We start from the raw sequence: 278,603 nt of genomic DNA on the forward strand, positions 1-278,603 counted from the left end.
AGGGGCCATGAAGCAGCTGCTTCAGTCCCTCAGAGCAGGGTGTAAGTCACTGGTCAGCACGAGGAGGGGGCAGATGCCACTTGGGGGTCCCTCTCCCCTCCCTGGAAGGGTCAGGCTTGGTGAAACACAACTGCTGATCTCCCAGGTCAGCTACCATGAGGTAACCAGTGTCCACAGGGTCACCTGGAGCTCTGGACACACAGACCAAGGGCCTGGAGGGGCCATTCCCCTGTCCCCAGGGCACCCTCTTTGCTGTCTGAGGGCACAGAGCTGGGCACTCCCTCCAGGAGGCTGAGCCCACCAGGCCAGGGGCTGCTTGGTGCTCCAAGCCCCCCTCTCCCTCTCCCCAGGGATCACCATCCTGCTGGGCCAGCCTGTGGCTGCAGGGACAGCTCCATGGCAGAACCCTGAGCCCAGTGGGGTTTGATCAGCCCTTCATGACAGGGGCTGCAGCAGGTAAAGAACTGGAGTTTGGCTGTTGCACTGGAGAAGGATTCAGCTCAGAAGGAACCTCTGAAGCCCCATGTGCCCCAAGTCCCTGCTCCCACTACATGATCCCACTTCAAGCCTTCCCTTTGAGCCTGGAGTGAAGGAGGGAGTGTTGTCCTTCACTCAAGGACTGAACATCCCCAAGGACAGACAGACCCCACTCCTCTGGGTGCCTGGCCCAGGGCTGTCCCACCCTCCTGGGCCCTGAGCCTTTCCTTTTCCCAGCACACACCTGGAAGCAGCTTGACACCACAGAAGGGCTGGCTCCATTCTGCTTGGAACTGCCCTTCAAGAAGGCACAGGCTGCTTTAAACACTCCAGAACATCCTCCAGCCCATCCCTGACCTCCAGCCCTCAGCTCCATGCCCAGGAGAGGTGAACAGGCTCCTACCAGCTGCTCTCCAGGTTCTCCACACCCCTCCTTGCTGGGCCATCAGCCCTGCACGGGGTACAACAGCACAGATGGGGTGATGTTCTGGGGCTGGACAAACTGCTGTGCCCCCTTCAGCATGGTGCCCATTGCCCACAAAGCTCCTCCACCCAACCCTTACTGCTCTGCTCCTGCCTCCAGCTACATTCCCACAGTAAGGCAGAGCAGAATCTCATCCCTCCATTTTATTTCAAAGTTCAAAAGTTTGTAAAAAAAATCCCAAACAAGTTAAAACCACCTGAAAATAGGCAAAACCAACCCCCAGACCACAACAAGAGCACAAATCTCATGCCCATGACCCTCCTCTCAGTCTTTGCAGCTCTGGGAACCATGTGAGAGGAGGAACAGCTCTCCCTCTGGAAGGGTAAGGAGCACACAGCTGTTGGGTGGAGACTTCCAGAGGCACCACTGTGTCAGTGATGAGTCTTGTAAGGAATCAGAGGAATCTGCTGGCCCTAAACGTGGCCAGCAGAGAGGAGGGAAGATCACAGCCAAGGACAGGGAAGCCTCTGCATCCCCATCAATTCCCACCAGGAGAGCTGCCCAGGCTGCCAGTGCTGTCCTCACTCTTGGATGTCCCTCCTGGTCCTGACACGGAGGGTGCCTTGGTGAATCCCATCCCAGCTCCCACTGAGGCTCCAGAGAGCAGCCTGGAGGTGGTTTTAGCTGCCAAACAACGTTCCAAGTATGGGGAAAGAGGCTCCTCGGGTCTCCGTGCAGCAGTTGCTGCAGCTCTTGTCCAGCTCCGCCTCCCTGAGCACGGAGCAGAGCTGAGACTCGTACCCGCTGTCCCTCACCCTGCCCCGGGGCTGCTGCTGCAAGTCCCTGTCCCCAGCTGGAATCCTGCAGCCCTGGACACCCGGGAGGCTGGGGAGCAGCTGCACATCCCAGTCTGACTGCAGGGAGCTCCTGCTGAAGCCGGGAGCAGCCTCGGGGCTCTGGGGAGCAGGCAGGAGGAGGCCGGGAGCTCCAGGGGCTGCTGCCTCTGCTGCCCTGACACAGCAGCAACATCTGGCTGCAGCCACAGGCAGCGTGGGAGAGGGCAGGCAGCCAGCAGGGCAGCTGGTCCTGCTCGTTGTGCCCTCCAGAGCAGGCCTGTTCCCATCCCTGGGTGTGCTGTCACTGTCCCCTCCGTGCTGCTTCCCCTGGGATCTGTCCCTGCTCCGGCCACGCTCGCTGGCAGTGCTGGCTCCAGCTGCCTCCCCAGCATCCCAACCTGCAGCCACTGCTCCTGGGGATCCTGTCTGGGATACAGGGTCCCCAGGGCTCTCACGCAGGCACAGATCCAAAGCAAAGGAGCTGTGAGGTCTGCTGGAGAGCTCTGTGCCCAGGGGCAGGCTGCCAGTGCCCCCCTCAGCGGGCAGGGCTGGCTCAGACACCTGCCCTGCACCCTGTGCCCCCATCCCACCACCCACCAGCTCCATCTGCTCACCCAGGGGGGACAGGCCAGAACCCAGCTCCAGCCTGGGCCTCTTTCCCAGCTGGGAGCTGTGTGTGGAGCACAGCTGGCGCTTCCTGGAGGCAGGCTGGGCTTGGGGAGGGTGGCTGACAGGTTCACATGAAGAAGCCACTGCCTCTCTGACAGGAGTAGGTGCTGCACGAGGCCCCCAGCCCAGCTCAGGAGCCAAAGCTAAACCTGAAGCCCCCAGCCCAGCCTCCCCCATGGTACCATGGGCAGCACAGACCCCTCTGCTGAGCCCTGCTCCCCTTGGCAGCTGCAGGGAGCTGTGCTTTGACAAGTCCCCTCCTCCTCTGGGATCTGTGACCCTGTCCCTGAGCAGGCAGGGGTAATGTCCCTGGGTCTTCAGGCCATGATCCAGCTCTGTGTCTGTTATCAGTTCCACAGCATCCTGCTCAGGCTGCTCCCCTTCCTTTCCCAGCTCTGCTGGCAGCAGCTTCATTCCTCCAGTGCTGTGTGCTTGAGGCACTACACGTTCATGTGCCAGGCAGGACCTGGGAGGAACCATCAGTTAATGCTCACCCAGCCCCAGCAACACTCCCCCCAGGGAGACAAGGCCTCTCCCCTGCAGTGCAGGGTGTTTGCAGCCCTTGCTCAGGAGCAGGGAAGCAGCTTTAGCCTGGTGAGGCTCAGAATGACTCTGCTGCTGGCAGAGATGGGCAGCACAAGGGATCTCAGCCCAGTGCTCAGGCACAGGGGGGGCTACAGAGCAGCAGGGACAGAAGAGGCAGGCTCAGCTGCCCTTTCTAGTGTAGGAGGCACCAGGAGCCCATGGGGAGCTCCCTGAAGGAGAAACCCCATGGAAATGCAGGAAAATCTGCCATGGTTTGTTTAAGCTTTGCCAAGCAGGTGCTTCAGCCTCTGATCCCCAGGCACAGGGACCCCATTCCATGGATGTGCCATGTGCACCCTGCTGCCTTTGGGCTCCAGGAGTTCCCAGATCTCCAGACTTACTTGGCTGAGGCCTCCACGAAGCTGTTGGTGAGCTGGGAGATGACTCGATCCACAGGGATGTACTGGGAGCTGTCCTGGGCAAACCTCTGGTGCTGGGGGCTCTGGAGATGCTGGAAGGTGGCAGAGGCCCTTTAACAACACTCAAAGCTTTGCCAGGAGGGGAATTTGCAGTAACAGGCACTGCCCACAGCCTAACAGACCAGAGGGCAAAGGGACAGAGCCAGTGTCTGCCAGGTTTGGGAACACACAGTGTCCTGTTCCCTGCTCCTGCTGATGAGGAGGCTGTGTCTGGATCCAAGAGCAGCCCACAGCCTCCCCAGCAGCAGGAAATAGACTCCACCACCATTGTCTGGCAGTAACAGCTGGGCTCTGAAAGCCCCCTTGCTTGGCACCTTCCAGGAGATAAAAAACCTCCTCCCACCTTTTCAATCTGCCTGTGCCCCATGGCTGCCATGGAACAGCCTCTTCACCTTATGGATGATGTAATAGGATGGTCCTAAAAGCTCTTGCACCCCAAGAGAGGAGCATGTTGTGCTCCAGCCTTCCAACCCCCCGTGCTCTGACCTGCTGCTCTGGGCACACCACGTTCCCACCTCAGAGGCAGATCCTGCTGGATGCAGCAATTCCTCCTGAAGGAGCTCACAGTGCTAACGAGCATGACACAATTAATAAAGCCTCTGAGTGCTCCCCACAACTCTTACAAGGAGCCAGCTCCCAGGGGAACCTTTACCTTCTGCAGCTCTTCAAAGGGCTCTTGGCAGCACTCACAAAACCCCCTCCTTTTCCTGGGCACGGTGACGTGTGTGGAGCAGGGGCTCTTCCCCCCAGCGCTGTGCAGGGCACAGCCCTCAGCACCCCTGCAAGGGACAGCACAGGGTCACCCTGTGCCCACACTCAAAGCCTGGTGGCTCCCAGAGCCCAGGAACCAGCAGTGAGCAGGAGCAGGGTTAAACACTTGCACAGAAGGAGCTGCAGCCTACCTGGCTTGGCAGGAATTGGAGAGGCTTTTCGGAGGCTCAAATGGGCTGGAGCTTTTGGGTGCCAGGAAGTTGAGGGTAGGAAAGCTTTGGAATTGGTGGTGGAAGGGCCTGAATTGCCTGGAAGCAGCAGATCAGGACATCAGACTCATGGCAGTGCTGGCAAGGCTTCAGAGCTGTCCCTCCTGTAGCCTGGAGGGGCCCAAGGTGCCACCTCATTCATGGTGAGATGCTGCCCAGTGCTCTTCTGTGGCTGTGCCAGAGCTCCCATTTCTGACTTCACATGAGAATGAAACTCTCATTTCATTTAACACATTTAAAGTGTTAAAACCAGTTCCCAGTAACAGCCCCAATGGGGCATGTGTTGGACAGAAAGCAAATTTGCCTGCTCAGCCCAAATTCCATTTTTTGCCCCAGCTCAGAGCAGTGCAAAATTTCCAGCTACCCCACTGCACAGGAGGGTTTTGATTCCCACATCTCTCCCCTCACACTTCATTGCATGCAGCATGTAAACCCCAATAGCTGACTCTTAATTGAGATGCCTTAAATGTTGCCTTTGGAATAATTAATTGGCCCCATGGATGCTGGTAGAGTTACAGACTCCACAGAAACACCCCAGGGATCAGGTCCCCTGTGCCCAAGGCTGTCCTCAAGTTACAGGCCCTGACCTCCTGTGCTTCAATCTCACTCCTCTCTGCTGAGGGCTTGGGTGGATTAAGTGACCTGCTGAGGATCACACGGGGATTCTGAGCAAGGAAGGAAACTGCTGTCAAGTCTCGTTTAACACCTTTTCTCTCCCTGACACACAAGACACCTGGATTGTTCCTCTAAACTCCATCTGCCTCCCTCTAGGAGAGAATCAACTTCCCAGTGTGGAACAGGGTCTGCACAGAAGCCAGGGCAGCCTCATGGGCAGGAATGAAACCACGGAAGGAGAGACCCCGAGGTTTTAGGGCAGGATATTTAGAAAGGTCTCATTTACCTGCTCTGGTCTTCAACTTTCAGAAAAGGGGGCTTCAATTTTCCTGCCAGAGAGAAACCTGGTTAGTTTTTCTGGTCAAATTCTCTACTTAGTCACTCATTCCCCAACAGAACTGGGCTCCAGAGCTGAGTGCATCAGAACTTCTGGCACTGGTGAATGCCAAGTGGTGGCCAAGCACAGACAAAACAGCTCTAGGTGACCCCTAGCAGCCCTGGCCCAAGTGTGCAGTGGGGTGACCAAACCCCAGGCAGCCCAACCATGGGACATTTCCACCTTTGGAAGAGTATTCAGCCATCCCCTCACATCTTTAATGCCTCCTCAGTCCTACAGCCACTGGCCTAACCCTGAGCCTTCTGACTCCAACCCCAAGAATTGTCACACAAACCCCCCCACAATGTGCCACTGAGTATGAGGAGGGAACTCAGCAACTGCCGCAGCTGCTGCACTGGCTCAGAGCTCTGCAACAACTCCCAGCACCTTTTCCTCCATTCACCCTGCCTCAAGTGCAGAGCCTGGCTCAGGCCAGGATGGGGATGTCAAAGCAGCAAGAGATGCTGGAGACAAACCAAGGTGCTGCCAGCCAAGCCTGGCACCAGGACACTACTGGAGAGCAGGATCTGGCCTCTGCTCAGTTCCCAAGGAGGGCAAACAGCAGCTTTGCTTCCTTTGGAGAGCAAGAACAGAGCAAAAGAACCTCAGCAGTGCATTGAGGGAAAATGTTTTCAGAGCCAAGCTGGGAGGGGAGGTTCCAAGGTCCCTCCTGTCCTGCAGGTACGTTCCACTCACATTACGCTCACCTTGGAAACCTGAGTCCTGATCTGGCTAAGAAACAAAAAACACCAAGGTGTTCCCACAAGGCATCTGCCTGACCCTGAAACCAAGCCTCTCCTGCCTCCCTCATGGCCTCTGAAGGGCGAGGAGTTTTGTTTTCTTGCGATCCTGGCACTCAGTGCTATTTTTTCCAAAGATATTTCACCCTCCTTCCCCAGAAAGGCTGAGCCCACCTGTCCTCACCAGCCTCACCCTCTGCTTGCCTCAAATGTGCTGCTACGTCACTGGAGCTGCTATTTCAGTACAGGATCAAGTTTTTTCCATGCAAACACTGCCAAATGCTCAGCACTTCTGAGAGAGAGGCCACGTGCAGGCCCCAGATCCAGCTCAGATGGGTGAGTGATCCCAGCAGTGAAAATGGCTCCAATGCCACTGCGAGACCTCAGAGCGTGCCCAGCACAGGTCTCAGAGCTTTCAGGCACAATCTGCCACATCCAACAGCTTCTTGAGCCTTTCTTCAGCACCTTCCCCTCACCCCAAACTGGGAAACAACTCCCAAGTGTGTCTCACACACCACCCAGGCTGGAGTCTGCTCCAAACTGACACAAGTCGCAGACCAGCTGACGTCAGCAGTGCCAATTTCAGCCCCATAATTGGCTCTTGTCTAATTGCAGATGAGATGAAAACCTGGCTGTTCCCCCTCCCTCCTCCCTGCCAGAGCCATCCCCAGCTCAGTGTCTCAGCAGCACATCTCAGCCCAACAGAAGTGAGTGGGCTGGGAGGAACACGCTCTCCTCTGCAGGATGCATTATTCCTCAAAACCTCCCTGGAGCTGCTGGATTCAATGAGCAGCAGCACTGTTCTCAGGTGCCTTGGGATTCTGGGAGCTGGCAGCAAAGGGTTTTTAGGATTTTTAAACATACTGTGACATCAAAGGTCCTCAGCTGTCCTGGGAGGCTGCAGCCAGACTCCAACAAGGAGTGACAGAGCCCAATCAAGGGAACTGCCTAAAGAGATGGCATATTTTGGGATTGCCAAAGGTTTTGATGTATTTCAAATTCTAAATGAGGCTTCTCCAAGCAGCTCCACATCTGAGCATAAACAGCAGCACAACATCCAGGCCTACCTTTGTGAATTTTGGATCTGGAGGCAGGGCATTTCACCTAGAGAAAAAAGGGACACATTCAGCATGGGAGCAGCACGGGCAGAGCTGCAGTTACAGATCCCAGAGCAGCAGCAGCCTCACCCCACTTCAGAGCTCCTGTACCACCTAGAGCACCTCCCCTCATTCTGCCTCCCAAGTTACCCAGGGTTAGTTGAAATACAACACAAAGGCTGCCATGCCCTGTCCTTACATCCCACCTTCCCTCTGACCTCCCCAATGCATTAACCAATCCTTTGGTGAGCCAGTGTACCAGCCACATCATCCACATCATCATCATCTTTGATTTGCTTGTGTGTGTGGTTTTTGCTTTCCCAACTAAATCACCTTTATCTCAATCCATGAGCTTTCTCAGTTTTTCTCTCCCAGTCCTCTCCCCATCCCAGGGGGATCCCAGAGGGTGGCTGTGTAGGGTTTAACCCATCTAAGGTTAAACCATCACCCTTAGGGTCAAAGTCAGCATCAGCTGTGCTATGAATGCTGATACTTAGCAACAGCTGCCTCATTCTCAGCTGGATTTACCCCCAACTTTACAAAACTAAAAATTCTTTGATTCTTTTCATCTTCACCACTAACACAAGCACCAGATTGGATCCAGCACCTCCCTGACTGGTCCACTGGCACTGAAGCTGCTACAAGGACTGTTCAAACCCTGAACTGCTGAAATTGGCTGCAGGTAAGATGTTACCTCTGTCTTCTGGCACTGCTTCCTTGCTCCTGAGATGGCTCGCAGCAGCTGCTGGGCATAGGACAACATTTCTGTGCAGGTGGGATGTCAAAGAGCCAAAGCTGAGCCAGGGAAGGGAGCTGTTCCCCTCAGAGTGCAGCCCACCCCCCATGGCACTGGGAAAAGCCGGAGCCTGCAGCCCCTGGCAGAGCAGGAATGGTCCAAGATGAAGCCAAGAGAACATTTTGAGGGACAGCCCCTCTGTTTGCTCTCTAGCAGAGCTGGAGGCTGCTGGGGCTCTGCAGGAAGGAGACAGTGGCAGGAGCTGTGCAGCACACAGAGCAGAGCCCAGGGACATGAACCAGACAGGCTCAGCCACAGCTGTATGTCACTGTCAGCAGACACTCAGGAACCTTTTACTCCACACCTATTTTTAGTATCAGAGTTCCACCATCTGCCTTTCCCATCACCCCCTCCCCATCCATCATGGGGACAGGAGGTGCCTTCCAGAACAGGTCCTCAAACACCAGCACTTCCTAATTAAACCCAACCAAATCCTGCCCTTCTCATGATTGTACTTCCAGGTTAATTAGTAAAAACAGTCTTTTTGGAACAAATTGAGGTACTGACCAAGATATTGACATTTCCTAATGTTCCACCTTCAGTAGATGACAATGTACCCCGTGTTTGCTGTTGCAAATGTGACAGTGGCACATTCTGTACACACAAATCTGGTGTTTGAGGGCAGGATGGCATCACTCAGCCAGGCCAGGATGGCATCACTCCAGGAGATTTGCTTGCAATTTCTTCCTTCTGTTCTACTTTTCTTACATCCCTTCTGCTCCACCTGTCTCCAAAATCCCTCACTCCCAGCAGCCTCTTGCACCCCACAGTGAAGGATACCATCCACATGCAGGATCTGGACTCCCCACAGGCGAGCGTTGGCGAGGATGCTGCTGCCACTGCAGGTGTCCTGCACAGAGAGGTTTGGCAAAGCCCAGCTCAAAGCACAGCTCAAAACTGAGCTCAGAGCCCTTCCTGCTGCCCAACTGACAGAGTGTGGCTGGTACTGAAATCAGGGCACAGCAGTAAAGGATGGAGCTCAATGCTTTATCCATCCCAAATTAACAGCAGCATCTTGGGCAGATGTTTAATCCCTGCTACAGCATGAGCCTCTAAGTAGGCACTGAGATTTATCTGGGGAAAGGACTGCAGGGGAGCCTTTGCCCCAGCTACATTGCTTTAGTTCTTTTTAGGCTAAAAATTCATCTAATAACAGGCCTTGTGTTAATAATTCTCCTGTGTTGAGCACCCAGATGGCTGGGACAGGCCTCAGAGGTACAACACTGGATGACATGGCTCCAGAAATAGCAGTGACCAGGAGCACTACACAACTTTCTGCAGGCCACAAGCAACTGCTTTGTGCCTTTCCCAGCCCCAGGATCTGCTCTGTCAGCAGGGCAGGGGCTCTGCAGGAAGGCTGGCACTGGTTCTGCTCTGCTCAGCAGAGCTCTGAGCACACCCAGCCCCAGCAGAGCCCATCCAAGGCTGCTCACCTGGTTCTTCATGGCCTTGTTCAGCAGCTCCTTCCCCCTGCTCAGCAGTGCCTGTGGAGAGAGGAGACATGAACAGGTCATGCAAAGAGCTGGAGAGCAACAATCCCTGGGGATGCCCAAAGAGCTGGAGAGCAACAATCCCCAAAGAGTTGGAGAGCAACAATCCCTGGGGATGCCCAAAGAGCTGGAGAGCAACAATCCCCAAAGAGTTGGAGAGCAACAACCCCTGGGGATGCCCAAAGAGCTGGAGAGTAACAACCCCTGGGGATGCCCACACTCTGCTGGGCTCATTCTCTGCCAGGGCAGAGAGCCTTTCAGAGAATGCAAACTGCAGAGAGAACCACTCAACTGCACCAGCAGCAGCAGCCAAGGCTTGGAATTATTGACCAGCAGGGAAATGAAAGCTCCAGAGTGAGCCAGGAGGGAGCAGCAATTTAGCTTGGAAAGTGCCTGCTGCATCATGGAATTGTTCAGGCTGGAAAAGCCCTGTAAGGTCATCAAGTCCAACTCCTCTCCAGCAGAGCCAAGGTCACCACTGACCCATGTCCCCAGGTGCCACATCCACAGAGTTTTTAAATCCCTGCAGGGATGGGGACTCCACCACTGCCCTGGGCAGCTGTGCCATGAAGCACAACCCCTTCCATGAAGGAGTTTTCCCTAAAATGCAATCTAAACCTGCCCAGCACAGCTTGAGGCCGTTTCCTCTTGTCCTGTCACTTGTTACCCAGGAGAAGTGACCAAGCCCCACCTGGCTACAACCTCCTGTCAGGGAGTTGTAGACAGATCAGGTCCCCCTGAGCCCCCTGTTCTGCAGGCATCTGAACATGCTGGCCAGGGTTAGGAACATCCTGGGAACTGAGCCAACAGTCTCAGCAGATTGGTTCAGCTCTGTAAGACAAGGGACAGTGCTGGGAGCCAGGACAGGGGACAAATCTGGGAGAAACCTCTGCAGCTCAGCTTTCCCACTGCAGGTGGTTCAGCTCCAGCTGGCAGAGATTCCCCAGGCCTGGACTGGGGCAGCTGCCTTTCCCCAGTCACAGCTTCCAGCAGACACCACATTCCAGGTGGGATGTTGGAACTTGGCCACAAGCATTTGTGAGCAGAAAGCCCAGCTCCAAAAGCAAATGGGACCAGGAGAAAAATGGGACCAGGAGAAGCCCCTTCATGCAGGAGGCCCTCATGGATCTCCTCCCAGGGTACAGGGGCCTTGCCCTGTGACTGTGAGTACCCAGAGTCTGCAATGTTTTTCCCTGTCTATATTTCTCTGGTTTTTCTCACCACACCTCTGTCTGTCCCCTCAGGAAGCCAGCCAAGGCCTCCACATCCCCTGCCATTCCAGATTTCCTTCATTACAGCCCAAAGCTGTGACATGCACAATGATGGCAGACACAAAGAACCAGAGTATGAATAAGGACAGCCAGGGAAACAGGAACAGAGCAGGGAAAAAACCACACAGAATATTTGCAGAAACAACTCCACCTTCCAAAACTGGCCCCAGATTCTGCCCTCCAGCCCCCTTGGACAAAACCTTTGTAGCTCTTACAGTGTATGGTGGCTTTGGACAAAACCTTTGTAGCTCTTACAGTGTATGGTGGCTTCTGTTGAGCTCTGGTTTGGGTTCCTTTGGGGACAGCAGGCACTGAGCTCGTGGATTTTGTGCTTTCTGCAGTTGGGCTGTTCTGCTTCTCGTCCTGAGCCCTGGGCTGGCCCCTCTTGGCCTCTCTGTTGCTGGACACCACACAGGTGACTTCTTTGCTGAGGAAGCTTTCTGTGACCTGCAGAGAGACAGAACAGAGCAGCTCTGCAAGGGCCTGACCCTGAGCTGACACAGCCCTGCTGAACAAAGCTGGGCTCATCTCCCACACAGCAGGGGCTGCCTGCAGCAATCACATTCCTTCTTTCATTCCACACCGACCAGGAGATCCTGTGATGCCCTAGAGATTCACTGCAAATAAACCCCAGAAATTCAGATCCAGATTTCCAGGACTCTGTCACCACCATCTACTCCTCACACAGTGCTTTCAAAAAAAAAAAAAAAAACCAAAAAAACCACCAATATCTGAGGAAAAGAGCCTGGACATCATGGATCAGCCTGGAGGAGCTCTGTCCTCAGGAGAGCATAACCAGTTTTAGAAAAATAAAGGAGAAAGGGAACAACTGGGCAAACAGCTCCACAGACAACAGGGCAGGAGGGAAGCAGAGAGATGAAACACATACACACAGCAGCACAGCAGTCTTTCCAGCACTGGTTGGATCTGGAACACCTGGAATGTTAGGAGGAAAAGGCCAGAAGACCTGGAACATTGGGAGGGAAGGAGGCTCTGGCCCCAGGAGAAAATAACCAGTTTTAGAAAAATAAAGGAGAAAGGGAACAACAGGGCAAGCAGCTCCAGAGAGGAAGGAGGGAAGCAGAGATGAAACACATACACACACACACACACACCAGTCCTTCCAGCACTGGTTGGACCTGGAACACCTGGAATGTTAGGAGGAAAAGGCCAGAACAGCTGAAATGTTGGGAGGAAAGGGCCAGAACGCCTAGAACATTGGGAGGGAAAGGCCAGAAGACCTGGAACACTGGGAGGGAAAGAGGCTCTGTCCCCAGGAGAAAATAACCAGTTGTAGAAAAATAAAAGAGGAAGGGAACAACAGGGCAAGCAGCTCCACAGACAACAGGGCAGGAGGGAAGCAGAAACACATACACACAGCAGTCCTTCCAGCACTGGTTGGACCTGGAACAGCCGGAATGTTGGGAGGGAAAGGGCCAGAACAGCCGGAATGTTTGGAGGGAAAGGGCCAGAACAGCCGGAATGCTGGGAGGGAAAGGGCCAGAACAGCCGGAATGCTGGGAGGGAAAGGGCCAGAACAGCCGGAATGTTGGGAGGGAAAGGGCCAGAACAGCCGGAATGTTGGGAGGGAAAGGCCGATCCCGAGCCCAGGGACCCCTCGAGGGCCGGAGCGCGGGGACAGGGGCGACCTCCACCAGCCCCGCTGCGGGGGGAGCCGGGAAGGGAACCGGCCCACCAGAAAAACAAAAAAATCAGGAAACATTAAAAAAATGAGCAGAGTCAGAAAAGGGGCGAGGCCACCCCAAGACACCCCCCTAGAGCCCCCCGCCGTCCCGGGTCACCCCCAGCCCCTCACAGCCCCGGCCCACGCTCACCCCACCGAGCCGCCCGATGGCCTCTGCCAGGTCCCGGGCGCTGCGGCCGCTGGGCAGGTCCAGGTAGAAGGACTGTCCGCGGAGGGGCCGAGGGGAGGCCGTGCTGGCCATGGCCCTGCCCGGCTCGGAGCCCGCCGCTTGTCCGTGTTTAAATTCCGCCGCCCGCCCCGCCCCGCACGGCGGCCGCGCAGGGACGCGCCGCTCCCCGCGAAGCCGCTCTGCAGGGACGAGCCGCTCTGCGACGCTCCCCGCGAAGCCGTGCCAGGGGTGCAGGTGGCGCGGGGCGCACACGGGGCACACCGAGCACACCGGGCCGCCCGCCCAGCCCCGCCGCTCCGGTCCAGGCACGGCCGCAGTGACCCCGACCGCGCTCCCTCCGCTCCCGCCGGCACCACAACTTTGTCCCTCCGCGGCCGCCGTCCCCTCCCCTCTGCAGGCCCAAGATGGCGGCGCCCGGCGGGGCAGGCGCGGCGCCGATGGCGATGGCGATGCCGATCCCGGCCCCCATCCTGCTCCCGGAGCCGCCGCCCTTCCCGGCGTGGCTCGCAGCGCGGCTGGACGCGCTGGGGCTGGACCGCGCCGTCTACGGCGCCTACATCGAAGGGCTGCTGCGGGAGGAGGAGAGCGATGAAGAGCGGCTGGAGGCGCTGCGGGCCGTGCTGGCCGCCTGCCTGGTAAGGGCGGGGGTCCCTCCGCCGCCCCGGGCCAGCGGGGTCTCGTCGTCCGTCCTGTGCTGATGAACGCGCCGTGCTCCTGCCGGGGCTCCCCTGCAGCCCACAGAGGGGCTGCGGCCTCCACAGGGCGGAGGACGGGCGGGGCAGCTCCCCACAGCCCTGGATCATCACCCCCTTCCCGGAGCGGGTCACCCCCTTAGGGGGAGGACACCCACATCAGGGGCTTTTTAACCCCCACCCGAGAGCCTTGCGGGGTTTGCGGTGCTTGTTTGGGGGTTTGTGCCAGGCTCGGGCTGGTGGGAGCTCTGTGGAAGGGGCTGTTCGTGGGGATCCCCCTGGTTTGGGGGCAGCGCTCAGCGTTCACCGCGGGCTGGGCGGTCTGGGCGGTCTGGCAGTGCCAGGTGGGCATCGAGAGGTGAATTTAATGGTAAATCCTCTGGAGAAGGGTGTGGGGTGGTGCTGTGGTGCCTCACACCCGCCTTGTCTGTCAGGAATCGGATCCCGCTGGGGCTGGACGGACAGGAACAGCCGTGGGTGAGCAGCGCTTGCCTCTGCTCCTGCCGGATTCCCGGGACCCTTCCCGGAGCCGGTCACCCCCTTACTGGGAGGGCACCCACATCAGGGGCTTTTTAACCCCCACCCGAGAGCCTCGTGGGGTTTTCGGTGCTTGTTTGGGGGTTTGTGCCAGGCTCGGGCTGGTGGGAGCTCTGTTCGTGGGGATCCCCCTGGTTTGGGTGCAGCGCTCAGCGTTCACCGCGGGCTGGGCGGTCTGGCAGTGCCAGGTGGGCATCGAGAGGTGAATTTAATGGTAAATCCTCTGGAGAAGGGTGTGGGGCGGTGTTGTGGTGCCTCACACCCGCCTTGTCTGTCAGGAACGGGATCCCTCTGGGGCTGGGACAGGCAGGAACAGCCCTGGGTGGGCAGGGATTGCCTCTGCTCCTGCCGGATTTCTGGAGCCAGGAGGGTGCAGGGAGGGATTTCTCTTCCATAATTCTCCATGTATGATTTTACAGTGTCTGTGTCTCGGGGTTTTTCATAAATAGATGTTTCATAGTTGTGAAAAATTCATGTATTTTATGATTGGCTTTTTGCAAATATTAAAAGGAATATTATATGTGTTGTGTTAGAAAGTGATGCTGTATTAATTCTCTTAAGTACTGTGTTAAATCTAATTTTAGATTATAAAAAAATTGTTAAAATAGAAACTATGCTACGTAGGATACTTTTTTTAAAGAAAGGACTTGCAGTGAGATAACAGCCACAGGACACTTAAATCCTTCAGCGAAAAAGAATTTATTGTCCTCTTATTAGAAGAAACGAACTTCTTCCTGCCTCGAAGGCACTGTCAGGATTCGGAGGAGGAAGCTGAGGATGACCAGACAGAACCCTGTGTTTGAATGGAATTTATGCATCGTGTATGAATATGCAACAGGCTGTTGCTTTTAAGGGTTAATCTTTTGTTAACGGGGGTCCTTTTTCCCTTTTTCGGGCTCGTGCTGCCCAGAAAAAGGTACCCAGACTTTGTCTCTATTGTCTCACATTGTCCTAATTCAATTTGTCCAAATTATTATTACTCTAATTGTATTATTATTTTTTATTACCATTTTATTACTATTAAACTTTTAAAATTTTAAAAACAAGTGAATGGCATTTTTCACAATAGTGTAAAACGTTAAATCATGAGTGGTGCTGGTGCTGGGAACTGTCTGCTCAGTTTTCCTCCCAAACATCAGTGTGGGAGCACAGAACCCACAGGGACTGTGTGGTGGTGTTCACAGGGGTCCCAGGACGAGGGAAGAGATGAGAATCTTGACTCCATGTTTCAGAAGGCTGATTTATTATTTTATTATCTATATATTATATTAAAATGATATAGTAAAACTATACTAAAAGAATAGAAGAAAGGATTTCATCAGAAAGCTTGAAAGGAAAGGAAGGAATGGAATGATAATAAAATCTTGTGGCTGACCAGAGAGTCTGAGCCAGCTGACTGTGATTGGCCATTAATTAGAAACAACCACATGAGCCCAATCCCAGATGCACCTGTTGCATTCCACAGCAGCAGATAACCATTGGTTACATTTTGTTCCTGAGGCCTCTCAGCTTCTCAGGAGAAAAATCCTTGCAAAGGGATTTTTCAGAAAATACCATGGCTACAGGGCTGGGAGGGTGCAATCAGCTGTTTGTTATCACAGGTGTGACACCCTTCCTTCTGTACCCTGACTGTGCCATCTCACTTTTAGGCTTTCCTAAAAGCCAGAGCCCCCTCCCCTGCTGTCCCTGTCCCCTCCCCACCCTGGGGCACAGCAGGGAGGGGGCTTTGGCTTCTTTCCTTCAGCTGTGGCAGCACAGCTTGGAGCCTGAAAGAGCCTGAGAAGCAAACGGTGCACGCTGAGGGATGCAGCCAGACGTCTTTGCAAAGTGCTGCTCTGCAGTAGTGGTGGTTAATTAACCTCCCTGTAATTACCAGACTTCATTCCATCCCTGTTGCTGTGCCTGGCTCTCTGCAGGCCTGGGAAGTGTGTCCTGGCTGAGCAGTGCTGGCTGGAATATTCCTCTTTCCTGATATTTCAGTTTTCTGCTCTTTCCCTTTTCTGCTCAGTGCTCAGTTCCCTTCTGTGCTGCCGCTGCCAGGACTGAGCAGCTGTGGGGTTCCCATGTCCCTCCCGTCCAGAGCCTCATTTGCACTTTCTGGCTCACTTTGAGTCTTCTGCCATTCCTGTAAAACATTTTTGCCTCTTGAACCCTCAGACTTTGTAATTATTCTTTGTAGTCTGTTCTTTTTTAATGTCTTTTTTGTTTATTTTTAGACTATGTGCTTATTTCTGTGCTGACTGTTCAAACAGTATTTTATTTGGTGAATTTGGGGGTTTTCTTGCCAACTCTCTTCTCCTAGTTCCACACACAAATTACAGGGGATTTTTTTTTGTTCACTTGTTTGTATTTCACAAACACTGTTAAAATAAGGTGACATCTCAAGTGATGTCACAGACATATTTTATGAGAAATCCTTTCCTTAGGATCTTTTGTCCTGAGAAGCTGAGAGGCCTCAGAAACAAAATGTAACCAATGGTTATCTGCTGCTGTGGGATGCAACAGGTGCATCTGGGATTGGTCTCATGTGGTTGTTTCTAATTAATGGCCAATCACAAGATTTTATTATCATTCCATTCTTTTCTATTCCTTGCAAGCCTTCTGATGAAATCCTTTCTTCTATTCTTTTAGTATAGTTTTACTATATAATTTTCTTTTAACATATATAATAAAATAATAAAACAAATAATATAATAAAATAATATTATAAATAATATAATAAAATAATAACATAATAAATGGAGTCAAGATTCTCATCTCTTCCCTCGTCCTGGGACCCCTGTGACACCAGCACAAAGTGACATCTGCTCTCATGCCCATGGTTCCTCAGCCCTGCTCATGTCTTGCACCAGGGATTTTCTACCATTCCTAATCAAGAAACTTAAAATCAAGTTCTATTTCTGTCCAGTTTTTGTCTTTAAACCAGACAGAATCCACCTCACCTGTATTTTCCATGGTTGATTTTTTTTCTGTATTTACTGAATGCCAAAGCAAATAATTTCTTGTTTGTTTGGAAATATTTGGTGTGGTCCCTGAGCTTTGTGACCCCTGTCAGTGGTGTTTGCCTCTCCTGTGTTCCATGGAGAAAATGCCAATGGGCTCCAAGACATTCAGCACCTTTAGGGAACAAATTTAAGCAGGGGAAAAAGAGAAATTCTGAGGAGGAGCACAGCTGGAGAGAGGAGTGAGAAACTGTGAGAGCTCTGCAGGGTCAGGAGCTGCTCCAGGCACCACAGCTGGGATTCCCCATAGCTTCTGTGGTGGGACCATGGTGAGGCAGCAGTGCAGCCCCTGGAGATCCACCTGGGAGCAGAGATTCTCCTGTAGATCCATATTGGAGCAGAGATTCCCCTGCAGCCCCTGGAGATCCACCTGGGAGCAGAGATTCTCCTGCAGATCCATATTGGAGCAGAGATTCTCCTGCAGATCCATGTTGGAGCAGAGATTCTCCTGCAGCCCTGTAGATCCATGTTGGAGCAGAGATTCCCCTGCAGCCCTGGAGATCCATGTTGGAGCAGAGATTCTCCTGTAGATCCATATTGGAGCAGAGATTCTCCTGCAGCTCCTGGAGATCACCTGGGAGCAGAGATTCTCCTGTAGATCCACACTGGAGCAGAGATTCTCCTGCAGCCCTGGAGTTCCATGTTGGAGCAGAGATTCTCCTGTAGATCCATGTTGGAGCAGAGATTCTCCTGGAGCCCCTGGAGATCACCTGGGAGCAGAGATTCTCCTGTAGATCCATGTTGGAGCAGAGATTCTCCTGTAGCTCCTGCAGATCCATGTTGGAGCAGAGATTCTCCTGTAGATCCATGTTGGAGCAGAGATTCCCCTGCAGCCCTGGAGATCCATGTTGGAGCAGAGATTCTCCTGCAGATCCATATTGGAGCAGAGATTCTCCTGCAGCCCTGCAGATCCATGTTGGAGCAGAGATTCTCCTGCAGCCCCTGTAGATCCACACTGGAGCAGAGATTCTCCTGGAGATCCATGTTGGAGCAGAGATTCTCCTGTAGATCCATGTTGGAGCAGAGATTCTCCTGCAGCCCTGCAGATCCACCTGAGAGCAGAGATTCTCCTGCACTGTGTGTCAGTGTCCATGTGCACAGTGACCAGACACCCCAGGCATTCCAGAGTCCTGTGTGTGTTTAACATGCAGATTTAGGGTGAAAAGCTGTTCCTGAGCTGACTGTGAGCCTGCAGATCCTTTGTAGCTGCTGCTTTTCTTGTCTGACTGGTGCTGTTTGAAGCAGCCAACTCTGTTCCAAGTCTGAGGAGTCTCTTTTCCCTTTCTAGGAAGAAGATCTCTTGAATGATGTGTGCAGGGAGGTTGTGGAGAGGTGGTCTGACTCCCAGGTCGTTGATTCCAAAGAAGAGAAAGAAGGTAGGGTGCTGTGCCTTGGGGTGCTGTGCCTTGGGGTGCTGTGCCCTGCTCCTCAGAGTGGGGTCACCTCAAAGGGAATTTTGTGTTTGTCCTGGTAGGAGTTAAACCAATGCCTCTCACTCCATTGCTGCTCAGTTACTCTTTCACCTGGCATGGGGATGAGCAGCTTCACTTTGGGCTGCCCCAGCATTTGCTGCTCTTTGGGTTCATCATCCTGCAGGGGAAAAGTGTTTTTTGTTGTTTTTTTTGGTTTGGTTTGGTTTGGTTTGGTTTTTTTGTTGTTGTTGGTTTTTTGTTTTGTTGGGGTTTCTTGTTTGTTTGTTTGTGGTGGTTGTTTGGTTATTTTTTGATTGTTTTGTTTTGGGGTTTTTTTGTAGGTTTTTGTTTTCTTTGGGGTGTTTTTGTGTGTGTGGTTTTGGTGGTTTTTTTTGTTGGGTTTTTTTTTTTGTGTGGTTTTTTTCCCTACAGGATTTTTTTCCTGATGAGATGGTCATTAAGGTCCAGCCTGAACCATTCTGTGGTTTTTTCAGAAACCTTTCCCAGCACGTCCAGAGCTGTCTCTGCTCAGTGCTGGCACTGCAGCTATTATGGAATAGAAACCTGTGCTGCTTCTGTTGCTGGCACTCTGGAAAGCAGCTGCTTTGTCCAACTGCAGTGCCCCTGTGACAGCTGGGCTGTCCCTGCTGCTGCTCACCCCACTCCCATGTCTGTATTTCCTCTGCCAACGTTTTCCCTTACAACTCTCCTATTTTTGCCATAAATGCTTGTTGGAGGAAGCTCTGTGAGGCTGCTGATAACTGTCACTGCTCCTTCCTGTGCCTGTGTCCATCTCCTGTCCTCAGCTGGGAGCCAAGGCTGGCCCTGTCCTGTGTGGGGAGGTTTGTCCTGGTCCCTGTGCAGTGGGAGATTTGTGGTCCAAGCACGGATCAGAGACATTGCAGTGGCACAGATCTGACAGGAGATCGTGACAATGGAATGGCCCTTTGGTCTAAACTCTGCTTTTTGTTGGTTTTGCACTTTCTTGTTGCCTCTGGTTGCTCATTGTCAGTCCCTGGTCACTGTATCAGCCCCAGCATCCCCCTCTGCTCCACCAGCTCAGTGCCTTTCCCCAGAAATCCTGGAATTCTGCTCTTGGCCTCACCTTGCCTTTGGCTGGGGACAGGGAGAAGTTAATGCTGTTCTATGCACTAAATAAAATAAATTCTTCTTGAGGACAAGTGTCTGGGATTGCTGGAGCTGCTGCTGGGCTCCTCCTGCTCCTGACAGTGCTCACCCACAGGGATTTTTCTTGTTATAAAAAGGCAGCACAGTGTGTCTGGATTCATGGAATTCCAGGGTGAAATTATATCACTGGGGTTCCATAAAGGGATAAATCCCCACTGAAGTGTGTATCCACTCAGAATAACAGAGTCCTGAGGATAAATGATTAACAGGCTAAAAAAAAAAAAATTGGTGTCAAAACCCAGATGCCATTTTAGGAAATGGGCAGTGGAATTTCAGTGTTAAAAGGTAAATCAGCTGTTGGTCTCTCTTGGTTGGAAAGAAAGGGAGAGCATGGAGCTGATCCCTCACTTCAGGTTTTCAGAATTTCTCTTTGATGGTGGTTAAGGACATATTAAATAAACTTATTAAGCTGCTTTGAAGCAGAAGAGAATGTGATTTGGAGTCAAATGGATTTTCATTAGCCAGAGACTGACTGATTCCATTTCACTGTGAAACTTCCCTTACTCCAGCAATAAATAACAGTGCCTGCACCAGGAATAACAGTGTCTGGTGGTGGCTGGGTGCAGCCCAGGGAATCCCCCTCAAAGGGAGAGGCACAGAGTGCCATCACCTGTCACCTCAGGGTGTCAGCCCCACGCTGGCCCTACCCAGCCCCGTGGTGGCTCCTCAGCAGCTCCATCTCTCCCAGATCCCAGCTGGAATTGCCCAAAGCAGCACCACTGATGCCCTTGGGAAAAGCTCAGGGGTGTTTTTGGGTGAGACATCTCCCTCTGGGTGGGTGCATTTCCCCTGCAGGACATGGGCTGGCTGGAGCTGCAGAGGGAGCAGGCAGTGAGTGACACCAGGGGCTTGTCTGTGGCCTGGGCTGACACTGTCACTCTTCTGCTGCCAGATGAGGTGCAGGCCATCACCAGCATGATGGAGAAGCAGGCCAGGATAGTGGTGAAGCCCAAGGAGGTGTCCCAGGAGGAGAAGCAGAGGAAGGCCGCGCTCCTGGCCCAGTATGCCAACGTGACTGACGAGGAGGAATATCCTTTTCCTGCACTGCTGGGGGCTCTGAGGGACATCAGCTGCTCTAAACCCCCTCAAACAACGCTCTCCCAGCTCTGCAGGGTCTGCTGGGGAAGCTTTGCAGACTTTCTTCATGGTAATTGCCATGGACAAGGCATGGGAGCTCCTGTTTGTGGAGTGCTGGGAGCTCCTGGGAGGGTTTGTCCCCAGCACGTGGCTGTAACACTGCCCAGCCCAGGTGGGGCAGGAGAGCAGTGACTGCCCCCAGTCCTCAGCAGCTGGTGCTGATCTCTCTTGCTTTCCCAGAAATCTGCTGAAATAATCCTTTACAGAGAGAGTGTGTGGAGTGGGAGGGTTAGAAGTTAACTCTTTGTGGTGCTGAAGAATGAGCTCTTCCCTGCCCAGCAGAGTGAATTGTAGGCAACTGCATCTGGCCCTGGAGCAGCCAGAGCTGAGGGTGGGAGCTGTGCACACCTGGTCTGTGAGAGTCCAGCTGTTTTTTCCTGGCTTTATAAGGCTGTTATTTGAGTCAAGTGTGGCTGTAGGGAGGCACAAGATCATTACTGATGTCTGTGTTTCCTTAATTCTCTCACTGGTGGGGATGAACAGGATGGAATGACAACAGCTGTAAATATTGGGTCAGAAAAATGTATCCTTTGAATTCCTGGTGACTCAGGCTGCTTGTCAGGCAGGCAGCCTCCATGGTGAGTTTCCCTTTCTGGTCTCCCTGTTTCTGTAGGGCCACCTTTTAAGCTTGAGGATTGGTTTTTCTGTGTCCCCTGACCTTGCTCACAGTGACAGTGACAGTGACAGTCTGTGTGCTCAGTGTGCAGTGCTCACACCAACCCTGCCATTCATTTCCTTCTCCTCCCCTCTTCCACCTTTTTGCAGCATAGAACATGCTAATTGATGAGGACAATGCTCCCAGAACATCAGGTTAATGTTGACTGGTGTCCAGAGAGGGAAATTGTGTCAGGAATGAAGCTTGGCAGCAGCTGAACACCCAGGGTGGGCAGGACCAAGGGCCCCATGTCTGTCTCAGAATTGGGACCATCCTTGAGCTCCCAGCTGGCACATTTAAGATGGAAGGAGGTTTTATGACATAATTAAATATGAAACCTAAATTATTCTTGTCCCTACATGGGGGACATGTATGTACCTGTCTGTCTGCACATACACACATGTATGTACACATATGTGTGTGTTCAGACGTGTCACACACAGCTGAACCCACTCGAGGCTGTGCCCTGGGTGTTTGCTTCCTTTCAGGTTTGTAGAGGTTTGACATGTATTTTTACACATAAATCTTAAGAACCAGTAGGCAACCTCATTTTTCTAGGAAAAGAACCAGAATCACTAAGGTTGGAAAAGCCCTCTGGGATTGAGTCCAACCATTCCCCCATCACTGCCAAGGCCACCACTAACCCCTGTCCCCAAGTGCCAGTGCCTGAGCACCCTTTCCATGAAGTAGTTTTTCCAATATCCAACCTAAACCTCTCCTGGCATAACTTGAGGCTGTTTCCTCTTGCCCTGTCCCTATTCCCTGGGAGCAGAGCCTGACCCCCACCTGGCTGTCCCCTCCTCTCAGGAGTTGTGGAGAGTGACAAGGTCCTCCCTGAGCCTCCTTTTCTCCAGGCTGTGCCCCTTTCCAGCTCCCTCTGCCACTCCTCATCCAACTTGTGCTCCAGAACATTCCTTCTCTAGGAGTGGGTGTTCTTTCTGGTTGGAAAAGCAACCAGAGATTCCTTTTCCTTTGTGCTTTCCTCATTCCCCAGTTCCATAGCTGCCTGGTGAGGAAGCAGGGAGTCAGAAGGTGAGGGGGGAGATAGAACAAAGCTCCCATGTGCCCAGGCAGTGTCTCAGGTGCCCTCAGGCAGAGCATTGTCAGCCCTTAGCCCTCCCCAGCGCTGTTCAGAAACACCAACGTGGAGGATGTGCTGAATGCCAGGAAGCTGGAGCGGGAGCTGCTGCGGGATGAGTTCCAGAAGAAGAAAGAGCAGGATAAACTGCAGAGGGAGAAGGACAAGCTGGCCAAGCAGGAGAGGAAGGAGAAGGAGAAGAAACGAACACAGAAAGGCGAGCGGAAGCGGTAGCTGGCGCTTTCCAGTTGGACTCTCAAAGGATAAAATTAATTCTGAATACGGTGTGTGTTTAAAAAGCAGCAAGAATTCCAGGCACGTGGAGCAGTTCTTGGAAAGTGGTGCCTTTTTTTTTTCCCTTTTTTTTTTGTTTTGTTTTGTTACATAGCAGAACAGAATCTCTGAGCAGCTCCTGGACTCAGTGTGCCCTGTGCTTGTGGTATCAGTGTCCCAGTAAGTGCTCGTGGCCAGTGTCTGTACCAAAGAAGGGTGAAGTGATTATGTCTGTGTTGTTAAATTGATCCATTTTTACTTCTGACCACCTGGGAGCAGAGCATGGTGTAGGAGCAGCCTCTGCATTGGATGTGGTTTGTGGTGAGCAGGACATGCTGCCCCAGGGCACACATGAATTCATTGACACAAGCCTTGAAAAATGTCTTTGCAAATCCCTGTTTGCACTGCTGAGGCCAACACTGCAGCCCTGCTCAGGCTGGGCTGGGGGAGCAGGACTGGAGCAGAGATGTGTGAAACAGAGCTGAGCTGCAGTGATGTGCCTGCATCACCTGTGGCCTGTGAGTGAGGGAAACACCACCCAAGCAGGAGCATTGGCCTCAGCAGCAGCAAACCCCACTCCTAATGCAGTTTTAGGACTCCAGAGTGCAAAATGTTGTTCCCTGATGTTCTGTGGGATGAACATGGACTGTTACTTCCCCAGCTGTTGCCAGGGTGAAGCTCTGAAGCCGGTTTGGCACAAGCAGGGTGAGCCAGGGATGCCCTGTTGGGCACAGCTGCCATCAGGAACTGCACTGCTCCTCCTGAATGCTCCTCCTCCCCCCAAGGGCTCATCCCTGCTGCTCCAGCCTTTTTGTGACGGTGTTGGCTGCTGCAGAAGGAGAACACTAATCCTGGGAACTGAGGGGAAGGAGGGGCTGTGGAGGAGTGGGTGGGTGTGCCTGGGCTCTGTGCTGCAGCAGGCTCCAGGTGTTTGCTGTGAGGTGAGACCTGTGCTGAGCTCCTGACTCCAGGGCCAGGCCTGGCCCTCCAGCTGCTGTGTGTGTGTGTGTGTGTGAGTCTCCAGCTGCTTTATCTTTGGACTTGAATAATAAAGCTTGATTGGCAAAGCAGTGGGGTCCTCTGAGTGATGTTGCCATTCGTGTGTCCTGTGTCCTTGCTGGCCCCTTGCCCAGCAGCAGCTTTTCTCCAGGCTTGCCTTGGTGCAGATGCAGCTTCATTCATGCCTTGTTTCTCAGGGCTGTGCTGCCCTCCTTCCTGGGAGCTGCCCCAGCTGTGCTGCTCCCCAGCCTGGCCTGGTGCACTGTGCTGGTTCCTGGCTGGTATCTCAGGGTGTGGAACAGGGCAGGGGGCAGCTCTTGAGGGAGGGGGTGTCACTCAGCCCCAGCTCCACGGGCCAGCTCTGGCATCCTGGTGCCCTGGAGCCCCCTGCACCACCCTGGGCTGAGGCTGGGCGAGGCACTGGCTCTGCCTGAGGCAGCCCTGGCCACCTGCAGGGGGATCTCACCTCCTGCTGGCACCCCACTTGCTCTGCTCATCCTTGTCAGCCAAAGTGGCTTTTCCCAGAGCTCTGTGACCTGGCACTGAAGTGCCCAGCCCTTGGCTTCCAAGGAAAATGCAAGCTGAGGGCTGGAGCTGCCTACCCACATAGGCATGGCCCACCTGAGGCTGTCATGGCCTCCTGAGCCCTTTGGTTGTGAGGGCTGAGGGAAGGGCAGTGTTCACCTCGTCAGGGGAGGAGGCCCTGAGCCTGTTCTGCCACTGCTGTGCTCCAGAGCCTGTCCAGGAACAAGAGGCTACATCCACCACTGTGCGTGTGCACATCCATGGGAGGCTGCAGGGATGCAGGAAGGGCCCAGTCACACACACAGAGGGTGGAACTGGCTCCCACAGCCCTGCAGATCCCTCTGCAGGCACCACTGGCCCCTGCACCCCAGCCAGACTAAACCAAGGCCCTGTCAGGGTCGGGGATCAGGAGCAAGGGCAAGTCCAGCCCTTTGCTTTCCAGCAGCTGCCCTGGGGCAGAGTGGAACCGTGGCCAGGAGCAGCACCAGTGGTGTTAGAAACCCTCAGTGGTGTTGGAAACCCAAAGTGAGCTGATGCTTCCCAGCCCATGAGGCTGCAGGGCTGCCCCCTCTGCCCACCCCATGGACTGTGGGCCCACCCCTTCCCATGCCAGCAGTTTGTGCCATGGATCAGTGCCCAGCAGGCAGCAACAGCTTCTGGAGCTCCAGCCACTGCTGCTCCATTCAGGACAGTCAGCAGTGCACAGCTGGCACTGACAGCACAGAGTTATTTATAGAGCAGGAATACTCTGGACTCACCCCTAAGATTCCCAGTGCAGATGACAGAATTGCTGCATCAGCCTTCCCTGGCAGTGCAGAGCTTGGAGCTGAGACTTTTGCAGGGGAGAAACACTCCCTGCTCTGGCTCCCTTGGCATGTCTGATGTTATGGTCAGAGCTGTCCCCTCTGCTTTTTCCTGAACTCAGTTCCATAACAGACTGAATGCTTCCCCCTGGTACTGGTTCAGGCTCAAGGAGCCTGGCCTGGAAACACACTTGCAGAACAGAAGCTCTTCAACAAAAATGAATTTATTTCTTATAGACAACTCCAGTCAGCACAGTCAGTTTTGCTTTAACATCAACACAGCCTGGGTCCAACTGAACAAGCCCCAGTGCAGTGGCTGTTAGGGAGCTGTGCCTGTTCTGCCCCTCTCCCCGGCAGCACTCCTGGCGTTGCCGTGATCACACCCCACCTTTTGCTGAGCCTTTCTCAGTCGTTTTGCACATCATCTAATGCCAATTTATCTAATGCCATCACCCCTTCTGCACATCAGCATTCCCAGCAGCAGGAAGGACAGAGCCATGTGGGTACCAGGGTGTGCAGGCATGGTCAGCTCAGTAACTTTAACCCACTGTTAAAGTGAGTTTTTCCCAGGGCCGCTCTGTCCCGAGCACCAGCATTGGGTGCTGGTGAATCCATCACTCCTGCTCCTAAAGACTCAGAGCTGCAAGCAAACACCAGTGCTGGGAGCTGCCCAAATGCAGAAGGGAACTAAGAAGTCTAGAAGTTGACAATCAAATTTCAAACCAAACTAGTAACTTTAAGAAAATTCAAATTTCAGAACTTGGCACGACCTTTTCTGAAGTTAAATTAAAAACAACGCTCATTATTGAAGCTCCTTCACAGCTCTGCAGGACAATCCTGTCTGCCTGTCGTAGTTTGATTATGCTTAAATACTTTACAACAGTAGTTCATTTGTTCCCAAGAGCATTCCAAATACCTGAACACATTCACTAAATTCATGGTTTCACACAGCAATTATGCTCTACTGGTAATTTAGTGGCACCTGGTGCATATTGCCTTTCCCAACATAGACTTTAAAATCTCAAATTCATAAATATTTGTATTTTAAATATCTAGTTTTACATGAATATTGGGTATTTCTAGCGTTTTTTCTTTCTGTTTCCAGGTTTTAGTTCAATGAGGAAACCATTTTACATCACAATCTGATCTGACACCAACCTCACACCCCGTCACACCACAGTCTTTAAGAATCATTATTTAAAAACCTATTTCCTAAACAAAACTAAAAGGAGTTATGGGGACAGTTGGACACCAGGCTTCACCCATAGGAGTTAAATAATATCTTGGCTGTTAATGAATTAGTCTGATTATTTTTTTAAGTTAACATTCACCAGTTTGGCTTTACAACATTCTGACCCTGCCCATCACGTTAACAGCTTAACCTGAGAGCCCTTAAGGCAAATCTCACTTCTCATCAAGATATAGCTTTAAATATGAACTTTAGCAGTTGAAACTTTGAAGTAACTAAAAAAGAACCAAAAATTATGAGGAATTCACATCTCCGCTCTCATACACACTGTGGAGCAGGTCCGTGCACGGCCCCGGGGCTGCCTCTGATCCCCCTTCCCTGGGCCCTCGCGGGGCCGGGGCCGCGGCCGCAGCCGGGGGGGTCTCGGCTCGTTTCTCTTCGGGCGCCGCCCCCTCCTGAGGAAGCCTCTCCCGAGCCCGTTTGCCAGCGGAGAGTTTGGGCAGGGTCATCTGGAAGGCGCACCAGAGCACGGTGCGGACCTTGCGCGTGGCCAGGCCCAGGGCTCGGAGCGCCGCGGCCAGAGCCAGCACCACTGCAGGGGGAGGAAAAGAGCGCTGCCTTTAGTCCCGAGCACTGCTGGGGCTGCCCTCACCCCACACTCCCCTGCCCCTTTACACGTTTATCAAAGCTGGGTCTCAATTTCTCTGCCCTCACACAGCGAGGCAGTGTGTGGTTTGTAGGTTCTGAGTTTGTTACAGAACCTTCCTGCTGCAGCTGCACCCCTGTACACACACACACCCTAATGGCACCTGGGCCCTTTAGTCCCGAGCACTGCTGGGGCTGCCCTCACCCCACACTCCCCTGCCCCTTTACAGGTTTATCAAAGCTGGGTCTGAATTTCTCTGCCCTCACACAGTGAGGCAGTATGTGGTCTTTAGGTTGTGCAGCTGGGGTGCTCCATGTACACAAACACACACCCTAATGGCCCCTGGGCCCTTTAGTCCTGAGCAGTGCTGGGGCTGCCCTCACCCCACACTCCTCTGCCCCTTTACAGGTTTATAAAAGCTGGATCTGAATTAGGTTCTGAGTTTGTTTGAAGGTTCTGAACCTTCCTGCTGCAGCTGCACCCCGGGGTTGGGGTGCTCCATGTACACAGACACACCCTCCAATGGCACCTGGGCCCTTTAGTCCTGAGCAGTGCTGGGGCTGCCCTCACCCCACACTCCTCTGCCCCTTTACAGGTTTATAAACAAGCTGGATCTGAATTTCTCTGCCCTCACACAGCAAGGCAATGTGTGGATTTTAGGTTCTGAGTTTGTTACAGAACCTTCCTGCTGCAGCCTCACCCCGGGGTTGGGGTGCTCCACGTACACACACACCATAATGGCACCTGAGCACTGCTAGGGCTGCCCTCGCCCCACACCTCATCTGTCCCTTTACAGGTTTATAAAAGCTGCATCTGAATTAGGTTCTGAGTTTGTTTGAAGGTTCTGAACCTTCCTGCTGCAGCCTCACCCCGGGGTTGGGGTGCTCCATGTACACACACACACCCTAATGGCACCTGGGTCCTCCCTTCTGGTCACAGCAGGGTCCTTCACCTGTCCTGCCAAGAAATGCTGACCATGGGTGAAGCATGGACTGAAGCACCCAGCTCATGTTCTGTGAATGGGTGTTGAACCATGGAGCCCTAAAGGGTCACCTGGGCTGTGGTCCAGGCTGCCCAGAGCAGCTGGGGATGCCCACCCCTGGAAGTGTCCAAGGTTGGACAGGGCTTGGAGCACCCTGGGATAGTGGAAGGTGTCCCTGCCCATGGCAGAGGTGGAGCTGGATGAGCTTTAGGGACCCTTCCCACCCAAGCCATCCTGTGATTCTGTAATAAATGCTCAATATTGGATCAGATGGAATAGAAAGATGCTGTGGAAACAGGGCTGGGCAAGACCTGCTCCCAAACAAACCAGAACAGCTTCAGGCCTTTCCCTCAAGAGCAAATACAGTTACTGCATGCAATAATTTACTGTTCAAAACAATCCTCCCCAGCTGCTGCTCCAGGTTCAACACCCAGGACAGCCATGGGAGGCAGAGGAGCAAGCACCACCCCTCAGGTCAGTAATCACATCCCACTGTGCAGAGCCTCCTCTCCTCTCCCAGCAGCTGCACAAGAACCTGCATCTCCAGAGCTGACAACTCCTTCCCAAACTACTCTGTTCCAAAGACAATTATTTTCATGGGCTTCAACACCCAAAAAAAATCCCCTTCATCTTAACAAGTCCCATAATCTTCAGTCAAGGTAAAGAGAAACAAGAATGATGGGGAACAGGTGAAAAGAAAGAATGCTGCAGTGTATCTTCTGGGGGAAACTTGAGAATTATAGAACTGCATGGGGGACACCCCAAAGAAGTAAAATGATCCCTGTAATTCAGATGGAGGAAGAACAGCAGAAAGGATCAGAAGATTCAGAAACAGCTTCTGACACAAGGTAGGAGGTCAGAGTGTTGCAGGGAGCAGGAATTTATCCATCCATCTCAGAGTCAAGGGAACCTGCAACTCTGCCTGTGCCCTGGTGAAAGATTAAACTGAGTGTTTGCCTTATTTGGGACACCATTAAGAATGAAAACATTTAGCCCATTGTATTTTTATGCATCCATCCAAAATATGATTTGTAATAATGCCAGTCTAAGACAGAAGATGCTTGAAGAGGAAATCCACTTGTAACCTAAGGCCATCTTGGTCACTTTGGGCAGATTCAGCATGGAGATACCAAGGAAGTTCTAGACAAAGAGCTGGAGGGTTCATAGGAAGAGGAATATGAGGGACAGGGAGAAGCTGTCACAGACACATTTTATGAAAAATCCCTTCCTTAGGATTTTTCCTCCTGAGAAATGTAACCAATGGTTATCTGCTGCTGTGGAATGCACCAGGTGGAGCTGGGATTGGCTCATGTGGTTGTTTCTAATTAATGGCCAATCACAGTCAGCTGGCTCAGACTCTCTCTGAGACACAAGCTTTTGTTATCATTCCCTCCTTTTCTATTCTTAGCCAGTCTTCTGATGAAATCCTTTCTTCTATTCTTTTAGTGTAATTTCAATGTAATATATATCATAAAATAATAAATCAGCCTTCTGAAACATGGAGTCAGATCCTCATCTCTTCCCTCATCCTCAGACCCCTGTGAACACGGTCACAAGAAGCAAGAGGCAGTAGCTTAGTAACACCTCCAGTCCCTGAATGTGTTATCAAAATAACCCACTAATTTTTATTCCTTGCTAGTTTATTAATTACCACCTCCAAATTGATTTAACCTATTTATCTCTAAAACCCAGTTTTAGTGTCTCCTCAAACCTTCACCACCAAACCCCACCCAGCCTGCCTTTGACAAAGCTCTAACACTGAAAAGTAAGTTAAAATTGGAATTACAACCCCTCGTAAGTTAAAATTGGAATTACAACCCCTCGTAAGTTAAAATTGGAATTACAACCCCTCGTAAGTTAAAATTGGAATTACAACCCCTCTCACTTATTTTTGCAAGACGTTCAACACCCCAGCTATGTCATAGGGTACACAAGCCCCCTGTACCTCTCTCATCCTGGCACCTGGGAGGGCCCTGCCGCTGCCGGCTGGAGGCGCTGACGAGCTCATCCTTCCTGCGAGCCTGCACCACCTGGATGGACTCCAGGTGCTTGTCCAGAGCAGTGGAGATGTTGGCTTGGAGCGGGGAACTGCGCAGGCGCTCCATCTTCCCCAGCAGAGTCACGACCTGGAGAGCAAGGCACATCGTACAGGGAATCAGGGAGAACACATTCATTGGCATTGTCACCTTCTTCTGGGAGCAGCTCATGAAGTTACAGGTGAAGCAGGTTTAAGTTCTTACCCAGGATCTGTTATCTCCAAACCCAAAGCTGTGGTACAGTTGGGTGTGCAAAGGACAACAGCAAAGCTACAACACCCCAGTGAGGACCCCCAGGTTACTGGTTAATACCTGATCTGTACAGCTTTGAGACATCCCTGAACAACCAGTAACCCCAGGTTACTGGTTAATACCTGATCTGTACAGCTTTGAGACATCCTTGAACAACCAGGAACTCCAGATTACTGGTTAATTCCTGATCTGTACAGCTTTGAGACATCCCTGAACAACCAGGAACCCCAGATTACTGGTTAATACCTGATCTGTACAGCTTTGAGACATCCCTGAACAACCAGGAACTCCAGGTTACTGGTTAATTCCACACCTGTACAGCTTTTACACATCCCTGAACAAACCAGTAACTCCAGGTTACTGGTTAATACCTGATCTGTACAGCTTTGAGACATCCCTGAACAAAAGGTGTTTTCAGAACAATTTTTTTGTTCTGATTTTTTTTTTTTTGCATTTTCCTGAATTCAGAGCACTGGGGTCCTCCCTTCTCACAGCACTGCTGCAATTTCTGGGTGAAAACCCAGATGGGGACCTTGGCAGCTTGGGCCAGCAGCAGTCACAGCTGCACTGGGAAAGGGAAAGCTGCTGTGGAACCATGGCTGACTTTGGGATGAACACTCAACACTAAGGGAGCTGAAAAGAAACATTCAGAAATAATTCAGGTTTGTTTAGTCCACTGAAAATGTGCATCTTTGGTGTCTTATCTTACACCAGTCACATCACTTGTGGGCTTCCCAGTGCTGAGTGACTCCTCAGCCATGGTCACATAATGCTGAGAACCTGGTTACTGGTCTGCAGAAAAAGAGAAACTAAAAATCCCCACATTGGGATGTTCCTCAGACCATGGCTACACTTACTGTCTTAAGGAATGCATGTGACTGTCAAGAAGATTTAATTGGATGCTCCAGCTATGAGGAGTTAATCCCAGATTCAACCAACTCAGCTTCCAGTCAAACCTTTGGGTTCCTCTCTGGCCATCACCAAGGTTTCTGATGTTAGAATCCAGGTTTAACAGCCCCACTCTGCTGTTGAGCATCCTTAAAAATACCTAACAAGGGTTTGAGGTGCTGTACCCTGAAGTTTGGTTCCTCAAATGGCTGGAGAGGTTTAAGCAGTGCTTTGGAGGCAGTTTTGAATTACCAGGACAAGGGCAGGCAAGCCTTCTAAACATGGAAACTAATGCTGTTCTTTTGGGATTCACAGAGCAGGAGTTTTAGTACCCTAAACCCATCCATGTCTTGCAGTCCATCCCTCAGTGGATGGGCAGCACCAGGCAGGTCCTGCAGGAGGGAGCAGACACAGCTCCAGGGATTCTTTGTGCTGTGTGTATGAGGCAGGCAGGACAGGCTGCTGCTCCCCCCTGCTGCCCAGGGGCTGGCCCAGCACTGCTGCAGCTTCAAACCCTGAACTTCCCTGAACTCTTCCCCCCACAGCCCCTGGCAGGGGCACAGGTTGGGTTTCTCTTCTCCTTGCCTGCAGCACCAGCACCATGGCTCTGGTCTCTGGGCCTCAGGAGGGCCACAGCAGCCCCTGACCATTCTGATGGCAGAGTTTGTGCTGCCTCCTGCCCCAGCTGTCCCCTCCCCAAGGACCCTGGGGCTGTTTGCCCACAGAGCTCAGCAGATGCCAGGCTCCCTTGCCCTCCTGGGTTAAAGAGCAAACTGGTAACAGAAACTCAGGCTGAAGGTGCATCAAATAATCATTCTGCATTAAAATATACCAGACTCTCAAGCAAATATAGATATGTCAATATCTTCCAAACATTAACTAAACCTGGTTTTTCCCACAAAGCCCTCCTCCATCACAGTTTGCAAATCCACAGTGAACATTTCCTGCCAAGCTGCTCTGAATGCAGCACCCCTGAGAGCTCCAGGACTGGATGCTGCACACTCCTGCACCAGGAACAACATCCTCCAGACACATGGGGATGTAACTGTGAGCCTCAGCCCCTCTGTGGTTCCCTGGAAACAGCACCCTGGAGCTGCAGAAGCTCTAACAGGGACTGCTGAAATGCCATTCCCTGCACAGCAATGAAGAACAAAGCTATTTTGGGAAAAGCTGCTCTGATCATCTTACCTATCTCACACTGTACTCTAAGTTCTGGGGGATAAGTTCAATAGATTTTTTTTTTTAGTCCTACAACTCACTCTGGCTTGTTCCCGTAGCTGATCCACAATTAAGCGATCAACCCTTGATGGATTTGATGTCAGCCTTGGAATTGGAATGTTGTTAGTACTGGAAACCTTCTTCCCTTGGAAACTCTTAGCAAGAGCTGATTCAGTCTGCAGGAAAACAAAAGAACAACTCCCTCAGAATGTACATGCAGAGTGTGCTTCATTACAGAAACAAGAAAAAATATCAGGTTCAATTTCTTCCCATCAGGGTTTTGGAGATTTTTAAAGGAGACAATGAGGATTCAGGCATTTGGGATTTAACCCTCTGGTGAGACAATCACCTGCTTTAAGTGAACAACTGCTTTACTCAAAGCAGTTCAACTAAAGCAATCGTGCCAACACACCGTGTTCCAGCAGTGCTATGTCTGCTCACTCTGACTACAGCCTGTACTGGTTTTGCCTGGAAATAAAATGGAGGCAAGTCAGAATTACAGGGAAAAAAAATGACCAAACAGATGTGGATCTCACACATAAAATTAAAATAAAACTGTTTCAGTCAGCAATTAACCTAATTTTTGTACAGATTAAACTACAGATTAAATTTTTGCACAGAAAGATTTTTTCCTAAGCACCCTGGTCCAGTGGAAGGTGTTCCTGCCTCTGGCAGGTGGGTGGAGCTGGATGGTCTTTAGGGTCCCCTCCAAACCAAACCATACCAGGATTCTATATTGTATTTAGCTATCAGAAAACTATTTTGAAAACTGCTTGCAATATTCCAAGTTTCCATCTCTGTCATCCCCTTGTTATGTCACTCTAAAACAGCCATCATGACATAGAATTAGCTAAAACTGATTTAAAACTGCAATTCTTGGATGGTTTCATAAGTGGTCCACTATCAACAAGAACATGGAGTGCCAAGACAAGGGGGAATGGCTTCACACAGAGAGAGCAGCTTTAGACTAGATATTAGAAATAAATTGTTCCCTGTGAGGGTGGAGAGGCCCTGGCACAGGTTTTCCAGAGCAGCTGTGGCTGCCCCACCCCTGAAGTGTCCAAGGCCAGGCTGGATGGAGTTTGGAGCAGCCTGGGACAGTGGAAGGGGTCCCTGCCCATGGGGTGGGACTGAGGGAGCTTTAAGGGTCCTCCCAACCCAAACCATTCTGGGATTCTGTGCTAAAGCTGAATTTCTCCCACCATGGCTCCTGGCCATGCACATGTCAGCATTTTCTCTCTTGCACTTTCCAGACACCATCTCCTCAGCCCCTCTATACACAGCAACTCCTGGCTTTTGTCAGGAAGCACCACCAAAAAAATCCCCACGTTAAATCTTCTTGGAATCGGTTTCTTTGCAGGGGCTGGCACAGGAGAACTCCCCAAGGCCCCACTATTGCCAGGTGACATTAGCCCAGCTTCCCCCACAGACAACCACAGGTATTGAAATTCAAACCCCACCTCAGCTGGTGAAATGAAGACAGGTTTTCCTACAGACCAAAAAAGGCAACTGCTTTTAGCAGGGCTCCACACAGCACTACCTGAGCCTTTTACTGCAAGGGTTTTAATTAAATGACCTTTCCCTCAGCCTCTGTTTCTGGGGAAAAAACAAAGAACCCCTTCAAATACACCTTAGGTTTAAACCTTCAGGGAAACAGGAAGTAGGAATTCATTATAGCTTCTAAAAAATGGAATTGAAAGAATTAAAGTTTAGTTTCAATTCAAAACATATTTATGGGATTTTCTATCAAAGTTCCAGAGGCACTGTATTTATTGTATTAATAAAAAGGGTATAGCACATCTTTGTTCCTCATGAACACACCTTGCCCAGCCCTGGGACTGGAAAAGCCCCTGAATTCTTACTTTTAGTGCAACATTCCATAAAACATTAGCTATGCTTCCAGCCAGGCTACAAATCTCCACACCTTTCACTTTCTGTCCCAAACCAAACGTGTAACTTTGAAGTCCCATCAAGCATTTCAACTTCTCCCAGCAGAACTACCCATAATCTGTGACTGCACTGAGCAGGATGAGATCTACATTAAATCTGTGGTGTTTTTCTAGCTTGGTTTTCTTACCTTCTTCCTTTCTTTCTCCAAAGCTCTCCACTGCTCATAACACTCTTCCAGTCTCACATGCAGCTCACTGGCAGGCCCACTGCGACTTTTAACTTGCTTTTGAAATCCAAATGCTGACACAAAACCAGAAAGGGCATTGTCACCATACATCTTCTCTGGGAAGCAGGGGTAGAGGCGTTTGAGATCATCCTGGGAGAACAAGGAGTGAGGCTCCACCAGAGGCACCACGGAGCGGCCCAGGAGGTGAGCGGATCTCACGGGGAAGGTGCTGGGGCCCAGCTGCCGGTTCCTCCTGAAGTCGCCCACCACGCAGTTGGGAATGCCTGGAGCCTGCAGGCAGCTCCCAGCACCGATGGCACTGGTGTCCCCATTCCCTGCCCCGAGATGCAGCTGTCCCTGAGACTCCAGTAACTCCTGGTACATGTCCTGGAACACCCCATCCACCTGGTTCTGCCCTTCCAGATCGCAGTGCTCGCTCTGCGGCTTCAGCTGGAAACGCTGTTTGTTCAGATTGTCAATGATCCCCAGCTGCTGAGCCAAGTAACTGTCACAGAATCCATTGGGCTGCTTCAGCTTCTTCTCACTGAGGTACTCGAGGAGGTTCTCTTCCCCACCCCTAACCAGGGCTTCCATGCACGCAGCTGCCCGAGCTCGCTCTGCAGTGCTGTAGCCGAAGTCAAGGCTGGAGAGGAATGGGTTGTCTTGACAGTACTTGTGAAGTAAATTACTATTTAAAGGCAAATTTGAAGATGGCAACTGAAAAACATCATTAGAATGACGAGAGCTTTTTGGAAATGCAGGTGACTGATTATTCAGTTTCAACAAAGGACTTGGATTCTGGAAAGGGCCAGAGGTTGTGGGTTTGGTTTGGATGTTCATCCACCCTGGCCTGGCACTAGAGCCTGCTGAGGGGACTGCTGCACTGGGCAACAGTGGGAGTGATTTATAGAATTCCGGATTCTGAAGATCGGCCTTGGAAAACTGCTGCTTTTCCACACCATTATTCCCTGGACAAGCTGCAAAAGATTTTAGTCCATATTCAAATTTTTGCCCAAAATCAGTGCTGAAGGAGGATTCACTTGCAAATTGTTTTTCTGATACAAGTCCTACAGACTTGGGAAATGTAAAGTCGTGCTGATCTGAAATTGTATCTTCAAATTTTTTCTGAGTTCCTGATTTAACTTGAAATAATTTAGCGTAGGGCTCTGCATCCAGAGATGGTGCCTCAGGGGTTCCATTTGCCAGCTTTCTATTTTCTTGGAGGCTACAACTGGTGCCCTTGTTGGGCTTTGCTTTACCAGCATGAGAATATTCAGTGTATCTGGTAAAATCTGTGTTTCGTTGTATCTGTGACACTGTGGAAGGAATGTTTCTGCCCGCTTTGGGTGCACCTGTGCCTCTGCTCCTTTGGGACACACCTTCTCCCTTCCATAAGAATAAGCATCAGCTCCCAAGTCTTTGATTGCTTCTGAGTACCCAGCCTGGGCTGCAAAGGTGTTTTTCAGGTAGGGGTAGTTCTGATAGACAGGTGTTGTCTTCACACTCTCATTAGCCTGCAAGTTGCAGCCGTTGGCACGATCACTCCTGGCAGAGTACAAGCTCTGCTCTTCCAGGTCCACGCTGGCAAAGCCGCGGTAACAATCATCTGCTTTCTGCTGTGCCACCAGGGTGGGGCTCTGCAGGAACTGCTTGTCAGCACCAGGGAGGGACTCACTGCCATAGAAACCTTGCTGGGACACTGCTCCAACAACCGCCCTCCTGCCTTCTGGAAACAGCTCGTGGTGCTCCATCCTGCTCGTGTTCACTGGCCACACCGACTTCAGGGTGGGAGGGCAACTCCTTGAAAAACAAGAAACACCTGTTAGACACTGAGCTGTGCTGCTGCTCTTCGTTCCACACACAAAACAAGGTTTAAGAAACAAATTGTTCCCAAATTTCTCTCAAATGATTCCAAGATGTCTGACTTCAACTTCTACCCAGTCCTGTCATCCTCAGTTTCCCATATCTAGCTGAGAAAACAGATTCTGCCTTGTCTGAACACACCACCACACCTCAGGAGCTATGGACAGGCCTTCAAGCTGTACACATCAAACCCTGGTTTGTCAGTCCTGACCATCATCACCAAAATACTCCTGGTTCAGCACCAACTTCAGGCACCCAGACTGCCCTCAGTGTTCCAAAGCCATGTCCCAGCACTCCAGAGAAAATGCTCCTCCCTCACCTCACTTGTGCACTGCTTCCTGCAGGTAAAGCCAGAGGCAGCATCCCAGCACTCATTTCTTTCCACTAACCAGCATGAATGAACACAGGGCCATCAATCCCTGAGTGCCAAGGAGAGCTGTAAAAGGACTAAGTAAAGGGGAAATATTCCTGGAAGCCATTGCAGGCCAGATCTGGGAGTACTGAACCAGCCCTGCCTGTCCATAGCAAAGGAATTCATGAGGTTTTTTGTGATATCAAGATTGACTCTGAAGTTTTCCCTGATTTCAGCCACGTAACTCAGCACACACAGAGAAATCACTGGAATTGTTTGGGATAGAAAGGAAAAGCAGTGTCTGGCTTGGGAACCTGAGAACTGGGCTCCCTGTCTTGTCTCTTAGACCTGGAAAAGACAGAGAGCTCTGCAAGTATCATGGGGATGCTGGACCTGCCCCCTTCAGGTCATGTTGTTATAACTATGGAATTGTCTCTTCCTGTGCAGGAATAGAGGCAAAATAAACCTGACATTTAGAAACACAAATATTGCTTAGGTAGCACTAACAGCAAGAAATATTAATTTTGCATGGAATTTTCTCCTGTCAGTTCAGACTAATGTGAAGGAGTCTGTGCTTTGTGTATTTTTTCTGTGAATTGACATTAATTAAGAAAGAAACCTAAAGTCTGAATTCAGTCTTGATTAAAATAAAAAAAAAAAACAGACCAAGACATACATCCAGGGGATTCATCTGAATACAGCATGTCCACAACACTTGCTAAGATCTTATTAAAAAAAATGCCAATTAACAAGTTCTGTAAATATCAGAGAGCCAGAAGCTGCCATGCAATCTAAGTGCCTTGGGAAAAGCTTCCAAGTATCCCAAGAAAAATGCTGGAAGATGAGGGGAAGGGAGAGAAGGGAAGGGGGAGCAGGGGGCCTGAGCAGCAGCAGATGGAGCTGATTCAGGAGCACAGGGAGATCAGAGAGGGGAGTTTCTGTCACCTGCACCTCACTCACCCCTCAGCAAAGCACGGCTGTGGTTTGTCTTGTTCCTCCAGGATGTTTGACACGAGTCCATACAGATCAGTTTCACTGCCATAATCGTTCCTTTCGGGCTGAATCCTGAAAACCAACTGCGTATTAATAAAAAGAATTCCTTCATTCCAAGTACTTCCTATGTTAAATTAAACAGAAAAATACAATCCATCTACTCCAACACACCCACACTCACTCCCTGTCAAGGAGGACTACCTGGACTTCAGGTTAATCTGAGGAGCAGCAGGCTGCTTGCTGTCATCTGTACACGTAGACCAAGGGGGGTACAACAGGGAAGGGTCCATGGGTGCAGAGTACTCTGATGTTGAAAGGGAAGAACTGTAGGCCGGAGGTAACTCCACATTTTCTTCATTCTGCATTTAATGTATAATAAAAGCATTTATTTAACATGAAACACATCAAACTGTCCTTTTGTCATTGTACATGGCTGTAACTGAGTTCACTCTGGGAGGAACCAGCATATGAGAAGTAAGCAAGCCACACACTTGGAATACAACTTATTTCAGGCCATGTTCATGTCTTTAAGCAGAATTCTCAGGATTCTTAAGCAGAACTCTCTGCCTCTTCCCTTGCCCTCTGCTGCAGATGGAAGCTGATGGTATCATTGTCACCTTTCACCCCTCTTTTGAGCACAAACAGATGCTCTCAGGTGTGCTAACAAACTAGTGTCTCTTAAGGCTTATGGAAACTTTCATATTTTACATTCTGCCTGGCAATTGTTTAAGAAGAAGGTGCTGGAGCTGCACATCACAACTTCTGTGTTCTGCATGTCCTGAGCTGAGCTTTGCTGGAAACTGAGTAGGGGACACCTCCCCAGCCACCCAGAGACCCCCTCAAAAAGGCCCAGGCAGGCACAGTGACAAGTATTGGTACTGCATTTGTAAGATGCTTTCTTCTATCCCACCAGACACCAAAGTCAGGAGCTGTTTGCATTTGAATGGGAGAATGCACAAATGGGGCCAAAGACTCAGTTATGCTGGATGCACAGGGATTTAAGCACAGCCCAAGGTTTTTGGAAAACAATCTCAAAACAATGTCCAGTACCCTTGGGACTGGAATGGGAGGCATCACAAAAAGCACAGTGAAGAAATGTGAACCTCAGTGTGCATCCACAGATCCAGCATCAGCCTCCCCCAGGACAAGCCAAAAAGGAACACTCCAGGAAATTACTGACTTCTCTCACTGCCATGGCAGAATGGGTGTCAGTATTTATTGGTAATAGTTGATACATTTCCCGGGGGCCTGAAGCCTTTCCCTGCCAAACCAACCAGGCTGAGGAGTTAGGGGAGGTGCTACTGAAAGAGATCATTCCTAGGCACACAATACCTACAGGTGTGTCAGCAAACTGTCCTGCTTCTGGCCAGGACAGGGTTAATTTTTGCAGTAGCTGGGAAGGGGACCCAGAAGTTATTCTGTACCACCCAACCTCACTGCCTGGGGTGGGGGAAAGGGCTCTTTCCCAGGGAGAAGGGGATCCTTCCAGTTGAGAAAACCTGCTGGGAGGAGCCATCCAGAATAACTGGAAACTTTTCCATGTGACTCCTTCCCTGTCCCCTCTCCATGAGTGCTGCTGCTGTTACCTTTTCCTTTACCCTTTTCCTCTCTCAGCACTGCTCCCAGTAAATTGTTCTTAGCTTAGCCTGTGATCTTTGCCTTTTGTGCCTCCAATTCTCCTCTCCACGTGCCACAGCAGGGAGGGGAAGGGGAGAGCTCTGTGTGCTTTGGAGAGTCTCAGTGGGAGAGCCCAGCTGGGAGGGGCCATTCCCAAACCAGGCACCCAACAAACCTGACCCACAAAGGGTTGGGTTAACAACGAATCTGCCAGAGCAGGCTGGAAACAAATCTGATCCAAGCATTTGTGGTAGTGGGTATGGAGCAGCAGGCTCTGGGGAAGTTGAACAGTACAGTGGAGTGTTAAAAACCACACTGGAAACAGTGGGGGTGGGACCTTCAAACACTGGGATCTACATTTAGTGAAGGCCACCTGGTCAGTGAACACATGAGGCTACACCAATCCAGCTGGGCCTGCCACCAAAACCTCCCTGTATCACAGAAAGAATAAAGGACAAAACAAAGAGGCCTGAGATGCTGCCAGCAGCACTACTGAGGCTCAGATAACACCTCAGTCCAGAGATAAACTCAGGCCTTTTGAAATCTGTACAGGAGACCTTACCAGGCAGTCTCCTCCAAACCACATCCTGTGAATATCTGGGTCAAGAACACTTGTGTAATTATGATCTCTCCCCAAGCAGAGTTTTGTCCTCTATCAACAAGTACTTTAAGTACTTTCACTGCAGAATTGTAATTGGTCTGGACCTTCCTGTTCAAGACATCCAGGTGGGAGACTGGGTCTAAGACCATGGAACAATGAAGCACCAGAGGAACACGGGAAAGGAGCACACCAGGCTCATTTCACAACACACACAGCTGGGAAATTCCAAGGACTGGAGCTGCGGTAGCACCGTTCAGGACCGAACTACAGGACCAGGTAAGTGAGAAATCACCTCCTCTGGACCTTTGGGACTAAGAAAGTTAAAAAGTAACTTCATGAGCTGTGCCTGGGAAGAAGACCTGTCTTACACAGAACTTGAATGCCCTCAAGGGGTAGCAGCAATTCCAACTGCAGTAATTATTTTAGACAAACACAATTGCACAGACCAGGACTGCAAAGCCAGTGCCAGATGCCAAACTTGCTATAATGTTGGTATAATTTTACACTGGTTAGGATTCTTTCTGTGACATGTTTCCCTGAATTGTGTTAACCTTTTTGAATATTAAACTTACATATGAATCCTTTTGTTTTCTCTTGTCCAGTCAAAGGCAGTAACAGGAAACCAATTGTACAATTGTTTAAGGAGAATGGAAGAGAATTTAAATTATTAATTAATGATACAACTAGATGGGAATCTGACAATACACACTCTCTAAAATCCTTTGATGCATGAGGAGGATGAAGGTAAATACCATTGCTGAGGTACAGGAGATAAAGTACCAGCAGAAGGCCACAGGATACAAGTAAAGGTAAAAGGAAACCCCTGACCATTTACACCTCCCAAAGCACCTCAAATCTGGGAAATCAGCCTGCATGTAATTAAGGAAGCAGGGAAACAACATTGACTATTTAACATTGACTGTACTTAAAACTATAGCATATAATATTCATGCCATTATTGCTCTAGACCTGATCAATAATGGAACCACAAAGCATCCACCAAGTCACAGAGCATGGACCCATTAAGAAAGAAACCACAGGTGTCAGCACCTGTGCAGCACATGGACAACAGCTGAAGGAAATACAACTGAAATTCAAGATTTCTGCCTAGATATGGAACAGAACATCTGTAATTTTGAAATTCCACCAGTGATTAATCTTAAAATGATTCTCAGATACATGAGTAAGAGGTGGGTATGTTTTAGTAGTTGTTGTGAAGATATGGAAATAGATAATGAATTAACTCACACTCTAATTTTTGTGTTTGTAAATTTACCCAGCTCAGACATTCTAATTATTCAACCCCCAAGAGCTTCCTTTAAACTACTAAGAAAACCCCTACATCTTAATTTCAACTGTACAACCCAGCCCTATGGGCATGAGCCTTATGCTAGTATAGAAATTGCTACAATGTAAAAATTTACAAAGGCACTTAAAAGCCCCTAAAAACAATAGCAGAAACGCTTTCTTACTATCCATCATGGCACTAAAGAACTCCAGCAGGTCATGGAATGAGCAAAAAAGATGGAGATCACCACAGGTGGGATGTTTGATTTAAGGCTGCACAAGCTCAGTGGCTGCATCAGGCAGGAAGTGTGGATTGGACAGGCAGGTTTATGTAACTTTAGGGTCTAAATTCTCTCACTTTTCACTCTTTGGTGTGCTTGGTTTGTGGGAAACTTCCCTGGGCACCATGCACAGAATGAACAACGTCTCCTTTCTCAACCTGACCCTTCCTCTACACTTAGAGAGTTCTTAAAACCAGCAACAATGTTAGCCTAAAGCATCTGCTCCAGTTTCTGCTGGTTGGCCCCTGGCAGGAGTTAGGAGCTAGACCCCCTTTCCCCCCATCATTACTGAGAAGAGCTTACAGCCAATGGATTTCTTGAGGAAAGGCATTACATCCTGAGTAAGTGAAAAGGAACATCTTTACCTTAGCTGGTTGGTTTAGACACTCAGTAAGTGAAACAATAAATGGTGTTTTTGCAGGGTTACATGTTAAAGAATCACAATACACTCCTTTGTGGAGCAGAGTAGTCTGACAAAATAACAAGTCCTGGATGGAAGAAGCAACAAGCCTGGTCTTGAAGGTACTGGGAATGAATTTTCATTTGAGTCTTTTACCTCAGTGAAAGTTTATGGCTATGAAAGGCAAAAATTCCAAGAGAAAGCTGACATATTTAACTGTCCTGGCACTTTCTGCTGATCAGACTAAGAACTGGTTCATACAAACTCTTGGACAACAGGAATATCTGAGGCAACAGCCAAGGTTCTCCTTCTTACCCACTTTCCAGTTTTCCTAACAGAGTTGTTTGCTCCTCACTCTGCCTACAGAAGAACAATTACAATGAACATTTCACCAGAGCAATGGTGAAATACCATTTTAACAAATATCCCCTCAGCTTCATCAGTGACTGCATTAGAAAAGCCATTGTCCCCCCTGATGGAAGTTACAACAATGATGATTTACTCCAGTTACATCAAACACTGTGATTTATGTGCAACCACTTTAGAAACATTTCCTGACCATTTTGTTGACCCAAACTCTTACAGAGCTATAAAAATAATCAATAAGCAAGCAAACCTGTGATTTGTAGCAGCCATAGAGCGAGGCAGAGCCCGGCAGGGCGGTGCCGAACACGTCCGTGGGCCTCCCGCCCCCTTCCGCACTGCCCCAGCAGCGGCCGCCGCCTCGGAACGCCACGTTGGGCTGTGGGGACAGGGACATCAGAACACACGGAATGGCACATGGGGGACAGGGACATCAGAACACACGGAATGGCACATGGGGCTGTGGGGACAGGGACATCAGAACACAAGGAATGGCACATGGGGGGACAGGGACATCAGAACACACGGAATGGCACATGGGGCTGTGGGGACAGGGACATCAGAACACAAGGAATGGCACATGGGGGGACAGGGACATCAGAACACACGGAATGGCACATGGGGGGACAGGGACATCAGAACACACGGAATGGCACATGGGGCTGTGGGGACAGGGACATCAGAACACATGGAATGGCACGAGGGGGGACAGGGACATCAGAACACACGGAATGGCACATGGGGCTGTGGGGACAGGGACATCAGAACACACGGAATGGCACATGGGGCTACGGGGACATCAGAACACATGGAATGGCACATGGGGGACAGGGACATCAGAACACACGGAATGGCACATGGGGGGACAGGGACATCAGAACACACGGAATGGCAGGAGGGGGGACAGGGACATCAGAACACACGGAATGGCAGGAGGGGGGACAGGGACATCAGAACACAAGGAATGGCACATGGGGGGACAGGGACATCAGAACACATGGAATGGCACATGGGGCTGTGGGGACAGGGACATCAGAACACACGGAATGGCACATGGGGGGACAGGGACATCAGAACACATGGAATGCAATGAGGGGCTGTGGGGACAGGGAGAGGGACATCAGAACACACAGAATGGCATGAGGGACTGCAGGGACAGAAGGACAGGGACATCAGTACATGGAGAACAGCACGAGGGGCTGCAGGGACAGGGAAAGGACAGGGACATCAGAACACACAGAATGGCACATGGGACTGTGGGGACAGGAGAAGGACAGGGACATCAGAACACACAGAATGGCACATGGGACTGTGGGGACAGAAGGACAGAGACATGAGTACATACAGAATGGCACGAGGGGCTGTGGGGACAAGAACAAGACAGGGACATTAGAACACACAGAATGGCATGAGGGGGGACAGGGACATCAGTACACACAGTCCTAATTACACACAGACACACAATTATAAACACGGCTGACAGTTATGGATTTTATACTAATGTTAAGTTCTTTAACGCTTCTAATTTACTGCTGGATTCTGTTCCATCTGAGTTTTCAAGGATGTGGAACACTTTGCTATTAACTCTAAAGGAAAAACTGCACCTGCCAAAGCCAAGAAACTCCAAAGGTGTTCAGAGACAGAGGAGGTGCAGACCAAGAGGAAATCTGCACTCTCACTGTTTGCACCAGCTGAGCTTCCCAACATCAGAGCCACCACAGGGGAACATCAAACACAGAAGAATGCTCACAGAATCATGGCATGGTTTGGAAGAGACCTTAAAGCTCATCCAGTTCCAGCCATCGGCAGGGAACCCTTCCTCCCACAGCAGCAGAGGAGTTATCCAGCCTTCAGACATTCCTGGACACCTCTGGCCCTTCCACCACTGCTCCCAAACACCTTTTAAGTTACATGATGGCATGGATGTACATCTCCAGTTGTCAGGAGCTGGAAATTTCCTACAATAGACGCTCTGAGAGCTGTGGTAGGAATCTGCTCCACCCTGTAACTATGGGAGAAACGACTCCAACCAGAGGGACACCCCTCCAAGTGCCAGAAACCACAGGATAGCAGGAACAAGGAATGAGAACAAACAACAGCTGTGTACTCTTCTCCTCTTCTCCCAAGGGTGAGGCACACGAGGAAAAGCTAAACTGGCTAGCTAAAACCCCCTTTTAGCCAACAAATAAAAGAGTGAAGTTATTGGCATTTTACCATAGCAGCTCATTTGGGATGATGAATAAATTCAGAAGAGTCAAAGTTTCGCAGGATCAGGGTTCAGAATAAGCTCTGCTCTCTAGAAACCCATCATTCTGCAGCTCCCAAGTGATCTTCATTGGAGCTCACACAATTTTTATATCCTGGTATTATTCGGTGGTTTTCTGGCACATTTTCCAAATAAGTGAACACACTGAGTTATTGTAGAGCTCGGTTCTATGTCCTGAGCTTACTGTGCCATGTTTTCTCCTCAGAGATTGCCATTCACAGGGACACCTGACACTGTGACCCCACAGAACAAGGGCAAACTTGCAGTGCCAGAAACAACCCAAAGACACCCCCATACCCACACCTCTGCCTTTTTCCACAAACAGGTGTTTTTCAGGATGCTGAGGGGTATTTTCCCCACAGGCCTGAGCTCCGTGTCTCACACCTACTCCCACACGGGAGGGCGCCGCATCCCGGAGGGGGCAGCGGGGCTCGGACACCCACCGGGGTCGGGCCTCGGTCCCTCCTCAGCGCCCAATGGGTCAAGCCCAAAACAGACACAGCGGCCCGCCGGGTGTGTGACGGGTGAAGGCGCACAGCGAACCCCGGTGCCCGTGTCGGTCCCTGTCCCGCTCCCGTCCCTCACCTCCATGGCTCCGGGCCGGTCTCGGCGCGGGCCCGCGCGGGGCGGCCTGAGGCGAGTTCCGGCCGTTGTCCTCGCGCCAGCCCAACGGCCGCCGCACCCCGCGCGCCCCCGCCCATTGGCCAGCGCCCGAGGCGCTCGGCCAATCAGCGGCCGCGCGGCCGCCTCGCACCTCCCCGCGCAACGTGAGCGGCTCTGTTGGCCATGCGGTGACAGCCGCCCGGCGGGCACGGCGCTGCGCCGCGATTGGCCCCGCCCGCCGGCGCGCAGCCAATGGGAAAACAGATCGCTCGTGCCTCCCGCCAATGAGCGGCCGCGGAGGCGCCGCTCGCCCGGAGACAGCGCCCCGAGCGCCCCCTCGGACCCTGTCACATCCCCGGGCCCTGTCACCGTCCCGACCCTGTCACCGAACCCTGTCACCTCCCCGACCCTGTCAGCCCCGAGCTCTGTCACCTCTGGACCCTGCCACCCACCTGACCCTGTGACCCCTGGACGCTGTTACCTCCCCAACCCTGTCACCCTCGGACCCTGTAGCCCCCCCTGGGCCCTGTCACGGTCCCGACCCCGACCCTGTCACCCCCGAGCCCTACCCCCCCCCCCCCCCCCCCCCCAACCCTGTCACTCCTGGGCCCTGTCACCCCTCTGCACTTTGTCACCCCCTCAGACCCCATCACTGCTCCGGGCTCAGTCACCCCTCCAGACCCTGTCACCCCCCTGACCGTGTCACCCCTGGGCCCTGTCACCCCCCAACCCTGTCCCTCAGCCACCCTCAGCTGCTGGGCCTGGGGACCTGTGGCCCGTCCAGGGGACGGCCCCCCAGGACACAGCAGGAGCTGGTGACCCCAGACTCTGCACACACCTGTAAAGGTACACAAGCCAAGGAGTTCCTCAGGTTGAGCTGTTATTTTGCCATTTAATTATTGCACCAAGATTAGATAACTTGGATTGAGATGGCTTAGACTCTGCTGTGAGGGCTGTATCTGCAAAGGGGCTTTGGTGCCAGCTCAGGAGGTGACAATGACTCCCAGAGTGGCTCCTGGATGGTTGGGCAGCCCTTACAGGGTTTCTTCTCCTCTGTCCTGCTCATCTCTCACAGCAGCAAGAGGACCCCTCTGTCACTCCTGGGTGACACTGCTGTCCCCAAGTGAGGTGTCCCAGAGCCCCAGGGCAGCTTGGCTGGAAGAGAAGCCACAGGGGAGCTGGGACAAGCAGGGGGTCACAGCCTGTGTTTGTTTATACTTTTCATTGTTGCTGCTGGTTTAGATACTCTGCCAGTGCACGACTGTCACTGTTCTCAAAGAAAATTACTAAGAAAAGCTCTGAAGCCACACCCAGCTTGTTTACACTTCTAAAGATACTTTGTTTTGCTCTCCTCCAGCTGTTCTAAAGGAACCGGGAGACAGCATTTTGTGACGGTGTTCACAGGGGTTTTCGGATTGGGGAAGAGACGAGGATCTGACTCCATGTTTCAGAAGGCTTGATTTATTATTTTATTATATATATTACATTAAAATTACACTAAAAGAATAGAAGGAAAGGTTTCATCAGAAGGCTGGCTAAGAATAGAAGAACAAAGAATGATAACAAAGTCTTGTGGCTCAGGCTCTGTGTCCAAGCCAGCTGACTGTGATTGGCCATTAATTAGAAACAACCACATGAGCCCAATCCCAGATGCACCTGGTGCATTCCACAGCAGCAGATAACCATTGGTTACATTTTGTTCCTGAGGCCTCTCAGCTTCTCAGGAGGAAAAATCCTAAGGAAAGGATTTTTCATAAAATGTGTCTGCGACAGCATTTTTACTGCCACCCCTCTCTGGGCCACTCAGGGCAGTAAGTGCCCGCTGAGGCAAATGTTATTTTGTGAATCTTGGTTTTTTTTTGTGCTGCCTTACATCTCCCACTTCCTCAGTGTGTGCTGCTAGCCTGCAGGATCATGGGGAGGGCAGCCAGCTCTGCCCAGCCCTTCCTAAATCCACCCAGGGACTGCAGACACAGATGTTGTGTCTGCTGGAAACCAGAGGATTCACTCCAGGAGATGAAGGGGTCATCAATGAAGGTCTTGGTTCCAGGGTGTGACAAATGCATATTTTATGATTGGCTTTTGGCAAATATTAAAATGAATATTGTATGTGTCATGTTGGAAAGTGATGCTGTATTAATTTTCTTAAGTACTGTGTTAAATACAGATTTAGGTTATAAAAAATGTTAAAATGGAAACTATGCTGTGTAAGATACATTTTTTCTTAAAGAAAGGACTCACAATGAGATGGCAGCCACAGGACACCTGAATCTTTCAGAGAAAGAGAATTTATTGCTCCCATACCAGAAGAAATGAACTTCTTCCTGCCTTTCAGCCCTGAAGACACCTTAGGATTCAGAGGAAGAAGCTGACACTGCCCAGATAGAATCCTGTGTTTGAATGGAAGTTATGCATCGTGTATGAGGTGTATGAATATGCAACAGGCTATTGCTTTTAAGGGTTAATCCTCTGTTAATGTGGGTCCTTTTTTGGGTTTATTTTGCCCAGAAAAGGTACCCAGACTGTCAGTAACTCTTTGTTTTTATTGTCTCATATTGTCCTAATCCAAATTATCCAAATTATTATGACTCTAATTATATTACTCTTTTTATAACCATTTTATTACCATTAAACATTTAAAATTTTAAAATCAAGTGATTCACAGGGTTTTTCACACAGTGTATGTCCCAAACTCATAGAGCTGTGGGGCAGGGATTTGGGGCTGGCTCAGGTGTGGGCTGTGGTGCCCCTAAGTCCCAGATCTGCAGAGGAGTCAGTGTAATCTTTGTGTTTGGTTTGAGGGAGCTTTGCTTTGTTTTTCTCCCTCTTTTGAGATGGTGAGAAGCGGGGAAGCACGGCCACAGCTATTCCCTACAAATTAATATATTGCATTTCCTGCATTTCTTGCTGCAAGGGACTCCCTTAAGGCCACAGAGCAGAGATCTGGGAAGCTGAGAGCAGTGAGAATTCCCCAAAACTCATCCTTGAGCCAGAGCCACTGCTGGGCTGAGCCTCTCAGGCTGTGCAGGACAAAGGTGCCAGCATTGTCACCTGCTGGGGTCTGGCCACCGCCATCCTGAAGCTTGTGTGCAATATTTAACAACCACTTTCTGTGCTTTCTGTGGAGGGACAGTGCAAGTGCTCAGCTGCAGGCAGGGGCAGCAGGGTCTCAGTGCAGGAAAATGAATCCTTGCACTGCTGGCATCAGCCCACAGCAGATTTAGGCACTGACCCCATTTCTTCTTCCCCTCACTGACCACTTTGGCCACTGTGGTGAATTCTCCTTGGTGCCAGTTTTCCATGGTCCTGGCAATCCCTCTGGGTCCCAGCTGACTCAAATTATACAGTTATTTTTATTACCATTGTATTACTATTAAACATTTAAAATTTTAAAACCCACCCTGGTACCTGTTGAAGGCAGTAAGCAGCAGTTACAATCAGTATGAATATTTTATGATGCTGTCAAAGCCCACCCAGGAAGCTGCTGGGACAGGCTGCTAATGTGTTAAAGCTCCCAGGATGTTTGGGTTGGCTTTGCAGACACCGCTGAGCTTTGGGGTCAGTGTTTGCCATCACCTCCCTGAGAACACCAACCTCAGAGCACAGCTGGGATTTCATGATTTCATCTCTCTGAACATCACCCAGGGGTTTGAGCTCTGTGAAGAAACCATTGTCACCTCTCAGCACCTCTCCTGCAGTGTGATCTGCTTCTCCAGAGCAAAGCACAATTTCCAGGGAATCCCATGGGGATCCCCATCCCAAAGCCTGGCTGCAAACTCCTGGTGCTCAGACAGGACCAGAGGAGCAGAGCTGCAGTGCTGAGCAATGGGCTGGGAATGATTGAATTTGCAGAGGGGGAGAGAGAAATGATGCATCTGACTCCATGGATATCAGCGGCTAATTAATTACTTTATTATCCTATATTATTCTATACTATATTACATTACATCTAAACTGAATCTGCCAAGCACTCACTCTGCACACACTGCACAGAATCTCGTGGCTGCCAGTGACAGTCCTGACACACACACACACACCTGGCCCTGACAGGACAAGGAAACAAACCCCCATGACTGTGGGTAAACAATCTCCACACTGGGTTCTGTCACAGACATATTTTTCGAAAAATACTTTTGCTGAGATTTTTCTCTTGAGAAGCTGAGAGGCCTCAGGAACAAAATGTAACCAATGGTTATCTGCTGCTGTGGAATGTAACAGGTGCATCTGGGATTGGTCTCATGTGGTTGTTTCTAATTAATGGCCAATCACAGTCCAGCTGTCTCAGCTCTCTGGTCAGTCACAAGATTTTATTATCATTCCTTTCCTTTGCAAGCCTTCTGATGAAATCCTTTCTTCTCTTCTTTTAGTAGAGTTTTAGTATATAATTTTTAAAAATAAAATATATATCATAAAATAATAAATCAACCTTCTGAAACATAGAATCAAGATTCTCATCTCTTCCCTCGTCCTGGGACCCCTGTAACACCACCACACATTCTACTTTGGCACAAACACAGGCACAGCAAATGAGATAAGAATATTCTTGGGAAGAATTGTGCCTTGCTTTTCTTTGTGAAGAGAAATGTGGGGGTACAGGGGATGGGGTGGAGGAGCCCTGAGCCCCGTGGGGATGAGCCAGGGCCGGCTGTGACACCTGCCAGGGGTTGGGTGACACCTCTGAGCTCCCATTGCTGCCTCTCAGGCTCACCCACCTGGCATTGTTAGCAAATATAAACAACCATCAGTGTCAGCCAGGTGCTGCTGAATGGGAAGTCCCGTCAGGGAAAGTGAAACCATGTCATTGAAGGAGACCAGGATGCCTGGTTTACAACAGCTGCTCTGCAGCCTCTTTGGAGCAGGAACAGAAACAAAGCCAGATGAAAAATGAAATGAAAGAAATAAAAAAATGAAACAGAATAAAAATTGTAAAAGTTATGTAAAAATAAAAAAAATTAAATCAGTATAATGTTTTATTGTATATATAAATATAGCATCCTATATTGTGTTCTAACATACAATTATATGTTAATAATATACTAATAATATAATGTAATATATTGTAATGTAATATAATATAAAATTGTATGTTATAACACATATTATATTATATTATATTATATTATACATAATAATATATAATATACATATTATATACAATATACATATATGATATATATTATATATTACATTGTAATGTAATGTAATATAATGTAATATAATATAGTACATTCTAACATGTATAATATATGTGTTATAACATACAATATGGTATACAATATATAATGTAAATAATATCAATAATACATCAATAATACCACAAAATTATGAATAATTATTATAAACAATATTAATTAATCAAAACCACATTAAAATAGAATGAAATAATTTAAATCATTAAAGCAGGGGTTGCTTGGCACTCGGCCTATCCCTCTTCATCCCGGGACCGGGACAGGCCGGAACCCTTAGCCCCGCCCATCCCGCTGCACCGACCAATCGCCGCAGCTCTTACGATGACTGACAGCAGAACGTCCTGCCCCTCACCGCCGGGCCGGTGGGCGGGGCGTTGCGTGATGCACCCGTCATTGCCTTGAGCGGCGGACAGAGAGACCAATGAGAAGGCGGAATCGCGCAGGGGGCGTGGCCTCCCCGCCCTCTCGGCCCCGCCCCGGCGCGCGGCGGCGCCTGCGCTGCGCCGCCCCCTGGCGGCCGCGGGCAGGGCCTGTCGGTCAGCGCTGCGGCAACATGGCGGGGCGGGTAAGTGGGGGGGACACGGACCGGCCGCTATCGCCCACCCCCTGCCCCCTCCTCCGCTCCTGCTCCTCCCTGCGCCACCGCGGCTTTGCGAGCTTCCCGCAGCCCCGCTGCCAGGAGGGCGTTCGGCCCTTGGGGGGTCTCCCGGCAGCGCTGTGAGGCTGTGGGGACCCCCTCGCCCCCAGCGGTGTGAGGGGTCCTGACGGTGCTGTGAGGGTGTGGAGAGCCCGGTGGTTTGGGGGGCTGGGGGGGGTCACCCCTCTCCCGGTGTTCCCCGGGGCTCTCGGGAGGCTGAGGTGGCCTCTTGGTGATGTGGCATGTGGGACAGGGCTGGGGTTCCTTTGGAGCCGGGGCAAGGGTGACCTGTTCCCTGTGGGGCAGGATTTTAGGGTCCCCCAGGTTCCGGGTGGCCCCTTGGCAGTGTGGGGTGTGGGGCAGGGCTGGGGGTTCCCTCAGGAGCAGGGTGACCCCTCTCCATGTGGCTGTGAGGCAGCATTTAGGGTTCCCTGCGGCTGCCTGAGGTTGCAGTGGCCTTGTGGGATGCAGAGCTGGATTTTGGGGTTTTCTGGGGTGCTCTGAGGCTGTGATGACCCCCTGGTGCTGTGGGATGAGTGTGTAGGGCTCCCTCGGGAGTTGGGGTGCAGGATTGTGGGGTCCCCTGAGTGTGCAGTGAAGCTCAAGGGTGTCTCAGTGCTGCTGTCAGGATTTAGGGTCCCCTAAATGCACTGTGAAGCTCTGGTGACCCTTTTTCCTGTGAGCAAGGACCTTTAGGGATGCTGTGACAGGGGCTGTGAGGACATGGTGCTCTGGGATGTGGGGCAGGATTTTAGGATCCCCCAGGGGTGCTGTGTGGGACCCAGGGGGTCCCTTGGCAATGTGGGGTGTGGGGCAGGACTGGGGGTTCCCTCAGGAGCAGGGTGACCGCTCTCCTTGTGGCTGTGAGGCAGCATTTAGGGTTCCCTGAGGGTGTTGTGAGGCTGCAGTGGCCTTGTGGAGTGCAGAGCTGGATTTTGGGGTTTCCTGGGGTGCTCTGAGGCTGTGATGACCCCCTGGTGCTGTGGGATGAGCCTAGGGCTCCCTCAGGAGTTGGGGTGCAGTGAAGTCCAGGGGTGTCTCGGTGCTGCTGTCAGGATTTAGGGTCCCCTAAATGTGCTGTGAGGCTCTGGTGACCCCTCTCCCTGTGAGCAAGGACCTTTAGGGATGCTGTGACAGGGGGTGTGAGGACATGGTGCTCTGGGATGTGGGGCAGAATTTTGGGATTACCTGAGGAGCCTCTGGGGTGCCCCTGTCTCCCTGGGGTGTGCAGCAAGGTTTTAGGGTCCCCTAAATGTGCTGTGAGGCTCTGGTGACCCCTTGGTGCTGTGGGATCTGGGGAGATCTCACATTATAAAACACCAGGTGCTGTTTTATAACGTGGGTCCTCCTTTTGTTGTGTGGAAACACCTTAAGGGTTGTGCAGTGGTTTTATTCTGTATTCATTTAAAAAATAAAATAATCCCTTTTTAGTGATAGATCACATCAGCAAGTGGCCAGAAAGGCTTTAAAATGTGAAGGAACAGCTTTGACTGTGAAATCCCTTCTTGTGGTGCCTGCGCATCCCCTTTTTTCAGGTGTCCAGGTGCTGCAGGATGTGTTTGGATTGCTCTGCTCTTTGCCAGGAGCTCAGTCATGCTTTGCTGGGTGTCAGCCTGGGAAAGTCACATTTTTCATTCTTGGCCAAGTCATTCAGGGGTTGAAATGCTGGGGAATTGGTTTTCCAAGTGCTTTTTGCACTGTGCTGGGCTGGTGGATGGAGGGCAGCTGGTGCAGTGCTGTGGTGCAGAGCAGGGTGAGGAATCTGCTGTGCAGCACAGGTGCTCCACTGCCACCCCTGAAATGTGCTGAGTAATTGAGAAAAACCCCACATTTTGTGGTCTGCCTCTCATTAACAGCTTTTCCTCTGCTCCACATTCCTGGTCTCACCTTCCTCCTTGCACCTTCTTTTCTCATCTCACCCTTTGCACTTACCCAGGGAAACCTGGGAGCCTTGCCTGGTGTTTTTTCAGCATTCTGTTGTCCAGAACAGGAGCTCAGTGCTCTGGTCAGTGCTGAGATCATTTTACCCACACTGGATGTGGTTCTGAGACTCCCTGGGCCCTCCCAGCTGTGTCCTCAGGGAACACCCTGGTGCATGCTTAGTGCTGGAATTGGGACTGAGGATGTGGGGAGGAAGGAGAAAAATCAACCTCAACTTTATTCTTCTGCTTGGAGCTTTTCTGCTACTAAGAAATGGGAGAAAAATTTGACCAGCTTGGGAGCCTGGTGAAGGAAAGGGGGATTGATGTGAATTTAAAGGAAAGATTGATGTTTAGCTGCCTCCTAATCTGGCACTTGGATGAGTGATGCTCTCCTTGGGTTATCAGGGAGCTCCTCAGTATTCAGTGTTTTCATGATTTGCCTACAGATGCAGTTCTTGCAGAATCACCAGGTTGGTTAATGCTGCAGAGAGAATCCTTAAGCTGAGTGTTCCATCTCACTCTCCAAGCTGGGTCTGATCCTTCAAATGCTTTCCCAGGGAGCTGCAGTGCTGGGGAGGCTGGGAGCAGGGGGAGCAGGCAGCAGCACCCTGGGCTGTGACCCAGAGCTGTGGCTGGGTAAACACAGAACACTTGGTGGGAGGATGGGGGTGTGTGAGAGCTCCAGGCACAGCAGGTGAGCTGATGCTGGAACACGGGTGCTGTTCTGTTGCCAGCGTTTTTAACAGGTGCTTCAACCTGCAAGGTGGGAAGAGGAGCTTCAGTGACTCCTCCTGCCCTGCAAATCTGTTCTGCAATGCCACTTAGAGCTGAATCTCTTGTGCTGGACTGGTGTGATTTGATTTGTGCAGTATATTCTCACAGGGAGAAGTGAATGGCTGTCCTGATGTACCAGAGAGACAAAATATTGAAACATTTTGAATAATTCAGGTGAATGATAAGCCAAATCTGATTAATTGTGTGCTGCTGTTTCAGGTGTGCTCCCCTAATTGCACTGGGGCTCTCCATGGCAAGGAAGAGATGGTGATTAGAGTGATTGAAGTTTACAGGAAAAACAGTTTATGGTGATTAGAAATAATGGCTGTTTCTGTAATAATTTATTCTGTATCTCTGCATGGGGATCATTAGGCACACAGAGAGAGCACTGAGGCTTCTGCAGGAGAGGGAATGGTGGGATCTGCTCTCTGTAGCTGGTTATGGACTCCTGGACCAAGTAAACCCCTGGAAGTTCTCTGGGGCTGTCTGTACCTAATTGATTTGAACTAGGTCAGGGATTAGTTCCCAAAGGGATCTGGAAAGGCCAGGTGGTTTCTGTGCCTTGTCCCAGTGAGTGGATCCAGCACAGGCTGCATTTCTGCCCTGTCTGCACAGCCTGGAGAGCTCCATGGGCCTGGGGTGGGGCAGTGCTGCTCCTCACACCCCCTGGGTGTGCAGGGTGCTCTTGTGCATCCCTCAGCAGACACTGGTGTGCTTTCCCTAAGGAATCTGAGATCTGGAATAGCTGCACTTGTGTAACAGTTCATGGTTAGAAACAATGGTGTTTTAGGGGGTGTCCCTGGTGTAAAACTCCCATTTTTGTTCCTCTGATGTTTGGGGCTGCTTTCCCACCCAGTGCCACTCCTGCCATGGCAGGGACACCTTCCACTGTGCCAGGCTGGGCCAACCTGGCCTTGGACACTGCCAGGGGTCCAGAGGCAGCCACAGCTGCTCTGGGCACCCTGCCCACCCTCACAGGGAACAACAATTCCTAACATTTAATGTATTTTATATATATATCTACACTATACTTATATAATATATTTATTACAATGTATAATAATCTACCATATTTATATAATTTATATAATTTAATTATATCAATTATTTATATATTTTAATTATTATATAATTTATATAATTAATGCAATTAATTATATAATAATTTATGATATGATTATAATATTATATATTCATAAATAAATATTTATTTATACTTAGATAATATATCTAAACTATATATTATGTATTATATATAAAATATATATATTATGTATATAATATATATTATGTATATAATATATATTATGTATATAATATATATTATATAGCATGTTTAATATATAATGTATAATATATAATATATAATATTATATTAATATATTATAATATATATAATATATTATATTATATTAATATATTATATTATATATAATATATGTTATATTATATTAATATATTATAATATGATATATATTATAATAGATAATATATAATAGGTAATATATTATATATATATAATATATAATGCTGAAACAGACTAGACAATTAATAACATTTGGCTTATTATTTGCTTGTATTGTTTAAAAATACTTAAAATGCAGACAGTGTGGTTTTAGGTGGGCTGGTTTGGGGTAGGGACTTTGGAATAATGGGGGCTGGGCTTTGTGTTGATGGGTTCAAGCTGGAAGGTGATTTCTGATAACATATGGAAGCAGCCTTCAGAGATGCAGGGGTTGTCAGGCAACTAAAGGAAGGTTTATGAATCAACTTAGCTCCTTCTTGCAGCCTGCTTCTGTTCCTGCTATCGTCACTTGGTTTTTTTTTAGTCTTTCCTAGCATGTAATATGAAGAAATGGGTTTTTAGCAATGTTTCAGGGAAATGGGAGAAAACTCTATGTGAATCTTTGTTTCTGTAATCACTTCTGCATCCTCGTAAGTGTCTTGTGAAATCACCACAAATCAGCTTGTGGCCTGCTTTCAGGACTTCTGCCTTGCTGAATTGTTTAAAATAAAACCACATAATTTGTTAAAAACTCTAAAATGATTTAGAATACAATTCTGAAGACCATGTGAATGTTTGTGGGCATATCTGGCCCTGTCATCTTTGATTCATTTGTTGTTGGCTCAGGGTTGCAGAAGCAGTGTGTCCTAAGCTTGTGCTTAAAAAGTCACTGCCAGAGGGAGATGGCAGTGCTGCCTCTCCATCTCCAGTTTTTGGGGTGCTGCTGTGTCCCACCTATTATGTGGACCTGCCAGAATAATTAAACTTAGCTAATAATTTTTGTAGTAGGAAAAAGTCTTTTTAAAAAAGTCAGAGAAGCTTTTTGAGGATCATTTCAAGTGTGGACTTTGTAAGTATTGCTTTTAATTTTATTTTCTGCCAGAGCACAGCAAGGTCTTCTGTTTTCCTCTCCTGTTCTGGGTCCTGTGCCTCAGACCACAGAGGTCATTCAGGCTCAGGATAAATCCTGACTGAATTTGGAAGAAATTCTGCCATCAAAGCAGATCTGCTTGAGTCCACAGAAAAGCACTTGCTAGATAGTAGTGGCACTGAATTACCCACCAGGCAGGACAAAGTTTCAGTACAATGAAATTACCATTTATTCATTTTTTTAACAACTAAAATGTTGGTCCTTGTGTCATGGAGTGATCTTTTTTTCTTTACATGAAAACAACTGAAATGTTGGTCCCCATGTCATGGAGTGATCTTTTTCTTTACATGAAAACAACTGAAATGTCAGTCCCCATGTCATGGAGTGATCTTTCTTTTTTTGATCCAGGTTGGTGGAAGTGTTCAGGTGCTCTCACAAGTGCAGGAGGGGCTGAGGGCTGGTGCAGTGACAGCCCTGGGCAGTGGGACAGGGATCCTGGGAGCTGCAGTGCAGGGCTGAGGTTCAGCCTGGGGGCTCTGCACGATGTGTTCAGGATGCTGTCTCACATCAGGGAGGTTTTCTCTGGCAGAGACCAGAGTTTTGTGATGAAACTCCCGTGTTGACCATCTCCAGGAGGTTTTCAGACCCCCAGGAATTGGAGAGCTGTGTTGGAGAAGGTTCTGTGAACAGAAAAAACCAAACAAGAAGCCCAGTTGCTAAAATTGATGGAAGAGCTTCTGTTGCAGTGCCCTGGAGCTGTGTCTGAGCCAGCTGATTGTGCTGCTCTGCTCAGAAACCAAGGCTGGGTGTGCAGCTCCTCAGGCCCTGCTGCTCTGCTCCTCCTTGTGCAGGCACATCCTGCCCTCAGGGAGGCCAAAGGCTTGAAGGATGAAAAGACAGAACACCTTTCTCTGCTCTCCTGGGCTGCAAGAAAGCAATGACCTTCTGTCAGAAAATCTGGAGTAATTGGTGCCCTGGAGTTGTGTCATGTGCTTTTTTCTGGAAAAAATAGAGCAAGACTTGCAAGCTGCTGCATCTGAAGCTGCTGATGGCTGGGTGGTGTTTGGGACCTCAGTCCTGGGGAGTTCAGTGCCAGGGACAGCAGCATCCTGGGCTTCACAGGGCAAATTTCAAGGCGGATATTTTTAATATTAACAGATTCTCACATTTTCACTGTTGTCATTGGGTAACTGTGACCGTGTTCACAGGGGTCTGAGGATGAGGGAAGAGATGAGGATCTGACTCCATGTTTCAGAAGGCTGATTTATTATTTTATGATATAGATTACATTAAAACTATACTAAAAGAATAGAAGAAAGGATTTCATCAGAAGGCTGGCTAAGAATAGAATAGCAAAGAATGATAACAAAGGTTTGTGGCTCGGGCTCTGTGTCCAAGCCAGCTGGGCTGTGATTGGCCATTAATTACAAACATTCAACATGGGTTAATCAAAGATCTACTTGTTACATTCCACAGCAGCAGATAATCAATGTTTGCATTTTGTTCCTGAGGCCTCTCAGCTTCTCAGGAGGAAAAATCCTAAAGAAAGGATTTTCCATAAAAGTTGTCTGTGACAGGTAACTTGTCTAAATATAAATGGGATGAAATTTGCACCCATGAGGTGTCCTCACTGCTCATGTGGCAAAACCCTGTGACCTGCATCCCAGCACCTCAGCTTACTCTGGTGGGGTGCAGGTTCATTCCCTTGGCATTTTTTAAAGATGTTTAGATGCAACACAACAAGCAACAATTCCCTGTAATTAAATTGTTGATCGTCCTGGCTTGAGGAAGGAATGTGAAGCAACAACCACTCAAAAAATGGATGTGTTAATTAAAATGCACATATCCTGGGTCACTATTGCTTAATAGGAAGGTGGAGCTGCTGTTCCTGCTGAGCTGGCAGAGAGCAGCTCCCTGTGCTGTGGCACAGCAGCTGAGGTGCAGGTGCATTTCCTAAAATCACTGATCATACTGTGGAAAATGATCTGGAGAAGGGCATCTCTGGGCAGAGCAACCTGTGTAATTCTGTAGATGATCTGCTTGGAGAAGCTCTCCTGTAGCACTCTTATTTCTTCTGCTCTTTTGGATCAGGCAAGCTCTTGGAACTCTGTTCTTGGGACTGTAAATTGTCTTTCTTGTGATGTTGGCAAATACTGGCAACAGCAGAGCTGGGTTCTCAAAGCTGTGAGCACCTGGTAACTGCAGGTAAACAACACTGGAGTGACAGAGCTGCCCTGCAGACCTGAGTTCATTTCAACTCTGCAAACAAAGGGAAGCAGCAGTAAAATCCAGGATCCTTTAATTGTGGGAGAGGCCCTTCTGCCCTGATCAAGTGGCTCTGGAGTGCCAGGACAGGCAGGAATTTCCCCATTGAGACCCAGAGAGTGCAGGGCTGCTCGCAGAGACAGGAACTGGGCAATGTGCTGAGTGTGTGACAGAGTGTGTGACAGAGTGTGTGACAGAGTGTGTGACAGAGTGTGTGACAGAGTGTGTGACAGAGAGGGCCCAGGGCGCAGGGTCTGGCTGTGCCTTGAGAGGTCCCTGCAGCAGAGGCCGGGCTGTGTTCAAGGAATGAAGTAGGGTTTATTAGAAGTAGGGATTATTATATCAAAGGATACCTTGGGCAGTGCAAGAGCCACCCCAGATGGACTCAGAGTTAGGAGTTTTCATACTTTTATAAGTTTTGGTCCATTTCCATATTGGGGTTAATTGTCCAGTTACAGCTTCAGGTTATTCAGACCCATTCTCCCAGTTTGCTCTCCTCAATTCGCTGTTGTTTGGACTTTTTGGGCCTTCTTGGGCTAGAAAAAGATTGTTTTGTCCAAGTGAACTGTGAACTTGCTAACACTTTATATGAAGTTCAGAGTTATATACTAATGCAGAATTTGGAAAATATGAAAGCTGAAACTTTCCTGTGTCTTCTGCTGTCTGTGCTGGGGGAGAGCTCTGAGCAGGCAGGGATGTTCCCACTGCCAGGGGCAGGCAATGCAGGGGGAACATCCCTGGGGATCCCTTTTCTGAGACCCCTGAGGAAGGGAGGAATGAATGATGAGTCTGACTCCATGTTCTCAGAAGGCTCATTTATTATTTTATGTTACTATATTATATTAAAGAATGCTATACTAAAACTATACTGAAGAACAGAGAAAGGATACAGACAGAAGGCTAAAAGATAATAATGAAAAACTCGTGATTCTCTCCTAGAGTCTGACTCAGCTTGGCCCCTGATTGGCCAATGAGTAAAAACAATTCACATGAAACCAATGAAACAATCACCTGTTGGATAAACAATCTCCAAAGCAGCAAAACCCAGGAGAAAAAATGAGATAATATTGTTTTCCTTTTCTCTGAGGCTTCTCAGCTCCCTAGCAGAGAAATCCTGGGCAAGGGGATTTTTCAGAAGATGTGACAGTGACCCCCTGTTTCATTTCCAGCCCTGGCTGATGCAGGAGGTGCTGAGGGGAGCTCTTCCCTCTCTCCTCCTCGGGGCTGTTTGGGTTTCTGTGCTGCAGCACGATCACAGGCGGTGATTCACAGCGTGGGAGTGGCTCCGGGGGTGTGGGAAGGAGGGATCCACCTCACCCAGGCTTCTCTGGATGCTGGGCTGAGGCTGCCTTGGTGGCAGCTCGCTCAGTGTTCCCTGCCTTTGTCAAAAATGGGAATATTACTTCTGAGATTTGAGCTTCCCAATGCAGTCCTCTTTATTAGGAGAAGAAAATTGGTATTTCTGAGTTTGTTGTTGAGAGAGAATGCAGCTCCTTCCTGAGGAGAATAAAAGCTTCCAGCAAACAAATAGAGGTCATGGGGAGCAGGTGGAATGGCCAGGCCTGAGCAGGGCTGTGTGTTCCAGGGACAGCAGCTTATCCTGGCACAGCCAGGACGTCTGGAAGGGCCTGTCTGGCCAGGCCTGCTGCTCCAGAAGGTTCCTTGTAGGTTGATTTCCTCTTGTGGCTGCAGAAAAATGGAAGCTTTGTTCAGTGGTTTTTTGACATGTCCAGAAAAACTCTCTTCAAGCCACTAAACTTCCTTAGTTAATTTTTAAAATGATTTAGAACCACAGTGTGATGGTGATTGCAGGGGTCTGAGGATGAGGGAAGAGATGAGGATCTGACTCCATGGTTCAGAAGGCTGATTTATTATTTTATGATATAGATTACATTAAAACTATACTAAAAGAATAGAAGAAAGGATTTCATCAGAAGGCTGGCTAAGAATAGAAAAAGAAGGAATGATAACAAAAGCTTGTGTCTTGGACAGAGAGTCCGAGCCAGCTGGGCTGTGATTGGCCATTAATTAGAAACAACCACATGAGCCCAATCCCAGCTGCACCTGGTGCATTCCACAGCAGCAGATAACCATTGGGTACATTTTGTTCCTGAGGCCTCTCAGCTTCTCAGGAGGAAAACTCCTAAGGAAGGGATTTTTGATAAAATGTGTGTGTGACACCACAGCGTTTAGGACAGCTTGTGTCCCAGATGGTGACAGCACATTGTCATTCCTGTTATGAATATTACAGAATTGTTCTTTAGAGGAGTCTGGGTTTTTTCCTCAGTTTCTCCCTGTCACAGAGCTTCCCCTGCAGGTCAGGCCCCCACTCTTACCTGGCAGCTCAGAGCTCTGCTGCTGTTGCTGCTGCTGTTTTATGGCCATTTCGTGTGTCCTGCAGTGCTGAGCTGTTGCTCAGCTCTGTGCTGTGTTGTGTCCTTGGGTTCCCTGTGCTGAGCCAGCTCTGCAGCTCCTCCTCCTCCTGCTGGACCTGCTGCTGTCCCCTGTGTCCCCAGGGGTAATGTCCACCTCTGGTGTCTGGAGATGCAGGCAGAGCTTTGTGTTTCCTGTCAGGAGCATACTCCTGGAGAATGTGGAGGAGCTGTGATTCATCTTGTCAGTTCCCTGTTTGTCTTCAGAGCTCCTTTGACATCCTAATTCTTCCTGTCAGCATTCAAACTTCATTCTATTGGCAGACCCGTGGTGCTGAGTTTGGTTTGGAGTCAGCCGTGGTTCCACCCACAGGAACCTCTGCTGGGGCTCTGGGGAGTGTGGCCTGCATTGCCCACCAGGAATTGCACCTCTGCAGGTGCATTGCACCTCTCTGCCCTCTTTGGGTGATGAGGCTCTGGCCTCAGAGAGATTTTGGTGCCCAACAGCTGTTACAGGAAAGCTTGGGTGCTTTTTGGAGTAGGGATCCCCATCTCAATGCAGCTCTGCTGGGGAACTGGAAATGTCTGGTACCCAGAGTTGTCACGTTTCCTAACACTGCTCTGCCAGCACCTGAGTGCCAGAAATTCAGGAATTCCATCTCTGTGCACCTGCATGTACATGGGATGTGTATCTGTGTCTGTTTTACACAAAGATTTTTGAACACACAGTTCTTGAACAATATTTGTCTTGTACAAACCATGTGAGAACAGGGCACAGAACCAAACCTGCCTCAGCTTTAGAGGCTGTTTCATAATCTCTTGCTCAGCATTAGGAAATGAAATGAGTTCAGTTGTCTTGGATGAGGAGCATCTTTGCCTTAGCACTTAATGTTTCACTCTTCTCAGTACCAGATGTCAGCAGTGCTCTTCAGTCATTGCCACCACTTTATCTCTGTGGGGAGAAACAAGTTTTTCCTTGGCTTCCTCTGCCATCAGCCTCCATGATTCACAAGAGGTGAATTGACAGAACATGAGAGATGTGGTTTATGTATATGTGAAAATATCCCAATAGCAGCACCACTTTCTGGGCTTTAGCAGGGGTTTGGACTGGATGATCCCCAGAGGGCCCTTCCAACCCCAACTGTTCTGTGATTTTGTGAACATGTGAGTTTTGTATTTTCTGTGGAGGAAAATGAGTCCTTGCAGCTTTGGAAAAAAAAAATCTCTGAAAGATCAGATGTTGTGGTGATTGTTTCTATTATGTAGCTGTTTGTTCTTCAGGGCAATTTTTCTTTGTAAAAATAAAATATGCCAGTGTCATTAAGCCTCCTGGGTTTTGAGGCAACATTCCTGCTTTCTCACAAACCCAGAGGTGAGGTTCTGCATGTTTGTCTCTCAGAGTGAGATTTATCAGTGCATCATGTGGTCTTGTTTTCCTCCTGGCAATCAGAAGGGATGCTGGAACAGGCCTGGGTCTAATAGCAGGTGCTGCTGGATGCTGGGAATGCTTTGGCAGGTGCAGTCACCTCCTCAGGACTGTGCTGTCCTTGGGTCCCCTCTTGGCATAAACCAGAACAATACCTGGAGAAGAGGAGGCTCAGGGGTGCCCTCATTGCTCTCCACACCTTCCTGAAGGGAACCTGCAGCCAGCTGGGGTTGGTCTCTGACAGAACCAGAGCACACAGCCTCCAGCTGCAGCAGGGAAGGTACAGGTTGGATATTAGGAAGAAATTTTTCACTGAAAGAATAATAAAGTACTGGAATGCTCTTCCTAGGGAGGTGATAGAATCAGCATCTCTGGATGTGTTTAAAAAAAGGCTGGACATGGCACTGGGTGCTAAAGTCTGGGTGAGGTGTGAGGGCATGGGTTGGACTTGATGATCTTAGAGGTCTCTTCCAACCTCATTATTCTGTTATTCTGTGTTTCTGTGGTTCTGGGATTCTGGCATTCTGTGATTTTGGGATTCTGTGGTTCTGGGATTCTGTGATTCAGTGGTTCTGGGATTCTGTGATTCAGTGGTTCTGGGATTCTGTGATTCAGTGGTTCTGGGATTCTGTGATTCAGTGGTTCTGGGATTCTGTAATTTTGTGATTCTGGGATTCTGTGTTTCTGTGATTCAGTGGTTCTGGGATTCTGGGATTCTGTAATTTTGTGATTCTGTGATTCAGTGATTCTGTGATTCAGTGGTTCTGGGATTCTGGGATTCTGTAGTTCTGTGATTCTGTGATTCTGTAATTCTGGGATTCTGTGATTCAATGGTTCTGGGATTCTGTGTTTCTGTGACTCTGTGATTCAGTGGTTCTGGGATTCTGTGATTCTGTAATTCTGTGATTTTGTGTTTCTGTGACTCCATGATTCTGTAATTCTGTGACTCTGTGACTCTGGGATTCTGGGATTCTGTAATTCTGTAATTCTGTGATTCTGTGTTTCTGTGACTCTGTAATTCTGTGATTCTGGGATTCTGTAATTCTGTGATTCTGTGTTTCTGTAGTTCTGTGATTCTGGGATTCTGTAATTCTGTGATTCTGTGTTTCTGTAACTCTGTGATTCTGTGATTCTGGGATTCTGTTCCCAGTGCAGACAGGAGCAGCAGCTTGGCTGGGTGCAGTTTGTCACTGAGGATTAAAAATGCACTCGAGGACTCGTGCTGTAAAAAGATTTAATCCAGGAGCTCCGTGTCCACTTTTCTCCAGAAATATCCCCTGTAATGCCTTTTATCAGGGCATGTCCTTCACAAAACTGTGCCCTGCAGATGGGAGCAGAAGTGATAAAATGGTGAATGTTGGCTGTGAAGAGCCCCAAGCCAAGAGGCCTCAGCACACAGGCTGTGTATCTCATAAATCCACTGATGTCATATATTTTATTACAAGAACATTTGAGTCTTTTATTACACTCAGCATTCAGATAGATAAATCTACTTCAGGCCTGAAAATGGAATCTTTTCTGGCTGTCACATATGTCAAAGGCAATTGAGCATTATTTAGTAAAAGTAATGAGTTGGTCCTTTTCTAAATAGCAAGTACTTGAGACAAATCACATTGTGGGATGAGAGTTGATCTGAACTTTAGAGCAGGCTGGGGGGAATTTCTCTGATTCTTGTCCCAGGGGAGCTGGGGGAGGAAGGCAGAGCAGGGCAGTAACTCCTGGAAATGATTTAGATGTGTGTGTTGGGATCAGTGCATTTCCTGTGCTGGCTGCTGGGATTTAAGGGAGGTTTAAGAGAAAATCCCCTGAATTATTTTAGCAATAGGTTGAGGCTGTCAGATGGTTTCTGTTGCACTGCCTGCAAATTTGTATCTGCCAGAGGTACAAAGGACACCTTGGGGAGCAAGTTCAGCTTTTCCCCAAATGAAATGTCTTCAGTCCATAGCTAATGACAGAAACACCCTGCCTTTTCCATCCTGTTCTCCCCTTCTGGAGGCGTTTTGATCACCATTTTCACCGTTCAGCCCTTGTTTTGTGATACAATTCTGCAGGAGCAGGGAGGGTGAGGGTGTAGGATGGGCTGAGGTCCCTCTGTGTGCCCCCCCCCATGTTCCATCCTGCCCCGTGATGGGGATGGGCAGCTTGGGCAGGCAAAATTAAAATTGGCAAATTAAAAACTTATTTCAGTTTTTAATTGCTGATAGCTGATTAACAGTGGAAAGGACAAAAATGAGCAGATACTCCTGAAAAAGGATTGGTCCTCTGACATTAGAGAATAAAAAGAAGGGGAGGACTCCCCCACAAAATTTGTTGCAGTAATTTATTCCTAGTGATAGGCTGGATTTAACTATTTTACCTAATTTTCTCCAATGTGTTACAGATCTGGGATGTTTCCTGTAGAGTGGAAAATATTCACATGTGATATTTCTTTTGAGAAGTGATGCACAAGGATTGTGGGGTTGGATAGCAGCTGGCTGAGGTCAAACCTTCCTGTGGACTCTCACTGCACAGGGTGAAGGGGTTTATGCAGAATGAACATGCTGAAATTCCAGTTTTCTGAGTTATGCTCAGGGAAGAGGGAAGGTCCCATCTTTATCCCTCCCTTCCTCCCCACATGGGCTCTGTGACCCAGCCCAGCCCTGAGGCACAGGGTTGTAGGGAGCTGCTCTGACTCCAGGCTGCTTTTCCTTAGCAGCTTCCAGAAAATCCCAGTGCCCTGTGCAAGAAACACCTTGCAGGGAATGCTGATTTCTCCTGCCTTGTGCCAGCACTGCAGTGCAGGGTTCACCTGCAAGTTAACAGGGTTTGCCTTGCAGGCTTTCTCCCAGCTAATTTGAAAGTATTTGTGTAGCTAGGGTTTAAAATACCAAGTACATAATAGTCCAAAATGCAGAGCTTTGGGATACAAAAACTGAAATTCCAGTTTTCTGAGTAAGGCTCAGGGAAGAGGAAAAGTCCCATCTTTATCCCTCCCTTCCTCCCCACATGGGCTCTGTGATCCAGCCCAGCCCTGAGGCACAGGGTTGTAGGGAGCTGCTCTGGCTCCAGGCTGCTTTTCCTTAGCAGCTTCCAGAGAACCCCTGTGCAAGAAACACCTTGCAGGGAATGCTGATTTCTCCTGCCTTGTGCCAGCACTGGGGAAGCTTCAGTGGCAGGGTTCACCTGCAAGTTAACAGGGTTTGCCTTGCAGGCTTTCTCCCAGCTAATTTGAAAGTATTTGTGTAGCTAGGGTAGAAAATACCAAGTACATAATAGTCCAAAATGCAGAGCTTTGGGATACAAAAACTGAAATTCCAGTTTTCTGAGTTATGCTCAGGAAGAGGAAAAGTCCCATCTTTATCCCTCCCTTCCTCCCCACATGGGCTCTGTGACCCAGCCCAGCCCTGAGGCACAGGGTTGTAGGGAGCTGCTCTGGCTCCAGGCTGCTTTTCCTTAGCAGCTTCCAGAAAATCCCAGTGCCCTGTGCAAGAAACACCTTCCAGGGAATGCTGATTTCTCCTGCCTTGTCCCAGCACTGCAGTGCAGGGTTCACCTGCAAGTTAACAGGGTTTGCCTTGCAGGCTTTCTCCCAGCTAATTTGAAAGTATTTGTGTAGCTAGGGTTTAAAATACCAAGTACATAATAGTCCCAAATGCAGAACTTTGGGATACAAAAACTGAAATTCCAGTTTTCTGAGTTATGCTCAGGGAAGAGGGAAGGTCCCATCTTTATCCCTCCCTTCCTCCCCACATGGGCTCTGTGGCCCAGCCCTGAGGCACAGGGTTGTAGGGAGCTGCTCTGGCTCCAGGCTGCTTTTCCTTAGCAGCTTCCAGAGAACCCCTGTGCAAGAAACACCTTGCAGGGAATGCTGATTTCTCCTGCCTTGTCCCAGCACTGCAGTGCCAGGGTTCACCTGCAAGTTAACAGTGCTTGCCTTGCAGGCTTTCTCCCAGGTAATTTTAAAGTATTTGTGTAGCTAGGGTTTAAAATACCAAGTACATAATAGTCCCAAAATGCAGAGCTTTGGGATACAAAAACTGAAATTCCAGTTTTCTGAGTTATGCTCAGGAAGAGGAAAAGTCCCATCTTTATCCCTCCCTTCCTCCCCACATGGGCTCTGTGACCCAGCCCAGCCCTGAGGCACAGGGTTGTAGGGAGCTGCTCTGGCTCCAGGCTGCTTTTCCTTAGCAGCTTCCAGAAAATCCCAGTGCCCTGTGCAAGAAACACCTTGCAGGGAATGCTGATTTCTCCTGCCTTGTCCCAGACCTGCAGTGCAGGGTTCACCTGCAAGTTAACAGGGTTTGCCTTGCAGGCTTTCTCCCAGCTAATTTGAAAGTATTTGTGTAGCTAGGGTAGAAAATACCAAGTACATAATAGTCCCAAATGCAGAGCTTTGGGATACAAACACCTGTGACATGTGGAAATGTTTGGAGCAACCTGGGAGAGGAGCTTGTTGATACCAGTGGGCTCTGAGAGTGTGCCAGGACTCAGGAGATCTGTTTTGTGTTTTTGCAGAAGTCTTGAGGCTTGGTAAAGGAAAAATAGAATTTGATTTGCTATTTTCTCCCATTTTCTCCAGTCGATTTTATTGATATTTACTCCTCTCTTGCAGCCTATGCAAGCAGCGAGATGTCCCACTGATGAGCTGTCCTTAACCAACTGTGCTGTGGTGAATGAGAAGGACTTCCAGTCTGGGCAGTAAGTGTGCACTGCTGCTCTTTCAGCTTTTAACCAAAAAGGAATTGTTTTCACAATTTGTGTGGAGGGGGAATGACATTTCAGGTTTGGAAAGGTGAACACAGCAGTTTGATGAACAAAACTTGAGTGTCTTTAGAGACCAGAACTTTCAGTGTGGCTCTTTCTGGAAATGGCAGATACTGGAAAAGGGTGACTGTTTCTCTAAAGTATTTCCTTCTTGGGAACTGCATCTGCTTAACTAATAGAATAATTATTTTAATGAAGTACTTCTTGTGATAATTTTTGCTTGTTTTCATTTTGCTGTTGTTCCTGTTACATAGTGAGAATATTTGAGCTATTTCAAATATGTTTTTATCATTTTATTGTGTTACTTGGGGCATCCTCTTACTTTCACATCATATGGGAGTGCTGAGCAGAGCCAGGAGGGCTCTTGTTCTTGAGGTTTTCATGCACAAGAACAAAAAGGAGAAGCAGCCAGAGTGTGGGCACCACAAGCTGGATTCTTTAATTGCAGTTTTGGGGTGGCTGATGGAGCCAAACTCTGGGGTTTATTCTGGTAGGTGGAAAACACCTGCATTGTTCAGCTCTGCCCACACAGAAGGGTTTTGGATTCCAAGAAGCCAATTCACATACTCAGAGCTCTGACAGATTTTAGTAGGCAGGTTGTAGACAGCAGCCATTCATTTCAGCTAAAAGGGAATATCACGTGCAGCACAAGGGCTTGGGTTTGAAAAATGGGAAAAATGTTCAAGGAGATACTGAATGATATGATAAAGGAGATACTGAATGACATGATAAAGGAGATATTGAATGATATGATAAAGGAGATACTGAATGATATGATAAAGGAGATATTGAATGATATGATAAAGGAGATACTGAATGATATGATAAAGGAGATATTGAATGATACGATAAAGGAGATACTGGATGATATGATAAAGGAGATACTGAATGATATGATAAAGGAGATATTGAATGGTATGATAAAGGAGATACTGAATGATTTGTCCACCTTTATATAAAATACCTGCTAAGGGTGGAGAACTCAGCAGTGCTGAGCTGCAGGGCAGGGCTGTGTTCAGGACCTGCCTGTCTGTGCTGTCAGCCAGCTCTGCTGCCCTGGCACCTCTCATGGCTCTGGAGGGATGAACTGAGCTGTGATTTCATGAGCCCAGCTGCAGGACAAAATGCCAAAAACCAAACAAAAGCACCCCCTAAACCAGCAGAACTTTTTGAGTCAGAAGCAGGCAAAAGTGTCTGCTTGGGCAGAAAAGTCTCCTGGTCTTTTCAAAGTATGGTTTCCCCCAGGTTGATCTTTTTTTCAACTTAATTGAATTACAAAAATACCTGAACTGAGCATTGTACCTCATGCATTATAAAAACTTTAATTTCCTCCAGAATGGCTGTCCTGCAGGGCCCCAGCTGCCAGCCCTGCAGCCGGCTGTGCTCCTTTTGCTTCCAGAACCTTCTCTGCTGGCATTTGTGGCAGCATGCAGGGAGCAGTGCCCTGGGCTGTGCTGCCTCAGCAGGCTGGATGTGATTCAGGCTGTTCCTGTGCCCCTGGGAGCTGTTTATTTCCTGCAGTGGTGCTCACACACCAGCAGTGGGTTTGGTCAGGAGCAGGTGCTGCAGATGGCTGTGCAGTGTCAGAGGGAGCATGGGCAGCTCCTGGTGCTGGCACTGCTGGAGCTGGTGCTGCATTGCAGCTCCTGTGGCCATCCCTGGCTGCAGATCCTTGGCTGCAGATCCCTGGAGCCATACATGCTGCAGCTTCCTGAGGCCAGCCCTGCTGCAGATCCCTGGGTCCATCCCTGCTGCAGATCCCTGGATCCAGCCCTGCTGCAGCTCCCTGGGGCCATCCCTGGCTGTAGATCCCTGCTGCAGATCCCTGGAGCCATCCATGCTGCAGATCCCCTGGAACCAGCTCTGCTGCAGATCCCTGGCTGCAGATCCCTGGGTCCAGCCCTGCTGCAGATCCCTGGGTCCAGCCCTGCTGCAGATCCCTGGGGCAGCCCTGCTGCAGATCCCTGGGTCCAGCCCTGCTGCAGATCCCTGGCTGCAGATCCCTGGGTCCATCCCTGGCTGCAGATCTCCTGGAGCCATCCCTGCTGCAGATCCCTGGATCCAGCCCTGCTGCAGATGCCTGGGTCCATCCCTGCTGCCGATCCCTGGAGCCATCCATGCTGCAGATCCCTGGCTGCAGATCCCTGGATCCAGCCCTGCTGCAGATCCCTGGATCCAGCCCTGCTGCAGATCCCTGGGTCCAGCCCTGCTGCAGATCCCTGGATCCATCCCTGCTGCAGATCCCTGGAGCCATCCCTGGCTGCAGATCCCTGTATCCATCCCTGCTGCAGATCCCTGGGTCCAGCCCTGCTGCAGATCCCTGGCTGCAGATCTCCTGGAGCCAGCCCTGCTCTGCTGGCAGTGCCCCTGGCTCAGGTCCCTCACCATGTTGCCTTCCCAGGAGGGGTTTTGGTGGTACCTCCACAAGGGTTCTGCTCTGTTTGCAGCTGGGGGTGCAGAGCTGGAGTTTGCCCTTGGATCAAGGAGATGCTTTAACCCCAGGCTGCTGCTGATCATCTTCTCATGCTTCAGTTCCTGCACCCCTGAGCTGGGCTGGGATGAGTCAGGGATGAGTTCACACCAGGCCATGCACACACAGTGTGTGCTGTGTAATGGCTGGGGAGAGGCAGCATCTTCACCTCTGTGTCCTGCTTCTGCCTTGAGAGCAGTTTGGAGAGAAAAACAGTTCTTGGTGCAGTTTGGAGAGAGAAACCAGTTCTGAGCACAGCCAGGCTGAGGGGACAGCAATCAGGGCAGGGTTTTGTCCCTGTTAAGAACTTTTTGTTCCCTTTCACATGGGAAGCCCATCCTGAGGAGCCCTTGCTGAATGTTTGCTGTGGGTTTCCAAACATGCCCTGCATGGGATGAGATCCCTGCTGGCACCTCCTCATGGATACCTGAGACATCCCCTCCCTCACAGGAGCCCTGCTCGTGCTTTACACCAGAAAATCTGATGCACTCACAGGTTAATTCATGTCTGCTGCACTTTCTCTTGGTTTGCTCAGCCTGGCCAGCAAACTTCCCAGCAGTTTCCTGGGCCCAGTTTCCTGGAGCTCTTCCTAAGAGCTGGCAGCACATGGCTTGGATCTGACAGGATTTACACACAGAACAGAGCAGCAGTTCCTCCTGGGAGAGCTCTGGGAGCTGCCTGGCCCTGGTGATTTGTTGTTCCTTTTGTTTGTGTGTAACCAGAAGCTCTTAATGAGTTTGAGATTTCCCCTCTGTGTCTCCATGAGCTCTCTGAGCTCCTTCCTGCTGAACACCACTGGAGGAAAATGCATTTAGTTTTCCTGCTGTTGCCTTATTTTGAGCATTTGTGGTACTTAGGTTGCTTACAGCTTGTTGGAAGCTCCCAGTTTGTGCTGCCATGGCTCCCAGTTTGTGCTTCCATAGCTCCCAGTTTGTGCTGCCATAGCTCCCAGTTTGTGCTGCCATAGCTCCCAGTTTGTGCTGCCATAGCTCCCAGTTTGTGCTGCCATAGCTCCCAGTTTGTGCTGCCATGGCTCCCAGTTTGTGCTGCCATGGCTCCCAGTTTGTGCCGCCATGGCTCCCAGTTTAAACTGCCATAGCTCCCAGTTTGTGCTGCCATAGCTCCCAGTTTGTGCTGCCATGGCTCCCAGTTTGTGCTTCCATAGCTCCCAGTTTAAACTGCCATAGCTCCCAGTTTGTGCTGCCATAGCTCCCAGTTTGGGCTGCCATGGCTCCCAGTTTGTGCTGCCATAGCTCCCAGTTTGTGCTGCCATGGCTCCCAGTTTGTGCTGCCATAGCTCCCAGTTTGTGCTTCCATAGCTCCCAGTTTGTGCTGCCATGGCTCCCAGTTTGTGCTGCCATAGCTCCCAGTTTGTGCTGCCATGGCTCCCAGTTTAAACTGCCATAGCTCCCAGTTTGTGCTGCCATGGCTCCCGGTTTGGGCTGCCATAGCTCCCAGTTTGGGCTGCCATAGCTCCCAGTTTGGGCTGCCATAGCTCCCAGTTTGGGCTGCCATAGCTCCCAGTTTGTGCTGCCATAGCTCCCAGTTTGTGCTGCCATGGCTCCCAGTTTGAGTTAGATTTCCTCTTGTCTCCAAGGGCCATATGCTCCTTCCTGTGGTGTGGCTGGAGCTGTTGTGCACACAGGATGGAGGCAGTGCAGATCCTCACTTGGCTGGCGCTGGATTGGCTGGGCATGTGCAAATGCAAGCACAGGGAGCACATGTGCATGGAAACCAGGGGCTGCAGGGAGGGAGGAGGCCAGGAGTGAGCACCTTGGCTGCCAGCTCAGCTCATCCTGCCCTTCCTCCCATGAAACCCCATGGAGATGGTGCCTTGTGTAGCCCAAGGGTGCTCACAGTGCCAGCAGCTCTGGGAGGAAGATGAGGTGAGCCCTGATTCCAGCATCTCCCTGCTGCCAGAACACACCAATCCCAGCCTCCTTTGGTGTTGCTTCCCCATGCCAGCCAGCTGTCTGCCTATCACATGATAAGAGCTAGCAGGCATAGTCTGAGGAAGCTCTAAGCAGCTTTTGAGTATCTTTGTTGCTGACAGCTTCAATTCTGAGTGTGACAGACAGACACATGCCATGGCTGCTGCTGTGTCTGCTCCTGACTGCTCTGCTTCTATAACTGTTCTGTGATGGAATCACAGAATCATTGAGGAAAAGATCACTGAGTCCCACCTTGTCCTCAGCCCAGGGCACTGAGTGTTCCTTGGACACCTGCAAACCTCCCTGAGCAGTCCCTGCCATGATGTTCTTCCTGATGTTCAATCCAAGCCTCCCTTGGCACATCTTGAGGCCATTTCCTCTCATCCTGTCCCTGTTCCCTGGGAGCAGAGGCCAATCCCCCTCCCATCCTGGCTGTCCCCTCCTGTCAGGGAGTTGTGGACAGTGAGAAGGTCCAGGCTGAGCCCCCCCAGCTCCCTCAGCCACTGCTGGTGCTCCAGACCCTTCCCCATCTCCATTCCTTGGACCCTCAAGGGTGAGGAGCCAGAACTGAGTCCTCGAGGTGTGGCCTCACCAGTGTTGCAGTAAGGTAAAAAAATTACAAAAAAAGGCCTCATAAAATCCAGCCAGCTCTCCTAAAATCAGTGGTTGGCCCTGTCAAGGTAGCACTTTGCAAATTCCCATGTGAAAGGAGTGCTGGTGTGAGCAGTTCATTAGCATAACAATCTGTTCCTGGGTGAGAAACAGCTAGCACCTGTACAAACTGTTTATATGCTGTTAGATAGAAAAATTCAAACTATCTCTTATTAAACAACTTTTCCTGCACGTACACCCCAGGGATTTGAGTGACCAATCCATACAGAATGACAGCTTGTTACTAACCAAGAAAGTTATTAGCCAGGGAGCTCCTGACCAACTGGAGTCACCTATGAGGTGTGTCAAACTGGATAAAATCCAATTATGTGAGTATTTAAAAAAGAGGGAGCTTTTCCCCCATGAGGAAAATGGAGTCTGATTTATTCTGACACTCCAGTGCCTGGCACAGGGGACAGACCTGGCCACTCTGTTTCTGCTACAGCCCAGGTGCCCTTGGCCTTTTTGCCCACCTGGGCACACATCACTGTTCACCTGCTGTCCATCAGCACCCACAGGGCACCTTTCCAGCACTGCTGCTGTTTTTCCAGGCACACAGATGAGTTCAAGATCAGCTGGTCACTTGTGCCAGCAGGAACAGCCCCAGGGCCTGTGTGATTTTACTTTTTGTACAGAAATTCCTCCCATTTTTTTCTACTATCAAATTTTTAAACAACACACTCAGATCCCTGTATGGGCTTTGCATCTGCTTCTTGTTGGCATCACTGCTGGGGATGGTGCTTGTAGGGGGGTAAAATATTGGTGCTCTGGTGTTAATGCTTGAGATGTGAAACCTGTGATGATTTTAACCTGTGGTGGTTGTGGTTTGGTTCTCTCTCATTTGTGCAGTGCAGTCCTGAAGTAAAGGGCTACTGGGGGGATGTGGTGGTGTTTGTGAGGTCCCCAGGACGAGGTGAGAGATGAGGATTTGACTCCATGTTCTCAGGAGGCTATATTATATTATATTATATTATATTATATTATATTATATTATATTATATTATATTATATTATATTATATTATATTATATTATATTATATTATATTATATTATATTATATTATATTATATTAATTATTTTATATTACATCTGATAGTATATATTATTTTATATATTATATATTCTATTCTATTCTATTCTATTCTATTCTATTCTATTCTATTCTATTCTATTCTATTCTATTCTATTCTATTCTAACTACACTAAAGAAAGAGAAGGATACAGCCAGAAGGCTTAACAAGAATGAATAATAAAAACCCGTGACTGACTCCTCAGAGTCTGACACAGCTGCTGGTGATTGGTCATTGAGTCTAAACAATTCACATGAAACCAATCAAAGATGCACCTGTTGGTAAACAATGTCCAGACCACATTCCAAAGCAGCCAAACACAGGAGAAGTGAATCAGATAATTAATATTTACATTTTTCTCTGAGGATTCTCAGCTTCCCAAGAGAAGATCCTGGGCAAGGGGGTTTTTCCAGAAAACGTCACAGTGTCAGGATGTAAATATTGATTTTTGGTGCCAAGTCTTGCAGCTGGGCTTTGAGATCCCAGTGTACCAGTGAGGGTGGTGGGCTCTGTCACCCTGCTGTGTGTCTGAGTCAGGCTGTGCCTCCAATGCTTTTGGTTTTTGTGTGTAGCCCCAGAGATAAGCTGGGTGTTCCTTTTGAGCTCCCACAGCCCTGTGAGCAATGCAGAACCCTTGTGGCACACATCAAAATAAAATCCTGATCTCTTTTCCAGGCATGTTGTGGTGAAGACCTCTCCCAACCACAAGTACATCTTCACTCTGAGAACCCACCCCTCTGTTGTCCCTGGCAGCATTGCCTTCAGCTTGCCCCAGGTATGGCATGATTGGACTTTCTGCTCTGCTGCACAATAAGCAAAATCTCTTTTTTGGGATCAGGATTGATGATAAGTTCTCTAATTGGAATAAATGTGTGTTGCAAATTTGATTTCTGCCAGCAAAAGTTCAAGGATACTCATACTGCAAGTGAAGTGACTGTGCTTATATTGCTTTGAAATATTTTTAGTGCATGGTGGGATAAAGATACTGGAAAATGTGTAATTTAACCTTTTAAAAATCCACCAGAAAGAAAGTATTTGAAAAAGAAAAGCCTAAGCAATATCTTCCCTTCCTTGTGAATCTTTATTGTTCCCCATTTTCCCTTGACTTTAAAGGGTTTCTTTGCTGTGTTTTTCATTTTTAAGACCTGCTGGAAGTTTTATTGACCACATTCAGTCATTGTTAGTATTTTTAGATGAAAACTGCCATGAAATGCATAAAAAAACCCCAAACCCCTTTGTCTCCTCTTTCTTAATTAAGTCATCATCAGATGTTAAAATGATGGTTAGAATAAATAATGCATATAATTAACTTCTAAATTGAAAGATGAAGCCACTCAGCTCACACTGAGTGTCATCCCATGAACCTGCAGCAGTTGTGGTCTCTGAGTCAGTATTTTCATCACTCTCTGCTCTGTGCTGCAAACACAGCAGATTTTTTTCCTCAGCACACCTTGGCACAAGCCCCCAGGTGACATTTTGCCTTTGGACGTGCTCCTAGAAGTGGGTCTGTCCCAGTGAGCGGGTGGGGGGTTTTCTGTTCACCAGTGTCTGGCTGTGGTGTGTGATGCCCCCAGTGCCCAGCAGGAGATGTTGGTGCTGGGCAGCTCAGTGCTCTCAGGGCTGGGGTTGGTTTTTCAATGTTGTGGTGGTTGTGGAGCCAAGGGGTGAGGCCTGGTGCTCCCCTTGGAGAAGGGGCTGTGCAGGGGCTGCTGCAGCCTCTGGGAGGTGAATGCTTGGTGTTTGGGGCTATAGAGCTCTTGGGGCTGGAAGGGGCCCTTAAAGGTTGTCTGAACAGGGACATTTCCCACCAGGCCCCTTTGTCTGCAGCCCTTGTCCAATATCACCTTGAATGCTCCCTGGAGCCTCTCTGGGCAAGGTTGTACCATTTTCACCCTGTCTCAATTCACCCTCTTTTAGTTTAAAGCCACTTCCCCTTTTTCTTTTGCTACAGTCCCTACTAAAAATTCTGTTCCCTTAAAAAGATTCAAGCCCACTTTAAGTATTGAAAGGCCACAATGAGATCCCCCAGAGCCTCCTCCAGGCTGAACAACCCCCATTCCCTCAGCCTGATTCCACAGCAGAGCTGTTTCAGCCCTCTGAGCCCTGGGGCATTCCTGATACTGGGTTTGAATTTTAAAATTCCCAGTATTTCCCAGAGCCCTGGCTAGTTGCAGTCAGTCTGACACCCTCTGTGTGTTTACTGCTCCTCCAGAACATCTTTGGTGTACGCTCACTGTTCACATGGAGTTCTTGACCACCTTTATTCTGTGATAATCTTGATTTTTGACTCCTAACACTGAAAACTGTGACAAATTTTGTATCCTGAGAGCCTAAAACATGAATTGTTGCACAGTGATGACAAACCTTTAGCAGAAACCAGCCGGGTGAGCATGGTGGGGGTTGAAGAAGAACAAAATCCACAGAGAAGATCCTGACAAATCTTTGCCCAGAGGGTGCTGGCACTGCCCAGGCTCCCCAGGGAATGGTCCCAGAGCTGCAGGAGGGTTTGGACAGAGCTGCCAGGGATGCCCAGGGTGGGATTGTTGGGGTGTCTGGGCAGGGCAGGAGCTGCACTGGATGATCCTTGGGGGTCCCTTCCCACTCAGGAGATTCTGTGGATATTGGAGAGGGTGTAAAAGGGCAAATGTTCACTTTGTAAGCCAAGTTATTGTGTTCCTTCTCCCAGACAAAAAGGCAAATACAAATGACCATAAACTGCAGCTTTTCAAATGTGATCTCCCCAGAGCTGTTTGTAATGACACCTACATGTGCCTGGTGCCTGTGTTTGGTACCTGAGGGGTTGTGAACATGGCACAGCCCTGCTGAGGGCTGGGGACACACTGCAGCCAGTCTGTAACACAGCAGCAGCCCCTGGGAAAACCACAACTTTGCAGGCATCAAGCCAGAACTGCTGGAATTGGAAAGGTTCTAGATTTTTTTGTGTCACATAATTCATGAACCATTTCCCACTTCTGCAGTTCCATGCAGCACAAGGCTCTCTAAAGGAATTTCCAAGGGACCTAAAGATTTGAGCAGTTTCATTTTTATTGGTTCAGGTAACATTGTACCTTGGAGCACATTAGAACAAGCTTTTCAAATGCTCATGGGGTGTGTAACAGCCATTCTGGTACCTGTGGATGCTCAGGACTTGGGCTTTGGTAGGAAATGAGCAGGACAAAAAGCCCCATCCAGCACCACAACTTCTGCCTCCAGGATGGTGGGGAGACCAGCAACCTGAAAGGGGGTTGGACAGAACAACCTTCTGAGGTCACAGGAATTATTTGGAGAGATTATTGAATGTTTTTGACTTCTTTCCTGGTAATTTGGGGGTCTTTGGGATATTCCATTCTGCTCCTTTTTTCTGCTGCTGAAGGTTCTCTGGGGGGATCCTGCTCCTCTGGGTGAGGAGGCTGCCTTTGAGAGGGCAGGTGTTTGTTCTGAGGGCCAGGTGTCCTGCAGGACAGGTGTTTGTTTGTTCTGAGGGCCAGGTGTCCTGCAGGACAGGAGAGTTTGTTTGTCCTGCAGGACAGGAGTTTGTTTGTTCTGCAGGACAGGAGTTTGTTTGTTCTGCAGGACAGGTGTTTGTTTGCTCTGCAGGACAGGTGTTTGTTTGTCCTGCAGGACAGGAGTTTGTTTGTCCTGCAGGCCAGGTGTTTGTTTGTTCTGCAGGACAGGTGTTTGTTCTGCAGGACAGATGTTCTGACCTTTTTCTCTTGTTTTTCAGAGAAAATGGGCCGGCCTTTCCATCGGGCAGGAGATTGATGGTGAGTCAGTCACAGTGACTGGGATGTGTTCATAAAGCTGAATTCTTGTTTCCATCCTGAACTGGGAACTCACAGAGCTCCAGTCCTTCTCCAGGTGATGTGAGGACCTCCTTAGTGAAGGAGCTGCTCCTCCTCTCTGCAGCTTTTCTGCTTTTAATGTTCTCCAGACCTGGGCAGGCTGTTTTGGCAGTTTCTCCAGATACCTGCTGCTATCTCTTGCTGGCTCTGTGTGGAATGTCAGTGTCCACATGCAGATGTGAACATTGAACATGTCCTGGATAGCCTGTTCTGGTCTCTGGAGAACACTCCCACTAACAGGGGACAGCTCTTGTCCTTGGGGAATTTCTTGGCACCAGCACTGGAATGGATGGGGATATTTTAGTTCCAGGAGCAGCAGTGTGCCCTGCAGTGCTGAGCTTTGGGAGCAGCACTGGTGTTTGCACCAGTAACTGACCAGAATATTCTGCAGCGAGGTGAGGGCTCAGGTGAATCTCTATTCCTATTTCAAGTCTTCATTGAGCCTTGCAAGCCTTGGTGAATGTTTGGAGGAGATTCCCTCTGCTTGGATCACTGTCAGCTGCAGGTGCAGCTGTTGACCCTGTCTGTAGCTGCTGGAATGCTGAGCAGACTCCTGGCAGAGTTGTTACAGGAGGATCTCTGTGTTCTTTGGTCCACATTTGTTCTTTGGACCATCAGGGGTCACCTCTGTGCTTGTGGAGAGGGCAGCTCCTCCTGTGCCTTGCTGGGATCCTGCTCTCTGCACGCTGTCCAAGGGGCTTTGCCTCTGGAGTAGCTACAGGGGGTCAGGGAATTCCCTCCTTTGGGACTGTGGGCAGAGCTGGTGGCTGCATCTTCTGTGAGGATGAGGAGGGCTGGGCCTGAGGAGTGCTGTGGCTGTGTGGCTTGGTTTGGAAAGCCAGGTGTGTGCTGAGGAAGGCAGGAGCCTCCCTTGAAATGGAAAATGCAAACCCCTCTCTCTGAATTATTATAAATTTGAAATTAAGGGGCTCTCAGGAAAAGATATGGGAATAGGAATAACAGTTCTTTACTAGGAAAATTAAAAATACAAATACAAACCAAACCAGTGCCAGAGTGAGAGCAGTCCCTGTCCCCTGTGTGTCAGGGTGGGGGCACAGCCCCATCCCATGGGGGCTCAGCCCTCCTGCAGTGCCAGCTGTGGCTCTGCTGGAGCAGGGATCCTGCACAAGGGGGGAGTTTTCCTCTGCAGCTCCAGGGCTGCTGCAGATGGGCCTGGGCTCCCTTTGGCAATGCAGGGCAGCAGAAGCTGCTCCTCTGGCAATGCCCTGGGCAAAGGCTGCTGTGCTGTGCCAGGCTCACATTGGATCCAGGTAGGAATGTTCCAAACCTCAGATTGTATCCAGGTAGGAATGTTCCAAACCTCAGATTGTATCCAGGTAGGAATGCTTGAAATCTCAGATTGTATCCAGGTAGGGATGTTCCAAACCTCAGATTGTATCCAGGTAGGAATGCTTGAAATCTCAGATTGTATCCAGGTAGGAATGTTCCAAACCTCAGATTGTATCCAGGTAGGAATGCTTGAAATCTCAGATTGGATCCAGGTAGGAATGTTCCAAACCTCAGATTGGATCCAGGTAGGAATGCTTGAAATCTCAGATTGTATCCAGGTAGGAATGCTTGGCTCCTCCCCTGGGCACAGCATCTCCCCATGGGATGATGGAATTGGATCAGCCCTGCAGGGACACTCAGTGGCCATGGACAGAAGATAATTAATAATTAATGGCCCATGAACAAAGAGATCTCCTGGAGGGAGGATTGGCTGTGGAAGAGACAAAGAAAACTGCCCAATGAGCAGCAGATACCTGCCCCAGCTGTGACAGATGGTGATAGAATTCACATCCTCATTTCAGCCTCAGACACTGTGGGTGTGAGGTGCCCCTGGGGCAGCTCCCTCCTGGCTGTTTGTTTTCCCAGCTCCTGTGGTCTCAGCAGCTCCATGAGCATGGATCAATGCTCAGATGTGAAGTCTGATGTGTTTGTAGGGACAGCTGGAGGGTGCCTCTGCCTCTCTGGATGTCCCACAGAGCAGGATTTGGACCTGGGGGAGGCCTTCCTGCTCCATACAGTGACCTGCAAGGAGTTTGGTCTCTTCTCCCAGGAGAAAAGGGACAGGATGGAAGGAAACAGTGTCAGGTTGTGCCAGAGGAGGTGTAGGTTGGATATTAGGGAGGATTTCTTAGGGAGAATGGGTTTCTTAGGGAGAATGGTGGGGTCACCATCCCTGGGAATGTTTGGAGAACTGGTGGATGTGGCACTTGAGGACATTACTTAAGGGTGACCATGGTGCTGCTGCTGGGTTGATAGTTGATCCTGGAGGCCTTTTCCAACCTTGATGATTCTGTTAATCTGTGATTTTTTTTTTTTTGCCTTCTGCTCTTGTTTTAACTGAAGAAGAACCTATAACAGGGGAAAATTAATTCATAAATGAATTTGTCATAAATTCATTTGTTTCTCACCCTTATTTGGCTGATGATGTGCCAACTCACTTACAATGCTTTTCAGTCCTCAGGTCTTTTGGGGAAAGAAGCACTGATACTCTGTGTGATCAGCTCTCAGAGCAGTTTGTGGCTGTCCTTGTCCTGGGCTTTGCTGTAAACCTCCCAGCTACGTGGGAGCCTGTGTTAACAAAAATAATGCAGTGATTCTGTGCACAGTGACTAAATGTCATCTGACTCCGTGCTGGGTGGAAGGGATTTGTAAAAACATTTTGCAGGTAGGGAGAATGTTCACAAAGCCAGTGATTTCCCAGGGCTCCTGCTTTGTCCTGCTCCCCTGATAATGTGGAAGCTGTGCTTTAAATGTCAGTGTAAATGCAGCCCACAGCTCTGTGGAGCAGTGATGAGTCCTGCTGAGCCCCTGATGATGCAGTCAGGGTTTTCCAGGTGAGTGATTTTCCAGGTGGGAAGGCACAGTGCCCTGATGGATGTGTCTGTCCTGCCTTCTGTGCGCTCCAGCTGCACCAGCTCCTGTGTTTGCAGCAGAGATGCTCAGCTGGAGCCAGGGCAGGCTGTGCCTTCCCACCTCAGGGAGGTTCCTGCTGCCTTCCCAGAGCCAGGAGGTTCCTGCTGCATTCTCTGCTGCCTTCCCAGCCTCTCTCTGGGACATTCCAGGCTCTTGGAGCTGGTGCTGTGCTCTGCTGGGTTTGCTGCATCCCCTCAGCACTCAGTCCTGGCTGTAAGGGCTGCTGACACCTCAAGCCTGTGATGTGACCAAATCCAGGGACTGATATTCCAGAAACTTTTATTTGACAAAGCCAGGAGGTTCAGCAAGGAAAAGGAAAGTGCTCAGAGGTGATCTGTAAGGTGAGAGGTGCTCCTGGTGTTTGCTTGCAGGACCGAAGGGATCACCCTGCTGCTTTTGGAAGAACTCAGTGCAGTAGATCAGCTGTAGTGTTTCTGTCTTTATCCCTGTTTGCTGAAGGTCTGTCTGTGGCAGCTCCTTCCAGGGAGGATGTTTGGGGTGTGTGCTGTGTGTTCTGGTCACACCTTCAGCAGAGTCAGGCTCTCCTTGTTCCCTTTATGTGAACAATCCTGGGGCGTGTGTTGCCATCAGCCTCAGCATCTGCAGGTTTGTTCTGGAGCCATTCTGCTGCCAGGGGCTGGACAGGAAATCCCAGATGGAGAAAAAGCCTTTCCCACATTCCCCTCCTCCTACTTCATCCTTGCTGCTCTTTGCTCTCCAGATTCAAAGCAAACCTTTAATGTTCCTCACTCTTCTGGAGAATCTTTCTGCATTGCTGGGCCTGCCTGTCTGTTTGTCCTGCCCTTGAGGCACCATGCTGGGCAGTCCCTGGAGCTGTGGGTTGTGCTGCTCTTTCCTTTCCATCCTCTTCATCCTCTTCTTCCTCTTTCCACCCTGAGAGGTCTCTTGTTTCCCACGTTCTGTGCCTGTGGGATCAGGGTGGCAGTGGCATTGCAGTGCCTTCCCTGCCCCTTGCCTTTCTGTTCAGGGCATTCTGCATCACTGAAAGGAGCCTGGAAATGCCAGCATGGGCCCAAGGGCACCTCTGGGGTAGGGGCTGTTTCCTCAGTGTCAGGTGTGGGCTTTGTGTTGGGCTGATTGCATTGCTGCATTTAAATGTGCAGTAATTCACTTTCTGCTGCCTCATCTGGAGAACAGCTCAGCAATCTTGTCACAGAAACCCAGTGATGGCCTCTTGTCACTGCTTTTGGGCAAGGCAACCCTTAGGGCTGCTTTTGGGCTTCCTGGAGATGTGTCCAAACCCTTGGGTGGAGATGCAGCCATGTGGAACCATAGCACATCTGGATTTGCTTTCATTGTCCTCATCCCCCAAGGTCCATGTGGTGTTTGAGCTGTTTTAAAAGTTTATTAAGAGTTTTTAGAGCAATGCAGGGGTTTTCAGTGAAAAATGGGGCTGTTCAGTGAAAATTTTACTGTATTTTTGACCTTTTAGTTCAACATGGGTTCAGAGAAATAAGGATCTTTAGCAGAAATAATATATTTAGTTTTAAAAAGTGAAATTCTCAAGGGAAGGGTGTGTATTGCCAAACTTAAGGTTATTGCCAAACTTATTGCCATATTTAAGGTCCCCCCAGTTTAATACACTGGGGGGACCTTACATATGCTGTTTCTTGGGTTTTTTCAGTTTCCTTATACACTTTTGACAAGACCAAGCAGTGCATTGGCACCATGACCATCGAGATTGATTTCCTGCAGAAGAAGAACATTGACTCCAACCCCTATGACACAGACAAGATGGCTGCAGAGTTCATCCAGCAGTTCAACAGCCAGGCCTTCTCTGTGGGCCAGCAGGTGAGCTGTGCTCTGGGGCTTTGAGGGACCAGCTGAGGGTGCCAAGAGCTCTGCAAAGGCTGGGTGAGGGGCAGGATTTGTTTTTTGTGTGAAGTGATGCCTCAGGTTTTAATTTTTTGTATTTTTCAGGTTCTGTGCTGCTTTAGTGGGTGGGTTTGGGCTTCACATCAGGGCATGGTGAGCTCTGTGCACAGAGCAGGGAGACAAAACAATTCCTGCTCCAGCTGGGACCAAGGACAAATGATCCAAATCTCAGCCCAAGAGCACAAACAACGTGGGCTGGAGAGAGAAAAACAAGCAGGATGGGACTTGATGATTTAAATCTGTCTGGACAATTAACTGCAGTATGAAAATGGACCAAAACTTATAAAAGTGAGAGACCCCATGGCCAGTGGGGCATTTTGTGACCATTTTTGGTTTTGGGGTGCAGCCCTGGCTGGGCCCTTGTGCTGCCCAAGGTGGATCCATTGAGGCCTCCTAATAAATCCCTGCTTTATTCTTCAGCTCTGTCCAGTCTCTGGTTTAGTTCAGCCTTCCCAAGGCAGCCAAAGGATGTCTTTATGAACAGTAAAACCATTGTGGCTTTCACTGAGAGCAGGGGCAGAGGGGTTTAGAATCTGCCCTATCCTAAATCTGTGAGGAAAATCCCAGGGCTTGGGAGAGTTTGGGTCTCTCTGTTTTGTGGCCTGGTTGGATGTGAGCATGGCAACTCCTGGAATATTTTGGGAAGTCACTTTTGCCTCCTTCTGTATAAGATCAAGACAAACACTAGGTTTAATTCATTCTCAGGGGCACCTCCCAAGTGCAGTGTATTTTATTGTTCTGGCAGTGTCCCAGGCCAGGCTGGACAGGGCTTGGAGCAGCCTGGTGTGGTGGAAGGGGTCCCTGCCATGGCAGGGGTGGCACTGGATGAGCTTTAGGATCCTTTCCAGCCTGAACTATTTTGGGATTCCATGATTTATTGCTGCTCTAGGGGCTTCAGCAGCAAAACAGAGATGAAATATTTTCCTTGGGGAGCTTGGGAAGCTGATGTCCCTGTAACTGAGCCTGCAGGGGTCTGCAGCAGATGAACTTCAGCCCTGTGTGACTGCCTCTGCTTTGCCTTGCTCTCAAAACAGGTCAGGGTTGGTCTCTCACAGCATTTACACCTTGCAGGCTCTGAATCTTAAGGCAGTTGGAAATACAAACTCAAGGAAAGGGAGGCAAGGCTGCAGACCCAGCCTGGTTTTCTGTAGGATGGACCCTACTTCTCATCACATTCATTCTGTCTCTCATTAGCACTGTTCCTGGAGTGTCCTTGTCAAGCTGAAATGCCAAAGATCTGAAAGTTTTGAGCTAAATTGTTCTCCATGACTAGCACCAATTATTGAAGTGAGGGGGAAATGTCATCAGATGATCCAGAACACTGAGCTGGGGAAGAGGGGAGGAGGGAATAGATGATTTTCTTGGAAGGAGGATTTTTCTTTGAGTTTCTCTAGCTGACTTTGTGTTCTGCAACTTTAGTTCTGTTACTCTGATATTGGGGCAGGGAAAGCACATGGTCAGCACTCCAGACTGAGAGTTTTACAGGGATTCCTTCCAGGGGAGCTGCTGGGTGCTTAACTCAGTCTTCAGGCCTCTCTCCCTTCAAATCTTACTAGGCTTGTCAAAATCCTTTTGAACTTTTTTTTTTTTTTAATGAGATCTGTTTTTCCTTTCCACAGCTGGTGTTCAGCTTTAATGACAAGCTGTTTGGGCTCTTGGTGAAGGACATGGAAGCCATGGACCCCAGCATTCTCAAAGGGGAGTCTGGAACAAGCAAAAAGCAGAAGGTGGGCACCCAGGAACTCCTGTGCATTCCTTGGGGACTGCAGAACTGCAAGTCCTACCAGATAATGCCACCAAGGGCAGTTTGGGTGACCTGCCTTTGGAGAAGTCACAAATCTGCCCCATCTGTGTGTCAGGGGACAAAGAGCCTTGTTTGCAGTTCAGTGCAGTATTAAATATTAGACCCCGAATGTTTCGGGTGTGTCCTGCCTGGCTCCGTCTGGCCTCACTGCTGGACCAGAGGCTGCAGCTGTGGTGTTTTCACCCCAGAGATGCCTTTGGCTGGCTGGGTGCTGCAGCTGGGTGCTCAGAACAGGTCCAGGCAAAATAGGAACTCAGTTTACCTTTGGTGGAAAAGGTTCAGACAGCAGTGAAGAGAAAAGGAGCGGGTTCTGCCGTGGAGCTTAGATCCAGAGTTTATTGTAGCATGGTAGACCTCTGAATGTGGTAACAGCTCTGGACAGACAGACAGACAGAACCATGGTCTCGTGTCCTTTTAAGCCCCGGGGACAGGTGGAGGGGAGGGACAGGTGAGGCACCAACCAGGTGTGAGCAGGGGAAGGCTCAGGGGATGTGGAGCCAGGACAAAGCAATGAGCCCAGGCCTGGGGGCATCTGCCAACCACACCACGCCTTGCTGGAAGGTGAAGAATAATGCACAGCTGCCAGGCAGGAGGGCAAAGGGGAGGGGGAAAGGTTGGCACACCTGAGGGGGATGGGATAGGTGAGACAGGAAATGGTGACACACTGCAACAATGCAGCCTCCACTAAACTGCAGAGCTGGGGAGGATACAGGAATTTTGGTCTTTAAGTACTAATTCATGGAAACTCTCTTGAGTTTTTTTGTCTTCCAGATATGTCCAGTTTTGATTTTTCCTTCTCTAGAAAGGACAGGATTTTATTTTCTCCTTTCCTTGCTGAAATAAAATAGTTGGGTTTGAACTAAACCAGGACTTTGAAAAGCCAGGTTGTTGTACCTGGTGAGCTTCCCCATTCAGTGGTGTTTGTTTTAGAGGTGGAGTTGGTATTTTTCATTCTTCCCAGCCAGTGGAGCTTTTGCTGCTTTTTCCTGCCTTCTGAGATGTTCTTGGAGATACCTGGAGCATTCTGAAGCTGAGTTCAATGGTAATTAATATAATTACTTCTTTCCCTTCCTTTTGCAGATTGAGGTTGGTTTGGTTCTTGGAAACAGCCAAGTTGCCTTTGAGAAAGCTGAGAACTCCTCTCTCAATCTGATTGGTGAGTTCCTGCACCCACAGAGAAATAATGCTTGAGATCTGCTGCTGTTCAGGCCCAGGAGACTTCATTGCCTCCAGGCTGTTGTTTGTCTTCACTCCTAGGCTGAGATTAGCAAGGCCAAATGGACTAGTAGATCCAGAGACAGCAGCTGTTTGAAATATTTTATTTTATTTTAATATTTTAATTAAGATTTTAATATTTATTTCATCAGAGAATGATGTTTTCAGTGACAGTAACAAGCCAACAGCTCTCCCATTAAATTTAATTAAAGGAGAAGGGATTGGGAAATAAAGAGCTTTTAAAATGTGTGGTCAAAATTTGACAGTCCTGCTCTTTGGAAGGAGCTGCAGGACAGCACTGGGGGTTGTGTGGAACTGCTTCCAGGAGTTTATTTAAATCAGTTCCCAGGTGTGTGAGCAGTTTCTAAACCTCAACCAAACAAATCCCTGTGTACAGTATCACACTTGGCCATCAGAGAAATTGGGGAATAATTGCTGTGTCCTCCACACATTCCTTTGGAAAGAAACTGCTGCAGGGGTTGGGCTGCTGCTCTTCCTTGGGCTCTCCCAGTGGTAGGAGATGGGTGACTCTTTCCAGGCTTCAGCTGCAGATCCCTCCCTGCCTGTGATTCAAGGCCAAACACACACTTCTATTCTTATTCTAGTTTAATTTTTTCTTGTTTTTCTTCCCTGTTTTGTTCCTTCCTCCCAGAATCCACGAGCTAGGGCCACTCCTCCTTTTGCTGCTGCTGTTGCACAGATCAGGAGTGGCGGGTGCAGGCAGCTGGGAGGGGGCTCAGGGAGCCATGAGTTTTATTTTTGCTGCAGAGCACAGCTCTGCTTGGCTGGGAGTACAGGAATAAACCCTCTGAGGGGAGCAGCCACTGAGGAGAGGAGAATTCAGCTCATCCAGCACTGCAGGAGCTTGTGGCAGGTTTGATGCTGCCCCAAAGGGCCACATTTGGGGCCAGGACTTTGTGTCCTGCAGCTGCTTTCTGTGCCACAGTCGGTGCAGGCAGTGGAGGGTGTGAGGCTGTTGTGTAACCACACCTTGCACCTCAGCAGAGTTTGGTCTGAGCACTCAGCCTGTGCTGAAACCCTAAATTTTTGTATTTGTGGGACCCTCATGGCAGGAAGGGATGATGAATGTGACTCCATGTTCTCAGAAGGCTCATTTATTATTTTGTGATACTATATTATATTAAAGGATACTAAACTAAACTATACTATACTTAAGAATACAGAAAGGATACAGACAGAAGGCTAAAAAGATAATAATGAAAATTTGTGACTCTTTCCAGAGTCCTGACACAACTTGGCCCCGATTGGCCAATGAGTCAAAACAATTCACACCAGAATCCAATTTAAAAATCACCTGTGGGTAAACAATCTCCAAACACATTCCAAAGGAGCACAACACAGGAGAAGCAAATGAGATAATTATTGTTTTCATTTTTCTCTGAGGCTTCTCAGCTTCCCAGGAGAAACTTCCTGGGCAAAGAGGATTTTCCAGAAGATGTGAATGTGACACTAACACAGCTCTGTAGGCTGATGGCTGTAATTAAGCATCCTAAGGAGGGTACAGCTGTTAGGAGCACCAAATGGAACTTGCAGGGGCAGGGCAGTGAGTTCCCACCTGTGACTGTGGGATCCCAGCCATTCAGGTTTCACCCTGTTCACTGAGGGTTATTTCAGCAGGGGATTGTACCTGGTTAATATTCAGAGCCATAAAATACCCTGGCATCTCCCCCTTGGCACGTGTGGGAGAGCTGCTGCATTGGGAATAGGGGCCCTTCCCCAGGATTCTGTTTCATTGTCTTCAGACAAGACAAAAGAGCTTCTTGTGCCTCAATTTACTTCTGTCAAATTGGTACTTCATTTAATCTCCTCATTGATCTGAGGCAGAGCTGCTTAATGTGCTCTGTTGGTCTCTGGGGAATTGTAAAGTTCTGAATAATTAAATTGTGAGAGAGGAGATGAAAGTGAAGTGAGTGTCACTGAGCTCTGTAAAGGGCCTGCACTATTTCAATAGAGAAGAATTGTAGTAATTTTTTAAAAAGGCAATTCTGTTTGTTCTGTTTAGCATAAAATCGTGTTATGAAACCACTGGAAGAGCTTTCAATCCAATCTGCAAGAATTTTACTGTGCTGAGGTGCAGCCAGAAGGGGGGAGTGTAGGCCAAGCTCTGTGGGAGCAGGAACAGCCCTGGCTGAGGGCTCTGACCTAAAAGCTGGAGTGCAGCACTGGGATAATAAACACAGGGGAATTGTGGCTCTCCCTGCAGGGCTGTAGGTGCTCTGTGTCCCAAGTGCTGTCCCTGGCATCTGACCCACAGGCACGTTCCTGGTTTGTTTTGCTGCCCTTGGAATTGAAATATTGATTCCAGATGTGTTGAGACCAGGATTAAAGAGTCTGGGTTGAGCTCACACAGAGCTGCTGTTTGCTGTGCTTCCTGGACTCTTGCTGCTCATTCATTATCTGGCTGAACTTGAAATAGCTCTTAGAAGAGCTTGTGGAACAGAGCAGCAAAATGCACACTGGTTGTTTGCTAGGATTGGATATGGGGAATTAGGAATTGTCCCCTGGGAGGGCGGGCAGGCCCTGGCACAGAGCAGCTGTGGGTGTCCCTGCATCCCTGGCAGTGCCCAAAGCCAGGCTGGATGGGGCTTGGAGCCACCTGGGACAGTGGAAAATGTCCCTGCCTGTGGCAGGGGGTGGCACTGGATGGGTTTAAAGTCCCTTCCAACCCAAAGCCACCTGTGGCTCTGTGATCTCTGTGATTCTGTGATGTTCTAGAGTGGGAATGGCCCCCATTGGGAAAACCATTAAGAGCCAACCCTTAAACCCTATGCAAGTCTGAGGAAACATCCCTTAATTTCTGCAGTAATTAAGGATAATTGGCAGTTCTTTGCTTTTTCTCTGGGTTGTCAGATCTCTGTGTTTCCCTGGTAGCTGAGGGTGCTGAAAGCCATGTGCAAGGTTGATCTGACTGATAAAAATGTCAGTGCTTGTTTATAGGCTTGATTAAACCTAAGGTGGGACTACATGGGTGTGCCAGCATCCTTCCAGGAGCATCTGGGCCTGTTTTCTGCTCCCTGAACACTCTGGGTACTGCCCAGCTCCTGTGCAGAGGGGTGGGGAGCTCTGTGCTGCCAGTGGCTGAGCAGCAGCAGGGAAAGGAGGTGGTTAAAGGGCTGCAGGCAGACTCAGGGTCTGCAGTGCCTCTGGAAGAGGTTGTGGAGCAGACAATGAGCTGGGAGGGTCTGCCAGGACTGGCCTTGGTTCTTCTGAGGTGTAAGGGAATTGTTCTGTGTGACTCTGCTGGAAATTGTTCCAGGGTCTGGGGACTGAGTGGTGAGTGTGCTGTTCCTTCCCAAGGGATTCTGGAGAAGGTTTGGAGAGGTGCAGATCTTAGAACCTGAGATCTGTACAGAAAAAAATCAACAGAAACTGTAATACAGCAGTAAATGAGAGGAAAAGGGTGATACACTGGGAAGGGCCAGCCTGTCTGCTCTAAGGGCAGTCCTGCCTCATGATCCTACAGCAGTCAGAGAGCTCTGGCAGCAGGGCTGACATGGGCTGGTTGTCAAAGCTCCTCCAGCAAAGTTCTTTGTCAAAGTTCCTTAAGAAAGAATCAAAACAGAGATCTGTGAGAGAGAAGGTCCTTGCATGAGTCAGTGAGGGATGAAAGGGAAGGAGGAAATAGCTGATGTCAGTGGAGTTCAGTGGGAATCTCTTTGCTGCTCATTGTAATTATTGAATAAGCTGGAAAAGGCTGGAGCAGTGAGGTGCCCAGGCTGGCTCTGAGCTCAGGGACTGAGGCAGGAAATGGCAGGGGAGATTGAGTACAGAGAACTGTAAATGATGTGTGGGAGGAGGAGCTCTCCTGACCTGGGTAAAACTGGTGGCTGTAGAGGGCCCAGATCCCAGGCAGGATTATTGTAATTGCAGGGAGGAATGATGAATGTGACTCCATGTTCTCAGATGGCTCATTTATCACTTTATGATACTATATTACATCAAAGAATGCTATACTAAACTATACTAAAGAATAGAGAAAGGATACTTACAGAATGCTGAAAAGATAATAATGAAAACTTGTGACTCTCTCCAGTGTCCCAACACAGCTTGGCCCTGATTGGCCATTGAATCAAAACAATGATTCAATCATTAACAATGAAACAGTCATTACTTTATGATACTATATTATATCAAAGAATCCTAAACTATACTACACTAAAGAATACAGAAAGGATACAGACAGAATGCTAAATAAATAATAATGAAAACTTGTGACTCTTTCCAGTGTCCTGACACAGCTTGGCCCCAATTGGCCAAAGAGTCAAAACAATTCACACCAGAAACCAATGGAACAATCACCTGTGGGTAGAAAATCTCCAAACACATTCCACATGTGAGCACAACACCGGAGAAGCAAATGAGATAAGAATTGTTTTCATTTTTAAACACATTCCACATGAGCAAAACACAGGAGAAGCAAATGAGATAAGAATTGTTTTCCTTTTTCTCTGAGGCTTCTCAGCTTCCCAGGAGAAAAATCCTGGGTGAAAGGATTTTTCCATAGAATGTCAATGTGACAGCAGGATCAAGGGAATGAATGCTGCACCCATCTTGCAGTGTGTTCCTGTTATTAGGAGCTGTTAAATGTGGCTGCTAACAATGATCACATATTGTTCTGGAGGGATAGGAACAAAGCAGAGCATCCATCATTCTGTCCCTGTACTGAAGGTACAACCAAACTGCAGCACCTGCAGGTCCATTTGCCTGTCAGAGGCTGTGGGAGGATGAGAGGAACAAGGGTTCCAGTGTGGAGCTGCTGCTGCACAGGGAAGAACAGCTGGGACTGGGAAAGGCAGGACTGAGGAGGATGCAGGACAAACCTGCACCATCCCAGGTGGCCTGGAACAGGGTGGACACTGGTTCTGGCAGCAGCCACATGGGCTGGGTGCTGAGGTTATGTGGGTCCAGGGTGAATGTGTGGCAGAGAAATCTCCTTTGGATTCTTCAATACATAGGAACAACACCTGGCTGGAGAAACCCCTGATCTGAGCAGTGGGAAGGCTGGGGATCATTTACCAAGCTGGTCTCTGGTGTCCTGTCCTTGTGTCCTTGTCACAGTGTGTCCTCCTGGCCAGTGTTTGGAACTGAGCAGAGTTTGTGGGATGGGGTCTGACCTGCAGAGCTGTTCTGCTGTCTGCTCCTGTGTGTGCTGGGCTGTGTGTTTGAAACCATTTCTTGGCTTTTGCAGGTAAATCAAAGACCAAGGAGAACAGGCAGTCAATCATCAACCCTGACTGGAATTTTGAGAAAATGGGCATTGGAGGCCTGGATAAAGAATTCTCAGATATTTTCCGAAGAGCTTTTGCTTCTCGAGTTTTCCCACCTGAAATTGTGGAGCAAATGGGTGAGTACAACCTGGAAAAGGGTTTATTGAGGATAACCTGGAAAGGGGTTTATTGAGGATAACCTGGTAAAGGTTATATTGAGGATAACCTGGAAAAGGTTACATTGAGGATAACCTGGTAAAGGTTATATTGAGGATAACCTGGAAAAGGGTTTATTGAGGATAACCTGGAAAAGGTTACATTGAGGATAATCTGGTAAAGGTTATATTGAGGATAACCTGGAAAAGATTACACTGAGGATAACCTGGAAAAGTGTGGCTGGGGCATAGGCTGCAGGCCTGTCCCTGATGTGTGAGGGCTGGACACAGCTGACACCCTTGTGCTGCTGTAGCACAGCAGTTTCTGAGGGATCCAGCAGAGCCTCTTCTTCCCCTGCTGCTCCCATATTTTGGACTCTTGTTGCTTGGCTGGGGAAGGGAGACAAACCCACCACCAACACTCAGCCCTGCACACGGAATGTCTGAAGGAATGAGACACATGGTTTACTGGATTCTGATCTGGTGGAACTGAAACTGGGGCTCTGAGCAGCCTGGTCTGGTGGAAGGTGTCCCTGCCCATGGCAGGGGGTTGGAATGAGATGGATTTTTAGGTCTCTTCCAACCCCAACCATCCCATGGTTCTGTGAAACCCTCCCTCTTTGGATGCTTCATTCATTTATCCATAGCAGTGACACTGCTCCTGTTCCTGACTGCCTGACCATGATCTGTCCATGCAGCTCAGAGGAAATTTGGTTTTAATGCTCCTGCCATAATCTCTTTCACCTCCCAGTTCCCCTGGCAGCTGCACCATGAGCCCAGTAATCCCAGCATGGGCTGTGAGCTCTGCTGGTCTGGTTTGAAGTGCTGACAGGCCATGGCACCTCCTGGAGTCTGTGAAATAAAAGCACAGATTCTAAATATAACTTCTCTTTTTGGGTCAAGGGAAGGAAAGGCAAACATCTTGGTAAACATCTGCTGGCAGGCAGATAAATGGTGCAGGGTTTAATTTTTAGTAAGCAGTGTGCAGCTGCAGGTGTCTGGTTCTGTCCCAGAACGTGGCTGGGGATGTTCTGGCTGCTCCTTGTTCTGGGAATATAATCTGTGTGGGCTCCTATTTGAACTTGGAATCCATAGCTGTATCATTGCTGTGTATGTTTATGTTTCTGATCCACCTTCCCTCTCCCCACAAATGAAGCAATCACGATTTTGATTACAAACCAGATTTCCATCAGGAGCTACATCCTGTTTGTGTGGGGGTGTGTGGAGCTTCCAGTGCCTGTGGAACTGATGCAAAATAAACTTCCCTGGGATGTGCCTTCAGTCTTGTCTTGGGGGTTTGGGCACATATGGAGGAGCTGTGGAGAAACCCCAGGGCTGATTCTCTCTCTCTCTTGCCTTTTAATTCCTGTTGATGGGAGAGCTGAGGCCTTTGGGGGATGCTCTTGGGTCTCCTGGGTTTTGTGGCTGTGGGCAAGATAAAACTTTCTCTGCTTCTGCTTGAGAACATAAAATGCTTAGATTTGTTAAATATTTAACTGCTCTGCAGAGAGAAGAGAGAAGAGAAATGGTGCTGGCTGTGGAAAGAGCAGCTTTTACCCAGAGGCACTGGTGGCCAGCTCAGCCTCCTGTACTTGAAATATTTTTACCTTTTGAAGCAGCTGTTGTGTGTATTCATAAAGTCTTTCCATGGAGCCAGGCTGGGAGAGCTGGGGCTGTTCAGCCTGGAGAAGAGAAGACTCCAGGAATATCTTAGAGCCTCTTCCAGTGCCTAAAGGGGGTTTATAAAACAGAGGAGAGTGATTTTTGACATGGACAAGAATGGGAGTGGTTTTAAACTAACAGAGGGGAGATTTGGGTTAGATATTGGGGTGGAATTGTTCCCTGGCAGGGTGGGCAGGCCTGGCACAGGTGCCCAGAGCAGCTGGGGCTGCCCCTGGATCCCTGGCAGTGCCCAAGGCCAGGCTGGACAGGGCTTGGAGCAGCCTGGGACAGGGGAAGGTGTCCCTGCCATGGCAGGGGTGGCACTGGGTGACATTTAAGGTCCCTTCCAGCCCAAACCATTCTGGAATTCTCTGATTCTGTGGCTGCAGTACAGAGCCCTTGGCTGGGACCACATGTGAAGGTAAAAGGTAAAAGATAATTGGTCTTGTTTAATAAAGGAAGACAAATATTCTGTGGAGGACCACTGGTATTTGGATTACCCTGGGCAATGAATTAAAGGTGTGCCCCATTAAATTACATTTAGTACAAATACTCTTGCTGTGTATGTTTACACCCAGGCTGCACAAAGAGACTTTTTTCAGGGAAGAAGTTGGAGTGGGAGCAGAGCTCCTGAGCTCTGATTAACCCCAGGGCTAAAGAGCTTATCTGAAATTTGAAAAAAAAACCAAAAACTTTCTGACATTCATTTTCTTTGCCTTAGTTATAACTTGCTCTTAACTATATTTCAGATGTGAAATGTCAGTGTGACAGCTGTTCACCTTTGTGAATAATTTATTGGGAAAGGAAAAGATGGAATTTGCTTGCTTGCCTGGTGCTGCAGTGCTCACCCAGTTGTGTTCTTTGCCCAGTGCTCCCAGACTGCAGCTTCCATGCCAAATGCAATAAATATTTCTGTCCAGAACTACACAGAGGCTCCATAGACCCTTCCAGCATTACTTGCAATTTGTGTGTGGTTTATCTAACTTCCATGGAATGTTCTGGGTTGGGAGCACATAAATCAATGTTAGTTAACCATATCATCAAGGGGGGAATCACTGCTCTGCTGGCACAAGCCTTGGTTTATCCAAGAGCAGGAATGTTAGATCAGCCCCAGCTGGGCACTGACCCTGGCCTGGAAGGGGCAGTTTCCTTTTGCCATCTCTGGATGTCCCAGGCCTGCTCTGGTGGCTTTGGGCTTGCATGGTTCTGTAGGGAGCTAACACAGCTGGCAGCAAAAATTACTATTGATAAAGACAGATGATAGAGTCAGTGTTCAGCTAGATCAGCTCCCTGGCTGTGTGATGTGACAGAATCCCACAATGGTTTGGGTGGAAAGGGACCTTAAACCCATCCAGTGCCACCCCTGCCATGGCAGGGACACCTCCCACTGTCCCAGGCTGCTCCAAGCCCTGTCCAGCCTGGCCTTGGGCACTGCCAGGGATGCAGGGGCAGCCCCAGCTGCTCTGGGCACCTGTGCCAGGGCCTGCCCACCCTGCCAGGGAAGATTGACTGGTGCTTGACTCCTGATAATGCTGTGCCTGCCAAATGGAATTCAATCCTTACCTGGATGAGGTTTGAGGAAGATATCTGGAAACATTTTGGTTCCTCCTTTGTAGGAATGACACTTCTGAGGAAGGAACTTCACGCCTTGGGGCACTGGTGGAGGCAGATACCAGGCAGCTCTCCCTGAGGGACAGCCCTTCCCAGCCCTGTTGCCAGGGAATCCTCCTCTTTTCCAGGCCCTTCCAGGATTCTGTGCCAGCTCAGGGTGAGGCTGTGTCACTCTGTGCTGAGGGGAATCTGCCTTGGGCTGCTCTCTGCTGCATCCTCTTGCTGCAGCTGAAGCTCCTCTGTTTATTTGACAAATGTGGGTTTTTTCCCATCCATGGTAGGTGCTGGTTTTCTGCTGAGGCTTTAAACCCAGCTCATTCCACTGTTCTCTCTTCTTGTTGTTTTTCCTTTCCCCCTGACTCCCACAGATATTTATTCACTTGGAACAACATTTTTGATATTTGCTGCCTGGAGCTGTAACTTGGAACAAACCTCTAAAGTCCCTTCTCAGCATTGAAACCAAAACACTTGTGCTGACCCTTTTTTCCTTATTTAAGAACACTCTGGTGTCCCCAGGCTTTGAAACAGAGTCTTGACTTGCAGCAGGGAAGGGATTTCTCTGACTCCTGTGGCACTTTAATTGTTGTAGAGGCCTCAAAGAGCAAATTCTGCATGGACATGTTGTTTAATAACAGGTAGAGAAATGTTTGCTGTTACATGTTCCTTCTAAGAGACTGAAATAGAGCCCAAATTCCCCATCCTCTCCTGCTATCATAAATAAAAGAAATCAGATTTTTTGAAGGTGGTTTCTGTTTCCTGGGAACCATCTTAACCTGTGCTCTTGACCTGCCCTCTTGGGATCAGAGCTCTGTAATTTTGAAGTCCAGCTCATGATGGAGAAGTGAGGGATCAAGAACACAAGGGGAACATTGAAATGAGCAGACTCTCAGATTATTTTCTTCCTCAGATTCTGTCTGAAGTGGAGGCCTGTCTGTTAAGCTGCCTTAAAAATTAATGCAATAATGTTCTCAAAGTACTCAGATACTGTAAGAGAAGAAGAATGATGGAAAGGTTCTCACCCAGCTATTCTGAAAATAGGGTAATTTTAATGAAAAATCAGTGTCAGGCATGTTTAACCTCAACTGGGGTGCTGGGAATGCCAGGCCCTGCTGCTCTCAGCCTTTGCATCCAGCCTGGTTCTGTCTCCAGCATTCTGCACGGCAGCTCTGGGATTCTGAGCCATTTCTATAACCTTTACATCAACCATCATTATTTCTGCTCCCTTCCCTGCTCAGGACTGTGGTGCCCAACCCAAACCATGGATCCATTCTGGATCAGCAGGTTCTGGCTGTGCTTTGCTGTCTGAGCCTGGGCAAAACCTTCCCTGGGATGATTTTTTGTGTTTTGCATCCTGTAATTCATTATTCCTCCCCAATTAGACACTCATGCATCAGGTTACATGGATTTCAGATGAGTTTAATCCTGCCTGTCTGTGTGTTTGTAGCTCTTGGCTTTGCAGCCTGCAGATTTAATTGGAGCATTCTGTTCTGTTCCATCTCCCAGGCACCACATGCCACTAAATTCAGGAGGGATCATTTCTCACTGTGCTTTCAAGTTTGTGGGGTTTAATCTACTTTTCATCCACCTCCAACTTCATTCAGCCTGTGCTTTCCCTGCATGTCTAGGAGGGTGTCTATTTATTTATAGTATTTATATCTTATTTATCTTATTTATAGGGAAGTCTAAATGTCCCTCTCTTTGTTTCTTTGTTTCCTCAAACCCCCTGTGTGAGGAGCCCCATGTTTTCCTGGAGGGCAGTTGTCTCAGACTGGCCTAATAAAGTTGTTCTGGCTTGTTCTTGTAGTCTTCTTCTCTTCTACCCACTTAAAAAGATATTATCTCAGAATTTTCCAGCCACCAGGTTAGTGCTAGGTCTGTACAACACAGTCAGAAAACAGCTGAGGTTCAAAGGGACCTCTCAATGTAGTCCAACCCCAGAGTTCTCTCCCTTTTCCCTTTACAACACCAGGGATGACATTCACCATCTCCCCCCTGCTTTCTCACCCACCCTGTTCAGGTTCTCACTGACTTTGAGATGATTTCACCCACTCTGAGTGTCCTTGGGTGAAGTTCATGTCCAAGTGATCTGCCCATATCCAACACTTGTGGGCTCTTGTGTCCCTTGTTCTTTTTCTGCTTCTGTTGCCTGTTCCTACCCATTTGTCACTTTTATTAATATCAGCTGTCACAGAAAATGTCAACTCTTCACTGCTGTAAATGAGTATTTAACAGCTTGAACTCAGCATTTGCTGTTGTTAACTCTTCCTCCTCGCTGAGGATGGCCCCAGTGCTTTCCTGCTCTTCTCCTCCTAAAGGGGTTTCACCTGGAGTGCTCTGCTCACCCTGAGGCACCTGGATCCAGGGCACTGAATTCCTTTAGGGAGAGCAGTGAGGAAGTCCCTGACCTCTGTCACTTGCCTCTGCTTCTAAAAAGCAGAGATTGACTTTGGTGTCCCCCAGGGGTGGGGAGGAAAGTGAAGGAGCTGAATTAATCAGAATTTCTGATGGAATTTGTTTGTGTGCTGGGTTGCTGGATGCAATACAACTGGAAAACGTTGGAGAATGGACCAGTGCATTCCTGTCCTTCTCCTCCTAATGGGATTTAACCTGAAGTTCTCCTCAGGATTTAACCTGAAGTTCTCCTGAGGCACCTGGATCCAGGGATTGACTTTGGTATCCCCCAGGGATGGGGAAGAAAGTGAAGGAGCTGAATTAATCAGAATTACTGATGGAATTTGTTCATGTGGATGAGTACAACTGGAAAACTTTGGAGGAGGGAACAGGGTAGGTGGCAGGGAAGCTTCTGGACACAGAGTGAGCTGACTTGAAGGTCTTCAATCCTGGCAGGGGTATGAGAGATGGGGCTTCCAAATTCTGCACAGTCCCCAAAGGAAATGATTCCCTTCTAACACAGGAATGTGGAAATGGGGCTGTGGCAGGGGCTTTCCACCAAACCTGCAGCAGGGAATTTCTGTATGAGCCATCAGTGGGTTCTGGGAGGGCTTTGCTCCTGCTCCAGGTGGCTGCAGGGGCGTTGGTTGGTGGCATCACCATGGTCTGGCAGCCCCAGTTTGTCCCCAGCTGGGTGTCCCCGTGCCCTGGGCTGTCTGAGTGTGTTCACAAGGCAAGAACTGTTCAGCAGCATTCCCAACCTCCAGTGTTGCTGTCTGAGCAGGTGGGAATGACCCAGCTCTCCCTGGAATCAGGGAATGCTGGTGGGATCTGTGCTGCTGTCATCCAGGTGGGATGGAGCTCTGAACATCCTGGCTCTGCTCAGCTTCCCACTGAACCTGCCTCTGGGATTTGGGATCTTTCTGCAGCTCTCTTTAGAGACATTTACTCTTTGCTACTGTGCTGATTTCCCTTAGTGCTTGGCTTTTCTTGTTTATACTCTTACCAAAATCCCTTTTCCTCAGTGTCCTGATGCTGGTTTTGTAGCCAGAGGCATTCTGTTGGAAGTGGCTCTCTGAGATGCTGATTTATTTTCATTTCTAGCACATCCTCTCTGAAATGGATAAATGCTCTTGTCATAAATCTCATTATTGCCTCCTGATAGATGTGTGCACTGAGCTCCTCAGAGCCACTGGGATGTGCTGAGGAATCCCTTTCCAAAGCTCCATGGAGAGCTTCACTTTGTCTTCTTTTTCCAGTGGCAAAGGATTTGATAAATCAAAACTCTGACCACTGAGAAGATAAAATTTCTGGTTCAGGTGTGGCCTTTTCCTGCCCCAGCTATCAGACACTCTGGGCTTACAGCATGAGAGGGAAATTCCACCCAGCTCTACCTGTAGGGATATTTTGCCTGTGTGGCAGGTGAAGGCACTGGGATGTGGTGAGGAATCCCTTTCCAGAGATCCATGGGAGCTTCACTTTGTCTTCTCTTCCCAGTGGCCAAGGATTTGATAAATCAAAACTCTGACCATTGAGAAAATAAAATTTCTGGTTCAGGTGTGGCCTTTTCCCTGCCCTGCTTTGAATTTAAAGCAGACACTCTGAGCTTACAGCATGAGAGGGAAATTCCACCCAGCTCTACCTGTAGGGATATTTTGCCTGTGTGGCAGGTGAAGGCACTGGGATGTGGTGGGGAATCCCTTTCCAGAGATCTATGGGAGCTTCACTTTGTCTTCTCTTCCCAGTGGCCAAGGATTTGATAAATCAAAACTCTGACCATTGAGAAAATAAAAATTCTGGTTCAGCTGTGGCCCTTTCCCTGCCCCAGCTATCAGACACTCTGGGCTTACAGCATGAGAGGAGAGGGAAATTCCACCCAGCTCTGCTTGTAGGGAAGTTTTGCCTGTGTGGCAGGTGAAGCCTGGGAACCCTGAACTTCCTGTAACCTGCCCCAAGATGAATGTGCAGAGATAAAAATCTCCCTGCTGTGCTGGGGCCTTGCCATCCATGCAGGTTCCTGGTGGTGCATCTGAGTGATCCAATCCCACCAGAATGCTTTGATTTTAATTAAAAGGGGAATTACACTCCCAAGTAGAAAATCCCTCTTATACGAAATCAGTTCTTCTGATCTCTCCAATAAATTGAAGAGGGAGAATTGAACAAATAAACTTTATCTTGTCTTTGGGCAGGTGATGTTCTGGGTCAAAACAGAGTTTGACTTCCATTGGTAGCACCAGTAACTCTCCCATTCCTAGCAGTTTTTATGAATTTTCCCTCATATTTTGTTTCCCATATTTGAGTTCCTGTTAATGTCCCTATTCAGCCTCTAACTGTCATTGAATGGCAGAATTTAAGGCTCAGGTTACAGCAATGACCTTTTTTTGGAGCTCATCAAATGATGAACTGGTTGGAGATGTCTGCACAGCTGTAATTTGTGTTTAGAAAGATTCTCATAATAGTATTGACATTTGGGCCACGTTGGTGAAATCAGCAGAGGGGGAGATAAACTTAATCAAAATTCCTGTGTGGTGCAGAGGATCCCACTGTGATTTGAGAGGTAACATTTGTGATTTGTCATCACCTGTCTATTTTAATAAAGTCCTGCTTGTCCTTAAAACTTTGATTTTAGCCAGGTGAACGTGGCTGTAAAGGGAAATGTCTGCTGGAGCTGCTTGTGGCAGTTTTATTTGCAGAGGAACTAATTGCTTTGGGCTCTGGAATGTTCTGTCACCTGACTTCAATTTTATTGAATTAAAAATTCAATAAAGTTGAATTTTTAACCATTTCCACCCTCATTTGGGTTTTTCCAGAGGAAATTGGGGATATTTGGGATGATTTTGCTGTGGAGTCATGGATTTTTTACCTTTAGGAGAGGAAAACCCAAAGCTCAACCCACAGGGGGAGGGTGATGATCTGGATTTTATGTTCCTTTTATTGAATTAATCTTGACTTGCTGGGCACTGCCCAGGCTCCCCAGGGAATGGTCCCAGCCCCGAGGCTGCCAGAGCTCCAGGAGCCTTTGGACACCACTCCAGGGGTGCACAGGCTGGGATTTTGGGGTATCTGGGCAGGGCTGGGACTGGATGATCCTTGGGGGTGCCTTCCCACTCAGAGAACTCCAGGATTCCTTTCCTTTTCCCTTGAGCAGGCAGAAGGTGAACATTCAGAGCATTCTGGGAGGTTTCTAAGCAGATTAGTCCAAGCTAGTTTGTGTTTTGTGTTCAGGCTCCCCGTGGGAGATGAGATTTTGGGTGTGGGGTGTTCACCTGAGCCCTGTGCTGAGGCCAAGGCAGCTCATGCACAGAGGGAAATGTTTGTACTTTTCAGGAAATTCACATTTTTTGGGCTGTGGCACAGAAGTGTTGCAGTGTGTCGCCATTTCCTGTCTCACCTATCCCAACCCCTCAGGTGTGCCAACCTTTCCCCCTCCCCTGTGCCCTCCTGCCTGGCAGCTGTGCATTATTCTTCACCTTCCAGCAAGGCGTGGTGTGGTTGGCAGATGCCCCCCAGGCCTGGGCTCATTGCTTTGTCCTGGCTCCACATCCCCTGAGCCTTCCCCTGCTCACACCTGGTTGGTGCCTCACCTGTCCCTCCCCTCCTCCTGTCCCCGGGGCTTAAAAGGACACGAGACCATGGTTCTGTCTGTCTGTCTGTCTGTCCGGAGCTGTTACCACATTCAGAGGTCTACCATGCTACAATAAATTCTGGATCTAAGCTCCACGGCAGAACCCGCTCCTTTTCTCTTCACTGCTGTCTGAACCTTTTCCACCAAAGGTAAACTGAGTTCCTGTTTTGCCTGGACCTGTTCTGAGCACCCAGCTGCAGCACCCAGCCGGCCAAAGGCATCTCTGGGGTGAAGAACCCCACAGCTGCAGCCTCTGGTCCAGCAGCGAGGCCAGACGGAGCCAGGCAGGACACACCCGAAACATTCGGGGTCTAATATTTAATACAGAAGCTCTGGGGGATAACTCAGTTGTATTTCTTCTAAGAGAGAGATTGGGAGCTGCAGGAATCCCAGAATCATTCAAATTGGAAAAGCTTCCAAGACCATGGAGTGGTGTTGGAAGATTCTGTGCCTGATCCCTTCTTGTCACCAACCCAGAGCACAGAGTGCCACATTCCTTGGACAAGGGATTCCTGGGACACCTCTAGGGATGGGCACTCCAACCCTCCCTGGGCAGCCCCTTCCAAGGCCTGAGCCCCCTTTCCATGGAGAAATTCCTCTTGATGTCCCAGCTGAGCCTGCCCTGCTACAGCTTCAGGCCATTCCTCCTTGTTGTGTCCCTGTTCCTGGGAGAGGGGCCTGACCCCCCTGGCTGTGCCCTCCTGGCAGGAGCTGTGCAGAGCCACAAGGGCCCCCTGAGCCTCCTTTGCCCCAGGCTGAGCCCCCCCAGCTGCCTCAGACACTTCTCACAGGACTTAGAAGAAAACCAGAAGAACCAAGCAGGCCCAGGCTGTTGGTGTTGGTGTTGTGGGCACCCTGGCACTCGCTGCAGTGCCATGGACCTGCCTGGCTGGGCTGGGAGCAGAGCCCTGACCTGCCACAGCCCTTTGGTGGCCTCTGGAACCCTTTGGTGGCCTCTGTAGCCCTTTGGTGGCCTCTGTAGCTCTTTGGTGGCCTCTGGAACCCTTTGGTGGCCTCTGTAGCCATTTGGTGGCCTCTGGAACCCTTTGGTGGCCTCTGTAGCTCTTTAGTGACCTCTGTAACCCTTTGGTGGCCTCTGGAACCCTTCAGTGGCCTCTGTAACCCTTTGGTGGCCTCTGTAACCCTTTGGTGGCCTCTGTAACCCTTTGGTGGCTTCTGTAACCCTTTGATGGCCTCTGTAGCCCTTTGGTGGCCTCTGTAGCTCTTTGGTGGCCTCTGTAGCCCTTTGGTGGCCTCTGTAGCCCTTTGATGGCCTCTGTAACCCTTCAGTTGCCTCTGTAGCCCTTTGGTGGCCTCTGTAACCCTTTGGTGGCCTCTGTAGCCCTTTGGTGGCCCCTGTAACCCTTTGCTGGCCTCTGTAACCCTTTGGTGGCCTCTGTAGCCCTTTGGTGGCCTCTGTAACCCTTTGGTGGCCTCTGTAGCCCTTTGGTGGCCTCTGTAGCTCTTTGGTGGCCTCTGTAGCCCTTTGATGGCCTCTGGAACCCTTTGGTGGCCTCTGTAGCCCTTTGGTGGCCTCTGGAACCCTTTGGTAGCCTCTGTAACCCTTCGGTGGCCTCTGTAGCTCTTTGGTGGCCTCTGTAGCCCTTTGATGGCCTCTCTAGCTCTTTGATGGCCTCTGTAACCCTTTGGTGGCCTCTGTTAACCCTTTGATGGCCTCTGGAACCCTTTGGTGGCCTCTGGAACCCTTTGGTGGCCTCTGTAGCCCTTTGGTGGCCTCTGGAACCCTTTGATGGCCTCTGTAACCCTTTGGTGGCCTCTGTAGCCCTTTGGTGGCCTCTGTAGCCCTTTGATGGCCTCTGTAACCCTTTGGTGGCCTCTGGAACCCTTTGGTGGCCTCTGGAACCCTTTGGTGGCCTCGTGCTGGATCCCAGGAGCTGCTGGAGCATTGCTGTGCTGGGGTTTCCCTGCAGAGATCACTTTGTCAGCACCAGCCTGGCTGGTGCAGTTTGGTTACAGAGGAGATCCTGTTCCCCCATGGTAACAATGCCCTCATGACAGGGATTTGACAGGAAGAGCTTTTAATTTATCTGTGCCTCACTCCCTGCCCTGTGAGATTTGTCTTCACTCCAGTTGATGTTGTTTATGCTTTTGACTCACAGATGTCTCAGTGCTGACTCATCAGTTCTTAAGCACAGCTCTGGATTTCTGTAGTAAATTTTTTATCTGCAGAGAAGCCCAGCAGGATTTATTTTCCCTCTCAGCTTTATTGCTGAGCTTAGCCAGTGCAGCACTGCTGCTCTCTGGGGTTTGGGAGGATCAGCTGCTCCTCATGGCAGTGTCCTGGAGCTTCACTGCAGTGAATGAACCAGAGAGAGAGGGAAGAGAGCCTGTGGGCTCACAGGAATTAAATAATATTGAGCACTTGTTCAGACTGAAATCAATTCTTTATTGCCATAACCTTCAGGAGCAAGTGAAACCACAGCAGTGTTGAGAAGGTGATAAGGGGTGGAATTTGCAGACAACCCCAACATGGGAAGAGATGAGAATCTGGACTCCACGTTTCAGAGGGCTGATTTATTATTTTATGATAGATATTATATTAAAAGAAAATGATACATTAAAACTATACTAAAGAACAGAAGGGAGGATTTCATCAGAAGGCTTGAAAGGAAAGGAATGATAATAAAATCTTGTGACTGCTCACAGCCTCGACACAAGTGGCTGTCATTGCCCATCAAGTAAAAACAATTCACATGCTGGGTAAACAATTCTCCAAATCATATTCCAAAGCAGCAAAACATGGAGAAGCTGAAGCTTCTCAGCTTCTCAGGAAAAAAGATCCTGACAAAAGGATTTTTCATAAAATATGTCCATGACAATAAGGGGTAAGTGTTTGTCCTTTACAGGCAGAATTGCCCTGAGGTGTGAGCAGCCCTGAGGGCTCTGTGGGATGGGGTGGAGCTGAGACAAGCCAGACACCAGGAGGGAAATCATCCTATGGGGTGCAGACAGCTCCATGTGCTCAGGCTCCTTCAGCCTGGCAGGAACTGAGCTCAGGTCCCCTCAGTCTGAGCTTGGGGCCATCAGTTTGCTGCCTTTTGTTGATTTTGATTTTAATGTGCATCCTGAGCACTGCAGGGCTCTTGTTGTGGGAGTCACATTCTTAAAGAAGTCAATCCACAAAAATGGAGTAAAATCAGATTTTCATGTAGTCATTAAAAAATGGAAAAAACCCTTTGAGCTCCACCATTGCCCAAGCACTCCTGAGGCCTCCAGGTGGCTCTTCAAAATGCAGTTTATTGTATCCAAAATGCAGTTTATTGTATCCAAAATGCAGTTTATTCCATCCAAGATGTTCCAGCAGTCCAGGGTCGTGGGTGACAGAGCTGTGCCCACAGCTGTCAGCTCCAGCTGCAGGCAGGCCTGGAGACCCTTTGGCTTTGGTCACACTGCATTCTATACTTTCCTTTTGGTCACAATGCATTCTGTACTTTCCTTTTGGTCACACTGCATTCTATACTTTTCTTTTGGTTACAATGCATTCTATACTTTTCTTTTGTCACAATGCATTCTATACTTTCCTTTTGGTCACAATGCATTCTATACTTTTCTTTTGGTTACAATGCATTCTATTCTTTTGGTCACAATGCATTCTATACTTTTCTTTTGGTTACACTGCATTCTATGCTTTTCTTTTGGTCACAATGCATTATTTACTTTTCTTTGCTGGGCATCTTCATACAGTAGAACCAATCTATACCTTAACTATTATCCATAGCCTATCATAACTACTGTAATTACCATATTCCTGTTACTGTTCTCCAATCACTCAAAGTCAGTACATCACAGTTTTAAGCCAGAAGTTGTTTTTCAGTTTTCTTGCAGTGGAAAATTCTGAGACCTTTTTTCTACTTGCACCATGGGCAGGCTTGTTTGCCTGTGCTGTCTTTGTGCTTGGTAAAAACATCTTCTTGTTTGGGGTGGGTTTATCCTTTGCTTTAAGCCATAAAACCCCTTCTAACTAACTCTTAGCTGGTTATCCAGTAAAACTGGCTCAGCAATTCTTTTCTTCTATATCAAAACTTGCTTCCATCTCTATTCCTTCTTCATATTCTACATTCAACAATCTTTCTGCCAAGCAGACCTATGAGACTTTCTTGTTAAACTTTCCTCCTTCCCACCACCCTACTTTATTCTTTAGCTCCCCTAGTCTCTGTTCTAGCTCAGCCTTCTCCATCATCCCTTCCCTGTCCCTGCAGGCTGCAAGCACGTGAAGGGGATCCTGCTCTACGGCCCCCCGGGCTGCGGGAAGACACTGATGGCGCGGCAGATCGGGAAGATGCTCAATGCCAGGGAGCCCAAGGTGGTCAACGGGCCCGAGATCCTCAACAAATACGTGGGGGAGTCCGAGGCCAACATCAGGAAGCTGTTTGCTGATGCAGAGGAGGAGCAGAGGAGGGTAAGGACACACAGCCATGGGGGTGCTGGGAATGAGACCAGCGTGGTCTTTGTGAGGGTCCCCAGGAGGAGGGAAGAGATGAATCTGACCCCATATTCTCAGAAGGCTGATTTATTATGATATGATATGTGATATGTGATATATGATATGCGATATATGATATGTGATATACGATATGTGATATGTGATATGATACTATACTATATCATATTATACTATATCATACTATATCATATATTATATTACATAATATCATATCATTCTATATCATATCATATCATATATTATACCATATTATATTATGATACTATATCATACTATACTATATCATACTATACTATATCATACTATATATTATATTACATAATATAATATAATATAATATAATATAATATTACATAACATAATATAATACTAGATTATTCATATTTATGATATTCATATTCATATGATATTCATTATTATATCATACTATATCATATTATATAATATCATATTATATATTATACCATTCATATTATGATACTATATTATACTATACTGTATTATATTACATATTATATTACATATTATGTTACATATTATATTATATTATATTATATTTTTATTACTTTTTAGAAGTCATTAGCAAATGATCCCTTAATTTTATTCAGCTCACAAGACTCAGACTTTGGTGGTGACTTGAAATAATTCATTTCTTCAGCAAAAGGTTTATTAGTCAGTCAATCAGCTCTGTGTGGTAACACAGACCCACGTGAGCAATCTCCTGGTGGCTGCAGCATCTCTGGGAGCTGCTTTCCCTTGGCAATAACACACCTGTTAAAATCCACTCAATATTGGCTGCAGGGGCTGGGCCTGACGACAGCTGGGAGATTAAAAAGGTCTCCAAAAGGTTGGCATTGTGCTGCCTGTGTCTGGGGCAGATTGCCAGGGCCAGCACATACACCCAGTGATAACATGGTCTGCCCTGGCCACAAAAGATGTTTTAGAGGTGGAATTTGGAGGGAAAAGGCTTCATAATGCAGTCACAAAAAGTATCCTGTTCTCTTAGCAGCTGCAACTGCCTCACCCCTGAGTGAACCTGGAAATGGCAGTGCTGGGGCTGACTGGGTTCCTTAAAAACATAATCAACAAAGCTGCTCTGGCAAGCTGGCTATTTACCAAGTTCAGTCCAGCCTGGGGTGTTCCCCCTGGTGCATCCCTCCCTCCACAGACAGGCCTTGTTCCCTGGCCCTGGTACCTGTCCCTTTCCCAGGAGCTGAGTGCTGGGGCCCTTTGAGCTTTGGCCTTTGCTTGGCTTGCTCAGGCTTGTGCTCTTCCTTAACACCTGTGCAGCTGCAAGGTCCTGAGTTTGGGCAGAGCCCCCTGAGTTCCCTGATTTGAGATGGGCAGGATGTTCCCCTGGAGAGGGGTGAGATACACACACACAGGTGAGATACTGAGCACACAGGGACTCTCAGTGTCACATTCACATTTTCTGGAAAATCCCTTTGCCCTGGATGTTTCTCCTGGGAAGCTGAGAAGCCTCAGAGAAAAATGAAAACAATAATTATCTCATTTGCTCCTCCTGTGCTGTGCTCATGTGGAATGTGTTTGGAGATTGTTTACCCACAGGTGATTGTTCCATTGCATTCTGCCGTGAGTTGTTTTCACTCTTTGCCCAATCAGTGCCAAGCTGTGTTGGGACTCTGGAAAGAGTCACAAGTTTTCATTATTATCTTTTTAGCCTTCTGTAAGTATCCTTTCTGTATTCTTTAGTATAATATAGCATTCTTTAATATAATATAGTGTCATAAAATAATAAATTAGCTTGCTGAGAACATGGAGTCACATTCATCATTCCTCCCTGCCATGAGGGTCCCACAAACACAACACAGTGTCTGTATGGCTGAGCTTGGTGTTGATTTTGGAATCTGGTGACACTCCTGTCTTCTCTCCCACAGCTTGGAGCCAACAGTGGGGTGCACATCATCATTTTTGATGAGATTGATGCCATCTGCAAGCAGAGGGGCAGCATGGCTGGCAGCACCGGTGTGCACGACACCGTGGTGAACCAGCTGCTCTCCAAAATCGATGGTGTGGAGCAGCTCAACAACATCCTGGTCATTGGTAGGTGGGGCTGCTTTGCTCTGTCCTGGGGGCTGGGGTTTTGGCCAGCTCAGGTGCCATGGCTGCTGTTGGAGCAGGTTTAAAGGGAGGTGCTGCTGTGGTTGGCAGATATTGCTGCTATCAGCAATTTCCTTCTTTGGTTTTTGATAAGGAGGGTTTCATAGTTTGGGGAACCTGCAAGGGCTGATAGAATGGATGTATCAGCCTGTGGGGGAGTGGGGCTGCTCCTGCTGTGCTTGTCCTGCTGCAGGAGCCCAAGGACACGCAGATGGAGCCACAGGAACAGGTTTGGTCCCTGTTGCCCTGACTCTCCCTGAGCATTTCCCAGCATTTCAGAAGATGAATGCCTGCTGTTTGTTTTCTTGGGACTCTTTGAGTGTCTCCCTAGCTCTATGGGCTGTACCAGGGCCTGCAAACCCACTCAGGCAGCTCAGATAACAGTGTTTTGTTTTAACTTTAACTCCAGGGATGACCAACAGACCTGACCTGATTGATGAGGCCCTGCTGAGGCCGGGGAGGCTGGAGGTGAAGATGGAGATTGGTAAGCACACTGCAGAGCCCAGTTCCTCAGCTCCATGGACCTACAGCAGCAAAGCAAATACAGATCCTAATGTGAGCAATCCCCAGCCTGGCTCAGGTGCTGGAATTCCTGCAGCTCCCTCCAGAACATCAATTAAATCAGACCAATAAGCACCACTTTGGACTTCCTTACTGATAAACCTGATCTGAGTGTCTGCCCAGCAGAGTGGGCAGGCAGGACCCTGAATATTTGTGTGGAGGAAAGGAGGTAAACAATGGTACAGATCATTCCTGGGTGGAAATTGCAGGAAGGACAGGCAAGAGCACTGGGTGAGCTAAAAGTGGGCCAAGAGCTTGGTTTGCCATTTCATCTGGCAACTGGAAAAGCAGCTGTCAGTAACTAGAAAGGGACCTTTGTAACTGTGCACACCTAGTGCAGGGTAAATTAGGGAATATCTGATCATGGAGGCTTTATTAAAATAATAAGCCCAGATCATCTTAGATTCATGAGAACAAATCACTGACTTTGCATTTGAGATCAGAATTTGGTCAGTGAAGGTTGTGAGTGAAGCTGCTCCTGGTGAGAAAGGGCCTTGGAGGGAGGGGACACTGTGTGGGACTTTCAGGGTCCCCAGATGAGGGAAGGAAATGATGAATCTGACTCCATGTTCTTAGAAGGCTAATTTATTATTTTATGACATTATATTATATTAAAGAATACTATACTAAACTATACTAAAGAATAGAGAGAGGATACTTAGAGAAGGCTTAACAAGATAATAATGAAAAACTCATGACTCTCTCCAGAGCTTTGACACAGCTGGCTGTGATTGGTCATTAAATTAAAACAATTCACATGCAACCACAATTGTTTTCAGATGAAACAATTCACATGCAACCAACTGTGCACTGGGTGTACACAGTTAAAAGGTCCCTTTCTAGTTACTGACAGACAGCTGCTTTTCCAGTTGCCAGAGGAAATGGCAAACCAAGCTCTTGGCCCACTTTTAGTATCATTCAATGAAACAATGATCAGTTGCTAAACAATGTCCAAACCACATTCCAAACAGCAAAACACAGGAGAAGCAAATCAGATAATGATTGTTTTCATTTTTCTCTGAGGCTTCTCAGCTTCCCAGGAGAAGAAATCCTGGCAAAGAGATTTTTCAGAAAATGTGACAGTGACAGCACTGAGGGGAGGGCCAGGGGTTTGCAGTGCTGTGCTCAGGGGTTGGGTGTGTTTTCTGCCCCATCCCAGGCCTGCCAGATGAGAAGGGCCGATTCCAGATCCTGCACATCCACACAGTGAGGATGAGGGAGCACCAGCTGCTGGCTGAGGATGTGGACATTGCAGAGCTGGCAGTGGAGACCAAAAACTTCAGTGGTGCTGAGCTGGAAGGTTTGGTTCGAGCTGCTCAGTCCACTGCCATGAACAGACACATTAAGGTCAGTCTTCTACTGGGGCAAAAAAAGGGAAAATAATTCTGTTTGAAGTATTGAATATTTAATGGAAAGGTGCCTATCAGTGTGCTTTAGGGAATGAAATTCACCTTTTCTCTGTGCTTTTCTTTCATTCTGAATTCCCTCTTCTCTCTCCTGCCCTCCAGTTGCCTCTTGCACAGCTTGCTGGGGTGGAAGGGATGGGTTTTGAGGATGTTTTGCCAAAAACTGAAAGTCTTGGGTACAGTTTGTGCATTGGGCCCAGGAGATGAGGTGGGAATTAGAGCAGCCTAGGGAGGCTGTGCTGGAGCCTGAGCAGCTCAATGTGATGATAAATGTTCTGTAAGGAAGGGGAGGTTACAACCTCAGAGCTGGTTTGGGGGCTTAAAGACAAAGGTGGAGGTGTGCAGGGGGCATTTGGGAGGATGTCAGTGAATTTTGGGTGTCCTCTGGGAGAGAGAATTCAGACAGGTGAAGGGATGGGGACTGACCTCACCATCAGCTGGGGTCAAGTTCTTGGAGCTGGAATGGTCTGGAAATCCCAGCTCAGTCCTTGTCAGTGAAAATAGCAAAATAGCAAGGTTAGAATTTACCAGGAGAGGTAAAGAGCAAAAGTGGGGCTGTGATTTCATCATGGATCCAATCCCTGGTGTACTTGGATTGTGCTGGAACCAGGGTGTGGAATGGCAGCAGGGGGTCAGAGGTGCAGGAGGGTTTTCTTTGGAAAAATGGTTAAACTGGGATTCCTGAGCCTGAAAAAGCATGGGAGGGGTCATGGAGAGTGTGCTGGGATCAGGGAATGGGGATGGCTCCTCACTGTTTCCTCATGCAAGAACCAGAAGCGCAGAGGAGAAGTGCTTTGTGTGAAGTGTTGCAGCCATGGAAGGAGCCCTCTGCTCCAAAGCCACATTCAGAGGGCTTTGTCCAAAGCCTTCCCCTGCAGATCAGTGCTGGGCTGGTGATCACCCCACATCCTCTGGTTCATGCAGCCTTCCCAAGTCCCTCAGTTCTCAGGGAACACCTCCCTGCCCTCCCAGTCCCTCTGGCTGCAGGAGGGAACTCAGAATGAGCTTCAGCCCGTGAAATGTCAGGGCTGGGAAGGCAGATGCAAAGCTCAGTACTCAGTGGTGTTGAAATATGAGATGATGAGGTGGTGAGGAAGGAGCCTGAGGCACAGCCCCTGCTCCCCTGGCAGGACTGGGGACAGCTCCTGCAGGGAGAAGCCCTGGACATCAATCCCACAGGACAGGGACTGTAAAAATCTGCTCAGCCTCAAATGTGAGGAGAGCAAATCACACTTTCATTTAAGTGAGAAATCATTTGCTGCTTAGACATTTGTGTCTCCTGGGAGTGCTCTATCTAAAGGAAAAATTACTGTTCCTGCTAATAAGTCTTGTATAACCATAATACTTGACAAGTTACTGTTTCATATAGCAGAAAACCACAAACATCATCACTTTCTCATTTTCTTGTGCTCTGTCTCAAAAAAAACCCCAAAACCAACAAACCAGCACTTCTGGATTCTTCCCTTTGCAGGCAAAACATTTTCCTTAAATAATTACTTTTGCTTATAGTTGATGTTTTCTCAGTGCTGGAGTTTTGGGTGAGTTTGGGGAGTGTCGGTGTTTTGATCTATTCCCTGTTGTGCCCAGAAATCATGTGGGAAAAGGGGAGATGGCAATGTGCAAATGTGAAAGAGCAGTCCCCTCCTCTGGGGTGCTTTGTGATCCACATCTCAGTAATGTATGCAAGTGGCCACGTGTTGTTTTGCTTTTCAGACACTTTGACATAGTAATTTTGGGTAATGTTCTTTATTCTGAAATTGCTTTTGGCTAAATGAAGCAGTTAAGTACTTTATTCTTTCCTGCAAGTACTGAAAACTTAAAATATACATCACAGGCCTGACCTAGTTTTCAGAAGCACCTGTGAGAAGCAAGAGCACAAATGAAGGAAAATGAAGGGGCATTGTCTTCTGAATCATTTCAGCTCTTGTGATTCTCTCTCAAAGTGTGTGTGTGAAAAATTAAAACAGGAGCTCATTAAAGGCTGGGGAGGTAAGAGCCCCCCTGGTTCTAAGAGCACACACAACTTCAGGAGTTTATTGAGTGTTTCAGGTCCCTTCATCTCCCTCTGCAAAGTAGAAAAGTGATCACCTGTACTAAAGATCCCCTCAGCTGTTTATTTGGCATGTGTGTTTGTGCTTGGTGGGTGTTTTTGGGAGGAGGGACTGTGATTTCAGCCATGCTCTGGCTGCAGGTGTGTCTGGCACAGCAGGATTGCCCAGGCTGGGCTCCTGTGCTTGCTGTTTAGGGGCTGCATTTGCTGCTCCTCTAGACAAGCCCCATGTCAGTATTTTTATTGTTATTTTTCCTTCCCATGCTCTGGTGCACTCTGTTCTTACAGGTCCCTGCTGGATGGGAATGTCTGAGACACATCTCTGAGGATTAAATATAATTTATTTATTTAGTTCCCAGCTCCAAAGGGTACCTGTGTAATCCCAGTAAGTTCTAGAAGTTTGAACAGCCTCACTGGCTCCTGCTCTGCAGCACAGCAAGAGTGGGCCAGAGCTCCAGCCCTGTTTGAGCTGGGGTGGCTTCTCTGAAATGGGGGTCACAGAGCTCCTCTGCACTTCAGCATCACCCAGTGGTGTTTGTGAGGGTCCCCAGGATGAGAGCAGAGATGAGAATTGACTCCCAAGTTCTCAGAAGGCTGATTTATTATCATATCATATTATATATGAAATTATACGAAATTATATTATATGAAATTATATTATATGATATGAAAATGATAGACTAAAACTATACTAAAGAAAGAGAAAGGAGACATCAGAAGGCTAGACAAGAATGAATAATAAAATCTTGTGACTGACCAGAGTCTGACACAGCTGGACTGGGATTGGCCATTAATTAAAAACAATTCACATCAGACCAATCAAAAGGCACCTGTTGGGAAGCAACCTCCAAACCACATTCCAAGCAGTCAGATAATTATTATTTGCATTTCTTTTCTGAGGCTTCTCATCATCTTAGGAGAAAAATCCAGGCGCAGGGATTTTTCAGAAAATACCATGGTGCCCCAGTGGGGTGGGACAGCTGCCCTGAGGGGCTGGGATATGGCTCCAGGGCTACCCAGCAAATACCCCCACAGAAGGATTTTTATTATTGACCCCACAGTGCTGGGGCTGTGGGGGGAGGCTGAGGGGAGCTGGGTGGTGCTGCTGGACCTCAGTGTGGCCTTTATTGCCCCTCTAGGCCAGCAACAAAGTGGAGGTGGACATGGAGAAGGCAGAGAGCCTGCGAGTGACCAGAGGAGACTTCTTTGCATCCTTGGAGAACGACATCAAACCAGTAAGTGGGGACTGTGGGGCTGCAGGAACAGCCACCAGAGCAGTCAGATGGGGGGGACACTTCCTTTGGGGTCACCCATGGGCTGGCATGTCCTGTGTTGTGGAGGTGAGGAGCTCTGAGCTCTCTGTTGCTGCCCAGAGAGTCTTAAAGAGAACCAGAACAGATAAAGAACAGCTGGGCTTTCTTCTCCTTGTCACAGCTTTCCCTTTTAGGCCACTTCAGTTCCTGGGGGCATAAAGACAAAGGTCACCAGTGGCGATCTGCAGGGGGCATTTGGAAGGATGTCAGTGCACAGGATGCCAGGGAATTTTGGGTGTCTTCTGGGAGAGAGAATTCACACAGGTGAAGGCAGGGATGGGGACTGACCTGACCATCACCTGGGGTGAAGTTCTTGGAGCTGGAATGACAGCTTTACCCTGGGCTGTAGGAGGAGGTTTAAGCCTCACTTCTGAGAATTGTCTCCACACAGTGTGGAGTGAGATCCCACTGGCAACTTGCACTGACTAGAACTGCTTGTGAGGGCTTATGAAAAGATGATTCTGAACATGCCTGGTCTCCACCTGTGTTCAGCCCTCTGAGCTGGAATGCTGTGAGTCACCAGGGGCTGTGACTGTCTCACTTCAGCATCTCCCAGAGCCTTGCTCCTGGGCATTTTTGTTTAATTATTTCATGCTTTCTCTGATGGGATGAAAAATTCTTTGGTAAAAGAAGTGTTCCCTCTCTTCTACAGGCATTTGGAACCAACCAGGAGGACTATGCCAGCTACATCATGAATGGCATCATCAAGTGGGGGGACCCAGTGACCAGGGTGTTGGATGATGGGGAGCTGCTGGTGCAGCAGACCAAGAACAGCGACCGCACTCCCCTGGTCAGCGTGCTGCTGGAAGGTACAGCTGGGGCAGGAACACCTGGCCCTGCCTCTGGAGACTGCTCCTGCTCACCTCTGACATCCTGCACCTGCAGGAAACACCTTGGGGGAGAAATGCAACTGGGCTCTTTGAGTTTGAGTTTGGGTGAAATTGGGTGTTAGAACTGCTCAGCCAAAGGGAGCCTGTGCTTGGAACAAGGGAGAAGGGAATGTACCCAGTGAATAACCCAAATGTGCCCAGTGAATAACCCAAATGTACTCAGGGAAGAACCAAAATGTACCCAGTGAATAACCCAAATGTACTCAGGGAAGAACCAAAATGTACCCAGTGAATAACCCAAATGTACTCAGGGAATAACCCAAATGTGCCCAGTGAATAACCAAAATGTACCCAGTGAATAACCCAAATGTGCCCAGTGAATAACCCAAATGTACCCACTAAATAACCCAAATGTGCCCAGGGAATAACCCAAATGTGCCCAGGGAATAACCCAAATGTGCCCAGTGAATAACCCAAATGTAACCACTAAATAACCCAAATGTGCCCAGGGAATAACCCAAATGTGCCCAGTGAATAACCCAAATGTACCCACTAAATAACCCAAATGTGCCGAGTGAATAACCCAAATGTACCCAGGGAAGAACCAAAATGTACCCAGTGAATAACCCAAATGTACCCAGTGAGTAACCTGGATTTGGCTGTTTTACAGTGGAGATGTCTCTAGCTGAGTCAGTTGTCTAAATTCTCTTTGGAGTCACTGGAGAGCTCATCAGTGCAATTAGCTGAGTTCAAAGAGCCCCATTTGGGTGTTTCTGTCAGTTAAAGGTGGATTCCCTCTATCCAGACTGTGTATCCACTATCCAGTTACTGCCTAAGGAGAGTATTCAGGTATTGGAAACTGGTTCTAGTATCTGTGTTACAGGTTTTGGAGGAGAATTTGTTATATTGGAGTAGAATTTGTAATTTATCTCTTCCCTTTTTCTTTTCCTAAAGTCCAAAAAGATGCATTACTTCTGTAGCTTTGGAGTTAACCCTGATTAATTCCTTGTGTTAGTGCCCAGCAATTTCTTCTGTCCCTCCCAACTGATTCATGTTGGCTGCATGGATTCAGGTGTGTCTTTGGTCTCTGAATTATCCTGGTGTGAATTCAGGCAAATAACAAATTGTCTTAGCCAGTGTTTCCCTGGTGTGCCTGCTGCTGGCTTGTTTGCCAGAGTGCCAGCAGAGATCATACTGAGGGCATAAGCTCACGAAATTTATCCTAAACACATTTTGGTGCCATGGCTGCTCCTACAGAAAGTGTAATGCCCTATTTTGTGTCATGGTAAATCATTCTGCATAAGCTCAAGTAGTTCCATTAATTGCCTTCATGTGGAGGATTGGGTTGCAGCAGGAGTTAATGTGTTCCTTCTGCAAGCAGGAAAAACATTCATTTCACACTGCAGATGCCTCTGGATGGAATCCTAAACATACCCTTGGTATCATTCACACTGAGCATTGTCAGAGCCGTTTTCTCCCTTGTTTATTCCTTGTTTGTCCTTTGCTTCAGGCCCTCCCCACAGTGGGAAGACTGCTTTAGCAGCAAAAATAGCAGAGGAATCCAACTTCCCCTTTATCAAGATCTGTTCTCCTGATAAGATGATTGGGTTTTCTGAAACAGCCAAGTGCCAGGCCATGAAGAAGGTATGTGTGTGTCACCCCCTGTGCCTGAGCTGGGTGACAGCCCAGTTCTGGGTTCTCTCCTGCAGTGAAAGGTGAATTACCTTTGGCATGGTGTTTTCTGCTCTCTCTAGGTCTGGAAATCCTGCATATATTTATTTATAAAATTGAATGTATCACAGAATTGTAGAATGGATTGGGTTGGGTGGGACCTTAAAGCCCATCCAGTGCCACCCCTGCCATGGCAGGGACACCTCCCACTGTCCCAGGGTGTCCCAATGTCCAACCTGGCCTTGGGCACTGCCAGGGATCCAGGGGCAGCCCCAGCTGCTCTGGGCACCTGTGCCAGGGCCTGCCCACCCTGCCAGGGAAGGATTCCATCCCAGTATCCCACCTAACCCTGCCCTCTGGCAGTTTGAAGCCATTCCCTCCTGTCCTGTCACACCAGACTCCTGTCACAATGTTTTTGTGGCACTGAGTGTCTCAGGGAAGGTTTCAGTTCTCAGTTCTGGTGTGAGATCCTGGCAAACTGCAGCAGAACAGATCTGGGGTGAGCAGGGCTGGAGCTCTGCCTCTGCAGGGGGAGCCAGGAAGGGCTTAGGGCTGCACCTGGGGAGGGCAGATCCTGCCTGAGTGGGACTGGGACCTGTTCTGATGTGGGATTTTTATTTAAACATGAGGTTTAACAACCTGGGCACCCAGGGAATGTGAATGACTTGAACATTTTCATGCCCTGGAAATGGTACTGAATGTGAACTGAACTCTGATCACATTGGTGCAGGCTTGTAGAGGTTGTAAGGGAAGGAAAGTTCTTAGGAGAAGCAGTGAAGATCCAGTTTGGGACTTGGATTCCAAAAGGAGCCTTTGGGTTCACTGGAATCAGGGTTTGCTGGAGGCAGGGCTGCAGCACCACTGCTGCCCTCAGTGCTGCCTCCTGCTCCCACCCAGAGCTGTGCAGGGCACTGTGCTGCTCCAGCAAGGGTGAGTGGGGTGAGATCCAGCCCTGAGTCAGTCCCTGCTCCCTGCAGGGCTGTTCTGACAGTGCCCAATGGCCTGAGGAGAAAAGCTTCACAGCTGTGCTACAGCTGGGCAGGTTCTCTGTGGGTGTGTGTGTGTGACATTATCAGTGTTGCCCCAGCTCCTAAAACACTGGAATGGTGCTGGTTTCTCCCTGGCTTCTAGTGAGCCTCAGGGCAGCTGCTTGTTGCCAAGAGTGGGGAGTAAATGAATAAATAAACCAGATTTGTGGAGATGGCAGTGTTTTATTGCCTGCAGGGAGCCTGATCTCTCATTACCCACCTGTTTCATTCTCAGATTATTCCTCTCAGTGCTGCTGTGTTCAGCTGAACCCACATCAGCAGGCCCAGCTGTGGCTGTCCCAGTCCTGTGGCTGAGGTTTAGCCCTGAGATATTTCACTGTTTTTCAGATCTTTGATGATGCCTACAAGTCCCAGCTCAGCTGTGTTGTTGTGGATGACATTGAGCGACTTTTAGGTGAGTCAGGGGGAGGGAGAGCTGTGCTGGCTGCTGCAGAAATATTGGTGCATCTGCAATATTGAAACATTGCAAACTGGAAATTATCTGGAACCATTTACTTCAGGGGCATTGGACTGGTTTTGTTACAGTGAAGTGGATTAAGTGTGCACCTGCTCCATGGATATTAAAATGAGTTTTTCCTTTCAGATTATGTCCCAATTGGACCTCGATTTTCCAACCTGGTTTTGCAAGCCCTTCTGGTGCTGCTGAAGAAAGCCCCTCCTCAGGTAAGGCAGGGATGGGCAGTGGGAGCTGTCCCTGTCCCTGTTCCTGCAGGGATGGGCAGTGGGAGCTGTCCCTGTCCCTGTCCCTGCAGGAATGGGCAGTGGGAGCTGTCCCTGTCCCTGTTCCTGCAGGAATGGGCAGTGGGAGCTGTCCCTGTTCCTGCAGGGATGGACACTGGGAGCTGTCCCTGTCCCTGTCCCTGTTCCTGCAGGGATGGGCAGTGGGAGCTGTCCCTGTTCCTGTTCCTGCAGGGATGAGCAGTGGGAGCTGTCCCTGTCCCTGTTCCTGTTCCTGCAGGAATGGGCAGTGGGAGCTGTCCCTGTCCCTGTTCCTGCAGGGATGGGCAGTGGGAGCTGTCCCTGTTCCTGTCCCTGTCCCTGCAGGGATGGACACTGGGAGCTGTCCCTGTCCCTGTCCGTGTTCCTGCAGGGATGGGCAGTGGGAGCTGTCCCTGTTCCTGCAGGGATGGACACTGGGAGCTGTCCCTGTCCCTGTCCCTGTTCCTGCAGGGATGGACACTGGGAGCTGTCCCTGTCCCTGTTCCTGCAGGAATGGACACTGGGAGCTGTCCCTGTTCCTGTAGGGATGGACACTGGGAGCTGTCCCTGTCCCTGTCCCTGCAGGAATGGGCAGTGGGAGCTGTCCCTGTTCCTGTCCCTGTCCCTGCAGGAATGGGCAGTGGGAGCTGTCCCTGTCCCTGTCCCTGTCCCTGCAGGGATGGACACTGGGAGCTGTCCCTGTCCCTGTTCCTGCAGGAATGGGCAGTGGGAGCTGTCCCTGTCCCTGTTCCTGCAGGAATGGACATTGGGAGCTGTCCCTGTCCCTGTCCCTGCAGGAATGGGCAGTGGGAGCTTTCCCTGTCCCTGTTTCTGTTCCTGCAGGAATGGGCAGTGGGAGCTGTCCCTGTCCCTGTCCCTGTCCCTGTCCCTGCAGGAATGGGCAGTGGGAGCTGTCCCTGTTCCTGCAGGGATGGACACTGGGAGCTGTCCCTATCCTTGTCCCCGTCCCTGTCCCTGCAGGAATGGGCAGTGGGAGCTTTCCCTGTCCCTGTCCCTGTCCCTGCAGGAATGGGCAGTGGGAGCTGTCCCTGTCCCTGTCCCTGTTCCTGCAGGAATGGACATTGGGAGCTGTCCCTGTCCCTGTTCCTGCAGGGATGGACACTGGGAGCTGTCCCTATTCCTGTCCCTGTTCCTGCAGGGATGGACATTGGGTGCTGTCCCTGTTCCTGTCCCTGCAGGAATGGGCAGTGGGAGCTCTGTGGCTGCCTCTAACAAAGCTGTTAATGCTTTGTCTGAGTCAGCCACCTTCATCCCAGCCTGCTGCTCCTCATTCACTTGGACATTTCTAGGATAACCACAAGGGATTCGGTTTGAAATATCTAATTACTGGGGGCTGTATCTTCTGCAGTTAGTCCTAAAAACACTGACTAAGGAAAGCAGTTTAACCTTCACCATGTAAAGCTGAGTTGTGCCAGCTGTGCCCTCTGAGGAGCTGAGTTCAGGCCAGACCCAGCCCTGGCTCAGCCACGTGCTCCCTCCCTATTTATAGATCAATTTCTGTGTAATCTGTGATTGTGCTTGTCAGGGGTTTAATTTGTTCTTAACTTGAAATGATCAGGTGTTAATTACAGTGATTGAGGGAAGCTTTAGATCTTGTCTCTCGTGCTGATCCTGTCTGTTTGCACTTTGTGGCTCCATGAGATTTAAGAGCATCACAAGTGCTGAGGGTTCTGCAGCTCGTGCTGGGTGAGACAGGCAGGCTGAGCCTCCTTTCTTGTTTGCTATTTTCCTGTCCTTCACTGCCTTTCTGCTCTGTGTGTGAGAGATCTGCATGAATAAATAAATAACATCCTAACAGGAACACCTTGAAAGTTGGTGTCAGGAAAAAACAGAGAAGCTCAGTCTGGGTGAAGTCAGTTTTTTGTCATGTTTAATATACTGGCACAGGAGTGTGTGAGTGTTGTTTTCATTAGAGAGTTTGGTGAAAAGACCTTTCAAATCCAGGACTTTGAACTAAATTGTAATGCCACAGGCCTGTGTGAGTGTCAGCCTGGGAGAACAAAGATTTTCCCAGCGAGCTTTCTAGGCCATGTGAAGCCTGTAACACGACAGCATCCAAATTTTATCACATGCTTGGAGCAGAGCAGCTGCCTGTGTGCAGCAGCACAGCCATTCCTGGTCCCCTCATCTCCTGTAATCGGTGCCAGGACATGGCTGTTCCCAAAAATCAGTAGGGAAAACAGAACTTGATTTCAAAGGAACTTAAAGTATTGAATTGTCCATTTGCCCATTGCATCCTGGATGTGTGCTGCTGCTGGGCTGCAGGAGGACATCCTTCAGTCAGGTAAAACCCTGCAGCAGAGGGCTCAGCTCTGGGCTCATCCCTGTTCTAGGGGGCAGAAGGGCAGGACATACATTTCTGTTCTGTCCCCATGGCAGCACAGAGGGATCCTGGGCTCCAAATTGGGGCATTTTGCCTAAAAATGGACAGGATGAGTGCAGGTCTAAGGCTGTGCCTGTGTGTGATCTCTGGTGATGGAAGAACTGGGCTGGAAGTGCTGTGGTTGTGAATCTGACACCAAATGCTCTCAAGCTGTTCCTCCTCCTTCCTTGGTGATTGACTGCCATGTTCTGCCTGATTTTTGGGAGTTTGGCTTGAATCCTGATTTTCTGTGGGCTGAACACGTGGCACATTGCCTTCACCATGGCTGCTGTAGAAACGAAGGATGGAAAAAGTGAATTTTTCTGAAAATGGGACTGCATCATCAGTACATGAACCCTGTGCTGTGTGCTCTGGGATGACCCTGCAGCCTGAGCCATCCTGGGATCCTGCAACAGCAACAAATCCCAGGAAATCAGTGCTCAGGAGCTGGGTGAGGGCAGCTTTTTCAGCTTTCCCTGCCCTTTGGGTGCCACCTGAGGCTCCCAAGAGCAGGACACAGGCTGCAGCTCACAGATATTTGCCAAGTTTGCACTTGTTGCAGAGATTTGTGCTCAGCAGGGTTTGAAATGCCCTGGGGGCTGGGAGACTCTGCCTTGACAGCCAATATTATGGTGACTTAAGCCATAAATTGTTGGAGGGTAGAGAGTGAGTTTGCTGAGGAAATGTCACTGGTTGATTGATCATGTGGGGTTCTTTTTTCTTTTTTAAGTGTCCAGTGTTGGCTTTTTGGGAATCAGGACTTTGGGCTGTCCTGCTCTGGCAGTTCTGGCTCTTCCTGGTGTGTTTGTAGTGAATTCTCTGGGATAGCCATGGGCATGTGAGGATCTTGGGCATTTAAAAACCCAAAGCTGTGTGTAAGAAATAGAGTTGGGCAGGAAAGGCCTTTTCTGCTGTGACACTTTACTGTTAAAAAGGTTGGATTTGGGCACAGAGACTCTTTGGGGCTTTTGAACTCAAGTAAGGAACCCATGATGGAAATAATCCTGAGGGTTAATCAACACCTTCCAAGTCCCCTCTGAGATTACAGGATGCCTTGAGGAGCAGTTTTTTTGGAGGGAATGGCTGATCCCAGGGGTTGCTGGAATTTGAGGTGCAGATACAGGCTCCAAGTGCATCAGCAGCATCAGTGGCACTGACCTGCACGGGCTCAAAGCACCTTGGATTTCTGTGGGACTGGGATCATGGTTTAGCATCATTCCTTGTAAAAGTGATGTGCTGAGAGGAATCCTTGGCAGGATGCTGGGGAGACAATACCTGTTACCCTTGGCTTCACTCACAGGGGGCACCCGAAATACTGAGCTGATTTCAAAGAATCTTTGGGTTGGGAGGGCCCTTAGAGCCCATCTCATTCCACCCCCTGCCCTTCCAGGGATCCAGGGCTTCTCTGGGAGTTCCACTCCAGAGAATGGAAGAATTTCCTTCCAATATCTGAAGCTGTTCCCCCTTGTCCTGTCACCACTGCTGTGGCCCAGATTATGAATTCACTGGGGTGTCAACGTCACTTGCAGGGATATTCTTGATGTGCAAGCAGCTCCCTGCAGTCACTGCAGGCTCTGTGTGGAAGAGAAGCATTTCTGGGATGAAATGTTATTAATTATGCATCGAGGTGCGTGTCTCTGTTGAATTGAAGCTGCCTCCCAGGCTCCACTCTTCCTCCCAGGCTGGATTATTGGAACGTGGTGTGGGAAGGGCAAACACTTGAAGGTTCTGGTTTTCTTTTGAGGGTAAACACTTTAGACTTTAAATAAACTAGAAACCACTCTGAGCTTGCTTTAAATTGCCAGTCACAGCTCCTGCTTGTGGTTCCACTCAGCAGTGTTAAATAGTGCTATCTGTTACTGCTGCATCAAGAGGGCTGAAAACCATTGCATTTTGTTCAGCATCTTTTTTTTAAACCAATTAAAAATCTTTTCTGAAATGCCTTGAAGAGAAGAAAATAAACCACGTTCTCCTGGGTCTTTAATTCAATCAAGTTTGCCTGTGTTGTGCAGGAGCAGGGACTGGGGGATGGAAAGGCTGAAAAGGGCTGTCTCAGCAGGGAGCCAAGCAGCAGAAAAAGCCTTCCCTGAGAACTGAGCAGCAGCAGCTCCCAAAGCCCCGGCTGCTTCATCTACATGCAGAGTCACACGGGGCCTGGAGGCTGGGCCCAGCCCCAGCGAGGTTTCACATGTGCCTCCCTGCTGCTTCCCAACAATCGCCTGCCAGGAGGGAGGGAGGGACCTCGGCATCCCCAGCGAGCCCCAGCGGGCTGGGCAGGCTCGGGGAATGTCTGCCTGGGCAAGGAGCCCTCCAGGGGACACCCCTGCCCTTGGGGCTGCCCTTGGGCCCCTTCCTTCCAGGGGACACCCCTGCCCTTGGGGCTGCCCTTCCAGGGCCCCTGTTCCCTTCCCTCCAGGGGACACCCCTGCCCTTGGGGCTGCCCTTGGGCCCCTTCCTTCCAGGGGACACCCCCTGCCCTTTGGGCTGCCCCTTGAGCCTCTATCCCCTTCCCTCCAGGGGACACCCACTCCTGGGGCTGCCCTTGGGGCTGTCCTTCCATCACTCCCAGAGCCCCCAACCCTTTTTCTTGAAGGGAGACCCTCTCCTAGAGCTGTCCTTTCTATTGCCCCCTGACCCTTCCCTCCAAGGGACACCCACTGCTGGGGCTGCCCTTCCACTGTCCCTTGAGCCCCCAGCCCTTTCCCTCCAGGGGACACCCACTCCTGGAGCTGCCCTTGGGGCTGCCCTTCCATCACTCCCAGAGCCCCCAGCCCCACTTTCAAAGTCAGATTCATGCCTGGGGATGTCCTTCCACTACTCCCAGAACCCCCAACCCTTTTTCTTGAAAGGAGACCCACTTGTGGGGCTGCCCTTCCACTGCCCCCAGAGCCCTCAGCCCCTTCCCTCCAAGGGAACCCAATCCTGGGGCTGCCCTTCCATCACTCCCAGAGCCCCCAGCTCCACTTTCAAAGTCAGATTCATGCCTGGGGATGTCCTTCCATTGCTCCCAGAGCCCCCAACCCTTCTTGAAGGGAGACCCTCTCCTGGGGCTGCCCTTTCTATTGCCCCCTGAGCCCCCAGCCCCTTCCCTCCAGGGGACACCCACTGCTGGGGCTGCCTTTCCAGAGCCCCCAGCCCCACTTTCAAAGTCAGATTCATGCCTGGGGCTGCCCTTCCATCACTCCCAGAGCCCCCAGCTCCATTTTCAAAGTCAGATTCACGCCTGGGGCTGCCCTTCCACTGCTCCCCAGCCCCTTTTCTCACTGGGATACTGGAGGCTTTGAAGGTTACAGGGAAATAATTTCCTTGTTTGATGCAATCCCAGATGCATTCCTGATCCCACATCAGTCTGACTGAACTGGAAGCAATTCCAGTAACCAGTGATGTTACTTTTATGTGCACAAACCTGGGGAATTGTGTTTCCCCCTTTGCATGTGAGGAATTCCCAAGACCCCAAACACAAGGATAAAGCTGTCCAAGGATCCTGAGCAGCTGGTGGGTGACAGAGGCACCTCAGTGTCACCAGGGCCTGGTTCCAGCAGAGCTCAGGCTCCCCTGGCCTGGGGCTGGCTGGATTTACTGAAATTCTGTACTTGGGGGCTGCACTGAGTGTTGAGGCTGCTCACAGGAGGGTCTGTAACTGTGTCATGGTCTGGATCCCCCTGGGCAGGGGTGTGCTGCCTGCTGGGAATGGCTGCTAGGAATGCTAGAGATATCTGTCCTGGAAAATTTAGTTGGTTCCAGAGGCTTCTTCAAGTCCCACAGTTGTGTGCATGAGAACATCCTTCAGTAAGGTAAAACCCCTGCAGCAGAGGGCTCATCTTCTTCTAGAAGCACAGAGGGACCTTGGGCTCCAAATTGGGGCATTTTGCCTAAAAATGGACAGGATGAGTGCAGGTCTAAGGCTGTGCCTGTGTGTGATCTCTGGTGATGGAAGAACTGGGCTGGAAGTGCTGTGGTTGTGAATCTGACACCAAATGCTCTCAAGCTGTTCCTCCTCCTTCCTTGGTGATTGACTGCCATGTTCTGCCTGATTTTTGGGAGTTTGGCTTGAATCCTGATTTTCTGTGGGCTGAACACGTGGCACATTGCCTTCACCATGGCTGCTGTAGAAATGAAGGATGGAAAAAGTGAATTTTTCTGAAAATGGGACTGCATCATCAGTACATGAACCCTGTGCTGTGTGCTCTGGGATGACCCTGCAGCCTGAGCCATCCTGGGATCCTGCAACAGCAACAAATCCCAGCAAAGCAGTGCTCAGGAGCTGGGTGAGGGCAGCTTTTTCACTCTGCTGGCTTTTCCTGCTGCCTCCATAACTCCTGGGGCAGGCAGTGCTGCCCTGGGGGTTCTCACTTGTTTGTTGGGCTGTCTGAAAGCTGGAGGAGCTCGAGGGACTGCTGCCCTGTCAGGTCACTGTGGCTGCTTTCCAGGGCTCAGGTTGAAAGCAGGGAGTTGAAGGCATGGCTTCTGTTGAGGAAAAACAGGGAAAAATCAGGATCTTTTGGGTGAAGCTGTTAAAAATTTGAAGCACTTTTGAGGAGTGGCCATCTGTTCTGAGGAGCTCCCATCCACGTCAGTGGTTCAGGGACCTGGGAATAGATTTTAACAGAGCTATCTAAAAATTGCTGATGGATCTGCCCTCTGGAATCTCATCCTGGTGCTTTTCAACCTTGTTAAGCCTTTCCATTCTTAGCACTGTGCGTGCTTGAGTCCAGCTGAGCTGTTGGTGGGAGCAAACACCCTTGGGTTCAGTTTATTTGATGGTTGAGATTCCTTCCTGTGCTCCCTGGTTTCTGTAATGATGAGCAGCAGCCTCTCCCTCATCCCCTCTACACCAGCTATGAATTTATAAACCTCTCTGTTTTTACCAAGGATCTATTTTGGGAAGTTATTCCCTGTTTCTGACCTTTCTCTGATTTCTCCAACTAAACAGAATCACAGAAACATGGAATGGTTTGGGTTGGAAGGGACCTTAAAGCCCATCCAGTGCCACCCCCAGGGACACCTCCCACTGTCCCAGGCTGCTCCAACCCTGCCTGGCCTTGGGCACTGCCAGGGATGCAGGGGCAGCCCCAGCTGCTCTGGGCACCTGTGCCAGGGCCTGCCCACCCTGCCAGGGAACAATTGATCCCAATATCCCATCCAGCCCTGCCCTCTGGCAGTGGGAGCCTTTCCCCCTTGTCCCCAGTCCCTCCCCAGCTCTCCTGGAGCCCCTTTAGGCACTGGAAGGGCTCTGAGGTGTCCCCAGGCCCTTCCCTTCCCAGGAAATGATGGATTTGAAGCTGTATTTGGAACAGGAAGGAGCTCCTGGATCCACATGGCAGAATGATGATCCTGTTTTGCTCTTTTCTTGTTCTAAATCTGTCCCAGGGGTCACACACAGAGTGAGACTGAGCTGCTGTTCCCACAGAATCCCCACAGGGAGCAATGCCAGTGCTTCCCTCAGTGTCACAGGGCTTTAGAGCCCTTTCTGTGTGTGCAGCCACCTCCCCCTGCCCTGCTGCCTTTGGGTCCAGCTGGCTCAGGGTGCCACTGCCCAGGTTGGCACTGAACTGATCCTTTAGGGAGTTTTTTTTGGGTGAGTCCAGAGGGTGGGCAGCTGTCCTGGGAGGAGGAATGTGTCATCTGGGCAAGGAAAGGCTGACAGTGACATCAGTCATGGACACCTGAAGTGCCAGCAGGTAAAACTCCCTCACTGTGGCGTTCCTGTGCTGCCTGTGTCCTTCCCTGGTGAAACTCCAAGCTAAATTCCATTTTTATTGTAGTCAGGCACAGATTTCATTAATGTATGAGGGCAGCATCCCTCAGGCAGCCTCTCTGAGGTAGTTATCCCTTGATTGATGCCTGATCAGTGTGCCAGGCTCTGTACACATGCTGGGAGCTATATTTGGGGAACAGACACTGCCTGGGTGCAGCTGAGCAGTTTTTTCCCCTCTTAAATGCTCATCTTTCATGGGAAACTGTTATTAACACAGCCCCTTGCCCAAGCTGTTCAGGATTTTGAGAGTTTCATTCAGTAATGAACAAGTTTTTAGGAGAAGCAGATGGGTCTGGGTGTTCCAGCACTTGCAGGAGGGGTTGTTCTGTGTTTTAGAGGTCTCAGTCCTGGTCAGGAGTCTGTCCTTGGCTTCCTCTGTGCCCTGGTACCTCAGCTGTGTGGCAGTGAAGCTGTTTGGGGAGCCAGGGCAGTGCCCAGGGCAGCACCCTTGAGGTGGGCACTGACATTTCCTTCACTCCTGGAGCCTCACCAAACTTTCTGAGGGGGGTCCTTGTCCAGCCAGGCCCTCCCAGCCCATGGGGTCCCTGTGCACTGGGACAGAAAAGGGCTGATGATCCTGCCTGACAATCCCAGGAGCTCCTGCTATCAGCCAGTATTGATCAGTGTCCAAACCCTGCCCAGGGGAATTCAAATAGCAGTGGGAAGGGCTCTGCAAGGTGAACAAACAGCAGTGGATTTGCATTTGCAGCTGATGTTTTCCACAATTTGCTCTGTTATTCATAAACCCTGTTAGTGCCTGGGCTGACTCTGTGCACTCTGCATTGGGAATTGGAGCCTGCAGGACAGTGGGACTGGCCTGGACAGCTGCAGGGGGAACTCAGGGACTCACAGCAGCCTCTGCTCAACAGCCTGAGCTGGAAACCCACTGGAACTGCCTGTGCAGGAGCAGGGAATTCACTGTACCCACAGATCCCTAAAGACTGGCTGTTCCCCTGAGAAGTCATTTGTAATTCAGCTTTTGGGAGTGGGAGTTTGCTCAGGCTTTTAAATTTAATGAGGATCCAGCTATTTATAATGCTGGTTTCAGAAGGAGCTGTGAGTGTGGTGGGGCTTTGTGCACCACAATTCTTGGACCCTGTTGGTGGCATTGCTCCGAGAGCTGATCCCGTCTCCTGTGGCTGCTCTTGGCCCCTTCAATTACTGCCACATTTAATCCAATTAATTTTGTTTGAAGTGGGTTTTTAAATGGCCATTTATCATTTGTAGTGAGCTGAACCTTCCCCAGGCTGGTTCTCTCCAGGTTTTCCTTTGCTGACTGTGGCTCCTTTGCCTGGCCAGGGTCGCAAGCTCCTCATCATCGGCACCACAAGCCGCAAGGACGTCCTGCAGGAGATGGAGATGCTGAATGCCTTCAGCACCACCATCCACGTGCCCAACATTGCCACAGGGGAGCAGCTCATGGAGGCTTTAGAGGTGAGCAAAAGTTCAAGGATGACAAAAGACTCCAAACTTGAGGGATTTTGCAGTAGCTGTGTCTGGTAACGCCATCCCGCTTGTCATCGTGTCATAACAGAGCAGCTCTGAGGCTTTAAATTTGCTTTTTAATGAATGAAATGAAGGCAAAATTAGGGAACAGTAGGTCTGGGGAAGGGTTTGTGGTCTGGATTGAAGCGTTCTACGGGCAGGGAAGTGGGTAATGAGTATAATTGGGGCACTTAAACTGAATGTGCCCAGAGGCTGCTCTGGTGGATTGGAACAGCATCAACTGAAGGTGTTTGGTGCTGAGGAATTACAAGTTCTTTATAAATTCCTGCCTTCAGTGCCCCTTTATTCTGTGCCCTAGTGGGAGTTGTAGTGAGTACTGAAGGCTGTTAAAATAAACTGAACAGGCAAATCTTTGGTGCCACTGGCAAACTTGTCCCAGTGGTGGTGTCACCAAAGCCTGAGAGACACAGAGACACTGAGACACTCCCGAGGCACAGAGACACTCCTGCAGCAGGTGTGGAAACTCCCTGTGGCCTGAACCATTGTTTCCTTGTAGACCCTGGTCTGGAGAAGACCTGGAGTGCAGCATAAAGGCACAGCACTAACTGTTGGATAAGGGATATTATGGAAAAAACCATGGGGGAATTAAAGATTTTTTTTTCTGTGTTTTGCCCTGACTAAGATACATTGCAACAAATTTTCCCTCTCAGCTAGTAAATGCTTCCAGCTTCCCATTGCCTTTGTCCCAAGGTAGGTACCATTATTGCTACTCTCAGCCTCCTGTTGTTGATTTTTTAAACTGATTTTCCCCCCCAGCTCCTGGGTAACTTCAAAGACAAGGAGCGCAGCACGATTGCCCAGAACGTCAAAGGGAAGCCGGTGTGGATTGGGATCAAGAAGCTGCTGATGCTGATAGAAATGTCCTTACAGGTAGGAATGGCTCTGGGCTCCTAGAGCACTCCTGGAGGTTCCCTTCTCTGCAGAGCCCTGGTGTTGGTGGCAGCCTTTGCATTGGTTTCATTGGGAAAAGAGTTGCAGTGAGGGGAAATGTTCAGAACAAAGCAATCACCACAGCTCGGTCCACAGAGATCTTGAAATCCCCCCCTCGTGCCCATGGGCTGTTCAGAGCTGCACTTACAGAGCATCTGGCTATGGGAGGGGTTGGATTAACTCACCTTTCATGGAATTTCTTTTCTTCACCCAGCATGTTAAGATTGCAGATAGCAATCACCTCAGGTTTTTGGTTGTTTTTTTTTTTTTAAAGAAGAAGGTGCCTGTACAGGTGTATGTGCTCTTTCCCTGAAGAAGATAAATCTGTCAGGCTCTTCAGCTGCTCTTCTCTTTATTTACCACTTTCAGCACTTTAAAGAAAATAATTGCAGAGGGTAGAACTATGCAGCTCTGAGCCCTCCCCCGCAGCAGCACCCATGCCTGGAGCCAGCCAGCAAGCTCCTGCTCATGCTGACACGGGCTGAGGGTGCAGCCCTAATCCTCCCCTGACATCCCAGTGCTCCCCCAGCCCCCCCTCTGCTCCCATCAAATGGATTTAGTGCAGCTGAGTGAGCTGTTCTCAGATCTCCCTCTCAGAGGCAGGGCAGAAGTGAAGAGACTTGTAGCTGAGAGCTCAGAGTCGTGTACCCCTCTGTTCACTCCTCACAATTCTGTTAAAACTTGCTCAGCTCTGAGGATATGCTCTGACTGCATGTCACCTCAGGGAATAAAGTCATTTATCTAGATTACTTTTTCCTCTTCTTCCTTGGCTTTTAATTCCATACCTGGAGGCAAGTCAGTAAGTCATTGCTCACATGTATGAAATGGATTTAAGGGGTGCTGCCCTTCAGGGGCTGCTGGGCTCTGCCCTGCTCCCTGAGCCCTGACAATGGCTCCCTTCTTCTGCCTCAGGATGTGCTCTTGTGCTGCTTTCTCCTGAAGTGCTGGCTCTTTTCAAAGCTGCAGGGTTGGAGGGTCTGTAAATCATGGCAGTTGTGAGGTGGCAGTGCTGAGCCAGCCCTGTGCCCATTCCTGGGGGACACTTCTGGGCACCACAATGTCATAGGGATAGAAAGGAATTAGGGACTGTCCAAAGGAGGGAGCTGAGGGTGGGGAAGGGTCTGGCAGGGCCACAGGAGGAGCAGCTGAGGTCACTTGTTCAGCTGGAGCCGAGTGAGGGCAGAGCTCAGTGGGGCTGCAGCTCCCATCTCTGCTCTGGGACAGGGACAGGAGCCAGGGAATGGCTGGAGCTGGGCATGGAGAGGGCTGGGTTGGATATCAGGGAAAGGTTCTTCCCCCAGAGGGTGCTGGGCAGGGAATGGTCCCATCCCTGAGGCTGCCAGAGCTCCAGGAGAGCTTGGACACCACTCCCAGGGATGGGATTTTGGAGTATCTGTGCAGTTCCAGGGGCTGGGCTGGACGATCCCTGTGGTCCCTTCCCACTGAGAATGTTCCATGATCCTGTGACACAGAGTCCTCCCTCTGCTGAGGCTGTGCAGCCAAGCTCCTCTTGGGTGTTAATTCAGCAGACCATGGCTGTGTAGGTGAGTGCAGGAGCAGCCAGGCTGGGAGGAGACAGCTGGGACTGTGCCTGTCACTCTGATATTTTATCAAAAATCCCTTCACCAGGATTTCTCCTTCTCCTGGGAGGCTGGGAAGCCTCAGCTTCTCCGTGTTTTGCTCCTCTGGAATGTGATTTGGAGAATTGTTTACCCAGCATGTGAATTGTTTTTAATTAATGGCCAATCACAGCCAGCTGGGTCAGACTCTCTGAGTCTGTCACAGGTTTTTATTCTCATTCTTTTCCAGCCTTCTGATGTCTCCTTTCTTTAGTATAGTTTTAAAATATAATACAATATAATATAGCATGATATTATATGATATGATTAATATAATATAATGTGATATAATATAATGTAATGTAATATAATGTGATATAATATAATGTGATATAATATAATGTGATTTGATATAATGTGATATGATATAATGTGATATAATATAATGTAATATAATATAATGTAATATAATATAATATAATATAATATAATATAATATAATATAATATAATATAATATAATATAATATAATATAATATAATATAATATAATATAATATAATATAATATAATATAATATAATATAATATAATATAATATAATATAATATAATATCAGCCTTCTGAGAACTTGGAGTCAATTCTCATCTCTCACCTCATCCTGGGGACCTCACAACACCACAATATGCGCCCTTTCTAACACACTGAGCATCACACATGAAGTGCTGCTGCCACTGTCCCCAGGGCCACTGAAGGTGTCCCTTTGCTGCCCACGGAGGGCTGGCAGCAGGGTGGGTCCTGCTCTGGCACTGGCTTCAGGTGGTTGTGTAACAGCAGAGGTAGCAGCATATGGCAGCTAAATATGAAGCAGTTCTATTCCAAAAGGTCTGAGGTGTTTCCATGACTCCATCTGCTGAACTGCTATAAATACAGGAGAGCAGGGCAGGCTCTCAGGGAGCAGAGCTGGGATCTGAGCACTGAACCCACAGAGAGCTGGGATCTGCCAGGCCCTGTCAGGAAAGCACAATTGCACTGGGTAGGAAATGCAGCACTGCATCTTGTTTTCACTGAGCTGTACACAGCTTTTCAGAAGGAGATTTCAATCTGAAATCACTTAAGAATTCCAAGGGATGGATGAAATTTCTCAGAATTCAGCTGATTAGATGCCAGGTGACTGAATTCTTTGTAAAAAATGTGCACATTTTGTCTTCCTCTGAATCTAGTGGTGGGTTTTGCTTTGGTAAAGCAGTGACCCCACCCTCAGCTCCCTGCAGGGATTCCTGAGCTGGTCACATCACTGCCAGTGTGTTTCACACTAAGTCACAGAGAACCAGACCCTCAATATCAAAATCCTTTCTTGGGATACCTGGACTGCTCTGGTGCCCTGGGTGAATTGTCACCTTGTTTATGAGATGTGTAACCCCACAATTTCTGGCAGCCTAATTTCCCCCAAACTCTGTTATTGCAGTTCTTTGCTCTCTTCAATGTCCAGCTCCTTGTGTTTTGTGTCACATCCTTTGGCCATTTGTGTACACTGAGTATCCTGGAATGGTTCTGTTCTTGTTCAAACAAAGCCTTTGGTCTCTGGGTCCACTCAGGGTTTGCCATGTGAATCCCCAGGTGTTTGCAGTGCCCTTGGCTGCAGGACAGGGCCACCTCCAGTGCTCTTGGGTCCCACCTTGGCTTCGCCCTGCCCTGGCTGCTGCTGGGTGTTCTCTCCATGGTTCCTCCTGCTTCCTCTCCCTGTGTTGTTGCTCTTGGACCTTGCTGGCAGCACTCCCAAAGCCAAGGTCTCCTCCTGAGCCTGGATGAGTCAGGAAATGTTCCCAAAAGCCCCTTCTGGCACCTCCAGGCATTCCTGATTTGGTAACTTCTGTTTAGCATAAATAAAGCTTAATCAGCATAAATAAAACTTAATCTAAGCTGCTTGTCTTTAATGTATCTTAACTTTCATAACTGGCAACTTTGAAAGATCACCAGAGAATATTGCTTGCTTTATTTTAAACCAAACACTGCACCTGGATGTGCTGAGGGTTTGGGGTTCATGGCAGGTTTTCAGGGGGCTCATCACATATTGGTGGAGGATCTTCTTCTCTGGACTGGAGATTAACAACCTCCCTTCAGTTCCTTTGTTTCTGGAGGGTCCTGGATGTCCTGGGGATGCTGCACCATCCATGTTCTTGTCACCTCTCTGAGCTCTGTTCCAGAGAATCTCCCCCCAAGTTTGGCAGCAGCATTTCTGTTTCCCAGAGCACCAGAGGCTGTGTCCAGGAGTCCTGACCCTGCTGCTCCTTCCTGAGCAGATCAGCCTCTGGGGTTTGTGCCTGCATTTTTAATAAGCAATTTGATCAAGTTTGAGTTTTCAAGTTTTCAAATTGCAATTGTTTTCAGCTGCCAGCTGTATTCTTTTGGACAGGGAGCTGTGTGTGCAGGTAAATGCTGTGTCTCCCCAGGAGCCAGTGCAGGTTATGGACTCAGTTATGGACTCAGAGGGCTGAGAGGCAGCATCTTCCATTTGGGAACTGAACACTGGCCTTGGCAAGTTTGAATTCCAGCTGGTGGCTTTAGAACAGATTTTCTAAGGATGACAAGAGATTTGTCTCACTCTGTCAGGTCACACTGGGTTTTTAGCAGAACTCTCTGGCTGGACCTTTGTTATTTCCTGCTTGTGATGACTTTCCTAAGGTTTCCCCTCACTGGTCTGTGGAGCTCTCAGGGATGCCCTGGGGGGATTTTTGGGGTGTCTGTGCAGGGCCAGGGGTTGGACTGGATGATCCTTGTGGGTCCTGTCCAGCTCAGGACATTCCTGATTCTGTGCTTTCCTTTTTGGCACTAATGGGGATCTGTTTGGTGTTTAGATGGATCCTGAGTATCGGGTGAAGAAGTTCTTGGCTCTTCTGAGAGAAGAAGGAACGTAAGTACTTTTATTTTAAAGCAGTGCTTGAATTCTCCTTTTCTGCTCAGAAATGAGCCTGCAGTGGGGTGGATCTGCTCTCCTTGTTGGCCCCTCTGTATTGTCAGAGCTGTATCTGATCAGTTCTTAGAGCAATTTGGGAGGGGGGAGCTCCTGAAAGTTTGGGAACCTGCATGCCTGAATCCTCTGCTTTTCTGAATTTATCCTTAACTTTTAAAGTATCTATGAGATATTGGGCCAAATTTTACCTTTCTTTAATTTAAGTAAATCAAAAGAGATTCTGCTTGAGTTAAAAAATCTGGAATTTTGGTTTCTTGTGTCTGCTGTCTGAGAGAAGGATGTCCTACTCTTTCCCCATAGGTGCCACAGGGAGTAGTTGAGCCCAGTGGGACAGTGGCATCTCCTAGAGAATGACTTTCTAATCATGTAGGGCAGTACCTGTGCTGGGGAAACTCACACCAAACTATCTATCCTGGCTCCATGTGAGTGGGTTCCAGTGTGTGCTTGATGCTTTATACATGTGCATGATGCTTTCCTGATGGATTTGGCTTCTTTTGCAAGAGTCCCTACCCTAGACTGAAGGTGGACCAAGTGCAAGATCAACAGCTGGAAAAGTGACCAACCTGGAGAACAAACACTGGGATCTTTACTCTTCTGGACAAAGTGAAACGCTCCCCTGATCCCCAGAGCCCCATGTGGAACCTGCATGTGTAGTGCAATACTTTATTCTTTATTCTTTGTCTTTCATACCCTGATGTCACGTGGAAGTGTCTCCTGGAGCCCTGTGCTTCTGTCTCTGTATTTTGGGGTGAGCAGGGGGAATGTCCTGGGAGCTTTGGGGCTGACCCTCACTTGTGTCCAGCATTCCTGCAGTAGGAAAGAGATCCTGGCTTCTAATAAACCTGCCAGTCTGGTGGAGGGAAGCTGAAGCACTGCTCTGTGTGATCCTGGTCAGGTGAAGGCTTTTTGTGGTGCCACCCCAGCCTTCAGTGAGCTCTGAGCCCACAGACAGAGCTCCAGCAGTGCCTGGATGCTGCACCCTCTTCATTTATATCCTGGTGGGATTGGGCACTGCAAGAGGGCAGGGAAGTGTTGATCAGAGTAGTAGAAAATTTCCAAATCCAGTATTTAAGGCATCAAACCTTGTTGTTAATCCAACAACACTTTTAGCAATGCTGGTTCCAGCCTCCAGCTCTTCCTGAGTTCTGTAGTTGGCAGCTTTGGTATCCTCCAGCCTCATTTTATCCCTTTTTCCTGCCATGTTACCAAAGGTTGAAATTCCTCCTTAGAGACAGAGAGGAAGCCAAGCTCTGCAGGTGCAGGAGATGTGTGTTGCCATGTTTTTGCACTGAAATAAAGGAATGTATCAAACCTTTGCTCCACGCTCCTTCCCCTGCTCCTGTGGCCTCAGGGAGATGCTGAGGCTGCTCCCCTGGGCTCCACTCCTTCCAGAAGGTTCCTGGAACATACCTCAGTGTGGTGGGGCATGAAATCAAAGCCATTTAGCAGATGTTAGTCAGTGTAGCTTCCTAACCTCGAGCAGACCCACTGTAAGGGCTAGCAGGGTATGCAGGGGGTGTTCCCAGGGAAGGAGGGTCCCCATGTCCTTCCAGGTCCTGTTGTCCTCAGCGTGCTCACAGCAGTTGGAGTGTTCCAGGCACTCCACTCTGCTCCTCTGGCAGTGCTGGTGTGTTGTGATGCTCTTGTGAGTCCCAGTGGTGGCTCCCTCTCATTTTTGTGTAGGATCTTGTGAATTTATTTGTTCCTCCCTTCCCTCTGCCAGTCCAGGTGACAGCAGCACACAGTAACTTATATTTCAGAGTAAATGATGTAAACATTATCGTGTCTGTGTCCAGAACTATATTGATGAATAAATATCTGGTTTAATTGCACATTCAATGGATTCAATAAAAAGCACAACTCCTTGTGATGATCTGTGACTGCTGCTGGTGTTTGTGAGGAGCAGAGCTGCTGCAGCCAGGGGGGGCTCAGGGTGTGGATGGATTGAATTTAGCCCAGCCTGAGCAGCTCTTACCTCTTACTCTGACAGAAATTAAGTGAGAGGATTCTACTCCAGCCCATTCTGGAGCTGTGTGGGCCCTGCAGGGCTGAGGAGGCTCTGTGTGTGTGGGGTGGGGGTATCCATGGAAATTTTTCATTTCCATTATTCATGGAAAGTATCCCACCCCTGGGGAAGGCTGGAAAACCAGGCTGGGCTGCTGGGTGGGCCACCTGAGCCACTCCAAGCTCTGTTCCAAGATCTGAGGTGTTCCCTGCAGGTGGCACAAGGGAAGGGCAGCAACTTCCCACCACCTGTGTGGCTCCTGCTGGCAGGGAGGCTTTAAATCTATAATAAATACACAATATTGCTGTCAATGTAAGGGTTGGACTCTTCACCCCCTTCCTTACTGTGTTTCATCTTGAACTTTCCAGAAATGTGTCCCTGAAGTGGAGTTGTTGACCAGAGGCAGATTGGAAGGTGCTGGGATGGGTTTGGGGGCAGGGTGTGGGGTGGAGGGAGGTTTGGGGCAGGTGGGCACATGGGAGAGCTTCCCCCCAGAGCTGTGGAGTCCAGAACCCTCCATGGGCCAGGTTCTCTGGTGAGGTAGGACATGCCAGGGGTGGTGGCACCTGCAGAGACACCCTGGCCATGCAGGTGGGTCCGTGGGATGGCCTTGTGAGTAATTGTGTGAATAATCTGTGGATCAGGGCAAGAATGTGAGTGATTCTGTATTTATTTTGCCCTTCAGACAGGTACATTGGAGGCCAGTGCAGTGGAGAATTGTGTGCACTTAAAGCATTGCTGATGTGAGGGAGATGTGGCAGAAACAGCCACAGAACTATTCATGGACAGGAGAACAGGTTTTTATATGAGAAAATGTGGACCTTGGTCTGCCCAAAGTGTTGGAAGGGGATTCAGAGACAGCCTGTGACATGTGGGGAGTGTGCAAAGTCTGGAGCCTGCTTGGATCCATTGCTGCATTTGATCTTGATCTATTGATTAATTTGATCTTGATCCATTGCTTCATTTGATCTTGATCTGTTGATTAATTTGATCTTGATCCATTGATTAATTTGATCTTGATCCATTCCTTAAGTTGATCTTGATCCATTGATTAATTTTATCTTATCTTGGTCCATTGCTTAATTTGATCTTGATCCATTGCTTAATTTGGTCTTGATCCATCGATTAATTTTATCTTATCTTGATCCATTGATTAATTTGATTTTATCTTGATCCATCGATTAATTTGATCTTATCTTGATCCATTGATTAATTTTATCTTGATCCATTCCTTAATTTGATCTTGATCTATTGATTAATTTGATCTTGATCCATTGCTTCACTTGATCTTGATCCATTGATTAAGTTGATCTTGAGCCATTCATTAATTTGATCTTGATCCATTCATTAATTTTATCTTATCTTGATCCATTGCTTAATTTGATCTTGATCCATTCCTTAATTTGATCTTGATCTATTGATTAAGTTGATCCATTCATTAATTTGATCTCGATCCATTAATTAATTTGATCTTAATCCACTGATTAAGTCTCTTCCAACCCAAACCACCCTGGGATTCCATGGCTGACCCTCAGAGCCAAACCACACAAGCTGGCAAGTGCATATTTTTGAATTTTTACCTTTTCTTTAATGATGTACCACAAAAAAAAAAAAGGAAGTTGAAATATATTTTTCTCCAAATATATATATTTATATAATATATAATCTTAGTTAACTCAAGTATATACATTGTATAATAAATAATGCTTATAAAAAGAGAAATTTTCTGAATATAAAATAAAAAAAAATCGACCTCTACAACTTTATACAAAACTTTGGATACAGCAGATTGATGGAAAAAGATCTTCCATTCAGTGCTAGAATACCTGGCTACAGTAAAATAATTACAAGGCAATAAATGTTCTATTTAATATTAAATACCTTTTCTTGATTAAAAAACAAACAAAGAAGGGATTTTGTTTAAAGTCGGGTCCTGGGAGTCTTTCCATGGGATTTAATATATACTTTAAATAGATGCATATCAGGGGATGGCGTGGCTCTGGCTGGGGGAGGCTTTTGGAGCTCTCTGGGATTTGAATTTTTGGGAGCAAAGGCTCCTCTGAAGGGGGCCTGGAGCTCTGCATGGGAGGGACCTGGGGTTCTGCTCTGCCAGAGCCAAAGGCTCTGTCTCTCCCCTTTATTGCTCTGTGCAGCTCCAGGGGCTGCTCATTCCCAGGAAAAGAGAGATTGGAGCAGCAGCCCCAGCCCCAGGGGCCACCATTCCCTGGAGTTCCCTGCCTGGGGTGGGTTTGAGCCTGGCTCTTGGTCCTGGAGCCCCCCAGGACAGGGGGAATATTTATTTTTTAATTTCACAGGTCAGTCCTCCTGGAGAAGGTGAACCCAGAGAGAGGGGATGGCCTGGGGAGCAAGGGGGGACAAACACTGGTTCTGCTCCATGGGATGAGGGAGGAGCCCAAATCCCTGCTCATGGAACTTTCTGGATGATTGCTGACAGCTCAGTAAATCCCCTGGCAGGGCAAGGCTCTGCCTGGCTTTGTGCTGAGGGACCAGGGAAGGCTGACAAGGAGGCTGGGACAGAGATTTCCTCTCTCCCTGGAGTCTCTCATGTTCACCTGGCAGGGAACCTCTCCCCAGAGAGATCCCTGAGCTCCCCCTGGGATGTAAAGTCCTGCTGGGGAATGCTCAGTCAGTGGGTGCTGCCCTGATCCTTAAAATCCTCTCCTGGGCAGATGCACGGTGAGGAGGTGGCTGGGACATTGCTGTCCCCTGGGGGAGGTGGCAGCAGTGCCTGTGCCCTGCTCCTGTCCTGGGCCAGGTGCCAGAGGCTCAGCTCTGGGCTCTGCCTTCCTGAAGTGCTCCATGGGAGATGTGGGGCAGGGGGAACAGAGAGGGCACAGGGGAGGGGGAAAGGGGGGACCCCTGGGCTCTGTTGGTGTGCTCAGACAGGTTTGGTTCTCCAGCATCACTTCAGAGCAGGGAGGAGGGAGCTGGGCTGGGCCAGGGGCTCCTTCCTGTCCCCTCTGCATCTGCTGAGACCAGGACAGCAGCAGCTGGGGGAGCTTTCCCAACCCAACCCAATCCAACCCAATCCATTTCCACCTGAGCCCCTGTGCTGGTGCCTGCAGGGGCTGGGCCTGCAGAGCAGGACAGAGCTGGGAGCTCAGGGGCTGCTGTGGCAGCAGCTCAGCCTCGTGGGGCTGTGCCTCACTGGGACCCAGCTGTCCCTGCTCTCTGCTGCCTGTCCTGTCCCTGCCCTCCTTGTCCTGTCCCTGCTCTCCATGTCTTGTCCCTGCCCTCCTTGTCCTGTCCCTGCTCTCCCTGTCTTGTCCCTGCTCTTGTCCTGTCCCTGCCCTCCATGTTCTGTCCCTGCCCTCCATGTCCTGTCCCTGCTCTCCCTGTCCTGTCCCTGCTCTCCATGTTCTGTCCCGTCCCTGCCCTCCCCAGGCAGCCTGTCCTGCCCGAGGCACCAGCAGTCCCACCTCACCCGGGTGAGGTGCCCAGAGCCTTCTCAGTGCCCTGGCTGGGGCCACCAGGAGTTTTGTGCCATCCTCCAGCAGTGTGAGGCCATGTGTGGGTCTGAGTGACCCCTGGGCCCTGCTCTGGAGCCACCTCCACCAGTGGAGCCCCACCTGTGCTTTACTTGCAGGTGTGGACGTCGTAGACCCGCGTGCACTCCTGGCAGCTGACGTAGCAGCACCAGTGGAAGATGCAGTGACATTTCTCCTTGCGCTTCTCAGTCCGCGTGTTGTGGCCGCGCCCGCAGCACAGCAGGTCGCAGCCGTCGATGCCGTGCGAGGTGACGTTGCACGTCCTGTCCCTCGTCCCAAAGGAGCCCGTCTCGGGGTTGGGCTCACAGAAATTGGGGGAGTTCTCGTAGTAGACCAGGTCCCGCTCTGTTGGTGGCTTGAACAGCGCGTACTTGGCCCTGAGGGTTTCCACCCAGCCCCGCGACTCGCGGTGCTTCTCCACCACCATCTCCGAGGCGCTGTCGTATTTGTCCTTCAGGTAGTCCCCGATGGCTCGGAAATCGGGCTGGGCCCACCAGCAGGTCTTGACCTCGCAGCTCCCCGAGAGCCCGTGGCACTTGCACTTGAGGTGCATGTGGTCCAGGATGGTCTGTGTGGGGCAGAGCAGAGTCAGCAGCAGAAACACCCGCAGGATGGAACACAGGGTTTTGTCACGGACATCTTTTATGAAAAACCCTTTCCTTAGGATTTTTCATAAAAAATCCTTTCTTTAGGATTTTTCCTCCTGAGAAGCTGAGAGGCCTCAGGAACAAAATGTAACCAATGGTTATCTGCTGCTGTGGAATGCAACAGGTGCATCTGGGATTGGGCTCATGTGGTTGTTTCTAATTAATGGCCAGTCACAGTCAGCTGGCTCAGACTCTCTGTCTGAGCCACAAGCCTTTGTTATCATTCTTTCTTTTTCTATTCTTAGCCAGCCTTCTGATGAAATCCTTTCTTCTATTCTTTTAGTGTAGTTTTAATATAATATATATCATAAAATAATAAATCAAGCCTGCTGAAACGTGGAGTCAGATCCTCATCTCTTCCCTCATCCTCAGACCCCTGTGAACACGGTCACAGGGTTTGCTCTCCATCACCCACCTGTGCCACCTGGGCTTAAATGTCTGCTCTAAGCTTGGTCTGGGAAGCCTCACCTTGAGTTTTGGGGGCAGTTTTGGGCCCCACAACATTAAAAAGGCATTAAGGCACTGGAGAACGTCCAAAGGAGGCCACAAGGATGGGGAAGGGTCTGGAGGATATCCTAGAAAATCTCTGCCTGGGAATTCCTGTGGTCCCACTGCATCAGGAGGAGCTGCACTGGGCTGTCCATGCAGGACTGGCCACTCAGCCTGTCCCAGTGGTCACTCAGCCTGTTCCCCCATTCAGCCTGTCCCCAGTGGTCACCCAGCCTGTCCCCGTGGTCACTCACCGTCCGGCCAGCCTCGTTGTTGTGCCGGTTCATGGCGGAGCGCGCGTCCGGCCGGTTCTCCCGCGCGTCCGCGAACTCCCGGGACACCAGCACCCCGAAGTCGGCATCCTCGCTGCACCCACCCCACTTCCAGCCGTCCCCCGGGGGTCCCTTGTGGTGGGAGTCACAGCCACAGATGGTGGAGGTGCCCTCGGCGCAGGAGCGGGTGACGGCGAAGGCCACCCCGGCCGAGGCGATGGCGTGCACGAAGGCGGATTCGCGCGTGGCTGCAAGACACAGAGCACTGCTGGTCTGCCACTGGCAGATTTCTGGCAAAAATCCCCCTTGCCCAAGATTTTCTCCTAGGAAGCTGAAAAACCTTGGCTTCCCCTGTGTTTTGCTGGTTTGGAGATTGTTTATCCAACGTGTGAATTGTTCTAACCTCATGACCGATCGCCATCAGCTGTGTCGGGACTTGTAGCTATGGTATGTTTTGAAAAATCCTTTCCTTAGGATTTTTCCTCCTGAGAAGCTGAGAGGACTCAGGAACAAAATGTAACCAATGGTTATCTGCTGCTGTGGAATGCAACAAGTGCATCTGGGATTGGGCTCATGTGCTTGTTTCTAATTCATGGCCAATCACAGTCAGCTGGCTCGGACTCTGTCCCAGACACAAGCTTTTGTTATCATTCCTTCTTTTTCTATTCTTAGCCAGTCTTCTGATGAAATCCTTTCTTCTATTCTTTTAGTGTAGTTTTAATAGAATATATATCAAAAAAATAATAAATCAAGCCTGCTGAAACATGGAGTCAGATCCTCATCTCTTCCCTCATCCTCAGACCTCTGTGAACACGGTCACAGGGACTCTAGAAGCAGCCACAAGTTTTTCATTATCATTCTTGTTAAACTTTCTGTCTGTATCCTTTCTCTATTCTTTAGTATAGTTTTAGTATAGCATAATATAATATAATATAATATAATATAATATAATATAATATAATATAATATAATATAATATAATATAATATAATATAATATAATATAATATAATATAATATAATATAATATAATATAATATAATGTAATATAATATAATATAATATAATGAATAAATTAGCCTTCTAAGAACATGGAGTCAAATTCATCATTCTCCCCCTACATCCTGGGGACCCTGCAAATTCAACAGTGCTCTCCTTCCCAGCCTCCCCCAGCAGCACCTAAACCTCGCTGAAAAGGTTTATTTTGTTAATTTGAAAAGGAGTTACTTTGTTAATTTGTTAGTGAAGGTTTGCTGGAGCAGGAGGTGCTAGCGTGGCCCCTGGGCAGCAGGAGGTGGGGCAGGGTGTGCCTCCAGCTCTGGGGTCACACCTGCAGCATTTCCCAAATACAGGGTCCAGGATTTGATCCACCATGGGTGCTCAGGGGTGAACAAGGCATCAGTAGCAGCTTGAGAGGCCTCAGGAGAGAGTTACTGGAGCAATTCCTGCCCTGGGAACCCAGAGAAGGGCTCCTTGCCTGGGTTAGAGATGGAGGCGCTCGTTGACCTGGGGAAAGGTTTTGGATGATGCAGGACACACTGTGGGAGAACAGAGGTTTGACCTTGGCCTCAGTGGCTGCACTGACCCAGGCCCTCCCAAGCACTGCTGGCATCTCAGCTTTCCCCTGGGAGCTCTGCAGAGGTGCAGCTCCCTGGGCAGTGACACCAGGCTGCTTCAGCATATCTAGAGATGGAGACTTCTCTCATGTAGAGACTTCTCTAAATCCAGAGCAGGTGTTAGGGTCAATCCAACCTTGTGCCAGGGCGCAGGAGGGGCTGGAGGCTGGAGCTCAGGGGCTGTGGAGCCTGGGCTGTTGGGCTCTGACTGCCTTGTGGGTCTGGTGTCATCAGCAAATGTAGGATGAATCAGAAATTTCTGCTGAGAAAACCACCTTGGAGCCAGTGCCCTCCTTCCAGAGCAGGAGCCATGAAGGATCCATCTCTCAGCTGTGCCCTGCATCCCCGCCCTCATGCCTGGGGACAGCAGGCCCCCATGCCCAGCCTCTCTGCAGAGCTGGGTCTGGCTCCCAAAGCCACCTTTGCCAAGCTGGGCTGATGCCAGGCTCTCAGGGGAGGTGGCTGTGGGTGGCTGCCAGCTGTGGGAATCCCAAATGGAGATCCAAGCAGGGCTGCCCAGTCCTGGCTGTGCTGGCACCACCCTGCTGAGGCTTTCATCTCCTTTCTGCTCCAACTCTTCCCTCCTTTGATGTGCCAGCAGGGATCCAGCCCGGGATACCAGCCAGGCTTTCCTGGGGGATCTCTCACCAGCACCGCTGGAAGGTCCCTGCTGGCAGTGAGGTGTTCCAGCCTGACCAAGGCTCTTTGGGTGGCCCAGAGCAGAGCAGATCAGATCAGATCAGAGGAGCCAGCCCAGGACAGCCCGGGGACAGGGGGAGGACACGGGAGCGATGTGGCTCTGCTGTCCCTGGGAGCTGTGGATGGGCACGGGCAGCAGGGGCACTGCGGGGCTGGGCTGGGCTGGAACCGGGCTGGAACCGAGCTGGAACCGAGCTGGGACCGAGCTGGGCTGGGCTGGAACCGAGCTGGGACAGAGCCGGGCTGGGCTGGGCTGGGCTGGGCCGGGCTAAGCTGGGATCGAGCTGGGCTGGGCTGGCAGCGCCCGCCGGGCAGAGCCGCGATGGACACGGCTCCTGCAGCTGCCCTGTGTCCTCCGTGTCCCCTGTACCCCCTGTTCCCACAGTGTCCCCTGTGTCCCCCATACCCCCGGTGTCTCACGTGTCCCCCGTGTCCCCTGTACCCCTCGTACCCCTGTGTCCCCCCTGTCCCCTATGCCCCCTCTGCCCACCGTGTCCCCCATGCCCCTCGTGTCCCCTGTACCCCCGTGTCCTCTGTGCCCCCCTTGTCCCCTCTACCCCCCATGTTCCCGTGTCCCCATTCCCCCTGTGTCCCCAGTGTCCCCCGTGTCCTCTATGTCCCCTTTGCCCCTCATGTCCCCTGTACCCCCTATACTCCCGGTGTCCCCCATACCCCCTGTACCCCCCATGTCCCCCATGTCCCCATGCCCCCCATGCCCGCTGTACACCTTGTACCCCCCGTGCCCCCTATACTCCCGGTGTCCCCCGTGTCCCCCATGTCCCCATGTCCCCCATGCCCCCCGTGTCCCCTGTGCCCCCTATACTCCCAGTGTCCCCTGTGTCCCCTGTGTCCCCCGTGTCCCCTGTACCCCCCATACCCCCTGTACTCCCCGTGTCCCCCATGCCGCTCATGTCCCCATGTCCCCGTGTCCCCCGCTCGGTGCCAGCGCGGGGGGGATCGAGCTGCCACCCCCAAACCGCTCGCCCTGAAACTCTCGCCCGGCTCTGGGCGAGGAGCCGGGAGAATTTCCCAGAGACGAAATGCGGGAGCAGCGTTCCCAGAACCAGGGGAGGGGCTGGCGAGGGAGGATTAGAGCCGCCTTGACAGTGCACCACTGCGACTGTCTCCCAGCCAGCCCCGTTACCTGCTGGGACACTCAATTTGCCATTGTTCCCTCGGTGTCACACTGTATTACCCGCATAATGCGGAATGTTTCCGCCGGCCAGCGTACCCACGGCACAGAGCACTGGCATTCCCCAGGAGCACCTCGTAGCAACGGGGCAATGTTCCCCTGTCCTGCCGTCACCCTCCAATCCCGCCAGCCCGGCTGGGAAATCCCTTTTGAAGGCGCTCCCCAGCCCCCCAGAATGGCTAAAGGGCGTGTGAATGCGGCAGCGATTTGAAACGACTGCGGCGCTGCGATGGTATCGCTCGCCCTGCCTCACAGTAGGGGAGGAAGCTTAGCTCTTTCTCATCGCTATAAGCTTATTTTTCTCTCTCTCCCTTCTCTGCTTTCCCTCCCCCCTCCCTTTAAGCTGCTGAGTTTATATCGAGCCGGCCCCCTGATCCCACACACCCCTGTTTAGATGCAAATGACTGCGGGTGTCATGGCTGAGAAAAGCCCTGGGTTATCGTGGTGCGGGTCTTTTGCCTTTTCACAGCTCGTGGCAGGGGCTTAGCCGAGCTCACCGGGACCCCCGAGGGCAGCCCGGGCCCAGCTGCCTCCCCTGCACCTGCCCTGGCCCTGAGCATCTCCCGGGGCAGAGGGGACAGGAGCTCGGGGAGTGGGGAGCACCATCCCTGGGGTCCTGCATGGGCTGCAGGAACGTCTTCTGCACCTTCCTCCATCCTTCTTCATCCTCCTCCATCCTTCTGCACCTTCCTCCATCCTTCTGCACCTTCCTCCATCCTTCTTCATCCTCCTCCATCCTTCTTCATCCTCCTCCATCCTTCTGCACCTTCCTCCATCCTTCTTCATCCTCCTCCATCCTTCTGCACCTTCCTCCATCCTTCTGCACCTTCCTCCATCCTTCTTCATCCTCCTCCATCCTTCTTCATCCTCCTCCATCCTTCTGCACCTTCCTCCATCCTTCTGTACCTTCCTCCATCCTTCTGCACCTTCCTCCATCCTTCTTCATCCTCCTCCATCCTTCTGCACCTTCCTCCATCCTTCTTCACCTTCCTCCATCCTTCTTCATCCTTCTTCTATGGTCTGCACCACAGGCTGCAGGGGAATCTCAGATCTGCTGCCTGGAGCATCTCCTCTTCCTCTTCCTCTTCCTCTTCCTCTTCCTCTTCCTCTTCCTCTTCCTCTTCCTCTTCCTCTTCCTCTTCCTCCGCTGCCCTTGGTGTCTGCAGAGCTGCTCCTCTCTCATGTTCTCAACCTGCTCTTCTCAGGCCACACTTACTTAACCAGATTTTAACCAGATTTTTAACCAGATTTTTTGGCCAGATTTAACCAAAATCCTGGATTTCATACCCAGAAAATGGTGATTGCTGCCCCCCAGAGCAAAGTGTGGCTGCTCTGCTGGCTCAGGCCTGGTTTGGGCAGGGCTTGGCTGGAGGAGCCATTGGCTTTAGATGAGAGCTGACCTCATTTTCCAAAGAAAAGGGAAAGGAGGGAAGGGCAAAGCAGGTTTTTCTTCCCTCCTCATCCCAGACTGCACACCTGCAGTGTAAATCATCCTGGGGAATCTGCTTGTAAAAACATGACCTTACCCCACATTCAGGAGTTGGTTTTTTGGGTTTGGTTGGTTTTTTTTTTTTGTTTTTTTTTTTTTTTTTTAATGGCCTGGGTTAGAAAATAAGACATGGAAAACAGAAAATGTAGAATCACAGAACTACAGAACAGTTTGGGCTGGGAGGGACCTTGAAGCCCATCCAGTGCCACCCCTGCCATGGCAGGGACACCTCCCACTGTCCCAGGCTGCTCCAAGCTCCAAAGTCCAGCCTGGCCTTGGGCACTGCCAGGGATCCAGGGGCAGCCCCAGCTGCTCTGGGCACCCTGTGCCAGGGAACAATTCCCAATTCCCAATATCCCATCCATCGCTGCCCTCTGGCACTGGTAGCCATTCCCTGGGTCCTGTCCCTCCATGCCTTGTCCCCAGTCCCTCTCCAGCTCTCCTGGAGCCCCTTTAGCGCCTGCAAGGGGCTCTGAGCTCTCCCTGGAGCTTCTCCTCTCCAGGTGAGCACCCCCAGCTCTCCCAGCCTGTCCTTCCCTGCAGGAGAATCATCAGGAAACCAAAGTCTGGGCAGCTACAGCAGCCAAAACCTTGTGGTGGGGTGGGAAATGTGGAAAAATCCAGGTGGGTGAGGGCAGAGCCTCACCAGAGGTGTTGTTCAGCAGCTCCCAGATGGATTCAGCCCCTGGGGTTTCCCTGAGCTGCTTTTGGTGTTCTTTGCCCTGCAGGAGGAGGGGTTGGAGCCGTGGGTGACACTGGGAGGGATGGGAGGGGAGGCTCTGGCGGCAGGAATCCCTTGGGAATTCAGGGAATTCAGGGAGGGCAGCCCTGTGTCCCCAGACGGGCAGCAGAGCTCACAGCCTGGAGGATGCCCCAGGGAGGAGCAGGCCAGGAAGGTTTGGACACACATTTGGACACGTGGGTCTGCTCACTGAGCCCTCCTTCACTGGAAGTCACCATGGCTAACAAGTTTGCAGCTCCTTTAAAATGAAATTATCCTCAGTTTCTTTTCAGGCTCTATTGGAAATGATTTTTGATGCTGCTATAGTGAGAGCTGCACCTTTGAAGCTTTTCCAAAATAGCCTCAATCTACCTGAGGGAGCAGGAGATGATCCAAGCTGGAGCTGACAGGGGATTTCCCCCAGGTGGTTGTGAGGTGAAACCACAACCCTGTGTTGGCCAAATGCAGAGTGTGAGCTGGGACAGGGACTGTCCAGGTTTGGGTTTGGGTTTTGGATTGGTTTGGGTGTGCTGGAGGTCAGGAAAAGGGAATGTGGCAGTGGTGGCCACAGGATCCAGAATGATATGATATGATATGATATGATATGATATGATATAATATAATATAATATAATATAATATAATATAATATAATATAATATAATATAATATAATATAATATAATATAATATAATATAATATAATATAATATAATATAATATAATATAATATAATATAATATAATATAATATAATATAATATAATATAATATCATCCATAATTATTGATTATTATCCAGATTATGGGCCCAAAACTCTTGGTTTGAGGATCACCTAAAGGGGCTCCAGGAGAGCTGGAGAGGGACTGGGCATGGAGGGACAGGACACAGGGAATGGCTCCCAGTGCCAGAGGGCAGCGATGGATGGGATATTGGGAATGAGGAATTGTGGAATCCATCCCTGGAATGGATTTCCCAGAGCAGCTGGGGCTGCCCCGGGATCCCTGGCAGTGCCCAAGGCCAGGCTGGACAGGGTTTGGAGCCCCCAGGGACAGTGGGAGGTGTCCCTGCCATGGCTTTGTCCAACCCAACCCTGTAGCTATGGTATTTTTCATAAAAAATCCTTTCCTTAGGGTTTTTCCTCCTGAAAAGCCCAGAGGCCTCAGGAACAAAATGTAACCAATGGTTATCTGCTGCTGTGGAATGCAACAGGTGCATCTGGGATTGGGCTCATGGGGTTGTTTCTAATTAATGGCCAATCACAGCCCAGCTGTCCAGACTGTCTCAGTCAGTCACAAACCTTTGTTATCATTCCCTCCTTTTCTATTCTTAGCCAGCCTTCTGATGAAATCCTTTCTTCTATTCTTTTAGTGTAGTTTTAATGTAATATATATAATAAAATAATAAATCAGCTTTCTGAAACATGGAGTCAACATTCTCATCTCTTCCCTCATCCTGGGACCCCTGTGAACACGGTCACACAACCCAGCCCTGTCTGTGACTCCTGTTCCATCCAAGGGAGAAGCTGAGTGCCACCAGCTGCTCTTTCAAAGGTCCCTTCCAGCTCAGACTGATCCTCTGAAGGCCCAGGAGCGTCCCCAGAGCTGCTCCCGCCCTCTCACAGCTGCCAGCCCCTCTCAGCTCTGCCACCAACCTTTGAGCCCAACCACATCCCCTTCTCTCCTCCCTCAAAACCTCCAAAGGTTCTGTTTTCTCTGCTGCGCTCTGGGAATCTCAAAGGCTCCCTGTGTTCCTCAGTGCCACACAGTGACACCAATCCCAGCCTCAATCTGCTCATTAATTTTGAAGGCAGCAGAGGAAAGACACGAGCACTGTTCAAAAAAATGTGAATAATCCCCAGCATCAGATGGGCTGGGCTTTGACGTGTCCTCCTTTGCAGATGATGCTGTTTATTTTTAACTGCTCCACTTACAGGTGAGCGAGACACCAGCATAAATCCACCCTGGGAGCCTGGCAGGGCTGTCTGGAGTGGGAAAATAAGGATATATCCAACGTGCTCACTCATTTTTCTCCATCTGTCAGAAGATTTTCAGAGCTCTGGGTGATATTTTACCTTGTCAGCTCGGGGTGTGTGGAGATGCTGAGGCAAGTCCACACTTGAGGCTTTGCTCGAGTCCCTGCAGCCGAAAAGAATCTTAAAATATTCTCCATAAATTCAAAGTTCACTTTGCTCATTACAGGGAGGAAGGCTCAAATCTGATCTTTAAGTGCTTTCCTGCTGACAGAAATGGTGCTGAGAGATTTTCAGTGTCTCAATGCTCGAGCAGTTCTTTCATAACTTGTTTAGAATTTTTATGACAGTTTTTTAGTGACCGTTCTTTAAAGAAAATTAAAACTTTCTGATTTTTTAAGTGCTGAAATTTAGGACAGGCTTTAATTAGGCAGCAAATCAGAGAGTGTTGAGCCCTGCTGACAAGTTATTTGGTAGTAAATACAACAGTTACCCCAAAATACCCCCTGGCACAACAGAGGGGAAATGAATCTCATGGTGCCTATTAGTGCTCTAATAAGGTTTGACAATCCTGGCTCCTGCAAAGAATCCCACATTAACACAAAGGAATGATTTTCACTGAAATTCTCAGCTGACATTTCTGGGATCTGAAAAGATACCTACCCTTACTGGGAGGCTGAAACTTGAAAAAAAAAAAGGATTTAATGAACTGTTTCTTTGCAGAATTTTGGGGCTTTGAAGGAAAGATTCACCAGAACTCCTGAATTCTGCAGGGGAATGATGGGAAAGAGTTCAAAGTCCTGCTCTCACCCCAATTTCTCCAGTTCCTTGAAGTCTGTACCATAAAATTCCCACTTCCAAAGCACCACTGCAAACAATAATTTCTGTGCACTAAAGAGATTTTGGGCTGCAGGGACCCAGAGGTGTCAACACCCAGGAAGAAGAGGGGGAAATGGTTTTGGTTTTGTTTACAAAGCTGTGAAACCAAGATATCACCTGTGGATGTCCCTTGTGCTGAATGTGGCATAGAATGAACAGAATCCACGGGAGAAAATGGAGATTTTTATCCACTGGGAGCTTTTAATTCACCTCTTGGCTCCGTTTTGTGGGAATGCCTTTTTCATCTGGGCTCTGGGACATCTGAGATCATCATGGAGCTGTGCTGGGGAGGGTCAGGATGGACATCAGGGAGAAGTTCTGCCCTCCCAGAGGTGCTGGCGCTGCCCAGGGAATTCCAGAGCTGCAGGAGGGTTTGGACAGTGCTGCCAGGGATGCCCAGGGTGGGATTGTTGGGGTGTCTGGGCAGGGCAGGAGCTGCACTGGATGGTCCCTTCAGACTCAGGGAATTTTGGGGTTCTATGATTTGTCCCTCCAGCCTCTCCTTCCAGGCTGTTTTGGGGCCCTTTCTCACTTTTTCCAGTGTAATGCTCCATGATCTCACTGGGAATGGCCCATGATGTCATTGGGAATGCCAAATTTATGGTGCCTTATCAATGCCCCATGATGTTAATGTGAATCCCAAATTTCTGGTGCCTCATCAATGCCCCAGGATGTCACTTGGAATGCCAGATTTTCTGGTGCCTCATCAATGCCCCATGATCTCACTGGGAATCCCAAATTTCTGGTGCCTCATCAATGCCCCATGATTTATTGGGAACCCCAAATTTCTGGTGCCTCATCAATGCCCCATGATGTTAATGTGAATCCCAAATTTCTGGTGCCTCATCAATGCTCCAGTGTGCCTGATCCATGCCAGCTTAGAAAGGTGGAATTTCAGGAGCAGGGGATGAAGAGGAGTTTGGAGAGAGGAGAGGGAAAATGAATTTATAACCTCTCCTTGTTTCCTGCTTTTTGGGCTCATTTGGGAAAATATTCATTGAAATCCCATTGAAAAAAAAAAATTATTGAACTAAGGCTGATCAGGACCATGGATTTCAACCATGGAGGGGAAACCTGAGCCCAGGGATCTCCTGGGGTGGGCACTTTGTGCTTCAGAGGCTCTGCCTTGATTCCAAAGAGCTCAACCACAGCCCCTCTCCTTTCCCACAGGTCTGCTGGACCCAGTTTGGAAATGGACAGGGAGTGGAGCCCCTGACCCCAGAACGTGTGAGAATGCTTGGGGCTAAACCTTCCCTTCCTTTTTATCCTCCCTGATCCTTCTGAGCTCCTGGGATGGGAACCTTTCCCTCCTTGTGATGGGAACACAGCAAAAACTTGGAAGAGAAAGAAATTGGAGAAATCAGGGTTGAAAACTGACACATCAGTGTGGTAATGAACAGAGGGACACAGCTCTGTCCCAGGGTTTTCCTGGGAAGCTGTGAGAAAGCTCACAGAGAAAAGAATAAAAACCAATTCTTATCTCCACTTGCCACACCTTTGTTGTGCACATGTAGAATGTGAAAATTGTTATGAAAATTGTTTACCAAAGGATAGTTTCTTAATTGGACACTTAATGGTGTTTGAAGAGATTGACCAATTAAGGTAAAGCTGTATCAGACTGTCTGTAAGAGTTACAAGCTTCTTAACAATATAGTAAAATAAAACAATTAATCAACCTTCTGCAATCATAGAGTTAATACTAATTATTACCAAACTGCAAGGACACATCAGACCCTCTCCCTGTCCAGCAGGACAATCCTGGAGCATCCCAAAGCCCAGGGGAGCTCAATACACAATCCTGGTGTATCCCAAAGCCCAGAGGAGCTCAATGCACAATCCTGGAGCATCCCAAAGCCCAGGAGAGCTGTGGGGAGCTCAATCCACAATCCTGGTGCACCCCAAAGCCCAGGGGAGCTCAATCCACAATCCTGGTGTATCCCAAAGCCCAGGGGAGCTCAATCCACAATCCTGGTGCACCCCAAAGCCCAGGAGAGCTCAATCCACAATCCTGGTGCACCCCAAAGCCCAGGAGAGCTCAATACACAATCCTGGAGCATCCCAAAGCCCAGAGGAGCTCAATACACAATCGTGGTGTATCCCAAAGCCCAGGGGAGTTCAATCCACAATCCTGGAGCATCCCAAAGCCCAGGGGAGCTCAGTGCACAATCCTGGTGCACCCCAAAGCCCAGGGGAGCTCAATCCACAATCCTGGTGTATCCCAAACCCAGGGCAGCTGTGCCAGCTCTGCCCCCAGCCCAGCTGCCCCCCCAGGGTTACCTTTGTCCAGGACAGGCCCGAAGATGGCCAGGCTGTCGTCGATGGTGGTGCAGTTCCAGCGGCGGCCCCGGAACTGGTGCTGGCACTCCTGGATGCCCAACTTCACCCCCTCGGCCACGCTGGGCATGATCTCGATGTAGTTGCGGCAGAAGCGGAGCTGCTTGGGCACCAGGCCGGGGATGGAGCCACAGAGGATGGGCTGGGAGCCCAGGGAGCTGTACTGCTGGCCCAGGGCCAGGGACCTGCAGGGACAGGGACAGCAGCTCTCGTCACTGAGAGCAGCAGGCACCAGGTCCTAAGGGTTTCTCTTAGGGGAAAGCAGTGAGAGGTGTTGGGTGTTGGGGAAGATGAAACAGGAAAGCCTTAGAAATATGATTGTCTGGCAAAAGATTTTGAGAATATGGAAACTATAAGCGAGATTGAAATGAAAGCAAGCTTTGAGATCCCTCAGTTACTGAACAACTGGAAAACAATGGTGTGGCCAGCTGAAGGTGATCCCCTTTTGATGGAACAACACGCTCTGCTTGCAGACAGGCCCAAGGGTCAGAGCAGACCCTGCCAGCTTGGCAGAAGGGGCCCAAAGAGGAGTTTTTAGGGTTTAAAATGTGACACAGTGTGGTAATGTAATGATTCTTATAGGCTGTATGGAAATGCTGTAGGATTTGTATCTTGGACTAGATTGGTTAGTGAGAATTAGAATATTCAACACAGAAGATTTATGGTGTTGTAACGGGAACCTCGCTGTTTTACACTTTTACTCTCTCACCCTCTCATCCTCTCTCCCCCTCTCTTCTCTCAGCCCTGCTCTGAGCTGTGCCTGGCAGCTCCCAGCAGGGCCCTGCACCCAGGCCCTTTGCAATAAACCCCAAGTTCCACAACCTGGCTGCAGAGATCTCTCATCTCCATCCATCCCCACCGTCCCCACAGGGACAGCTCTCATCACTGAGAGCAGCAGGCACAAGGTCCTAAGGGTTTCTCTTAGTGGAAAACAGTAAAGTCTCACAGATGCTTGGCAGAAAGATTTTTGAATGTAGAATCTGAAGAAGGAATAGAAATGAAAGCAAGTTTTGGTACAGAAGAAAAGAATTGCTGAGCCCTGTGACCGTGTTCACAGGGGTCTGAGGATGAGGGAAGAGATGAGGATCTGACTCCATGTTTCAGAAGGCTGATTTATTATTTTATGATATAGATTATATTAAAACTATACTAAAAGAATAGAAGAAAGGATTTCATCAGAAGGCTGGCTAAGAATAGAAAAGGAGGGAATGATAACAAAAGCTTGTGTCTGGGACAGAGAGTCTGAGCAAGCTGGCTGTGATTGGCCATTAATTAGAAACAACCACATGAGCCCAGTCCCAGATGCACCTGTTGCATTCCACAGCAGCAGATAACCATTGGTTACATTTTGTTCCTGAGGCCTCTCAGCTTCTCAGGAGGAAAAATCCTAAGGAAAGGATTTTCCATAAAATGTGTCTGTGACAAAGCCTTAACCAAGGAGGCAAAGGGTATTCACAGGAATAGTGGATTTGTCTTTACAAACAAGCTGTGGGGCTGCTGGTAGATAAAACTAGCACTGGGAGATAAAAGAAACAATGGGAAGGATTCCACTGATTGATGAATGGAAAAAGAGATTTGCTTTTACAAATAAACTTTAGTTTGGTGATAAATTAAATTAGACATTGAAAGATGAAAGAAACAATAGGGTAGAAAAACACCTAAATTCCATAAGAATTAAGAATTAAAAATTAAAAATTAAAAGGGAGGGTTATGCAATAGAGGGAAATCTTTGGTATCAGGCATATCAGGAAATTTTACCTCTCAAGTACCTCAGCCAATGGGGAAAGAGAGAGGGGAATGTGGGAAATTAGGATAAAAAAGAGGCTTCGTCCTCCAAAAATTTGAGAGATGCCAGGGCAATGCCCCATGGCCTCTCCCTTTATTGGAATAAAGTCAAAGGACTTCTCTGTCTCCTTTTTGGACAGAAACCTCTGGTGTTCGTAGATTAATTTTCCTAACAGTGTGTTAGTTAGAAGGGGTTTTTATGACTTAGAGCAAAGGATAAACCCACCTCAAACAAGAAGATGTTTTTACCAAGCAAAAAGACAGCACAGGCAAACAAGCAAGTAGAAAAAAGGTCTCAGAATTTTCCACTGCAAGAAAACTGAAAAACAACTTCTGGCTTAAACTGTGATGTACTAACTTTGAGTGATTGGAGAACAGTACCATGAATATGGGAATTACAGTAGTTATGATAGGCTATAGATAATAGTTAAGGTATAGATTGGTTCTACTGTATGAAGATGCTCAGCAAAGAAAAGTATAGAATGCATTGTGACCAAAAGGAAAGTATAGAATGCAGTGTAACCAAAGCCAAAGGGTCTCCAGGCCTGCCTGCAGCTGGAGCTGACAGCTGTGGGCACAGCTCTGTCACCCACGACCCTGGGCTGCTGGAACGCCTTGGATGGAATAAACTGCATTTTGGATACAATAAACTGCATTTTGGATACAATAAACTGCATTTTGGAGAGCTGCCTGGAGTCCTCTATCTCTCATTTCAGCTCTTACAGAGAAGCTCACAGAAGAAGAGAAAGCAATTCTTATCTCTATTCACTGCTCCTGTTGTGGCACATGTGGAATGTGTTATGGAGATTGTTTACCCAAAGTGATTTGTTAATTGGACACCAGTGAAAGTTGTTTTGATTCCTTGGTTAACTGAGGCAAAAAAGCTGTGTCCTGACTGTCTCAGACAGTCATGGGTTTTTCTTTAGTATTCTTTAGTATAGTATCTCTTTAGCATGTAATTTATATAGTATTAGTGTAATATAGTATACTTAATATATATATGTATTATATACTTATATATTATATACTTATACTATAATATTTATATGTATTATATACTTATATATTATATACTTATTATATATTAGATATACTATATATGTAATATAGTATGCTTAATAAAGCAATTGTTCAGCCTTCTAAATCATGGAGTCAGAGCACATTATTCCCTACATTAGGGTCACCCTACATCAACAGGGGACAGTGTCAGGGCTGGGGAACCCCCCCATGCCTGGCCATGCCCTGTCCTGGTGCTGCTAATCGCCCCAACCCTGCCCCAACCATCCCCAGGGCTGTGGGAAATGGATTTGTAGGGAATTCTCCAAGCCTGGGAGAGGGCTCACCCAGTGTGCATCTGTGTGCAAACCTGGAGATAAGAAATGGTAACTTGGAAATGCCATGGAACAGGACCTCACCTCGTCCTGGGGACCCCAGCAAACCCAACATCACACCTGCTGTAATATTCACCTATTTTAATTCTGGTGCTGTGCTGACTGCAGCCCTTTGTGGGCAGGGGAACACACAATTTCTTGGGATTGTCTGAAGATCAACAGCAGCAGCAGGGAAAGTTTTGCAAGTCAAAGCATGCAATGGGTGCTCACACCTGAGAGGGGAAATGTCAGGTCTTGACTGAATGTGGAGAACAGACCAAACCTGACCGAATTCCAATGAGGAGAGGGACTGGATAGCAGCTTTTCACTCAGGAATTCCCCTCTGAGTGTGTCTGGAGGTTGGAGATTTTACAAAGAGGGGGCACTTGTGTCACCACAGACTCCCCACCCAGCTCTGCAGTCCTTGGGGGTCACCAAAACAGACTAAAAACTCATTTTAAAAAAGGAGATTCAGCTGCCTGAGCATTAGAGGGTGATGGCCCAGCCAGGGTGAGGGCAGGAATGGGATGTGGCATTTGAATGTTTAACTCTCAGTTTTCTTTATCTCTTCCACAGCCAATCCTCCCTCCAGGAGGTCTCTTCTGTTAATGGGCCATTAATTATTAATTATCTTCTGTCCATGGCCACTGAGTGTCCCTGCATGGCTGATCCAATTCCATCATCCCATGGGGAGATGCTCCGCCCAGGGGAGGAGCCAAGCATTCCTACCTGGATACAATCTGAGATTTCAAGCATTCCTACCTGGGTACAATCTGAGATTTCAAGCATTCCTACCTGGATACAATCTGAGGTTTGGAACATTCCTACCTGGATCCAATCTGAGCTTTGGGACAGCACAGCAGCCTTTGCCCAGTGCATTCCCAGAGGAGCAGCTTCTGCTGCCCTGCATGGCCAGAGGGAGCCCAGGCCCATCTCCAGCAGCCCTGGAGCTGCAGAGGAAAACTCCCCCCTTGTGCAGGATCCCTGCTCCAGCAGAGCCACAGCTGGCACTGCAGGAGGGCTGAGCCCCCATGGGATGGGGCTGTGCCACCCCCTGACACACAGGGGACAGGGACTGCTCTCACCCTGGCAGCGTCCTTTATTTATTTATTTATTTATTTTGGTACAATTGCATTTTTTATTTTAAATTTTCCTAATACAGAACTGTTATTCCTACTCCCATACCTTTACCTGAGAGCCCCTTAATTTCAAAATTATAACAATTCAGAGAGAGGAGTTTACATTTTCCATTTCAAGGGAGGCTCCGGCCTTCCTCAGCACACACCTGGATTTCAAACCAAGACACTTGTTGCAGATTCTCTTACACTGAGTGTCCTCAAAGGGAGCAGAGATGGAGCTGCAGGTCTGAGCCATTCTGAGAGGGGGAATTGTTATCCTGACCTTGCTGCATCAAAGCCCTTTGGGTGGAAACCAGCTGAGTTTGGCTGAAGAGATGTCAAACCAACCCTCAGAGGACACCTGAGCTGCAGAGTCCAACTCTTGGAACTGGAATTGTGTTTGGGACATGGGGAGTCAGAAACTCCTGTTGAAAGGACAAGAGGAATGGGGGATGCCCGAGGATCAGGAATGCTCTCCTGGTGGTCTGGGGGGGGCAGGGACCTCTCCTCTCCCCCAGCACCGGGCAGGATGAGCTGAGGGAGGAGTGACCAGCTCTAAGTTGAGCTGCCAGCCAAAAAAAGCCATCGTGACCCCCTGGCATGGAGCAAAGCCCAGGAGGTGCTGGCAGAGGAGCCTGGTGAGGTGTCTGGGGGTGTGAGCCACAGCCTGGGCACAAATGTTACCTCAGGGAGCAGGCAGGGCATGCCACATCCCTGGAGCTGCTGCAGGCTGAGCCCCAGTGGCACCTCCAGGGGAGTGCAGCCACCCCCTCACCCTCAGCAGAGACATCCAGGGGCAGAAGGACACGGTGGTGCTGATGGAATTGGATTCCTCAGCTCTGGATTTGCCTACAGCTTCCCTCCCAGATGTGTCCAGGGTGGTTCTGTCCTTCTGTTTGCTCTGTGGAGCTGTGGCTGGGGCTGTGCTGTCTCACCCAGGCTCTACTGCAGGGCTGGGATGGTTTAAGCTCTCAGCCAGGCTCTGCTGCAGGGCTGGGGTGGTTTAAGCTCTCAGCCAGGCTCTGTTGCAGGGCTGGGGTGGTTTAAGCTCTCAGCCAGGCTCTGCTGCAGGGCTGGGGTGGTTTAAGCTCTTACCCAGGCTCTGCTGCAGGGCTGGGGTGGTTTAAGCTCTCAGCCAGGCTCTGCTGCAGGGCTGGGGTGGTTTAAGCCTCCTCCCTGTTGTAAATGGGATGTTAAACACGGGCAGGGGACAAAGGAGCAACAGCAGCGAGCTGAGGCAGTGGCTTATGCTGACAGTTTGATCAGTCTATTGGAAAGACTTCTGAGAGGTTGTTTAGTTACAGTGGGAAGAAGGGGAAGATTAAGACTTTGTGTCCAGCAGGAGAGGGCAGGACAATGGCTGCTGAGTGGGAATTCAGACCAGGGGAGTGCAAAGGCACAAATCTCAAAGCAAAAAACCAATGCCCAACACTTGTTGCAGATTCCTTTACACTGAGCGTCCCCAAATCCAACCTGTGCCTGTCTGAACAGAGCTGCTGGAGCCAGGAAAAGGGAACTGCTCACCCTCAGGGGTCACACTGCCCTGCCTGGCTTTGCAAGGGGGATTTTTCCTGCCCCCTGTGCCCAAGAGGAGGGAGAGCCCACTCAGAGGGTGTTGTGCTAGCAGAGGAGGATGGCACAGGAGCTGTTGTACAGGGGGGATCAGTATTATCAACATTCCGGAATATATCAATATTCTCTGACTAAAGCTAAAGTCCTCCAGCTGCCTTTGGTAAAACACCTGAGCTCTGCAGGGCATGGCCAGAGCACAGGAGCTGTGCACACCAGGAGTCCAAGGCAACTCAAATTTCAAATAATAATTGTAGTAACTGCAAGGCACACAGGGATCTCAGGCTCCCTCGTGGTGGAGGAACGACAGAGGTTCCCTATTGTATTTAGGGAGTTTTTGATGTAGGGAATGACTGGTATTTGATTTTATTGATCTAAAAAGTTGAATATTTTTAAAATTAAAGATATATTTATATTTATATTTATATTTATATTTATATTTATATTTATAATAATTATATTAGAGATATTGTATTATAATTATATTAAAGAGATATATTATATTATATTATATTATATTATATCATATCATATCATATATCACATTATATCACATCATATTACATCATATTATATATTAAAGAAAAATTTGTGATTGTTTGAGATAGGATATAACCTTGATTTAATTGGTTAAGGAAATAAAATAACTTTTACTGCTGTTCAATTAACTAAATTATTTTAGATAAATAATTTTCTTAACACATTTTACATGTGTAAAAATAGCAGGAGTAGCACGTAGAGAGAAGAATTGCTTTCTCTTCATTTTGTGCTTCTCTAGGAAAAAACTTGTTATATCTCCATGCAACCTTCTCTTCACCAGGCTAAACAGCCCTAATTCTCCCAGCCTGTGGGTTTTGCTCTAGCCCTGACTGATGCCTTGTTAAGGCTGGCCTAGAACAGGGACTGGACAGAGCTAAAGAATAAAGCAGGGATTTATTAGGAGGCCTCAATGGATCCACCTTGGGCAGCACAAGGGCCCAGCCAGGGCTGCACCCAAGATGAACCAAAATGGTCCCAAAATGCCCCACTGGTCACGGGGTCTCTCACTTTTAGAAGTTCTGCTCCATTTGCATGTTGGAGTGTCCAATTCCAGCTCCAGCCCATGCAGTCCCATCCTTGTTTTTCTCTCTCCAGCCCACGGTGTTTGTGCTCTTGGGCTGAGATTTGGATCATTTGTCCTTGGTCCCCAGCTGGAGCAGGAATTGTTTTGTCTCCCTGCTCTGTGCACAGAGCTCACCATGCCCTGATGTGAAGCCCAGACCCACCCACTAAAGCAGCACAGAACCTGAAAAATAGAAAATCTAAAACCTGAGGCATCACCCACTCTGGACATTTCTCTCCCAGTGTTTACATTCAAATATACAGAACTATATAAACGTTCTATCAAGTTTTAAAAATTCTTTGCAAATCCATTTTCCACACTGGGGCAGCTCCTCCTCCCCACCTCTCCTTTCTCCCCTTTCCCTCCTGTGTCCTCCTTAGTGAATACTGAGATAGGAATGATCCCAAATCTCAAACTTCCCAACCTCCTGCTTTCTTAACGCCTGGCCACAAAAGCCTCTCATTTCCAGTTTGGGTTCTAACATCCAGCATCACTTGTGAAAAATCCCACCCTAAAAGCCATTAACTTTCTGATGGGAGGAGATCTCATCCCCAAAATGTCACCTATTTGCTCAGCCAAAATTTTTTTTCTCCATAAATTGGAGAAAATGGCAGTGGCAGCAGGGACAGCAGCAAGAACAGAGCAGGGACAGCAGCAGGGACAGCAGCAGCCCCTGTGAGCGGGGCAGTGCCTCGCCCCTCTGCACTGGCTGTGGATTTGGGCTGCTGCAGCAACTGCACTTTAGTGAGATGAGCCCCTTCTGGGGGAGCTGCTGCACTTGGGCTGACTCAGGGCTCTGTCATGGGTTTGGGGGTGATTTTGGCAGCTGCTGCCAGAGCTTTGTCTGGGCATTGCTCACGGGCTGGCAGTGGTGTGCCAGGAGAAGGGAGGTGGGGATGGGATGGGGATGAGGATGATATTTTCTGAAAAATGCCTTTGCTAGGATTTTTTCTCCTGAGAAGCTGAGAGGCCTCAGGAACAAAATGTAACCAATGGTTATCTGCTGCTGTGGAATGCAACAGGTGCATCTGGGATTGGTCTCATGTGGTTGTTTCTAATTAATGGCCAATCACAGCCCAGCTGTCCGGACTGTCTGGTCAGTCACAGGATTTTGTCATCATGCCATTCTTCTAATTGCTTGCTAGCCTTCTGATAAAATCCTTTCTTCTATTCTTTTAGTAAAGTTTTAATATAATATATATCATAAAATAATCAATCAAGCCTTCTGAAACATGGAGTCAGATCCTCATCTCTTCCCTCTGCCTGGGACCCCTGCGAACACGGTCACAGGTGGGGATGGCGCTGGGGATGGGATGGGGAATGGGGAATGGGGAATGGGGAATGGGGAATGGGGATAGGGATGGGGCTGGAGCTGGAGCCACTTTTCCTCCTCAGGAACCTGAATGAAGTTGCTGCCAAGGGACTGGGTGTGCCCAGGAGCGGGTCCTGCATTGTTCCCCCCACCAGAGAGAAATGTTCTGTTCAGCAATGCCTGCTCAAAGCAGTGCCACTCTCGCCTGGAAAACACAATCCACTGATTTGCCATGGCAGAGGATCTATTCTGCAGGGACTGTGATAATATTATTCGACCCAGAATTTACATAAATGCATATGATTTGCATATGCAAATGCAGGCTTCCAGGCTGTGACTGCAATAAACACAGTGAGATATTCAGTGCTGTAAAACCTTTCCTCCAAAGAGAGACGCTGGGGTTTGTTTGGGTCCTGGCAGGGCTGTGAGTGAGGCCAAGCCACCTCCCAGGGCCGCTGTCCCCTCGCTGCCACTGCCAGCCATTCCCAGCACTGCTCACCTTCCTCTCCTGCCTCCTTCCCAAAGCTGGCACTGGGGAGGGAAATGTGTCCTGCCAGGGACAGGGGACAGGACACTGGCACCAGAACAAGCATCAGAAACCCAGGGAAGGAAGGAACAGCTCTCCACTGAGGCCAGTGAGGGTGCTGGTCATCTCCCACTGGTCAGCCAAGCCCTCCAGCCATGCCTCCAGTTTGGGGAGTCCCTTTGGGGAGGCAAACTCCAGTTTGGGGAGTCCCTTTGGGGAGGCAAACGCCAGTTTGGGAAGTCCCTTGGTGGTGGTGGGTGGCCTCAAGAAGTGTTTGGTGCCAACTGTGCTGAAATCACCCAGGGTGAGTCACAGTTTGGCACTGGGAAGCGGCTTCCCAACATCCAAACATGATGGAAAACACCCCGTGGGTGGGAATTGCCACATCCACTCAGCTGTGCCACAGCCTGGGGTGGGATCCAAGGGGGAGCCCTGGGCTGCCTCTCTTTGGGGAGTCCTTCCCTGAGCCCTGAGACCAGGACTGGAGTGCCCAGGCTGGTTCTGCTCCCATGAACAGCCTGGGGTTACCCAGGAAGGAGGAACCTGGCAGGGAGGGGACAGAGGGGACAATGGTCAGTGGCAGCAGAGGTCAGCTGGGCTGCCCATCCTGGGCACTGTGGTACCAGTTCTGTCTCAGCTGGAGAAAGTGGATCCTAAAGTGTCTTATGTCAGATCCAGAATGGAAAAAACAAATTGAATCTTGTGGAAGCCAGGTCTAGAATTAATCCGGGATTAGGTGGTTTCTTGAGATGAAAAACCAAATTGAATCTTGTGGAAACCAGATCTAGAATCAGTCCTGGATTAGGTGTTTTCTTGTGGGGAAAAACAAAACTGAATCTTGTAGAAAACGGATTTAGAGCCAGTCCTGGTGGTTTCTTGTGGTGAAAAATGAGGCTGCTTTACTACTGTGTTATTCTCCTTCCATGGAAAGCAAAGCACTTGGAGTGGAAGGCTCTGGGCTCTGGGAAGGTGTGAGACACAAACTGCTGTGGATATTGCAGGAAAGCCTGAACCATGTGTCACACTGGCTCTGCTCCACAGCTCAGTGTGGGTGCTGCTGCCTCCTTCCCAGGAACCTCAAGGCAAGGGTAAAATTTGGCTCAGCTCAGTTCAGCTCCCAGCAGCGATGGGATGTGAGGTTGATGCCTCAGGTTTTGGCTTTTCTATTTTTCAGGTTCTGTGCTGCTTTAGTGTGTGGGGCTGAGCTTCTCTTAGGGGATGGTGAGCTCTGTGCACAGAGCAGGGAGATGAAACAATTCCTGCTCCAGCTGGGGACCAAGGACAAATGATCCAAAGCTCAGTCCCAAGAGCACAAACAGCTTGGGCTGGAGAGAGAAAAACAAGGATGGGACTGCATGGGCTAGAGCTGGAATTGGACAATGAACTGCAAGATGCAAATGGAGCAGAACTGATCAAAGTGAGAGACTCTCAGTGACCAATGGGGCATTTTGTGACCATTTTGGGTTCACCTGGGGTTCATTTTGTGACCATTTTGGTTGATCTTGGGTGCAGCCCTGGCTGGGCTCTTGTGCTACCCAAAGTGGATCCATTGAGGCCTCCTAATGAATCCCTGCTTTATTCTTTAGCTCTGTCCAGTCTCTGTTCCAGGTCAGCCTTCTCAGGGCTTCAGGGTGGCCTGAGCTGAAGGTTGGCTCTGGATTGTTGTGCTCAAGGACTGTGAGGGAAGGGAACCCTCTCTTGGGTGAAATTTTGTGTAAGACCAGGGAACTGGGGAGTTACTGGAGCCTGATCTGCCTCAAGAACCTGAAAACCCAACCTCAAGGCAAATGTTCTTTGAGCAGCTCTTCCCACAGAACATTTCCCTAATGTAATTCATCCCAGCACTCAGGGGAGATTTTACCCCCAGCTCTTCATTTCCCCAGCAAGCCTTGAATTCACAGCCTGCAGAACCCCACCAAAACTCTGATTTTCCACTTTGCGTGTGGTTTCCAGCCAAGCAGAGAAGCCAAGGCACACCTTGAGCCGAGGTCTCAAGGCTTGAGGTGGAACCCAAATGTTTCCTGCTCCAAACCCTGTCCCTGGAGCAGCCTCAGGAGCTCTAGGAGGAGCCACAACTAAAGCTCAGCCTGGATTTACACCACAGATCAAGACTCCTGTCCTACAAGTGTGGCATTCACATTTTCTGGAAAAATCCCTTTGCACAGGGTTTTTCTCCTGGGAAGCTGAGAAACCTCAGAGAAAAATGAAAACAATTCTGATCTCATTTGCTTCTCCTGTGTTTTGCTCATGTGGAATGTGTTTGGAGATTGTTTACCCACAGGTGATTGTTCCATTGCATTCTGCTGTGAGTTGTTTTCACTCTTTGGCCAATCAGGGCCAAGCTGTGTTAAGACTCTGGAAAAAGTCACAAATTCTCATTATTATCTTTTTAGATATTCTTTAGTACAGTTTAATATAGCATCCTTTAACATAATAGTATCATAAAATAATAAATTATCCTTCTGAGGACATGGAGTCACATTCATCATTCCTTCCTTCACCAGGGCACCCCACAAATCCAACACACAAGGACCATGGACAGTGTTAGGACAGAAATGAATTGGATTTTCTTGAGCCAGGATCACTGGACTGGGCTGGACAGAGGCAGCTCCTGCAGAGAAGCATCTGCACTCCATGGGCTTACAGCACTTCTGAGCAGCTCAGCTGTGTCCTCTGGGCACCAAAGGCTGATTTTGGCAACCTCCAGAGCCTCTGGGAGTGTCCATGGTGGTGCTGTCCCCCTCTTGTCTGGCTCTTCCCAACCCTCCTGGCATTGGGGTATGGGATGTCACAAAGGTGTCACTGCTCCCAAAAGGATGTGAAAATCACAGCCCCAGCCCCAGCACATGAGGGAAGAGTCTCCTTTTGGGTTTTCTTCTCCAAAACTGTGCTCCTGAGCATTGCACCACTGTTGGAGGCAAAGAGTCTCTTTCATATCCACTCTTTTTACATCCTTACTTCACCAACAGCAGCAGCCTGTGCCTCATCAAACCCACAAACGAGGACTTGGTGTCTGGAGATCTTAATTTTAGGTTTGTAGGGGTAAAAATGAGTAAATTGCAAGGAAAAGTAAAAATATAGAGACAGCCATGGCTTGGTGTTCTGAATAAACTCCCTGTCAGATAGACAACAGGTGAATTTCATTAAAAACTTATTAAAGTTTTAAAGTTTAATTTTTAGTTTAATTTTTAGTTTTAAAGTTGTTTTTTTAAAGTTTGTTAAAGGGGAGTTGGTTGTTACCAAACCTAATCAGGCCCGAGCAATAATCAGAATTTAAAACCACAATTGAAATATTTTGCAACAATAAAAAAAAAACCCTAAAAACCCAACAAGAAACTCCCCCTAATATCTAAGAGACCTCTGGAGGTAAAACCTGCCTTGCAAATGTGCCCCTGGCTGCAAGAAACTCCTTTGACATTATTCAAGGACCACTGCAAATTTCTTAATTATAAACCTCCACAATTTCTAGAAAGTAACTGCAGGAATCTTGAGTGAGTCTGTGACATAGAAATGGGATGAGAATAAAAAACCCTGAAGGTTTTATCACCTTTTGAAAAGGATGCAGAAGATCTGGAGCCTGAGCCAGGGTGGGGCTGGAGAGCATCAGGGAATGGTTCTCATTTAAAATTGTGAGCACTGGGAAAGGTGCCAGTTAGACTTGATTAGATTTGTAAGATTAATTAAAAGCAGACAGGTTCAGTGAATTGTGAACAAGACAAATTAGCAAATTAGCAAATCAGGAAACCCATCTTCAGAAAAGGAATTAGAGATTTTGGCTCCTTTATCAGGGGAAATTTGCTTTTCAGAGCATGGTCCTTTCATGTTCCAGGGGTGGCATTTTACTATTCTACATTAAAATTATATATAAAATATATTTTTTATAATAATTCTTAACATATATGTTTCACAGAATCAAAAAATAAAATGTAATAATTTCACACTAAAAATATTTTTAAAAAATTACAAAACTGCCACTAAAAAATGAAACATGCCTCTATAAAAAACACATGTTAAAATCCCCAAAAATCCCCAAAACTTACTTTTTTATTTCCAACCTAAAAACAAATAACACAGCACTTCCAGCCCTGGTGATGAACAGGCATTTCCAGGCCTGGAATCCCTTCCAGCCAAGGCTCCCAGTCCCTGCTGGGGATGTTTTGTTGCCTCAGCAGCAGCTCTGGTGTCTGGATGTGGGACTGGAGGGAGGTTTTGGGGTTAATTTGGGATTTCTGAGAAGTCCTGGGTATGGTCCCAGAAAGAGAAGGTTCATGGAGTGAGAGAGCTGGGGGCTCTCAAGATCCCTCTGTCCCAAGGGAAAGCTTATCCCAGGAAAAGCTGGAATTAATATTAAAAAAAAGCTGGAATAATATTAATTCCCAGGAATTAATATTAAATATTAATATTTCTAAAAGAATATTTTTTTAAAAGCTGGAATACCATTAATTCCTGGGAATCACTATTAAATATTAATATTTAAAAATAATATTTTAAAAGCCCGAAAAATAATATTTCCCAGGAATGAATATTAAATGTTAATATTTAAAAATAATATGTTTAAAATCTGGAATACTATTAATTTTCAGTAATTAATATTAAATATTAGCATTTAAAAAAATTAATATTAAAAAAGCTGGAATACTATTAATTCCCAGGGATGATATGATGATTATATTATTATATTATATTATATTGAACTGAGAAAGGATCTTACAGAAGGCCTAACAAAATAATAATTAAAAACTGGTGACTGACTCCTCAGAGTCTGACACAGCTGGCTGTGATTGATCATTAAGTAAAAACAATTCACATGCTGGATGAACAATCTCCAACCACATTCCAAAGCAGCAAAACACAGGAGAAACAAATGAGATAATTATTGTTTTCCTTTTTCTCTGAGGCTTCTCAGCTTCCCAAGAGAAGAAATCCTGGCAAAGGGATTTTTCAGAAAATATGACAGTGACACAGGAAAAATCAAACACCCCCTGAGTGTCAGCTAGAGGGTGAAATTCAAAAATCAGGAATGTGGAGGTGACAGTCTGGTCAGAGAGAGAGAAAGCCAGATAAGCTTTTCCATGAATTGGTCTGGGAACTTTTAGGGAGGCAGAGAGAAAGAATTGTGAACTATCTGCAGGTGGTGTTTATAACAAGTTGTTTTCCTCCAATGGTGTCATCTTAATTAACCAAACATGAGAAATGAGTTGATTAAATGACCAGTCAGGTCCACCTGTATCAGACCAGGGTATAAAAGAAGGGGTTCCAATAAATTGGCTTTAGGGGTTTGAGGGGGATCATGAGAAATCTGTGCTCGGATGGAATCAATGTACACAATAGAACAATGTAAGTTTAATAATTAGTATGTAAGTTATATAATGATAGAATATAGAACAAGTTCATCCCAAACCCATGGTGGAGCCAGATTTGTGTCTGTGCCCCTGACACCCAGAGCTCTCAATAAAAGCCCCTAATAATTCTGTGATTATGTCCTCCTGAATGCTAACAGAGTGACCTGGGGCTGTCAGGAAGAAGCTCAAACACCACCCATGGTGGCCCTGGCCTCAGCAAAGGGAGCCACAGGAGAGGAACCCGAGGGGATCCCTGGAGCTCAGAGTGGGACCAGCCAGGGCGGTGCAGCCTGACCCTACAAATGCCCCAGGACAGCCCCTCCTCACCTCCCTGCAGCAAGGAGTGAACCTTTATCTGGCAATTGTCCTGTGGATGTGACAGCCTGCTCAGAGAGAGAGAAAGCCAGGGAAGTTATCCCAGAGTGGGCCTGGGCAGCTTTAGGGAGCTGGGGATAAACAATGACAGCCAAAATATCAACAAAACAACATGCAGGGGGGTGTTTTTCTAACAATCTGTTTTGCTGGTTTTTCTCCTAAGATTGTTTGTAAATGGGTGTCTTGTTAATTAGAAAAATGTGTTGATTAAATGACCAATCAGTTCCACCTGTAGTGAGCTAAGCTATAAAAGAAGAGAGGATGAAATAAATGAGGCCTTTGCCATTTTGCCTTTTGTGTCATCTCTGGCTCAGGTGATGCCCTTTGTCAATTGTTCAGCACTGGAGAGGGGAGATCAGCCCTGTGCTGTTTGTGAGGGCCCTCCAAGCTGCCCTGAGCAGCTCTCACCTCCCCTGGTCACCTGCACCAGCCCAGGACCTTCCTTGCCACCTTTCCAGCCCCGTTCCAGCTCCTCTGCATCCTCCTGAGCTGTGCAGGAGCCCCAGGTGCCCCTCAGCTCTCTGTGTTTGAGGTGAGCCCAGCTGTGAGTTCTGTTCCTTCATGTCCCCATCCCCTTGATGCCTTAGGTTTTGGTTTTTATATTTTTTAGATTTTGTGCTGCTTAATGTGTGTGTTTGAGCTTCATATCATGGGATGGTAAATTCTGTGCACAGAGCAGGGAGACAAAAAATTCCTGCTCCAGCTGGGGACCAAGGACAAATGATCCAAATCTCAGGCACAAGAGCACAAACATCATGGGCTGGAGAAAAACAAAGATGGGACTGCATGGGCTGGAGCTGTAATTGGGCAATGAACTCCAATATGCAAATGGAGCAGAGCTTAAAAAACTTACAAAAAAAAAAAAAACACCCCGTGACCCATTTTGTGGGCATTTTGGGTTCACCTGGGGTTCATTTTGTGGGCATTTTGGGTTCACCTGGGGTTCATTTTGTGACCATTTTGGGTTCACCTGGGGTGTAGCCCTGGCTGGGTCCCTGTGCTGCCCAAGGTGGATCCGTTGAGGTCTCCTGATAAATCCCTGCTTTATTCTTTAGCTCTGTCCTTTATCCTTTATCTTTTGGCTCAGCCTTCTCAGGGCATCCCCTGCCTCTGTCCCAGGGTGTGAGCTCCTCCCTGACCCCATCAGGCTGATGGGGCAGTGCAGGACATGGGAAATCGCTGCTTTGTGGCCTCCTCTACCCCAGCACCTCCAGCTGAGAGGGTGGGGTGGCCAAAAATCCCCCCTGAATTCCCAGTGCTCCTCCTTGGGTGCCTTTACAAGTGCTTCACTTTGGCAAACGCTGCTTTTAGTGAAGGAGTCAAATAAGGAACTGGTTGCAATTAAGCAGCTTCTTCAGAGCTCTTTTGTGGCCACTTTAAATTTACTTCTGACTCCAGTTACAGGACAGAGATTTGTGTTTTAAGGGCAGGAAGGCTCTTGAGTGAGGCAGAGCCCTTCTCCCTGGGCTCTGGTGGCTCCAGGCTTGCCCTGGCCCTGTCCTGGAGACACAAGGGGTTAATTTCTGAGGGAATGAGACCCCCTGAAGGCCAGCAGTGTGACAGTGCTTATTGCTCTGTGCTGCCATGCTCTGGGAGCATTTTGAAGCTGTTGCTGAGCTCAGGACTCCACTGGAAGGAGTGAAACAGAACGAGCTCCAGGGCTGCTTCCAACCCAAACCACGCTGGGATTCTGCACTGGGCAGGACAAAACCAGCAGGAGATGTCACCTGGAGCCCTGTGCCAGGTCCTGAGGCTGTGCATCCTTGGAGATCTGCTCTGGCAGTGCTTGGGGCTGTCCTGCTGCTCAGGATCCACCTCAATCCCAGCTCCACAACTCTGCTTTCCATGGCATGGATTGCCCGTCCCACCCTGCAGGGATTCCCTCCAGCTGCACCTGGCTGGCAAAAACACTGAAAAACCCTTGAGGCCCACAAAACCCTTTAGAATCACAAGCTCCTGAGCACTTTGTGGCCAGCCAGGTACTCAGGGCTGTTTTCATGGGCAGCCCCAGGTCTGAGCCCAGCTTTGCCCCTCACTGCCCGCACCAGGAGGAGCTGCAGCCTGCTCTGCATGGCCCCACCACAGCTCCACATCTCCTCCTTCTCTTTCAGCAGCACTAAGCAGACAGCCCAAGGGTTGGACACGTCTCTGAGGGAGCTTTGTTGGCCTCAGCTCCTCCTGTCAGCACTCACAGGCAGCATTTCAGTGACCTTTTCCCATCTGTGCCCCGTTTGTTCCCCTCTCAGGGCTCTGGTGGGATGGCAGCATGTGAAGAAGGGTTGGAGCTGTGTCAAAATACCTCACTGGAGGTTACATCCACAGCCCGAGCCACCCCTGGAGCTCACTCAGAGCTGCCTGGACGGGGACAGGGCAATGTCAGGGCGTTTCCAGCATCCCAGCTGGGCTGAAACCCCCTCTTGGCTTCTCCATCCTGCTGCCACCAGTGGGTCTGGACCCCAGGCTCTGGGTTTGCAGCACAGGGAGCTGGGGCAGGACCTCCCTGCAGAGCTCCAGGGCTGCACTTGGGCTCTCCTTTCTCTGGACAGTGTCAAGGACCACGTCCTTCCCTGGCCCTTCCATAAAACACATCCCACAAACCCTGAGCAGCTCTGTCCCTTTGCCTTTATCCCCTGCACTGTCACTGCTGCCAGCTCCTGGCATTGTCTGGAGCAGCAGGAATATTCCAGCCACCCCCAAACCCTTTACAAGGTGATCAGACCCCATTCTCATCACTCTCCTTCTCCTAGGGCACACACAGACACTTCCTCCCCACCACAGGAATAAATAAACCCTTTTCTCCTTTCTGTCCCACAGCAGAAAGGATCTGTTTGGATGCTGCTGCCAAAATATTCCCAATCCAGCAGGAAAATCCCCAGGAAGGTGGTGCCAGCAGGACAGGGCACTGCCTGTCAGCATCCCTGGGGCTCTGCCACATGAAATCTCCTCCTGAAAGTCTCGAGTTTAGCACAGATGGGTTCAGCTGGGGGTGAGGGAGCCCAGGGCAGCCCCAGTGCAGCCTGCAGGACACAGCACAGGGCACCAGGCTGATGCTGAGCCCCACCTTTGCTCTCCTTGCCCTGTTTTGGGGTGTGCTGAACCCTGCAAGTGGGGCTCATCCCCCAAAGCCTCCTCTGTGCCTGCCTCAGGAGCAGAGGGTCAGGAAGACAATTGGAAAATTATGGTTTTTTAAGAGCATAGATATCACCGTGCTAGAGTCCACTACATCAACCTCATTTCCACAGAGCAGATACTGAAAGCCTTCCATGGGACCAAAGGAAACCTTGAATTGGTGTGCTCTGGGAGCATTGTCTGTGCCTGAGCACCAGGGAACCCTGGCCCAGGTATTTCTGCCCTCCTGCTCCCTCAGCCTTCAAGAAGCCCCTAAAACCCCACAGCATTTGCAACCTCAGCCCTACACGGGGCACCTCCTCACATCCCTCCAGAGCAACAGAGACTCTCTGGCACTTTGGTCTTGCCAGAATCTATAAAAATACATAAAAATACACAAAAATCCACCTGGATCTGTGGATGAAATTCTGTGCAGAGTGTGCTCGACTCCCTCCTCTCCCAGGGATGCTGCTTGCCATGCCCCTGCTGTCCATGCCCTACATCCTCTGTATTGTTCCTTTGGGGTGAGCCCAGAGGGCTTTGGGAGGAGGGGATGATGGGGCAGACACCTGTCTGCAGCATTTGCTCCTGCAAACAGGCACAGGAGACATTTTGCTCACGGGGGACATTTTTGCTTCACGGGGGAAAACGAGACCTTTTCATGGAGAAAAGAAAAGAGACTTGAAACGCTCTGAGACTTGAAACCCTCCTTGATCTGGGCATCAAATCCTGATTTATATCAAAGCCTGAGGCAGCTCAGGGGCTGGTGGGATGAGCTGATGCCATGGTGAGATGTCCCTGCCCCAGGCAGCTCAGCCCCAGCCCTGGCATCCTGACCTGTTCTCTGCATGCCCTGTGCCCAGGTGGGGCAGAAAAGGCATGGAAGGAATCAAAGTGCTGCTCTCTGTATTTCAGGAGCCTCCCCTGCCCAGGGCTGAGGGCCTGAAGTTGGGCAGCCACGCTCAGGGCGAGGAAATCATTTAATTCTCCAGGAAAACCTGCTGTGATTTAGCCATTTCATGAACCTGCGGAGCTTTGAAACGCTTCCTGAGCGGGGACTTCTCATTGTGCTCTCAGTCTTTCTCCTCTGGAAAGACAAATTCTCATCCCAAAGTCCACGTTAATAAATGGATTATTTAAAAAAAAAATTAAACAATTCGTATTTTCCGTCCTGAATTCTAAATATTCCCAGACATGGCAGTCCATTCCCAAGTTCACTCCCACCTACTTCTTGCCATCTCCATGTTGGCACTGAAAGGATCTAATTCAGTAATAAAGAAGAGAGACTTTTCTGGAAAGGCGAAAATAACCCAAGAATCTCAGTAGCACCAAATTCCACCATCTCCCTCTTTTCCCTATGGATCATCAGGCTCACAGCCCCTACCTGGCACATACAGAAACTTAACAAGAGATATTCCAGCAAGAAATCCTACATAAAGACAGAAATAAACTGAAACATTCTGTTATGCAACTCGCTGGCTGCTGGATTTTAAATGACCTGGAATATTTAATTCTATATTTCTTGTTCTAAAGGGCTTCCAATTACATTTTGTTACTGTATTCATTTATAGAGAATTTGATTTATTTTTAAAATAAGTAACTCAGGTTACTTATCAGCCTCATTACAAGATACAACCAATTCTGTTAAAATCTATTTTTCTCGTTGGTGCAAGGAAATTAGCGGCATTTCCATAATTAAAATGAACAAAATCCACCTTTGAGCAATTTTACTAATGAATGTTTTCTCAGGTGCCATTTGCGTTATTTGCCGGACTAAATTCACATGACAGAATACAACAAAAGAAGGGAAAGAAGTCCAAAAAACCGCAGCAACCAAACAGAAAATGGAATTAAATTTTTTTTTTAAAGGATTAATCGCAGTTTCATGGAAAGGAAGAAAATCCCTGGGGCAGAGTGATGGGAGAGACAAAATTCCCATTGCACAAGGAAATAAAACCGCATCCTTTCACATCTGAACCAAGAGCCCATCGCCACAGTGCCGAAAATGGAGAAATTAAAGACTGGTAGGGAAGCCTCCATTTGTGCAAAGGGAAACCCAGGCATGGCCCTTTCAAAATAACCCCCAAACTTTTCGCAGATTTCATTAATTACAGGTCAAATCTGAAGAAATTACGCTTCAACTCCAGCATGCAGCTCCGCAGGGCGAGGGGTGAAAAGGAAGGAACACACAGCTCCCATGGCTAATAATTAATGAATTCATTAATCAATCATAGGGAGAGGAAGGGCGAGGGGAGGAAGGAATCTTACCACCAAATTGGGTAACCGGCTAAGACCTTTGTGCCATTGAAGAGAAAAGACAGAATTAGTCCAAGCAGGTGGTAATCCATCAGTCCAGGCTGGTGCAAGGGGGAAAAAATCGCCGCGAAGTTTTCAGAAAAACATGAAGTGCCAAAATGAAGAATCCCCCTCCTCCCAGGAAAAAAAAAAAAAAAAAAAAAAAAAAAGGGGGGGGGTAAAAAGAGTGAAGCCAAGTCCCTCGTGGCTCGGGTGACTTTTTCTGGCTTGTCAGAAACACACCTCTCCAAGCCTTTCCCCCCGTAGATCATCCAAAAGCGTCTATTAAAAAGTGCAGGGCTCGGGGATGTCAGCAGGCGGCCAATCAGACCGCATGGCCCAAGGTGAGGGATGAGGCTCAGCCCAGGGCTGTCAATCACCCTCTCCTCCCCCTCCACCCCACAACTTTGTTCCGAGCCTGGCTGCCACGGACAAACCCTCTGTGCACCTCACTCCACTGGGGCACTGCGATTTGGGGTGAGGATTTTCAATTTTTAAATGTTTTTTTTCAATTTTTTTTTCAATTTTTTCTCTTGGAGCCCAGGATGTGCTGCCCCTGAATTCCAGGACTCGGCAAGGTAAGGATGAAGGGTGGCTGTGGTGAGGGGTGGCTTAATCTCACAGAGGGAGTGAGACAGAACTTGTTCTTCAGATGGACAGGGATGGGGGCACAGAGGGGCAGAAAACCCCTCTGCTTGTGGCAATGTGGGCAACACTGGTGAGAAAGTTGAAATGAAACCTGCAATGCCCAGGTTTTCAGTGTGTGGGGGTGATGGATGTAGGGGGGAGCAGGGGCAGCCTGGATTTCTATTGAGAAAAAAAATGCCATGTCATGGTGAGAGGGGAGCAGGCAGCAGAAGGGGACGTGTCCCACGGATGGATTGCTTGTGAAGTGCATCTCTGGATGCAGGAAGATGAAAATATTATCAAAACCCCACACATGTAACAAAAAAAAAAAACAACCTAATCAGTTTCATGATTTGCAAATAGACCCAACAAAGATTTTACTTAAAAATCCTTGTTATTGGGTAGGGAGCCTGTTTGAACAGGAGCTATTGTGCAGCCAGAGGAGATGACTCGACAGAATGGGACAAAGAAATGGGAGAAGCCAAACAAGTTGCTCTTTCTCCTAAAGCATCTCAGCAACCACAGCTCTGTTGCTGCCCTGGTTTGAACCAGCTCAAGATCAGGTGCTTTAGGAGCAGCCAACAAATCAGTTTATTTCAGAGCCATGGCAGTAATGGAGATTCAAGGTCCTGTCTTGGGCACCTCAAGGCATCTCATGGTTTTGAGAGCTCTAGACCTCCTCTGGATCTTAAGGCTCTGGGCACAAACAAATTCCTCGTTGTGTTTAATCACACACTGGCACAGGGAAGCTGTGGCTGCCCCTGGATCCCTGGCAGTGCCCAAGGCCAGGTTGGAGCAACCTGGGATAGTGGAAGGTGTCCCTGCCAAGGCAGGGGTGGAATGAGATGATCTTGAAGGTTCCTTCCAACCAAAACCATTCCATGATCCTGTGACACACCTGCCTCTTGCTCCTGCCATTCTGGGTTGCCAGTTCTGCCTGATTTTGGTGTTTGGGTGCTGAGTTGGGGCAGTGCTGTTCTCAGAAGGGGTGGGTGCTGTCCTGGCCATGGCACACAAGGGAGGACACAGCAGCTGCTCACATTTTCCCTCTCCATCACTCCCTGCACCTGCTGCAGGGACTGGGAGCCCAAATTTCCCCAGGCTTGCTCCAATGGCCTTTCCAGCTGACTGTGACCCACCATAGATATGAAATATTCTTGTTCTTTTAGGGGGTTTTGAATCCCAAATATTCTTGTTCTTTTGGGTGTAGCCTGCCCTGGCAAATCTTCCTGGAACCCAGATGGGTTTTATTGAACTGGTTCTAAGAAAGCAGCAATTGTCCAATGACATTTGGGACACGTGGATTTCAGCTGTAAATTTAACACCAGCTGGAAATCTTCCCCACATCTTGACATTTACTGCCCATGTTTTTAACCATGAAGATGGAGCTGGTGTGGAGCTGGCCCAGCCAACTTACCCAGCCCTAAAGAGATTTTAGTCACATTTTGGGGTTAGTGTGGGACAGGAAATATTCCAAATAGACCTTTAAGGTATCACCCACCTGTTCTGGAGCTTAAGGGAGTTTTTTAGGCTGGATGAAGGTGTCCCTGTCTGCCTCATCCCAGGGCCAGGGAATGGTCCCAGGCACTCTTCCCTTACTGCCTAAACAAAGCCCTGGGCTGTGTGAAATGCACTGGAGTGTCTGTGAGCTGCTCTGGCAAAAGCAGAACTGGAAATGCTGCCCAGGTTTGTGCTGGTGGATGCTTTGGAGCTGCACAATCAGAATAAGGATTAAAAGTACCAAGGGACAGAACTTTTGTCATTGAAGTGTCACTGCTAGAGAGGCAGCAAGTGAGAGACTGGAGTGAGATGTCTCAGGTGATACTGCAGGTGGCTGAGCCCATGGGAGAGGAGAAGAACCTCAGAAATTGTTGTTTTTTGGTTGTTTTTTTTGTAGAAATCCAGTTGGGGAAATCAGAATTGAGGAGTTGTTTCTGGTTGAGGACCATGGTCAAGGTCTGGGTGGACCTGGCAGTGCTGGGTTGATGGTTGAACTTGATGATTTTTAAGGTTTTTTCCAACATCAGTGATTCTGTGGTGGCTGAGATGTTCCTGTCCACCAAACATTGGGGAAAACAAAATGCTCCTGATCCATTTCTGGGTGCTGCAATTTATAAACCAAATAATGAGCTACCAAGTGCTTCCTCTGCAGGAACCAGGAGGGAAAGTGACCCCAGCCCCAGATTCAGAGGTTTATTTGCTGCTGTGGTGGGACAGGGATCTCAGTGTGCTCCAGCAAGAGCAGAGACACAAAGCTCCCACACACTGATGTGGCCATGGGCAGGTCCTCAAAGATGCACAGTGAAGAGCTGATCCCAAGCACACTGAATTCATGGGAATGGCTCTGAGGAGGTTCCTAGAGATGCTCATCCCCCCCAATCCTTCCACTTCTCCATTCCACTGCTCTCGGAACATCTGTCCCAGCACCATAAGGAGTTTGTGTTGCCCCACCTTTGGGGATGAGATTGTGTTTGGGCTGTGTTTTAATTGCTTTGGGTTGGAGATCCTGGGAGCAGAAGGTCCTGCCTGTCCCTGATCTAACTCCAGGAGACTCTTGGCTCCCAGTTTCTCCCGGTTTCTCCCAGTTTCTCCCAGTGAAACGAGCAGAAAAATGATGCCAGCTCTCAGCTGTGTCAGCCTTGATTCCCCAAGCCTTGAGGCAGCAGACAGGGCTCCCCAGGGAGGAGGAGGAGGACCTGTCTCCCAGGGATGAAGACTCCATTGGCAGTGAAGGGAACAGACTCACTTTGAGTCTCCTCTGATGTGAAATGAAAATCTGATGCGTACATGCTAAAATTATCCTGGGCATATTTCATGCTAGCCTGAACAAATATTTATAAGTTCTACAGCAAACATTAATTTTAAATGTAATTTCTAAGAGCAAATGACAGTTCCCCAAAAGAGTACAATTTCAAAATTTCCCTCATAGATACCTCCTTGTGCTGCTGAGTGACAGTTTTATTAACTGAGGGTCTTTTCAATCACATCACTCTGTCTAGTTTGGCAATATTGACTCTCAGAGCCCAGTTTCAATATGCCCAGAAATGAAAGGAATTGAGGAAGTCAGAGGTTTGGCTGCTCAAGAAAAGCCCTGCTGCCTTCACAATGTCAGCACAGAGGTCCTTGTGTGTCGTGGGGACATTGTGGCACTGCTGGAGGGGATCTTTGGTTTATTCCAGCAAAGGAGCATTGTGATCCCATTGGAAACGTGCCTCTCCTTCCCCTTGGGCTCTAACTGTGCAACTTTGCCTTCTTTTAGCTTTTCCTCCTTTCTCCATCTGAACCCACCAGCAGGAAGACACCGGGTGCCTGGGGAAGGTGATGGGACCATGGAGACTCCTGGATTTGTGCTCAGCGTGGATTTCAACCTGAGGAACCCCTGAGGAGCTCCAGGAGCTCAGAGCCCTCCTGGTGGAGGGTCAGGGTGATGTGGAGGGAACAACCCAGACCTGACAGGGATGGATGAGCTCTCAGAGGGGCTTCAGAGCCCTGGCTCAGAGTTTTGGGGATGGCAGGGGATGTAAAAGCCTGTGGTGCAGTGAGAGGGGTCAGAGGGCTGGACCTGCAGGGCCACCCCAGGTGACAATGAAGGGTGGCACAGGTGGGTGCTGAGGTTGAATTTCAGGTCTGGGCAAGGCCAGGAGCAGAGCTGGAGGTGGATCTCTTGGGCAATGGTCTTTTAAGGGTTAGCAGGTCCTAAAACAAGCTGGGTTTGATGATTTGAAGACCTAAATTTTGTTGTTAGAGTCTGAAGTGGAGGTGAAATAGGACATTAGTACTCTGATGCTCATCAGGCCTAAAGTTAATAATTATAGAAAAGGTGAGGAAATCCTTCCTCAAAGCCTGAAGAACTGTCTGGCTCCTTCCATCTTCAACTCCTGAAATCCTGAGGGCTCTGTTTGCTGCTAACCTGTGACAGGTAACAAGAACATTCCCTTTGAACTTCCCTGTTCTCGTTTTTCTTGGGAAATATCCTCCCTGCAAATATCCTTTACCTCACTCCATTTATTCACAAACTATTCTAAGTAGAATTCCTCCACTTGGGATAATTTTTGTCTGCTAGTGATGGTAGAAACTCTTTTCAGACAATTTCCTCTAATAGCCCAGTCTTGTGGCCAAAGCCCTGGGATTTCCGTTTTGGTTTTTTTGTTTGTTTGTTTGTTTTGGTTTTTGTTTTGTTTGTTTGTTTTTGTTTCTTTTTTTGTTTTTTTTTTTTGGGGGGGTGGGTTTTTTATTTATTTTTAATTTTTTATTTTGGGTGGTTTTTTATTTTTTTGAGTTTTTTGTTTTGTTGCAGTTTTTTTTCTTTTTTTTGTCTTTTTTAATCTTGTTTTGTTTTTTTTATTCCCCTTTAAAAAAGAAAAACAAAAGATATATTTTTGTTAAAATTTGGATTTTTTAAAAAAAACCAATATATATATTTTTATTACAAAGGAGAGGTTGCATTTTAAAACATCAGCAGTGTAACCTGCTGTAGAACCTGTTCTCAGATCCAAATCAAGAAACTCATGTTGTGTTCTCAGCTTTCCCAAAGAGCTCCTCACATGATTTTGCTGGCCCAGGTTCTTCATCTACCCCTGGATTTCTTGTAAACCTGAGGAAAAATCACATTTTCTGTGTGGATCCCATTCATTGCTCCAGGAAGGAGCTGCCTCCCCCTCTGTGCAGCCTGAACTGGAACACCCAGGAACCTCAGGCTGGATAAATTCTGAGCAGAGGAGCAGAACTGGAAGCCCAGATTTCATTTCTTTTGGGCAGAAAAAGAAGAAATGGAGCTGCCCAGGGTTCAGTTGTTCTTTCTAGTCACAAATATCCCCTGTGGATCATAGGAAATGAGGGAAGTGGAAGTGCTGAGTGCTCTGAGGACACTTCAGCAGCTACAGACTGTCAATAAAAACACCTTTTTTTTCATGTCATCCACTTCAATTCCTTCAAACTCCATTACATTTCAGATATTTGCTCTATTTTGCCAAGGAGATGTTAAAAAAAAACCAAAAAAACCCCCAAAAAACCCCCTAATGAAGGCCTAACACTTGGGTTTTAGTGGCTATGGCAACGTGGAGCACAGAGAGTGAGCAATGAAACCATCTCAAACTTCAGGAAACACAAGGACTTTATTATGTTTGACTGGAATAGTGTTGGCATCATGTGGGGTCACTGCTCTGGGCTGACAGAGCTTGGGTTGCAGCTTTAAAATGTTCTCTGTTCACCTCCTGCTTTTCTGCCCCTGCTCCAAATCATCCCCACTCTCTCCTGGAGTAAAGGGAAATCAAGTCTGGTCCTCCAGGACACTTTTCCCATCGGCTTTTAGTGGGAAAATCATTTCCAGATGCCATTTAGGGCTCTGTTCAGTCTTCATGTGAGCCACTTAGGACAGTCCAAGGAAAGGTCTCAGAAAGAAAAGGTCTCAGAAGGAAAAGGTCTCAGAAGGGTTTTTTTTTGCACAGTAATTTGATTTTTGCACCAGTTTGAAGCAGTAGCTGGGGATCCAGGGGAGAAATGAGTGGGATGAGCAGAGCCCCAGCTGCCAAGGTGCGTGTGAGGGGTTTGGGGTGGGCAGGGCTGGGTGAGGATGTGCCAGAGATGTGACAGCTCTGGGGTCTCCTGGAGCAGCTCCACTGCACAAAAAGCTCCGTAAGGGTCACTTTGTGGTGTCCCTCTGAAGCTGGAAGTGAAGGGAAATTTTCACCTGGTGTTTGGGGCAGCCTGGATCCATGGGAGAGGCTGAGCTGCCTCTCAGGGCTGCAGTAAATCTGATTAATTGGACGAGCTGAGCACATGAAGGAACTATGCCCCAGGTCCTGGGCTTGTTGGAGGCAGCTCTGTCTACCTTGACATCTGCAGGAATGCATCCCAGGGAAGGGGGAGGGATGGGGAGCACAGCAGCAGAGTCATTCCTGCCCTTCCTTCTCTCCTTGCCCAGCACTCCAGCCCAGCAGTATCCTGGAATTTGGTAAAAGAATGAGAGCAGCTATTTTTTGCTGCAGGCTGTGATTTTTTTTTTTTTCCACGATGTTGTAGCTGGAAATTGTGGAGCCCTTGTGATGTGGGTGAGTGGAGGAAAAGGAGATTCATGGATTTCCTTGTGGCTGGCTGGGAGTGCCCTGGAGCACTGTGAGGGTTGCAGAGCTCCTCCTCACTGAGCTTCTGTGCCCACAGGAAATATTCCCACCTGGAATGAGACTCAAAGAATGTCCTGAGCTGGAAGAGACCCCCAAGGATCATCCAGGGCAGCTCCTTGACTCTGTTACTGTAGGACACAAAACAACATGAGTGCACACACTGCTGCTCTCGAGGTGAAAAAATGATGGAAGTTTAATTTCTGACTCCAACATTTATAGATTTCCAAAAGTGGCAGTGGATTGGAGGGTGAAAGTGTCCCCTCTCCAATGACACTGGACAAACCAACAGTCCATCAAATTTCTCTTCTTCTATAAAAGAATGCAAAACAATAAGTTATTTACAGAAAGTGTGTGAGAAAGTTTGTTACAAGAATGTAAATATCAGAAGATTTAGAAAATCTTAAAAAATCAGGGCGACAAGACACCCCAGCAATCTCACCCTGGGCATCCCTGGCAGCGCTGTCCAAACCCTCCTGGAGCTCTGGAACCATTCCCTGGGCAATGCCAGCACCTCTGGGGCAAGAACCTTTCCCTGATCTCCATCCTAAACCCCCTGGCACAGCTCCAGCCATTCCCTGGGTCCTGTCCCTGTCCCAGGGAGCAGAGATGGAGCCTCACTCCCCAGAGCCCAGATCTGCCCCCACCCAGCCCTGGCCGTGCCCCTGGGGAGGTGGCACAGCCAGCATGGGCAGCACAGCACAGGAGGAGCTCTGATCCATGGGGTTTGCTTTTCCCTGGCTCCAAACCCCTGCACTCCTGTGCCAGGGAGGGATGGGTGGCACAGGGCACATGTGGGCTGTGCCCTGCTCTCACAGGGTGCAGTGAGTGCTGGGTCTGGCACTGCTGTGCCAGGGCAGGGGCTCTGCAGGTCCCCAAGAGCCCCTTCAGCCCCTGGTGCAGGAGGGGCTCTGCAGAACAGGGGGGGCAGGGTTGGGCTGGCCCAGAATTGAAGTGCCAGGGCTGGGCTGGCCCACAATGGAGATGCCAGGGCTGAATGGAGGTGCCAGGGCTGGACTGGCCCACAATGGAGATGCCAGGGCTGAATGGAGGTGCCAGGGCTGGGCTGGCCCACAATGGAGATGCCAGGGCTGAATGGAGGTGCCAGGACTGGGCTGCCCCAGAACAGAGGTGCCAGGGCTGGGCTGGCCCAGAATTGAAGTGCCAGGGCTGGGCTGCCCCACAATGGAGATGCCAGGGCTGAATGGAGGTGCCAGGGCTGGGCTGCCCCCTGCCCCTCCCAGAGGCCCAGCCTGGAGGGAGCAGAGTCCCCATTTCTGTCTGAGCACTCTGGGGATGGGCTCAAATGCAAGGAGCCAAAACACCGGGCAGGAAGGAAATGGGACAGGGAAAATATCCTGGTGTGAAGCTGGGCTGGGCTTTGCAGGGCTTGGGCAGAGTTTGGGCTCAGCTTTGCCGGGCTGGGGCTTTACTGAGTTGAGGCTGAGTTCAGACTAGGGTTTGCTGGGTTGGGGTTGAATTTGGGCTGGGCTTTGCTGGGCTGGGGCTGAGTTTGGACTGGGTTTTGCTGGGCTGGGCATTACTGAGCTGAGGCTGAGTTGGGGCTGGGCTTTGCTGGGCTGGGCTTTACTGAGCTAGGCCTGAGCTTGGACTGGGCTTTACTGAGCTGGGGCTGATTTTGGGCTGGGGCTGAATTTGGGCTGGGCTTTGCTGGGCTGGGCTGAGCTTTGCTGGTGCAGGGCAGCTGTCTGGGGGCTGCAGGAGCTCTGGATGCTGCCCAGCCTGGTGGGGATTCAATCCAGGAAGTTTTAATGACACAACAACAACAACAACAAAAGAGGAAAGAGGGGAAAGGAAGAAAAGGCTCCTGCAGGGCTGGTTGCCACGGAGACCCCAAGGAAGTTTGAACCAGTCCTGCTCTTTTCACAGCCTCCTTTGAGCCAAGGAGGGAATTATGGCTGGCCATAAAAGGGGACATGTGGCCCTTTGCTCACAGGGACCGGCCTCTGCAGTTACGAGCCTTCGGCTCATTTTCTCTCTTGTAATTGTAAAAAAAAAGCCCTCCTGCAATTATACATTCAGATCTTAGAAAATAAAAAAAAAAAAAAAAAAAAAAGGAGGGGGGAATCTAGGACAAGTTGTGCATCCTTTGCCTTGGGGGGCAGATCTCTGCCTCTTGCAGCCCATTATTCCCCCAGCACAGCCCTCCTCCCCTGCCTGCTCTGCTCCTGGGGAATGTTTCTGTGCTCAGGGCTGGCCAGCAGCTCACACTGTCTGTCCTCACACCAGCCCCAGCTCCCCAACAGCCAAAACCTGACTTGGTTTGGAAAGCCAGGTGTCTGCTAAGGAAGGCTGGAGCCTCCCTTGAAATGGAAAATGTAAAACCCTTCCCTCCAAATTATAATTATTAAATTAAGGGGCTCTTGGGCAAAGATATAGGAATAAGAATAACAGTTCTTTACTAGGAAAATTTAAAATAAAAATGCAATTGTCCAAAAAAAGAAAAAATACACTGCCAGAGTCAGACCATGCCCTGTCCCCTGTGGGTCAGGGGGTGGCACAGCCCCATCCCATGGGGGCTCAGCCCTCCTGCAGTGCCAGCTGTGGCTCTGCTGGAGCAGGGATCCTGCACAAGGGGGGAATTTTCCTCTGCAGCTCCAGGGCTGCTGCAGATGGGCCTGGGCTCCCTCTGGCCATGCAGGGCAGCAGAAGTTGCTCCTCTGGCAATGCCCTGGGCAAAGGCTGCTGGGCTGTCCCAAAGCTCAGATTGGATCCAGGTAGGAATGTTCCAAACCTCAGATTGTATCCAGGTAGGAATGCTTGAAATCTCAGATTGTATCCAGGTAGGAATGCTTGGCTCCTCCCCTGGGCGGAGCATCTCCCCATGGGATGATGGAATTGGATCAGCCATGCAGGGACACTCAGTGGCCATGGACAGAAGATAATTAATAATTAATGGCCCATGAACAAACAGATCTCCTGGAGGGAGGGTTGGCTGTGGAAGAAATAAATAAAACTGCCCAATAAACAGAACTGCCCCACCTCTAGCAGATGGCAACAGAACACACACCCAGCTAAATCTTTCAACCTTAGACCCCATCAGCCACCCCACCCCAGTGGAGAACCTCCCTGCTCAGGAAGAACTGACCTTTAATGAAGGCAGGTTAATATCTTTAACTGAAGAGCAGCTGCATCAATTGGCACTCAGCTGGACAGATGTTTGCAGGCAGGTTTGTGCTGCCTTTGGCAGATTGGCAGCTGGATCTCCTCTCCCACTGCACTCCCTGGACACACCACCCCGCATCCCACCCTGCTCCCAGCCCCTTCCTCCCCAGCTCCTGCCGTGCTCCTGCTTTGCAGAGCAGCTGATAATGTTCAGGCTCTATGCTTAGCACTTCTGCAGGGCTTTTCCTGCTCTCTTCAGACAAAAATAAAAGGAACTTGCACCCCTCAGTGTCTCAGCATCATCCTTTCCATCCCAGGGCTTGACAAGTGTGCCACCCTTGGAGGACTTGCTGCAGGAGAAGCTGGAATTTCATGGAGCTGAAAAGGTACCAGAGCTTCACTTTTGATGCCTGTAAATCCATTCTGCTCCATAACAGGGCAAAAAAGCCAAATGGAGCATCCCCCATCAGTGTGGTCCTCTCTGTGCCCATCCCACAGTGTTCCCAATGCAGAGAGAGTGGTGGGAGCTCCTCAGGTGAGGGCTCCTCAGGTGAGGGTTCCTCAGGTGAGGGTTCCTCAGGTGAGGGCTCCTCAGGCTCTCCTTGGTCACTGCTCTGGCTTTTCTGTCCCTGTGTCACCACAGCCACATGTTCCCCCCGGGGTTACCCCCTCAGCTACCCTGGTGTCCTGTTTGTGGAACTAAGGGGTGAATCCCAGCTGTAAAAATAACCTTTATTAGGGGGAAAATCTCTATTTACCTCAGTACCACATTTATTCTACTGCTCCCTTTGTTTCATTATCACATTTTTGGTGGAAAATGTGTTCAGGAGGGAGAGTTTCTGTGTGTTGGAGCAGCATCCCTCTGTCTGTGATCAGTGTGAGTTTGGGATTCAGAAATGGCACATCTTGTGTCCTGCTCACCCTTTTGCTGACCCTCAATCACTTGAGTTTCTCCAAGATTATCTTAATTTGGCAGGAAGACTCTCTAAAATGCAGAGAGGGTGGTGCAGTTCCTCCTGCTGAGCTGCAGAGCAGATTTGTCCCACCTGAGCTCCCTGTCCTGGGGAAAGAGCTTGGCTGGATGGGGACCTTTCCAGGAGAGCTGGGGACAGTGGGACACAAGTGCCACCCAGTGGGCTGTGACACCACAGAGTCACAGAGCTTTGGGTGGGAAGGGACCCTGCAGAGCATCCCATGCCATGGGACACCTGCCGTGATCCCAGGTGGCCCTGTCCAACCTGGCCTTGGACATTCCAGGGATCCAGGAGCAGCCAGAGCTGCTCTGTGTCCATTTGTGGTGTGGCTTGGAGCCCTGGGTCACTGATTGTCCCCTGGCCCCACCACAGACAAGGCTGGGCTGTCCAGCAGAGCACAGGCACAGGGGCTGTCCCCAAAAACAGTTTCCCCAAGGCTGGGGGCTCCTGGGGAACTGGGGTGTCCCAGCTCTGAGGATGCAGGAGGACAATCAGTCTGGAAGAGCCACAGCTGAAGGACAAGCCTGTGGATGGTCTGCAGGCCAAAGGACTGAGTTAGCAAAAGAAAAAATTGATAAAATATGAATTTATCCATAGCAAGGAAGAAAGCAAGGCTGTTAGCATGGAAACAAAATAGACACATAAAGGATATTTGCAGTTAGAAGATACTTGCCTTAGTGAGCAGCATACGTGCCTTAATAATTTGCTGTAAACTCATGCCAATTAATTCTTGACATTAATTGCTTTGTACCAATAAAATACAATAAGCTATTGCTTTATCCAATGAATACAATCAGCTGTTCTGATGTAACTAATGGCTTATGATCACGCTTTGTTAGGGCTATAAAATTTAAAAACCACCTTGTAATAAGGAAGAAGCCATTGTTGTCACTGCACAGGTGTGGTGGTGTTCGAGGGTCCCCAGGACGAGGGAGGAGATGAGAATCTTGACTCCATGTTTCAGAAGGCTGATTGATTATTTTATGATATATATTGTATTAAAAGAAAACGCTATACTAAAACTATACTAAAGAAAGAGAAAGGAGACATCAGAAAGCTAGCAAGGAAAAATGATAATAAAATCTTGTGACTGCTCACAGCCTCGACACAGTAATAGTAATAATATAGTGTAATATAGTATAATATAGTGTAATATAATAATAATATAATGTAATATAGTGTAATATAGTATAATATAGTGTAATATAGTAATAGTGTAATATAATATAGAATAATAGGTATAATAAAGTAATTAATTAGGCTCCTGATAAGATGGAGTCAGATGCATCATTCCCTCCCCTAGTCGGGGGCAGAGAATATTGTGTAATATAGTAATAATATATTGTAATATAGTATAATATAGTGTAATATAGTAGTAGTGTAATATAGTATAGTAATATAGTATAGGATAATATAGTATAATAAAGTAATTAATTTGCCTTCTGATAAGATGGAGTCAGATGCATCATTCCCTCCCCTAGTTGGGGGGAGAGAATATAGTGTAATATAGTAATAATATATTGTAATATAGTATAATATAGTGTAATTTGGTATAATATAGTGGAATATAGTAATAATATAGTGTAATATAGTATAATACAGTAATAATATAGTGTAATATAGTAATAGTGGAATATAGTGTAATATAGTAAATATAGTGTAATTTAGTAATGATATAGTGTAATATAGTTATAGTGTAGTATAGTATAGTAATATATTATAGAATAATATAGTATAATAGAGTAATTAATTTGACTTCTGATAAGATGGAGTCAGATGCATCATTCCTCTCTCCTTGTTGAGTGGAGGGAATGTTGTGTAATATAGTATAATATAGTAATAATATAGTGTAATATAGTGTAATATAGTGTAATATATATATAATAGAGTGTAATATAGTAATAGTGTAATATGGCATAGTAATACAGTATAGAATAATGTAGTATAATAAAGTAATTAATTAGCCTTCTGATAAGATGGAGTCAGATGCATCATTCCCTCCCCTCGTCGGGGGTTCCCTGCTCATACAATTACCGAACCCAACACTCGGAAAGGGGCGGTGGGGTGAGTCGGGAGGGCCGGGAAGAGCAGCAAACACCTTTGGCCAGCTCTGGAGCATCCCGGCGGAGCAGCCGGCCATCCTCGGGGCCGCAGTACCATCTGCTGGCAGCGCCGGGGATGGGAGAGGGGCAGCAAGCTCGGCTTTACCCTCACTCAAATCAGGACTCACGTTTTCTGTCAGTTCGGTCCAGTTTAACACGTTTAGGTTGCAAATTTAGAGTTCAAATTCGACGCATCCCTGCGAGGGGGAGGTTTCGGAGTGGTAAATTCGGGCTGTGATGTTTTTCCATCTGCAGAAGGAAGGAAAGAAAATCCCCAGACAGAGCGAGCCCACTTTGCCTGATTCATGAGGAAGGTTCATAATAATTCCTTTCCTCGGTTCCTTACTAATCTGTAGCTTAAATATTAATTTATTCAGCCCTTAACCTCTTCTTTTCTGGGTGTGCATTACATCAGCACGCCCTGCCTTCCCTCTCAGCCCCAATTTATTCCTGTTCTGTCCTTTTCTATTCCTCCCAGCGCCGTGCTTCGCCTCTGAGCCTACCCCAGCTCCATTTATTTGCTGAAGCAATAGCAGATGATCGATCTGAGGCTGTTTGTAGTTCATTCCTGCTCTCAGAACCCTCCAGTCTGGCATCCACATCCACTTTGTTTCCTCTTAATCACTTCCCTGCTCCTGTTTGTGCCCTCCGTGGCCGTTCCACAGAGCAGTGGCTGGAAGGAAGGAAGCCCAGAGCACGTAGCCACTGGCCCACACGCTGTGGCCAGGAAACTGTGGTTGGCAGCAAACCCAGAGGACTCAAAACACAGCTCCCAAAAGCATTTGTTAAGTGACATGAGTTAAAAAATGATGCAGGACTTGGTCCCGTTCTTGGAACTGGTTGAGGATGGGTAAAGGGCAAGGCAGGCCCTGCTTGGCTGCACTCCCTGGATTTTTGCTCCCCTCAGCCTGACTCATCCACCAATGTGCACCTGATGGATGAGGAGTGTGTTCAGTGCTTTGGGAATTACAATTTGTTCTTTCTCTGCAAAGCCACCAGCTCGTCCCGGGGCAGCACCTGGAGCTGCAGGCCTGGCTGGGCTCGTGGGGGAAAGGATCCAGCTGGAGCTGATAGTAAAAGATTTTAAAATCACAGAAAATTCGGGGTGTTAGAAAGAAAATTAGGCTTAGTAGGCCCTGGGAAATGTATTTGTATTTTTGTAAAAAAATACATGTAAAAATGTAAATGTATTTTTCACATGATCCTGTATTTGCCAAGTCATGTGAAACTGCACCTGTGTAGTCAGTATATGATAAATGATATAATTGTTAGATGTGATTAAATATAATTTTTGTTCAAAGAATCATGAGAAACTATGTTAGGAGTTTGAGGAGGATCACAAGAAACCCATGCTTGGATGAAATCAATGCATAGAACAATGTAATAGAACATTGTATTGTGATATTGTAATATCAATAGAACAATGTAAGTTTAATAATTTATAAATATTAATACAATATTAATTAAATATTGATAATTAAGATGTAGTTATATAATGATAGAATATAAAACATGTTCATCTCGAACCCATGTCGGGTCAGATTTGGGTCTGTACCCCTGACACCCAGAGCTCTCAATAAAAGCACCTGCATAGAATCATTTTGTGCTTATGTGTTCCTGAATGCTAACAGAGCCACTTGGGGTGAGCTCAGCTCAACCCAGCCCAGCCCAGCTCAGCTCAGGTGAGCTCAGCTCAACCCAGCCCAGCCCAGCTCAGCTCAGGTGAGGGCATCCTCTCTGCTAAAAGCTGGATGTCCACCCAAACATCCCCTGGAACCAGCTGGGGCCCACAGAGCTCTCCATGGACTGGTTCAGGTCACTGATGGTGCAGAATTATGCAGAATGGTGTCAAACAGTGCTCAGGGCTGCAGCTGGGAGCAGAGGGGATGAAGAAAGGACAGGGAGAATTATTCCTCTTTAGGCAGCACCAGGCTCAGTTTTTCATTGATTCCCTTCTTGCACCCCAACAGCTCCTCGTGGAATGATTATTAATTGGGATCAACAATCCTTCTCCATCCAGCCAGGACACCTCCATGAAAGCCTCTCTGGGCTGCTGGCCTTTTCCTGAGACCTCAGAAACACTGACCAGGATGGAGGAGCTCCTCTCTGTTCTGTTTTCCCCAGGGTGTGCAAGGACTATCCTGGCCCTGCTCCTCAGTCCTGTCCTGAGCAATCACAGGGTGGTTTGGGTAGGGAGGAACCTTTAAAGACCATCTTTTTTCATCCTTTAAAGGAGGTGATCCTCCTTTAAAGATGAATCCTTTAAAGGAGGAACCTTTAAAGACCATCTATTGCATTGGGCAGGGTCATCTCCAACAAAACCAGGCTGCTCCAACACTTGTGTGACCTGGCCTTGGACACTTCCAGGGATCCAGGGGCAGCCACAGCTTCTCTGGCCAACCAGTGCCAGGGCCTCTCCAACCTTATTTTTTTCTTTATATCTAATCTGAATGTACTCTTTTAGTTTAAACCCTTGTCTGATCACAACTGAGAGATGCAGCTCTGCTTCCTCCTCATTTTGGGTCCTCAGCAGAGGATCAGAGAATGGTTTGGGTTGAAGGGGGCCTTGAAGATCATCAAGTTCCAGCCCCATGCTGTGGGCAGGGACCTGCTCATGCCTCACTGCCAGGCTGCAGCCTCACCACCCTTCCTGTGGCCCTACACAGGCCATTGTCCCCTTTCATCAGGACAAGTGACACCACCATGGCTCACCTCAGAATGTCCTGAGACCAGAATATCCTGCCAAAAGGAGTTGGAAATGCAGGATTTCCATTTCTGACTGAGTGCAGGTTGGACCCTGCTGTGGTAGCAGTGTCTCCTGCCCTGGCTGAGCTGCTCTCCATGGGACAAAGAGGAGCATGGGGCACTTCCCACCCCTCTGGGAACTGTGGCTCCAACCCTGACCTGCTCCATCTCCAGACAAAGCTACATCAGGAAATCCCCACGAGGTCATGCAGTCAGGGAGCACTGGGCTTTTCCCAAGGAGTCTCATCATGTTCCCTTCTGCCTTTCATCTTCCCCAGGGTTGCATTTTTCTGATCCATGACATGTCCCCCCGCTTTCATTTTCCGCCACCTTTGTAATTTGATTTTTCTTTTGATCTGTTTCACAATTTCCCCAATTTTCTGTTTGGATTTTGAAATTTGGCTCCTGCCCAGCAGCAACACTGTGCAAAAGCAGATTCCTTGGGAAAATCACAGGAACAGAATGTGCACGTAACGAGACTTCTCCTGAAAAATTCCCCAGACAGCAGGAATTTGCAGCTTAGGGACTTCCCCAGCCCAAGGTGGTGTTGATGGCTTTAGTAACAGTGGGGGTTTTTCCTTCCATAAATCTACAAGATTTCTCCTCAAACTGCATGTGAACATTTGGCTTCTCTTGGTGTCACCTGCAGTCCCAGAGCTCCTGGTGACAATGTCCTGGCTATGTGAGGGACAGCATCCAGTGAGGGGGAGGGCTTATTTTATTTTAAATAAGCTATTTTAAATGCCTTTTAATGGCTTAACTCAGTGTCACAATAATTATAAGTTCCTGTCCACTCCGTATCAGAGAGGTCTGGTCAAGTTCTGTTCCTGCATTTGCTGTCTCTCATCCAAACTGAGGGATCCCAACCCTGGAGCTCCTTCTCCAGATCTCTGATCTTGCTCTGATCCTGCTGCTGTGGCTCTCCACCCTTTCCCCTGCTCCCCTGGCTGAGGTGGGAGCTGGCAGGGGGCCTGATCTGATCTCCATTAAAGCACCATGAAATCAGGCTGTCCACAGGCAATAGCTGCTGCTCCTGGCAATTCCTCCTGGGACGAGAAGAGGAAAACCCCAACCAATCCAGGTTACGGGGTCATTGAGTTCTGGCGAAGCTGCAGAGCTCCAGAACATTCCCTGCAAGGAGCTGGGGGTTGATTCCCTCCTCAGCACCACAGGGTGATGCAGCACAGTGGGGCAGGAGGAGGGATCTGTCTCGTGTCTGGGGTGGGAACGTTGACATCTGGGCTAATTCATCCCCTCCTTATGGACAATGAGTGCCCAATTAACAACAAGGGCTTAATTAAGCACAGCCTTCTATAAACAGATCATCTCAAACCTCCTGGGTGGTCAGCAAGGAGAACAGGACCAAAACAGGTAAAAAATAGAGGGAATATCTGCCTTTGTGTTCTCCTCACTGCCAGTGAAGATGCAGGGCAGGTGCTGGGAGCTGTGGTGAAGGGACCCAAAGGTCCTGAGGGATGGGATGGCTGGAGAGGGGCTGGGGCTCCTCAGCTGGGCTCTCTCAAAGGATGAATGCCATTTTACTGGGGCTGGTTGTAATTCCTGGCAGCCGTGGGAAGGATCTCTGCCAGCCTGGGCACACTCAGGGCCTGGAGTCACAGTCCAGGTCTGTCCCCACACTGCTGGGACAGGGCTGAGCTCAGCACAAGCAAGAGGACCATGAGCTGGCCAAAGGTGCCTCAGGAGGAGTCTTTGGGTATCAGAGCACCGTGACCTTCCCAAAGAAACTTCTAGAAAAAGACACCTGGGGGGCACAGGCATGTCTGTGCCCAATCCCACTGATTCCAGCTCTTCTGGAATCTGGGATCTTTGTGAAGGGTTCCAAGGGGAGCCTTTACTGAGCTTCTTCCTTGAAAGAGTCCAGGAACAAAGAGCCACTGAGCCAAGCAGGGGTTTATACAGGGATCTCAAGGGGCAGGGCAAAACACCCGGGCCAATGGGGTGAGGGCAGAGGGGTGGAGCAAAGGGGAAGGACCAATGGGATAAATCTCATCTGCATGCAACAACCAGCTTGTTTCTCACCCTAGCAAAGAGGTTGGTGCCTGAGGGGTTCCCTCCAGGGGAGTTTGTGGATTTTTTGTTGGCCCACATTTGGGGTGGCAGTGCCATGCTGCACCCCAGACTCTGAGGGTGTTGGGATATCAGGGAATCCCTCAGGCCTTGCTCCTGAATTTTGGTTTTTATTGCTGTAAAGGTCCTTTGAAAGGCTGTGCCCAGGCAGTGCTGCTGGCAGGAGCTGCAGGGGTGGGAAGGAGATAATGAATTCCTGCAGAAGATCCGACCTGTCCCTTGGGATGGACAAACTTCAACCAGCATGACAGAAATGTGAAATATTGCTCAGCTCTTGGGGATGGGAGCTGCCAGCTCTGTGCTGCACAGAAGCCAAAAGGAAACTGTGTCTGAATTAGAGGGGAGGGCTGGATGCTGGTGGCACCTCCCTGTCACCTCCTCCTCTCTGGGGTCTTGTATCCACCTCCTAAGGTTGTGGTAGCAAGGAGTCAAAAATGAGAGGGTTATCAAAAGCAACTCCCTCTCCCAGCCATTCCTATAAAATTGGCTGGAAAATGTGGATGTCTCATCCCTGGAAGTGTCCAAGGCCAGGCTGGAGAGGGCTTGGAGCAACCTGGGCTGGTGGGAGGTGTCCCTGTCATGGCAGGGAGTGAGTGAGGTGGGCTCTAAGGTTCCTTCCAACCCAAACCATTCTTGATTCTTTGAAAAATATAATCAAAAAAGTGTTTTATATGCAAATATCCCTGAGCAGGAGGGACAAAATCAGCAAATCTCTGTGTCTCACCTGATGAGCCCTGCCAAGAGCAGGGAGGAGAAAAGCTTTTCAGAGGGGCACAGAAATGGAACTTTGCTGCTCCTTGAATATTTGGGCAACAAGGCTGAGATGAGGCTGCAGTTGAGCAGTTCATGGGCAGTCAGGAGGGCCCTGGGACAGTCCTGGGTGTTGGGGAACTCTGAAACTGCCCTTCTTCACGCCATTTTTCATGGTATCTGCTACTGCTCAACCCCCTGTGCCACCAGGGCCAGGGGACACAGCCCAGCTCAGGACAGAGCAGGGGAGGAGGGCAGAGCTTCCTCTTCCTCCTGTAGCAGGACTGGTGTGTGATGGTGACTGCTGATGTTGTCCCTGCTCGCCTCAAGCTCTCTCCTAAAATCACCTAAAATCACAAATTTATATTTGTCACTCCTTGACAGCTCCTCTTTGCCCAGCCAGGCAGGGACAGGGCTCCAGGATGCTCAGCCAGTTTTGGTGCCTATATTATATTTTTAATATAGGCACCAAAATTAATATTAAACCTATTATATAAATAACCTAGAAATATTATATGAAAAATATAATATTTCTAGGTTATTTATAGAATAGGTTTAATATTTCTCCCTCTGAAGTTTAACAGTGCATAAATAATATTTAATAAACAACCTTTAACTTGAAACAAACTTGTTCAGATAGGTGATGTCTGCTCAGATCTCCTATTTTAAGGATGCTCATAAATGCTGGACAAGGCTGATCAAATCTTGCAACATGTCTTTAATTTTCTTTAATCACTTTTAATTTCAGTGAAGGATGCATTGTTTTTGAACTGTTGTTTCAAAGGTGGGCCAGAAGGGAAATAAAAAGGATGGTGCAGACTGGAGAGCAGCACTGTCCCAGGAGCAGAGAACAGGTCCTGTCCCTCCACATCCTGAGGATCCTGATGGGATTCTTTGCTCCAGGATGTGCTGGGTTTGTCAGCCTCTCACACAGAGGCTGGTGCCAGGCACCTCCCAGGTACCAGGGTCAGGAGGAGGCTGGGATGGGCACCAGGGCACCTCCAGCTTGGCACAGAGCCCTCCTCATCTGTTGGATTTTTCTGATCTAGAGATGGGGTAACTGAGAAGCATTTAAAAACTTTTATTCCATTTTCAGTCTCATGGGGAGGGTGGGACAATACAGATGTTATAATTCACGCCATCACAATTAAAAGCCAACTATTTCTTTATTACAATACAAATCCATTTCCTACACTCACCCATTGCCTGGCTGGTTTCAAGTGCCTGTCCAGACCCTTCCACACCTGCAGCTCCACAGTGCTGGCATTTTGGGGGAGTGTTTCCAAGGGTAGGCATTCCACCTTTATCCCAATGGCCACTTTTGGAGGTCTGGAAATCTGCTTCTGAGCTCTTCTGTGAAGGTTTGTGACATTGCACTTGGGTGGATCAGGCTGAGTGTTAAACCCCTTTCTCCTGGGGGGATTGGCTGGGTGTTAAAGCCTTCTCCTGGAGGGATTGGCTGGGTGTTAAACTCCCTTCCCCTGGGCAGATCAGGCTGGGTGTTAAACTCCCTTCCCCTGGGCAGATCAGGCTGGGTGTTAAAGCCTTCTCCTGGAGGGTGTTAAATCCCCTTCCCCTGAGGGGATTGGCTGGGTGTTAAACCCTTCCCTTGGAGGGCGTTAAACCCCCTTCCCCTGAAGAGATCAGTCTGGATGTTAAACCCCCTTCCCTTGGGGGAATCAGGCTGGGTGTTAAGTCCCCTTTCCCTGGAGGAATTGGGCTGGATGTTAAACTCCCTTCCCCTGGAGGGATTGGCTGGATGTTGAACCCTTCCTCTGGGGGAATCAAGCTGGGTGTTAAACCCTTCCCCTGGAGGAATTGGGCTGGATTGTAAACTCCCTTCCCCTGGAGGGATCAGGCTGGGTGTTAAATTCTTCCCCTGAGGGATCAGGCTGGGTGTTAAACCCTTCCCCAGGGGGAATCAGGCTGGGTGTTAAACCCTTCCCCTGAGGGATCAGGCTGGGTGTTAAACCCTTCCCCTGAGGGATCAGGCTGGGTCAAACTCCCTTTCCCTATAGGGTTGTGCATCTGTAGGATGAATGCCCCAAGAGGTGTGGGGATCCTTGGGGGTCTACAGGACATGGCTGGACAAAGCCACAGCCATCCTTGTCTAGATTTGACAGCTGCCTGTCTTGCCATGGGAGGTTTCTCTGGAGCCCTCCAAAGGGTCTCCTTGGCCCCAGCATTTCTAGGAGATGTCACCTGTGCAATGCAGGTTTGGTCACACGTGTCTGTGGGAGCTGGGACGTGTTGGGATCGACCTCCATGAGCAGCAGAGCAGTGAGATGGAGCACAGGAGGGATGTGCTGGGGGCTACTGGGTGCCCGGGCACAGCAGGTGCCTCTTCACCTCTTCCCTGCCCTAACAAATCCCCAAAGGCAGCGCTGAGCCTTGGAAAGGGGAAGTTCCCCTGCCACACCCACGGCTGTCCTTCCGTGGGGCACTGCGGGCATGCCGGAGCCTGGAGCTGATCCCGGGGGAATGGAGGGGTCCCAGAGGGATGGAGGGACCTGGCGGGGATTGTGGGACCCAGAGGGGATGGAGGGATCATGGGGGAATGGAGGGACCTGGAGGGGATGCAGGGATCCCAGGGGAATGGATGGATCCCATGGGGATGGAGGGATCCCGGGCAATGGATGGATGTCGTGGGGATGGAGGGATCATGGGGGAATGGAGGGACCCGGAGGGGATGCAGGGATCCCAGGGGAATGGATGGATCTCATGGGAATGGAGGGATCCCACTGGGATGGAAGGACTCTGGGGAGATGGAGGGATGCCATGGGGATGGAGGGATCCCGGGCAATGGATGGATGTCGTGGGGATGGAGGGATCATGGGGGCATGGAGGGATCCCATGGGGATGGAGAGACCCAGTGAGGATAAAGGGATCCCGAGGGGATGGAGGGACCCGGCGGGGATGAAGGGACCCAACAAGGATAAAGGGATCCTGGGGGATGGAAGGATCCCGGGAGAATGGAGAGAACCCAGGGGAAAGGAGAGAACCTGGCGGGATGGAGGGACCCGGAGGGGATGGAGGGATCCCGAGGGAATGGATGGATCTCATGGAGATGGAGGGATCCGGCGGGGATGGAGGGATCATGGGGGAATGGAGGGATCCCGCCAGATTTGAGGAATTGCGTGGGGATGGAGGGACCCGGCGGGAATGGAGGGATCCCAGGGGAATGAAGGGATCCCAGGGGAATGGAGGGATCCCGCGGGGATGGACGGACCCAGCGCGGCGTCCCAAGCGCCGGAGAGGCGGCGGGTCCCCAGGGAGCCCCGGGGGTTCCCGGCGGCGGTGGGACGGGACGGGACGGGACGGGACGGGGCCAACCCCGCCTCCCGCTTAAAGAGCCGCGGCGCCGGGCGGCCCGCAGCGAGCTGGGACCGGCAGCGAGCTGGGACCGGCACCGCCGCACCATGCGCTCCGCCAAGCCCTGCCGCATCCTCCTCCTCCTCCTCCTCCTGCCGCCGCCGCCCGCCGCCGCCTACTTCGGGTCAGCACCGCCCGCGGGGACCGGGGGAACGCGGGGAGGGGGACGGAGCGTCCGTGGGGCAGCTCGGGGTGTCCGTGGGCAGATCGGGGTCACCATGGGGTAGTTCGAGGTGAGCTGGGACAGTTTGGGGTGACCTGGAGCAGCTCAGGGTGTTCATGGGGCAGCTCGGGGTGAGCCGGGGCAGCTCGAGGTGTCCGTGGGACAGGTCGCGGTGTCCATGGGACAGACAGCTCGTGGTATCCTGGGGCAGGTCGGGGTGTCCATGGGGTTGTTCGGGATGTCTTGGGCCAGCTCGGGGTGTCCATGGCCAGCTTGGGGTGTTCAGGGACAGTTCGGGGTGACCTGGGGAAGTTCGGGGTGTCCATGGCCAGCTCGGGGTGACCTGAAACAGTTCGGGGTGAGCTGGAGCAGCTCAGAGTGATCATGGGCAGCTCGGGGTGTCCCGGGGCAGGTCAGGGTGTCCTTTGGGACAGTTCATGGTGTCCATGGCCAGCTTGGGGTGTTCATGTTGCAGCTCGGGGTGTCCTGGGGCAGATTGGGGTGAGCTGGAGCAGCTCGGGGAGTTCATGGGCAGGTTGGGGTGAGCTGGGGCAGCTCGCAGTGCCCTGGAGCAGCTCGGGATCACCTGGGACAGTTCAGGTTGAGCTGGGGCAGCTCGGGGTGTCCAGGGACAGGTCTGGGGTGTCCATGGCCAGCTCGGGATGTCCTGGGGCAGCTCGGGGTGACCATGGCCAGCTCGGGGTGTTCAGGAACAGCTCAGGGTGACCATGGCCAGCTCAGGGTGTCCATGGCCAGCTCGGGGTGTCCATGGCCAGCTCGGGGTGTTCAGGAAGAGCTCAGGGTGTCCATGGCCAGCTCAGGGTGTCCATGGCCAGCTCGGGGTGTTCAGGCAGCTCAGGGTGTCCATGGCCAGCTCAAGGTGTCCATGGCCAGCTCAGGGTGTCCATGGCCAGCTCAGGGTGTTCAGGAACAGCTCAGGGTGTCCATGGCCAGCTCAGGGTGTCCATGGCCAGCTCGGGCTGTGGCAGCGCCGTTCCCGCGGATGCTCTGCGGAGGGCTCGCGGCGGCTCCGCGGGGCTGCCCCGGTTCCCGGGCACGTCCCCGTCCCTGCCGGAGGATCCCGGTAGAGCCGCGCACCTGCAGCGCCCCCGGAGCATCCCCCGGGCAGCGCTGGCACCGCCGGACCGTGCGGGGACACAGGGGGCACAGGGACATCAGGGACACGGGGGGCACAGGGGATACAGGGACATGGGGGATACAGGGACACGGGGGACACACAGGGGGACAGGGGCACAGAGGGACACAGGGTGCACAAGGACACAGGGGACACAGAGGATACAGGGGCACAGGGGGCACAGGAGTCTCTGGGTTTGTGTCCTCCCCACACATTTTAATTGACTTGGGATAAAGGCAGAGATGGGTTTGTAACAGGCAGAATTCCCCATGCAGAGTTTTCTGGGAGGTTTTGTCCTGTTTTCTGTGTGAGCTGCTCCTCAGGCAGGGTTTCCAGACTCTGGTGTAGGGGCACACATCAGTGAGGGCAGAACAGACAGGAGAATTTGTGATTCAGTGGTTGCAGCACTCAGGGCTGCTCTGCGCTGCCTTGCACACGTGGAGGGTCCTGCTCCACATGCTGGGAAGTGTCTGCTGGCTTGGCACTTCTCACCTGGGACACGACTGGCATTTCATTCCTGCTGCATAAAATAATCTGGATTTTAAATGTATTAATTGCATCATTCAGCCTAATTCACATGGAAGCATCTGCTGGAGGGGGCTCCCCTTTCTCCCTCAGTGTCAGCACTCACTCACTCCCTGAGGGGGTGGGTGTTGCATTAATCCCTTTTCTGACCCAGAGATGGGACAACTGAGAGGAAAAATTTAAAAAACTTTGAAAAATTTAAATTTTTAAAACTTTTTAAAACTTTAAAAATTTTTATTCCATTTTCAGTCTCATGTGAAGGCTATGTGAGACAATACAGATGTTTTAATTCACAATCAGAACCCACAGTTGGGCTGCAGGGAGAGTTTGTCTTTCCAGGCACAGGGAAGTGAATGAATTTGTGCAGATAACAGCACAGAGCTGTCACTGACCACTGCTCAAGCTGGACTCTGTTAAAGCAGCCTGGGTGATCCTTTGCTCTGTGTCAATAATTTATTTGGTACAAGCAGCTTTCTGTGTGTACAAGCACGCAGAATTGTGTGCTTTATTTGGTTTTAAATGTGCTTTTAAATTTTTTTAATTTAATTTTTTTATTATTTTTTATTTTATTTTAAATGTGCTTTTAAAATTTTTATTTGGTACAAGCACATGAAATCTGTGTGTGCTGCCTCTTGGCCATGCACAGCTCAGGATCTGAGGCTGTAGGGTCAATTTTCAACGTGGATTTTTCCCCTTGAGGGGTCTGGCACAGGTGTATCCTGTGTATTCTCACTTCTTCATCTGAAAATTAAAAGAAGAAACCCAAAACTAAGAACTCAGTGAGTTTGGTGGTGATGAGCAGTGTGATACATGGGTGCTTTCAGATAGAAAATTGAGCTGATAGACTCGAGAGGAACTTGAATATTTTAGAAGGGAATGTTTGATGTGGCTTGGTTTGGGAGAAAACCAATCTCACACCTAAATTTTTACTGATCTGGAGGGGACCCTGGGTCAATGATCTGCTTCTGAGTTCAGCCAAAAAGGAGAGACTGAGGCACATGGGTCAAATATTGGCTTTCCAAACACTTAATGGAGAAAACCTGCAAAGATTTAAGGACAAATGAGGGAGGCTTTTGGGTGGCAACGTGCAGAGACAGGAGCTGAGCCCGTTCTGCTGGGGATGTGGCAAAGGTGAAGCACTGCTGGTTCAAAGGGTGAAGGAAATGCCAAGTTTGATTCCATCAGAGCAAAGGTAAAGCATGAAGTGTGTGGGATGGTGCAGCAAAAATGTTCCAAAGATGGAGCTCACCTTTAAATACAGAAAACAAAGTTTTGCCAGAGTGAACACAGCGTTACAATGGAGAAATCCAGAGAAACCCAGAATGGGCTGGGTTAGAAGAGACCTTAAAGTGCCACCCCTGCCATGGCAGGGACACCTCCCACTGTCCCAGGCTGCTCCAAGCCCCGTCCAGCCTGGCCTTGGACACTGCCAGGGATCAGGGGCAGCCCCAGCTGCTCTGGGCACCCTGTGCCAGGGCCTGCCCACCCTGCCAGGGAACAATTCCACCCCAATATCCCATCCAGCCCTGCCCTCTGGCAGTGGGAAGCAATTTTTGTGTTATGTTTTTAGGACAAAGGGGGATGTTTTTTTAAATGACAGCAGCTGTGGGCAGAGCTCTGAGCCCATTCCCAGTGCCTGCAGCTTTGGCTCACTGGGGTCTGTGCTTGAGCAGGTCCTGAACTCCTGGTGCTGGGTCACAGGGGGGAAATTCAACCCTGCTTTGAGGAGAGGGAGAGAAAAGCTGTGTGTGAAACGTGGCCTGGCTGTTGCTGGGGTTGTGTTGGGCTCTCTGGATGCAGGAATCCAGGAGTGTTCACTGTCCTCACCTCCTCACTCCCTTTGAGCTGGTTTTGCTTCCGCCTTTGCTTCAATCCTCCCCCACCCTCCTGTAAAGCATGCCCTCCTTTCTGTGCTTTTCCTCTCAGGATGTTCAGCTCCTCAGGTGCTGGGAATGTCTCCAGACCTCATTAAAAGCTCTAAAATCCTCCTCTTTCCTCCTTGTTCACGTTTCACAAGGTGAAAAGGCATTGGGGATGTGCTGGAGGGCAAAGAGCTTCTCCCAGGGCAGAATCCAGAGCAGACCCAGCCCAGGCAGGAGGTTTGGTGGGAAGGTGGAAGCACCAAAACTGATCAAAGCCTTCTCCAGGGAAGCAGGCTGGGACATGTCTCACCCATGGGCCACTGCTCCATGGGCAGATTTCTTTAGAACTCACCCTGAAATCCCTGTGGGGGCTGCAGTGGTGCCTGGGATCCCACAGGATGGGCTGGGTGGACCCACAGCTCCTCCTGGCTCAGCCCCACCCCTGCCCTCTGGATTTAGGGCTGGTTATGCCAGTGGCACAGTTTTTGCTCATTTCTTGCTGGAAGGATTTTTTGGGGCTGTTAGAGGGTAAAAAAGATAGACTGGAATCCACAAAAGTGTGGAATAGATTATAGAGAGCAGTGTGGGTGCATCACTTGGTGAGAAATTGAGGTTTTGGGATTTTTAGTGTGCTGTGGATGGAAGCAAGATGGAGGGCACAGGGTGTCGTCCTGGGTTTCTTCTTCATGGCTCTTCTTCCTTCTCCATGGGTTTGGGTGGCATTTTGTAATTGGGCAGAAAAGTCTGCATTGGGATCAGTTATTGGGTTAAAAGGGAAAATAATCTAGGTGTCAGTTCTTAATTGGATAGTTTAGCTTTAAAAGGCCTTGGAACAAGAGATTGTTGGCCATTTTTGTGGTGCTTTTCCAGTGCACTGAGCTTGGTATGGACAGTGTGCAAAACTTTAGATAAGATAATAATAAACAAGAACCTGAAGACTGAAAAAATCCAGTGGGTCTCTCTTTCCTGACACAAAACCACCCCAGGAGGGTCTCCCCAACAGGGGAACCCCTGGGAGGGCCCAGCCTGAGTTCCAGAAATTGCGGGATTGGCAACAAACACCTCAACAGGAACCGGCCTGGAATTGGGATCCACATGGAAATATTTCGTTTTCCTTCATGGAAGGAGTCAAACCAAGGATGCCCAGAGCAGTTGAGGGTGGAGAGCCCTGCCCTGGTCACTGCTCTCCTCCCAAACTGGCAGCTCTTCTGATTGCAGGAATTTTATATCCTGTTCTCTGTGGAATTTCAGGAGAAATCTTTTTTAAAAATGAGTCTGGGCCTGGACACATCATCTGTTACTGCTCCCAGGGAGGGCTTGCAGCAAACAATCCATCTCAAAGGATTCTGATGCACAGCATCATGTGAAATCACCTGAGGGTTTTAATTCCAGCCTTTTCTCATTGTGAGGAGCAGAAACTTGATAGCAAACCTGGAGGATAACAGGTATAGAGACACCTGAGGGGCTGGGATGACAACTCTGAGGGAGGAAAGGAAAGAGCTTTGATATCAGCTGTTAAATCTCAATATTGATTATGGAGATTTATGGTTTGGATGCTCTGGGGATTTCTTCCACCTCCTTTGCAGGCAGTAGGGGTGCAAAGCAGAGGAACCATCCTGATTTGTCACAACAGTGCAACACTCACAACCCATCCTTTCTCCAGGGGAAGATGGGGAGCATTAAACTGTGCTGTTTCTGAAAGGATGAAAACTCTGTTTTTGGACAGAGCTGGGCACCTCTGTGCCCTGCACAGTCCTTGGTTCCATCTGTCCTGCCCCACATTCTCTCAGCCCTTCCTGAAATCTTCTTGCAGCTCTCTGGGGTGCAGATATTCCTGTGGAACATGAAAGGCCCCTGAAATCAGATATGGAGTCCTGTTGTGGGCTGCTTTGATTCTCTCCTTACTTGGGAGAGGTAGGAAAGGCATATTTTTACTGGTTTTTAAGACCTTTCAGATCCAGAGGACATTGGGCATTGCACAGGAACAGGCTCTCATTAAAAGTCTCTTAAGAAGCTGGAATGTGGCTGGAAGGAGATTAAAGGAAATAGATGAATTTAGCAAAGGGCTTAGACAGAAAAGGAGAGAGAAATAAAGTTGGAGATCCTTATTGTTCTTTCAGATTGCAAGCAGGTGTGCATTAATTCAAAGAGTTCACTTTCTTTGCTGTATGATCTGTAGATAATAAACTCTAAATCATCCAAACCCGTGCAGTTTGCCTGACTGCAAATATCTGCATATTTTATATTTAATCTTGTACAAATGTTTGCATGCTCTGATCTCCATCAGATCCTGTGTTTGCTCTGCCCTGATGAAATACAGTTGTGGTGGGAGCCTGCAAAGCAATTTCTGGGCAATTTTTGGGGCTGTCCTGGCTCTGAGAGTGGTTTCTGCTCCCAGCTGTGCCCCTGCCACCTGCATGGCCTTGGGCACCTCCTTGAATCCCTGTGCTGCTTGTCTAAGCTGAAATTTGGGTGAGAGATGAATTTTGGGAGCTGTGTCTGTGCTCTGACTGTGAGACTCCTGATCCTGGGAGCCTCCAACACAGCGATGCAATTATTGATATAATTCATATAATTATTTCCTGCTGACATTGCCCTGCCTCAGGGGACAAGTGTGAGAGTTTGCACAAGGGAGGCTGTCACAGACAAGTGTGTTCTGGGTAGCTTTAGCCACTTGGATTTACCAATTTACTGCTTATTTCATCTGCTGTGTTTTCTATCAATCTGGTTATTTCTGACCTCCTTTTTTAGAGAAAAACCAAGTTACTCTAAGTGTTGCAGCTTCAGAAATTCAACAACAACAACAATAATAATAAAAAACCACCACCACCAATAATAAATACTACTACTGCTAAATAAAAATAATAAAAATAAAAGTAAAAAATAAAAATAAAAATATAGAATAAAAATAAAAATAAGTACGTTTGTCTGTGCAACCAACTATCTGTGTAGGATGCTCCATTACCTCTTTCAGAATTTGAAGTGTTGCTGGATGCAGTTTTAGGAAGCAGTTTTCCAATGAAGCTTTTGCTTTGAATGGTGAAAATGATGAATTAGACTCAGTATCTCTCTGTGTGTGGTCCCAGGCTGTATTTGCTGTGCACTATTGAGGTTGCTCTGGAAATGGAATCAAATTCTCCAAAGGTTTTTATGGTGCCTTTCTTTTACAAGTATCAGCACCCAACATCCTTCACAGCCTGGAGAATGGCAATGCCACCTTCTCCCAAATCCCACTGGTGGGGACATCCTTGGGGTAATCCCTGCTCAGAACTGTAAAATTCAGGCCAAAAGTTGAGGTGGCTTCACCACATTCACCAATGTGAAGGAAAATGTGAGGACAAAGGCATGAACAGAAGCAGGGTGGCTGACTGAGATGCTCCCTCTGAATGTTTTCCAGCTTCTGGCAGTGTGCACATCCTGAATTTCCTGTGCCAAAGTGTCTTTGTGTTTACTGGTCCCTTTAGGACTTTGTATGAATACATGGAATACTTCAGCATCCCTTGTGCCCTGCACTGAGAAGGGCTGCAAGTTGAAACACAGCCTCATTTCTTTTAAGTCTAAAAATTAATAAATGATCACAATTCCCCCTGATTCTTCTATTTTAGAGATCAGAGTAATCTTTACTCACTTGGAGGCCAGTCCTCCTTCCACAGCCCTGTGCTCTCCTGCTATCCCTTCCTCTCCTGGTGGGAATTGTGGAAGGTATCCAGCCTCTCTTACACAAGTTTTTTGGAAATCTGTCAGCTGTAGATGTCCAAGCAGGCAATTTCATCTGTCCTTGCTCTGTGTAGGCAGTGACTCCTTCCCATGGGGCTGCTGGTGACAGCCCACATGGGTTTCTCCTCCTCCCCATGGCGTCAGTCTGGGACTTTGCCCTGGTGTGTGATAGGAATGGGATACCAGATCTACTCAATCTGTATTGATTAATCTTCTGAGCTGGTAAAATGCCCCAGCCTGCAGCTCCTGAATATCCTTCCCTTCTTCACCTTTTCCATGATGGTGATCTTAGAATCATCACAGAATCCCAAACTGGTGTGGGTTGGACCTTTAAAGACCACCTAGTCCAGTCCAGTGCCATGGGCAGGGGCACCTCAGGGTGGCTCAGAGCTCCTGCCCAACGTCACCCTGAGTGATCCTGATGCCTCAGGTTTTAGTTCTTGTATTTTTCAGGTTCTGTGCTGCTTTAGTGGGTGGGTCTGGGTTCACGTGAGGGGATGGTGAGCTCTGATCACAGAGCAGGGAGACAAAACAATTCCTGCTCCAGCTGGGGACCAAGGACAAATGATCCAAATCTCAGGCCCAAGCGCACAAACAACGTGGGCTGAAGAGAGAAAAACAAAGATGGGACTTTGTGGTTATTAATTGCTGTGGTCTTGTTGTGGGTTTTAGGATGAGGTGAGAGAAGAGAATTGACTCCCAAGTTTTTAGAAGGTTGATATATTATATTATATTATATTATATTATATTATATTATATTATATTATATTATATTATATTATATTATATTATATTATATTATATTATATTATATTATGTTATGTTATGTTATGTTATTATGTTATGTTATGTTATGTTATATTATATCATATCATATCATATCATATCATATTGATTTATTACATTATATTCTAAAACTATACAAAAGAAAGAGAAAGGAGACATCAGAAGGCGAGACAAGAATGAATAATAAAAACCCATGACAGACTCAGAGAGTCTGACACAGCTGGCTGTGATAGGCCATTAATTAAAAACAATTCACATGGAACCAATCAAAGATGCACCTCTTGGTAAGCAACCTCTAGACTGCATTTTAAGCAATCAGATAATTAATATAATATAATATAATATAATATAATATAATATAATATAATATAATATAATATAATATAATATAATATATAATTAATATAAATATTAATTCTTTTTTGAAGTTTCTCAGCTTCTCAGGAGAAAAAACCTGGCAAAGGGATTTTTCATAAAATATGACAGTAACAGTAATAGGCTGGAGCTCTAATTGGACAATTAACTCCAATATGTGAATAGAGCAGAGCTTATAAAAGTGAGAGACCCCATGACCAGTGGGGCATTTTGTGACCATTTGGGTTCACCTGGGGTGTAGCCCTGGCTGGGCTCTTGTGCTGCCCAGGGTGGATTTATTGAGGCCTCCTAATGAATCCCTGCTTTATTCTTGATCTCTGTCCAGTCTCTGTTCTAGCCCAGCCTTCTCAGGGCATCTCTCCCAGCGATGTCCTCCCTAACCCTGTGACCATTTTGGTTCATCTTCGGTGTAGCCCTGGCTGGGCTCCTGTGCTTCCCAAGGTGGATTTATTGAGGCATTTTAATAAATCCCTGCTTTATTCTTTAGCTCTGTCCAGGACCCATTGAGGCCTTTTAATAAATCCCTACTTTATTCTTTAGCTCTGCCCAGTCTCTGTTCTAGGGCATCACTCCCAGCGATGGCCTCCCTAACTCACCTCCTCTCCCGCTTCTTTCCCTCCAGCCTGACCGGGAAGGAAGCCCTGACCCAGTTCCCATCCCTGGGTGCCCCGGGGGGCTCTGGCCCAGGCCAGGGCCACGTGAAGCAGTGTGAGCTGCTCCAGCTGTCCCGCAAGCAGAGGCGGCTGTGCCGGAGGGAGCCGGGGCTGGCGGAGACGCTGCGCGACGCCATCCGCCTGGGCGTCCTCGAGTGCCAGTTCCAGTTCCGCAGCGAGCGCTGGAACTGCAGCCTGGAGGGACGGCCCAGCCTGCTCAAGAGAGGTACAAGGTAGTTGGTGTGCAGGGAAACTCTGGCTGCAGCACCCGGGGTGTCCCAAATGAAATCTGTCCGTGGTTGAGAAGGAGACAACACAAAGCAACACACTCCATTTTCACTTTACTCACTTTACTCAAACAGTGTCCTCATTGGAATAGGCAGTTGAAGTTTCTCTTATTTCTCCTTCTTTCTTTCTTGGTCAACGACCTTGCTAGAAAATTCTTTCTACATGGATCCTCTGGCTCACAGAAGTTGCTGTAAAACCTCTTCCACCATTGGTGTCCAGGGAAACTCTGGCTGCAGCACCCAGGGTGTCCCAGATTAAATCTCACGTGAGGTCGTGGTAGAGATGGAGACAACACAAAGCCACACTCCATTCTTAGAAAGCTCATAACTGTTCAAACTGGTTTTGCAAACTGCATGCTTTTTATACATTCTTACAAAGCTCAAAAGTTTATACTTTACCCATTGGTCACCAGAGACAAACAAATTGCTTATTGGAATAGGTAGTTGCAGGTTTCTCTTATTTCTCCTTCTTTCTTTCTTGCTTTCTCTGTCAAGGACCATGGTAGGAAATTCTTTCAGGGATAAACATGGGTCCTCTCATCCAACTCCTCTCTGGCTCACAGAAGTTGTTGTAAAACCTCTTCCACTGTCGGTGTCCAGGGAAACTCTGGAGTGTCCCAAATTACATCTCACATGATGTCGTGGTAGAGATGGAGACAACACAAAGCCACACGCTCCATTTTCAGAAGGCTTCAAACTGTTTTTGCAAACTGCATGCTTTTTATGCATTCTTACAAAGCTCATAAATTTACACTTTACTCACTTTACTCAAACAAATGGCTGATTGGAATAGGGAGTTGAGGTTTCTCCTATTTATCTTTATTTCTTTCTTGGTTTCTATGTCGGCAAGCTTGGTAGGAAATTCTTTCAGGGGTAAACATGGATCCTTTTCTCAAACTTCTCTCTGGCTCACAGAAATCACTGTAAAACCTCTTCCACCATTGGTGTGCAGGGAAACTCTGGCTGCAGCCCCTGAGGCGTCCCAAATTAAATCTGACATGATGTCGTGGTAGAGATGGAGACAACACAAAGCCACACTCCATTCTTAGAAAGCTCATAACTGTTCAAACTGGTTTTGCAAACTGCATGCTTTTTATACATTCTTACAAAGCTCAAAAGTTTACACTTTACTCACTTTACTCAGACAAACAACGTCCTCATTGGAATAGGGAATTGAATTTTCTTATTTTTCCTTCTTTCTTTCTTGGTTTCTCTGTCAAGGACCTTGGTGGGAAATTCTTTCAGGGATAAACATGGATCCTCTCATCAAACTGCTCTCTGGCTCACAGAAGTTGTTGTAAAACCTCTTCCACTGTTGGTGTCCAGGGAAACTCTGGCTGCAGCCCCCAGGGTGTCCCAAAGTAAATCTGACACGAGGTCGTGGTAGAGATGGAGACAACACAAAGCCACACTCCATTTTCAGAAGGCTCCAAATTGTTTTTATTATGGCATGCATGCTTTTTATATATTCTTAGAAAACTCAAGTTTACACTTTACTCACTTTATTCAGACAAAGTGCTCATTGGAATGGGCAGTTGCAGGTTTCTCTTATTTCTCCTTCTTTCTTTCTTGGTCAACAACCTTGGTAGGAAATTCTTTCACAGGTAATCGTGGATCCTCTTCTCAAACTCCTCTCTGGCTCACAGAAGTTGCTGTAAAACCTCTTCTACCACAGGGTCAGTTAAAGAAAAAAATCCCTTTATTGCCTTGGATATTCATGTATGTAAACCTCTGTTATTCTCAAATACAAAATTTAAACCTGTTTACTGTTTGAAAAAGCTCTTTATCTGCATGCAGGCATCTCAGTGCATGTTGACAAATCTCTCCTAAGACTCTTTCACATAAATATGGAGAAATTTGGGCAAAGTGGACAGAAGACCCGCTGGGTTTTTGTTTCCCAAAATACTTTAGATGAAGGAATTGTCCTGTAAGGTCTGGATGTGAGGTAGAAGGGAACATAATAAATCCTTCCAATGCTTGAGAAAAATACAATGAAGATGGACACTGAAATTATCTCTTTATAAAAATTCCCAGAGAATGCATATAGAGTTTGCCAGACCTGTCCTGATCCAACCAGAGCCTGACTGTTACAGACCTTCAGCCCTTCAATAACTTCTATTAGCACTTACTAAGCTTCAGCCTTCAGATTTATTGAGTTTCAGTCCTTTGAGCACTTAATGTTTTTAAAAAGGACCTGAAGAAGCCAATATTAATTTTGATGAAAATCAATGCTAATTTTAATTAACATTGGGATCGAAACTTTTTAATGTTTCCTTTTAAAAATATCAATTTTTATTACATTAAATATCAACTTAATATTTTATTAAGTCAGCACAGACAAGATCAGATTTTCTTCATTGCAAGAATTTTTTAGCAAGCAGTGGAAGGAGCTGTTCATGATAATTTTGAGTGTCTTTCTCACATCTGCACCTTCATCAACCTCAAAGAACTTGAAAATGACAATTGAATAATCCTCATCTTCAAATAGCTGGAAAACACTTAATTATATGGCAGTGGCATGCCTTAACATTTCCATGGGCTCCTGACTGACAAAATAAAATATCACCTGTAATTTCAAACCTGTTTTGGCAGATGGGGATAAGTGTTTGAAAACTTTTATTACACAATCTTAAGGATCAAATGATGATTTAATACAGCCAGGTATGCTGTGTGCAGCCCCTGTGTGACAGGACACTTAGCTGGGAGCAATTATTAGCTCTCATTTTTCCTTTAGCTTGCAAAGGGGCTTGTTTCTTTCATAAAGAACATGAACATGGCTTTCAGCTGCCACTTTTGATCTGTTTGTGACATTTGTTGGAGCTTTCTTGGAGATTGTTGATCATGCAACTCTCCCCTGTCACCCAGGTAGTGCTGAGGCATTTTAAAAATGTTTAAATCATTTGATACCTCCATGGTCCTAGAGAAACCATGAAGAAAAATACAGATTTTTAGCAGTCCTAAATGGTCCTAAGAGTGCAAGAGAGTGGAAAAGGTCCTTCCCAGTGAGATGGGCCAGGCGAGAAGCCACATTCAATTTGCAATCCCAACTGACAAACTTCTGTGACTGATGTGGATCATCAGTGCTTTTCCTGCTTCCAGAGATGCCAAAACCCAAACAAACAGAAAATAAGCCGAGGGTTTTATGGCTCTTGAAATGCCAGATTTATTTTACCAGTCTGCACCATTTGTTGCTCTTGATAGTTCTCTGGGTACAACTGGAAAACTCCTTTTGCATTGTCTGCAACCTTTCTGTGGCACTTATGACACCTCTTACTCCTCAGTGATCCGTGCAAAATCCTCCTGCATTCCTTCTCCACTCCTTTAAAGATCCACGGAAAGAGCGAAATGATTTCAAGCCACCTTGTTACACGGGGGCAGTTGGTGTTTTTATAAAAACATGGAAAGCAGTGATGCCCTTCTGGTGTCCTGGGTGTGCCATTAAGGGCTGCTGGAAGTCAGGTGAAGCAGGATTTTTTCTCAAACAACTCAGTGATCTGGGGAAATAAATACCTTTAGCACAGAGGTCAGAGCCAGCCACTCACAAAATCCTTGCTGAGAAATGAGTGCTCTGCAATCCTTCCATCCCTTAATCCACTCCTTTGCCTCCTGCTGGTTGGACTCTGACCTTCCAGCAGTGGTTTCCCTGTTGTCATGAGGAATCCAGGGGTGGTACAGCAGAGGAGTGGTGACTCACAGACACAGAATTTCCATGATGGGAGATTTGGAGAAAAAAAAATTCTTCTGAGCAAAAAAGCCCTGAGCATCTGGCATTGGAGCCAGCCCTGCTTTGAGCAGGAGGTTGTTCTGAAGGCCTCAAAAGTCCTTCCATCCTAAATCTTTCTATATTTCTGTATCTTTTTTTAGTTTTGCTGTTGTTTTAAGAGAGATGCCTCCTCCACCTGCTCTGAAACACTCAAACTCCTTCATTACAGCATTGAAAACTCTGGACCTGAGCATCTTTCCTTTGTCAGAGTCATCCCACAGCAAAACTCCTCCCATTACAAATTTTCCCTGTGGTCTGGAGCACACCACAGCACACAACAATGCATTGCAGCAAAAGTCCTTCTGTATTTATAGGCTGCAGAGCTAAGAAATCCTTCTGGAGAGCTCAGGGCAAGGCTTGGACACATGGAAGGTCCTACCAGAAGGAGCTGCTTTGCTGCAGCCTCCTGAAATCCATCTCTGTGCTGGATGCTTGCAGCCAAACTGCCCAGCAGAGACATCTGCACCCAGATGTTGCCCCTTCACTGAGAGTTTCAGGTTCCATTCTGTCCCTGCCTCAGTGGGGTCAGGGCAGTGACCCATCCCCAACCCAAGCTCTGAGAGCCCAGAATTGGCTCCAGGCCCCACTGTCTATGGTGACAGGAGCTCTGTTGTCACTGTGGGAGGAGAGATAGCAGGAGCAGCCTCTGTTCAGATCCCAAATTGTGCTCCTTGGAGCTGATTGCTGCCATTTGTGGGGTGTCCTCCTGAAAATCCAGCTCCAGCAGCTGCTCTGCTGAAGGACAGCTTTTACTTCCCTCATTAGTTTTGTGAATTAACAATTAAATGGTGATTGGCTCCTCATGACAGAGTGGAAGGAGCCATCTTAGACTTTTCAGACAAGTATTTGGCAGCCTGGTGATGTTGAAGCTTTGTTTGAAGGAGAAAGGAGACGTTTCAAAGTCTGCTGGGTATCTGCAGTTGCTGCTGTCTGCAGTGGCCTGACCACAGCAATGGCCTCTGATTTCCAGTGGGCTGAAAACTGGCCAGGAAAACATGGGGAAACCAAAGCATCTGAAATAGCAGGAGCAGTGTGGTGATCCACAGAGTCAGATTTAGCAGGGGCTGTGGGGCCTGCTGGCTCCTCATGGCATGGGAAAGGGCCTCTGGAATGCTCTCCTCACCTCTGGGATCAGCGTGTCAGAGAGGGTGTTGGGAATCTGGTAAGCATTTGGAATGATTTGGCAGATTTAGGATCTCAGGTATCAGTTATCCTCTCTTAGCTCCTTTGGAGAGGGTCAGGCACTCTTTGAAAATGTGTGAGCATCGTGCTGCCATCCACAGCCTGCATTGACCACATCCCATTCCAGCTTTGACAAAACTTTTGGTGGATTTGGTGACATTCTTTCATGATCTTTAGAGTACCCTGAGAAATTTTGTAGAGGATCATCAACCAGCAAGATTAATTGCAAATTATTGCCCCAGGGGTTATGGCAACCAAAATGTTGAGGCAGGAAGCAGATTGTTGGTTGATCTCCTTGTCTCCTCCAGATTTCCCCAATTCTCCCCATATATCCATGCTGTTGGTAGATCTTTATCTAAAATTCTGCAATTCCAAAGAGCTCCTCTGAAGTCTATTGAAGCTGCTAATGAAGCCTCTCCATTACGTTCATGATTAGCCACATTTTTCATTCTTTTTGCTGGCAATCACCAGGAGAACTCTTTGTCCTACTCTATTGCTCATGATTACAGTGGACATCACTCAGATTTCAGCACTCAGTGTTCTGATCCACTATTACAGCAGGATGGGAATTCTCTGAGGGAACAGAATGATGGAGAGATTTGAGGTTGGACTTGGTGAATTCTAGAGGTGGCTTCCAACCTTTGCTCCAGGCAGGGCTCAGTGCAAGTCTAGGTCAAGTCTCTGTGGTTGTCTCTCTCTCTCTTCCATTACTGGGGAAAACAGATTTCCCTTCTGATGTGGAAGGGAATTTGGAATTTTCCCATGTGGAATATTTGTTGGCTTCACTATGTTTTCTTCCATGCAATGTATAAGTGTTCTATCTTCCATAAACCAAATTTTTTCTATTTTGGCTGATCTTATCCATTCGTGCACTCAGAGCTATTGATCAGTCACCTGTCTCTCTCTTTCTTGCACTAATTCCTAAATTTTAGACTTGCTAAAAAATTTCCCATTAATTTTTTTTTTTTTCCTGCAAATGAACTCTAGAGAAAATATTAAGATTTTCCCCAGGGCTGAAAAAGAGAGGAGGTAAATATAAATAAATAAAAATATTTTGGCATTTGGGTCAGGTTTTTGTCAATCAGAGTTTCTGAAACTTCTGTGAAACTCGTGGGATCAATATTCCTATTCCTGTCTGATCTCATGTCTCTACATGAAATTTTCATTCAGCCACTGTACTTTGCTTCCTGGTTAAAATGTCATAGTCACACCATGACCTCAGGGATTGTAGCCAAGCTGGGAATCCTGCTCTGGGGAGGAGAACAGCCTCAGAACACACCTTTACAGTCACCTGGATGTCCCAATGTCCCCACAGGGGTAGGAGGCATCTTTTGATTCTGCCCAGTCACTCCATGCCTTTCTGGAATGCCAAAATTGACAGTGCTCAGCAGAGGGCAGGGGAGGGGGAAGAAGAGATGCCTGACACACCTGGCAGGGAATTATCAGGGAGAAACCCGGGGTATCTGAGGCAAACCGTGACATCACCAGTGTTATGTTTGCCCAATTATCCCATCATTAAAAAAACCCCAAACATATATTAGAGGTAGCAGCAATTTTAATTGAATAGTTTAGAAAATATATAAAATTGGATACACTTGAAATATTGACAATATAATTTGATTAAAATAAGGATGATTTGGTTCCAACAATAGCACATAAGCAAAAGATAACCGTGGGGTATGGAGTGCAGGGCTCTGGTCCCCTGCCACCTCACGTACGAGCTTGCCAAGTGAAGATTCCCCCCTTTTATGCCCTGTGTCAATGCCATCTCCTCCCATTTTCGATTCATCCCCCTTCCACCTCCGCCCTCATCACCACCTTTACCACGCATGCTCCACCACTCAGTTTGGTGGTCGCACAAGTCTTTGGGGGTCGTTTTTGATGAAGGCCTCTCCTCTTCTTCAATGTCCTTCAACTCACCCTTGGGTTACACATGCACACCAAGCCAGTACAATGGAAGCCAAGACTAACATAATATTTTATTTAAGCATCAAAGCAATAAATCTCTTATAACTGGCATTTTCCTGGGACCCAACCAGATTTTCCCTTCTTTCTGTTAATTTTTAGTAACTGTTATCTCTTGCTTTTTCCTGCCTTGAACATCTGCAGGAAAAGGCAGGGGGGGAGTGGAACCCCTCCTCTCCCTTTCTTTCTTAGCATTATATGATAAAGCCCTGATCTTGGCCTTATCACCGAGCGATGCAGGACAGTCCGGATAACTCAGTCCCTGTGGGAGACAGAGTGCCCGGATACCCACTCAGCTCGCAGCTGCCGCAGGCTGCCCTGAGCAAGCTCAGTGATTTCAGCTCTTTAGTGATTCTCAGCTCTCTCAGGATTTCAGCTCTTTGCTGCCTTGCTAGGGCGCCTTTGGCTGAGGCAGAAGCAGAGGCAAGAGAGGAGAAGGAGAGGTCCTGGTGGTTCCACAGCGATGGTTTATTGGGGAGTCTGCGAAGGGTTCCAGCGACAGCTCTTCTTCTGCCGAATGGGCTAAACCAGCCCCTTTTTATAGGGTATAGGGGGACCCAAACCTGTCCAATGGTAAGGGTTAGGGAAAAGCGACCTATGAGGTTACAGAGATAAGCATTGGGGCGAGGGGTAGAAGACAGGAGCTTATTTTGCTGTCTCATCATGACTCAGCAGTTCCTGCTGTTAAGTCTCAATCCTCCATGGAGCTCTCCTAAGCTCCACAGAGTCTGCTACAGCATTACACCTTTTAACTGTTTTATAATTTCCAAATATTAATTACTGCATCGATATTGATTACCGTTGTCAGTTTTGTCAGCACGAATCATACCTATTTACCACAACCAGCAACCCTTGTCCCCGGCAGGTTTTAAGGAGACGGCCTTCCTGTACGCCGTGTCCTCGGCGGCGCTGACGCACTCGCTGGCGCGGGCCTGCAGCGCGGGGCGCATGGAGCGCTGCACCTGCGACGACTCCCCGGGCCTGGAGAACCGCAAGGCCTGGCAGTGGGGCGTCTGCGGGGACAACCTCAAGTACAGCACCAAGTTCCTGAAAAAGTTCCTGGGCCAGAAGAGGATCGGCAAAGACCTGCGGGCCAAGGTGGACATCCACAACACCAATGTGGGCATCAAGGTAGGAGCTGCGCCTCGGCGGGCTTGGCATGAAGTTTGGGACTTTTCAGTGGAAGTCTTCCAATCCATCCTGTGTGTGAGAAGGATTTTCACTGCCCTGCTCATGAAACAGACCTGTTCACCTGTGTGTCCTGGGCCTTGTGGTGCTGAGAGTCCCTGGGAAGTCTCCTGGGCTCTTGGGTGAGGAGATGCATGTTGAGTGGCAGAGGAACATCCTGTGTCCTCTAGTGGTCCCAGGGTGGGTGAAGGGAGTTACAGCACGGTGACAGCTGTGAAACTCCACAGCTGGATGACTCCAGGGGTTATGCCAGGGCCACAGGGGGTTCACAGCTGGAGCTTAGAGCTGGTAGCACGTGCAAAGCAGATTAAAGACTGAAACTCTTGAGATCAATTATGAGTCTGCTGGTGACTTGCTATGGAACAAGTCCTGTCACAGGTTTGGGTCAGGGAGATCATCAGATTGAGCATTTTGACCTGTAGGTTACAGGCTACTGACACATCATTGTCATCCATTTACTGTGTCAAATTGATTGTTTAATTAGAGCACTGTCTTCACTTGAATACACCTAAAGGAACACACCATGTTGGAGATACTCGGTTTTATGATTGACTACTCCTACTGCGCCAAGTAGAATTAATAAGAACTTGGTGTTCAGCTGGTTGTCCTCAGGCTACCACTGTCTGGCTCACCTATCAATTCTGTAGCTTTTCCTCTGCTGTGGTGTGTTTTTTTTGTTTTGGGTTTTTTTTTGTGCTGTTTTTTTTGGTTTGTTTGTTTGTTTGGTTGGTTTTTTGTTTGTTTGTTTGTTTTGGGGGGTTTTTGTTTTGTTTTGGTTTTTATTTTAGTTTTGGTTTTTTGTTTGCTTTGGTGGAGGTTGTTTTGGGTTTTTGGGTTGTTGGGTTTTTTTTTGTTTGTTTGTTTTTTTTTTTAGTTTTACATTTTTAAAACTATTATTAACATTTTTTCCTCCGTAGCCTAGAAAAAATGCCAATAAAACTGCAGTGCTTGCAGCTGTCTGTGACCTGAGCTGCTGCCTCTACCAGAACTAGGCCCTGGCAGGTAATAACCACCACTCTTCTTCCTCACCAGGCGGTGAAGAACGGCCTCAAAACCACCTGCAAGTGCCACGGCGTGTCGGGCTCGTGCGCGGTGCGGACGTGCTGGAAGCAGCTCTCACCTTTCCACGAGATCGGGCGGCTCCTGAAGCTGCGCTACGACGATGCCGTCAAGGTCTTCAGCACCACCAACGACGCCGTGGGACACTCGGAGCTGGCAGGACCACACAGACACGGCCACTCAGGCAAGCAGCCCGCCCTGCCGCGCCCCACCGACCTGGTCTACGTGGAGGACTCGCCCAGCTTCTGCAGGCCCAGCAAATACTCCCTGGGCACCGCGGGCAGGACCTGCTCCCGCGAGGGCAACTGCGACAGCATGTGCTGCGGCCGGGGCTACAACACCCAGAGCCGCCTGGTCACCTTCTCGTGCCACTGCCAGGTGCAGTGGTGCTGCTACGTGGAGTGCCAGCAGTGCATGCAGGAGGAGGTGGTCTACAGCTGCAAGCAGTAGGGACAGCCCCGAGGGGCGAGGCGAGTCCAGGGGAGCAGCAGGGGGACAGGGACATGGCTCTCTGCTGTGGGGTCAGGGCAAAGGTGAGCACCAAATGAGTGCTGTGCTACTCCAACCTTGGCGTTGGGATGCTCCAACCTCAGGTTGAGATTCTCCAGCCTTGGCGTTGAGATGCTCCAGCCTTGATGTTGAGATGCTCCAACCTCAGCATTGAGATGCTCCAGCCTCGGCGTTGAGATGCTCCAACCTCAGTGTTGAGATGCTCCAACCTCAGTGTTGAGATGCTCCAACCTTGGTGTGACATGCTCCAAACTTGGTGTGACATGCTCCAACCTCAGCGTTGAGATGCTCCAACCTCAGAGTTGAGATGCTTCAACCTCGGTGTGACATGCTCCAACCTCAGCATTGAGATGGTCCAGCCTTGGGTTGAGATGCTCCAGCCCGGAGAGAGCCCCTGCATGAGCAGGGAAATCCAGAGGTTTTTTGTCGGGTATGGGGTCAGGAAGGAGGGACAGAGAGCAGAGGGGATGTGAGGACAGCAGAAACCCTGATGCAGTCACAGATGTCCCTCAAATTCAAACTTGTACTCACCTGTGTGGGAAGATCCTCCTTCTGCACCGCTCAGGTGCACTCCTGGAGATGCACTGGGGTGGTGATGTTGGGACACTGAGGGCTTCGTGCCCTGCATCCTGCAGAAAAGAGAATTAAGGGCAACAACCAGAGACTGGCCCAGGTGTGGCAGGGCCAGCTGTGCTCCTGCACCAGGGCAGAAGGACTCTGGCAGTGGGGATTGCCAGTGGGAGCTGGCTGAACCCTTTCTGCTGCCACCTCACCCACACACTGCTGAATAATCTCATTTTGGCTCAAGAAATGTGCCTCAGAAATACCAGTTCAAAAGGGAGCTCTTGTCCATCACCTCCCAAGTCTGTAGTTTGGACTCCAGGTGCATTTTAACCAGGTTTTAACCTTGCTGTTCCAGGTCACCTGGAACTGCTGCAGTGACAGTGTTTGAGCCATAGGCACTCAGCTGAGGGCTGTGAAGTCGCCCCTCTGCAGCACTTGGCCTTCCAGGGGGTATTTATTGATGGTGATCCAGGGTGATGGTGCCAGTTATGCATCTCTCTTCCTCCTCCTCCTCCCCAATGAATCAATCAATCAATCAATCCCCTTTTTGTCCTACGTGCAGCACACTCTGCCTGGTGCCTGAGGTGTGTCACATCCCACTTTCCTGCCCTGAGCCAGTGACAGGTAAAGCCTCTGAAAGGGAATTAGGAACCACGGGAACTGGGGCATCTGAAAAATGTGCAAATCATGGGTGACAATCCCTGCCCTGAGAAGTTGGGTGTGTCCAACCCCTGGGTATGCCCAGCCTCTGCAGGGTGAGGGAAGGTGACCCAGGGAAAAGAGCGCAGGCTGTTACAGAGTCATGAGCCCCTGACTTTAAACCTTGTTTTTCCCTTTGATTTTTAGCTGAACACACCAGACCCAGCCTGCTCAGTTCCTTTGGCTGATTTAGGGAGCAGTTTTGGGAATGGCAGAGAGGAACCCCCTGACCTGGCCACCAGGTAAATGGAGGCTGTAGCACAGCCTCTCTGGGTGTTCAGCTCTCTGACAGTGCATTTTCCTGCGCCAGGGTTTTCCTGGTTGATCCTGCAGCAGCTCTGGATTGTCCCTGAGGTAACAAACATGCAGTATTTACTCTGGGTACAAACCAGCCAGAGTGGAGATGGGCTGGTGCTGCAAAGAGCATGGGAATCCTAAAACTCAAATCCAAATTCACTGGCAGTGTAAGGGGTGAAGATGCTGGTTTGGGTAGCAAGATGGGCTCATCCATAGGTGGAATTGGGCTGAATTCCAATAGGATGGAGCTCTCCTCAGAGGTGAGGGATCTGCCTGTGTGGATCTGCTGGGGCAGGGCAGCTCAGCCCCTCATTACAGCTGCTCTGAGCAATTCCCCGCAGAGAGGAGCGTGTGCTCACACTCTCTTTACCTTGACTTTGTTGCCCTTTTGGTTTTTACAGCTGTTTTTGACTTCTGCTCCCTCCAGTGTTAGCACAGAGCAGTCTCAGAGCAGATCAAGCCATTAACTGGCTGTTTGGAGGCCACTTCCCTCTCATCAGCTACAGGTCTTTTAAAGGGCTTATTCCTTTTTATCCCTTTTCTGGCTCAAGTTGACTCGAACTGAATTAAAGAGTTTATGACAGACATAATACTGCAAATAGGCTTAATTAGCCTTACTTTTTTTTACCTCCTAAATACCCAAGATCAGAACTATTATTTATATGTTGCTTTTAATCCTTTTGGAGTTGAAATCTTCCCACGAGTCTCAATTTTGAGGACTCAATGAAAAAGCTTCCAAATAAGCTAAAATTGGCATCGTGGGTGAAGTGAGCAGGGAACTTGCTCTGGCTGAACTATTGATCCCAAACCCTCTGCCCCACTGACCTCCAGCCTTGTCCAGCACCAGAGAGGGAGGGAATACCCCAATTTTGGAGGGGCCTTTGGGATCCCATGCCATTACATGGATCATTCCCATTTAAACAGGGACTCAGTGGAAAAAGCTGGATCCCATTCCTTGGGAAGCAAGTGGAGGAGGCACCACTCTGTCCTCTTGCTCTTATCAAAGCTGCACAGGAATTGCTGAATAAGAACTGGACAAAACCAAATTTCAGGGAAAATTAAGTTTCTTCATGTACCAAAGGGGATTTTTGGAAATTCTTTGTCCTGTGTGGCTTAGAGCTGCTGGAGAAGATCTGAGGAAGAGATGATTCATTCTCTGGTACCCCGGGGTGGGTTTGGGCTCAGTGGGGTGTGGAGGTTTGGCACTGGACTGGAGTAAATTTGGGTTGTTCACTGTTAAGCCAGGTCTGGTCAAGGACATCTGATGTCCCCCAGCTTTGCTCTGGTTAACTCAGACCCCCCTTCAGCCCCTCCTGGCCCTGCTGCAAATCCTCATGTCCAGCCCCTGCCAGGCAGCCCAGCCTCAAGGGCTGGAAACCAAATGGTGAACACTGATGGGAAATAAATAAATAATTACAAATGCCCAATTTGAGGATTAGGAAAAGGCTTGAGCATAGTTTTAGTTTGAGGCAACATTGATGTCAATCCTTTTGGTGTCCTTCAGCACTGAGTTTTTTTAGAGATGGTGCCATGGGTAAGGGAGGGACAAAGTTTGCTTGGGACAGATATTGTGGTGGCTTTGAGGTTTTTATTTCATTCAGTTGTCTAGGCTGTTTTGTTGGGTTGATATTCCAAATGTGATTTAATTCAACTGACAGCAGCAGGAGCAGGGAGTAAAACTTGGGTCTGTTTGGCCCTCAATATTCTTAGGCTTGAATTGAATTTTGCTCTGAACCAAGACCAAGCATCATCTTGAGCAAAGCTCTTCTGCCACCTCCTGGAGATCTGGGCTGTGAAGATCTGGAAGTCCATTTGGACTTTTCAGTTGTGCCACACACCTTACAATGTACTGCAGATCCTGTGGATTTGGTTGTATGTGTAAATGACTGGAATGACAAGGGGATTGCATTAAGTCTTGACAAAGAAATCTTCTCAGCAGCAAAGCTGAAACCTCATACCCTGCCTATAAAAAAAACCCTTTTCCAAGTGCAAATGCACCTCATTGACTACTGATGGTAAAAGTCTGAGCTGCACAGGCTTTGCTGGGAGTGTTTTGGTTTGGATTGAATCTTTTCCTCTGCACTTAAAATCCAAATAACCTGGGAACATCCATAGCTCCAAACCAGGGTCCTCACTGCACACACAGGGACTACACTGCTCACACAGGTTAGTCCCTGTCCCTGTCCCTGTCCTACTGTGGACTTTCTGGTCCAGCTTTTATTACCTCTCCTGGTGTGTTGCACTTCTGGGCTTGGTAGTCATGGATCCAGCATGTCGGTTTTATGGGGGAAATAGAAATCCACCATCCATCCATCCATCCATGATCCATCCATCCATCCATCCATCCATCCATCCATCCATCCATCCATCATCCATCCATCCATGATCCATCCATGATCCATCCATCCATCCATCCATCCATCCATCCATCCATCCATCCATGATCCATCCATCCATCCATCCATCCATCCATCCATCCATGATCCATCCATCCATCCATCCATCCATCCATCCATCCATCCATCCATCCATGATCCATCCATCCATCCATCCATCCATCCATCCATCCATGATCCATCCATGATCCATCCATCCATCCATCCATCCATCCATCCATCCATCCATCATCCATCCATCCATCATCCATCCATCCATCATCCATCCATGATCCATCCATCCATCCATCCATCCATCCATCCATCCATCCATCCATCATCCATCCATGATCCATCCATCCATCCATCCATCCATCCATGATCCATCCATCCATCCATCCATCCATCCATCCATCCATCCATGATCCATCCATGATCCATCCATCCATCCATCCATCATCCATCCATCCATCCATCCATCCATCCATCCATCATCCATCCATCCATCATCCATCCATCCATCCATCATCCATCCATCATCCATCCATCCATGATCCATCCATCCATCCATCCATCCATCCATCCATCCATCCATTCATCCATCCCACAGGCTCTCCTGCAAGTGTCACTCTGCACCTCCTGTCAGACCTGGAGGCCAATTTCAGCCAAATAATAAAGACGTCACTTGGAAAAAAAAAAAGTCTGTGCTTTAAGGGAAAGAAAAATTTTGTCTACCTCAAGATGTATAGCTTGTGTGACAAGAAGTATGGGTGTTATTTATATTTCTTGTATTTTCCTCTAGAAAGAAAGTGGTGCTATGGGGTTTAAGTTGCATTTCAGTCCTGCTTGTACCCTGTGTTAATTTTTATATATTCATTTTAATTATAATGTGTTGCACAAGTGTCTGCTTTGCTGTGTTCTTGTCAGTCAATAAATACCAGTTGTTTTTTTAAGAATGCTCATTTCTGCCTTTCAGGGGGCACCCCTGAGAAATCCCTTTGATTCACCCCATTCCTCCACAGTCACTGTGATGTTATTCCTGTAGTTCTCCTTTTCACACATCCTGTGCAGGAGATAACTGGGAATGCCCAACCCAGCTGTGAGGGCTGCCCAGGTGGGCTGAGCTCAGGTGGTTTTGCCTTGAGGAGCCAAACCTCATCCAGGACACGTCAGTGGCACCTTTCCTGGAGCAGCAAAACCAACAAGACTCCTTTGGCTGTGCCACATGTGTGGGTGTGACAGCTTGTGCAGCCTGGGAACTGGGCTGATGGAACTGGAGCAGCTTATTGAGCCTCAAGGACACAACTGCAAGGTGCTCTGTGCTCTGCAGGTTCTCCCAGGGGAGCTGGGGAACCCCAGCTCAGTCTTTGCAGGGAGGGAAGAGGGACTGCACCACATGCTGCAGTGACAGTGCCAGCCCAGGGGCTCTCTAGTGCCAGCCCAGGGGCTCTCCAGTGCCAGTGCCACACCAGGGGCTCTCCAGTGCCAGCCCAGTGGATTTCCAGTGTCAGTGCCACACCAGGGCTCTCTCCAGTGTCAGTGCCATCCCAGGGCACTCCAGTGCCGTCCCAGGGACTGAAGATAATGGACTGGTCTCATGCTACAGTGCCAGTGCCAGCCCAGGGGCTCTCCAGTGCCAGTCCAGGGGAGCTCATCTGTTCCTGGCAGAATGGTGATGTGATGAATTTGTTTTCTTCGTGTTGTTGAGTGGAAGGGGTTGTGTGAGCCCTGGGTGGGTGCAGTGAAACCTCCTGGTGCTGCTTGCTACTGTCCCAGTGGGATTAAAGTGTCATGGGAAAGAGCTCCTGGCAAAGCAGGCCAGAGGGATCCCTGCTCATTTGGGCAGGAAAATCCCACGCTGAAAATCCCTGGCCTTGCTGGGTGCAGGGAATCAGGACCTTTGGGGCTGGGTCCTGTGTTCTGGGAGATGTGCTGGGCTGGGGCAGACACTGTGGCAGCTCCCAGCCATTCCTGCCACCTCCTCCGCGGGCACTGGGGACTCCAGGGAGCTCTCTGAAGTCACAGCAGAGCAGCAGCACCCTGGACACAGAAAGATTTTTGAGGTCCCTTCCCACCAAATAATTTCTGTGATTCTATGAGAAAACACAAGGTAGTTTGCAAATCAGACCTTAAATATAAGAAATGCTGGAAATGTCTTTTATTGACACATCAGTGTCTTCCCAGCCAGGTTCCTTCTCTCAGCAGCATCAAGAAAGACCAAAGTACCATTGCTTTGGGGCAAGCAGCTCCATGGATTAAATGGAAACATTTAATAAATAGAATGGAAATATTTATTAAACAGCAAAAATCACAATCCTGTTTGATGTCATCTCCAGGGGCTCTCAGTCAAGCAATTCTTCCCTCTCCTCCACAATTCTACCTAAATTATTGTGTAAATCCAACACAGCAGCAAAGTGTGAGCTGTGTGTCCCTCACCACTGTCCCCATTCTCAGCCTGGCTGCTGAAACATCAGCTGGGGCTGCTTGCTGTGACCTGTGGGGGTGAAATCTGGCTGGGATCCCTGTGCCCACCCTCTGCTCCCTGTGCTGAACCTTTTCTGTGCCCTGGGTTGTGCTGTGGCTAAGCCAGGCCCCAGGACACATCCCTGACCCTAAATCTGTGTGTGCTCAGGCTCCTCTTTTCTAAACCTGACCATTTCTGTGGCTTCCAGCCTAACCTTGGGTGTCTCAAGCTGCAAATCTGAGTGAGCCCAGAAGAAGGAGGCACCTCCCAGGCAGGAGGTGTACTAAAGGTTTAGGACAAATGAACTCCACTCTACTTTTTCCCAGCTTATACAAGTTTTAAATCCCACAGCCATGCCTGGGACAGTGGCCTCTGCAACTTGTGCTGTGTTTGCTAATGCCTTCCTTCTGCACTTGTCTGAAAGGCTTTGGGTAAAAGTTTCTGCCAGGCCTCATTTTTGAAGTGCATGAAACCTTCTGGCAGCTTTGCTGGGCCTGGCCTGGCTCTGGTTTCCAGCCTTTGATGGAAACCTGGGATGAAAGTTTGGAGGGATCAGCTCTGCCAGCTCCCAGCCAAACAACACATTCCTGTCAGCATCCTGTGCTGGTGTTTGAGGGTCCCCAGGATGAGGGAAGAGATGAGAATAGACTCCATGTTTCAGAAGGCTAATATAATGTAATATAATGTAATGTAATGTAATGTAATGTAATATAATATAATATAATATAATATAATATAATATAATATAATATAATATAATATAATATAATATAATGAAAATTATATACTAAAACTATACTAAAGAAATAGAGAGAAAGGATTTCATCAGAAGGCCAGAAAGGAATGAATAATAAAATCTCATGACAGAGAGTCCGACCCAGCTGGCTGTGATTGGCCATTAATTAAATGCAATTCACAATTCTCCAAATCACATTCTAAAGTAGCAAAATGTGGAGAAGCTGAAGCTTCCCAGCTTCTCAGGAGGAAAAATCCTGGCAAAGGAATTTTTCAGAAAAGATGTCAATGACAGCATCCCCTGTGACCCAGCAATTTGAAATATTAATGGCTGTAGGTAAAACACCTTGGAAGCCACATGAGACAGAAACTACCCATCAAAATATCAATTGCTGAAATCTTTGTATGCCTTTTGTTCACATCCCAAGTTTTCTGCACTTCCTGACAATCTTCATTTCCTAGTAAGGTATTTTCCCAGTGAAATTACATTTCTCTGCTCTTTTTTAATCCAGGTTTACAAATGTTTTCCGGAGGATTTTGGAGATTCTTATCCTTTTTGTCTTGGTTAGTGGATATCAGGCCTGTAGAACCTGATGCCTCAGATCCACCAGATCTTGATGATGTTGCCAATATCAGTCGGTGAAACATTTTGGATGCAGAAATAACTCCCAAGACTCCATGGGAAAGGTCCCAAAAATGGCACATTAGAAGTGCTCAGCTGCTGCCCTGGCAGAGCCCTTGCAGATATTCTACCTAGAGGGATTCAGCTTTTAGCTGAATGTACAACACAGCCCTTAGATTTTGTCACCTTTGCTCCAACTGCTTTCCTACAGCCCTGCAAGCAGCTGGGAGTGGATTTTTGGCTGTTGGATCCATGTGCTGAGCCAGAAGCCATTTGCTGCAGCACCAGGTGCAGTGCCATGTGATGGGGAATGAGATTTCTCACATTTCCACTGCTTTGCACCTCCACAGACCTGTGCTTATGCAGAGAATTTGTGGATGCCTGTGGAAAACTGCTGAACAGCTCTGCTGTGCCTCCCCCATCCCACCCCACATCCCCCCAGCTGCTCCAGGTGTTTCCTCTGCAGAGTTTTTCTGTCTCCATCTGACCCTGGTGGGTCTGGAGACACAACTCCATGGATGGGCAGGTTGAAGAATTGGGTAAGACAACCCTGCGCTGCTGAGATGTCTCCATAAGGTCTTGGATTCAGCTCTTGCCCATTAATTCAGTTACTCTGGCCCTGCCATGGATCTGATCCTGTTGTAGACACACAAATCCATGCCCTGGTGTTGCCTCAATTCCACCTTCTTGCCTGCAGCCTGCTCTCATTTGGCTTTCCTCCAATGTCCTTTACCTCCCCTTGTTTTTTATGCAGTTTCTGTTCCCTCCCCCACCCTCAACCCAAATTCTTTATCTTTCCCTCTGTGCTGCTCTTGCCAAAAACCCACCTGCCTCTTCCATTTCTCCATCCCCTCTTGCTTTTAGCAGGGAAGTTATTCATGGCATTGCACTGCCCCAGGCAAACTCCAGCACAAAAATACCTTGGGAGCACGGGGGCATGGCTGGGGTGAGCAGGGCAGGCAGGGCTGCAGCCAGATCTCACTCACAGGCAGCTGGAAAAAGGAAAAAGAGGATTGCTGGGGGTCTCCCAGCTCCTGGTGTGGCCACAGCTATGGTTCACACCCTTCTCTCCAGTTTTTTGGGGGTTGGGAAGAGCTGTCAGCAGGGTTGGTGTCAATATTCACAAAGTCACTCCTGTTCCCATCAGAGTCACTTGGTGCTAGAGCTGGGAGATGGAAACAGGTACTTGTCCCCTATTGAGAATTCAGCTGCTGTCCAAAATCAAGCTTGTTTTGGTTTTCCACTCTTTCAGTTCTGGTGTTTCATCCACTCCCTGAATTCTGCAGGTCTAGAGATGGAGGGGAGGAAACAGAGGGAAAGAACAAGAACAGCAAGCTCCTCTTGGCTAAGGAACTGCAGCATCACCCAGCTGAGGAGACAACAGATCCCCAGGGAGGGCAGGAGCCAGGACATGAGTGCAGATAAGGTGGGAAACATGGTTGGGAAAGGAGAGGTCAGGACAGACCTGCCTGTTTCCCTGGACAATTCCAGCACTGTGGAATACAGGGAAATAAAAATCAGTAACTTGTACTGATCTTGGACAATTCCAGCACCATGGAATACAGGGAAATAAAGATCAGTAACTTGTACTGATCTTGGACAATTCCAGCACCATGGAATAGAGGGAAATAAAAATCAGTAACTTGTACAGATCTTGGACAATCCCAGCCCCATGGAATACAGGGAAATAAAGATCAGTAACTTGTACTGATCTTGGACAATTCCAGCCCCATGGAATACAGGGAAATAAAGATCAGTAACTTGTACTGATTTTGGACAATCCCAGCACCATGGAATACAGGGAAATAAAGATCAGTAACTTGTACTGATCTTGGACAATTCCAGCACCGTGGAATACAGGGAAATAAAGATCAGTAACTTGTACTGATCTTGGACAATTCCAGCACCATGGAATACAGGGAAATAAAAATCAGTAACTTGTACTGATCTTGGACAATCCCAGCACCATGGAATACAGGGAAATAAAGATCAGTAACTTGTACTGATCCAGGCTGTGACTTCTGTGTTACTGAGTTGGGAGAGGGGGAGAAGGATCCCCTCCCTGCTATCTAAAAACACCCTGAGGTCACCTGAAACCAGCACATTTTAGGGTTTTTTTCTTTAAAAAAAAGTCTCCTAAAGCGCATTTCCCGCCCCTGAGCCGAGCTGCTCCCCACGAGTGCCCAGGGGCTTTGGGAGCCTCAGCCCGTGCAGGTGTTGGGAGCACGGGGGGCTCTGCTCCCTCCCGGCCCCAGGAAGGATGGGGGGGCTGCAGGAGGGGGTGACACATGTCAGGAGCCAGAGCTGCCAGCACCAGGGCTCACGTTTCGGCTCTGGAGGGAGCTGGGTCAGGTTTGAACAGGAGCTTCAGTCTGGGGCTCGTAGCCCAAGGTCAAAAATGAGATTTCTGTGAGACAGACAGTGACATGTCCCACTGGGCTGCTTTTACAGAGATAACACAACACCCCCCAAGCAGAGGTTTGGGGATGAGCAGGGTGGGCCACCCTTGTGTCCTCTGAGGCGAAACTCCAATGTCACCTGTTGTCACATTTCTCTTCACAGAGAAAAGCAAGGCACAATTCTCCCCAAGAATATTTCTGGGTTTCACATTCTCTGAACTTCAGAGAAAGGAAAAATGATTCCTATAATTTGCTGTGCCTGTGTTTGTGCAAAAGCAGGATGCAATATGGAGATTGTTTACCCACAGTGATGGTGTTCAGGTTCCTTGGCCTGTCGTGGCCCAATGTGGAGCCCCACATTTCTCTTCACAGAGAAAAGCAAGCAGAATTCTCCCCAAGAATATTTCCGAACCTCACAGAAAGGAAACCTCCCCATTCTCTGAACCTCACAGAAAGGAAAAACAATTCCTATTATTTGCTATGCCTGTGTTGTGCCAAAGTAGGATGCAATATGGAGATTGTTTACCCACAGTGATGGTGTTCAGGGTTCCTTGGCCTGTCAGGGCCCAGTGTGGAGCCCCACATTTCTCCTCACAGAGAAAAGCAAGGCACGATTCTCCCCAAGAATATTTCTGGGTTTCACATTCTCTGAACCTCAGAGAAAGGAAAAACGATTCCTATAATTTGCTGTGCCTCTGTTTGTGCAAAATTAGGATGCAATATGGAGATTGTTTACCCACAGTGATGGTGTTTTGTTTGCTTGGCCTGTCAGGGCCCAGTGTGGAGCCCCACATTTCTCCTCACAGAGAAAAGCAAGGCACGATTCTCCCCAAGAATATTTCTGAGTTTCACATTCTCTGAACCTCAGAGAAAGGAAAAACAATTCTTATTATTTGCTGTGCCTGTTTTTGTGCAAAAGCAGGATGCAACGTGGAGATTGTTTACCCACAGTGATGGTGTTCGGGTTCCTTGGCCTGTCAGGTCTCCTGTGTTTTTGGCCAAGTAATTTGCTGCTGTGAAGTTAAAAGGAGATGTCTGGGAAGCCTGGGGTCATTAGCAATGATGTTTAACAAACCTTGGGTTACTGGAGAAGTGGGGAGGAGGGGAAGAGGTCCTGTGGAATCATGGGCTGGTTTCACTGATGCCCAGGAGATGATGGAAAAGCTGACAGGAGATAGAATATAAATCTGTGTAGCCTCAGCTGCAAACTGCTGCCTCACATTGTCCATTCCCTGTTAGAATAAACAGATCCTGGAAATCTCTTTCTTCCAGGTCTGCCATTTATCTCCCTCTTTGATCAATTCAGAGTGATATGCTGCTTTTTTCTAGGTATGAAGGATACTTTCTGTCATTCATTTGGTGAAGTGACAGCACATATTCTGTTTTAAAAATCCAAAATAAAGATTGCCCATTATGACTCAATATAAATGTGACTGATAAGGAATTGCAAGGGAATTATTCTCTAATAGGGACATTCATGGCAGGGTTTGTTCCTATGGGTGATGGGACTGGTGTAAATTATTATCAGCAAAAGTTGCAGAAGACCCAAATAATCTTGTGTAATTAAAAACCAGAAGCAAGTTTTAAAGAAAGCTTTGGATTACATCACAACCAAATTATTTAAATATCATGGTTGAGGACCATCCATGCCATGCCAGCACCCTGCAGACCCTTCAATATCTTCTTCACCAGGTCCCCAGCCTTGAATGCAGCTCTCTTATTTCTCCATCACCTGTGACAAAATCAAAATCTGAGGCTGAGAAGTGGAACAATTGTTGTTTTACAGGTGTTCAGCCTATTCCAGTATCAAAATCTGAGGCTGAGAAGTGGAACAATTGTTGTCTCAGGTTAGCAAAGCAAGCCCAAAAGGAGTTAAAACAAATATCCCTCCTTTACAGGGAGCACAGATCCAGATGGAAAGACAACACTTCACATGAAAATATGTCTGAGATACTGGGAAATGATATTTTAAATAATCAGGAAATGAGATTTTAAAAAGTAAATGCCACATCTATGTTATCTTGCACAGGAAAGTCAGAAAGTGTAAAACCCATGAGATAAATGTGGCATGGGTGCTTCTCCAGATATGGAGATCCTGACCCAGTCAATGATGGCAAAACCTGCCCCCAGATCCTAAACCTTACCTCAGATCCTAAACCTGCATCCAAATCCTAAACCTGCCCCCAGATCCTAAACCTGCCCCAGATCTTAAACCTGCATCCAAATCCTAAACCTGCCCCCAGATCCTAAACCTGCCCCAGATCTTAAACCTTCACCAGATCCTAAATCTGCACCCAGATCCTGAACCTACACCTACATCCTGAATCTGCCCCCAGATCCTAAACCTGCCCCCAGAGAGCACTGAGCACCTGTCAGGAAAAGGGCCCTGTGCTGCTCAAAATCCCTCCAAGACATCATGCAAAGGGTTCCTGCCCCCCTTTTCCCCTGGATCAAAGGCAGGGCGGGCTCTGAAGGAAAGCAGATGCTGGCACTGGGTGCACTCCAGCCCTGTGTGGTCTCCTATCTCTGCTCCCACCTTTGCCTTTGGGGACTGCTGGGTGTCCTGTGGGTGAGAGGCTCTGCAGCCCATCCACAGTGCCCAGAACCACCTGAGAGCCCCCTCCCCACATTTCTGCCATTTCTTAGATCTCTCTGAGCAATCTCTGCTCAACCTCTCCTTCCCCAATTAATAACCTTGCTGTCAGGTTGGATTACAGCCCTCTCTGCCTTCTTTGTCTCAGCTGAAAATACTTGTGGTTTCATATTCTGTCAGGAGAGATATATATAAGAGAAGAGCTTTTCTCAAAAGTGCAGATGATGATGGAAAAGGAATGTGCTGCTGCAAATTCCTGCAGGAGCCTTGATTGGATTCCTCAGGACATATTGAGAAGGAAAAATATAGGGAAGGGGTGAGAAGTCCAGGGAGCTCATAGTGTGGTATTGGGGGAGAGATAAGACAAGCCTGTGGCTTGAGCAGAGATAACAGTGAAAGAGTTTCTACAGTTATCTAGGCAATTTCTGTCATTCCAGTTAGAGAAAAGAACCCCCACCCAACACCTAAAACAGAACTGAATGTCCTGCTAAAGTTGCTTTATGGAAATGCCTCTCACTGTCTTTGTGACAGGAAGAAATTTCCAGTGATGGGCACAGAAACCCTGAGTGACTTCTGCTGGAGGAACACACTTGCTTCTGCCCTGACTCACAATATCAGCTGCCACTGCAACTCCTGCAGCTCAGAAACTGATTTCTGAAGGATAAAAAACCCCAAACTTGTCTCAACTCGGAGCAGAAGCAATTGTAAACCACATACCTGGAGGAGCACCCATGCCACACTTATCTCATGGGATTTACACTTCTGGCTTTCCTGTGGGTGACAACATAGATGTGGCATTGATCTGACCAGGACTGAGTGGGGAGATTATTATATATATTATAATAATATACTATATTATATTATATTATAAAATAACCCTAGATTATTGAGTGAATCAGAGGCTGTGCCCTGCATATCCTCAGAGGCTCAGTCTTGCCCTGGGATGTGCTCTCACCTTGTTGGATGTGTCCTCTCCTGGGTCTGACACCTGCTGGAAATGTCCCCCTGCCATGCCAGGCCTGTGTGCCTGAGGTTGATGTGGGCAGGACCATTTCCAGGTATTCATTTCTGTCCCAGGACCATTTCCAGGTATGCATTTATTTCTGTCTCAGCAGCCAATTAACTGATTTGGGTGTCACTGATGTTGGTGCTGCCACGCACGATTTCAGTAAATCTCTCACAACAAAGTCCTTGTTCCTCCAGGCTCCTTCCCCTGATGTTTGGAATGATATTTTCAGTTGGGGAGTTTCTTCCTGCCATGTTATGCCATCCTTATATCATAACTGAGGTGTGATCCCCACCCAGAGCAGTACCCTGGATAGAACCTGCACAAAACACATTCTCAGTAATGCTGTGAACTCATTGCTTGCTCTTAGAGAAATCATTTCCCTTAGGGAAATTTGTCTTTAGCTTATTTAGGATGTAATTTTAAAATAAAAGTTATTTAATATTATAAATAATAATTGCTTATTAGTATAAAACTATTCTTTTCAATTATCTAAGGATGAATTTAAAATAAGGAAAAGCTTTTGCCCTGCTGGTGTCCAGCCCATGGGACATGATCACAGTTATCTTTAAGCTCCCTCATCTCTTCATTTTCTTTCTACTTTCTTCTTCTACAGTTGGGTTCCCAACCTCTTCTCTTGTCCCAAATGTTCACTAGTTCTGTTCAATAGTAAGAGAGAAGTTCCCTTATTTCACGTTTGCCACAACATCTGTTCCTTTTGCTATTTTTTGCTGCCTTGTCTGATCTGAGTTCCCTCACTGTCATTATCAACACCACCTTTTGTCATATTTAATGATACTTGACCCCACATCTTGGCTTTCTCCACTTTTGGAGAAGTTCCTCTTTGATGGGGCCGTGCTTCTCCTGATCCTTTCCCTCCCTGTATTTCCATCCCTGCACCAAAGCTGGGTGCAGATGGCAGGAGTTGGGCAAGTGCAGGATCTCTGAGGTGTTGTTTCTTGCAGGACAGTTGTGCTGGTTCCATTTGGCATGGGCTGGGTGGCACAGGGAGAGCAGGATGTCATTGTCAACCCCACCTTTTGTCACATATAATGATGCTCGACCCCACATCTTGGCTTTCTCCACTTTTGGAGAAGTTCCTCTTTGGTGAGGCCATGCTCCTGATCCTTTTCCCTCCCTGTGTGTATTTCTATCCCTGCACCAAAGCTGGGTGCAGATGGCAGGGGCTGGGCAGTGCAGGGATCTCTGAGGTGTTGTTTCTTGCAGGTGCTGCTGTGCTGGCTCCCTTTGGGTGGCACAGGGAGAGCAGGATGTCATTGTCAACCCCACCTTTTGTCACATATAATGATGCTCGACCCCACATCTTGGGTTTCTTCAGTTTTGGAGAAGTTCCTCTTTGGTGAGGCCATGGCTCTCCTGTTCCTCTTTGGTGGGGCCATGCTCCTGATCCTTTTCCCTCCCTGTGTGTATTTCCATCCCAGCACCAAAGCTGGGTGCAGATGGCAGGAGTTGGGCGGTGCAGGTGTCTTCAGGGATCTCTGAGGTGTTGTTTCTTGCAGGACAGCTGTTCTGGTTCCCTTTGGGTGGCACAGGGAGAGCAGGATGGGGGGCTCATACAGGGCACGCTGCTGCATCCCTCCCCCATCCCTGACTCCACCAGACACCTCAGACCAGCCCAAGTGAGAGCCAGGGCAGCAAGAACAGGTAGGACAGGTCTGCTGTGCCTGCAGCCAGCAGAGTGAGAGGCTCTGCAGGCCCCTCCATGGGAGCACTAATGATTCCTCCTGCCCGCAGGACACGGCGGGATCGACGCAGGGTCAGCAGCATTTCCCAGTGCCCAGCTCAGCCCAGGGGTCAGCAGCTAATCATCACTGCTATCTCGCTGTGCTGTCCAGCCCAGGGCGACTGGAGGTGCATTAAAGATTAAACAAGAGCTGGGGGGTCCAGGGGAGTGTGTTGGAGTCATTCCAGGGTGGGTGGGTGGGCAGAGGTTGGCCCAAGCAAGTGGATTTCTGCTGCAGCGGCCTCCACTTTAGATCTCTCAGCCGAACAAACCGGCGGCATCTCTGTTGAGACAAAAAATGCCTCCAGCTAAAATTCCACTATCTGACCTCAGAAGGGCTCCAGCTGCTTCTGCCACCAAGGGAGCAGCTCGAAGAAGAGTTTTGCAGAGGTTGGCTGTGCTGAAAGAGACGTTTCTGGTAGGACAGAGCTTTCATCTTCCTCACTTCAGCCTCAGTGCCCACACAGCGTGGCACAGTGTTGGCCACTGTCCCATCAGTGCCTGACACCTGCCAGCTCCAGGCCATGGACATTTACTGTAGGACCTGGACACCTCTTCCAAGGTGGGAGGATTGAATGTTCCCCTTGCTTGCCATGCTCATTCCTAAAGTCTCCAGCCTCTAAAATCAGTATGTGCATCCTCACTGGAATACAACTTGGTCCTCACTGGAATACAAATATTTTCACAGGATCAGGAAAACACTTTCCATTTGGGGTGTGCTTAGTGGGATGGGTTAATCCCATGTTTCTGAACACACTGGAGTCAGTCTCAGTGGTGATTCAGGCAGGCAGCTCCCACACCTTCCTCCTCTGCAGGGCCACCTGTGTTCATGTCCAGCATTAACAGGTCTGCTCTGACTCCTGTGACCAAGGGACCACGTTCATAGCTGGCTTTGGGTGCCCACAAATTGTCACCACTGTCTGAGCCTTCAGAACCTGAGGGGAAGGCAGCAGGGGAATGGTGTTTCTGGCACTTTGGGCCCTGTCTGGAGCTGTGAGGGTTGGGGCAGCAGTGCTGGCTCACTGATGTGCTGCACACCCCATCCACAGCTTTCCACTGAGCCTCAAGTTCACAGCCATTTTTGGGCAATTAGAAAGGGAAGAGCAGAGCACAAGATTCACCTGGAATCAGGTTACAGTCATGAAGTGAAGGTGGCACTCCCCATTCCTGTTGGCAAGAACTTCAAGGATAATCCATTTCAAGACTTGCCATTTAGTCAGGGATCCTTCCTAAGGGGTCCTGACATGAAGCTGTGCCAGGGGAGGTTTAGGTTGGATACCAGGGAAAGGTTCTTCCCCTAGAGGGTGCTGGGCACAGCCCAGGCTCCCCAGGGAATGGTCCTGGCCTTGACCAGAGCTCCAGGAGGGTTTGGACACCACTCCCAGGGATGCCCAGGGTGGGATTTTTGGGGTGTCTGGGCAGGGCAGGAGCTGCACTGGGTGATCCCTGTGGGTCCTGTCCAGCCCAGGACATTCTCTGGTTCTGTGGCTCTGTGACATGGTCAGGGCTCTTTGTCAGAGCTTCCTCAGCTCATCCAGTGGCCCCACCTGAGCTCTGGGCTCTGTTTCTGGCTGGTGGCAGAATCAGGCCCACAAGGACAAACACTCCCTAAGAATTGCCATGTGAGTTGCTCTGAGCCTTTTCCCTTCTCTGAGCATGAGCAGAGCCCAGGTTTTACTGGATCACTGGCTGATCCTTGACTTCCCAGCTCCAGAAAGGATCTGAATCCCATCCACAGTGTCAGGCCCTGGACACTCACCTGCACCCTCCCCTTCATTAAGACATTAATGAATGAATGTCTTCAACAGCAAGAATGACATTAATTCAAACAATTTATAGCTCTGCTGATCATCTAGGACTGCTTTGCATCAAGGCACTTGCTCCTCATCTGGACTGATTGTAAAGCTTCCTCTCAACAGGCTCCCACTCGAGTTTGCCAGAAAAGCTGCTCAGAACATTTGCAGCCGTTGCTATTTTTATCAGCTGAGCATTATGTATTTTGTGTGATACAAGGGAAGTGTTATTCATTTACTGGAATTATCCTTTTATCAAGTCAGTTTCCTATTGCATTTCACCCTTCAGTGCACTGGCAGTTCATTCTTTTAACAAGGCTGTTTCTATTCTTGAAAGTATATTTAAGAGGTTTTGTAATTTCACTGTGAGATACAGAGCATTTCCTTTTCTTTTCAGGAATGTTTTTCAAGCATCCTTAAATCCTGGAGAACTTGGAGCAACGGTGAACAAATGTATCAAGAAATTAAAAGATAACAACCTCATGAAAACTTTCCCTAAATTATCTTTGGAAAGAATCTGCTATTGTATGTTAATCTAAAGCCGTTTTTACTTGTCAGATTTTTTCTGCTTCCTGTTGCAGTTTTTGTTTCCCCCAGTCCTGACTTGTGCTGGAAATCTGCTCGTGGGTCATTTTGTAAACTTCTGAGGGCCTCAAGGAGTGGTAACTGAACTGTGCAATGTGTGATTTGGGGTTTTCAGTCACTCACAATCCCAACTCCAGCATTTTTGAGGAGCTGCCCACAAAGCAGGACATGGGGGTGATAGATCAGGCAACAGGCAATGGTAGGGCAAAGAAGTGAGGCTGAATTCTGCCCCTCTGGGGTCACAGGCCGTGGGGCCAGCACTGAAACCATGAGCCAGGTTGGGACAGGAATCAGGAAGGGGGTTCAAAGCCAAGAGTGAAACCCCAAATTGTCTTGGCATTTCTCAGCAGGTCATTGGGAATTAGCAGCAGAAATGCCCCTGCAGCAGGTGTCCATTCACCAGAGAGGAGAAGGAGCTGCAGAAAGGGCAGAGTTGTGTTCAGGACAGCCCTGAAGCTCCCCTGGCTCTGCTGGGACCCCCTGAGAGGGCTCACAATGAAGGTGTGGAGAGATTCCTCCATCCCATCTGCACCCAGCTCTTCCACAGGGGCCACTTTGGACTCTGGGCTCACCCTGCTCAGTCACCAGCTGTAACTTCTATAATATTGATTACACAGCAATGTTTTAGCTGTTCCTGAGCAGTGCTTACCTCAAATCCAAGTATTTTCTCTTTCCCAGGCTCTGCCAGCAAGCAGGTGCTGGAGAAACTGGGAAGGAGCAGAGCTGGGACAGGTGACCTGAATGGCCAAAGGGATATTTCACACCTCAGAGCATCATTTCCAGGATATAAACTGGGGGAGCTGCCCAGGAGCTGATGATTGCTGTGGGTAGTGGGTGATAAGTAATTGTGCTGTGCACTGCTGGCTTTTGTTGGGTTTTATTCCTTTGTCCCTTTTTCATTACTATTATTATCATTATTATTATTATTATTGATTGCATTTATTTTGTTTCAATTATTAATCTGTTCTTATCTCAACCCATGAGTTTTTTATTTTTTCCATTCTCCTCCCTGCTGGGGGTGTGTGTGGGGTGAGTGAGAGGCTCTGGGGGGTTTATTTGCCGTTTGGGTTAAAGCACAACACAAATACCTCCTGCTACACCTTTGACTGGCTTCATTCTCTAATGAACTGTCTCCTGTCACCTCTCTTAGGGATTTCACCTGGGCAGAGCCAGGGACACAGCACTGAGCTAAAAGGATCTTGGGCTTGATTGAGATTTGACAATCTCATGTCCTCATGTCTAAACCAGGAGGGCTCTGTACACCCTGTGCATCTCTCAGCTGTATTTAACTGTAATGTACAACTAAATACAGCTGAGAGATGCACAGGGTGTATAAATAGATAATATATACTATATTATATATTTACATATAATATAGTATGTATTATATATACTATAAATAAATAGAATATATACTATATTATATAGTATAAATATATAGAAATGTAAATATATAAATATAAATATATACTGATATAGATATATAAATATATTTAATAATATAATATTATTAAATACATATAATATACGATATTAAATATATATATTCACATATAAATATATAATCTATAAATATAAACAATAAATATAGAAAATTTAAATAGATATAGTATATAAATATGATATATAATAAATATATAATATGTAATATATATAATATCTACTATATTATAGTAGATTATATATAATATATACCATATTATATATAATATATACTATATTATATATAATATATACTATATAAATAAATATATATAAATAAATATAATGTGTACTATATTATACTATTTTATTATATTCTATTATATAATTATATGTATATATATTACACTTTGTGTAATTCTGGGAAAAACCAGACAGCTGTCATGCTGCCCAGGATTGAATGAAACAGCTTTTAAAAACACCTAATTTGTGATGCAGTTCAGCAAACAAAACCAGAGACCAGATGAAATATATTGCACTGTGTCTAAATGAGGGTGAATGGCTTAGCTGGGAGTGAGAGTGAAAGAGTCCTTCAATTGAATTGTATAAAAACATAAGAGTTAAAGAGAAAGTAGGTTCTTAGCAAGACAAATTGAAGCTCCCACATCTACATTTCAAAGCCTTCATTGTCCCAAGGCAAGACAAACAAAGTGGCATTTGCATATTCACTGCCACTGGAGCAATGTCCAAAGGCATCAGCCTAATGGAAGGAACTGAGAGGAGGGAGGTGAAATTACCATACAATGATTTCCCTCAAATTGAAAAATGAGATAGAAGGAGTAGGAGGGGAAGCTCCTGAGAGAATCCTTTGATGCTTGTTTTTTCTGAAAGGAAGGCATCCATGGGAGGTTGTGATTTACAACTGCAGTTCAGTGATAGCTAATTCTGACTGCAGGGCTCTCAGTGATCCAGACTCCCCACTCAGGGAGCTGAGCTGGAATAAACTTCTTGTGCCAGCTCAGGTTTGCTCAAACGGGGCTGATTGGTTAACTTTGTGCCAGCCTGCTTCATGTCAGATGTGCCATCAGCACGCAGACAGAGGCAGAGTTTTGTTGGACCTTGCTCAGCCTGTCTGGGGGCCTTTCCATCAGCCTTTGGTGCTCTCCTCCCACCCATGGAACCTTCAAGTGGCTGCCTCCACCCATCATCACCCTCCCCCAGGTGGAGATCACAGCTGTCTGTGTTTCCTTCCACCTGGATATTCGACATCTTGTCATGGACCCTCCTTGTCCTTGTCACGGACCCTCCTCCTTGTCATGGACCTTCCCTGACCTTGTCATGGACCCTCCTTGTCCTTGTCGTGGACCTTCCCTGTCCTTGTCATGAACCTTCTTTCCTTGTCCTTGTCATGGACCTTTCCTGTCCTTGTCCTTGTCATGGACCTTTCTTTTCTTGTCATGGACCTTCCTTGTCATGGACCTTCTTTGTCCTTGTCATGGACCCTCCTTGTCCTTGTCATGGACCTTCCCTGTCCTTGTCCTAGATCTTCCTTGTCCTTGTCCTTGTCCTTGTCCTTGTCCTTGTCCTTGTCCTTGTCCTTTTCATGGACCTTCCTTGTCCTTGTCCTTTTCATGGACCTTCTTTGTCCTTGTCCTTGTCATGGACATTCTTTTTCCTTGTCATGGACCCTCCTTGTTCTTGTCGTGGACCTTCTTTATCCTTGTCATAGACCCTCCTTGTCCTTGTCCTTGTCATGGACCTTTCTTTTCTTGTCATGGACCTTCCTTGTCATGGACTTTCCTTGTCCTTGTCATGGACCTTCCTTGTCCTTGTCATGGACTGTCTTGTCCTTGTCCTTGTCCCTGACCTTTGTCCTTGTCATGGACCCTCCTTCTCCTTGTTCTGGACTTTCCTTGTCCTTGTCATGGACCTTCCCATGGCCTTACCTGGCTTGGTGATCCCCCATTGTTCTAGTAGCTTCTTTGAGGTCTAATGTGACAGGTGGGAGATCTTGCATGGAGAGTGTGTGGGAAACCTTGCAAGAGTGTTAAACAATCACCTGCATGAGAGAGTGGCAGCCTGGGGAACAGTGCACATCCATGGGAAAGCAACCCCCAGAGAAACTGAGCCACAGGAACAAAACAGTGCTGGTGGAAAGAGACCCTTGGAAATCTCCAGCCCAGCCCTCCCTGGAGCAGGATGAGGCCAGGACCAGATCAGGAAAATCAGGGCTTTGTGCAGCTGGACCCTGCAAATTCTGGGGGATAAACTCCCTTGGCAATGGGCCCAAGGGCAGTGAATATTTCCTAATGCCCAACCTGAACCTCCTAAGCTCCAGTTTGTGTTTGTTGACCCTTCCTGTGCTGTCTGGCATCAGTGACAAGAGTTTGGCTCTGCCATCCTGGTGTGTTGGCACTTCAAAAGGTCACAGGCTGCTCTAAGGCATTCTCAGTCTCCTTTTGCCCAGCAGAAGAGCTGATGCCTTCCCTCCACCTCTCTGCCTCATCATCCTCTCCCTCTGCCTCTCCTGGCAAATCACATACCCTAGGTTTGACCATCTGGGTTGTTTTGCCTGGTCCCTCTGCAGTTTCTCCCCTTTGTTTCTGAACTGGCAGCTTGAAATAGGAGTTTCTTTGAGTTAGGTCTTATAAGCTTTTGGAGATCTATTTCACACCCAAGATATCTCAGCTACTTCAGAAGGCATAAAATCAGCAGGATGGCTCTTGTGGCAGTGTTGGAAACAAAAAGGTTTTAATAAAAGTCAATATAAATTCTTTACAGAGAAAAACTGATTCAGGTGCAAGAGGTTCTTGCTCCTGGTAAAACATCTCACAAAAGTGATTAGTTTCATTGTTCTCTTCTTTTTCTAGTAAATTGCTCAAATAAGACTTTTTAGGTCTTATCCAATTAGCTATCCTAAAGTGAAGTCCCCTGAGTGCTATGAAGTTTTTTCACTTAATCAAAAAGAGAAACTTCTAAGTTTTAAAGAAAGAAAAAATGGTTTTGTCACTCCCTCAACAAGAAGCACATTCCTACAGCAGCTCACAGCTGGAGCCAGTGTTCCAGGGGCACTGAGCACTGACAAGAGCTTCCTCCTGCTCTCAGCTCCACACAGCCTGCAGCAGGCAGCTTGTCCTGTTTGCAGGGAGTGCCTGCCAGCTCATTTTCACTCTGGCTTCCTCCATCAGCACCAGCCCTTGGCAGCAGGATTGCATCTCAGCCAGCCTGCTCCAGGTTCAGCTGATTTTTCTGCTTTTCCTGCCCACATTTTCCCAGACTGTCAATGCCACTGTTGGGAATGATGATGCAAAAGCCTCTTTAGTTGTTCCCAGCCAGATGTGTTGTCCTGTTTTATCATTCTGCATGCACTGTCCAGATCTTTGTGTGCTTTGCTGCTGTGCCAGGCTGGGATTCATCCTTCCTTCCTTCATCTTGGGAAAACCCAAATACAATACACCCTAAAGTGTGAGATTCTCAGAAGAATTTGAGCCCATGCTGTATTCTAAGACACAGCAAGAAAAATGTCCCCATTGATGCCTTCCTTAGGAACCAAATCCTCCACACTTGCTGCTTTCTTATCTTTGCCAGAGCAGATGAAAATGTCCAGGGATGAAACAAATTTGGATGCTTGGAAAATTAAAAGGAAAAATAATTAAATTTAAAAAGGGAAATTAACATTAAAAGGAATTTCTGGAAGCATCTGAAGGTATCCCTGCACCATCTCCAACCTCAGCATGGTGCTCTGGGCTGGTTGTACAGAGCAAGGGTGACCCAAATCCAGCTCTCACCCCGTCCATACCCAAATACAATACACCCTAAAGTGTGAGATTCTCAGAGGAATTTGAGCCCAGTGCTGTATTCTAAGACACAGCAAGAAAAATGTCCCCATTGATGCCTTCCTCAGAAAGACACAGGTCAGGAACCAAATCCTCCACACTTGCTGCTTTCTTATCTTTGCCAGAGCAGAGGACAACGTCCAGGGATGAAACAAATTTGGATGCTTGGAAAATTAAAAGGAAAAATAAATTAAATTAAAAAAGGAAAATTAAAGTAAAAAGGAATTTCTGGAAGCATCTGAAGGTATCCCTGCACCATCTCCAACCTCAGAATGGTGCTCTGGGCTGGTTGTACAGAGCAAGGGTGACCCAAAGGCAGCTCTCACCCCGTCCATACCTGTCCAGGGAGCACCTGAGGGCAGGAGGGCTTGGGGAGGGGGGTTAAGCAGAGGTTTGACAGTTTTTGTTCACTAAATGAGCAGCCCAGCCTAATGCAGGTCATTCACTCCCCACTCCTGCCCAGTCAGCTGCAGTATTAGCACTGGTCAAAGGTCTCCCCAAACATTTAGCATCCATTAAAAGCTAACCTTTCCATGGGATGTTTGAGCTTTGGGTTTCTGCATAGCTGCAGGCCATGCTCAGGGCTCTCCTGCATTCCAGGAGTGGAACCCTGCCTCCCATCACTCCTCCAGCAGCCTCAGCAGCTCTTGCTGGCAGCTGGACATTCCTTGTGGGCACTGTCAAGTTTGCTGGTCTTCTCCCTCCAAAAATAAACAGCAAAATGTATTTGAGATCAGGGCTTAGTAGGAAATAGGTTTTAATGGCTTTTTTTTTTTTTTGCCTTTGTGGGGCAGGTTTTTAAAGATTTGGAATTTTTCCCATCATATATTGTGATCAAAGCAGAAATCATGGAGTGTCAGTTTGATTTTTCAGCGGGGTCTATCAGATTTGTCATTTAAATTTCACTTGGTGGATGGTAAGCACATCGGGATGGTGCTTTATGTCTGGCAGCAAGGAGGGAAAAGGAAAATACTTAGGAGAAAGATCCTAAAGGATCTGACAAAGCTGCAGAGAGCTCAGGGAGAGCTTTGCCACACTCAAGACTGAACAAGGAGCTCAAGATCTGACTCAGTATCAGAGTTAAATGTTTAAGATTAGGCTTATGGCTCCATTAAAGCTTTTCACTGTATGGGATTGGATATGGCAACAAAGCAGAGGCTTCACTTTAGGCCTGAAGAGAGGTATAATGATAATAAAAATAATGACAACAATTTGTTGCTATTAATGTTATTAATATTGTTGTATTTCAGTCAAAACAGAAACATGGTTTAATTCAATTACATGCTAATCTCTAATAACAATAAAAATAATAACAACAATTTGTTGCTATTAATGTTATTGTGATTATTGTTGTATTTCAGTCAAAACAGAAACATGGTTTAATTAAAATACGTGCTAATCTCTAACCTGTAAAGACAAAGAAACCTTGTGGACAGCCAGAATTAAGAATTTAGCACTGAGTTGGATCCAGTCCCAACATTTTAACTGCAATGATAAAAACTTTTTCTCAAAACCCAGGGAGATGCCTGATGAGCCTCACTTTGCTGGCAGCCCTGGTCACCTCTGATTTCATGGCTCCTACTTTGGAGACAGCTTGTGTTTGTGATTTTGGCTTGAAGTGTTGCCATAACAAACCAGCATTTTCCTGAAAATAAAGCATAATACATCCTTAGGAGTGTTACATGGGAGAAAAGGGATTTTTTTCCCCCTGACACTTAGGAGTGCTCAGATTCTGGCTGCCTCTGCAGCAACCAGGGTGCTCTTTAGGTTTTAAGAAACCTGAACCAGGTTTTCTTATTTAGGTCCTCAGTCTCTCAGAGCTGGTGGATTTGGGTCTGAAAATTCGGGTAGATTTGGGTCTGATCACTATTAAATAATCTCAGCTGATTATTTTCTTGATTTCAAAATTTTTGGACTTGAAGTGAAGGGCTTCCAGTTGTGAATAGGTACAGAAAGAATGAATTTGGGTTTAAAGTTGCTGAAAGACTGCTCCTCACACTTCTGCTGCTTTTACCCTCACAAGGAGAGAAGACAAATCTGAATTCCAAATTCCTTGTAGAGCTTTCTGTTCCTATTGCTCTGGGTGAAGTGAGCTGTATGGAGTTTAAAATAGGATGAACAAACCAGCATTTTCCTGAAAATAAAGCATAATACAACCTTAGGAGTGTTTCCATGGGACAAAAGGGATTTTTTTTTTTCCCTGACATTTAGGAGTGCTCAGATTCTGGCTGTTTCTGGAGGAACCAGGGTGCCCTTTAGGTTTTAAGAAACCTGAACCAGGTTTTCTCATTTAGGTCCTCAGTTTCTCAGAGCTGGTGGATTTGGGTCTGAAACTTTGAGCTGATTATTTTCTGGATTTCAAAATTTTTGGGCTTGAAATGAAGGAATTCCACCTGTGAATAGGTACAGAAAGAATGAATTTGGGTTTAAAGGAAAGAAGACAAATTTGAATTCCAAGTTCCTTGTAACAGCTTTTTGTTCCTATTGCTCTGAGTGAAGTGAGCTCTATGGAGTTTAAAATAGGATGAACAAACCAGCATTTTCCTGAAAAAAAAAAAGCATAATATATCCTTAGGAGTGTTTCCATGGGAGAAAAGGGATGTTTTTATTCCTGACACTCAGGAGTGCTCATATTCTGGCTGCCTCTGGAGGAACCAGGGTGCTGTGCATTCCCACTACCTGATGCTTTTCTCATTTAGGTCCTCAGTCTCTCAGAGCTGGTGGATTTGGGTCTGAAACTTTTTTGGATTTCAAAACTTTTGGGCTTGAAATGAAGGCCTTCCAATTGTGAATAGGTACAGAAAGAATGAATTTGGGTTTAAAGTTGCTTGAAGGCCTGCTGCTGCTATTACCCTTCCAAGGAGAGAAGACAAACCTGAATTCCAAATTCCTTGTAGAGCTTTCTGTAACTTTGCTCTGGGTGAAGTGAGCTGTATGGAGTTTAAAATAGGATGAACATGGGAAATGGAAAATGAAATAAAGCTTTTTCTGTTCAGGAAGGCTCTTCCAGGGAATCAGCTGTGTAAGGAGGCATCAGCCAGCCTGAGCATCTCTCAGAGCTCTGGCCAGGAGAGATCAGCAGAGCTTGACTGCAGGGACAACTGAGACAGCCCCTGCATTAAATCAGCCTCACAAAATAAGCAGAAACTGCCTCAGAATGTCCCCATCAAAGCCTAATTATCTGCTGACTTCTTAGACATGAGAGAATTTTCTTTGTCTATTTAATTTCATGCTTATCATCAAACTAGTCATTAAATAGCTGAGTATTAGGGGAAAAATGCAAAGCTTTCTGGTCTGTCTTGTTTAATCCTTCAGCCCCTCCCTTCCCTCCTCCCTGTCCCACTTTCTCTCTGGCACAGTCAGGAGAGGGGAGAGCAGGCAGGGTGTCCTGTGATATCCAGGTGGGCAGGATTTGGGAGTCCTGGGAAAGGCTGGGATGGAAAATCCCCCAGTTCCATGGCAGAGCCCAGCTCTGGTTGCTGGCAATTTGCATTTGGCATCCCATGGGATGTAGCAGAGGTGCAGAAGCCACTAAGAGTGGGATGAGACCCAGAGGTCTGATCATGACAAGGAAAATGAATTGTCTGTGAGTCAGGTGAATCATTTAAAACAGAACCAAAATGATTGAACAGCAAATGGTGCTGGGCTTTCCTGTCTCATAACATATTAGTGGGGGGACATTAGATGAAATTGGAAAATAAAAAATTGTCAGTCACTGGAAGGCTTTTGGATGCCAGATGAATCAAAGATGTGGAATTGCTGCTTTGGGCAAGATTTGAAATCAGGAACATAGAAACATTTAAGCAATGATTGGCTACTTAAACTGATGCCAGCCCTGTCCCACTGGGATGAGTTCTTGCTTGAGGTCCCTTCAGCTGGGCTGTGTGCAGGGAACAGGGCAGGGCTGAGCCTGCAGCAGCTTTCTGCAGCCTGCTTGGAAAACCCTGCTCTGGCCATGGCAGGATTTTGGCTCAGCTAACCCAGGACACACCCAGGGAGGCAATTCCCAGCTTCACAAGGATACTGTCAGCTTCTGCAGTGCAGTCCCTCTCATTCTGAGGGCACATCACTGTCCAGTCAGCCTGTACAGCAGCACAATCCCATCCCAAAGACCTTGATTGTTTTGCCTTGATGCCAATTCCTGCTTTCTGCAGTTTGGCTTCTAATGTCCAGGAGGAACCATTCCCTCCCTAGCAGCAGCCTCCAAGCTGTAAACTTTTGACCTGAGCTAATTACTGAATCCACTATATAGAAGTAATGAGGTTCTGAGCCTCTGCAATGCCTTGGAGGCTCTAGAGAGTCCGAGCCAAAACCTGAGCTCCCTAATCAGTCCTGACTGTTTTTTTTTTTAAATTCATTTACCGAGTGCCCCGAGGCAGTGCCGCTCCTTCGGCTCCCTGGGAGGAGCTGCAGTGCTGCTCTCCCCAGTCTGCAACTGGGCAAAACATCCCAGTCTGGGCTGCAGGAACGCTCAGCACCTCAGTGGTGAGAGGAGGAGACACCAGTGGGGAGCAGTGGTCAGAGCAGCAGGGCCAGGAGAGTTGTGCTCAAGTCTTTCCTCAAATCTACTTTTGGGCATCTAGAATCTCCTCTTTCTGCCTCAAAACCTCCCAACAAAGAAACGGATAGAAGTTTGCTGTCTGCGGGATGGCTGTGGGCAGTGTGATGATGAGAAGAGGGGAGGTGGGGCTGCACAGGACCATTCATGGACGCTGCTGGCAGGAGCACAGCAGGAATGGACACTGCAGAGATGTTCCTGTGCTCTGGGCACCTTGTGAAATCCCATCTCCCTCATTTTGCTGAGTTCTTCCCACCCAGTACAGGCAGGCCTTAACCAGCAGTCCAAAACTAAGCCCAGAGAAGTTGTGGATGCCCCTCTGAATCTGTTCAAGGCCAGGTTGGATGGGGCTTGGACCAATCTGGATTTTTTCTAAAGCTGTCCCTGCCCATTGGAGAGGATTGGAAGTAGATGAGTTTAAAGGTCCCTTCCAACCCAAATAATTCAGTGATTCTGTGATTCTGCCTTTCCCTGGGAGCATTCAGGAGGTGACAGCAGCTGAAGAAGAGATGGAGACCTTCAATGAGCCCCTCAGCCCCAAGCCCACCACTGGTCTCCAGTTGCTCACAGAGCTGCTGGTCCCAGCTTCCCCTCTCAAAAGCTTCTCCCTGTCCTTGTGCTTGCTCTGTTTGTCCCTCTGAGTGGCCAAACCTCTGAGGCACTCGCAGGCTGACACTGGGGACAAGGTGGCTGTGTCACCCAGGTCAGGACCCTGCTGACCAGCTCCACCTCCAGCAACCCCGGGGCTGCGTGGTGACAAGAGCATCCCTGTCACAGACATCTTTTATGGAAAACCCTTTCCTTAGGATTTTTCCTCCTGAGAAGCTGAGAGGCCTCAGGAACAAAATGTAACCAATGGTTATCTGCTGCTGTGGAATGCAACAGGTGCATCTGGGATTGGGCTCATGTGGTTGTTTCTAATTAATGGCCAATCACAGTCAGCTGGCTTGGACTCTGTCTGAGACACAAGCCTTTGCTATCATTCCTTCTTTTTCTATTCGTAGCCAGCCTTCTGATGAAATCCTTTCTTCTATTCTTTTAGTATAGTTTTAATGTAATATATATCATAAAATAATCAATCAAGCCTTCTGAAACATGGAGTCAGATCCTCATCTGTTCCCCAGTCTGAAAACCCCTGTGAACAATCACACACATCCCTGTTGTTATAGGACACAAAATAAAACTACACAGACACGCCATTTTCTAAGGCAAAAAAGAGTGGTTTTAATTTTTGACTTTATAGATTTCCAAAAGTGACAGTGGATTGGAGGATGACAGTGCCACCTCTCCAATGACACTGGACAAACCAACAGTCCATCAGATTTCTCCTTCTCTATAAAAGAATGCAAAACAATAAGTTATTTACAGAAAGTGTGTGAGAAAGTTTCTTACAAGAATATAAACATTAGAAGGCTTAGAAAAACTTAAAAAAAACAGGGTGACACATCCCCACTCCCCAAGATGGGAATGGAGAAGGGAAGGTGTGCTGTTCCTGGCCACCCTCATCACCAGCTTGAGGCATGAATGGTTCTGCAGGCAGATGTGGCCTCCTGGTGCCAAGCCAGCTGTGCTGCCATGGTGGGCTCCTGTTGCCACATTTCACAAAGAAAAGCAAGGCACAATTCTTCCCAAGGGTTTCTGAGATTCACACTCTCTGAACCTCAGAGAAAGGAAAAACACAATTCTTATCACTTGCTGTGCCTGTGTTGTGCCAAAGTAAAATGCAACATAGAAATCGTTCACCCAAAGTGAAGATGTTTTGTTTCCTTGGCCTAACAGGGCCAGGTGTGTGTGTGTGTGTCAGGACTGTCACTGACAGCCATGAGATTCTGTGCAGTGTGTGCAGAGTTGAGTGCTTGGCAGGTTCAGTTTTAGATATATAATATAATATAATATAATATAATATAATATAATATAATATAATATAATATAATATAATATAATATAATATAATATAATATGTTTATATATCATATAATATGTTTATATATCATATAATATGTTTATATATCATATAATATATAAATATGTATAATATTATATTATATATTTTTATATATTGGATATATTTTTATATATTGGATATATTTTTATATATTATAATATATTCTATATATAATATATTTATATATAATATATAAATATATATTATATAAATATATTATATTATATTATATTATATTATATTATATTATATTATATTATATTAATATATTCTGATATCCATAGAGTCAGATACATCATTCTTTCCCCTTGGTTGGAGTCACCTTTGATTTACAACAGGCCCCTGCTCCCTGTGCCTCATCCATGGGCAGTGGGGGACCCCAGAATGCAGGAATGGCCCTGCTGCTGCTGCTGCTGCTGCTGCTGCTGCTGCTGCTGCTGCTGCTGACGATGATGATGATGTGGATCCCAGGGAGGCAGCTCTGGCAGGAGCAGGGACAGGGATTTACATTGCAAATCCTCACAAGGCTGAGCTGGAGCACCCGGGGCCATCATTGTTGTGGTTTCACAAACCCAGCTCTCCTTGCTGAGGGTGATGGGCTTGGTAATTACATAAGAGTGGCTCATCTCTTTCTGCTGTTCCTCTGTCTCCCTTCAGACAGAGGGTTGGAGATTTAAAGATTTTGTGAGCATCCCTGTGTTCAGCCTGGCAGCTCAGATAATGGCATTTATCTCATAAGGCTTGAGGCATCACCTCACCTGACACAATTAACCTGCAATGCAAATGATATTTTTATTTTGAGTATAAAAATTCCCCCCAAAAAATACATGTGCTAGTTCTCATTTTAGCTCACAGTCATGCAAATGAAGGCTGTGGCATCTGAAACACTCAAAATTTCAGGGTTTTAAAATAGCTGTAGCAGAAAAGTAAAGTGACTGGGGGAAGCAAGAGTGGTTTTCCCATAGCTTGTGCTGTGGACACTGGGAAAAGGGTATTGGCAGGTGGAAATGCACCCAAGTCTTTTGCCATCAGTGAAGAGGGGCTGATTTTGCACCACTTGCTGTGAACAAAGAACTTACTTGGTTTGGAGGCTGCAGGGAAGTGATGCAGAAAAATCTGTGACTGGACAGGTAGGGATAGCCTGGGAGTGCCTGTTACCAACACACATTTATAATATCCTACAGTAATACAATTATAGCATATCATTTTATAATATTACAGATTTTTCATAATTCATCAGGCTGTCCAGCAGGGGGTTAAAACTTTATCTTGGAAAATTCAGATTGACAAGAGTAGGCTCAGGACACATTGGTTTATCAGGGACTAAAGTGATTATGGGATAATCCAAAACATTTGGAGAGACCAATAAATCTTGTTCCACCTCTCATGTCCCCACTTGCTGCACCATCATGCTTACGACAGTGTTGGGAAACTTGAAGGAGCTATAAATTAAATTAATTTCATTTAAACAGGGAAGAGTGGTAGATGTAACTTTGCAGATTTCATTTGGTGTTAAACCCGCCTGTCTTTCAGTGGGGCAGATAAATCCTTGCTGCCAGTAGAATCGGTAACTGGAGTGGGAGATGCAAGTGGACCTGGGAGGAGTCAAAAATGTGAGGTAAGAGGTGCAAGACTGGCTGCTGGAGGTAGATTTTTTTTGGTGATTACACCATTTAGTCTGGTCAGAAAAAGCAGATAAGCTGTAGGGAAAACAAGCCCTTCTCTGAATGTGAAATAGAAGCAGCAAATTGACAGATGGCTCAGGATAGCAGGAGCAGTGCAGGGCCAGCTAATCACTGGAGATAAGATCTGCAACACAGGCAGACTCCCAGCCCCCTGTGGCACCATCCCTGTCCCTGCAGGTGGGGAAATGCCACCGCACCAAGGAGTGACCACATGTCCCAGGGGCAGCTCAGCCCAGGCTGAGCCAAACCACTGCCAGCCTCAGCCTCAATCTTAGCGAATATAAAAGCTCATGAGACACAGTCTGCCTCTCCATCCCTTGGCAGGTGTTTTCCAGCCCCAAGGAAATACAATTCGTGCCACCCACAGGTGTTAAAATCATTTTGTGAGAAGATGGCAAAATTAAATTCCTGAGGAAAAGGTTTGTAAGAGCATCAGGAGAGTCAGTGCTAGAGAGGGATCTTCTCTTCAGTGGGGTGTGTTGGGCAAGCTTGGTAAAGAGATCCACTCCAAAGGGATCCCTGTCTCCAGCTGTCTGTGCATTCCTGAGTGTCACTGCAGTCCAGAGCTTCCTGGGCTATCAGAAACTCCTGGGACCTCTCTCACAGAGCACCTGATTCACCTGGGCCCTGGGAAATGCCTGGAATATAAAAAATACACTGAGCAGCACCAGGCTTGCTGCTATGGGCCCACAGTAGATACCCAGAGCAGCTCTGGCTGCCCCTGGCAGTGTCCAAGGCCAGGCTGGATGGGGCTTGGAGCAGCCTGGGACAGTGGAAGGTGTCCCTGTCATGGCAGGGGGTGGCACTGGATGGGTTCTAAGGTTCCTTCCCACCCAAACCATCCTGGGATTCCACGATTCTGTGACTCTGGCACAGGCAGGACTGAATGGTGAATTCCATCTTTTATGCCCCCACACTTTCTCCTGGTCTCCATTAACACAAGAGCCTCGGGAAGGTTTTGTTCAGACTACTGGGGAAGGTTTTAGGAAAATTCCTCTATGACAGGCTTGAGAGAACTCTTCCCCCCCCCAGTGCTGCAGACAATCCCGTTTTCCCTCTTGGGGGACTCGGGCTGGATTGACAGGAGCAGACATCCATCCTGTGGGTGCTTGCAGCTCCTGGGGCCTCTTTGTGTCAGGCTGCTTTAACAACAAACAGAGCACAGCCCCTGCAGCCTCCCAGCCAGCTGGGGGACACAGGGAGAGGGACCCAGCACGGCCACTCCGCATGCCTGGATTACCCCGTGGATGAAACGCAGATAAAAACCATTTTCCCCATTTTTTTTTTTTTTTTTTCATTTTAAGGTCCCCCATATTGACAAAATGTGAGTATGAAGCAGATTGACATCCAGATTTGACTTGGGAAACAGTTCAGCACTGACCTATTAAGCTAATGAGCTGCAGTTATCCGGATTGGTTTGCCAAAATTAGACCCAGGAAATGGCTGCTTATTCAGTGGGCAAGAGAACATAAAAGATCTGCCCCTAAAATTTCCCAAAGCAGCTGATGAGGTTGTCTAATTTCAATGGAATTCTTAACCTGACACATTTCAGAGAGACTGACTGTCAGGGAACTGACCCCTGGAAAAATCAGGATAATGGTATTGCTCACAGATTTTAAGATTTTCCTATGTCAGTGTTACATTATGCACATCCAGTCCAGGGTTAAGAGTGTCCAGACAGAATCTGCCATAATAAATTTATTATATATTATTATTAAACAGGGTTGCCCGTAAATAAATTCAAAAGATTTTCAAAGCCAGAGCTTTTAAGGCCAAAACTCAGAGATTTCTGTGGGATTTGGAATTCAGGGGGGATGGCATTTCAGGTGAAGGCAGCTGAGGCTCCTAACAGGTTCCTGATGCTGGGCAAAAGGAAGGAGTAGTGGCAGAATTATTGGAATTTCATTTGTGCACTGTCTGGGGAAGGCAATGTAATTTCTTGCCCCTTCTGCCTCCTTGGCTCTGTTGGAGGAGGGTCCTTGCTCCTGTTTCCTGAATTTCATTGATAAGGTCAAACAGGCAGGATCAGCAGGGAAAAGGCACGAGAAATTCAGTCCTACATGGAGAACAGGGTTGTATTTAATCATTATTATGATAATATAACATTTATAGTGCAGTGGAGGCATGGGGCTACTAACAGAGCCTGCACCAAAAATCCATCAAGGTCAGTATTTCACCTCCAGCAGCCCTGTGTGGCTGCCACCAGGGAAAAGATGAAAGCATGAGGAAAATACACTTGCCCAGGATATTCTCCAAACCTCCGAGCCATTTGTGTGTCAAAAATCCCTCAGGCTGGGGCATGCTGCAGTGTTCCTCACCACTGGGTTTATTTTTATTTTTTATTTTAATTTTAATTTTAATTTTAATTTTTATTTTTATTTTTATTTTTATTTTTACTTTATTTTAATCTTTATTCTAATTTTAATTTCATTTAATTTTAATTTTAATTTTAATTTTTTTAATTTTTATTTTTATTTTTATTTTTATATTTTTATTCCTAGTCCCATTCCTATTCCTATTCCTACTCCTACTTCTATTCCTATTCATGCCATATTTCCCTGCCTCATTACAGAAGGGAGGGAAGGAGTGAAATAGCAGAGATGGTCCTTGACTCCTTCTTCCCTTGGCCTGGCCTTCCCCATCCTTTCCATTTCCCTTTCCCTGGGATATTTATGCAGAAGGGAATGATGGTCTGGGCATTTGTGACTCTTGTGGCCACAGATCAGTCTCAAAACTGACTGTGAAATGTTCTTAATTTGGGAAGATGAGCAGGAAGGTGCAATGTGTCTTTAAACAGCTCCTTGCCCGGGGAGACCTGGGTCCAGCACATCACCCAAGAGCCTGAGAAATTTGATAGATGAGTCTCCAACATTCTTGTCATGTCTCCCCTTCTCGTTTTGCCCCCTTCCCCAGGCTGGAAGCGCTGAGAGGCCGTGCTGTGAGGTCTGCCTTGTGTCCAGGAGCCTGTCAGAGCTGGGACATGCAGCCCATGGCCTGCAGCTGGACTCCCAGCAGTCTCCATCAAGCACTCGTCCAAACAATGCCCTGGGCTTCGGCACTCCTTTGTTTTGAAAGTCACAGTTATTTGTATCAGCAAAGCATGCCAAGAGTGTCCCAAAGCAAGAAAAGAGGGAGGGGGGCAGAGAGTTTCTGTGCCTGTGATGGGATCACGCTCAGACAAACAGGGAGAGATGCATTATTTGGGTTTGGTGTTAAACAGAGCATCCGTGTTTTTGGGGAGAAGCCCAAGTGCCATGGCTGTGAGGGGGACATGAGCTGGTGCAGGCAGAGCAGAGGAGGCCCTGTGAGGATCCAGCTCTCCCTTGGGTGCTGCCAGGCTCCACAGGCAGAGGGGAGCAATGGGAACAGCAATGGGAATAGCAATGGGAACAGCAATGGGAACAGCAATGAGGTTTGAAATTGCTGCTGAATGCACACGGGGTCTGCAGATTGTGTGACAGAGAAAATCCCCCAGCTGGGGTTCTGGGAGAGCAGGCAATATGAAATCCTTTTTCTCCAGCAGATTCTACACAGGAATGACCTGGGGACATGAGAGACAGTGATAAGTGACTCTCTCCATCCCCTTTTATCCTGTTTACAATACAGAGGCTTGCCTTGAACAAAACCCTTTTTTTCCTCTCCATGCTCCTGGCTGTTGTGTCTAAATGAGCCAATTTGCTGAAGAACTCCTCCTGGAAGGACTTGAAGTCTAACAAGAACAGACGCTGGGTTGCAGCATGTTGTTTCTGGCAAAAATCAATTTCTTGACAAAAGAACAGAAATCTGTTCTTGTATTTCAGTGCTTGCCATTTCATCAGGGCTCCTGTGATACCTCTCCCAGCCTTGGCCAGGAGGGAATCCCAGAGTCTATTTCCATTCAACCTATTTCCAGAAGTGTTTGAAAATGGGGTCTAATGGCTCAGGGAAGGGGGAGCAGAGGAGGAGAATGAATGTGTTTGTTGCTGCTGCAGTTAATGGTTTTGTTGATATGCTGTTTATCCTTGGGCTGATGTGATTTCTGGGGCTCGAGCTGCTGTTTGACATCCAGGGGATAATCTCTTGCCAGAGGCTGGCTGGCTGCACGGCAGGGCAGGGCAGACTGAGCTTGATGCATCATCTGAGACACAAGAGATGGACCCACAGGGACAGAATCTCTCATTAATTAAAGATGTGTTGTTGTTTCCCTCTTTTCGAGCTGTGTGGTGCTCAGGGATGTGTTCTCCTGTGACAAGGCTGCATTCTTCAGGTGCTCACCCTGAACTGCAAATGAGCAACAACAGAAACAACCCAACACTTTGGAGGCTGTTCCAGCCCCCAGGTTTCCCAATTTGCCCAGTCTCACATCAGGAGGTGTCTGCCTTCAGCTTCCCCACCTCTGAAAATATTTTCTCACTTTCCCTCCAACGTTTGTCATCTTTCAGTAGTTTGAATTTTTGCTGTACAGTTATTTTGGTTTTGCCTAAGTCGAGTGCAGTACAAGGCTGAGGGTGCTGAAGGAAGTTTAGGATTTAAATCAGTGTATTTTATTCAATAGTATTCGAACGTTTTATCTGGATGGACCCAGTTTAAGACATTATTATTGTTGATAAAGCAGGTTTCCCTTCACATCACAGGTGGGACAGGCGGCACAAACCCAGAAAAGGGCTCAGCATCAGGGGGCATTCAAAGCCTGAGGAACAAGTATAAAATGACAACATTTAATAGAAGGAAAAAATAGTGAAGGAGAGAGCTGAGTGCTTGTCCGGACCATGAGGACAGAGGCTACAGACTTTTCAATTATTGATCTAGTGTATGGACTTGAACGCTTTACAGAATACAAGCCTTTCCCAATTTTTCTCAATCAAGCTTTTATTAGCGTGAAATTACATTTGTTGACAAGAGCTATATTCCATTAAACCACAGTGACAAGACAGAGTTATGGTCCTAATTTGAGCTTTTTAATCAATCAGTGTTTCTACCTGTACCTGTACCTGTACATGTACCTGTACCTGTACCTGTACATGTACCTATGCCCCGCCCGGCCCTTCCCCGTCCCTCACGCCCCCTCACGGCCCCGCCCGGTCCCTCCCGGTCCCTCCCGGTCCCTCACGCCCCGCCCGGCCCCTCCCGGTCCCTCCCGGCCCCTCCCGGTCCCTCACGCCCCTCCCGGTCCCTCCCGGCCCCTCCCGGTCCCTCCCGGTCCCTCACGCCCCTCCCGGCCCCTCCCGGTCCCTCCCGTTCCCGCCCCTCGCTCTTCACGCCGGTCCTGCAGCGCCCCCTGGCGGCCCCGCGGGGCGCTGCAGGGGCGGGAGCGCGGCCCGGGGGAAGGCGGAAGCGGAAGCGGAAGCAGCGGGAGGCGGCGGGGCCGGAAGTGGCGGGAGGTGACGTGTGCGGAGCGGAGCCGGTGCGGGATGGAGGGGCTGTACCAGCAAACCAACAAGTGCGTGAGGGACTGGGGGGATGTGAGGGATTGAGGGGGTTGTGAGGGGCTGTGCTATCAAATCAACAAGTGCGTGAGGGCTCGGGGGGGGGTGTGTGAGGGGCTGTCCCAGCAGATTAACAAGTGCGTGAGGGACTGAGGGATGTGTGTGAGGGATTGAGGGGTGCGTGAGGGCTGTACCCTCACCAACAAGTGCGTGAGGGGCTGAAGGCGGTGTGAGGAGGGCTCGGGGGGTGTGTGAGGGATTGAAGAGGGTGTGTGAGGGGCTGTACCGGCAAACCAGCAAGTGCAGGATATACTGAGGAGGATATGAGGGGTTGAGGGATGTGTGAGGGCTATGCCAGCAACCCGACAGTGTGTGAGGGACTGGGGGCTGTGTGAGGGGCTGTACCGGCAAACCAATGGGTGTGTGAGGGGTGTGTGAAGGACTGAGGGATGTGTGAGGGCTGTACCGGCAAACCAACAAGTGCGTGAGGGACTGGGGGGTGCGTGAGGGATCGAGGGGTGCATGAGGGAATGAAGGGTGTGTGAGGGATTGAGGGGTGTGTGAGGGATTGAGGGGTGCATGAGGGACTGAGGGGTTTGTGAGGGATTGAGGGGTGTGAGGGATTGAGAGGGATGTGAGGGAATGAGGGGTGTGAGGGGCTGAGGGGTTTGTGAGGGATTGAGTGGTGTGTGAGGGATTGCGGGCTGTGTGACAGATTGAGAGGGATGTGAGGGAATGAGGGGTGTGTGAGGGCTCGGGGGCTGTGTGAGGGACCGAGGGGTGCGAGAGGGATTGAGGAGTGTCTGAGGGGTTGAGAGGGGTCTGAGGGATTGAGAGGGGTCTGAGGGATTGAGGAGTGTCTGAGGGGTTGAGAGGGGTCTGAGGGATTGAGAGTGGTCTGAGGGATTGAGGAGTGTCTGAGGGGTTGAGAGGGGTCTGAGGGATTGAGAGTGGTCTGAGGGATTGAGGAGTGTCTGAGGGGTTGAGAGGGGTCTGAGGGATTGAGAGGGGTCTGAGGGGTTGAGAGGGGTCTGAGGGATTGAGGAGTGTCTGAGGGATTGAGAGGGGTCTGAGGGATTGAGGAGTGTCTGAGGGATTGAGAGGGGTCTGAGGGATTGAGGAGTGTCTGAGGGATTGAGAGGGGTCTGAGGGATTGAGGAGTGTCTGAGGGGTTGAGGTGTGTGATGTCCGTCCCGTCAGACCAGCGCTTGTCCGGAGGATCGGGGACAGACCCACAAACCGAGTGTGTGAGGGGCCGGGCCGGGTGTGCGGGATCCCGGGGCCGACACCCCACAGATCTCAGCACCCTTAAAAAGCGTTTCCCCATTAAAAAACCGCATCCCGGAGGGGGCAGAACCGCGTGTGCCACGTCAGCCCCGTGGGCTCGGCCGGCCCGGGGCACCGGGAGCGGGGATCGCCGCTCATTGCTGCCGGTTTATTTAAAGCACGAAAGCACGCTCTTTTATAAGGAATTTTGCAGCAGGGCTTGAGGGACTGCCGCAGTTTAAAGCACCTCTGGAGGCGTGGGGCTGCTTGAGGATAAACCCCATATTTCACAGATAATGTCTGCAGAGGGAGGAGTGGTGTGGGAATTGCAAAATAAGGCAAAAAATCTCGTGGTTCTGTTGGTAATCCATGTGGAGTAACTCAGGGGAAAGGGGCCAAAGGACACAGTTAAGCCAATATTCCAAATTTCCGTGGTAATTTGCATTTTGTGGGGCTCTGTTAAGGGAGGGTGGGTGGTGAGAGACTTGAATCTTGTGTTGAATCCTCATTTCTCTGAATAACGATCCAGAGTGACCCTGCAGGGAGAGCAGGACATCCTGCTGGAGATCTGCAAATGCAGGAATGTCACAGCAGCTGTTATGGATATGGGCACTGGTGTTTTCCTGTTCCCATTTCTGTACTGCCTCATTTTGTGATCATGGAGTGGTTCAGGTTGGAAGAGACCTTAAAGCCCATCTAGTTCCAGAAGAATTTAACAACCATTAATATTTTTTTTATTTTATATTTCTATGCCACTGCTTGTCCAGCCACAATATCTTTTTCTTATAATTACAAGCTTTTAATTTCAGTTGATGCCTGTGAATTCACAGGTTGTGAGACCACGAAAATCATTCCCACTGTCATCTCCAGACCAAGCTGAACAGCTGTTTCTTGTAGAAAAGCTGATCTGTGTTTTTCATAACCTTCACCTTGATTTCTGTTTTTAAATAAAGTTACTTTGTAGGTGCATATGAGGTGAGAGCACAACTTGCTTCCTGCTGAGGACCTGGGTTGGTGGTCAGGGCTGGGCTGTCTGCTCTGACACTGTGTTGCTGATTCCTGTGCTCTTCTAAAAGGTGCATTTCAGTCAAAAAAACTGAAAAGTGAGGTGCTGAGAAATGATTTTGTGTCTGTTGGCTGACTTTTCTGTTCATTTTCTCTTTACGTCCTGACAGGCAGGTCCATGAGGTCCAGTCTTACATGGGGCACCTGGAGACTTCAGACAAGGAGTCAGTGCACTGTAAGTGATGAGTGGGGTTGATTGAGTTTGCATCTTTAACCTTGTGTGCTTCTTGTTAAATTTACAATCATTACTGGAACAGATTTAGCTCCTGAGCCACGGTGATCAGCTGCTGAGACATCACCAGTTCAGAAATCATTGAAATCGTGTTGCTGTTTAACCTCAATAAGATGATATTTTGTATGAGGACAGAGCAGAAAAGACAGGACAAGAATTTGCTTCATCTTCCTGTTATCATCCTTTAACTGACAGAGAGGGCTTGCTGTGGCTGCTTCTTGAATCTCATGGTAGAATGCCAGATTTTAGGTGCTGTTAGATTTTGGAGCTCATGGTCAGGGTGTCTGTGCAGCCTTCAGAATAAACAGAATAAACCCCCACAGTGATGCCCTCCTGGAGGTTTTTGAGCACCTGGAGCTAATGAACACCTTGGTGTGGACAGAGCTGCAGACTGGGAGCATCTCTGGGCTGCTTTGTCAGAAAGCTGAGGTGTGACTGAGCCTGCCCTGCTGTGGTGTTATTCCCTCAGCATCCACCAACTGGCAGCTTTCCCCTAAAGATGCCCAGTGCAGTTTTGGGAAAAATGCACTGATTTTGTGTGCAGGATGCTCCTGACATTCCTGCTCCATCAGAGTCAGAACCTGTGATTCCACCTGCTTGTGGGAACTGGGCAGAACCACTGGGTCCAGTAAATCTGGACTATAACCCTGTGCTCATAAATGACTGTAATAATGAGATGCTCTGATATGTGTGGCAGGACTTTTTACCCCAGTGCACAACTGGCACATGTATTTTGGACCTGTGTTTGAACCCTTAATTCCTGCATGAGTCACTAATGATGGGTTTTATCAGGAACTTCTGAGCTGAAAGGACACTGCACTGGCTGCATGCATTTCTGCACATGTTCACTGACTTTTCTTACCTTAAACACATCTGTGAAACGTGACTGGGCTCTAGGAAGGGCTGTGATAATTTTGATATCAAAAAATAGCAATTACTAATAGAGTTATTATTATTATTATTATTATTATTATTATTATTATTATTATTATCATCATCATCATCATCATCATCATCATCATCATCATTATTTTATATTATAGATCATATAATAATGTAATATAATGTGATGTGATATAATGTGATATAATGTGATATAATGTATTATATTATATTATATTATATTATATTATATTATATTATATTATATTATATTATATTATATTATATTATATTATATTATATTATATTATATTATATTATATTATATTATATTATATTATATTATATTATATTATATTATATTATATTATATTATATTATTCCAAAAAAATAGAATGACTAATTCTGGCTGTGGTTTTTGTGGTGGTTGTATTACTCCTTCTGCAATGCCATATTTCCCAGACTGCTGTTCACTGGGGGTGATTTTGAAAGTCCTGAAAATTAGAATAATTTGCCATTTTGCTTCTATTACTTGAGACCATTTCAAGAGATAGGATTATGTAGTTTACATAGTTTACAGTCAGTTCACCAATTTACAGAGTTAATAAATGAATAAATATATGTATCTATTTCTCTCTCTATAAATTTCCCAGTGTAATATCAGAATTTATGGAGAACAGGATTATCCATGGTTGAAGAGCAGGAATAGGGGCCAGGAAATCAAACTTGCAGTTTGCCTTTTCCAACTTTGAGCACAAATTGTCCCTTCCTGCTCAGAAAAAAATGTGCAGTGGTGGATTTTGGTCTGACCAAAGTTGCTGTAAGTGTTTGTCAGCTCTCCTGTGTTGAATTCAGCTGCAGTAAATGATGGGGGGAGCTGGATTAGCACAATTTCATTGACTTGTCTCAGGATGTGAGTCAGTCACTCCCTGGCTGAGTGGATCCAGGGGCAGAGATGAGGTTGGTTGTGCTCTTTGCTTCTCTGGGTGCTGCTCAGAGGGCTTTTCTGGGCACTCCTGGTGTGTGGAGGAGTTGGCCCGTGGTTGATGATGCTTCTCCGTGCTCTTGTGACAGCAAATCCTGCTGAGGGAGCAGGAAGGGGCTGCAGGGGGAATGTGTGGGCTTGAAATCCTAATTCTGATGGGGAAAGAGGCTCAGATGTCTGGAACAAGCAGGGGCTTTCCTGGCTGCCTTCTCAGAGGAGGAGGGAAAGGTGAGAGTGTCAAATTACTGAGCTAAAGAAGTGACATTTCATTGGATTTATAGTTCTCAGTTACCTGATTATTTCCATCCAGTAAAGATTTGAATCTATCAGTTTTTACATAGTGCTTTGAATGCTTTTGAGCAGTTGCCTAATTCAAGTCAAATCCTGTTTCTATTTCCTTGTAGTGGTAGAAAATGAGATTCAGGCAAGAATAGACAACATATTCAGCAACTTGGAACGTCTGGAAATCCTGTCCAGCAAAGAACCTCCCAACAAGAGGCAGAGTGCCAAACTGTGAGTTCACTGCTTTGCTGTGATTGTGCAGGGTAGTCTTTGTAATTATTTTAATTAAATTTACTGAAGCTGTTTGCTTTTGATTTGTGTGAAATCTTTATACTTTGCATAACTGATCTCTGTGCTCTACAGTAGAAAAATTGAAGCACAGAGGCAAAATCACTTTTTTACATTTAAGCCCAGGATCATGAGAATCATTAAAGCTGGAAAAGGCCTCAGAGATCATCAGGTCCAGACTGGTGATGCAGCTGGATTCATGGCTCTGTTCTCAGATGATGTTCTCTGTTCTCTTGGATGCTCTCTGTCCCTTGCTTTTAATGGCATTTTGGAGGTAGAGAGTCAAATTCCTTCATTTGCTGTCATTTTCTCTGAGCCATTTCCCAAGCTGTTGGTGACTGAAATAAAGAGGTTTCTAAAGTGAGCAATGGTTTGAGCAGGAGGTTGGACCACATACATCAGGATTTGCTGTTCTTAATTAATTCTGTGACTCAGTTATTAATCAGTCCAGAAATGCCCTTGTAGATAGTAGGGGTGGGTTTCATGTCACCTGTATTAAAGAAAGAAGCCAGTATCTGAAATAGTCATGGATTTCTTTGTAGAATCCTGGAATGGTTTGGGTTGGAAGGGGCCTTAAAGATAATTTCCAACCCCTGCCATGGGCAGGGACACCTTCCACTAGACGAGGATAGTCTGGTGATCAAACATTAAATTTTATCAATCATTTAATCAGGGCCAGTGGACTTCTGGACATGATTTGTTTCAGCCCAGTGGAGATGTCTGAGGTGCCTCCTGTATTACCCACTGACTTTGGAGCTCCTTTTAATAAAACCTCAAACTTCAGAACATGATGCTAATTAAAGAAACTGGAATAGAACTTCAAAGTTTAGAACATGATGCTAATTAAGGAAACTGGAAAGCATCATCTTTTATGTGAAGGGGGAGGGTCATAAAATAGAACCTGTACAAATCCTACCATCCTCCCAAATCTGTGTTAAATGAGAGATTATAACACCTGAAGAGACAATCCATGGGATAGGATGTCCAAGACAGCTCAGGAGTTCTGTTTCACATTCTGTCATTAGCCTGGAGCCTAAATAATTGATTAAAATGAATAATCACCTGTGAAGTAATCACCTAGATAGCAGAAAAATGAGACAGGGTGGATGTAGGTGTGGAATTTCAGCCTAGCATTGGATGTCCTGCATCTTGTAGAGAAGTAGAACCCATCATTCCTTGTTATTCATTGCTGTTAATTTCCAATGCTCCTTTGCTGGTACAAAAACCACCAGAAAAGCATATTGCCAGCTGGGGGCTGTGTACAGATCACAGAGCAGGAGGGGACTGCTGGGAATGTGCCTTGAGCTGTTTGATTTTCCAGCATCAGTCTCATTCCATGGGTATGACAATGGGAAGATGCCAGCAGCTCACATCCCAGACAGCAAACAAAGAACTTAATGTTACAGCTCACTTCAAAACTTTTTTGACTGATCACACAAAGCAAAAGCACATTGACAGTAGTTCTATCCAACCACTATAAGCACACATACCTGTGGTTAGAACAATGCTTGCTTATTTTAAATACAATACCTGCTTGTAAGCCTTAAAACACAATGCACAGAGCTCCATCATTAACCTTAAAACTTCCTTATATCTTGCTAGATAAACTTTCTGTGAGTTTTGTGACACTGCTTTGTTTTGGGATGTATTTGTCAGATTTAGGCATTTTTAATGCCATAAATCCCAGATTTGGTCAGGATTCTGTCACACCTGCAGCTCCATGGTGTGGCAGGCAGTGCAAGTTTAGGGAGTTATTCTAGCCAAGGATTAATACACACACCATTGTTCTATTTGTCCTTACTTTTCTACTTCTTACAGAATTTTTCTGCTGACCTATCTCATGGCTACTGCTTAGCTCTAATTACAATTCTGCTGTCTCTGGGGCCTGCCTTCTGCAGCTTTCCCAAACCCCTCTGATTTTATAGATTCCCACAAAGCAGAGTGTTTTTGTGCTGCTGCTCCTTTGCAGGCGAGTGGACCAGCTGAAATACGACGTGCAGCACCTGCAGACAGCCCTGAGGAACTTCCAGCACCGCCGGTACCTGCGGGAGCAGCAGGAGAGGCAGCGGGAGGAGCTGCTGGCCCGCACCTTCACCACCAACGTAAATATCCCTGCTGGGGCTCTCTGTGCTCCAGCAGCTCAAATCCAGCAGGGGGAGGCAGGGAGATTGTAAACAGGATTGTTGGGAGCTGCTGGGAGTGTGAGTAAAGGTGGAGAGGAATCAAAATATGTGGGGAGCTCTTGTGAGGAAAAGCTGGGCTCTTAACAGGAAAAGGCTCCAGAAACTGCTGCTCCCGTTTTATCCAGTGCAATCCATCTGCAGTTGTAGAAAAGCTGGGCTCTTAACAGGAAAAGACTCCAGAAACTGCTGCTCCTGTTTTATCCAGTGCAATCCACCATAGCAATTGTAGAAAAGCTGGGCTCTTAACAGGGAGAGGCTCCAGAAGCTGCTGCTCCTCTTTTATCCAGTGCAATCTACCTGGATTTACATACCAGTTGTAAAAGGTCAGTGAGGTAGGTACTAAACTGTACATTTCACTTGGATTGGTGTCAGATGTCTGCCAGATCCTGAGATCTGTGAAAAGCCTCCCTCCAGCAGGGGTAGGCAGGGAGATTGTAAACAGGATTGTTGGGAGCTGCTGGGAGTGTGAGTAAAGGTGGAGAGGAATCAAAATATGTGGGGAGCTCTTGTGAGGAAAAGCTGGGCTCTTAACAGGAAAAGGCTCCAGAAACTGCTGCTCCCGTTTTATCCAGTGCAATCCACCATAGCAATTGTAGAAAAGCTGGGCTCTTAACAGGAAAAGGCTCCAGAAGCTGCTGCTCCTGTTTTATCCAGTTCAATCCACCTGCAGTTGTAAAAGGGTCAGTGAGGTAGGTACCAAAGTGTACATTGCACTTGCATTTGTGTCAGATGTTTCCCAGATCCTGAGAGCTGTGAAAAGCCTGGCTGTTACACACCCTGCTGGCAGCAGGTGTCAGCAAACTTCAGTGTAGCCAAACACAAATCACACAGCTGGGACAAGGCCCTTGCTTTTTGCCTAGAAATGAGTCAAAAGTTGGTAATAACATCAATGGTGTCCAGCTGTTCTTGTTAGTTCCTCCATTGGGAAGTCCCCCCAGTGCAAGTTTCTGGGGGAATTTTGTTCTCAATAATGTAGGCTTGCTTTCAGGTTTCACTTTTCTGCAACTGAAAAGTTAATCTTGGGTTTTATTGGTTTTTTAAAATTTTGTTTATTTGTTTTTGTTAAGGTTTTGTTTTGATTTGTTTTTTTTTTTTTTAATACTATTTTTACATTTTTGTTTGATTTCCCTCTTTATTTCCTTTCTTCATTAAAGGCATCTCACCTAACATTTTGTTATTCATTGTCAGGACAAGAAAGAAAGAATGTGAGCAATCCTAATAAATTGAGATTTGGGCAGTTTGATGCATTTCTCAAAGCCTGCCACAAAGTTAATGTCTGGTATTCTGCTGGCTATTTCAAAACTGTAAACAAGGCTTGAAGGAATGACTACAATTTGCTGTTATTAAACATTGTGGTGTTTCCCTGCAAGTAGGGACAAGTTTTCCTACAGGAAAATTTGCTGTTCAGGAACAACAGGCTTACAGATGCAAAATATAGAGCAGATGGGTTATTTTCTCCTTCAGATGTTGAAAGGCATGGTAGATGAAAAAAATACACAATTACTTTGTATTTCTTTTAAGCTTGCTACAAAAATATGGCTTTCAAATGATCCTTTAATAGGCAAATGATGATTTATTTATCAGTTATCAGCCTCTCTTGGTTACATTTTTCCACAGTTCCTATTCATACACTCCCCTGTTCTATCAGAGATGTCAGCTGAGTTTGTGAGTAAATCACTGGAAAATCCAGAACAGCTTTTGGAACACAGATGTAGAAGTTTGCTTAATTCAAGAGTTAAAATTGGTATTTATTTTTAAAGCCTTTCCTTGTACCTGGAGAAAATCCCAAGCAGCAAAACAGAGCTCTGGTGCCATCCCCTTTCCTTGTGGGGGTCACAAATCTACTCCTCTATTTTTATTGCTGCCTTATAGTGGACAAAAAAACCTTGTACAGAAATGAAATCTGCTGGTTAGAAGGTTGTTAAATATCTGCAATAAGAGCCATTCCCATGAAAATCCAAGTGCTTCTGCTTAGACAGTTCACATGACTGGGAATTCTGCCTTTGGTTCTTGTTCTGAGCCCCTGGAGCAGGTGATCTCTGTTCCCAGCTTGTCCCTTCCAGTCCCCAGTTCCTGCTCTAAGCCCTGTGGGGGTGTGAGGCATTTCCTTGCCCCTCAGGATGGAATGGTGTCAGAAACAGAGACCTGGAGGCCTTTGGCAGACAGGGGTGATCCCATCCCTGCCCTCCTGTGCAGATTAGAGTTTTACCCTGTTATTAACATTTCAAGATTCCCAGTTCCTAGTTGAGTGAATGCATCTTTACTGGAAAAAACATGAAAAATACTAATTTTTAATATTTTTTTTAAATAGAGCCCTGGGTGATGAGTGAGCCAGAGCTCAGGGAACCAGACCCATGTCTGTTTGCCCTCACTGCCAGAAATTTCTTTAGAATGTCATCTCCAAACATTTTGTTTTCATTTTTTGTTGCTCAGAAATGTGGTGTGAAATCTTCCACAAATCTTTCACTTGCAGTGATCAATGAGTAAGCACCTTCCTGGTGTTTAACACCTTCTGTTAGCTTTGATGTTCTCTCCTGCAGTGCCCTTTCCTACTGAGATTACAGAAATTCTCTGCTTTTGCTCTTTTCATCCTTGACACCTCATTACAGTTGAGCAGCTGCTCAGCTTTGCCTTTTGCCTTCCTCTTCTCTAAATGACTCTTTTCACTCAAACATCAATGTTGGATTTAAAATCATTATAAAAAAAAATTAAATCTAAGCACAATCCTGGCAGTCCTGTTGGGTTCTGGCTGTCTGCTGGTGCATTTTGTGTTTTTCTGAGTGAGCAGGTAACTGAGTCCCTGCTTTCCCCACAGGACTCTGACACCACCATCCCGATCGACGAAACCTTGCAGTTTAATGAATCCCTGCAGAGTGCCCACCGAGGCATGGATGAGCTTATTGGCAGTGGGACCAACATCCTGGCGGGGCTGAGGGACCAGAGAGTCACATTAAAGGTGGGGGCAGCATTTTTTACCACAAAGACCCCACATTTTTCTGTCTTCAAGCTGATCAGGCTAAGTAAAATCAATATATGTGTTGTTTCAGTACATTGCTCCGAGCTGAGGATGCTGGAAAGGCCCAAATTTCGTTTAAACAATTTGAAATCTTTACATTTTACCATCCTGTTAGGAATACCTTTAAGATCTCTTGGGGCTGGCTGGCCTTCACCTGCAGGGCAGCATCTGGAGTGCTGAATGTTTATTTTTCTTTGGTTGATTGTTGTTTGTTCCTTCAGGTTCAGGAGGGGCAGTAAGTGGCTGGCAGGGAGATGTTGGTTCAGATTAGCATCACTCAGAGCAGCCACAAAGCTGCTGTAGAGCACCTGTGATCAAGATTAATAATAAAGATAATGCACCTCAGCAATCCCTCCTTCCCTGCTGAAAACAGCTGCATTTCTGCAAGTCTCTTCATAGCAAATATTTGCCTTTTATTTTACAGACTGTTCAAAGTGATGAGTTCAATTCTGAGTGAAAAGCTCAAGGATACAAAAAACTTTTTAATAAGAAGTGTGTGGGGAGAAACTGGACTTATGAAAAATGTAGGGAAATGCCTGTTGTACTCATCTTCAGATGGGGCTAACTGCTGTTCTCAGTTTTGTGCTCTGTTTTGGGATGCACTTGCCAGATTTAGGTATTTTTAATGCCATAAATCCCAGGTTTGGTCAGGTCTGTCCCACCTGCAGCTCCACGGTGTGGCAGGCAGTGCAAGCCTGGCCTGCACTCGGGGAGCTGAGCTGGGTTCCAGGCTCTCTGCTGTTCCCTGAACCCTGCACGGACCAGCACAGCTCCAAACCAGGGCTGCAGCTCCTCCTCTGCTCCCTGCTCTGGTGACCAGGCCCTGACCCCACAGATGTTACACAGAGACATTAAAGCAGAGTTTGAAGCTGAATTCTTTCCAAGATGAGTTTTAGCTTCTGGTTCAGGTCACTTGTTCACTGACCTGGTGAGTATAGATTTGTTTTAAGACAAAGTTCATTACTAGAAAAACCTTGAAGAAAACTTAGTGAGTGGTTCAGTGTTCATTCCTCTGCAATGAACACTGAACCACTCACTGATGTTTTCCACAAGGTTTTTTTGGTGTTGCTGAGCAGTCTGGCCACAGGAGTGGTGGGGAGAGGGAGAGGTTCTGCTGCCAGCTCATGAGGAGAAGGCTGGAAGGACTCATTAGTAGTGCCTGGAGAAGATTTGGGTTGTGAATGCTTTTTGGAAAGAGCACCTTCCTTGAAGTCCCTGCATCCCTGAGAGGATTGTAGACATTTGGCCACTGTGTGCAGCACTGGGTTGCTTTGGTGGCTGATCACATTGGCCTGGAAGCATCCATCATGAGTGTCCCTGTGCTGCACACAGGGAATTGGAGTTGATTCTCCAAGCTGGGAAATCACTGATCCAAGGTGATCTCTCATGAGGGACTGGATGAAGCCCATGGATTCTGGAGGGTTCCTGAGCCACAGAGGAGCCCTGGCAGGACCTGGTGCCCTCAGGGATGGGAAATGCTGTTTCTTGTGGCAGCACCGGTCCTGTGTGGCTGCTTCTGCTGGCTGGCAGTGAGTGCCTGGTCCCTGCTGGCTCTCCCTGGGCCTCCTGGCTCTCCTCCAGCCTTTGCTCTGGGCAGGGAGTTGCTGTGTGTCTGTCCATGGCTGCTGGCACACACAGGCTGTGCTTTCAGGGCCATCACATTCCTGTTCAGGGGGATGTTGCTTCTCCCTTGCAGGTGAGGAAATGTCTGTTCATGTTCCTTTTCCCCTTAACTCAGCTTTTCTTACACTGACACAGACTTTGTTGCCTGAGAACATCTGGCAGAAGCAGCAGGTGTAGAGACAGCTTGCAAAGAGAAATGGGTTAATGTGGAATCATGGAACATCCCATGGTGGAAGGGCCTCCCAAGGATCATCCAGTCCAACTCCTGGCCCTGCAGACACCCCAGCATCCCTGGGAGTGTTGTCCAAATGCTCCTGGAGCTCTGGCAGCCTCCAGGAGTGACCATTGCCTGGGGAGCCTGGGCAGTGCCCAGCACCCACTGCAGGAAGATGATTTTCCTGATATCCAACCCAGCCCTCTCCATGCCCAGCTCCAGCCATTCCCTGGCTCCTGTCCCTGTCCCAGAGCAGAGATGGGAGCTGCAGCCCCACTGAGCTCTGCCCTCACTCTGCTCCAGCTGAACAAGTGACCTCAGCTGCTCCTCCTGTGGCCCTGCCAGACCCTTCCCCACCCTCAGCTCCCTCCTTTGCACTTATTCCCTGTAACTTTGTGTATATTGGGTATAAACAGACAGGTATGGAATGAATATTCCTAGATTGTCCCTCTAACTGATCCAGTTGTACAATTCCACTGTTCCCTGACTGCAAGAATTGAAGATTTTTTCCTTTCTGTTGTTTGCTTTCATTTTAAAGCTTCATATTTGGTTTCTGTTTTCCCAGCAAGGTTTGGTTTTGTTCTGAAGCACTGTGAAAGGATTCTGCAGAGACAGGGAGGTGCTGAGCCTGAGGGCAGTGTGCAGGGGGTCAATAGGAGCTGTGGGAACTGGAGAAAATGGGACTGGCAGAGACACAACCCGACTTCAGGGAAGGGCCTGAACTGCCTGGGTATTTACAGACATGAATGAGATGGGGCTGCTGTGGGATGCACCTCGAGCTGGTTTATTTCCAGCATCAGTCTCATTCCATGGGTATGACAATGGGAAGATGCCAGCAGCTCACACTCCAGGCAGCAGACCAAAAAACTTAATGTTACAGCTCACTTTATAAACTTCTTGAGCAATCACACAAAGCAAAAGCACATTGACAGTAGTTCTATCCAATCACCATAAGCACACGTGGCTTTAGTTAAAACAGTGCTTGCTTATTTCGAATACAATACCTGCTTGTAAGCCTCAAAACACAACGCACAGAGCTCCATTATGAAGCTTTAACCTTCCTAATATCTTGCTAGATAAACTTTCTGTAGCTTAAAGAGCTATTTTCACAGTCATTAATACACAGACCATTACTCTATTTACCCTTGCTTTTCTACAGTTCAAATACTTTTTCTGCTGATCTATCTCATGGCTGTTGCTTTAGCTCTACTCACAGTTCTGCTGTATCTGAGGCCTGCATCTTGCAGCTTTCCCAAAACCCTCTAATTTTGTAGATTCCCACAACAACCACGTGAGCCCAATCCCAGCTGCACCTGTTGCATTCCACAGCAGCAGATAACCATTGGTTACATTTTGTTCCTGAGGCCTCTCAGCTTCTCAGGAGAAAAAATCCTACGGAAAGGATTTTTCATAAAACATGTCTGTGACACCCATCACTCACCCCCCATGATGAAACACTCTTGCACTGTGGCATAAGAAGTCTCAGAGCATGAGGGTGATTGTGTGTTTGCTGTTTTGTTGTCCTCAGGGCACCCACAAGAAGATCCTGGACGTTGCCAACATGCTGGGGCTGTCCAACACGGTGATGCGGCTGATCGAGAAGCGCGCCTTCCAGGACAAGTTCCTCATGCTGGGGGGCATGGCTGTCACCTGCCTCATCATGTTCCTTGTTGTGCAGTACCTGACATGAGCTGCTGGCCTCCTGCAAGAGGACTGCCTCCAGAACTGAATTTCCTCTGGGTGCTGCTTTGGATGAGCCCTTCCCGTGGACTTGAGAGTTTACAAATCTCGCTGGGACAGCATCACGTGGAAGGCACGTTGGGAAATGGATGTGTCAGGAAATGGGACCCTGTGCTTGGGAATGGCCCTGTGAAAACAACCCCTGGCCTTTACTGCTCTCCCCTCAAGCCTGCAGGTTAATAGGAAGCAGAAGTGAATATTGTGCCCAGCTCTAGCAAGGCAGGAGTGTCCCTTCGGGCACACAGGGATGGGAGGATGCAGAGGCACGGCCTAGGATGCTGCAGGCCTTTCCTGTGCTGACCAGCACTGACCTGACCCTCTGCATTTTGCATTGCAAGAATGGCACAGAGAATTTCACAGCGTTCATGGGCCTGAGTTCAGCCTGTGGGACTGAGTGTGCAGAAAGAGCTGGGAAGTGAAGGGCTCCCATCTGCCTGGAGGAGGAGGAGGATGTGTGGGGAAGAGTCTTAGAACACGGTTATGACCTCAGTTAACTTCACACACAGTATTACAGCACACATCTCTCTGGTTTAGGCTGAAATGCTGCTCTGCTCCTCTGAGGGATGTTCTGGTGCCTCTCTCTGCCCTGCTGCTTCCTAGAGGGTGCTGAGTGCCCCTCCTGCTCCCTCCTGCTTCCACTGGAATGCACATCAGGCCTGTGGCATTTCCCTGGGCCTCCTCCAAATCCAGCCTCCAAAAGGACATTGCTGATGCTGCAGCACAGAGCTTTGGGGAGCTGTGTTCATTTCCTGAGGTGCTGGTTGGGGTTGGGGCTCTGGAGCTGGAACTTGTGAGTGGACGGAGCAGATGAGTCCCCTTGTACTCCCTGGAGGTGTGGGATTGGTCACAGAGCTGGAGCAGGTTCTTCACACCAGAGGAATGGTGGGATCAGCACAGCAGGCCCTGGCACTGAACATCAGCTTGGTCAGGAGAGTTTCCTCAGGTCTGTGCCTTGGCATGGAGATGTCCCCACCCTTGGGAAGGACATTCCTGTGCTACCTTTGCACCTGTGGAGTTCCTGTGAAGGACACTCAGCTGTGTCACCTCCTGGGGGTGGTGCTGGCTCACATTGGTCCCCTTGGGATCATTTCCTGTGCCAGTGAAACATTGGAGCTGTGGGATCCTTGTTTGAGCCTGGCACTGCTTCCCCTGCAGCCTGGGGGTGTCTGATGCCCAGGAGGGGCCATCCTGGCATTTTGGGCATCACCATTTCAATCACCTGCAGATCCATTCCCATCCCCACGTGTGGCAAGTCTGGAGCATTCCCTGGTGTCTGACAGTGGCACAGAGGGGTCATATCCACATGATGAGGCCTCATGCTGGCAATTCCTCCCCTGTTTCCTGTCTGGAATGGTTGTGGTTCTCTGGATTAGTAACTAATCACAAGTTCTACATTCTGCTGACTGCCCTGAGCTTTGCTTTCATTATGTGGCCTGTTGCACACTGGGAGAAAGGGTTTTAATAACTGAAAAAATGGTAGAAGGAATTTTAGGGAATATGGGACAGGGCCATGCTGGTGACCAGAGCTGGAGTGACCAGTGGCCCCTGTTCATGGGCTTCTCCATGTGTTTGATACTTTTCTGCTATTCTCCAAGTGTTTCCTGCTCTTGGAGTTCCCCATTTGTCCAGGTTTTCCAAGGAAATACTGCAGTAAAGCAAGCATGGAGCTGGTTTTCATTTGGGCCCAAGGAAGTAAGGAATTAAAAGGGAAAGAGGGAATCTGCAGTGATGGAGCATCTGCCTGGTTGTGTAACAGAAATCATAAATCCAAATTTGCCTGAAATTTATTTTGGATATGAAATCTGATGGATTCAGCCCTTGAGAGGGCAGCTGAGCACTTGCAAGGGCTCCCTGGCAAATCTCAGTTCTGATGAACTGATGCAGTTCCACTGGATTTGACAGTGGTGGGGTTTAAGGCTGTCACTGTTTGAGCTTTCTGGAGCTGTGACCTGGTGTAGCAGGGTTTGTCTTACACCAAGGTGGACTCTGGCCAATCTCCTTCCTTTTGGGCTGTGGTAGGAGCCATAAGATACTTGGAACTGGATTTTTCTTCTGTTTCTGAGCCTAGCTTGCCATTTTCATCGATATTTTCCTGTTGATTTATTTTGCCTTCTGGACTCCCCTTGTCCCTGCACAGGCTGATTTCCCCTTGGTGAGCCAAGTGTCCTTGCTACCCATGACATCCAAAGGTGACACTTGGGGCTTGAAGGAGCCACCTGGAGAGCTGGATCTGGGGACATGGGACATCAGAAACATTTGAGGTGCCTGTAAATCCTAAAAGATTTCCAGGGGCATCTCAGGTGATTGTGTGAAACCCAAAAGCCTCCATGGCAGTGGGACATGGGTGGTTCCTTCAAGCCCCACATCTCCCCTTTGGCTGCAGTGGGAATGAGCTGGAGCCTGCTGGGATTGTGGTCCCTGCCAAAGGAAATGAGCTGGAGCTGGAGCCCTGGAGCTTTGCTGCTGCAGCTTGGTGGTGTTTCCTTCCTCAGCCAACACCTCACTCACTTCTGCTTCCAAACTGTGGCACAAGGTCCAGCTCTGGGGTGAGCTGGTCTCAGGAGGGGACTCTATGGGAATTCACTTGCCTCTGGAATAAAACTTTTTATTTTACCAGTATTTTATACATAAAGGAATGAGGGTGGGATGTGATTCATGTGATGTTCTGTGAATAAAGATTTTTTTCAACCAAAATAAATTTTTATTTTTTACCTTAGCCAACATGTTGGGGCCACAATAAACAAGCAGGACCAGCTCCTGGTTCACTGTGGGTAGGAGAGGGGGGCATGGGGCTGCTGTGGGGGGCTCCCCTTTGGGTCACAGTAGGAAATGGCCCCACTGCACTGGGGGTGGAAGGAGCAGGAGCCTGTGCTGGGTGTGAAAAACGCCAATCACTCGTTTTTAAAATTTTAGAGTTTAATAGTAAAAAAATGGTTATAAAAATAGTAATTCAATTAGAGTAATAATAATTTGGACAATTTGAATTAGGACAATGTGAGACAATAGAAAGAGTTGTGGACAGTTCAGGTACCTTTCTCTGGGCAGCACCAAAAAAAGACCCACGTTAACAAAGGATTAACCCTTAAAAGCAATAACCTGTTGTATATTCATACACCTCATGCATGATGCATAAATTCCATTCAAATACAGGATTCTGTCTGGTCAGTGTCAACTTCTTCCTCTGAATCCTAACAAGAAGTTCATTTCTCCTGATAATGGAGCAATAAATTCTTTTTCTCTGAAAGATTCAGGTGTCCTGTGGCTGCTATCTCACTGTGAGTCCCTTCTTTAAAAAAAGTATCTTACATAGCATTGTTTCTATTTTAACATTTTTTTAATAACCTAAAACTATATTTAACACAGTACTTAAGAGAATTAATACAGCATCACTTTCTAACACAACACATATAATATTCATTTGAATATTTGCCAAAAGCCAATCATAAAATACACATTTTTCACACTGGGCCTCACTGGTCAGACTGGATGTGGGATGTTCCAGGTGGGACAGCCCCAGAGCTGGTGGTGAAAGGGAGCTGGAAATGGGTGGGTGATGTCCTCTCTACCTGCCAGTGATGCAGGTGAGTGGGTTCTAATAAGGAGAAGTGAAGGAAGAGCTTGGAGAGCAAAATGTGGCTGTTGATAAAGAGATTGTGGATTTAAAATGTGAGATCAAGGGGTTGGATTGTCTTCCTCTTGCTCTTCAGGTCTGTTTGAAGTAATTCCAATCCCCACAGCTACAAAACACTTATTATATCAGAAAATACCAACAAAAAATGCAGAAAGTTGTCAGTGCTGTCTGTGTGAGCTTGATGGAGAGGTGGCAGTGCTGGGATGGGGCTGCACTGGGTCCTGGCCAGGGTGGGCCCCTGAGGGGCTTTGATTCCCTGAGCAGCCTGGAAATGGGGCTGGAGCTCCAGGAGTGTGTGAGAGTGGGACTGGGCATGTGGAATAAATCCAGGGAAGGTTTTACTCCCTAGTTTCACCTGGGATTGAGTTAATTTCCTCCCCAGCAGCTGCTCCCAGGGCTGTGTTTGGGATTTAGTATGGGAGTAATGTTGATAACACAGCAATGGTTTGTGTTTAAATTAAGGATTTTTCAGTTTCCCAGGCTCTGCCAGTGAGCAGAGGCTCGAGAAGCTGGCAGGGGGCAGGGCCAGGACAGGTGACCTGAACTGGCCAGAGGGATATTCCACACCACAGAAAGTCATTCTGAGTGTATAAACTGGGAATGATGGGCTGGGAGGGGTCAGAGGGTGCTGTACAACTGTACTGGCCAGCACTTGTCTGTCTTGGGTTTTATATCTCCCCCTCTCTCATTATTTTTTATTATTATTAAACTGTTCTTAGCTCAACCTGTGAGTTTTACTCCTTTCCCCCCAATTCCCCCATCTCCCGGTGTGGGGGGCAGTGAGCTGTGATGTTTAGTTGCTGGCTGGGGTTAAATCCGAGAGGGACATGTTTTTAAACAAACTAAACAACTCAGTATTTGAGCACTTAAAACCAGTATTTGAGCACTTAAAACCAGTGAAATGGGGGTAAGGTATGTGCAGAATAGAGGGGGAGATAATGAGTGATAAGAGATGATGATTGGGTGGGACAGAATTAATTTAGAAGGAAGATAGTGTAGGTAAGTACCAGAGGATGTTTGTACTTGGCCCAAAGCCTGCTCTGTGTCTGCCTCTCCCTGTTCACTCTTCCCCAGGTTAACCCTGGAATGTCTGAGCTCAAGGGGATGTGTTAAAAATCAACCTCCTTTAGAAGCCCATGGTGACACTGCCCAGGGCTGGAATTCTCAGCTGGAGGAGGAAAATATCTCTTCCCAGGCCATAAAAGGTGAAGGTGTTGTGGGTAAAGGGAAAAGCTCTGTCAGCTCCCTGCTCCTGCCTCACTTTCTCTCCACAAGGTCCGTGGGTGATGAGCTCTGTACCCCAGGGGAATCCTGGCATGGAAATTCCTGGCATGGAGATGTCCCAGTCCCAAGGAATCCTGGCATGGAGATTCCCCAGTCCCAGGGAATTCTGGTATGGGGCTCCCTGGCATGGAGATAACCCAGTCCCAGAGAATCCTGGCATGGAGATGTCCCAGTCCCAGGGAATCCTGGCATGGAGATTCCCCAGTCCAGGAGAATCCTGGCATGGAGATTCCCCAGTCCCAGGGAATCCTGGCATGGAGATGTTCCAGTCCCAGGGAATCCTGGCATGGAGATGTTCCAGTCCCAGGGAATCCTGGCATGGAGATGTCCCAATCCCAGAGAATCCTGGCATGGAGATGTTCCAGTCCCAGGGAATCCTGGCATGGAGATTCCCCAGTCCCAGGGAATCCTGGCATGGAGATTCCCCAGTCCAGGAGAATCCTGGCATGGAGATTCCCCAGTCCCAGGGAATCCTGGCATGGAGATTCCCCAGTCCAGGAGAATCCTGGCATGGAGATTCCCCAGTCCCAGGGAATCCTGGCATGGAGATTCCCCAGTCCCAGGGAATCCTGGCATGGAGATTCCCCAATCCCAGGGAATTCTGGCATGGAGATTCCCCAGTCCCAGAAAATCCTGGCATGGAGATTCCCTCTTCCCCCCCAGCATTGTTGGGCTCCTGTTCCACCCCTCTTGGAAATCTTTGTGCCTTGGCTTGGGGAGGGGAAGGGCCAAGAGAAAGGAAGGGGAGCAGAGGGATCAGAGTCCTATGCATGTCTGGAAAGGGGCAGCAGGAATTAAAGCCCAGCAGGACTGGAAATTACCCTGGAGCTGCAAATACAGGGCAGGAATATTGCCAGAGCCCTTGGCTGTGCTGGACACAGCAAAAAGGAGCTGCTGCGTTGGGTCATTATGGGATGTCTGCATTGGGTGTGTGGGGATGGGGTCAGGAAAGCCAAGGCACAGATGGAACAGGACATGGTAAGGATAGAGGTCAGCACAGAATGGCCAAGGAGAGGGCACTGTCACAGACCTGTTTTATGAAAAATCCTTTTGCTTGGATTATTTTCTCCTGAGAAGCTGAGAGGCCTCAGAAATGAAATGTAACCAATGGTTATCTGCTGCTGTGGAATGCAACAGGTGGAGCTGGGATTGGTCTCACCAAGAGCTTCCCATGTCAGCACTTACTGACTCCAAAGAAAAGCAGCTGCAGGAAATTTAAAACATTTTTATTCTAAATTGCTAACAAGAACCTTGACATAAGTTGACAGAACTTACAAGAATATTAATTTTGCACATTCAAGTCAATGTGTATTATTTTTTAGTGGTAGTATACAGATGGTGGAAATCCAGTCTTTATGAAGGCATTAATCTCTTTCTAGACAAACATCATGTCTGGTTCTTAATTCTTTATGGTTGTATATTCAGATCCCATATTGTACTTTGCATGTTTAGAAATAGACTGCTTGATCTGAACATTTTCAGTCCCAAACATGCATTTTTACTGATTTAAACCATTCCTACTCCCTTTCTCCCCCAATACAGAACAGGTACCTGAGAGCTCTCAAACACGTTTCAAGCATTAGAAAACTGCAGAACTCGAATGGAAACTGGAAAAAGCACCTCAGTGTCCTCCTGAAACTTCCCCTGTTTGGAGTTGTGTGTAATGCAAGGACTTTGCAGAGGATTCTCTGTTAAGGTCTGCCTGGGGAAGTCCCTCACACACAAGAGACAAAGGTAAGGCCCAAGGGGACAAAGGCAAAGCTGAAGGTGTGAAGGTGCAAAAGTCAAGGTCAGGATGCTCTCAAAGCAGTCTCTGCAAACGACAACACAGTTTAAAACCCAACCTGAATGCTTGTCATACTCTGAGTGGACAAACTCAGACCCCAACAAAATAAAAACAAGATGTGCATGCACAGTAAAATACTTTTAAGTTTTCTTGTTACAAAAAACAGAGACTTGGCAATTGTGATGTTTTTCCTGTTCACAGGAGCCACCATGACCCAGGCTTGGGCTAGGAAGGTTTCTGTGTACATTTATCAGTCTATTTTTTTCAAAAACAGTAACAAAATTCACCAAATAAAGGTGAGGGTAACTTTTAAAACAAATTGGGGGAAACATCTGCTAACCAAGGACAGTTCCACATATTCAAATATTACAAGAAATATATCAGGCAACAAAAGCCAGGTGTAGAGAGTCCTGCCATCAGGTCCAGAGCATGTCTGTCTTCTGCAGGAGCTCTTCTGTCCAAACCAGGGAGACACTCACTGCTGGGGCAAAACTACACTCCAAGGGGAGGAACTAATACTCCGAATTCTGGAAAGGACAAAATTCAATTTTTTGCATCAGATGGACAAAGATACAACAACTTCCCCCACTCCCCCAAGGGACAGTGGCCTCTGCAGAGGCAGCACTTGCTCCCTTGGCAACAAGGCTTGTCTAAAAGGGACATTTCAGTTTGGTTTGCCAGACTCAGCCCAACACTGTGGAATTGCAGTCCCTGGCTGTGCAGGAGCTGTGCCTGCAGTGCCCTGAGAGCACCAGGTTTAGTTGCTCCCAGTGGGAACCAGGACAATCATTCCTCAAAGCTGTTGCTTTGCTGCTAAAGGCAAATTAAAATCTTTGATTTCAGCATTAGAGCTCCTTCTCTCCCTCCCCCAGATGGAATTTGGTACTTTTTCCCCCCACTGGTGCTGGTTTAAGGACCCAGTTTCACCTCAGCTCTGACTTAGCTGGGCCTGACAGTAACCAGAGCACAAAGCAAAGGAACAATTTAGTTTAAGTCAGGGCAGGGTGGGGGTGAAAGGGGATAATGGGGATGCTGTGTTTGGAGAGGCAGAGCCAACGTGGCCAGGAAACAGCTCTGCCTAACCTGGGCCACAGGAATGGAGCAAGGAAACAGAGAGGATGCCTCAAAGAAGGACACAGAGGATGATCTGAGCAGCAATTCCCTCAGCAGCTGCTCTGTTCCCCTCCACCAAGTGCTGCCACAGAGGTTTCAGGAGCTCAGTACTCACAGGCCTGCAGACACACTGTATGGGAGGGTCTCGGGGGGCCGCATCCGGGAGGGCAATGAGTTGTTCTGGTCACTGATGGGGCTGGAATTGAGTGAATTTGGTTACTTCTGGCTCACATTCATGCATTTTACTGCAGCAAGGCCCTGGGGGATGGTGCTGTGCTACAGGAATGTGTTTCCTCTTGATGGAGTGACAAAACTATCCTTTGTCCCCTTAAAAGGAAAAAAGCCCAGAAGTTTCTCTCTTCAATTAGGTGAAAAAGACACCTCATAGGACCTGGGGGACTTCACCTCCAACTGAAGGAGAGCCAATTGACAGGAGCCAAGAAGTCCCACCTAAGTAATTCACTAGAAAAAGAAGAGAACCAAGGAACTAAATTGCTTTTGTGAGGTGTTTTAGCAGCAGCAAGAACCTCTTGCACCTGGATCAGTTTTTCTCTGCAAAGAGTTTTGTTATTTTGCCTTTTATTAAAACCTTTTTGTTTCCAACACTACCACAGAAGCCATCCTGCTGATTTTATGTTTTCTAAGGTAGCTGAGCTATCTTGGGTGTGAAATAGATCTCCAAGAGCTGGTGAGACCTGGCATGAGGAGGCAACCATTACTCTGTGCCACCCTGCTGGTGGTGCTGAGGAGAGCTGGAGAGCTCTGAACACTCAAAGGTTTTGTAAGGAGTCTCTCAGGTGGAACCAGGCAGTGCTGCTGTCAGCCCCTGTGGAAGAGCTCCCACAGAACTCAGAGCTGCTGGGGCAGGATTATTGCTGGACTGTAAATGAACCTGTTAAATAAACCTATTAAATAAACCTTAAAGCACTTTGCCAGCCAGGGCAGCCCCTTCCTGTTCCTGAGCTCCTTGTTCCCCCTGCCCCAAACTCTGGCCACCCTTTGGAAAGGCCACAAGGGGAGGATTCTACTGACACAGAGCCCAACTCCAGCACAGCTACCAGGCCCCAGGAGGAAGGAGCTCACAAGGGATCTCCCAAGGACTCAAAGGGACAACCTTTCTCCCTGCACATTGCCCAGCCATCCATCAGTCCCTGAACACAGGCCATGGGCAGGAAGAGCAGCCTGCCACAGGCATGCAGGAGCAGTATCAGTGCTCCTGAGGGTTTCCTGCTCTGATCCAGGCCATGTGAGGAAGGAGGACACACTGAACCAGCAGCATTTCCTCCCAGGGCTCTACAGCAGCAAAGGCAGCTCCATCAAGGTGAGGCTGGGAGACAGCTGCAATATTTGTATCAACAAAACTGATGTAAGAATCAGACTTGCATTCCCTACCTGTTCATGGCAGAGTTGATCACACCCCACACAAAAGTAGACTCAGATCCCTCCAGCAAGTCTGTGAAAGAGAGCAGATGTTGTGGCTCAGAACTAAGAAACCCCAGAAACCACCATCAGATCAGTGCCTTAAATGGCTTCCCACTGCCAGAGGGCAGGGCTGGATGGGATTTTGAGCAGCAATTGTTCCCTGGGAGGGTGGGCAGGCCCTGGCATAGGGTGCCAGAGCAGCTGGGGCTGCCCCTGGATCCCTGGAAGTGCCAAAGGCCAGGCTGGATGGGACTTGGAGCAGCCTGGGACAGTGGAAGGTGTCCCAGGCCATGGAATGAGATCAGCTTTAAGGTGCCATCCAAGCCAAACCATTCAGGGATTGGGTGATCAGGAATATCTCAGTCATATTTTCACATGTTCAAGAGGGAGGCAAAGTTGACCTATGAGGAATGTGTCTGCTTCACTGAGGAACACGTTTCCATTGCTATCACCACACATAAGGCACAAAAGCTCTTATGGGAGCAAGGGATGCTTGGAAATCTCTTCTGGAAGGCATTTTGGATTGCTCCCTATAGCAAGCCAACCCTGCTGGGTGCAGAGATCCATGTTCATAGGAAGGAGCAGAAGCAAAGTGTCCTACAAGGCAGCCCTGAGCACTCCTGGGCTCACACTGTCCAGGGAGAGGCAGCAGAGGGGCAAGTTCCTCACCTGTTTCCCAGTCTTCAGCACTTGGAGGTGCCTGCCATGTGCTCCCATTATTCAGCTGCTCCTGTGAGGACTCAGAGGACCGGCACACTTCAGGAAGAGAGAAAACACAGTGACCCTTAAATCCATTAAACACTTTGGCTAAACCTGTAAAACACCTCTGGGCTTTAGAGCAAGCCCCATCCAAAGCAAATAGATTGGGGACAGCTGAAATGCAGCAACTTCAAAATTGTTTTTTTTTTTTTTAATGAAAAAGAGAAGACTCTGCTCCCTGGAACTCTGAGCAGGAATTCTGGAGTGAAGAGGAAACCTGCTGACATGGATGCAGGCATCACTGCCTGTGCATCTCTTCAGAAGACAGAAAACTGTGCCCTGTGGTGTGCAAGAGTCAAAGGGAGATCAGCTCTGCAAGAGGAGCAGCCCATCCTTGTGGCATTAATGCATCCCACTCCTCCTTCCAGAGACATTTCCTGCATGGTTTTGGGTAAAACCTTCCCATTCAACAAGCCTGGTAACAAAATACATGCAAAGCCTACCCAGAGCAGCTGCCATATCCCCAAGAAACTGCCCCATAAAGCCAAGCAAATAAGATCAAGTTTCCCCAAAGCTGCTGTGTCACATAAAACTACAGACAACCATTTGCCTCCCACTTTTGGGTTATTCCATGAGGACACCTCAGTCCCCAGGGTGCACAGGGGGTCTCTTACCCACATCTTGCTCCACAAAGGCTTTGTCATTGCACTTCATGATGTGGTTGCTGAGGTCAGCCTGAGGAACCAGGTGACGAGCGTTGAAGGGACATGTGGCCAATTTCTTTGCAATTTCAGGGTTGCTCTGGACAAGGGAAAACCAAAATTATGTGCCACATCTGTCAAATTCACTTACCTCTTGTTGATACATAGGAAAAAAAGACTGGGATGTTCGTGGTGTTGCTTTGAAAAATACAAAAATGAACAAGAAATTGCAATGTATTGGTTAGACACTCACTAAATACAAAAGGGGAAATGAAAAAGAATTTTCTTCCATTCCCAGAAACTGAGCCATCCTGACTGAAATGGAACAGACCTTCAGCAAACTCCCTACAGTTCCCTGCAGTGCAGGTGATACTGACTGCATGGCTTAAAGCACAAATGAAACCATTTTAAAACCAGTAAGGGAGGGACATCAGGCAAATCCAAACCCTTCAGGTGTATTTTAACTAACTGGGCACACAGGCAGAGAAATGCTGTGAGCCTTTCAGAAGAACCAGGGAGCTGGCAGCACTCCACCTGCATTTCCATGATGGCAGGCACCAGTTCTAGTGGCAGAGCTCAGCTGTCACTACAGTAAATGATCTCCTTCAAGGGACAGAGCCTCACTGGGAAAACCCCAGCTCTGGCACTGGACCAGTGCTTGCCTGGCTCTGCTGGGCAGGGATTAGACCCACACCCAAGGCTGCACCACTGCTGATCCCTGCCCTCAGCACACCCAGGGCCCCTGGCACTCCCTGCCTGGTACAGCCAGGGCTGCCATGTCCATAGGTGTCCATCCCTGCTGTCACCTGGCACGAGTGAGGGGCTGCCCTCTGCCAGGGGGCAGGGTTAGGTGGGATATTGGGAAGGAATTCCTCCCTGGGAGGGTGATCAGGCCCTGGCAAAGGGTGCCCAGAGCAGCTGGGGCTGCCCCTGGATCCCTGGCAGTGCCAAAGGCCAGGTGGGACGGGGCTTGGAGCAGCCTGGGGCAGTCCCTGCCATGGCAGGGGTGGCTTTCAGGTCCCTTGCAACCCAAACCATCCTGTGATTCCATGATTCTTAAACAGTTTCAGCCAAGAAATCCAACTTGTTCTGCTTGCAGTGTCCCCATTTGGGTCAGGGCTGTGTTCTGTACAGAGCACTGAGCTGGGTGGAAGTGTTAATTGGATTTTATGCATAAGGGATGCAAAGGAAACTCAACAAACTTGTCCCAAGCAAGAGGGACAATCTCCACCCCTGCCACTGCAAATAACACACTGTGGCATCTTCAGAGGGACCAGTGACAATCCCCAAGCTCTTCTGCTAGTTACTTAGACACTGGCTTTATCTGCTTGATGATCATTGTCCCACCTCATCCTGAAAGTGGAAAAAAGAATATGGCCTCCCTGTGAGCTGCTGGAAGAGACCAGAGTCTCCTCCCTGACCTAACCATGAAGGATCTCTGTCTCCTTCCAACAGAGCCAGACTGTGAATGGGTGAATGTCACAGACATCTTTTATGAAAAATCCTTTCCTTAGGATTTTTCCTCCTGGGAAGATGAGAAGCTTCAGGAACAAAATGTAACCAATGGTTATCTGCTGCTGTGGAATGCACCAGGTGCACCTGGGATTTGGCTCATGTGGTTGTTTCTAATTAATGGCCAATCACAGTCAGCTGGCTCGGACTCTCTGTCTGAGACACAAACCTTTGTTATCATTCCTTCTTTTTCTATTCTTAGCCAGCCTTCTGATGAAATCCTTTCTTCTATTCTTTTAGTATAGTTCTAATAGAATATATATCATAAAATAATAAATCAGCCTTCTGAAACATGGAGTCAGATCCTCATCTCTCCCCTCATCCTCAGACCCCTGTGAACACGGTCCCAGGTGAATTCCTGTGTGCCTGAAGCTGTCACTAATCAAATCCTCAAGTTCTATGAAATAAAAGTTAAACAGGGCTACTGTCAGGAAAGGCAGGAACCCAGGGAAGCACAGAGTCACTCAGTCACTGCCTGTCCAACTCACCTCCTTACACTTCACCAGGTGATAGGGAAACCTCCGTGCTCTGATCCAATGGTGTTTAACCAAAGGGCACTGGATTAACCTCTCTGGATCCAGCATATCTGGTGGAACAGAGAACAGGGAAGAGCATCTGGTTAGGAAGATGAGAATCACTCACACACTGGGGAAAACCCCACAGCATCACATCAGGGCTGTGGTCTGAGGGAGTTCAACCAGTTGCTCTTAGTTTGAAACCATTCATTAAGGCAGGCACCTGCTTTGCATAACCAAATTAATTAAACTTGAAGCTCTCATAAGTGGGACATTAGTTAAAACAGAGGAGAGTCAGCACCAGTGAGTGTAATAACTCTTTAGGTTACCTTAATAGGGAGGCAACCACTCTTACTCCAAGGAAAAACCAGCAGCACTTCCCAGCTCTCCTGGAGGAGGATCAGTGGGATCATGGCACATCCACCAGCACCTCCAGCAGCTAAACCAAATCTTTTTTCCATCAACAGCTTGTTTTGCTGGAAGCAGAATGTGAAGGAACTGAGTTACATTCTGGAGGTAACAGTGTGCCTAACACGGTCCATGTGACTCTGAAGCTTTTAATCATGTAATTATTTAGGAGTTGAGGCCTTACTAAAGCAGCAAAAACACTGAGGAACAAACGTTGAATATGAAGCAGCGTGAATGCATGCATACATAATTGTCTGTAAAATAAATTAAAATATAAATATTAATAAATATGCATATTCCCAGTGAGGAAGAGGGGCAGCCAGGAGGAGACACAAGGCCCCAGTACTGCCTGTGGGGTACACACCAAGCAGCCTGGGCTGCTCCCATCCTTTCTGCTCTGCCACTCTTGCTGCAGGAGCTTTCAGCACATTTAGGATTTCATTATGCAGGAGCTAACCCAGCTCTGGGCACTGCCTCTGCTCTTCTCTCTCACACACGTGGCTCCATCAGGCCCCAGCCTGGCAGCTGTTAAAATGCTGTTCCAGAAGTCCCAACGAGCAGAATTCAGGCTAAGAGGAACTTGGAAAAAGAAGGGACAGACAGGATCCTTGTCTCCACCTGGGCTGTGCAGTGCTGCTGCCTCTGAGCACCTCTCACCTCAAGAGCCCACTCGGGGGAATTACAGCACCTGGCTTTGCATTGGCCCAGCTGCCCCTGGAAGAGCAATCACAAGTGGCTTTGTCACCGAAAACGTGAAAAATTAAGCACTCTGTTATTTCAGTATGAGAAAGGAGCATTCATTTTTTTTCAGCACTGGCTACGTGGGGGATGCTCCTGCAAACATCCCCTGCTCCCTTCTGAGGAGGGTTTCTTCTCCTTGAACGCATTCCAGCTATGGGGTCTGGCCAAGTTACACCCTTTATCAGGCACGCAGTCTTTATTCTCACAGCTAAGATACCCACTAGTGCATGTTAATCACCGATATATGGAAATACAGGATTAAGCACTGTCTGTTTAAGGAATTCACAAGGCTAAACACTACTTGTTAGAGATTTTTCCAATAACTTCTCTCTCTGAACTGGCGCCCCACAAGACCAAATGCGTTGCCAGTGAAGGGAAAGGGGGCAGAGAGGAGCAGCAGAGGAAGAGCAGAGCCCTCGGCAGCACAGGAGCAGCTGAGGCAGCCAAGCAGCCGTAATTTATACACGGCTGAAACCACCAAAGGCAGCACCACAGCAATGCCACGTGCTGGGAGATCCTTGCGCCTGCATTGAAACGGATCCCAAAACCGCCTGGAGCGGCTGAGCCGGGAGACACCGGGGCAAGCCACGCTCGAACCAGACAAAACAAAGTCGCTTTATTCAGTCAAATTCTGCACCCGCACCAGCTGCACCTGGTGGGGCGACCCGAGCTGGAATCACCGGGAGAGAGCCCGCCCGGCTCGGGCACAGGGCATGGGGACGGACTCGGGCCGAGAGGGGACAGACATGGCCCGGGGTGGGGGACAAACCCGGCCCCAGGGGGAACAGACCCCAGTGACGCCGGTGTTGTCCCGGCCATGCCCGCACCGACCGACGGGCGCTTTCCCCGTCCCTCCCCAGCCAAGCCTCGAGCCTCACCGAAGTCCTCCTCGAGCTCCATGGCGGGGCCGGCTGGGGTCCGCTCTGGGGCTGGATCCGCTCTGGGGCGAAGCGTGGAGTCGGCTGTGGGGGCCGAGTCTGCCTCGGGCTTGGTTGTGGGGGCGGAGTGTGGAGTCGCCTCTGGGTCCGAGGCTGTCTCCGGGCCGGCTGCGGGGGCGGGTGCGGAGTCGGCTTTGGGTTTGAGCCCGCCTCAAGGCTGGCTACGGGGGTGGGTGTGGGGCCGGCTGTGGGTCCGAGTTCACCTCGGGGTTGGCTGTGGGGGTGGTTGTGGATCCGAGTCCACCTCGGGGTTGGTTGTGGGGCTGGCTGTGGGTCCGAACACGACTTGGAGTCGGTTGTGGATCCGAGTCCGCCTCGGGGTCGGTTGTGGGGTTCGGCTGTGGGGCCGCTCTCGCCTGTCCCGCCCAGCCGCGGTTGCCGGGGCAACGCCGCGCGCGCGGCGCCATCGAGGGCGGCCGGGCCTGGAGCCGCCGCTGGGCCCCAACCCGGGCCGGGACCCTGGAACCGCCCCGAGGTGTTGGGGAATGTTCGGCACAGAAATCAATGTTGGGGAATGCTCGGCACAGAAATCAATGTTGGGGAATGTTCAGCACAGAAATCAATGTTGGGGAATGCTCGGCACAGAAATGAGCCCATTTAGATAGAACGAGTCTAGGCTTATGATGAGTCTAGGCTTAGACTCAACCCTGATGTTTTTAGCTGGGACTGCTGCAGCCTTAGGCGCTGGTTATTGTAATATGTGGTGTGAGGTAGTTCGTGCTTATATGAAATATGTGTAAAATAAAGTCGTAACAAAAATCCAAAAGCCTAAGACCACTGACACTCAGGAGAGAGATTGCCACATCGAAATTGTGAAACTCCAGATGGCAGCAAGGAAAGAAAGCCTAATTAGAAAGCAAAAGGACGTGGCCAGTGCGGAGATTGGCCTTTCTCAGACTATCCTGGGAACACCCAAGAGCGATCAACACTTGATAAATATCTTCAATCAAGATAACCGAAGTAATGTCAGGAACATACATCTGAATACAGAGTTCCATAACTCACATCAACACTTGCCACCTCCCAGAAAGAGTTGTCCAGCCCTGCATAGAGAAAAGAGACTTCATGCATATGCGGAGTGACAAAAGAAATGGGGGCATCTCTGCCTCAGGCAGAAAAAACTGTATAAAAGAGCCCTGCTGGAGATGGCATTTGTGCACAGAGGGGATTCGATGCCATAGAGGTCGGATCGAGGTTCACCCAGCGCCAATCCCGAACTCGACACTGTCTCTTTGATTGTGGCTATCGAGGACCGTGTTTTCGGTCACAAAAATAAAATCTTTTGCTATCATTATTAATTTGGCTTTCTTGTTGATTATTTATAACACCAGCTTATTGGTATTTGCTGATTTGTACTAACCAAGCACATTGGTGTGAAAAATGCATGTATTTTATGATTGGTTTTTTGCAAATATTAAAATGAATATTATATGTGTTGTGTTAGAAAGTGATACTGTATTAATTCTCTTTTAAGTACTGTTTTAAATATAGTTTTAGGTTATAAAAATTGTTAAAATAGAAACGATGCTATGTAGGATACTTTTTTTAAAGAAAGGACTCGCAGCGATATAGCAGCCACAGGACACCTGAATCTTTCAGAGAAAAAGAATTTATTGCCCTTTTATCAGAAGATGCAAACTTCTTCCCACCTCGAAGGCGCTGTCAGGATTCAGAGGAAGAAGCTGACGATGACCAGACAGAATCCTGTGTTTGAATGGAATTTATGCATCGTGTATGAAGTGTATGAATATGCAACAGGCTGTTGCTTTTAAGGGTTAATCCTTTGTTAACGGGGGTCCTTTTTCGGGCTCGTGCTGCCCAGAAAAGGTACCCGGACTGTCTGTAACTCTTTGTATTTATTGTCTCATATTGTCCTAATTCAATTTGTCCAAATTATTATTACTCTAATGGTATTACTATTTTTATAACCATTTTATTACTATTAAACTTTTAAAATTTTAAAAACAGGTGATTAGCATTTTTCACATTGGAAAATGCTTTGTAGGCTTAAAACCAGTATATATACTTTGCTGAACTTGAAAGTGGTGTGTGCTGTGAGTAGAGCAGTGATTCCCTGGCCACCCAGTGTTGCTTGATTCTTTCTTTACAATAAAAGATATAAAATTGAAATTTTATATCAATGCCAAGTCCCCCCAGTGACAGGCTTGCCCCATTCCCAGCTGCCTGGTGCAAGGGGCATGTGCTACCCTCCCTGTACATGTCCCAGGTGTGAAAAACACCTTCACTCTCCTGTGAAAATTTTAAAAGTTTAATAAAAAGACAGTAGGAGACAAATAAAGCAAAGGGTTAAAAATGGCTGGGTGCTTGGCATTCAGCTAAGAGCACCCTGTTATCTTTGGAGATACCCCTTAAACACCTTTTAATTACATCAGCCTGTGCCATATTAATAAACAATCATGCAGAGTAAACTTTTCCCCCAAACTACTTTATATGTTCCAATTATTGTTTAGCTTGGCTGCTCCTTGGATTCACCTTTTCAGATCATGTGTATTTTTGGGTGCTGGTTTTAGTCCTTTTTTTTCATCACCTCCAGTTTTTGGGCCTTGGTCCACTCTGTCTTCAGACAGTGAGTGCTGATGGTTGGCAGATCTGTACAGGTGTCCTCATCCTGTGTTCATTGAGTGTTACCCCATCCAAGCAGGCATTTTAACACAAGCACACTGATATCAGCTATTTCACTACTGTGTCTAAGCTTCATCAACAACAGAAATAAAAACTATCTTTATAACAAAGTAACTTTAACACCATACGTAAAAAATCCATTTTAATATTTGTAAAAAGCGAATATTATAATATGTATCTATAACACAGGATTGTCTGGTGGCAACAACACAGAGGGGAGAAGAGAGGAATAAAGGGAGGACAAAAAGTCACACATCAAAAGAACTTTAAACATTTATAAAGCTTCTTTTAAGAGACATAATATCCATTCCTCATCTGCCAAAGCCAATCACCACACCACATAAGACAAATTATTTTGGCTGGAATGGAGTTGATTCAGCCTGTGATTGCACAGTAGCTGGCACAGTGCTGTGCTTTGACTTTAGTATGGGAAAAACACTGATAATGTTGCCCACAAAAATTGCATTGATTACCTGGCGTGTAACAAGCCAATAATTACACACTCTAGGGAAATATTGATTATTTATGTCAGAATTGCACAAGCCTGGGTACTCAGAGAAATTCCACAAATCAAGCATGCTGAATATGAAAAGTTTTTACTATTTATACATTTTAGCCAACAAAGGAATTAGTGTTCATTGGCTACACGTAACATAGCTCTTTTATTAATTAGTATTCCCTCTTCTGTTGGCTAATGACTCTCTAATTTCTCATGTTATTTAGTCCCCATGCTCAGTCTTTCTCTTCTTCTAGGTCAGGGGGTTTCTTGGGTCAGTGGTCTGTGTGTTGGTGGCTGTGACCTGCCCCTGCTGGAATTATCTTTTACCCACTTGGAACTGATTTCAACACTGTTCTTGAGTTGGCTTTGTTAGTTTCTTCCTTATCTTGGGAGTTCTGTCAGATGTCCTTGAAAGCTGTAAATTCTACATTCCTGGTGTCCTGTACAGTGTTTTGCCCTCCTTCACAAGCTTTGTTAACCTCTCCCTAGCTCTGAGATCAATGAAGCCTGTCCAGCCTAAACCTTAACAAGGCCATTCCAGGAGCAAGTTGTCTTTCTAACACCTGGATGTGATTTACACAGTTTGCTGGCTGCTCTCTATTTCACAGATTAAATCTCTCTTCTTGTCGATTAGTCTTGCTCCTCTTTTGAGCAGGGGAATAAATGAGAGGGAAACATGGACTGCGATGCAAAAGAACTTTATTGAGTCAAACCAGGAAAATTAGGTCAATCCAAGGTGAGGGGCCAATGCAGAGAGCACCAGGGGCAAACAACAGTCTGTTGTGTTTTGCAAGCAGGTGCCCACAAAGGAGTGCAGAGCCAGCAGTGCTCCCCAGGATGGCTGAGTGGGACTCACAGCCCCGGGGAGCACAAGGGAACAAGGACACAGGAGGGAAAGGAGAGAGTGGCAGGGGACAGAGGCAGGCCTGGGCTGTGCTTGCCAAGAGCCCAGGCTGGCCCTGTCCCTCTGCAAGGGCTGCAGGGCTTGCTCAGCCCCTCAGGAAGCACCAAGGCCATGCTGCGTGCCCAGGGCGGTTCCATCCTGGAGTGCCTGGGTTCC

The 278,603-nt window shown here is 48.4% G+C and overlaps 8 protein-coding genes across 10 annotated transcripts; 4 read left to right on the forward strand and 4 right to left on the reverse strand.

Moving 5' to 3' along the window:
• Positions 1-1,113: 1,113 nt before the first annotated feature.
• Positions 1,114-12,721, reverse strand: DBF4B (DBF4 zinc finger B). Its single transcript, XM_054517431.1, is given in 11 exon segments — positions 1,114-2,895; positions 3,329-3,442; positions 4,063-4,189; positions 4,313-4,429; positions 5,292-5,334; positions 7,189-7,225; positions 7,913-7,983; positions 8,795-8,864; positions 9,448-9,498; positions 11,031-11,222; positions 12,611-12,721. Coding segments are annotated over 11 exon segments (2,247 nt in total). The 3' UTR covers positions 1,114-1,581.
• A 166-nt stretch (positions 12,722-12,887) lies between these two features.
• CCDC43 (coiled-coil domain containing 43) lies at positions 12,888-23,693 on the forward strand. The gene is made up of 5 exons (XM_036399087.2): positions 12,888-13,284; positions 18,169-18,256; positions 20,373-20,508; positions 21,085-21,140; positions 22,397-23,693. The coding sequence occupies exons 1-5, from the start codon at positions 13,054-13,056 to the stop codon at positions 22,582-22,584; spliced, it is 699 nt and encodes a 232-aa protein (XP_036254980.1). The 5' UTR covers positions 12,888-13,053; the 3' UTR covers positions 22,585-23,693.
• A 2,739-nt stretch (positions 23,694-26,432) lies between these two features.
• MEIOC (meiosis specific with coiled-coil domain) lies at positions 26,433-50,486 on the reverse strand. The gene is given in 9 exon segments (XM_036398639.1): positions 26,433-26,731; positions 29,713-29,893; positions 32,203-32,337; positions 34,239-35,578; positions 35,581-36,077; positions 37,453-37,557; positions 37,687-37,844; positions 42,288-42,413; positions 50,445-50,486. Coding segments are annotated over 9 exon segments (2,883 nt in total).
• Positions 50,487-50,580: 94 nt separating this feature from the next.
• On the forward strand, positions 50,581-132,226 carry NSF (N-ethylmaleimide sensitive factor, vesicle fusing ATPase). Of its 2 annotated transcripts, none has more exons than XM_036398726.1 (21): positions 50,581-50,657; positions 66,455-66,540; positions 73,405-73,504; positions 76,454-76,493; positions 81,139-81,305; positions 83,009-83,116; positions 84,274-84,349; positions 89,618-89,773; positions 103,301-103,500; positions 105,444-105,609; positions 106,076-106,150; positions 107,387-107,574; positions 110,823-110,918; positions 111,649-111,805; positions 113,337-113,470; positions 114,874-114,940; positions 115,130-115,209; positions 124,686-124,820; positions 125,649-125,762; positions 130,238-130,293; positions 130,654-132,226. In XM_036398726.1, exons 1-21 carry the CDS (start codon positions 50,646-50,648, stop codon positions 130,667-130,669), a joined length of 2,229 nt encoding a protein of 742 aa, XP_036254619.1. In that variant the 5' UTR covers positions 50,581-50,645; the 3' UTR covers positions 130,670-132,226. The 2 variants fall into 2 exon arrangements, with proteins under 2 accessions (XP_036254619.1, XP_036254618.1); XM_036398725.1 differs by having other exon boundaries at positions 130,855-132,226.
• A 3,729-nt stretch (positions 132,227-135,955) lies between these two features.
• WNT3 (Wnt family member 3) lies at positions 135,956-168,128 on the reverse strand. Its single transcript, XM_036398875.2, has 4 exons — positions 168,049-168,128; positions 148,117-148,358; positions 137,258-137,523; positions 135,956-136,435 (listed from the first exon to the last, which is right to left on the reverse strand). The coding sequence occupies exons 1-4, from the start codon at positions 168,126-168,128 to the stop codon at positions 135,956-135,958; spliced, it is 1,068 nt and encodes a 355-aa protein (XP_036254768.1).
• A 21,897-nt stretch (positions 168,129-190,025) lies between these two features.
• On the forward strand, positions 190,026-209,088 carry WNT9B (Wnt family member 9B). Its single transcript, XM_036398640.2, has 4 exons — positions 190,026-190,102; positions 199,164-199,420; positions 207,257-207,522; positions 208,612-209,088. The coding sequence occupies exons 1-4, from the start codon at positions 190,026-190,028 to the stop codon at positions 209,086-209,088; spliced, it is 1,077 nt and encodes a 358-aa protein (XP_036254533.2).
• A 36,745-nt stretch (positions 209,089-245,833) lies between these two features.
• Positions 245,834-262,897, forward strand: GOSR2 (golgi SNAP receptor complex member 2). Of its 2 annotated transcripts, XM_036398958.2 has the most exons (6): positions 245,834-245,889; positions 248,317-248,381; positions 250,710-250,818; positions 252,845-252,977; positions 255,874-256,014; positions 259,440-262,897. In XM_036398958.2, exons 1-6 carry the CDS (start codon positions 245,861-245,863, stop codon positions 259,599-259,601), a joined length of 639 nt encoding a protein of 212 aa, XP_036254851.1. In that variant the 5' UTR covers positions 245,834-245,860; the 3' UTR covers positions 259,602-262,897. The 2 variants fall into 2 exon arrangements, with proteins under 2 accessions (XP_036254851.1, XP_036254852.1); XM_036398959.2 differs by lacking the exon at positions 255,874-256,014.
• A 2,880-nt stretch (positions 262,898-265,777) lies between these two features.
• Positions 265,778-274,702, reverse strand: LOC118696679 (gametocyte-specific factor 1-like). The gene is made up of 7 exons (XM_036398940.2): positions 274,342-274,702; positions 272,288-272,385; positions 270,261-270,387; positions 269,557-269,643; positions 268,858-268,918; positions 267,581-267,661; positions 265,778-266,879 (listed from the first exon to the last, which is right to left on the reverse strand). The coding sequence occupies exons 1-7, from the start codon at positions 274,361-274,363 to the stop codon at positions 266,828-266,830; spliced, it is 528 nt and encodes a 175-aa protein (XP_036254833.1). The 5' UTR covers positions 274,364-274,702; the 3' UTR covers positions 265,778-266,827.
• Between the last annotated feature and the right edge of the window lie 3,901 nt (positions 274,703-278,603).

This window comes from Molothrus ater, chromosome 27 (assembly GCF_012460135.2).
Source record: "Molothrus ater isolate BHLD 08-10-18 breed brown headed cowbird chromosome 27, BPBGC_Mater_1.1, whole genome shotgun sequence".
Classification (NCBI taxonomy): Eukaryota; Metazoa; Chordata; class Aves; order Passeriformes; family Icteridae; genus Molothrus; species Molothrus ater.

Bases quoted from the DNA above. Each gene is read 5' to 3' on its own strand.
- LOC118696679 (XM_036398940.2), bottom strand. From the start codon at position 274,363: ATGGAGCTCGAGGAGGACTTCG. The intron at 267,662-268,857 runs GTAGGGAATGCA...ACTCAATTCCAG, and splicing joins ATCAACTCTGCCATGAACAG to CCCCATCAGTGACCAGAACA. The intron at 266,880-267,580 runs GTGAGTACTGAG...TGTCCTTTCCAG, and splicing joins TACAGTGTGTCTGCAGGCCT to AATTCGGAGTATTAGTTCCT.
- GOSR2 (XM_036398958.2), top strand. From the start codon at position 245,861: ATGGAGGGGCTGTACCAGCAAACCAACAA. The intron at 250,819-252,844 runs GTGAGTTCACTG...GCTCCTTTGCAG, and splicing joins AAGAGGCAGAGTGCCAAACT to GCGAGTGGACCAGCTGAAAT. The intron at 252,978-255,873 runs GTAAATATCCCT...CTTTCCCCACAG, and splicing joins CCCGCACCTTCACCACCAAC to GACTCTGACACCACCATCCC.
- NSF (XM_036398725.1), top strand. The intron at 73,505-76,453 runs GTATGGCATGAT...CTTGTTTTTCAG, and splicing joins TTGCCTTCAGCTTGCCCCAG to AGAAAATGGGCCGGCCTTTC. The intron at 113,471-114,873 runs GTATGTGTGTGT...ACTGTTTTTCAG, and splicing joins AGTGCCAGGCCATGAAGAAG to ATCTTTGATGATGCCTACAA.
- WNT9B (XM_036398640.2), top strand. From the start codon at position 190,026: ATGCGCTCCGCCAAGCCCTGCCGCATCCTCCTCCTCCTCCTCCTCCTG. The intron at 190,103-199,163 runs GTCAGCACCGCC...CTTTCCCTCCAG, and splicing joins CCCGCCGCCGCCTACTTCGG to CCTGACCGGGAAGGAAGCCC. The intron at 199,421-207,256 runs GTACAAGGTAGT...TGTCCCCGGCAG, and splicing joins GCCCAGCCTGCTCAAGAGAG to GTTTTAAGGAGACGGCCTTC.
- WNT3 (XM_036398875.2), bottom strand. From the start codon at position 168,128: ATGGATTACCACCTGCTTGGACTAATTCTGTCTTTTCTCTTCAATGGC. The intron at 148,359-168,048 runs GTAAGATTCCTT...CTGTCCCTGCAG, and splicing joins GCCGGTTACCCAATTTGGTG to GTCCCTGGCCCTGGGCCAGC. The intron at 136,436-137,257 runs GTGAGTGACCAC...TGCCCCACACAG, and splicing joins ACAACGAGGCTGGCCGGACG to ACCATCCTGGACCACATGCA.
- CCDC43 (XM_036399087.2), top strand. From the start codon at position 13,054: ATGGCGGCGCCCGGCGGGGCAGGCGCGGCGCCGATGGCGATGGCGATG. The intron at 13,285-18,168 runs GTAAGGGCGGGG...TTCCCTTTCTAG, and splicing joins CCGTGCTGGCCGCCTGCCTG to GAAGAAGATCTCTTGAATGA. The intron at 21,141-22,396 runs GTATCCTTTGAA...AGCCCTCCCCAG, and splicing joins AAATATTGGGTCAGAAAAAT to CGCTGTTCAGAAACACCAAC.